Raw genomic sequence first — 288,358 nt, 5'->3', positions numbered from 1 at the left:
TACATTTAAGTAATGGGAAAGAGAAGGCTGTGATGGGATTGTAGCAAGGAAAGATGGCACAATAGTAGGTAGAAGTCACCTCATAGCAGGTCTTGTAGTTGAAGCCAATGTGTTTAGATTGTATTCAGAGCTTTTAACTCAGGGAAGTATATAGTTTGATTTACACTAAAAGAATGGGTCCATTCTGGGTATAATGTTAAGAAGAAACTGAAGAGGAATCAGAGAGGAAGCAAGGAGACTAGGTGACAAAGTGTTCATGTGCTCACATGATAGGTGGTTTTGACTTGGGTTGGGGGTGAAAGCATGAGATGAGGTGGGTGGATACAGAATATATTTTGGAGTTTGACCTGACAGGACTTGGTGAAGAGAGTCTGAGAGAAAGAAAGGAATAAAGATGACTTCTAAATTTTTGGCTTCAGCAACAGGATAGGCACTAAGATGGTGAAAACTGAAGGGGAGGAGAATTATGTGAAGAAGATGAAGTCAGGAGTGGAATTTTGTTTTACCAGTGTCAAGTTTGAGATTCCTAATAGAAATCCAAACAAAGGTGTCCAATGGGCATTAGAAATACAGGTCTAGAGTTCAAGTAGCAGAGACAAGCCTGAAGTAGAAGTTTTTGAGTCAAATATATTGTGATAATTGAGGCAGACCCCCACTGAGTAAAAGAATGAAAGTCATGGGGAAGCTGTGAGCCACAGGGACTGTACTGATAGGGTTGCTGCCCAGAGAATAAAAAGACAAGGGAAAACTGAGAGTCTTGATTGGCCTAGCAGAAAACCAGTTATTAGGAAGAGTTTGGGTATACATAGGAGTCAGAAGTCAAGAAAAGTTTGGAGAGAGTTATCAAGAAGAAAAAGATCACGTAAAACACTGAGTCCTAACTCAGCAAACAGAAAGACTGAATAACTCTGCATAGAGTCTGGACAGCATTTTTTTTTTTTGCAGCGTCTTTCTTTCTGATGAGGCTAGGGTCAATTCTGGAACTGCATGGCCCAAAAGTAAGATAGGGAAGCTGAACAAATGGATTATTAACTAAATTAATGTAGCCAGAAATAAGGATAAATATTGACAAGATACTTAGGAACCTGAAAGATGTGGGCTGATCAGATATTCCCAATAAATATTTAACTTTCCACTTCACAAAATTCTGTAGACTTAGTTAAGTCCATTAATATAGTTGATTTTGCTCACCAACCAAAAAAGTACTTTCTTTGGAGGAAAAGTGTTTACTAAACTTAGAAATGTACATACATACACACATATACAATATATAGACACATACATATAGGTATATCAGCAAAGGTAGTGATCCTAGCACTAGTAAACAATGCAATAAAAAACAGAGGAATTAAGTAAAATTAAATTTTCTGTGCTATTTGAAGTCATTGGCATGTAAAGTCAATGTTCCTCAAGCTGTGTTTTTTATGTCACTAAAGTGAACAAAGAAGATTATATTGCAGAGTATGTTTGTGATAGTAAAGGGAGTAAAACGTTTTATAAAAGTATATATGTGGATTGGTCCAAGATGGCAGAGTAGTAGGACTTGAACTCACTCCCTCTTGCGAGAGCACCAGAATCACAATTAACTGCTGAACAGTCATCGACAGGAAGACACTGGAACTCACCAAAAAAGATACCCCACATCCAAAGACAAAGGAGAAGCCACAATGAGATGGTAGGAGGGGCACAATTACAATAAAATCAAATCCCATAACTGCTGGGTGGGTGACTCACAAACTGGAGAATTATACCACAGAAGTCCACCCACTGGAGGGAAGGTTCTGAGCCCCACGTCAGGCTTCCCAACCTGGGGGTCCGGCAACGGGAGGAGGAATTCCTAGAGAATCAGACTTTGAAGGCTAGTGGGATTTGATTGCAGCACTTCAACAGGACTGGGAAGAACGGAGACTCCACTCTTGGAGGGCACAAACAAAGTAGTGTACGCATCAGGACCCAGGGGGAAGGAGCAGTGACCCCATAGGAGACTGAACCAGACCTACCTGCTAGTGTTGGAGGGTCTCCTGCAGAGGCAGTGGGTGGCAGTGGCTCACCATGAGGACAAGGACACTGGAAGCAGAAGTTCTGGGAAGTACTCCTTGGCATGAGCCCTCCCAGAGTCTGCCATTACCCCACCAAAGACCCTGTAGGCTCCAGTGCTGGGTCGCCTCAGGCCAAATAACCAACAAGGAGGGGACTCAGCCCCACCCATCAGCAGACAAGTGGATTAAAGTTTTACTTAGCTCTGCCCACCAGAGCAACACCCAGCTCTACCCACCACCACTCCCTCCCATCAGGAAGCTTGCACAAGCCTCTTAGATAGCCTCATCCACCAGAGTGTAGACAGCAGAAGCAAGAAGAACTACAATCCTGCAGCCTGTGGAACAAAAACCACATTCAGAGAAAGATAGACAAGATGAAAAGGCAGAAGGCTATGTACCAGATGAAGGAACAAGATAAAACCCCAGAAAAACAACTAAATGAAGTAGAGATAGGAAACCTTCCAGAAAAAAAAATTCAGAATAATGATAGTGAAAATGATCCAGGACCTCGGAAAAATAATGGAGGCAAAGATTGAGAAGATGCAAGAAATGTTTAACAAAGACCTAGAAGAATTAAGGAACAAACAAACAGAGATGAACAATACAATAACTGAAATGAAAAATACACTAAAAAGAATCAATAGCAGAATAACTGAGGCAGAAGAACAGATAAGTGACCTGGAAGACAGAATGGTGGAAATCACTGCCATAGAACAGAATAAAGAAAAAAAAAAATGAAAAGAACTGAAGACAGCCTAAGAGACCTCTGGGACAACATTAAATGCACCAATATTCACATGATAGGGGTCCCAGAAGGAGAAGAGAGAGATAAAGGACCTGAGAAAATATTTGAAGAGATTATAGTTGAAAACTTCCCTAACATGGGAAAGGAAACAGCCACCCAAGTCCAGGAGGCTCAGAGAGTCCCAGGCAGGATAAACCCAAGGAGAAACATGCCGAGACACATAGTAATCAAATTGACAAAAATTAAAGACAAAGAAAAATTATTGAAAGCAACAAGAGAAAAACGACAAATAACATACAAGGGAACTCCCATAAGGTTAGCAGCTAATTTCTCAGCAGAAACTCTACAAGCCAGAAGGGAGTGGCACCATATATTTAAATTGATGAAAGGGAAGAACCTACAACCAATATTACTCTACCTGGCAAGGATCTCATTCAGACTTCTCTGGAGAAATCAAAAGCTTTACAGACAAGCAAAAGCTAAGAGACATCAGCACCACCAAACCAGCTCTACAACAAATGCTAAAGGAACTTCTCTAAGTGGGAAACACAAGAGAAGAAAAGGACCTACAAAAACAAACACAAAACAATGAAGAAAATGGTAATAGGAGCATACATATCAATAATTACCTTAAATGTGAGTGGATTACATGCTCCAACCAAAAGACACAGTCTCGTTGAATGGATACAAAAACAAGACTCATCTATATACTGTCTACAAGAGACCCACTTCAGATTTAGGGACACATACAGACTGAAAGTGAGGGGATGGAAAAAGATATTCCATGCAAATGGAAATCAAAAGAAAGCTGGAGTAGCAATACTCATATCAGATAAAGTAGACTTTAAAATAAAGAATGTTACAACTACATAATGATCAGGGGATCAATCCAAGAAGAAGATATAACAATTATAAATATTTATGCACCCAACATAGGAGCACCTCAATACATAAGGCAAATGTTAACAGCTATAAAAGAGCAAATTGACAGTAACACAATAATAGTGGGGGACGTTAACACCTCACTTACACCAATGGACAGATCATCCAAACAGAAAATTAATAAGGAAACACAAGCTTTAAATGACACAATAGACCAGATAGATTAAAGTGATATTTATAGTACATTCCATCTGAAAAGAGCAGATTACACTTTCTTCTCAAGTGCACAGGGAACATTCTCCAGGATAGATCACATCTTGGGTCACAAATCAAGCCTCAGTAAATTTAAGAAAATTGAAATCATATCAAGCATGTGTTCTGACCACAACGCTATAAGCTTAGAAATAAATTACAGGGGGGAAAAAACGTAAAAAACACAAACACATGGAGGCTAAACAATACGTTACTAAATAGCCAAGAGATCACTGAAGAAATCAAAGAGGAAATCAAAAAATACCTAGAGACAAATGAAAACGAACATATGACAATCCAAAACCTATGGGATGCAGCAAAAGCAGTTCTAAGAGGGAAGTTTATGGCAAAACAATCCTACCTCAAGAAACAAGAAAAATCTCAAATAAACAATCTAACCTTACACCTAAAGGAACTAGAGAAAGAAGAGCAAACAAAACTCAAAGTTAGTAGGAGGAAAGAAATCATAAAGATCAGAGCAGAAATAAATGAAGTAGAAACAAAGAAAAGAATAGGATCAATAAAACTAAAAGCTGATTCTTTGAGAACATAAACAAAATTGATAAACCATTAGCCAGACTCATCAAGAAAAAGAGGGCGAGGACTCAAATCAATAAAATTAGAAATGGAAAAGGAGAAGTTACAACAGACAGTGCAGAATACAATGCATCATAAGAGACTACTACAAGCAACTCTATGCCAATAAAATGGAAAACGCGGAAAAAATGGACAAATTCCTAGAAAGGTATAACCTTCCAAGACTGAACCAGGAAGAAATAGAAAATATGAACAGTCCAATCACAAGCACTGAAATTGAAACTGTGATTAAAACTCTTCCAACAAACAGAAGTCCAGGACCAGATGGCTTCACAGGTGAATTCTATCAAATATTTAGAAAAGAGCTAACACCCATTCTGCTCAAACTCTTCCAAAAAATTGCAGAGGAAGGAACTCAAACTCATTCTACAAGGCCACCATCACCCTTATACCAAAACCAGACAAAGATAATACAAAAAATAAAATTACAGACCAGTATCACTGATGAATATAGATGCAAAAATCCTCAACAAAATACTAGCAAAAAGAATCCAACAACACATTAAAAGGATCATTCACCATGATCAAGTGGGATTTATCCCAGGGATGCAAGGATTCTTCAGTATATGCAAATTAATCAATGTGATACACCATATTAACAAACTGAAGAATAAAAATCATATGATCATCTCAATAGATGCAGAAAAAGCGTTGGACAAAAGTCAACACAAATTTATGATAATAACTCTCCATAAAGTGAGCATAGAGAGAACCTACCTCAACATAATAAAGGCCATCTAGGACAAACCCAGAGCAAACATCATTCTCAATGGTGAAAAACTGAAAGAATTTCCTCTAAGATCAGGAAAAAGACAAGGATGTCTACTTTCGCCACTATTATACAACATAGTTTTGGATGTCCTAGCCACAGCAATCAGAGAAGAAAAAGAAATAGAAATTGGAAAAGAGGAAGGAAAACTGTCACTGTTTGCAGATGATATAATAGTATACATAGAAAATCCTAAAGGTGTCACCAGAAAACTACTAGAGCTAATCAATGAATTTGGTAAGTTTGCAGGTTACAAAATCAATGCACAGAAATCTCTTGCATCCCTATACACTAACAATAAAAGATCAGAAAGAGAACTTAAGGAAACAATCCCATTCACCATTTCAACAAAAAGAATAAAATACCTAGGAATAAACCTACCTAAGGAGGTAAAAGACCTATACTCAGAAAACTATAAGACACTGATGAAAAAAATCAAAGATGACACAAACAGATGGAGAGCTATACCATGTTCTTGGATTGGAAGAATCAACATTGTGAAAATGACTATACTACCCAAAGCAATCTACAAATTCAATGCAATCCCTATCAAATTACCAATGGCAGGTTTTGTGTGTTTTTGTTTTGTTTTGTTTTTTGTTTTTTTTTACAGAACTAGAACAAAAAATCTTAAAATTTGTATGGAGACACAAAAGACCCCAAATAGCCAAAGCAATCTTGATGGGAAAAAATGGAGCTGGAGGAATCAGACTCCCTGACTTCAGACTATACTACAAAGCTACAGTAATCAAGACAGCATGGGACTGGCACAAAAACAGAAATATAGATCAGTGGAACAGGACAGAAAGCCCAGAGATAAACCCACGCACATATGGTCACCTTATCTTTGATAAAGGAGGCAAGGATATACAATGGAGAAAAGACAGTCTCTTCAATAAGTGGTGCTGGGAAAACTGGACAGCTACATGTAAAAGAATGAAATTAGAACACTCCCTAACACCATACACAAAAATAAACTCAAAATGGATTAAAGACCTAAATGTAAGACTGGACACTATAAAACTCTTAGAGGAAAACATAGGAAGAACACTCTTTGACATAAATCACAGCAAGATCTTTTTTGACCCAGCTCCTAGAGAAATGGAAATAAAAACAAAAATAAAGTAATGGGACCTAGTTAAATTTAAAAGCTTTTGCAGAGCAAAGGAAACTATAAACAAGATGAGAAGACAACCCTCAGAATGGGAGAAAATATTTGCAAACGAATCAATGGACAAAGGATTAATCTCCAAAATATATAAACAGCTCATGTAGCTCAGTATTAAAAAAACAAACAACCCAATCAAAAAGTGGACAGAAGACTTAAATAGACATTTCTCCAAAGAAGACATACAGATGTCCAAGAGGCACATGAAAAGATGCCCAACATCACTAATTATTAGAGAAATGCAAATCAAAACTACAATGAGGTATCACCTCACACTGGTTAGAATGGGCATCACCAGAAAATCTACAAACAACAAATGCTGGAGAGGGTGTGGAGAAAAGGGAACCCTCTTGCACTGTTGGTGGGAATGTAAATTGATACAGCCACTATAAAGAACAGTATGGAGGTTCCTTAAAAAACTAAAAATAGAATTACCGTATGACCCAGCAATCCCACTACTGGGCATATACCCAGGGAAAACCATAATTCAAAAAGACATGTGCACACCAATGTTCATTGCAGCACTATTTACAATAGCCAGGTCATGGAAGCAACCTAAATGCCCATCGACAGACGAATGGATAAAGAAGATGTGGTACATATATACAATGTACTATTACTCAGCCATAACAAGGAACAAAATTGGGTCATTTGTAGAGATGTGCATGGACCTAGAGACTGTCGTACAGCATGAAGTAAGCCTGAAAGAGAAAAACACATACCATATATTAACGCATATATGTGGAATCTAGAAAAATGGTGCAGATGAACTGGTTTGCAAGGCAGAAATAGAGACACAGATGTAGAGAACAAACGTATGGACACCAAGGGGGGAAAGCTGGCGGGCGGGGGAGGTGTTGGTGGGAAGGATTGGGAGATTGGGATTGACATATATATACTAATATGTATAAAATAGATAACTAATAAGAACCTTCTGTATAAATAATTTAATTAAATTTTTTAGAAAACCCGAAGTAGTGAGACAAAAAAAAAAGCATCCAGGATTAAAATAGGTAAGGGTTTACAGAAAAAAAGCAGTGTGATGAACACCAAAGCTATGATTTCTCAGCCAGGTTTTCTCCAAAATGAGAATTTTTTTAAAAGACTTTATGTTTTTGAGCAGTTTTATGTTCACAGCAAAACTGAGAGAAAGGTAATGCAGAATTTTCCCATATCCCTCCTTCCTCCACATGTGCACAGCCTCCCTCATTATCAACATCCTTTTCCTTTTACCTATAGCACAAGAATCCAAACTATAACCCAAAGTTGGGAAGAGTTGAGGATGTGACGCTCTTTGATGGTATGTTGGGGAATGTCTTCCAACAAACACCATTCAAATTCTAATTCCCACACTTGAGAAATGTCTTCCGTTGTACAGACTTGATAATTTGCACTGTATAATACATGCTGAGCCATGTTCTTTGGAATCCCCTTATGAATTCCACAGACAACATTGCTACTGGACACTCAGCCATAGTGTGAATTCCTAGACTTTGTCCTTTTATTTTCCTACTGACCAGCTCCTATAGTTTTATCCAGGTTTTGTGGGGTTTTTTTGGAGTTTTTTCGGGGCCCAGGGATGTTGTATTGTCTTTACTTATAAATAATTTCCCCAATTTTAGAAATGTGATTCTGGTCACATAAATTTAACTTATCTGTACATGTTAATTTATATATTGATTTTAAACCTTAATTGTATGTCTTTTTTAGACCATTCTGCTAAATTTTAATGTACAATTTCATATTTAAATTTTATATTTAAATTGTAATAAATACATTTAAAAGTAAAATAAATAAATAAGTAAATATGTAAGGGAAATCCTTTGGATCTAAGATTTTGTATTGTTTCTGGCATTATTTCTTTATATAACAAAGAAGCCATCTGTAGACATCTGATTGATTTCTACATCTTTCTTAACAAAATAAAATCTTAAGAATATTTTTTGCACATCTGCAGTGTTCTTGTATTTCAGATTCAACTCTTGTGAATTGCAGAGAATTTGTTGCATCATCAGAAAATATTCAAAGTGGGTAAAATTACTGCTTTGCAAGTAGATGACTATAGTTTTGAAGAAATGTTGGTATTTGCATATCGGGCCAGTTTGGAAGATCAAATTTTACCTGTTTTTTTGTTTAATTTTTAGAAAATACAGTATAAGTATTCAATTATTATTTACATATTGTATGCACAGTTAAATAATTAAATTAATTTTTATGTGTCAGCACACACAAGAAAAGTAAAAAAAAATAAGTGCTTATTTTGTGTAACGTAACCTCAGCAGTCAGAGGGTAGAGTGTCTATGTGGAAAATAGATAAACTGTAAGGTTTCTTACCTTCTGCCTCTTGGTCATTAGGACTGCCATTACAGGCAAGGAAGAAGAAAATGAGATATGAAATTCATATTACTCAGCTTTTCTTCTAGCTCAGAGTTACAGTAAAAGGTGTAAGGGCCAAAAGAAAACTTGATAACAAAAACTTCCCATCTGAGATTAGAGTTGTCTTAGACTTCTCTTAGCCTGTTTCATGACACCGTGTCTAACAACTCATATGTATGATCTCTTGTATCCTATTACTAACATAATTTAAATATGGCTCTTTTGGCAAATGGAGAAGTATCTGTTTTCTTCATCCCAGTGTGAGTGAGTTCAAAAGTCATATGTAACTGGGGTAGCATCTGGTAAGAAACAGAGCTGCAAAGTAATCAGTGTACTGAACGGTGGGTACCAGATAACCATATGCAGGCACTAGGTAACCTGATTCAGGAAGTGACTGGAGGCATTGTAGAAAGCTAATGGAGGACTGATCTGTGTGGGATATCCAGTACCTACTCAAAAAGGAAGGAAGGAAAGAAAGGAACAAGAAATGACTATTTCTAACTATTTCGATATTTTGGCTAGAGTATCTCCAGGTCATTAGGGGTTGTATTATTTCTTCAATAAGGACATTTGAGTTGTGTGCAGTAAGCACTATTAGTCACTTTCCCTTTAGTTGCTACTCCATTACCTCCTTCTAACAGAACCTAATTATAATGTGTCCAGCCCCAGGCAATGTATAACAGTTGGGCAAAGACAACCACGTTGCTCTGATCCTTTGACAGTCAATTTTCCAGGTTCCCTTTCTGCTGTCGCTAGCCATGTGAACCATTCTTTCCAATAGGATGTTGCATGATCTCCTTGGATAGGGGTTTTCTTTAAGAAATGTTGTGTTCCTAAGAAAGAAACAGATAGGATAGGTACCGTTCTTCAATTTCTTACTGCTTTGATTGTAGAAATAATGCCTGTATATTCAGTAGCCATCCTGCACACACACGATAACAGATAGCAGACAAGTAGATATGAGCTAAGTCCAGTGAAGCAGAAAAAGGAGCCCTGACACCTAAACTAGTGCTTGCAGCATTTTACCTCAAGACTATCATTGTAAGTGAAGTATTATTCAAGCACTGTGAGTTGAATATTCTGTTAACATATCTAGTTGTATTCCTAACATATATTCTGGCAGAATTATTTTTAAGTATATGTGTAGAGCTCTTTGATTCCAAAATTTTACCCAGTTCTTCTTGGGTAATGTTGAGAGAAAATAGTCATCCTCTATCTCTATTTGATTTACTTTGATTCATAATATCCAGTGAAATCACGAGATACTAATCAGTTTCTGGTCCTGTGCTTATGTCAAGTTCAGTTTAATTAAACATAGCTGTTTCCTCTGCACTATAAACTAGAATCTAGAATTGGTCTATTTATTTGCCAAGAGAAACTTTTATTTTGATCTTTTTTATTAGAAGAAATAATAGTGTTTTTGTCTGTGAAAAATATTGAACATTACTTTTCTTGTGTCATGTGATTATAGTAATGCCTTTGTTAATACTGATGTAAATATTGCTTTGGAATTTTAAAAATATCATATCAATATTTTTTTCAGAAGAGGTATAATCAGGAATGCACCCTTAAATTTTGGCTGGCATCATAGATAATCAGAGAACCCCTTTAGAGATGGGTCCAGAAACATCATAAAACAAAGGAATAAACATGTCTTCCAGCTCCATCCATGTTACCACAAATGGTAGGATTTCCCCAAGGTTGAATAATATTCCACCGTATGTGTGTGTGTGTGTGTGTGTGTATACACATACATATATATGTGTATGTACCATATACTGCATTTCTTCATTCCTTCATGGACACTTAGATTGTTTCCATACTTTAGCTATTGTAAGTAATGCTGCAGTGAATATGGGAGTACAAATAACATCTTTGAGATAATGATTTTTTTTGTCCTTTGGGTGTATACCCAGAAGTAGAAATGCTGATTCATATGGTAGTTCTATTTTTAATTTCTTGGGGAACCTCCATACTCTTTCCTGAGGTAGCTATACCAGTTTACATTCCCACCAACAGTGTACAAAGTTTCTCTTTTCTCCAATCCTTGCCAGAATTTGATATCTCTTGTCTTTTTGATAATAGCCATTTTAACAGGTGTGAGGTGATATCTCACTGTGGTTTTGACTTGCATTCTCCTCATAATTAGTGAGGTTGAGCATCTTTTCATGTACTTCTTGGCCATTTGTATGTCTTCTTTGGGAAAATGTCTATTTAGATCTTTTGCCCATTTTTAAATAGGGTATTTGTTGGTTTGCTACTGAGTTGAATGTATTCTTCGTGTATTTTGAATGTTAACCCCTTCTTGGATATGTGGTGTGCAAATATCTTTCCCATTCGATAGGTTTCCTTTTCATTTTGTTGATGGTTTCCTTCACTATGCAGAGGCCTTTTAGTTTGATGTAATTTTACTTGCTTATTTTTGCTTTTGTTACCTTTGCTTTTGGTGTTAAATTCAAGACAATGTCAAGGATTTATCCCTAGGGTTTTTTTCTAGGAGTTTTATGGTTTCAAATCCTCAGGAAGAAGTTGAGAGTTGGGGGTTCCCTCCCAATCATATGGCACTACGCTGGGAGTGGGTTTTATGGCAAGAGTGTGTCTCAGCCTTTCCTACCTGTTTCAATGTGGGTATTTTCTCATTCACCCTGTTAAAAGATCAACTAAAGTATATACAAAATTTTAAGAGTTTATTTGAGCAAACATTGATTCAAGTTAGCACCAAATGGGAAGTGGTTAGGAATGCTCCACTTACAGGAGCTAGCTGCAAGACTTTTTATAGCGAAAACTCAGAAGCAAAACAAGGAAATTGATTGGCTGTAGCATAAGTGATCATCTTTTTTTTTGTGAAAGCTTAGTTGGCTGTTTGTGAATGGTTGTCCTTAGGTTTTGATTTCTTAACCTTGTGGTATTTACAGGCTTAGGTTTTGTTGTGCTTAAGTAAGCTGCTAAGGCATTAAAGCCACCTCAGTCTAAGGATCTCTCTGTTAATTAAACAACCCAGTGTGTAGAGTCCCTCAGCTAGCTTCTGGATCTCTTTCAGAGGAAAGTACTCCCTGTGTGGCTGCATATTCCATGTGTCTGTGGGAGCAGGGGAGCTCAGGAGCCTCCTAGGTCACCATTTTAGCTGACCTCCACTCTAATTATTTTTTTACTTATCATGTTGCTGGTTTTGGTTTGCTATACTTATTTGTTTCTGTTCTTGTCAATAATCATAAGAGATATTGGTCTACAGTTTTCTTGTGATGTCTTTGTCTAAGTTTTGTATCAGAGTAATATTGACATTACAGAATGAATGAGTCATAATGTGTCCCCTCCTCTTCTATTTTTTGGAAGAGTTTGTAAGGAATAGATATTCATTCTTCTTTATACTTTTTTTTTTTTAATATTTGGTAGAATTCAGTGGTGAAGCCATCTGGGCCTGAGGTTTTCTTTATGGGTAGTTGTTTTTTATTACTAACCTGTTTCCTTAATTGTTATACATCCATTCAGATTTTCTATATTTTTCTTGAGTCAGTTATAGTAGTTTGTGTCTTTCTAAGAATTTTGTTTGTTTGTTTCATTCAGATTGTAGAACATATTGACATATAATTGTTCTTAGTATTCCTTCATAATCCTGTTTATTTCTGTAAGGTCAGCGGTAACAGACCCTCCTTTATTTCTGATTCTAGTAATTTGTGTCTTAGCTCTTTTTTTTTTTCTTGGTCAATCTAGTAAAGGTTTGTTAATGTTGTTGGTGTTTTCAAAGAGTCTGTTCTTAGGGCTTCTCTGGTGGTCCAGTGGTTAAGACTCCATGCTCCCAATGCAGGGGGTGTGGGTTCGATCCCTGATCAGGGAACTAAAATCCCACATACCACATGGCACGGCCCAAAACAAAAACAAAAAGAAAACAAACAAACAAAGAAAGAGTCAATTCTTGGTCTTATTGATCTGTATTGCTTTTCTATTCTCCATTTCCTTAATTTCCACTATAATCTTTACTGTCTCTTTCTGCTTGTTTCATGTTTAGTTTTCTCCTTTTTACCAATGCCTTATTGGAAGGTTAAGTTAGTAATTTGAAATATCTCATCTTCTTTTAAAATAGCCATTTAGAAGCTAAAAATTTCCCTCTAATCACTGCTATAGCTGTGTCCCATAAGTTTTGATATATTGTGTTTTCGTTTTCATTCCTCTCAAGGTATTTTTTAATTTCTTTTTTGATTTTTTTTTTAACAGATCATGTTTTTGGTGTCAGTTCTTTGCCTAGATCTCAAAGATTTCACTTTTAATGCTGAAATCACTATATTTAAAGTCAGTTTCTTGCATATAGTTGGGTCACGTGCTTTAGTTCGTTTTGCCAATCTGTCTTTTAATTGGTGTATTTAGACCATATACTTTTTATTGTATGTATTGATGTGTTTGAATTTGTCCATTTTTGTTTATTTTTATGTTTACTGTTCTCTATATATTCCTTTATCTTTTTTATTTTTCCTGCCTTGTGTGGGTTATTTGAATATTGTTTACAATCCTATCTATTAATAGTGTTTCTAAATAAATATCTTTATGTGGTTTTTCAGTGGTTGTTCTAGGAATTAAGTAATACATACATTATTCTTTACAGTGTACTGGTGTCATAATTTTATGAGTTTGAGCAAAATACCTCCCTTTATGACTCTTTATCCTTTCTCATATATAATATAATTATCTTAACTGTTTCCTCTACATTTATTTAGAACCACATCAGACTGTTATACTTAAAACCCAGTCTTGGATATGTGAGGCAAAAACCAACCAACCAACCAACCATACAAGCAAACAAAAAACAAAACTAGAGAACACACCATTATGCTGCCCTTGGATCTTGAGGTCTTTAGCCTGTTGGTCTTCTCCTCTCTGCTTTGTCTTCTTAGAATTGTTTTACATATAATACCCAGAGTTTGTAGTTATACTTAGCAAAGGAAATAGGGAAAAGTACATCCACTGTATCTTCTCATAAGCAGAAGTCTCAGTTCATTTCTTTTTAATGAGAACAGTGCTCTATTATACGGACAGACCACCATTTGGTTATTACCCAGTTGATTTTTGTTGCTTCCAGTTTTTGACATATATGAATAAAGCCATATTAAACATATGATACAAGTTTTTTTATGAAAATAATAAGTTTTTATTCTATTTTGGTAAATACCTCAAAATAAAATTGCTGGTTTGGATGGTAAGTATATTTTTAACAGCAAGAGACTACCAAGCTATTTTTCATAAGTAACTGTACCATTTTTTGCTCCCACCAACAATGTATTATAGTTTCAGTTGTTACATACTCTTATTTTTAGCACGTTCTACTTTCAGTTTTATTAATAGAACTTTTCCTGTACAATAGATGTGGCAAATTGCTTATCAAAGATATTTACACATACATATGCATCCTGGAAAGAAATTTTGAAATTAGGTATTAATTCCCCCCTCCAAGATTGTGATATGGCTTTATATTTGTTTAGATCATATACTGTTATCTATTTAGAGTACTACAATTTTCATTATAGGGACTCTATAATTTTTTTACCAATTTATTCCCATTTCCACTTATAGGAATTTATACTTCGAGTAGAATAGACCTGTATGTTATTAACACCTCTTGTATTTAGCTATCTTAACTGGATTAGGATACGTATTATTAATTCTGATAGGTGTATTTTACTAGGGTCTCAAGTTTTATAAATTATATTTATATTACAACAAAAAGGTATCTTAAAATTATTTTTTATGTTATGTCAATCTTTTTTCTCATTTCTTTTTCCAAAGTCTTCCAGCACATCTTTAACAATAACATGAGTGGACAGCTCTATATGTCACTGATTTCAATGTAAAGAATGTTGAGGGTGAGAATAATATTTACTGTTTTTTATAATTATCTATATTTTGTTTTCTCTTATTTCTATTTTACCTACACTTTCAAAAATCAACTTTATTAAGGTATAACTTATGTGTAATAAATTGTACCTATATAAGGTTACAATGTGATGAGTTTTCACAGATATACATACAGACATAAAACCTCATAAAACCACCACAGTAAACGTACAGAATTTTTCCTGGGCCCTCAAAAATGTCTTCTTGCCTCTGCAGGCAATCCTGCCCTCTCTGTGCGGCTCCCAGGCAATTATATATCTGACTTCTGTCACTTTAGATTACTTTGTATTTCCTGAAGATGTGCATTGAAATATGAAATGCTCCTTTGTATCTAGCTTTTTTCACTAGCATAGTGTTTTGAGCAACATCGATATTGTTTCATGTACCATTGGTTTATTAATTTTTATTGTTAATAAGTATTCAAGTGCATTATCCATTAACCTGTTGATGTGCTTTCATCTTGATTCCTGTTTCTGAATATTACAAATAAAATTGCTATAAACATTTGTGTACAAGTCTTCTTGCACATATTTTGTGGCATGTATCCTTAAGTGTTTCATGGTTTTGAGGCTTCTAAACTAATATAACTTTTATAACTTTTTTTGATAGTACATAGAGATACAATCAATTTTTGAAGAATTATTTTATTTTATTTTACATCTTTATTGGAGTATAATTGCCTTACAATGTTGTGTTAGTTTCTGCTGTATAACGAAGTGAATCAGCTATATGTATACATATATCCCCATATCCCCTCCCTCTTGAGCCTCCCTTCCACCCTCCCTATCCCACCCCTCTAGGTGGTCACAAAGCACCGAGAGCTGATTTCCCTGTGCTATGTGGCTACTTCCCCCGGCTATCTATTTTACATTTGGTAGTGTATATATGTCAATGCTACTCTCTCACTTTGTCCCAGCTTCCCCTCCCCCCACCCCCCCGCCATGACCTCAAGTCCATTCTCTAAATCTGTGTCTTGTGTCTTTATTCCTGTCCTGCCACTAGGTTCATCTGAACCTTTTTTTTTTTTTTAGATTCCATATATATGTGTTAGCATATGGTATTTGTTTTTCTCTTTCTTACTTCACTATGTATGACAGACTATGTCCATCCACCTCTCTACAAATAACTCAATTTCATTTTGAAGAATGATTTTAAACATTGCTATCTTGTTCAACAAGCTTAATAATAATTCTAGTAGTTTTTTGGTAATAGATTCCTTAAAATTTTCAACTTATACAAATTTACTACTACCACAAAAAAAGAAAATTTACTTCTTCTTTTCCCAATTGACATGTCTTTTACTTGTTTTTTGTTTTTTCTTTTGTACTTTACTGCACTGTTTAGAATCCATACAACAATGTTGAACATCAGTGGCAAGTGTTGAAATCTTTACCTTGTTTAAGACATTGGATAGAAAGCATTCACTATTTTGCCATTACAGTGCTAGTTTGGGGTTCTACTTAGATGATCTTTTTAGCTTGAAGAAGTTTCTGTTCTTAGTTTGCATGAATGAGTGTTGAATTTTATAAAATGCTTTTTGTGCATAAAGGAAATACTTATCTATTCATTCACCTTGGGTCTGTTTATATGGTGAAATGTTAAATAAATCTTTGATTCTCAGAATTGACCTCATCTGGTCCAGAGGTAGTACAATTTTTATATTGTAGGATTTAATTTGCTATCCAACAATATAAAAAATATACTACCTCTATCCCAAATGAGGTCTATCCTGAGAATCAAAGTTTTATTTAACTTTATTAAGGATATCTACATGTATGCTCTTGAGGGATATTTGTCTGTAGCATGGGTCCGCAACCCCCGGGCTGCGAACTGGTACTGGTCTGTGTCCTGTTAGGAACCAGGCCACACAGCAGGAGGTGAGCAGCAGGCAAGGGAGTGAAGCTTCATCTGCCACTCCCCATCGATCCCCATCGATCCCCATCGCTCACATTACCGCCTGAACCAACCTCGCCCCCACCTCCCCGCCCCCCGTGGAAAAATTGTCTTCCACGAAACTGGTCCCTGGTGCCAAAAAGGTTGGGGACCACTGGTCTATAGTATTTTTTCTTATAGTGTAGTTTCTGGTTTGGTGTCAGCCTGTTAATGGTCCTAGAAAATAAGTTGGGAAGTGTTTTCTCCTCCTTTAATATATTTAGATTTTTAGTTTAGAATGGGTGCTAGGTTTTACTTGTCCTTTTGACATATTTCAATATGAGTTTTTTTCTTTTGGCATAAATTACATCATAGTTTTTTGGTGTCACTCTATTACTTCTTTCTTACATTACCGGATTCTGTTTGCTAACCATTTATTTCTAATTAAGATTAAAAATGAGTGTCCTTTTGTGACCTTAATTTTGTCAGGTTTTGATATTAAAGGTAATTTTGCTATGTAAGTTAACTGAAGGGATTTTTTTCTTCTTTAGGAATTGAGATATTTAAAGCTAAAATTTTGTTATCTAAATATAATTTGCTATGTCACATAGATTTAGTTACTACATGTTTTCTTTTTTTCATTTTCTTATCATTGTAAATTTTTCTTTTGATTTACCCTTTGTTACAAAAGTAATTGTGTAGTGTCTTTCTAAATAATTAGTTGTAAATTAATTGAATTGGTTACATTTTATTCATAATTTCTAAATATATTTTCTCACAACTACACTATGTTGCTTATAAAATTGCACACATTTGGACTTTATAAATATGTGCTTTATGTTTAATACAAGGTCAATTTTTTCAGGAGTTTTATGTACACATAACAAAGAATGTATATCTTCTTTTTAAATGATAAAAGATTTCCTTATATGTATATGTTAAATTAAGATTATTGATCATATTATTCACCCTATCTGCATTTCAACTCTTTGTTTTTCCTTGACTAGATGTATTGAAATTTCAGCAGGGAATTTAGAAGTTTCAGAATTTTTAGCAAGTCGTGTTCAGGTAATGTGCATTTTCTAATCAATCCAGACTGGAACTTGATAAACCCCTTCAGTATGCAGGCTCAAGTCTTTATTTAGAGAGGGGAAATTTTCTTCTATATCATGTCTAAATATTGGCTCTTCTTCACCTGTTTCTATTTATTCTGATTTTATACATGCATTTTCGTTCATTTGTGCCTTTTACTCATGTGTCTCACCATTTCTTTTATGATTTTCATTTCATTGCTTTGCTTTGAAATATTTCTTGCTCTTGATCTTCCGGGTCACTAGTGAAGGACTCATTTTCTTGAATTCATGTAATCACTGTTTTATTTTTCAAAAAAATTTTATCTTCAGAAAGTCTGAAAAACTGGGTCACTTAGTCACAAGGAGAATATGGTTTTTGCTTTATTCAATAATTTTAAAGCAATTTTTATACATGAATGTTCTTCTAAGAGCTGAGGATAAAAATATAATAGGTAATGAAATACAGATAGATTTTTGTGAGTGCCTAGATAAATGAGGAGGCTGTACACATCTCAGGACTTAAAATACTTAAAAGGCAAAAAGAAACAATCCATGTAAAAATCTGCAGAAATTTTCTGAAATCTGGCATTTTGTGATGAGGTAACAAAATGCAAAAAGCCTAGAGGCTTTTTGTTCATAAATTTCTACGAGGCCAAGTTTGGGAATGCTGGCTTGTCATCACATGGAATAGGGCTGAGTTTCCCTCACTTATTCTTTAGGGGTCATTGGAAAGAAAAGTTTCCAGAGCATGCTCATACCACTATCTAATGCCATGATTATTAGACTTTAGTCTGGATATATATTTTTTTCACATGTGAATATCCTCAGTGTCATCATTAGTCTATGTTAGTGCTGTTTAGTGTATGGGGTGGTTACTGAGAAATGTATTTATTCTGAAAAAAAATTCCAGCCTACAAAATTACCAGTGCTTCTGAAAGAGTAATGTACTTTTTCTTATTATAGATTTTTTAAAGACCTTTAAAATAGTTTTATCTGCTCAATAATGTGGAGAAATATTTGTTTAATTTTTCAGAGATTATGATATTTAAAACCTTACTGCACATAAACTCCTTGTCAGAATGGTATTAAAGCACATACTATAAGAGAAATATTATTGAAGTGAACATTAGGAAGAAAATAACAAAAATGACACATTGAGAACTCAAATGCTCTATTCTCACACAAATCACACCTGACATCAAAACTTTTCTTTAATTAGTTAAATTTATCTAATTCCGCACACAAAAGAGACTGAAGCACTGAATTTAATATATATTTACTTGCTTGAGCAATATGATATGATATAACTTTGTGATTAAAATCAGAGCCTCCAGTCAAACAGTGGAAATCAATAATGTGAAATTAAAGATATTGAAAAATCTGGTACAATTTCCCGTCTCTTTAAAGAAAAACCTTTTTATTCCCCAGTGAGTCATGAACAACACAGACTAAGTCTACTGACACATTCTGATACACAAGATATAGAAGAGGAAAGTATCTGGAGCTCATTTAAACTGAACAGATTACCGGTTTATTCACACTATCCATTTTTACGTTTTTATCACTTGTAGCCAAGTGAGCTTTGTGCAATTTTTGTCCAAAGACCTCGTTATAAAATCTTTCCTGCCCTTTCCCTGACAACTAGGCATTGAATGTTACTGAGCACAAGATAATCCCTGTATTATATGTTCCTTTGATGGTTTAGGACCATCCCACATAAAATATTCAATATATATTCTAATATACTAAATTATATAGATGATAAAATGAAACAGAAGTGGGTAGCATTTGGCTTTGCTCTATTTTTGTGTGAAAATATCTTGAAGAATTTATCTTCTATTTTATTACTACCTTTTGGCAGTACACCACTTAATTTGGAGAATTTTACAGTTAAAAGATCCTTGGGAATTATATAATCTAGCCTACTCAAAGTACTCATAGTAGTCTTACCAATAAGAGAGTCTTTCTATAGAGGATCATCCAACTTATGCTTGATTACATCACAGAACAGGTCATTTCTGTAAGAAGCAGCTCAAGTTTTAGATAAATCATTCTTATAATCAACTGCAGTATTTTTTACTGGAACTTTTTTTTATCACAATTCTGTTCTCTTGATCAATAGAAAACAAATTAATGTAGTCCTTTTTCTTCATGGCATCCTTACAGGTCTTTGTAGACAGATACCAGTCCTTTCAAAGTTCATCTATAATGGTAATTCTTCCTTGTCCTTTTAGTTATCTCACTTGGTGTTAAGAACACTCCCTGTTCTGTTAACTTTCTGTGAACGCAATCTATCATATGAAAGCCTCTCTTAAAATATTGTATCAGGAACTGAGCATATTATTCCATGTATGATTTAGTCAAGACAGGAATTATTTCCAGTAATTTGAACAATTTGCCACTTTTAATACAGTTTATCATACTGTTTGCCTTTTGAACATTTTTGCAGTCATGGAAGACTTGGCGCTTATAGTGACTGCACGATTGTTAATACTACCAGGTTCTTTGCACACGAAACACTATTTAGAAAAATTTCCTGACTTCTTTTAGACTCCACTAAAAAAAATCACCGTTTATTATTGCCAATTTTTTTCTTGAGTCTGTTTACCATTTCAAGCCAATCTGTGATCAAATCATGTAATATACTTCTCTTAATTTCTATCTCCCTATCCTCTTCTTTCCCCCTTCACATTCTAAGTGGTTTTACTGGGGCTGTCAATCACACAGTCCCACTCTTCTGCCATAGAAGTCTTTGTTTCTTGGAATTCTGAGTCTTGAGCTGAGACAAAAATGCATGTAAAGCTGTTGGAACCTTGTTATCTGGTGACAGGAACACATAAGATTGTCTGAGAGCTCCATCTTCTGTGATCTCCTTTGCCTCCCGGTTGCAATTCCACTTACTCAGCTGTTCTTGCAGTTCTGTGAGATAGCATGTGTTCCCCCAATCATTTCATTCCTTGCTCAACTTTATTCAGTGCTGATCTAATTGCTTACAACCGAGCATTCTAATTGTTTCATACAATTCTCAATTTTGCATCCGCCATAATTTTGATTATTAAAATTAGATTATTAAAAATTTTTAAACTTTGCATCCATCATAGATGAGAGCATATTCATTAGCTGTTTATGTAGGCTTTTTTTTCCTTTTTTCTGAGAACTGCATAGTCATTTACACAAACAAGGTGATTTGCTTCCTGGGAATAAAATTTAAGGGATAATGATTAGGAAAACTGCTTCAGAAATGTGCAGACAGTAAGAAAGATGTGAAAAAATATTTAAAGAATAGATTTCTTATACTTACATTTAAAACTCTCAGCATTGTATAAATTTACATTTTAAAACCTAATAGGCACAAACAATTTGGCATGTGTATATGTATGCACGTATGTGCATGCATATATTTTTTATTATACTACATATAATTTATATTATTTATTTTCTTTTAAGGACTTTTAGAAGATAGTTTCCTATGCTTAATAACATGGATAAGTATTTGTTTAATAAATTGTTCAAAGATTATGACACTTAAAACCTTACTGAGGGCTTCCCTGGTGGCGCAGTGGTTGGGAATCTGCCTGCCGGTGCAGGGGACACGGGTTCGAGCCCTGGTCTGGGAAGATCCCACATGCCACGGAGCAAATGGGCCCGTGAGCCACAGTTACTGAGCCTGCGCGTCTGGAGCCTGTGCTCCGCAACAAGAGAGGCCGCGATGGTGAGAGGCCCGCGCACCGCGATGAAGAGTGGCTCCCGCTTGCCACAACTAGAGAAAGCCCTCACACAGAAATGAAGACCCAACACAGCCATAAATAAATAAATAAATAAATAAATTTAAAAAAAAAACCTTACTGAACATGAACTCCCTGTCAGAATTACATTAAAGCACATGCTATTAGAGCAAATATTATTAAAGGAAATGAACATAAGGAAGAAATATGACAAGAATAACACATTGCACAGTGAGAATATATTCTATTCTATCAACATTTTGCAGTGAGAGCAAAAATTATATGAATTTAATAAATTAAATAAATAAAAATGTGTAGAAAATCAATTTCTATTGTGCTTATGTATGCAACCATCCATAAATGCATTTTAAAACCTATATAATCATATCTTTAGAAGTCTTGGGGAAAAAGTGAGTAATGAATGAATAAACGGATATGTAGAGAGCGTATTTCTCTTGTCCTTAAAGTGGAAGTTTAAACCTACCTTTTGTTTTTAGGTATAAAAGAGAATTTGCTCTACTCTACATCCCTTTACACAGATGTTTTGAAAATATGCAAGACCATGAACATTTAATTCACTTTTCAATAGTGAATGCTGAAATAAAACAAATGGCAGTGAGTTCATGTTTCCCTCATTTCGGAAAAATTTTTATTAAGGTTAAGTTACAGATATTTGTAAAAACTTTAAGGTAATTTCCAAACTTAAGCTTCTATGATCTGGAAGCTTACAAATATCGGAACAAATTCTCGAATACTACTTATGGTATTAAGGCACATTGCAACTTAGTCTCTAACATTCTCGGTGGAAAACTGAGTCAAAATACAGCATTTTATTTTTCTTTTAAAGTAATGTCTGAGTTTTTGTAATATTAAAAATTAAAGCATCTTAAAATAATTTTTTCATAGTAGTCCTGACTGTGCTGTTCAAGAGAAAAAAGAACTTAGAGAGCTATGAATTCTGTGTTCCCTTTAAAAATAGAAGGCTTTGATTGAAAAAACCCTTAAGGTACATTAAAATAAATTGTACAACCAGTCCTACGTCTTTTAAAAATTATGCCATTTAAAAATAAATGACCATCTTTTCAGAGAGACAGTTACTCATTTTTTCCAGGAAAGCAAACACAGGATTTCTGGATAAGAGATCCAGCTTATTATTTATAGCAGTAACAGCAATTTTCCTTGACTAATCCTGCTCGAGGGATGTGTCAAGTACAGATATCAGTTGCATATACATAGATTTGTACTGCACAAGAGGAATCCCATAATCATGAATCTGGAAACTTACATAGGAGCTTGACAGCAACACAATTCCCTTCACATCCTGAGAGAAGGAGAGAAATCTTACACCGTTGACCCTTGAACAATGTAGGGGTTAGGAGCACGACCCCTCCCATAGTCAAAAATCCTTGTATAACTTTACAGTTGTCCCTGTGTATCTGAGATTCTACATCAGCAGATTCAACCAACCACAGATTGTGTAGTACATATTTATTGAAAAAAATCCACATATAAGTGGACCCACGCAGTTCAAACCCACGCTGTTCAAGAGTCAACTGTATTTCTAGTGCAAATAAATTCTATCTGGTCAGAAAGGGAGGAAGGCTCATACCCAGAATACAAGCATTTGACTCAGGAGAAAATAAGTTTTCTTACTCTTTGAATGGAGACAGGAGACTACCATAAAAGAGATCAGCTGTCTATTTATAATGTTTTAACTTCATTATAATGTTATCTGTCTATTTTAGTTTTTGTAAATGTTTTTACATTTTATTAGACTAAAAAAGTATCATTATGTCTATTTTGGTAAGAGAATTTTATTAAGTTTTATCAAATTATTTTTCTTTTTGAGATAGTTAAGTAATATTTATATTATATAAATATAAAATAAATATCAAATGAAAGAAATTAGAATATATAACTGAGGTAAGGATGTAAAAATGCATTCTTATGAGACTATAAAAACCAGTATATCTATTTATTGTTTCTTCTTTCTTTCTTTTGTTTTTCACTTTAGTATAGTGGCACTTAACACTAAATTTCATTTTTCACTATATTATAGTTCATTGGCTTCAGGATTCCTTTCTTGTAATCACAGAAATTACATACCTGTTTTCACAGTGGACAATTTTATTAGGCATGATTAATACAAATTTGAGTTGTAATTTTGAGATTGCATATAAATACAAGAGGAATAATTAACTTATTAAAAGCAAGCTTAATATCAGTTGTGTTTTTCCTTACAAGTCTAGGTATAGAATATATCATCTTTTACAAAATTACTGTGCATTCAATAAAATGACTGTTCATTCTGGTAAGGTAGTAATGACTTGTTCTTTCATGAAATAAACTTAGGTGAAAATTTACCATAATCAAGAATTTAATGCTGTATCATCATTTCCGTAGAACAAATTTATTAAAATATCTTCCATCAGGTCAAGAAAACGTATGGTTTTCTATTTACAACAATTGGTGCAATTTATAGAGAAAATTGAAATGTACAAGCAGATAGTATTAAGGTCACAAAGCATGTTATTGAATTAGAAGTAAATAACTATGCTTTAGAAAAACAGCTACCTCAGATTTTAGAAGAATGAAGTTATATTTCAAAGTAACTTAAATTGAGGCCCGATATACTATGTAGATAATTAAGAATATATAAATGGTAGTATTTCTAAGCTCTCTGAGGTTATAAACTGAAGTATAAATCTCTATCACTATTCGATAAATTTATTACTGCTGCGGAAATTTTTTTAAACTCATAATTCATAGTCTCTTCACATTATGCTTTTTTTTCTTCACATCTTTATTGGAGTATAAATGCTTTACAATGTGGAGTTAGTTTCTGCTGTACAACAAAGTGAATCAGCTATATGTATACATATATACCCATATCCCCTCCCTCTTAAGCCTCTCTCCCTCTCTCCCTCTCCCATTCCTCTAGGTCGTCACAAAGCACTGAGTTGATCTCCTTGTGCTATGTGGCTGCTTCCCACTAGCCATGCATTTTACACTTGGTAGTGTATATATGTCAATGCGACTCTCTCACTTCATCCCAGCTTCCCCTTCCCCCCTGTGCCCTCAAGTCCATTCTCTATGTCTGTGTCTTTATTCCTGCCCTGCCACTAGATTCATCAGTGCTGCTTTTTAAAATTCTATATATATGCATGCATTAGCATACGGTATTTGTTTTTCTCTTTCTGACTTACTTCACTCTGTATGCCAAACTCTAGGTCCATCCACCTCACTACAAATAATTCAATTTCATATCTTCTTATGGCTGAGTAATATTCCATTGTATATATGTGTCACATCTTCTTTATCCATTCATCTGTTGATGGATGCTTAGGTTGCTTCCATGTCCTGGTCATTGTAAATAGTGCTGCAATGAACATTGTGGTACATGTATCTTTTTGACTTATGCTTTTCTCAGGGTATATGCCCACTAGTGGGATTGCTGGGTCATATGGTAGGTCTCTTTTTAGTTTTTTAAGGAACCTCCATACTGTTCTCCATACTGGCTGTATCAATTTACATTCCCACCAACAGTGCAGGAGGGTTCCCTTTTCTCCACACCCTCTCCAGCATTTATTGTTTGTAGATTTTTTGATGATGGCCATCCTGACCGGTGTGAGGTGATACCTCATTGTAGTTTTGATTTTCATTTCTCTATGATTAGTGATGTTGAGCAGCTTTTCATGTATTTGTTCGCCACTGTATGTCTTCTTTGGACAAATGTCTATTTATGTCTTCCACCATTTTTGGATTGGGTTGTTTGTTTTTGTGATATTGAGCTGCATGAGCTGCTTGTATATTTTGAAGATTAATCCTTTGTCAGTTGCTTTGTTTGCAAATGTTTTCTCCCATTCTGAGGGTTGTCTTTTCTTCTTGTTTATGGTTTCCTTTGCTGTGCAAAAGCTTTTAAGTTTCATTAGGTCCCATGTGTTTATTTTTGTTTTTATTTCCCTCATTCTAGGAGCCGGGTCAAAAAGGATCTTGCTGTGATTTATGTCATAGAGTGTTCTGCCTATGTTTTCCTCTAAGAGTTTTATACTGTCTGGCCTTACATTTAGGTCTTTAATCCATTTTGAGTTTATTTTTGTGCATGGTGTCAGGGAGTGTTCTAATTTCATTCTTTTACATGTATCTATCCATTTTTCCCAGCACCACCTATTGAAGAGGCTGTCTTTTCTCAATTGTATATTCTTGCCTCCTTTGTCAAAGATAAGGTGACCATATGTATGTGGGTTTATCTCTGGGCTTTCTATCCTGTTCCATTGATCTATATTTCTGTTTTTGTGCCAGTACCATACTGTCTTGATTACTGTAGCTTTGTAGTATAGTCTGGAGTCAGGGAGCCTGATTCCTCCAGCTCCATTTTTCTTTCTTAAGATTGCTTTGGCTATTCGGGGTCTTTTGTGTTTCCATACAAACTGTGAAATTTTTTGTTCTAGTTCTGTGAAAAATGCCAGTGGTAGTTTGATACGGATTGCATTGAATCTGTAGATTGCTTTGGGTAGTATAGTCATTTTCACATTGTTGATTCTTCCAATCCAAGAACATGGTATATCTCTCCATCTGTTTGTATCATCTTTAATTTCTTTCATCAGTGTCTTATAGTTTTCTGCATAAAAGTCTTTTGTCTCCTTAAGTAGATTTATTCCTATGTATTTTGTTCTTTTTGTTGCAGTGGTAAATGGGAGTGTTTCCTTAATTTCTCTTTCAGATTTTTCATCATTAGTGTATAGGAATGCAAGAGATTTCTGTGCATTAATTTTGTATCCTGCAACCTTACCAAATTCATTGATTAGCTCTAGTAGTTTTCTGGTGGCATCTTAAGGATTTTCTATGTATAGTATCATGTCACTGGCAAATAGTGACAGTTTTACTTCTTCTTTTCCAATTTCTATTTCTTTTATTTCTTTTTCTTCTCTGATTGCCATGGCTAGGACTTCCAGTACTATGTTGAATACTAGTGGTGAGAGTAGACATCCTTGTCTTGTTCCTGATCTTAGAGGAAATGCTTTCAGTTTTTCACCATTGAGAATGATGTTTGCTGTGGGTTTGTCATATATGGCTTTTATTATGTTGAGGTAGGTTCCCTCTATGCCCACTTTATGGAGAGTTTTTATCATAAATCTGTGTTGAATTTTGTCCAAAGCTTTTTCTGCTTCTATAGAGATCATCATATTGTTTTTATTCTTTAATTTGTTAATATGGTACATCACATTGATTGTTTTGAGTTTATTGAAGAACCTTGCATCCCTGGGATAAATCCCACTTGATCATGGTGTATGATCCTTTTAATGTGTTGGATTCTGTTCACTAGTATTTTGTTGAGGATTTTTGTATCTATGTTCATCAGTGATATTGGTCTATAATTTTCTTTTTTTGTGATATCTTTGTCTGGTTTTGGTATCAGGGTGATGCTGGCCTCGTAGAACAAGTCTGGGAGTGTTCCTCCTTCCACAGATTTTTGGAAGAGTTTGAGAAGCATAGGTGTTAACTCTTCTCTAAATGTTTGATAGAATTCCCCTGTGTAGCCAACTGGTCCTGGACTTCTGTTTGTCAGAAGATTTTTAATTACAGTTTCAATTTCATTACCTGTGATTGGTCTGTTTATATTTTCTAATTCTTCCTGATTCAATCTTGGAAAGTTGTACTTTTCCAAGAATTTGTCCATTTCTTCCAGGTCGTCCATTTTATTGGCATATAGTTGCTTGTAGTAGACTCTTATGGTCTTTTGTATTTCTGTGGTTTCAGTTGTAATCTCTCCTTTTTCATTTCTAATTTTATTGATTTGAGTCCTCTCCCTTTTTTTCTTGATGAGTCTGGCTAAAGGCTTATCAATTTTGTTTATCTTCTCAAAGAGCCAACTTTTAGTTTTATTGATCTTTGCTATTGTTTTCTGTGTTTCTATTTCATTTATCTCTGCTCTGAGCTTTATGATTTCTTTCCTTCTAGTAACTTTGGGTTTTCTTTGTTCTTCTTTTTCTAGTTGCTTTAGGTGTAAGGTTAGATTGTTTATTTGAGATTTTTCTTGTTTCTTGAGGTGAGCTTGAATTGCTATGAACTTCCCTCTTAGAGCTGCTTTTGCTGTGTTCCATAGGTTTTGGATTGTCGTGCATTCATTGTCATTTGCTTCTAGGTATTTTTTGATTTCTTCTTTGATTTCTTCAGTGATCTCTTGGTTATTTAGTAATGTATTGTTTAACCTCCATGTGTTTGTGTTTTTTACATTTTTTTCCTGTAACTGATTTCTAATCTCCTAACTTTGTGGTTGGAAAAGATGCTTGATACGATTTCAATTTACTTAAATTTTCCAAGGCTTGATTTGTGACCCAAGATGTGATCTATTCTGGAGAATGTCCCATGTGCACTTGAGAAGAAAGTGTATTCTTCTGCCTTCAGGTGGAATATCCTAAAAATATCAAGTAAGTCTGTCTGGTCTATTGTATCATTTAAAGCTTGTGCTTCCTTATTTACTTTCTGTCTGGATGATCTGTCTATTGGTGTAAGTGGGGTGTTAAAGTCCCCCACTATTATTGTGTTAGTGTTGATTTCTCCTTATGGCTGTTAGCATTTGCCTTATGTCTTGAGGTGCTTCTATGTTGGGTGCATAAATATTTATAACTGTTATGTTTTCTTCTTGGATTGATCCCTTGATCATTATGTAGTGTCCTTCCTTATCTCTTGTAGCAGTCTTTATTTTAAAGTCTATTTTATCTGATATGAGCATTGCTACTCCAGCTTTCTTTTCATTTCCATTTGCATGGAATATCTTTTTCCATCCCCTCACTTTCAGTCTATTTGTGTCCCTAGGTCTGAAGTGTGTTTCTTGTAGACAACTTATATAAGGGTCTTGGTTTTGTATCCATTCAGCTAGTCTGTGTCTTTTGGTTGGAGCATTTAATCCATTTACATTCATGGTGATTATCGATATGTATTATCAATACGTATTGATAATAATGTTCCTATTATCATTTTCTTAATTGATTTGGGTGTGTTTTTGTGGGTCTTTTTCTTCTCTTGTGTTTCCCACTTAGAGAAGTTTCGTTAGCATTTGTTGTAAAGCTGGTTTGGTGGTGCTGAATTCTCGTAGCTTTTGCTTGTCTGTAAAGATTTTGATTTCTCCATCGAATCTGAATAAGATCCATGCTGGATAGAGTAATCTTGGCTGTAAGTTTTTCTCTTTCATCATTTTAAATATGTCATGCCATTCCCTTCTGGCTTGCAGAGTTTCTGCTTAAAGATCAGCTGTTAACCTTATGGGGATTCCCTTTTATATTATTTGCTGCTTTTCCCTTGCTGCTTTTAATATTTTTTCTTTGTATTTAATTTTTGATAGTTTGATTAATATGTGTCTTGGAGTGTTTCTCTTTGGGTTTATCCTGTATAGGACTCTCTGCTTTTCCTGGACTTGATTGACTATTTCCTTTTGCATGTCAGGGAAGTTTTTGACTATAATCTCTTCAAATATTTTCTCAGACCCTTTCTTTTTCTCTTCTTCTTCTGGGACCCTTATAATTCGAATGTTGGTGCGTTTAATGTTGTCCCAGAGGTCTCTGAGACTGTCCTCATTTCTTTTCATTCTTTTTTCTTTATTCTGCTCCCTGGCAGTTATTTCCACCATTTTATCTTCCAGGTCACTTATCTGTCCTTCTGCCTCAGTTATTCTGCTATTGATTCCTTCTAGAGTATTTTTAATATCAGTTATTGTGTTGTTCACCACTGTTTGTTTGCTCTTTTGTTCTTCTAGATCCTTGTTAAACATTTCTTCTATTTTCTCCATTCTGTTTCCGAGATTTTGGATCATCTTTACTATCATTACTCTGAATTCTTTTTCAGGTAGGTTGCCTATTTTGTCTTCATTTATTTGGTATTGTAGGTTTTTACCTTGCTCCTTCGTCTGTAACATATTTTTTTGTCATTTCATTTTTTTTTTTTTTTGATGGGTGGGGCTGTATTCCTGTCTTACTAGTTGTTTGGTCTGAGGCATCCAGCCCTGGACTTTGCAGGTAGTTGGGTAAAGCTGGGTCTTGGTGCTGAGATGAGGACCTCTGGGAGGCCTGACTCTGATTAATATTCCCTGGGGTCTGAGGATCTCTATTATTCCAGTGGTTTGAACTCAGTGCTCCCACCACAGGAGCATGGGCCCAACCTCCGGCCTGGGAACCAAGATCCCATAAGCCATGTGGCACAGCAAAAAAAAAAAAAAAAAGGAGCAGTACAATAACAAAGAATAAAAAATAAAATAAAATTAGAAAGATAAAAAATATATTAGGAAAAATAAAAATATAATTTAAACAACTGCAAGAAGGTAAAACAAAACCACAACAGAAAAAAGACAAAAAAAAGGGGGATAACAAGCGAAAAGGAACAGAACAATAACAAAGTATAAAGAATAAAATAAAATTAGAAAAATAAAAGATTTATTTAAAAAATTAAAATATAAATGAATCAACAACAACAAGGTAAAACAGAACCCCAACCTAAAAGAAGAAAAAAGGAGAAAAGAAAAGGCCTTGGCTATGGGGGGCAGAGTTTAAGTGGGGGGTGGAAGTTAGGCAGGGGCAGGGTTTAGGGTGGGACAGGGCCTAGGCTCAGTACCCACACAGCCGGAAAAGGCCTTGGGGGTGGGCCCTCTGCTAGGACCTGTGCAGAAGGGGAGAGGCAGCATGTCCAAAGGACGGCCTCTGGAGTGTGGCGTTCCGGAGTTTGGAGGTAAGGCCCTGGGTGAGGGTGTGTGGATGGGGTTTAGGCCCAGCACTGTTGGAGGGGGTCTCAGAAGGGGTCTCTGAGTGTAGAGGTAGGACCCTGGGTGGGGGTATAGGGGAGGGGTTTGGGCTCTGCATGGTAGGAGGGAGGCTCCGAGGTCAGAGAATTAGGCCTGGGCACCCAACAGGCTCCCGAGTGCCTAAGTGGACAGGGAAAGTGCTGGCTGCATTCCCTTCCATTCCTCTATGCCCGCCCCCCAGGGTCTCCCCCATCACCGCCGGACCCCTAACCATGTGTGGGTCCTGCTGGGTGTAGGAACTCCTCCTCTCTCCCAGCTGCCCCTCAGGGGTGCCGGTCCGTAGGTCCGGCTTTTACCTTTGCTCCCCCTTCCCTCCCTCCCACTCCCTCAGGACCCACGTGGCTGGAGGGGGCCTCGGGGGGCAGAGGATCAGGCCCAGGATCTCAGCAGGCTCCCAGGGGCCCAAGTGGGCAGGGGAAACCTGGCCATGCTCCCTTTTGATCGTCTGCCCTCCCAATGGTCCCCCAATTTCCCCCTTTGGGCATGGGATCCCTTCCCCTCCCCCAGCCGCCCCTCAGGGGCACTGGTCCCATCCCGCCTCCACTTCTCCTCCCCCCTCACTCCCCCCGACGTCCTACCCGGTCACTGGGGGTTCCTCCCATCCCCTTAGGTGTCCGTGGTCCCGCACTGGTGCCTGGTAGGTGCCCCAGTTGTGCAGAGACGTGAATTCCGTGTCCTCCTAGTGCACCATCTTCCACATTATGCTTTAATTTACTTCCTTTAGATCCTTTGGTCTTCGTGAAGTTTATTTTCTGTGCATATGTATGTCAACAAAAAATTGTCTATGATTTCTACTTAATTAAAATTGTAATAATTATTTAACTAGTGTGGTAGGCAGAATTCTAGGATGATCCCAATGATTTTTGTTCCTTCAAATTAAGCCCCTGACTCTGTTATATTACACGGCAAAGGGATCTTGAAGATGTAATGAAAGTTTTTAATCAGTTGACTTTGAGTTAATCAAAAGGCAGATTATCCAGGCCAGCCTAACCTAATCACCTGAGCCCTTTAAAAGTAGGTTTTGTTTGGCTGTTTATAGAAATCAGACAGATTCAAAAAATGGGAGAGATTCAAGGAAGGTTTGCCATTGTTCTGATGGAGGTAGGGCACAGGGCAAAGACAAAAAGTATCCAATTAGCTCTCTCTAGCTCTATCTAAGCACAATCATCTATAGTACGTCTCCTTCTAAAGAGCTTTCTCTACTGCCCGAGAATTGTCCCTGATGGATTATTTCAGTTCCTGGATCCAAACAATGTCAGAACTGGGTTCCTGTGTAGAGGAAGTAGGGCAGGCCAGGGAGGGCTTCTCATCATTAGATGCGCTGACTGGTCCAGTCCTGATTCTGCCCTCCTCCACCTTCTATACATGCATCACATACGAGGCAGCATTTGACTGAGGGAGCTGCCTCAGCTGAAAAGAATGAGAGGGTGGGTAGGAACAGGCCTCGGTCAGGCCCTGAGTTGAGGTGTTGTGGGTCTAAATCCGGAATGCAACTGAGGAGCTTTCAGTCCACCAGGGGCAGGACAAATGTGAGGAACAGATCATAGAAAAATGCCTACAAAGCAAATAGTTCTGGATGAACGCTATGCTCCAGGACTCTTCTGTTAGGAGAGGCAGCCTATTCAAGATAACTGAGGAAAAAATTCTATTGTTACTGCCCTGTGGAGGGCCAATTCTTGTCAAAATTGTGAAATGGATTGAACTGGAACTTTCTGTGATAGAAACTCTATTCACTTTTCTTGGGCTAAAAAGGGAACTGGCTGGCTCACATTGTTGGAAAGAACAAGGGATGGGGCAGGTTCAGGCACGGAGGAATCCTCAGGTCTCTCCCTCCCTCTCTCTCCTCTTGACTCCCGTGTTTGTTCCCTTTTAAGGCATACTCTCTCCTTGTGGTGAGAGAGGGTCACCATTAGTATCTGGTTTTCACTGGACTCTGATAGGCCCTCCTTGAGTTACATCTGTATTTCCAGAGCCATCACTGTGTCAAGAGTCGGCAGTGGCGACAGGTTTGCTAGCACTATTTGATTTGGGATGCCAGAAGATGGAAAGGGCTGCTAGGAAGGGAAAACAGAGAGGTCCACCTGACAGCGAAGCAGCTTTATGGCTCCACTCTACCTCTTCTGCACCTGCCCCTGCGAGGCACTTAATGTCCTCTCACTGCCTGTCCTCTGTCCAACGCTCACTTCAGCTCTCCCTATATCCATAAGTACCCAATTTCCCTCCACTCCATACTTTGTAGCCTTCAAATTCCAGCCCCCAATGAGGATGGAATGCATAAATTTAGAGCCTGTGACAGAAATGTTTGGAGCCTCCTCTGGTGACAGGAAGGGCAGAGCCCATCAGAGTACATTATGTAGGCAGTTGTCTTAGAGAATAAAAAGGTATTATTTCATTTATTTGAATTCATATCAGAGCTTCAGGATCCTCTCTAAGGTGCAAAGAATAGCTGCCAAGTCTTAGAAAGCTTCTAGAGAAGTCTGGAATTTGTCTTACCCATTCAGACAAACCCAAGCTTAAGCATCTGTTAGGATCTCAGCAGTAGAGGTCTGAGCCTGGAAGCAGAGCTTTCTGCAGGTGTGACCCCTCATGGCCCTCACTTGTGAGAAAATCCGTCAGGATCAAATCAACATTGCTGGGCCTGTTCTGTGCTCAGAGTTGGATCAGAGAACCAATGAACAGTGAAAAACCATACTGAACCCCCAAGAGGCCCCAACTCATCTTCCCTCACACTCAGAAAATGTCACCTTCCTTATATAACTCTCACAACTTCGATAGATTATTTTTTGTTATGCTGTTTTTTTAATAGTAATTGGACCAGAAGGATCATGAAAAATCCTCTCAAAACCAGAGATCATAAAATTCAGAACAGTATGTTGCGCTCTACAGGCTCAACTAGACTCTCCAACATGTCTTGTTTTCTTGCTACCACTTAACAGCCTTGGCCTCTGGGGCTCCAGCCCTAGTTAAGGGCTAACACTGTAGTGATTACCAAAGACCTCTCTCCTCTCTCTTTGGGGAGATCTGTATCGGCTGTGTTGACTGTATTTAATAGTCATATGTACATGAGAGGCCAAAAGAATCATCTCTCCGATTTCTATATTACACTGGCAAATACCAGAAGTTCTCAACCATTACCACACATAGAATTGCCTGGGAAGCTTTCAAAATAGACCTGACTTCATCCTCGGAAGTACTGGTTTAATTAGTCTCAGGTGGAACATAGACACTGAAATGTATTAAAAACTTCCCAGGTGATTCTACTGCACAGCAAGAGTTGGGAACCTCTGGTATATATCAAAAAAAAATTTGTATTTATTGAGCTCTTGCTATACGCCAAACATTGCACTAAATTATTTAGAAGCATTATCTTGCTCAAGTCTCAAAACAACTCTAATTGTTAGTTACATTTTACCCATTTTATAGATGAAGCAATTGAACTTAGAGGAGTTAGTTGTTTAAATAGCCATTAAGAAACAGGAATATGTACCTGGTATTTATGGCCAAAGAGTCCACATGTTTAGCAACTATGTTATACTGTTTCCTACTATATTCTGCTACCTTCTGAATACATAGGATTATGTATGTGACCAAATGGGAGTAGAGGAAGAAAATGTCAAAAAGGTAATGAGGATTTGCTAAATATAAAATAAATAAATATTTTGTAGCCCTACCAGCTGTAAGGTCACTTTCTTGACCTCTTAAGCACCATACAATTTCTTTTGGGGGGAAGAAAATGATGATGATGAAAAGAATGACATGGCAATAATGTAGGAATATTAGTGCCCTCGCTCTTTCTTTTAGATACTCAGAAACATTCATTAAAAGAAGATGCACACACTCACACACATATGACACAAGGTTTAAAAGAACCTTAAAATGATCTACGCCAACCTTTTGATTTTACATATGAGGAAATTAGGACTCAGAAAAGTGAAGTGATTTGCTCAATTTCACATATTTGAAGAACCTGACTCTGAGTCTCCTGACTCCTAGTTTGGGCCACTTTTCCATATTCAGTGATGGAGAGCGCCTCAGGAAGATGGATCAGTGCCAGAAAATACACAACATACGATAATTGCATTCCTCCAACCTATGGCCATGACATTACCAACCAAGCCACACTCATGTGCGTATTCTGAGAGTTGAAAATAGTTTGCAGTTAGAGGGCTTCTTGGGAGAGTCTCAGAGCTTTGTCCTCCATTATCTCTTCCTGAAAAAAATGTCTCTTTTCCAGAAAGGCTACCTAAACCATGTGAAATGAGTCCACCAAACCCATAAGCATTTAGGTTTCACTTTCTCAGTGTTTTCCAAACTGGTTCTAGACTGTCAGGTCAGAATAACTTAGAATACTTATATCAAAAAACATAATAATTATGGGCCATGAGCCAGAGCTAACATATCAGAATTTCTGGAAGTGAGGCCCATTTTGAAAAAGTACTCAGGTGATTCTTCTGCACATGAACATTTAAGAACCACTGATTTTAGGCAACGGCCTTTCCTGCTACAGGTGTGTTCCCAGAAGAACCAGAATAAAATCAGCAACTTCACGACCAAAAAAGCTTTTTGCTTTCTCAGTTCTGATTCTTAACTCATGCTGAGAGCCATAATACTCCACTAGGAAATCCCTGAGGCTCTCTAGATATACTGTAAGCCAGGCCAGAAGGCCTAGATAAAGAGTTCTGATTCCCCTAACTTTTGATCTTGGGTGTTGGAACCAACAGAGCATGACAACTTTTGTTCTCCGAGTCCCTAAAGTCCCTCAGCTCACTGATGCCTCATCTGCTGCCAAAAGGACCATCTGAAGAGGCAGATGGTGGGCGCTGTGGCTCACCTCCTGCCCTGCTCTGTGGTGCTTCCCTCAACCAGTGGCTTTCCACAGCGTGACACTCTGACACTCCTGCAGTCAACTGCCATGTTTATACTTTTTATTGTTTCTGGGGGATTCAGCCTTTCCGTTTATGCTAACATTGGAAGTATGAGTGGAACCCTCTGATGAACATCAAAAGGTCTTACCTCTTCTTCTAATGTTAAGCCAAAAAAGCAAAAATTTATGAAGAGTACCAGGTGCTTGCTCTTTGAAAGGAAGGCAACCCTCCATATAAAAGACATCTATTTCTTATTATTCTAAGACTGATTTTTCAAGACATAGGTGTGCCTTCTCTGACTTCATAGGCTTGTAGTACCAGGCCTGCCTGATCAGGAAAGTGAAACATCCTGACAATTTGATGTCATGTATCTGTGATGTAGGTGGAGGCCAGAGAACAAGGAGGATAGAAGGGAGTTATTTCTAACCATTTGTATTAAAAGTCCCCATCCAGCTATTTGAACTAAACTGAACCATGTAGTATTATCATGACCATTATATATTACCTAATCAAAATCTTTAGTCAATCTCTTCAAACAGAATCAAACCCATATATAATTGGTAAATTTACTAAAATAGAAGAAAACTGGAAAATCCTTATTCTCCAGTCTCCTGAATAAACAGAATCTGAAGTTTAATCTGATTTATATCCCTAGTCCAAATCCAATCCAACATGCTCAAAATCTCTACAACATAATATCAAAATATATTACAATGAAAACCTATTTTAGGCAAACTATTAAACTAGAATCCAATCATCAGTTATAGCATTCGGTTCTAGAGGGATACATGGTAACAAATATGGGAAATCTAAGCAAAAGTGTGGCCCTATGGAACAGGTCCAGAGGCATGGTTCTGTTTTATGAAACTCTGGATCTGACTGCTGCAGAGTCGCATGACTCAAGTAGTTAAGGCTGGGCCCAAGTAGGATAGGACTGATGTATTTCCCCTCAGTTAGGAACTGGGATTGAGCTCATCTGTGGGTTTGTCCGTAGAGACAGCTGTAAGGATCTGGGAAAGACAAATGTATAGACTAAGAAAGAAGTAATCTAAATAGACATTTCTCCAAAGAAGAGATACAGATTGTCAACAAAGACGTGAAAGGATGCTCAACATCACTAATCATTAGAGAAATGCAAATCAAAACTACAGTGAGGTCCATCCACCTCTCTACAAATAACTCAATTTCATTTCTTTCTATGGCTGAGTAATGTTCCAGTGTATATATGTGCCACATCTTCTTCATCCATTCATCTGTCGATGGACACTTAGGTTGCTCCCATGTCCTGGCTATTGTAAATTGAGCTGCAATGAACATTGTGGTACATGACTCTTAGAATCTGTCATACAGAGTGAAGTAAGTCAGAAAGAAAAACAAATACTGTATGCTAACACATATATATGGAATCTAAAAAAAAATGTTTCTGAAGAACCTAGGGGCAGGACAGGAATAAAGATGCAGACGTGGAGAATGGACTTAAGGACACGGGGAGGGGGAAGAGTAAGCTGGGACGAAGTGAGAGAGTGGCATGGACATATATACACTATCAAATGTATCCTATCCCCTAGAGGGGTGGGATAGGGAGGGTGGGAGGGAGACACAAGAGGGAGGGGATATGGGGGTATATGTATACATGTAGCTGATTCACTTTGTTATACAGCAGCAACTAACACAACATTGTAAAGCATTTATACTGCAATAAAGATGTTTAAAAAAAAGGAAAGAAAGAAGTAGATGGCAACAAAGGAGTCAGCTTGGAGGATGCAGTCATACACAGCATGCTGGTGGAATCAGTCAGGTGGAATAAAGTCTCTCAGTTCATTCCCACTGGAAAATAATTTTCTTCCTTAATCACAAGATTTGTCATTTTACTCTGAGCCAGCTATCTGCAATCAAGGTTTCCCAGACCCAAGGGTGCAATGGAATTCTGTGGCTAGGGTGAGACACCTGCCACTGGCACCAGCATAAGGACATTTAGCGCTTGGCCTGAAGAGCTGCCCATTAAATAGTTGAATATGGAAGCCAGGACCATCCAGGTGGAAAGCTTCATCTCCTTCCAATTCTCTTAAACACAGAGACACCTGGGCTCCGCAACAATGCTGACATTTAAAGGAGATCCTGTTTTTAAAAGGCAGTGACTATTAACCACCAAAATGATCCCATTCACTTTTGTTCTAGAAGTATTTTAACACTTATTAACATTTAATAATATTTAATATTTACATGTGCCTCCCACATTATCAACTCAGTAAGTATTGCTTAAATCTTAATAGAATATAAGGTGCTTTGTGGCAAAAAAAAGATGAGTAAAACTCTATATTTGCCCTAAATGGGTTTACAATCTAGTGTTAGTAATATTTTACACATACAAAGTGGTGAAGTAATGAGAAGCCTAATCTAGGAGAATTTGAATTTGTCAAAGGCAGACAGAACCTGAATGTGTATTTCTAAAGATCTAGTGCTCAGTTCTGAGAGGGTCTTTTCTGGCTTGATGGAGGAGGACTGGAAAGCTTTGTAGGTACCGGGGGATATTTTGTATCTGGATCCAGTCTTTGGCTGTTGTTTCCTCTCTGCCTTTTGGGTATTACTGAACATATGTAAGAGGCAGGGAAGAGATAAAATGGGTGAGTCCGTCAATCAGTCCATCAACATATTTTTAAGTACTTATTTTTATCCTGAAGCATGAACTTTACCCTGCATTCCAAGCATGTACTTTTCCATACATCTTCCACATTCTTCACAACCACCCTATGAGATAGGTATACTTCTTATATCCACTTTATAACTTAGGCTTAGATATGCTATGTAACTTGCCCAAAGCTAGTGAAAAAATGGTAGAGTTGGGAACGTAAGTCCAGCTCTGCCTATCTTCAAAGCAGTTCTCCTAAAATACTATCAGATAGTACCTCCTGCTGTAACTAGCTATCTACCAAGTACTTTGTGTTGATATAGTGTTAGGGTTGGAAGTAGAAGTGGAAAATTGTTCTAGTTTGAACCAAAAATTGTAGAATTCAGATATTTCCCAGCATGTCTGCAAAACTGACAGCATGCGCAAACTAGACATATTTTCATGAGGTGACAGAAAGCTAATTTGTTATGATTATTGACCTTTGGGGGATATTGAAATACCCCTAGTTAAATTCACATACCCACAAAATGTTTGTACATGTTCACAAAGCTCATATAACCACTGCAGTCCATTCAGACCTAGGCAGGGCCCATGACTCAGGTTAAGAACATCATTTCTAAGGGAAGAAGCAAGCTTGACACATCACCAAGTCTCAAGCATAGTGTGGTGTCTCCTGCTCACCTTTGCCTGCTGCCCCAGATGCCATCCACTCTAATCCTAGGGTAGTGAAAGCTGAGGAGGAGACTAGAAGAAAGAGTAAACCCTTAGGAGGAATTGAAATTCAATGCAGGCTGCTTTGGGGTAGCAGAGAAACCACACCCATACAAAAGAGAGTGCCAGATTCCACCTAAAGTATGGGATTTAGTCCTAAACCCCATACAGCTTTGGTACATTGAGAAGTAGCAATGGGATCTGTCATCATGTAATTGATGTGATCTACTAGGGACTTCCAAAACAATTTTCAGAGCTGCTTCTAAATGAGGCGAGAGAGAGGAGAGCCTTAGCAACAGTAGTTGCTCCAAAATACACACATATACACACACATCAGAAATAATAATAATAATTATTAGGAAAACTTTGCAGAAGGAATTCAAAAGTGAAGAAGGTTTGACTTACCAGTGAAAAATGAAGTGATTCATTCCCAGTGAGAAGACTGGAATGTGAAGAGATGGAGTCCCCAGTGTGATCGACCAGCAAAAGCATTACTTTAAAAATCAAATGACTTTTATATCTTCTAATAATTCCCCTTTTTTTGTAGTGGCCCCACTGAATTCTACTAAAACTATACAAAATGTATTTCTCAACAGATTACTTCTCCAAAACCATAAACATATTGTGTTAAGAGCCTCCTACTCTCTATTATTATTCAAATAACTGTCAAAATAAAATGTTAGTTGCTTCTCCAGTCAGAAGAGTCCCTTTAGACCATGAAAGAAATAGTAATTAAAGGGAATTCCTGCTGGATGCCATTGATCTTTCACTCGGGATTGAAATCTTTCTGTAGAAAATCAGAACAGACATAAGTTAACACTTGAATATAAAGTGTCAGTATACTTCGGGAAGTTAATTTCAAATGCTGATTGCAACATATTAGACAGCTGTGTATTTTTGAAAGCATTAGTACTTAATAATTTGTACTTACTTTGCTCTAAATTGCTTAATTTTAAAATGAGAATAATGTATAGCTTCATATGAACTACTTTCTTTCTTATTTATAGTAATATATAAATTATATGCATCCTACAATGTTTTATTTTTTATGTTTTTCTGTGGTTTGGGGGAATATTTCTGATGTTTTTATGGATTCATGAAAGCTAGAAATTGGACATATTGCCATGGAAATCACTTTCTGCAGGAGAGTTTACAATATAAATCAACAATTGTGATGAAACACACTATGGCAGCATAGGGGTGGATTTTTGTTGTCCCTGGTTGTTGATGTTTTTCGGTTTTATGGGGTTTTATTTTTGTTGTTGTTTATCAGGTTAGTTTCTTTGCTTTTGGACACCAGAAAGGTTTTATCTAATTTCAATCCCATTGATTTTTTTAGACATACCTCACTCCTTAGTCTGCTATATTAAATAACTTGAACTGTTATTTTGCAGTTGAGATTTTTAAAGATCTATCTGAAGATACCAATGATCAATTAATTCATCTGAAAAAAAAAATCTATTGGGCACCTACTACATTCCAGGTACAGTTCTGGGCACTTGGGACACATCGGTAAACTGAAAAAGGCCACTGACTCTATGAGCTTGTATTTTACATACAACCTAATAAATAAAAAGTAAATGCTATAGCAGTATGTAAAAAGGTGGTTAGCGCTAAGGAAAAAGAAAACAATGCAGCATAGGAAGAGGGACCAAAAGGGGGGGCAGTGTTGCAATCTTACACAGGGTTGTAGGGGAGGCCTCATTGAGATGACATTTGATGAAAGATTTAAACGAGTTGAAGAGGTTAGCTGTGGACATCTGGGAAAAGAGCATTCTCAAGAGAGAGAGACAGCCAGTGCAAATAACATAAAGTGGAACTGTATCTCATGTGTTCAAGGAATAGCAAGAAGGCCAGTGTGCCTATAATGGAGTGAGTGAGGGGAAGGGTAACAGGAGAAGAGGTCAGAAGATAATAGGGAGACTTGTAAGTGTCTACAAGTACTTGTGATCTTACTCTAAGTATGATGGAAAGCCATTGGAAGGTTTTGAAGTAAGGAGTGCCATAATCTAACTTAAGTTGTAGCTGCTCTGTTGTGACTAGACTGTAGAAAGTCAGGCCAAGGCTAGAAGGAAGATCAGATAGGAAGCTGTTGCAGTTATTCAATAGGTGAGAGAACATGGCGGCACAGACCAGAAAAGTAGCTGTGGAGCTGATAAGTGGTGGGATAATAGATACGGTTTAAAGGTAATGCCATAGGATTTGCTGAGGGATTAGGGAGTGAGGGAAAGAGTGAGAGGAGTCAAAGATGGCTCTCAGGGTTTGGCATAAGCAACCAGAAAGATGGAGATGCCACCACTTGGAAAACAGCCAAAGAGTTGACTTCAGTAGATCAAAAACTCTAATTAAAAAGTGAAGTTTGGACTTCTGCTTTCTTGTCTGGCCCATAAGAAGCTTAGAAGTCATCACTCCACTCTAACAAGTAAAAAACTGAACAAACTCAAAAATCAACAACTCTTCTTAGATCCATCAGAGAAGTGAGGTCACAGGGCACACTACTGCCCCCAAAACTGGGGAGACAGGCAAATACACAGGATCACCATTTACTGGAGAAGGAACCCATGAACAGTAACCTCCGCAGGAACCAGCGCAGTGTAGGAAAACTTGACCTGTAATTGATGAGTTGCTGGACGCTCAGCGTGGGCAAGTTTGAGAGTTTAAAACTCCAGGGGCTACACCTGTCATTCTCCTGTGACCTACTGTCCTCAGTAGGTGGCTTGTGCAGAAAGCTGGAAGTGTCTGGATCTTACATTCTCACCACCACCATGCCCACACCCTTGCTCCACATCTGGTCCTTTGCAAGTGACAGGCAGTTTGGCAGGCTGACAGCCCAGCTTACTTCCCTTGACTCAGGACAGTTTACACTTGAGTTCCCTTGCAGCATCAGGCTGAGGTACCCTCCAGAAACTGTGCCCTTGCTCCTTAGCCCTTCTGTTCATGCTTCCCCTGTTCCCTTCCTGGTTTCTCAGGAGAGCGCTTTCCAAACACGAGTCCTTGTCTCAGAGTCTGCTTCTGGGAAACTCGACCTAAAACATTTTGTTGTAAGTTTTCACAGCACCTTGTACTTCTGCTTCATATTACTCAACTCATGGACAATTACTTGTGCAAAATCTATTTTCCCTAAACTGTATAAACTGCATAAGTAGAGGGACGGGGTTGTCCCCGCTGCTGCATCCTGAGCATCTAACATAGTTCGTGGCACATAGATTCAAATACATGTTGGATTATAAATGAATGAATGAATGAACAAAGCAAGAGGGTCAAGATTAATTCGTGAATTAGTGACATGTTTGTAATGTTTTTAAAGGAAACAATGCTTTATTGCCTTTAAGTAGAGTTAGTGAATTACCCTAAGATAGATAAGCAAACCTTATTACTGAAAAGTAGAAGTCCTTAGGAATATTCTTGTCAGTTTTCAGTCTTCTGGACCTTCTTTATATTTTCAGCTCTGATCACTTTCCTTAAAAGAGAAGACAGAAGCAAGAAAGGGGCTAAGTAGGTATCAAGCACACTGGGTATGTGGTTATCCTAGTCTTTCTTCCCCTTAGATTCCATCATCATAGCTATGATGAATTGAACAGTATTCAGAATATCAGATTCTTTGAACAACATCAGCAAGACACAACAAATGGTTCAAGCCCTAGTCACCACCACTGCTGCTCAGGTCTGCTAAGCGAGGCCTCAGCAAATGGTTCCGGTCATTAGAGCAATAAATCCGGGAGAGAAAATGGGTACATTAATCCACCTCTTCATCGGAAGGAAGAGGATCTGACGGACTCAGTGCATGTTCTCAGTCACTTAAGACTGCAAATTGCAGCAAGTATTTCCTGAATAATGTTAAGGCAAAGAATACAGAAGAGAAGTACACATGAAAAAAAATCAGAGTTTGTTCTTTCTGCTATCCTGCCTAGAATTTCAACTACCAAACTGAATTAATTTGAATTCTTTGTTTTTTAAATCTCTTTTAAGTCGTCTTCTTCCTCTGTGAGTTGAATACACTTCATCCAATATAAATGCCAATTTTGAGTTGTAATGTGGAAAAAGATGTGTTTGTGAGTCATGAGACCTTGGCTCCAACTTGCACCATCTTTCCTTGGGGAGCTAAGGAAAGAACTTAGGGTCCTGCTGTTAGTTGAAGAGAGTCCCGGGTAGGAAAAAGTCAATGTACATTGTCTGCAAAGATGTCTTTTTTATAAAAGCCTCATGCTAACAATTTAGAAATAGTTATATCATCTCAGAAAAGAATGAGAATGATGTTTCACTTTACCCGCTAAAGGAAGAGATAATTCAAGTGATTTTTAACTCAATAACTAAATGTCTGTTTCACCATAAATGCAAATTAACTGTATTAAAATACATATAGTTTATTTACTCCAAACTTTAGATGAAAGGTTTATTCACATAAGTAAATATAAAAAAGAAATAAAACCCCTTAGTTCATGGCAGTGTTGCTTTATTTTTGTTTTGCTTTTACTGTAGTTGATTTAGAATTTTCTTAATGCTGTGCCTGTGACTTTGATAGACATTCAGTAAAGATAGCCTGATGGCTACGTTTTTAAATTCCTGAATTTACACTATGGTTTTTTCAAAAATAGGCAATGCACTTACAAAAAGAAGACACTGGAATGGTTATTGGAGATGAATAAATCAGGAATGGAAAATAAGGACTGAAAAAATAGGAATTCAAAGATGCTAGTCATGGTGGTTAATGCTGTTTATATGACTGAACTTCTAAACTTGGCTCTCGACCTCCTGTCAGCCAACAAAAGGCCAAACATGGGAAGTTTAAACACTCCAAATAAAAGAAGACGGGGGAAAAAAAACACCTCACTACTTCATTATATGAGGCAAACATTTTCCAATTACAAATTTTAGACCGAAATTTTCACTTCGGATTGTCTATGAGAAAGAGATCCTGTTTGTTCATTAGACATACTTGATAACATTTTTACGGCAAACACATGGTCATTTTATGAAATGGTACTTGGTTAAATATTTAATGCAACTGAGTAAAGATCATTCTGCGAGCCAAGCTTATATGGCAAATTCTGATGATCTGATTTGTGTTCATGACAATTTTAATTTACCAAAAGTAGAGAGTACTTTATTTTTCCTAAATGGAACTTTTTTCAGCCAGGCTTTTGTTAAGAGCTAGATGGCAGAAAAATTAGATTGTACTCTCCAACCAGTGTTTGAGAAGCAAATGTCTGTACTGACGGTGCACTGAAGAAAGCTCCATATGCTTTGGACACCAAATGAGCAGGTGGGTAGACTGATCTTTTCTCATAAAAGTTGATGAACAATCTACCATTCTCCTCTGGATTATCTGATGATGCATTCATGCCCACAGGTAAGCGTTTGTTAGAAAGCCAATACATGTTATTACAAAAAGATTTTAGATGTGATCCAACACTTAAGTCATAGAATTTGCACTCTCACGTGGCAAAAAAATGGATTTAGCTTAACAGCACTTTTTCTTTTGGAAAAAATGCAATGATGCTGGTGATGACAGCTTCCATTTCTACACAACACTGTAAGCTTTAGTCATAACAACGACAACAAGGATAGTAATGATAAGAGTATTATTTATTGCAAGCTTATTTGTGTCTGAAGCACAGTTTCCAGTGATTTATACATAATAACATGTAATCTTCACAAAAAATGTAAATTAGATATTATTAGCCCCATTATACAGAGGAAAATACTGAAATATGAATATCACACAGCAACTAAGGGTTGGAGCCCAGGCAGTCTAATTTCAAAGACTGAGTTCTTAACCACTATGCTAAAAGAGATCAACTATAAGAATTATAAAGGGAGAAACAAACTTATCAGCAGATAATCACATGATTGTCTACATTGGAAACTCAACAGGATACCACAAATTAACCATTCTCCAGGGTTATTTGATAAAAGATCAACAAAGGAAAATAAGCAGAGTGCTCATACCTCTGTAATAACCAACTAGCGGGAAAAAAGTAACATAAAAAAGATCCCATTCACAAAATCAACAAAAACTGTAGAGCATCTAGGAATAAATGTAACAAAAGATGTGCAAGACCTTCATGAATAAAACTGCAAAGCATTATGAAATGATATAAATAAATCTGAATAAGTTTGAAGATTAATGGGTGGAAAAACAACACTCTATTCTAGATATAGATATAGATGTAGATATAGATATAGATGGAACCAATTCAATACCAATTAAACTCCCAAGCAGGACTTTTATGAAAATTGATAAATTAATCTCTAAAACGAATATGGAAAAGAGAGTCAAGACTAAAGAAGAAGAAGATATGAAGATATAAAGTAGACATAGTAATTAAGTAATTAAGACAGTGAGCATTGGAGGAGCACACGGAGAGGACGTGACCAGCTATTGATCCATGAGCTGGACGCAGGCAATCAGAAGCCCCTTCTCCTACCTCCCTGTCCTTTGGATATACTTTCTCCCCACCATTCCCACAGCTGGAGCCATTTTCAAGGACGCAGTGTTAAGAGAGTGATGTTTTATTGAAATCATCTGGACCTAATACATGATTGAAAGCCAGTTAAGGCCTCTATATAAACTCAAAATGGCTGACGGTAGGCGCTGGGATGTAGTCGTCTGGTGGCCTCTCGAGACAAGCCTGGTAAGTAAGTGTTTTTGCTTATTAAACCTACCACCTCCTAGTCTGGAGTGGTCTGCCTCTTTCTTCAGTCTCTCTATGCCCTCTGTGTACAGGAGCCAATTTGTGAAGCAACAGTTGGCATACCAGCTAGGAAACGGGAGAAATGGGTCTTGGGAAAGGGGTATCCACGGAGGAAATCCCGAGTTGGCCTTTGGCATCTATGTGGGAAGGGGTGGCGTGTATTGAGATGCTTGTGTACTGCTGTGTGAGTACAGGGACTCCCTGAAAATGCCAGCTGGTCAAATGCGCTTCTTCGAGGAACTGCACGGAGTGCACTGCGGCAAAGAAGGAAGACTTAGGGCTGCGCAGTGGGCTGGGCTCTGATATGGGCGGTTCTGTGGTCACCGATGCCCAAATAGAGGCAGAAGTTCGGGTTAGGAAGTTGGAAGGAGGGCTGTGGTCAGAGAAGGATGTGTGGGTGTCCACCACTCTGGCAGCTCAGGGCTGGCAGACAAGGTGGGAGAGCAGGATAAGTTGGAGACATCTATGCGCCGTTTTGCAAAGCTAGAAGGAAAAAGCTGCGGTAGATTAGGGTCTAAGTGCTTGTGACAAAACCTGGTTGGGACGCCAAGAGGTGGAATCTCTGGGAAAGTGAGCGGAGTCAAGAGGAGGATTGACAGAAGCGGATGAAACGCCCTGTACCTTCAGACCGCTGATAGGAAAGGAAAGCGAAAGCACAGCAAGCAACGACCACCCCAGCCAGCGGGGCAGCCCCCAATTCCGTAATCGTTCATTGTAAGAGAATATACTCTCACTGAGCTTATTGATATAGCTGCCAAGTTCCAGCGAAAACCAGGGAAAGCATCCAGGTGTGGTTAATACAGCTATGGGATACAGGGATGATGGCATTTCTCTGGCCCAGCAGGAGGCAGAGAAAATGAGCAATATCGCCACACACTCTGCCCTCCAACAGTGTGTGTGTGTGTGTGTGTGTGTGTGTGTGTGTGTGTGTGTGTGTGTGTGTGTGGAGTGGGGGGCGGAGTTTCAAGATATTCACTCCCTTAGAGACTGGATTATTCTAGTCTGCAGGGAGGCTTGACCCACGGAGGGGATCTCTCTGGGCATGTGGGACTCTGGAAATCTGTAGAGGAGGTACAACAAATTCTTAGGGAGTTGGAAATGAGACAGTGCCATAGATGGCCTTGTCTTTGAAAACCCTGATCTGATTGGGCCTCATTCACTGCAGGAATGACAGCCTAGCATGGGACACTGATACCATGCCTAGCTCAGTCATGGGCAAGACATTTATGATGTTGGGCAATCAGTTGCTGATCTGGGGGAAACTGACAAATCCTAGAAATGGGGACAGGCTGTGGGAAAGACCCAAGACAGGGAGCTCAAAAGCCAAAAGGCTGTCCCAAACTGCTGTAACGGGTCCTGTGAAAGTAACCTGGAAGCAAATGTGGTTTGACCTCATGGCTGCAGAATCTCACCTGAAAAGATAGACTGGCCACCCAGTGCTGTATTGGTCAGCCTGTGGCTAATCTTGAAACCTGAACAACCGTTCAGACCTGCCCCACCTGCCCTACCACCCCTCATACCTCACCTGCTCCAGCTGAGGCTTCCGAGATAGTGCCCTATTCAGGGTGGGTGCCTCCCATGCCCCAGTTATAGGATGCAAGCCAGGATTGCCCCCAGGTGAGGGCCATTGGAGGCAACTGGAGACCTCATGTTGAGCTTACAATTTGTTGGTCTCCCCAAAATAAACAGAAGGTGACTGCTCTGGTTGATACTAGGAGCTGAATGCACTCTAGTACATAGTAGCTCTCAGATTTCTAGCCCTGTCATTGCCGTCCATGATTACAGAGGGCAAGCGGTTATTGTCAGGAGGGTCCCTTTGACATTGAAAATTGGGTGTTCTCCCCCATGAGAAGAGGTTTTTCTCTCTCCAGTACCAGAGAACATATTGGGCATTAAAACCCCACAAGGTCAAACAAACTCTTCAAACTGCTATAGGTGAATTCCGTTTCTGGGTTAGAATAGTTAAACCAGTGCTGAGGGAAAATGCCAAGAGGGAACCAATAAGTCTACTGCCCTCATGAAAAATCTGAACTGTCAAACCATATAAATTGCCTGAGGAGCATAAGGAAATAGGAGAAACTACCCAAGAACTGCACCAAGTGGGTAGGTATTACACACCCTGCCTGTATTGCCTTTAATAGCCTGGTATAGCTGGTCAAAAAGTCAGATGGCTTGTGGCAGATGACCATGGACTGCCTAGAATTGAGCGTGGGGCTGTGCCCAACATGGTATCCATCTTAGATACTTTGGCCACGGTGCTAGGAGTGCACCATGCTGTACTGGACTTAGCAAATGGTTTTTCAGTATACCTCTGGTGGCTGAATCCATAAGATCAATTTGCCTTCATGTGGGAAGGGCAACAATGGACTTTTCAAGTGCTTCCCCAAGGCAACCTGCACAACCCTACAGCATGTCACAGGATGGTAGCCCAAGATCTGTCCCTGTTCTCCTTCCTCACATCAGTAAAGTGGCTCACTACATCAATAATGTAAGGTTAACATGTGAAGACTTTCTTCTGATGCAGGACTGTCTGCAGACTTTGCTGGAACACCTGCAAGGGAAGGGGTAAACCCATGGAAAATTCAAGGCCCAGGCAGCAACATCAAGTTTTGGGGAGTCATTTAGTTGGTTAAGATGCACGTTGTCCCAGAAGCTGTAATTGACAAGGTACAAGCCTATCCGACCCCTAAAAATGTGAAAGAAGTACAAGTGTTTGTAGGGATATGGAGGTTTCAGAGGACTCTTATTCCCCACCTGGCACAGTGCCTTCATCCCTTACACCACCTGCTAAAGAAAAGGCATGTGTAGGACTAGGGATCTGAACAGGAAGTCACCTTTGAGAAGGCAGAAATACTAGAGAAAGCAATTAAAGCTCTGGGTATCTCCCGAGCAGGGCTACCCTTTGAGTTAGATGTATCTTTGTGGACTGGACACTGTGGAAGAGACAACAGAAGGAGAGTGTATCCCTAGAATTTTGTGGTCCCAGTTCTAGGAAGGGGCAGGAACCTGATACACCCCCATAGAGCAAAGCTCCTGGCAGTGTACACAGCTCTCCTGCAGGTAGAGCCTCTCACAAAGAAACAGCATATCATGGTAAGAACTTCTCTTCTTATCAAGGTGTAGGTTGAGAATATGTTCTATCAACCAACCTCTGCCATGGCTCAAACTTCCATGCTAAGCAGTATGTGTAGTTATAGCAGAAGAGCACTCTGTCCAAGCCCACTGTCCCAAGAAATGGTGCTGCTGGGCCCTGAAGAGTCTGTAGAGCCTCCAGATGTTCCTGTGGCAGCCCCTGCAGCCTGTATGGAGAGTAGGGGAAATTTCTGCTGATGCCCCACATACAGATGGGTCTAGTTGGGGCAACCCGCCCACATAGACTGCAGTCACTATTCTGCCCATTGCTGACACCATCTGGATTGAAACAGGAACAAACCACAGCAGCCAATGGGCTGAACTCTGAGCAATTTGGCTGATGATCACTCATAAGCCCGGGCCATTAACCCATTGCACTGACAGTGGGCTGTTTCATAAAGATTAACCCTATAGCTTGGGCAATGGGAGGATGAGGGGTGAATGATCATGGGTAAGCCCTTGCGGGGTCAGGATATGTGGACAGACATTTGGGCAAGAGCCTGAGGCAGTCCTCACTGTCCTCCATGTTCCAGCTCATAAGGCACTGCACTCCTGGCAATCAAGAAACTGATACCCTAGCCTGGATACTCTAGCAACTGACCCTTCAGTAGATACAGCAGACTGGATGCATAGAAAAAGCACCCAGCATAGCACCTGGATGGATGGCACATTGCCAAGAATGCGAGGTTGCCCTTGAAGTACAATGACTTGGTTAATGCACTAATAGCATATCCTGTGTGTTCTAAACAACAGCCAAGGCAACTACCAAAGGAGTCTGGGGCCACCCACCGAAGTTCCCAACAGGAGAGGGATTGGCAGATTATAATGGCCCCCTCCCTTTGAGCAAAGTTCTTAAATCTTAGTCTGTGTGAACACTGTGTCTGGCCTAGCCCAGGCTGCCACCGCTGGGGACTAGAGAAACTGAGTACCATGTATGAATACCCTCATCAGGTAGATGGGATTGGGGGTCACATTTCAAAGGTCATGATGTGTACTGGACAAAAAAAAAAAAAAAAACCATGACATTGAATTAGGGTTCTACAAACAGCAGGGTTTGTAGAAAGGAAGAATGAAATATAAAAGCAACAGATTAAATTACTATCAGAGAAAACTATCTTGGTGGGGTGTTCTAAAGTACTATCCCAGGTTTTAATACATTTGAATGATCAGCCAGTAGGGCCTGTTGCCCCAAATGCCAGACTGGGTACCCCCACCCATGTTGAGACAGCCAGTACCACAAAGGTATGGAAGTCATTGGAAACAGTCCCAACTCTCACCATGGACCAACATGCTATGTTGCTGAGAACACTAAGTCCCATCATGCCTGGGAAAGGTGTTACCTACTGGAATGTGCATATGGGACCTCCCACCAGGGTGGATGAATTACTCCAAACCACTGGGTGAGGGGGAACGACTCAACCTCTATTGGGATCCCATTGTCTTGCTGCAAGCCAGAGCTGTTGAAGTGCACTATACCGGAAGTGGAACACACACCACTGGAAGAGGGGAGAGAGTGGGGTCCTGGTCTGGCATATCCCACCCCAGTCCATCTCCTCACGCCTGACAGTGCTGCCTCCCCTGGCCATGTATAATATGCACCCCAAGGTCAAGTTCCTAAAGCTGCCAACCTTCTCAAGGTTAGGTGGACACATTCTGTTTTCCACTGGTGTGATCATCTAGCTGCTGTCTTTGTTCCCTCCACTGGCCTGGAAGACATCATAGAACACATAGAAGTTCTTACTAATTCACCCAGCAAGCCTTAAAAGGTAGCCAACAAAGCCTATCCTTAACACTGAAATGTGTCTCATGAGAAAAGTTGTCCTCCAAAGTAGGATGGGCTTGGACATTATTACTGCTTTGCAAAGAGTCACCTGTGCCTTTATCCAAACAGATTCATATTTGAGTCTGCTATATGTGTCATCTTTTATTAAATTACATGAGAACATATGGGCTTCCCTGGTGGCACAGTGGTTGAGAATCTGCCTGCCAATGCAGGGGACACGGGTTCGAGCCCTGGTATGGGAAGATCCCACATGCCACGGAGCAACTGGGCCCGTGAGCCACAATTACTGAGCCTGCGCGTCTGGAGCCTGTGCTCCGCAACAAGAGAGGCCACGATGGTGAGAGGCCCGCGCACCGCGATGAAGAGTGGTCCCCACTTGCCGCAACTAGAGAAAGCCCTCGCACAGAAACGAAGACTCAACACAGCCATAAATAAATAAATAAATATAAGCAGTCATTTACATTAAAAAAGAAAAAAAAAATTACATGAGAACATAAGCAAATGCCTTGACTGATCCAACCCCCAGTCCAAGGGGGGGTTGGATTAATAAATTAGTGGTTTGGACCATGGGGCTCCTGGTGGAAAAAATTGTTACTTCTTTTAGGTATCAGTATCTTCATTTGCGTTTTCTCTTGCATTTTGCCTCTGTTACTATTGTGGTATCTGCCTCCAGGGCAGCCAGATAGCCACTGAACAAGCCACCTCCATGCTAGTGGAACTTCTTGCTGACCTCTCGGGGCACATTGAGGAAGAGGGGGGCGTGTAGGATTGTAGGAGCCAATCATGAGGAGTGGAGTCTTGGAGGAGGTCATCCAGAGGACGTGACTAATGGTTGACCCACAAGTTGGACCTGGGTGCTTGGAGGCTCCTTACCCCCTCCCCTGTCCTTAGAATGAACATTCTGCTCACTATTCCCACAGTGGAAGCTGTTTTCAGAGCTGCAGGCTTGAGAGAGCAATGTGTTGTTGAGACCATCTGGAGAGTACACTTGACTGAACCCTGTTAAGGCCTCTATATAAACTTTTAAGATTAAGGCAAGCTGGTGATCTATTCATCATCTTGCAGCTGCCCAAAACAAGCCTCGTAAGTTCCCGTAACTATTAAAACTACCACCTACCAATCTGGAGTGGCCTGCCTCTTTCTTTGGTCTTTCCATGCCGTCCTTGTGCAGGGAGCAGTATTCAACCCAACAGTGAAATATTAGCCTGAACAAATCAATGAACCAGAAGAGATCTAAAAACACAGATGCATGTGTGTACACATGTGTATGTATATAAACTTGATAAATAGCAGGTGAAACTATGAATAATTGCAGAAGGATGGGCTATTCAATAAATGATTCTGGAATGTAATGGAAAAAAATTTGATTCCTACCTTATAAAACACAAAAAAGATATAGCTGGTTAGATACACATAAATAACACAATTTAAAAATGTTTAGAATAAATAGAAGATTATAGTTTGAAGGTAAAAAGACTTTTGAGGCAGAGTTGATATACAATATTAAATAAGTTTCAGGTGAACAACATAGGGATTCACAATTTTTAAAGGTTCTATTCCATTTATAGTTGTTATAAAATACTGGCTACATTCCCTGTATTGTACAATATAATCACTGAAGCTTATTTATGTCAGAGAGTGTTCTGCCTATGTTTTCCTCTAAGAGTTTTATAGTAACCGGCCTTACATTTAGGTCTTTAATCCATTTTGAGTTTATTTTTGTCTATGGTGTTAGGGAGTGTTGTAATTTCATTCTTTTACATGTACCTGTCCAGTTTTCCCAGCACCACTTATTGAAGAGACTGTCATTTCTTCATTGTATATTCTTCCCTCCTTTGTCATAGATTAATTGACCATAATTGCATGGGTTTATTTCTGGGCTCTCTATTCTATTCCATTGATCTATGTGTCTATTTTTATGCCAGTATAATACTGTTTTGATTACTGTAGCTTTGTAATATAGTCTAAAGCCAGGAAGCGTAATTCCTCCAGCCCTGTTCTTCTTTCTCAAGATTTTATTGACTATTAGAGGTCTTTTGTGTTTGCATACAAATTTTTAAATTACTTGTTCTAGTTTGGTGAAAAATGCCACTGATGTTTTGATAGGGATTGCATTAAATCTATAGATTGCCTTGGATTAGATGGTCAGTATTGACACTATTAATTCTTCTAATCCATGAACACAGTATATCTTTCCATATGTTTGTGTCATCTTCAATTTCTTTCATCAGTGTCTTATAGTTTTTGGAGTACAGGACCTTTGATCTGAGGTATGTTTATTCCAAGGTATTTTAGTATTCTTAATGCAATTATAAATGAGATTGTCTCCTTAATTTCTCCTTCTGCCAATTCATTGCTAGCATATAGAAATTTAACAGATCTTTGTATATTTTGTGTCCTGTGAATTTACTGAATTTATTGATGAGTTCTAGTAGTTTTTTGTTGGCACCTTGAGGATTTTCCCTGTATAGTATCATGTCTTCTGCAAACAATGACAGCTTTACTTCTTCCTTTCCAACTTGGATTCTTTTTATTTCTTTTTCTTATCTCATTGCTGTGATGAGGACTGCCAATACTATGTTGAATTAAAGTGGTGAGAGTGGGCATCCTGGTCTTGTTCCTGATCTTAGAGGAAATGCTTCCAGCTTTTTGCCATTGAGTATGATGTTGGCAGAGAGTTTCTCAGATATGGCCTTTATCATGTTGAGGTATGTTCCCTCTATTCCCACTTCCTGGAGAGTTTTTATCATAAAAGGATGTTAAATTTTGTCGAAAGTTTTTTCTGCATCTATTGATGATTATATGGTTTTCATTCTTCAATTTGTTAATGTGGTGTATCACATAGATTTTATGAATATTGAAAAACCCTTGCATCCCTGGGATAAATCCCACTTAATCATGGTGTATGATTTTTTTTAACATATTATTGGATTTGGTTTGCTAATATTTTGAGGATTTTTGCATCTATGTTCATCTGTGATATTGGCCTATAATTTTCTTTTTTGTGATATCTTTGGTTTGGTATCAGGGTGACACTGGCTTCATAGAATGAATTTGGAACTTCCTACCTCTGCAAATTTTCGGAATAGTTTGAGAAAGATAAGTGTTAACTCTTCTCTAAATGTTTGGTGGGATTCACCTGTGAAGCCATGTGGTCCTGGACTTCTGTTTCTTTGGAGATTTTTTTATTATTGATTCAGTTTCATTACTGGTAATTAGTCTGTTCATATTTCCTATTTCTTACTGGTTCAGTCTCCAAAGATTGTTCATTTCTAGGAATTTGTCCACTTCTAGATTGTCCATTTTATTTACATGTAATTGTTTGTAGTTTCTTATGATCTTCTGTATTTCTGTGGTGTCAGTTGTAACTTTTCTTTTTTCATTTTTGATTTTATTGATTTGAGCCCTCTCCCTTTTTTTCTTGATGAGTCTGGCTGAAGATTTATCAATTTTGTTTATCTTTTCACAGAATCCACTCTTAGTTTCATTGATCTTTTCTATTGTTTTTTTAGTCTCTTTCATTTATTTCTGCTCTCATCTTTTTTATTTCTTTCCTTCTACTAACTTTGGGTTTTGTTATTTTTCTAGCTCCTTTAGGTGTAAAGTTAGGTTGTTTATTTGAGATTTTCCTTATTTTCTTGAGGTAAGCTTGCATAACTATAAACTTCCCTCTTAAAACTACTTTTGCAGCATCTTATAGATTTTGAATCGTTGTGTTTTCATTTTCATTTGTCTCTAGGTGTTTTTTGATTTCCTCCTTGATTTCTCCAATGATCCATTGGTTGTTTAGGAGCATATTACTTTTTTTGGGTTTTTTTTGTTTTTTTTTAGGTTTCATTTGCCATATATTAATGTATTTGCTCAACTTGAAATTTACATTTATTCAATTTGGATAACTCCTTCTATTGTATGGTAAATCTGAAACTGCTGTGTCTCTAAATGTACCCAATAAAGGATTTTTTAAAATTACATCCTAATTGTAAAAACATGCTTACTGCTCACACGTTGGTGTGGATTAATTAGTGTAATTAGTCTTGTGTATATAACCACTGCCCAAAATGTCCCCAACAGCTAAAAAGCAACCAGCCACATAGTGCCTGGTGGACAACTTTGCATGTAAGGGCCAGGCAACTGGTGATTTACATTTTTTCATGGTTGTCAGAAAAACAATCAAAAATCTGGCACTTCAGATTTCACTTTCTGAAAATGAAGACAAATTGTAATATATTTCTACATTAACCTGGCTTTCATCTGCGAATTTGCTTTATTGGGTGTTTGGATAAATTCAAGGTTACTTCTTATCTGAGTGAAGGTTACTTCTTCTCTGAGTGAAGGAGCATATTGTTTAGCCTCTACATTTTTTGCAGTTTTTTAAATAGTTGATTTCTAGTCTCATAGCATCGTGGTCAGAAAAGATGCTTGATATGATTTCAGTTTTCTTACTGACTCTTCCTTTGTGGCCTAGCATGTGATCTCCCTGGAGAATACTCCATGTGCATTTTAAAAGAATGTATATTCTGCCGGTTTTGGATGGAGTGTTCTATCTATATATCTATTAATTCCATCTGGTCTAATGTATCATTTGAGGCCAATGTTTCCATATTGATTTTCTGTCAGGATGATCTGTCCATTGATGTAAGTAGAGTGTACCCTACTACTATTGTGTTACTGTTGATTTCTTCCTTTATGTCTGTTAATATTTGCTTTATGTGTTTAGGTGCTCTTATATTGGGCACATATATATTTACAGTTGTTATATCTTCTTCTTGGATTGATCCTTGATCATTATGTAATGTACTTCTTTGTCTCTTGTAACACTCTTTAATTTTATTTATTTATTTATTTTTAAATGACCTTTTTTATTTCAAATAATTTCAAATCTGCAGAAAAGATTATAGAGCACACTCTTTATTTTAAAGTCTATTTTGTCTGATATAACTATTGGTACCACAGGTTTCTTTTGATTTCCATTTGCCTAAGATACATTTTTCCATCCTCTCACTTATAGTCTGTGTGTGTCTTTAGATGAAGTGAGTCTGTTGTAGGCAGCATATATATGGGTCTTGTTTTTATATACATTCAGCCTCTCTATTTCTTTTGATTGGAGCCTTTAGTCATTTACATTTAAAGTAATTACTGACATGTATGTTCTTATTGCCATTTTGTTCATTGTTTTGGGGTTTTGTGTAGGTCTTTTTCAGTAGATTCCTTCTTTTGTTCTTTTATGATTGGATGTCTTTATGTTTGGATTCCTTTTAGTTTGTTGTGTGTATGATTTATTATACATTACTGATTTGCAGTTACCATGAGATTTATATATAGCCATATATATATATATGATTAAGTTGCTGATCTCTTAATTTCAAATGCGTTTTAACAACCCTGCATTTGCACCCTCCTCTCCTCACAATTACTGTTTCTTATATTTTACATCTAATTGTTTTGTGTATCCCTTAACTGCTTATTGTGGATATAGATGATTCTATTATTTTGTCTTTTAACTGTCCTACTAGCTTTGTGCATGGATGATTTTCTACCTTTACTATATGTTTACCTTTACTGATGAGCTTTTTCCTTTCATAATTTTCACGTTTCTCATTGTGCCCCTTTCTTTTTCTCTTAGAGAAGTTCCTTTAACATTTCTTGTAAAGCTGCTTAGGTGGTGCTGAACTCTTATCTTTTGCTTGTTTGTAAAACTCTTATCTTTTGCTTGTTTGTAAAGCTTTTGATCTCTCAGTCAAATCTGAGAGACTTGCCAGGTATAATATTCTTGGTTGTAGGTTTGTTTTATTGATCACTTTCAATATATTGTGCCACTCCCTTCTGGCCTGTGATTTCTGCTGAAAAGTCAGCTGATAGCCTTATGGGAGTTCCCTTGTACCTAATGTATTGCTTTTCCCTTGCTGCTTTTAATAATTATCTTTAATTTTTGCCATTTTAATTATACTGTGTCTTGGTGGGTTCCTCTTTGGGATTCTCTGTATTTCCTGGACTTGGATGTCTGTTTCCTTTCCCAGGTTAGGGAAGTTTTCAGTCATTATGTCTTCAATTATGTTCTCAGCTCCTTTCTCTTTTCCTTCTAGGACCTTTTATAATGCAAATATTAGTGAGCTTGATGTTGTCCTAAAGGTCTCCTTAACTGTATTCATTTCTTTTCACTATTTTTTCTTCTGTTCAATATCAGTGATTTTCACTACTTTCTTCCAGCTCACTGACTGTTCCTCTGTATCATTTAGTCTACTGTTGATTCCTTCTAGTGCACTTTTCATTTCTATCCCTGTACATCCATTCTACTCCCAAGTTCTTTGATCATCTTTACAATCACTACCCTAAACTCTTTCTCTGGTAGATTGCCTACCTCCACTTCACTTAATTCTTCTTTTGGGGTTTTATGTTGTTCTTTCATTTGGAACATGCTCCTCTGTCACCTCATTTTGCCTGAATTCTTGTTTCTATTTATCTGGTACACTGGTTACATTTCTCAACCTTGGAGAAGTGGCTTTTTGTAGGAGGCGTCCTATGGGTCCCAGCAGCCTACTGCCCTCATCACCAGAATTGTATGCTCTAGGGGTTCCCCCTATGAGGGCTGTGTGGGTCTGCTGTCTATTGTGAAAGACTGTATGGGCAGTGTGGTAAGCCTTGTTGGCCCCCAGTCTGGTTGGTTGCCAGGTCCTAACTTGTGGGAAGGCTGCTGGTTGGTAAGATCAGGTCAGGAGGCAGCTGACTGTGGAACCCCAGGATCCCTGGGGCTAGTGCTAGGTTACTTGTGGGCAAAGTCAGGGTCCAGGAGATCCCAGGGCTACTGCCCACACAGCGGTGGATGAAGCCAGTCCTGGGGCTAGTGCCAGCCTACTGGCAGGCAGAACCATGTCCTGGGGTCTGGTTGCAGAGCACAGGGGTCCCAGAGCTGGTGTCAGATCACTGGTGGGTGGGGCTGGTTCCTGAAACAGCTGGCTGCATGATTCGGGTGTCTTGAAGCTTATATTAGCTTGCTGGTGGACAGGGCCAGAGCCCAGTAGGTCACAGGGCAGGGTCTGGCCTGCTACTGGGAGAGCTTGGTCCGCAGGCTCTAGGGCTACAGTTTTGTTGCAACTGGCATCTGCCCACTGGTGGGTAAGGCTGGGCCCAAGGCTAGAGCAGGCTTCCTGGAGGACAGGGCCAGGACCCAGGAGATTCTGGGGCTGATGCCTGTGCACTGGTGGGTGGAGCTGGGTCCCAGATTGTCTGGTTGGAAGTCCCTGGAGGTTTATGGTCTAGTGCCTACATACTGTGGTGTGTGGTTGTGTCCTGGGCCTTTTGGTGGGCAGGGCTGTTTCCAGGGGTGGCTTTAGGCTCAGGGAGTCTTAAGGAAGCCTGTCTACTGGTAGGTGGGGCTGGGTCCATGCCCAGTTAGTTTGGCCTGAGGCGTCCCAGCACTGGCACTTATAGGCTGTTGGTCCAGGGTGCGGCTGGGTTCTGGGGCTAGTAAGCTAGAGGGAGTATTCTAAAATGGCGCTTGCTAGCACCTGTGTCCATGTGGTAGAACAAGCTCCCAAAAATAGCTGCCACTGGTATCTGTGTCCCCAGGGTGAGCTGCAGTTGCCTCCTGCCTCTCCAGGAAACTCTGTAAGATAAGCAAGTAGGTAGCACAAAGGCCTGTGCCCTTTGAGATTGAAGTCTCTATTTCCTCCAGCCCTCTGGGACTCCTAAAAGTAAGCCCCACTGGCCTTCAGAGACAAATGCTCTGGGGTCTTGTCTTCACAGCGCAGGAACCTCGGTCTGGAGAGCTCAACGTGGGTCTCAGATCTTTCACCCCTTTGGGAGAACCTCTGCAATTATAGATATTCTCCCATGTTGTGAGTTGCCTACCCAGGGGCATTTGGGACTTGACTATTGTGACTCCACCCCTCCTACCTATCTCACTGTGTTTCCTTCTTTATATCTTTAGTTGTAGAAGATCTTTTCTGGTAGGTTCTGGTCTTTTTCATCTATGGTTGTTCTGCAAATACATGATTTTGATGTGCCTGTGAGAAGAGGTGAGCTCAGAGCCTTTATACCCCACCATCTTGGCCAATCTCCTTAAGATTTTCTTAAAATGTAAAAAAGCAAAAGTCATAAGGGAATACTAAAATTTTTACTACATAAACACTAAAAGCTTCTCTACAAGAAATAATACAATGAAAATAATTAGAGAAGATATGTGCAATGCATAAAACCCTCAAAGACATAATAAACAGAATATACAAAGCTCCTAAAAATTAAAGACAACCTAGTAGACAAATGATTAAAGAACATGGCCTTCAAGAGGAAAACCTACAGGCCAATAAACATTATGGTGGTTAATCTCACTAACAATAGGGGTAAAGCAGACTGAAACAACAATGAGATATTATTTTGTACCTATCAGATCAGCAAAAACTGTAAAAGGTAGTATGTACCAAATGTTAAGTACGTGGGGAACTAGATCTCCTGGATACTCTACTGATAAGTAGGCACAACCACTCCAGAGGACATCTGGCAATATCTTGTAGTTGAAGACATTCACACCCTGGAAACAAGTTATTCTACTTCCAAGTGTATACTCTAGAAACTCTGGCACAGGTGCACAAAGAGAATTGCACACAGGTTTTCACTGAACATTATTTATTTTGCTACTATAAATTATTTTGCTATTATAATCTAAAATAATCTAACTTTGGATAATAAGTTCTTTCAATGAAAATTATGCAGCAATTAAAAAATATGAATTAGATCCTCATGAATTAATATGTACACATCTCAAATGTTGCATGAAAAAGTTGCAGGATGACATTTATGTAAATGCATAAAACCCAAGAATAATTTTCTATATGTATGAACATATTTATGTTATAAATCTATGAGTGGAAAGGACACATATCAACTCTGGAACATATTTTGCCTCTAGAATTGGGAGAAGGAGATGAATAAGGAAGAGAGTTCAAAAGAGACTTTAAAAAATGTTTTCTGTTAAGAGTGACTCAAATATTAGCAAAATGTCAGCATTTGTTAAAACATTTTTCACTAAATCTTTGAAATATTTTATAATTTGAGAAACTGGGCAAACTCCAAGTCCAGAGTTTTATTAACATCTCTGGTCCACTTTTATTCTTGGAAACTCTAAAACTCCTAGGATTCCTTCAGTTTCTTCAGGGGCCCTCTCTCATCCACCATCCTGGTCCCTCCATCTCCTCTCCCCCTGTCTCCTCAGCCCCCAGCATAGGGGCTGAAAATACTGCTTCTCACTCTCCCCACTGCATTGCTACAAGTAGTCTTCATTTACTGTTGAGACTCTGCCTCAGCACTGTTTTATTTTTTTCTCCCAGAAGCATTGGAGGAGGGGAGGGGTCAGGAGAGGAGTGACAAAATAGATGAAAATAAGGAAAAGGAATGAGGAAGGCCATGAAGCCCCACTTGTAATTTTTTTTTTATCAAAGTATAGTTGACACTTTCAGGTGTGGAGCATAGTGATTCAGTATTTTTGCAGATTATACTTACAAGATAATGGCTCTAATATCCTGTGCTATACAGTAAATCTTTGTTGCTTATCAACTTTATACATAGTAATTTGTATCTGTTAATCCCATAACCCTATCTGGCCCCTCCCCACTTCCTCTCCTGTTTGGTGACCATAAGTTTGTTTTCCATATCTATGCGTCTTTCTGTTTTACATATACATTCATTTCTATTTTTGAGATTCCACATATAAGTGATATCATACAGAATTTGTCACTTTCTGATTGATTTCACTAACCATCCTAAGCATAATATTCTCTAGGTCCATCCATGTTGCTGCAAATGGCAATATTTCATTCCGTTTGTGGCTGATATACCATTGTGTATGTATATATGTATGTATGTACCACATCTTCTTAATCCAAATGTCTGTTGTTGGGCAGTTGGGTTTCTTTCATGTCTTGGCTGTTGTAAATAGTGCTGCTATGAACTTTGGGGTACAAGTATCTTTTCAAATTACTGTTTTCATATTTTCTGGGCATATACCCAGGAGTGGAATTGCTGGATCAGATGGTAGTTCAATTTTTAGTTTCTTGAGAAACCTTCATACTGTTTCCATAGTGGCCACACCCATTTACATTCCCACAAACAGTGTGCGAGGGTTCTCATTTCTCCACATCCTCATCAGCATTTGTTATTTATAGACTTTTTGATGACGGCCATTCTGATAGATGTGAGGTGATAGCTCATTGTTGTCTTGATTTGCCTTTCTCTAATAATTAGTGATGTTGAGCATCTTTTTATGTGCCTGTTAGCCATCTGTATGTATTCTTTGAAAAAAGGTCTATTCACGTTTTCTGGACATTTAATAATTGGGTTATTTTTTCTTTATTGAATTCTGTTTGACTTACAATATTGCATTAGTTTCAAGTGTATAGCATGGTGATTCCTTTTTTTTTTTGCAGAGTATATTCCATTATAGGTTATTACAAGATATTGGATATAATTCCCTGTGCTGTATAGTAAATTCTTGTTGCTTATATATTGTATGTATAGTAGTTTGTATCTCTTAATCCTATACTCCTAAATTTGTCCATCGCCCCCCCTCCCCTTTGGTAATCATAAGTTTGTTTTCTTGTCAGTGAGTCTGTTTTTCTATACAGATTCATTTGGATTATTTTTGAGATTCCACATATCAGTGATATCATATAGTGTTTGTCTTTCTCTATTTCACTAAGCATAATATTCTCTAGGTCTATCCATGTTGCTGCAAATGGTAATATTTTACTCTTTTCTATGGCTGAGTAATATTCCATTGTATATTTATTGAATATATACCAGTTCTTCTTAAGCCAATCGTCTATTGATGGGCACTTGGGTTGTTTCCATATCCTGGTTATTGTAAACAGTGCTGCTGTAAATATTGAGGTGCATGTATCTTTTCGAATTAGAATTTTCATTTTTTTCCCAGATCGATGCACAGGAGTGAGATTGCTGGATAATATGGTAGCTCTATTTTTAGTTTTTTAAGGAACCTTCGTATTATTTTTTCCACAGTAGCTGCACCAAGTTACATTCCAACCAGCAGTGTATGAGGGTACTCTTTCCTCCATACCCTTTCAGCATTTTTATTTGTAGACTTTTTGATGATTGCCATTCTGACTGGTGTGAGGTGATTGTGGTTTTCATTTGCATTTTTATAAAAATTAACAATGCTGAGCATCTTTTCATGTGCCTGTTAGCCATCTGTGTTTTTTTTCTTTGGGGAAAAAAAAATGTCTTTTAAGTCTTCTGTCCATTTCTTGATTGGGTTGTTGATTTATTTTTTATTTTTTTTGATATTGAGTTGAATGAGCTGTTTTTATATTTTGGATATTAATCCTTTGTCAGTTGCATCATTTGCAAATATTTACTCCCATTGCATATGTTGCCTTTTCATTTTGTTGATGGTTTCCTTTGCTGTGCAAAGGCTTTTAAATTTGATTAGGCCCCATTTGTTTATTTTTGCTTTTATTTATTTTGCTTAAGGAGTCTGATCTAAGAAAATATTGCTACGATTTACGTCAGAGAATGTTTTGCCTATGTTTTCTTTTAGTAGTTTTATGATGTCATGTCTTATATTTAGGTCTTTAAACCATTTTGAGTTTGAGTATATAGTGTAAGGGAGTGTTTATTGATTTACAGGTAGCTGCCCAGCTTTCCTAACAGTATTTGTTGAAGAGACTGTCTTTTCTTCATTGTATATTCTTGCCTCCTTTGTCATAGATTAATTGACCATATGTGCATGGGTTTATTTCTGGGCTCTCTATTCTCTTCCATTGATCTATATGTCTGTTTTTGTGCCACTATCACACTGTTTTGGTTACTGTAGCTTTGTATTATAATCTGAAGTCTGGAAGGGTTAGACATCCAGCTTTCTTTTTTCTTGGAATTGCTTTGACAAGTCTCAGTCTTTTATGGTTCCATATGAATTTTGAAATTATTTGTTCTAGCCCTGAGAAAAGTGTCATTGATATTTTGATAGGGATTGCATTAAATCTGTAGATTGCTTTGGGTAGTATGGCCATTTTAACAATATTAATTCTTCCAATCCAAGAGAATGGAATATCTTTCCTTCTAGGTTATCCAATTTTTTGACATATAACTGTTGATAGTATTCTGTTAGGATTTTTTTGTATTTCTATGTTATGGGTTGTTATTTCTCCTGTTTCATTTCCTACTTTATTTGCATCCTCTCTCTTCTTCCTGGTGAGCCTAGAGGTTTGTTGATTTTGTTTATCTCTTCAAAAAACCAGCTCTTGTTTTTATTGATCATTTCTATTGTTTTTTGATATTTGTTTTATTTATTTCCTCTCTGATCTTTATTATTTCCTTCCTTCTGCTGACGTTGGGCTTTGTTTGTTCTTATTTTTCTAACTCTTTTAGATGATGGATTAGGTTGTTACTTAAGATTTTTCTTGTTTCTTCAGGAAGGCCTGTATTGCTATGAACCTCTTACAACTGCTTTTGCTTCATCCCATAGATTGTGTAAAGTTGTATTTTCATTTTCTTTTGTCTCCAGGTATTTTATAATTTCTTTTTTTTTAATTTCATCATTGACCCATTGGCTTTTTGGTAGCATGTTGTTTAGTCTTAATGTGTTCATTCTATTCCCATTTTTCTTTCTGTGTTGACTTCTAGTTTCAAATATCTTGGTCAGGAATTACGCTTGAAATAATTTCTAGCCTCTTAAATTTCTTGAGCCTTGTTTTTTGACCTAGTATATGGTCTTTCCTAGAGATCGTTCCATGCACACTTGAAAATAATGTATATTCTCCTCTTTGGGGGTGTAATGTTCTATAGATATCAATTAAGTCTAACTGGTCTATTTTGTCATTTAGGAGTTCTGCCTTATTGATTTTCTGTCAGGATGATCTGTCCATTGATGTCACTGCAGTGTTAAAATCTCTTATTATTACTGTATTACTGTCACTTTCTCCCTGTGTCTGTTAGTATTTACTTTATGTATTTGGGTGCCCCTCCATTTGGTGCATATAGGTGAACAAGTATAATATTCTCAATGAATTGATACCTATATTGTTATATACTGCCCTTCTTTGTCTTTCTTTATGGCCTTTGTTTTAAAGTTTATTTTGTCTGATATGAGTATTGCTACCCCCACTTTCTTGTCATTTCCCTTTGCAAGGAATATTTTTTCCCACCCCCTCACTGTAGTCTGTCTTTCACCCTGAAGAGAGTCTCTTGTAGGCAACATATTGCACGTTCTTTTTTAATCCAATTTGCCACTCAGCCTTTTTATTGGATCATTTAGTCCTTTGTTATTTAAAGTAATTATTGATAGGTATATACTTACTGCCATTTTAATCCTTGTTTTCTAGTTGTTTTTGTAGTTCTTCTTTGTTCATTTTTTTCTTCTTTTTGTTTTTTCCTGTTGTGGTTTGATGATTTTCTTTTGTAGTATGCTTGAGTTCCTTTCTTTTTGGTTTTTATAAATCTATTGTATATTTTTGATTTGTGGTTACCATGGAGTTCAAGAATGTTGACCCATAACTATATCTATTTGCTTTAAATTGATAGTCATTCAATTTCAAACACATTCTAAAAGATCTACATATTTATACTCCCCTCCCTCACATTTTGTGATTCTGATGTTCTATTTTACATCTTAATGCATATCCTTTTACTTCTTATTGTAGTTTTAAATACTTTTACAACTTTGACTGTTTTTAATCCATATATTGGCTTATTTAAATGATTTTCAATCCTTACAATATATGATATTTGCCTTTTGCATTGGGATTTTCCCTTTCCTTTAGATTCTTGCTTCTTTTCTATTTAGAGAAGACCCTTCAGTATTCCTTTTACGGTAGGTTTAGTATGGCTGAATTCTTTTAGCTTTTGCTTGTCTGAGAAGTTCTTTATCTCTCCTTCTATTCTAGATAATAATCTTCTTGGGTAGTGTATCCTGGATTGTAGGCTTTTCCCTTTCAGGGCTTTGAATACATCATGCCACTCCCTTCTGGCCTGTAAAGTTTCTGTAGAGAAATCAGCTGGTAGCCTTATGGGGATTCCCTTGTATATGACTTTTTCTCTTGTTGCTTTTAGAATTATCTTTTTATATTTAACTTTTGCCATTTTAATTACAATATGACTTGGTGTGAGTCTGTTTGGGTTCATCTTGTTTGGGACCCTCTGTGCTTCCTATCCCTGGATATCTATTTCCTTCTTTAAGTTTGGGAAGTTTTCAGTCATAATTTCTTCAATCCCCTTCTTTCTCTTCTCCTGGAACACGTATTATGTATAGGTTGCATGCTTTATGTTATCCCATAGATCTTGTGTGTTACTTTTTTTTTTTTCATTTGTCTTTCTGCTGTTCTAATTGGGTGATTTCCATTATTCTATTTTCCAGAACACTTGAGCATTTTTTTGGGTCATTTAGTTGACTGTTCATTGCTTTTAGATTGCTTTTTATCTCAGCAATTGAATTTTCTGTTCTTGATTGGTTTATCTTTATACTTTCTAGTTCCTTGTTACAGTGATCTGCATTTCTATTGATAATTTTTCTTAATTCAGTTAGCATTTTTATTATGACCTTTTTGAATTCAGGATCTGTTCATTATTTGTTCTTTCAGGGAATTTCTCTTGTTCCTTTAGTTGGGAGTAATTCTTCTGCCATTTTATTTTCCTTAACTTTACTGTGGTCTTGAAGGGATGTTTTTACGTGAGAGCATCCTTGTGTAGACTGTGTGTGTTCAATGTCTTTGGTGCGAGGGCTGGTTTTTTGTTTGTTTGTTTGTTTTTTAACATCTTTATTGGAGTATAATTGCTTTACAATGGTGTGTTAGTTTCTGCTTTATAACAAAGTGAATCAGTTATACGTATACATATGTTCCCATATCTCTTCCCTCTTGCATCTCCCTCCCTCCCACCCTCCCTATCCCACCCCTCTAGGTGGTCACAAACCACCTAGCCGATCTCCCTGTGCTATGCAGCTACTTCCCACTAGCTATCTATTTTACATTTGGTAGTGTATATATGTCCATGCCACTCTCTCACTTTGTCACAGCTTACCCTTCCCCCTCCCCATATCCTGAAGTCCGTGCTCTAGTAGGTCTGTGTATTTATTCCTGTCTTACCCCTAGGTTCTTCATGACCTTTTTTTTTTCTTAGATTCCATATATATGTGTTAGCATATGGTATTTGTTTTTCTCTTTCTGACTTACTTCACTCTGTATGACAGACTCTAGGTCCATCCACCTCACTACAAATAGCTCAATTTCGTTTCTTTTTATGGCTGAATAATATTCCATTGTATATATGTGCCACATCTTCTTTATCCATTCATCTGTCGATGGACACTTAGGTTGCTTCCACGTCCTGGCTATTGTAAATAGAGCTGCAAAGAACATTTTGGTACATGACTCTTTTTGAATTATGGTTTTCTCAGGTATATGCCCAGTAGTGGGGTTGCTGGGTCGTATGGTAGTTCTATTTGTAGTTTTTTAAGGAACCTCCATACTGTTCTCCATAGTGGCTGTATCAATTTACATTCCCACCAACAGTGCAAGAGTGTTCCCTTTTCTCCACACCCTCTCCAGCATTTATTGTTTCTAGATTTTTTAATGATGGCCATTCTGACCGGTGTGAGATGATATCTCATTGTAGTTTTGATTTGCATTTCTCTAATGATTACTGATGTTGAGCATTCTTTCATGTGTTTGTTGGCAATCTGTATATCTTCTTTGGAGAAATGTCTACTTAGGTCTTCTGCCCATTTTTGGATTGGGTTGTTTGTTTTTTTGTTATTGAGCTGCATGAGCTGCTTATAAATTTTGGAGATTAATCCTTTGTCAGTTGCTTCATTTGCAAATATTTTCTCCCATTCTGAGGGTTGTCTTTTTGTCTTGTTTATGGTTTCCTTTGCTGTGCAAAAGCTTTTAAGTTTCATTAGGTCCCATGTGTTTATTTTTGTTTTTATTTCCATTTCTCTAGGAGGTGGGTCAAAAAGGATCTTGCTGTGATTTATGTCAAAGAGTGTTCTGCCTATGTTTTCCTCTAAGAGTTTGATGGTGTCTGGCCTCACATTTAGGTCTTTAATCCATTTTGAGTTTATTTTTGTGTAGGGTGTTAGGGAGTGTTCTAATTTCATACTTTTACATGTATCTGTCCAATTTTCCCAGCACCACTTATTGAAGAGGCTGTCTTTTCTCCACTGTTTATGCTTGCCTCCTTTATCAAAGATAAGGTGACCATATGAGCGTGGGTTTATCTCTGGGCTTTCTATCCTATTCCATTGATCTATGTTTCTGTTTTTGTGCCAGTACCATACTGTCTTGATTACTGTGGCTTTGTAGTATATTCTGAAGTCAGGGAGCCTGATTCCTCCAGCTCCATTTTTCGTTCTCAAGATTGCTTTGGCTATTCGGGGTCTTTTATGTTTCCATACAAATTGTGGAATTTTTGGTTCTAGTTCTGTGAAAAGTACCAGTGGTAGTTTGATAGGGATTGCATTGAATCTGTAGATTGCTTTGGGTAGTAGAGTCATTTTCACAATGTTGATTCTTCCAATCCAAGAGCATGATATATCTCTCCATCTATTTGTATCATCTTTAATTTCTTTCATCAGTGTCTTATAATTTTCTGCATACAGGTCTTTTGTCTCCTTAGGTAGGTTTATTCCTAGATATTTTATTCTTTCTATTGCAATGGTAAACGGGAGTGTTTTCTTAATTTCACTTTCAGATTTTTCATCATTAGTGTATAGGAATGCAAGAGATTTCTGTGCATTAATTTTGTATCCTGCTACTTTACCAAATTCATTGATTAGCTCCAGTAGTTTTCTGGTAGCATCTTTAGGATTCTCTATGTATAGTATCATGTCATCTGCAAACAGTGACAGCTTTACTTCCTCTTTTCTGTCTTGGATTCCTTTTATTTCTTTTTCTTCTCTGATTGCTGTGGCTAAAACTTCCAAAACTATGTTGAATAAGAGTGGTGAGAGTGGGCAACCTTGTCTTGTTCCTGATCTTAGTGGAAATGGTTTCAGTTTTTCACCATTGAGGACGATGTTGGCTGTGGGTTTGTCATATATGGCCTTTATTATGTTGAGGAAAGTTCCCTCTATGCCTACTTTCTTCAGGGTTTTTATCATAAAAGGATGTTGAATTTTGTCGAAAGCTTTCTCTTCATCTATTGAGGTGACCATATGGTTTTTCTCCTTCAATTTGTTACTATGGCGTATCACGTTGATTGATTTGCATATATTGAAGAATCCTTGCATTCCTGGAATAAACCGCACTTGATCTTGGTGTATGATCCTTTTAATGTGCTGTTGGATTCTGTTTGCTAGTATTCTGTTGAGGATTTTTGCATCTATGTTCATCGGTGATATTGGCCTGTAGTTTTCTTTCTTTGTGACATCTTTGTCTGGTTTTGGTATCAGGGTGATGGTGGCCTCGTAGAATGAGTTTGGGAGTGTTCCTCCCTCTGCTATATTTTGGAAGAGTTTGAGAAGGATAGGTGTTAGTTCTTCTCTAGATGTTTGATAGAATTCGCCTGTGAAGCCATCTGGTCCTGGGCTTTTGTTTGTTGGAAGGTTTTTAATCACAGTTTCAATTTCAGTGCTTGTGATTGGTCTGTTCATGTTTTCTATTTCTTCCTGGTTCAGTCTCAGCAGGTTGTGCATTTCTAAGAATTTGTCCATTTCTTCCAGGTTGTCCATTTTATTGGCATAGAGTTGCTTGTAGTAATCCCTCATGATCCTTTGTATTTCTGCAGTGTCAGTTGTTACTTCTCCTTTTTCATTTCTAATTCTATTGATTTGAGTCTTCTCCCTTTTTTTCTTGATGAGTCTGGCTAATGGTTTATCAATGTTGTTTATCTTCTCAAAGAACCAGTTTTATTGATTTAGTATTTTGTAGTATAGTCTGAAGTTAGGGAGCCTGATTCCTCCATCTCCATTTTTCATTTTATTTAGTTTTATTGATCTTTGCTATTGTTTCCTTCATTTCTTTTTCATTTATTTCTTATCTGATCTCTATGATTTCTTTCCTTCTGCTAACTTTGGGGTTTTTTTGTTCTTTCTCTAATTGCTTTAGGTGCAAGGCTAGGTTGTTTATTTGAGATGTTTCCTGTTTCTTAAGGTAGGATTTTATTGCTATAAACTTCCCTCTTAGAACTACTTTTGCTGCATCCCATAGGTTTTGGGTTGTTGTGTCTCCATTGTCATTTGTTTCTAGGTATTTTTTGATTTCCCCTTTGATTTCTTCAGTGATCACTTCGTTATTAAGTAGTGTATTTTTTAGCCTCCATGTGTTTGTATTTTCTACAGATGTTTTCGTGTAAGTCATATATAGTCTCATAGCGTTGTGGTCGGAAAAGATACTTGATATGATTTCAGTTTTCTTAAAATTACCAAGGCTAGATTTGTGACCCAAGATATGGTCTATCCTGGAGAATGTTCCCTGAGCACTTGAGAAAAATGTGTATTCTGTTGTTTTTGGGTGGAATGTCCTATAAATATCAATTAAGTCCATCTTGTTTAATGTATCATTTAAAGCTTGTGTTTCCTTATTTATTTTCATTTTGGATGATCTGTCCATTGGTGAAAGTGGGGTGTTAAATCCCCTACTATGATTGTGTTACTGTCGATTTCCCCTTTTATGGCTGTTAGTGTTTGCCTTATATACTGAGGTGCTCCTATGTTGGGTGCATAAATATTTACAATTGTTATACCTTCCTCTTGGATCGATCCCTTGATCATTATATAGTGTCCTTCTTTGTCTCTTGTAATAGTCTTTATTTTAAAGTCTATTTTGTCTGATATGAGAATTGCTACTCCAGCTTTCTTCTGATTTCCATTTGCATGGAATATCTTTTTCCATTCCCTCCCTTTCAGTCTGTATGTGTCCCTAGGTCTGAAGTGGGTCTCTTGTAGACAGCATATATATGGGTCTTGTTTTTGTATCCATTCAGCCAGCCTGTGTCTTTTGGTGGGAGCATTTAATCCATTTACATTTAAGGTCATTATTGATATGTATGTTCCTATTCCCATTTTCTTAATTGTTTTGGGTTTGTTATTGTAGGTCTTTTCCTTCTCTTGTGTTTCTTGCCTAGAGAAGTTCCTTTAGCATTTGTTGTAAAGCTGGTTTGGTGGTGCTGAACTCTCTCAGCTTTTGCTTGTCTGTAAAGGTTTTAATTTCTCCATCAAATCTGAAGGAGATCCTTGCTGGGTAGAGTAATCTTGGTTGTAGGTTTTTCTCCTTCATCACTTTAAATATGTCCTGCCACTCCCTTCTGGCTTGCAGAGTTTCTGCTGAAAGATCAGATGTTAACCTTATGCGGATTCCCTTGTGTGTTATTTGTTGTTTTTCCCTTGCTGCTTTTAATATGTTTTCTTTGTATTTAATTTTTGATAGTTTGATTTATATGTGTCTTGGCGTGTTTCTCCTTGGATTTATCCTGTATGGGACTCTCTGCATATCCTGGACTTGATTAACTATTTCCTTTCCCATATTAGGGCAGTTTTCAACTATAATCTCTTCAAATATTTTCTCAGTCCCTTTCTTTTCCTCTTCTTCTTCTGGGACCCCTATAATTCGAATGTTGGTGCACTTAATGTTGTCCCAGAGGTCTCTGAGACTGTCCTCAGTTCTTTTCATTCTTTTTTCTTTGTTCTGCTCTGCAGTAGTTATTTCCCCTATTTTATCTTCCAGGTCACTTATCCGTTCTTCTGCCTCAGTTATTCTGCTATTGATCCCTTCTAGAGTATTTTAAATTTCATTTATTGTGTTGTTCATCATTGCTTGTTTCCTCTTTAGTTCTTCTAGGTCCTTGTTAAATGTTTCTCGCATTTTGTCTATTCTATTTCCAAGATTTTGGATCATCTTTACTATCATTATTCTGAATTGTTTTTTAGGTAGACTGCCTATTTCCTCTTCATTTGTTAGGTCTGGTGTGTTTTTATCTTGCTCCTTCATCTGCTGTGTGTTTTTCTGTCTTTTCATTTTGCTTATCTTACTGTGTTTGGGGTCTCCTTTTCTCAGGCTGCAGGTTCGTAGTTCCCATTGTTTTTGGTGTCTGTCCCCAGTGGCTAAGGTTGTTTCAGTGGGTTGTGTAGGTTTCCTGGTGGAGGGGACTAGTGCCTGTGTTCTAGTGGATGAGGCTGGATCTTGTCTTTCTGGTGGGGAGGTCCATGTCTGGTGGTGTGTTTGGGGTGTCTGTGGCCTTATTATGATTTTAGGCAGCCTGTCTGCTAATGGATGGGGCTGTGTTCCTGTCTTGCTAGTTGTTTGGCATAGGGTGTCCAGCACTGTAGCTTGCTGGTCGTTGAGTGAAGCTGGGTCTTGGTGTTGAGATGAAGATCTCTGGGAGATTTTTGCCATTTGATATTACGTGGAGATGGGAGGTCTCTTGTGGACCAGTGTCCTGAAGTTGGCTCTCCCACCTCAGAGGCACAGCCCTGATGCCTGGCTGGAGCACCAAGAGCCTGTCCTCCACATGGCTCAGAATAAAATGGAGAAAAAATAGAAAGAAAGTAAGAAAGAAAGAAAGAAAGAAAGAAAGAAAGAAAGAAAGAAAGAAAGAAAGAAAGAAAGAAAGAAAGAAAGAAAGAAAGAAAGAGAGAATAAAATAAAATAAAGTAAGTTAAATAAAATTCTGTAAGAATTGTCCCATATATAGACAAAACAAAAACAAAAAAAATGGACGGACAGAACCCTAGGACAAATGGTGAAAACAAAGCTATACAGATAAAATCTCACACAGAAGCATACACATACACACTCACAAAAAGAGGAAAAGGGGAAAAAATAATCTATCTTGCTCCCAAAGTCCACCTCCTCAACTGGGGATGATTCGTTGTCTATTCAGGTATTCCACAGATGCAGGTACATCAAGTTGTTTGTGGAGATTTTATCCGCTGCTCCTGAGGCTGCTGGGAAAGATTTCTCTTTCTCTTCTTTGTTCGCACAGCTCCCAGGGTTCAGCTTTGGATTTGGACCGGCCTCTTCATGTAGGTCACCTGAGGGCGTCTGTTCTTCGCTCACACTGGATGGGTTTAAAGGAGCAGCTGCTTCGGGGGCTCTGGCTCACTCAGGCCGGGGGGAGGGAGGGGTACAGAGGCAGGGCGAGCCTGCGGCGGCAGAGGCCGGCATGACGTTGCAGCAGCCTGAGGCGCGCCGTGTGTTCTCCCAGGGAAGTTGTCCCTGGATCACGGGACCCTGGCAGTGGCGGGCTGCACAGGCTTCCGGGAGGGAAGGTGTGGAGAGTGACCTGTGCTCGCACACAGGCTTCTTGGTGGCGGCAGCAGCACCCTTAGCGTCCCACGCCCGTCTCTGGGGTCCGTGCTGATAGCCGCAGCTCGCGCCCGTCTCTGGAGCTCATTTAGCCGGCGCTCTGAATCCCCTCTCCTTGCGCACCAGGAAACAAAGAGGCAAGAAAAAGTCTCTTGCCTGTTCGGCAGCTCCAGACGTTTTCCTGGACTCCCTCCCAGGTAGCTGTGGCACATTAGCTCCTTCAAGCTGTGTTTACGCCGCCAACCCCAGTCCTCTCCCTGGGATCCGACCTCCGAAGCCCGAGCCTCAGCTCCCAGCCCCCACCCCTCCCGGCAGGTGAGCAGACAAGTCTCTCCGGCTGGTGAGTGCTGGTCAGCACCGCTCCTCTGTGTGGGAATCTCTCCACTTTGCCCTCCGCACCCCTGTGGCTGCACTCTTCTCCGTGGCTCCGAAGCTTACCCCCTTCTGCCACCCGCAGTCTCCGCCCGCGAAGGGTTTCCTAGTGTGTGGAAACCTTTCCTCCTTCACAGCTCCCTCCCACTGGTGCAGGTCCCGTCCCTATTCTTTTGTCTCTGTTTTTTCTTTTTTCTTTTGCCCTACCCAGGTACGTGGGGAGTTTCTTGCCTTTTGGGAGGTCTGAGGTCTTCTGCCAGCGTTCAGTGGGTGTTCTGTAGGAGCTGTTCCACATGTAGATGTATTTCTGATGTATATGTGGGGAGGAAGGTGATCTCCGCGTCTTACTCTTCCGCCATCTTCTCAAATCTCCGAGTGCTGGTTTTGATATAAACTCCAGCCATGTCTTTCCTCAGGGTGCGCTGGACTTTATCCCCTTGATAGGGGGTGTGGTTGGTGTTGGGGGATATAAAGCCTGTGCAGGGTGTGATGTAAGACTTGGTCTCTGCTCTGTGGCTGTCACTGCTCTGTCAGGAGTGGAGTCTGCTCCCCAGTTGTTGGAGTAGAAGCCCTGAGGGTCATGTTCAATCAGCCTTCATTGCCGTTGAGTGCATGTCCTGCCCCAAAGGAGGTGATTGCTGAAGTGATACCCATGAGGTCACAGAGGACATATGCACTGCCTGTGTAGGTGTCTGCAACTCTGCTCAGAAGCAGACCAAAGACACATCCCTTCCCCTCTTGTGTTCATCCCAGATCTAGTGCAAGGCTGTGGTGTGGAGTAGGCTGGGGCTGAGGGTAGGGCATTCTGAAGCAGGAATTGAGGTGGCTGCAATGCTGCCTAAGACCTGGGCTGCTTCTGTGGTAGTCTTCTCCCAGGACCTGTCTGCCCCAGATCCAGCACTAAGCTTTGGTGTAGAGTGGGCAGGACCAGGGTGGGCTCACTATGAGATGAAGCTTTGCATGCTCCTGCACTGCATGGCTGGCGCTGCCCTGCCTGAGCCACACCCAAGTACCCCAGGCTGTCTCTGCACAGCTAGATTCTGAGTCCTCTCTCAGGGCTTGTCTGCCAGTGTTCCAGCTCTAAGCTGCAGTGTCCTCCTGTGCCATTGCCTCTTGTGTGTGCTGACAGTGGCCCCCACTGCCCCACTCGGATCACATCCCAGATACCCATCTGTGTCTGTGTACCTAGACTAAGTCTTTTCCCAGGGCCATGCCAAGCTTTGGTGTGGAGTGCACAGAGCCAGGGTGTTTGCCCTGTTTGGATTGGGGAGTGTGGCAGTGAGGTGAGAGCCCACAGTGCAAGGCTCTCTCCACCATGATTGTTGGCAAACCAGCACACATGCACTCCTCGTGAGTAGAGTCTAGGTTTCTCCAGCCCTTCTGTCTGTCCCAGTGGTTCTCCCAGCAGCCAAGGCGGCTTGTCTCCTCCACGTAGGCCCCCAGGACTGGGATGCCCAGATTGAGGCTTGACCTGCTTGTTCCCTAGGGTGAGGGTTCTCCAGAGCAGACCTTCTCTCCCTTTCAGATCCTTCCCAGGGGTGCAGGTCCTAACCCGATGCCTTTTTTCTGTCCTACCCTCTTACATGGAGATCTTTCTTGCAGCTTTGGTTATATAGGAGTTCTGCCTGTTTCCAGTTAGTTTTCTGTAAGAATTGTCCCATATATAGATGTATTCTTGATGTTTGTGGGGGGAGATGAACTCCATGTCCTGCTGGTTCACCATCTTGATCCCGCTCTCTCTAGGTTATTTGTTTTTTGGATATTGAGTTGTATGAGCTGTTTGTATATTTTGGATATTAACCCCCTGTTGGTTGCATCATTTGCAAATATTTTCTCCCATTCTTTAGGTTGTCTTTTTTTTAGATGGTTTCCTTTGCTGTGTGAAAGCTTTTAAATTTAATTAGGCCGCATTTGTTTATTTCTGCTTTTGTTTCTCTTGACTTCAGAGACCGGGCCAAGAAAATACTGCTACAATTTATGTCAGAGTGTTGTGCATATGTGTTCTTCTAGGAGTTGTATGCTTTCCATTCTTACATTTAGGTCTTTCAACCATTTTGGGTTTATTTTTGTACATGGCACGAGGGAATGTTCTAATCACATGGCTGTCCAGTATTCTTAGCACCACTTGTTGAAGAAACTGTCTTTTCTGCATTGTATATTCTGGCCTCTTTTGTCGTACGTTAATTGACTGTATGTGTAGGGGTTTATTTCTGAGCTCTCTATTCTGGTCCATTGATCTATATGTCTGTTTTTGTGCACATACCATGCTGTTTTGATTACTGTAGCTTTGTTGTCTGATGTCTGGGAAGGTTATAACTCCAGCTTTCTTCTTTTCTCTCAAGATTGCTTTGGAAATTTGAGGTCTTTTGTGGTTCTATATGAATTTAAAGATTATTTGTTGTGGTTCTGTGAAAAATGTCAAGGGTATTTTGATAGGAATTGCACTAAATCTATAGATTGCTTTCAGTAGTATGACCATTTTAACAATATTAATTCTTCCAATCCAAGAGCATGGGATATCTTTCCATTTCTTTGTATCATCTTCAATTTCTTTCATCAGTGTTTTATAGTTTTCAGAGTATAGGTGTTTCACTTCCATGGTTAAGTTTACTCCTAGGTATTTTATTCTTTTTGATGTGTTTTAAACAGGATTTTTTTTTTAACTTTCTCTTTCTGATAATTTATTATTAGTGTATAAAAACACAGATTTCTGTATATTAATCTTGCATCCTACACCCTTGCTGAATTCATTTATTCTAGTAGATTTTTGTTAGAGACTTTAGAGTTCTCCATATAAAGTATTATGTCAACTACAAATACTGACAGTTTTACCTCTTCCTTTCCGATTTGGATAACTTTTATTTCTTTTACTGTCTGATTGCTGTGACTAAGACTTCTTATACTATGTTTAATGAAGTGGTGAGAGTAGAAATCCTTGTCTTGTTTCTAAGTATAGCAGGAATACTTTAAGCTTTTTCACCTTTAAGTATGATGTTGGCTGTGGGTTTGTCAAAAACGGCCTTTATATGTTGAGATTTGTTCCCTCTATACCCACCTTGGTGAGAGTTTTTATCATGAATAGATGTTGAATTTTGTCAAATGCTTTTTCTGCATCTATTGAGATGATCAGGTGGTTTTTGTCTTTCCTTTTGTTAATGTGGTGTATCACATTGATTTGCCTTATGGGGATTCCCTTGGATATGACTTTTTCTCTTGCTGCTTTTAGAATTCTCTATCTTTAACTTTTGCCATTTTAATTATGTCTTGGTATAGGTCTACTTGGGTTCATCTTGATTGGGACCTCTGTGCTTCCTATACCTAGATATTTATTTCCTTCTTTAGGTGGGGAAGTTTTCAGCCATAACTTCTTCAATCAGTTTTTCAAAACCCTTCTTTCTCTCTTTTCCTTCTGGAACCCCTATAATGCAGATGTTGGCACATTTGATGTTATACCAGAGATCTCATATGTTGTACTCATATTGTTTCATTTGTTTGTCTGCTGTTCTGATTGGATGATTTCCATTATTATTCTATCTTCCCGATCACTTATGCATTCTTCTGTGTCATTTAGTATGCTATTCATTGTTCCTAGTATGCTTTTTATCTCAGATATTGAATTATCTATTTTTGTTTGCTGCTGCTTTATAATTTCTAGTTCCTCATGAAAATTCAGTTAGCCATATTAGTACCAATATTTTGAATTATCTGTCCGGTAAATTGCCTATTTCTGTTTCATTAATTTTTCAGAGGTTTTCTCTTGCTCTTTCAATTAAGCTTAGTTCCTTTCCCTTTTCATTTTATTTAACTTTCTCTGTCTCTACGAATTTAGGTGAAATAGTTACTTACTTTGGTCTTGAAGGGGTGTTCTTACGTGGGAGTGTACCTATGTAAATTGCATGTGTTCAGTGCCTTGGTGATAGGGCTGAATTTGATGTGGATGCCAGTCATGTCTTTCCTCAGGGAGTGCTGGCAGCTATCGCCTTGGTAGGGGGTGTGGCTGGTGATAGAAGAGCTAGAGTCTGAGAAGGGTGTGAGGCGGGACTTCCTTTCTGCTCAGTGGCCATCACTGCCCTGTCAGGGGTGTGGGTCTTCTCCCAAGTTGCTAGAATAGAAGACCTGAGAGTTGGGCTCAGGCTAGCTCTGTTCGCTTTAATTGTGTGTTTTTCCTTCTCCCCACACTGGGGCCTTTGCCCCAGAGGAGGGGAGTGCTGAAGCAAGGAGAGCTTGTGTGCTTACAGAGGTCCAATGCTCTGCCTGTATGGGCATCCGGGGCTCTGTTCAGACAAAGCCCATGGTGGCATTTTTCCCCTACTGTGGCCACCCCAGATCTAGTGCTAGACTATGGCAGGAAGTGGGCAGGGCCAGAGCGTTCACTTGGCTTGGGCTAGGGACCTTTCTCCGCCATGCCTGGGGACAAACCAGCACCTGCACACTCCTCAGGAGTGGAGTCTAGACTTCTCCAGTCTATCTGTCCCAGTGCTTTTCCAATTAGCCAAATGGGCTTGTCTCCTACACATAGGACCCCAGGACTGGGATACCCAGTCTGTGGCTCGACCCACTCACTACCCAGGGTGACTGCCTGCCTGTGCAATCTCCCTTTTCCTCTTGGTCCCCTCCCAGGGGCACAGATCCTGACCCAATGCTTCTCTTCCCATCCTACCCAAATACATGTGTATCTTTCTTGCAGCATTGGTTTTATTTTATTTTATTTTATTTATTCATTTTTGTCCATGCCATGCAGTGTGTGGGATCTTAGTTCCCGGACCAGGGATTGAATCCATGCCCCCTGCCTTAGAAGCACAGAGTCTTAACCACTGAACCACCAGGGAAGTCCCCTCAGCATTGGTTTTATAGGAGTCTTTCTAACAGTTTCCAGTTAGTTTTCCATGGGAATTGTTCCAAGTGTAGATATATTTTTGAGGTGTCTGTGGGGGGAAGATAAGCTCCATATCATCCACCATCTTGCTCTCCCTTCTTGCTAATTTCTTTTTATTCGACTACATAAAGATAACATAGAACCTCTCTTTTTTGGCAGTAGTTAGAGGAATCAGTTGTTTGAACACACTCCTTGTTCTTCCCAATACAACTAAGCCATCATCATAGAATATCCTGCAATTTTCTACATCAGGAGACCAGATATTCAATTCATAACATTTAAAGTGTACAATATTAGTCAGTAAAAGAATCCCAAATCAAAAACAGTAAGGAAAATTTGAATCTCTCTGAGAGTCCAGAAGAGGGTGGACTCCAGACAAGGTATAATCAAAGTTCAGCTCCCTTTTTCCACAGTTCTCTTGGCCCTACCCTTAACTGTATGCATGCTTTCTCCTCTGGATGACTTCTCAATAACAGCCAATATGGCTTTTTGCGACAGGCGACTCTTCCTTATACATCCAACAAGAGAAAAAAAAGCCTCTCCCCTACCCACAAAATAAAATTTCTTCCCCAAGAATTTAGATGAGCCTTGTTAAGCCATGTTGCCTCAGTTGGGCCATAGGAATGCTGTGTGCTGATTGGCTGAAGATTGGCTTCCTGAATCAATTACTAGCAAGTAGGATGAGATTACCAAGATGGACTTTGTGAGTCTAGGCTTTAAAATAATCAAGATTCAGCTATGGAGTTGGAAACACTTCTCCTGATTCTCTTGGACAGTGTAGAAGAGCATTGTCTTTCTACAGCAAAGGAGAACTGTCTTAGGAAAAAGAGAAAACTGAATCTTGGGTAGCCAATCAATGTGTTCAATATTGAGTGGTAGGGCTAGACTGAGCCTGGGGAATGGTGATGGTTATAAAAAAAAAAACAAAAAAAAAAAACAGAAAGGAAAAAGCCCTAGAGACTGTTATCTGGACTGTCAGAAACCCATTCGTACCTAACCCAGATTTTTGCAAAGGGAAAACAGATTTTGTATAATGCTGTATTAAGCCCATCCAGCTTGGCCCATAACCAACAATGGCCCATAGGATCAAAGGCCAATTTTAGAGGCCTTTGTGCTTCTATAAAACACAAATGTGCTGCATTCCTGATTAGCATATGAATCTGTTGTTGCCATGGCAAGTGTGATGTTGTATATTGTATGCTATCACTTTAGAACAGGATCTAGAAAACTAAAGGTCCTGGGATAGGAAATGAAAGCCTTCTTGGTAATAAGACCAAATGGAATTATAACTTGGGCATCAAAACTCTGAGAAACATTTCTGCAAAATGAGAGGATATTGCTTTTTAAAGAGACATTCTTAAATTTCAGTTAAATGAGACTATACTTCACTTATGATTTATCCTTACTTCCAAATGGTTTTGAAGTACCTTTAACATTTAAACTCATAAAATAGGGCAGTTAGAAAACAACTAGGAAAGAGAAGGAAGGAAGGCTGAAGGAAATGGAAGACAGTGAGAGAAATGTTGGGTGATGTTTGGTTATATACTCATGTTAGTATTGAAACTTCCCTATTAGCCTGCTGTGTTTATTCTACCACTTGCCTAAAGAAGGTCAGGACGCTGGGTTTTGGAGATACTTCAGCCTCTCTAAATTAAGTGCAAAGGAGGTGGTGGGACAAACTTCTAGGCAGGGTGTTATCAGTAGCTAAGGATCTGAGCACAGAGGGTCCCTTTTCCTCTGGGTGTTACCAATCCAAAGGCTTTGCACTGTGTCTGATTCAGTCATACTTACTCTCTATTCCAGCCTGTGAGTAATTATCTCTTGTTCTATGTCTGACCCAGGGAGGGAAAGGTCATATGCAGGAGTCAGAACGTCTGGCTATTGTCAATTATCCCAGAATCTCCATGCAATGCGTGTATCAAACTCTTCCTTGTTTGAAACGTCCTTGCAGCCATGCATCCTTTTTAAACAATACCCTCCATCATGTACTTTGAATTATGGATCCATTCTTCAACAAGATACTGTTTGTCTCCCTTCTTTCAAGAATTCATCATAATTGCTGGTCCATAGAGTACAGTACTTTTTATGTTCTACTGGAATTATGAGTTTATTAAGTATCTTTTCAATAATTTTTAGGGTTCAAGGCAAGAGGGGAAAGCTGCAGCAGGTACTCATTCTGCCATTTTGAATTGAAAGTATTATGCCTACAGTGACATGAAAAACAAATACAGAATTAAATGGTTGTAGAAATTGTTTTTCGAACATACTGTTCCTGTATGAGAATCAGACACATGTCCTTTTTCTCCATTTCCAAAATCACAATATGTGATTGGTCGTAACAAGGCCTGTGGTGGGCTGATGATATGTAAAGAATAGAGCTTGAAAGTACGAATGTGCAGCTAGAATCTGTGTGGTAGATAGAGTCCCTTCAGTGTTGTGGTTCCTTCCCCCAGCCTGATGGTATAAACTGCCACAGCTCACGGGTCTAGGCTCCTATGTCTTAAAGGATCGCCATTATTTCTTGTGGACTGTCAAGATCATTGAACTTTGGAACTAGGAAGGCTACTAAGAACCTTACAGTAACTCAGCAAGATAGATGTTATCTCCACTCAGCACATCAGGACACTGAGGCTCAATGAGATTAAGTCTCAAATGCACAGAGCTAATTATAGTCACATGCTGAACTTGCCGCCCCAAAGGCAGCCTCACTAAGCCAAAGGCCTTTATTCAATGCTGCACATAGTAAAGCATACTTTATATTGCTCCAGCTCAATATGCTGCCACAAACTTCTATTGTGTCTATTCCCACCAAAAATCTCTTAATCCTACCAAGTTGTACCATATGCTGTTTTGGTAATCCAAAGATGGTCAAATATTGGCAATCTCATATGGTTCAATCTGATATATTGTCCTTTAATTGTGTAATGAGATGGAGAAATTTTTCTTTTAGAGGTCAATGTATGAATTCCTCATAGAAGTGTCTTGAGCTTGTTGGGAATTTACTTTGATAAGCCAGCTTGAAGTAGGCAGAGCCTTTCCAAGAATGGGTGACAAGATTTCTAATGGAGAATCAGTTTGCACTTGAGGTGAAGCCAAATGAGGCAACAGGATGCTTACATAGAGTGAAAACTCTGGAAATGAGTGGAAGGCACTAGGAGACTTAGCACTTCCTCAAGATGATGAAAATAGATGTTTGAGGCAAACTTATCTAGATCTCAAGGATAAAGGAAGCTTCTGCTGGTATCCAAGATACTACGGTTCCATGTATTTCTTGAACAGTCAGCATCCTGAGTGAGGAACCAAAGTGTGTTTACTCATATGGTAGTGGTAGGCATTCGTTAAAAGTTAACTGAACTGTCGAACAATCATCCCAATTAGACTGTCAGCATTTTGCTGGATGTCACATATGATCTAAATTTTCTGTAGTGCCTTGAGCATGTGCTAGAAACTTACAAAGCATTAATTTAAGAAGCTTAGATTCTGGTAGACTGACAATCAGCTTCAAGGCTGGTAAAGATCATCTACTAAGATATGTAAATTAACCTTTGTTCCAGGGAAAAGGAAATCATAAACTAATAAACTGGTCATGTAACAGAAGGGTGCCACTCACTCTTATTGATAAACATATTGGGCAGTAGCAAGATTCAGGCCCTGGGCTGTCCATCTACTATGTCATTTAAAGTACAGACTAATGCTAAGTGTAGGAAGCCTTGTTCCACAGTTGTGTGAGTGATTTCCAAGTTCTCTACCTGAGCGTGTTCTCTAATTTACGTCTTGGTCATGTGTGTGTATTATCTTTCCTCAATAATGTATAAGCTTCTTAAATACAGATGCAGAGTTTTCCATTTCTTTAATATTTTCTCTCTGGTATATTTCCTTGTGATTACTAATATTTTAATAATAAATAATTGAAGTTTAATCTTATTCTGTATGAATTAGAAGAACAAGGGAAAGAGTTTATAACTAATTTTTAAATATTCTTAAATATTCTAAATTTTTAACTACATTATACTAGAAAATAATGAATTGAGGAATCTCAATATTAAATCCCTCATTAAGAGCATATTTAAACATGCCTTTGTCTTATATTTAAGATAATGAATCATCTGTATTACTATCATTACTGTCATCATACAGGAGTAATATGATATTTAGTGACTATTAGAAATCTCAATTTAGGAAAAACATTTTGAAGAAAAAAAACCACTGCGATTAAATAATTTATTATCATTGCTAAGATGAACACATATACTTGATACTCAATTTTATGCAGAACTTTAAAAAAATAGTTTTAATACAGTATCAAAATCTACACAAGTATTTTGTCAAAAGACCAGTGTTCCTTGTATTAGCTTCTGCAGGCTCTACTGCAGGCACAGAAACTTGTTTTAAATGTCTTCAGAGTGTAGGAATACAACAATTTAAAGATGAAAGCTTTTCAAGAGAAGGTGTAAATATAGCAATTTTCTTTTCTAGAGTAATAATATTCTTAAGATATATAACATTTTAAAAGAAAAGCTTAAATGATAACCCAATTACAATAATTAGAGAAAATTCTATAGCAAATTAATTCATAAATATTTTCTGAGACCAGAGGGCTGCTTTTTCATCACAGTAACATTCAAAAAAGTGTAACAATTCCTTCACCAATGACAATTAATACATGTCTAATGAGCCTGTTTAAAAACAAGAGCAACAACAGAATATCTGCTATGAATCAAATCTGAGTAATTTAGAAGAAATCTGGGAATTGTTGCATTCCTACTTTTATAATCTTAAACTACAATATAAACTTAGCATTCGGTCACAGGCCTCTTGCACATTCATACAAGAAACTATCGTTGCATTTGGATAAACACAAAATACCTATCATAGCATTTCCAATACACACAGTCTGTTATATATATATATATATATATATACACACACACACACACATATATATATATATATATATACACACCAAAAATAAGGAAAACTAAGCAAAGCTAGCACACCTCCTTTTCAAACCTCAAGCAATCTGAACAAGAGCTTTTAGCTTCAATAATGAAGGACATGCGTCAGTTTCATAAAATGTTACATAGCTGCTGTAGGCTAAGAAAGCTTTTTTCATCAATGCAGTGCAATATTTTAAAGTTTACAGAAAGTTTATTAAGTATAACAGCATGTCTAGAAACTAAATTGTAGACATTGACATCTCACAGCTGGAAACACTTAGAAAAATTGTTTGCTTGTTCTTTAATTGAAACTGTTAATATTAACATCAATGAATACACTGAAGATGGAGGTTGATATGTTCCCAAGATGTGTCTTCATGAACAATACATTAAGATGAAAAGATATATTTACTTTGATCAATTGAAATAAATGGTACTCGCTGATAAGCGCTTGACAAAGTCTTGCTACCCTCCTAGCTGATAAGGAAAATTTATGTGGTATTTTTAGCACCTCAAAAGTCAAAACAAAATCCCAGAAACCTAATCTTATCTTGCATTCAAATCAATTATGCATCAGGAACTAGTATTTTATTAACTAAAATATAATAGGTGACCAACTCTCCAACTTGGGAAGCTGGAAACCACCTCTCATCTGGAACAATATGGTAGAACACTCCCACCATTATATGCAATGATTCAATTCTATCAAAACCACAGAGGCTCTACTGGACTCTCCCAATCATGCAGGTTTCCCAATTATAATCTTCGATCTGTAGAGTCAAAAACTTTTAGTTCTAATGAAAATATTGGTACCAAAATGGTGATTTTTCAAAGCTACCTTGTTTGAGATTGACTGTTGTGAACATTGAAGTGAGAGACAAAATACAACTTCAGTTATACAACTAAAGGTTTTAGAAGGAAAATATGTGCAATGTACAATCACTCCATGTTATTCCATGAGTCCAGGTTTGTGGAAATCCACTCTTTTCTTCTGTCTCTCTTGCAGTGGTGATGTCATGTTTGAAAGAGAGTCCTTCTCACATGGGTCCTTTGTACTGGTTTCCAGACAAATGCTGCCTAATTCCAGGACATGAACCTGCAGCATCTCCAAGTTTCCTCCATACAACCTTAAGAAAAGAAGAAAAAAAAAGTAAGCATCTTAATTTTTCTCTTCCGCAAGACATGTGTATGTTTTTTTTTTTCTTTTTTTAAGCGGGAATCTATGAGAGGGACAAAAAGGAATATAAGACAAGAGACAAAATATTCACATATTTTGTCAAACACAAACACAAAATGAAATGTGATGCAAGTTTCTAAATCACAAGAACTGCTCAACAGATGGGACTACTACACTTTGTTAGCAACCAGGGTCAGAATTAAAGAATGATGTGCCAGCTTACACTAGCTATGAGAGTGGTCCTCAACTTAGCTGCACACTGGGAGTTACTCTCAAACAGGTATGGTCATCTATTTTTTTTTTTTTAAAGCTTTCAACATGATTCTAATATCTAGCCAGAATTAAGAACACATGAGCAAAATCATCCTGGTTCCTATATTATACATCTAAAATGAGGGATACCAAAATGTTAAATAGGTAAGAACAAACGCTCCTTCATTGTCCTTAGTGGTTTAAAGTCCTGAGGTGGTAGCCTTAAGGGTCAGTGGTAGATTTCCCTGGTTTCCCCTGTGAAATGGGGGCCTCAGTTATCATAAATCTTAGCTACCCAACAGTATGGTATCTCGGATTACCACAACAGAAAGCATACAGATGCAGGGAAAAGATAAGAATAAATTCGAGTCACTAAAATAGATACAATATGCTAAAAATTGGGCCATTTTAAAGGGACAGTAGCAAAAGGTGAGATTAATAATAAGTAATTGTTACTGAATTCAACAACGACATGCCAATATACTAACATTAATTAGGAGACACACACAGTAAGTCATAACCCTCTTAGAGTGTTTCACTATTAGGATTATGATCAGATTGATTAATTCCACAAAAATTTACATTGCTCTAACATGAATACAAACCCGTTGGCTCATTAATTATTCATAGATTGTATTTCTCTGTTTTCTCTTTTAAAAAGAGCAGATACTCCAGGGAAGCCAAGTACTATTCACAGTACTACACGAGAATATATAGGGTTCTGTCTACCTTCATTTCGAAGCCCATGTAGCTATTAGTCTCTCTGTTTTAGCAGGCACAACTATGTGGTGGAGATATTCTGTCATATTTGAAGGGAATTGTCGTTATGGTCCTTAACTATTTGGAAAGGAATGATATAGCAATGGATGGCTCAAATTGTACCCAAGGGAGTTAGGAGAGTGTCATTTGTCAGTACACTGACTGAAGAGGCACAAATTCTGAATCAGGAAGCCAAGGTGCTATGGACTTTGCCTTTCTAGCCCTTAAATGGTATACACAATTACATCTACCCAGAACGCTTTGATGTCTTGGTTAGAAGCAGAGGATAGAGTCAAATGATCAGGGACGTAAGGCAGTAGATGATTACAACTCAAAAGTGCAACCCCTCTTCAAGAATTCAAATGTAGAATGCAATGGGCCTTAACCCTGAAATTACTATGTGGTGAAAGGAAACTCAGAGAAGGCAGAACTCTGAAATAAGCCAAGGATACAGAATATTAAGGCAGACACAGAGTAGTGACTCATTAACTGAAAGCGGAACAGGTGGGTATCTGAGATGGTCGCTGAGATGACCAGTCAAGTATTTCAACTGTTCTCAGGGAATTGACAAGAGCCAAACAGACAAACCTAAGATAAAACCATTACTACAACAAGATAGATTTACTATTTCTTAGAGGGCAGTGTATGTTTGGGGTATAGCTTGGGAAGAGAATAAAAGCACTTGGTGCTGTGAAGAGTCTTTCCATTGTATAGATGTTGACAACTTATCTCCAGAAAGAATACCAGAGACTGAGATAAAACAAGTTCTATCTGAGTCTTTTAACGGCTATCACATTATGAGAAAGCTTTACATTTCTGTGACGTTACTGTAAAAGCACATAGTTCCTCTAATAGGTTTCATAATCTTACGTAAGTTTTTTCTTAGAAACTATGAAACTCTCTGTCTCACAATCTGTATTTTTCTTTAATCTCCAATATTTGCTATGTGTTTTCGATATTGATATAATTTACCATGGTGACACAAATATTTTAAATCAACACTTTTTTCTCTTAGCTTTTAGTTTCCAAATATAAAAGTGCTAATAATCAGATTTGAACTACATTTTTTTCTCAAATTTCAGTGATCAAAGACAAAAGCAGACAGTTAGAAAAGATGCCCTAGAAAACTTTTGAAGGTAAATGAAGAGGACAATGAAGGATTTTTGGAAATATAGGTGACCAAAAAATCAATGCAAAACTAATCAAGATCCAATTCATTAGTGGGTCTCTTCTATGACTAAGAAATAACTTTTCTAATATCTAAAAATCCTTCCTCAAAAACAGTCCTGCTGTTTCTTTACAGAAATTCTGCCATTAAGCACAATGGAGATGGTCTCCTCTGCAAGCTATTGGGTTGGCCAAAAAGTTCGGTCTGGTTTTTCTGACAGATGTTACAGAAAAACCCAAACGAACTTTTTGGGCAGCCCAATACGTTGATTTTCATTCTTGAGGAAAGAGGAAGGGGCTGGTCCTCAGAGAAAATCTGGGTGTACGTCTGACTCCACTGTTCATTAGAGAACAATTTGGGCAAGTAACTTAGTTTCAGAATCTTAGTTTCTTCAAATATAAAATGCAAATACGGGGTTCTTACCTAGGAGTTCCTAGCCCAACTGCCCATGATCTGGGGTGAAACCCAGACCTCTGAATTATGAAGGAGCCTTGTATGACTCTTTGAGAACCACTCGAGGTATGACCTTCTATGTGGTCCCTTCTAGTTTTACAATTCCTAATGTCTGAACTTTAAAATTTATCTGAGGGAAATGTTCAAATTAAAAACCTTAAGGACAGGCAAAAAGCTACAGAAGATGAACAGTGTGCATTTAGGAAATTATGACATCTAGAACCAACGACCTTTTGAAAACAGACAAAAACAGATATGTAGGAAAGAAAAACAGCCACAACGCAAGCAAGCAGGAGCGTAGATGTGCTGGGGCAAGAGTGTAAAAATGCCCGTGGGACTTAATTTAACATTTACTGGATTCCAGGAACACCTTAGGGAGGTACATAAATGAGATATCTGGTCGTAATAGCCTAAAGCTGAAGGGTATTTCTAAGCCATTTTGATACCCTAATGAACAAAGACTATAGGGATAAAAGTACAGTATAAAGCCAATTCAAATCAGTGCTTAAAATAATCGGCCATGAATTTTCGCTTTTAACAAATGTCTTCCCCTATCATATTCTACTTAGCTTTTTAACAAGCTTTGCAAATTATATTCTTGATCAAATGATATATCCAAGCATATTACTAAAAAACTAAAATTCAGTTAATCAAATCCAAACTGCAATAATGATTACATAGGCTATGCATTGTGAAAATAGCATGTCTTTCTTTTTAAACTGTTTTTCTATGACTTCATAAGGTAGATTTCTGTGTGGCTAACTATCTCTTAAGTTCATATCTATCTACCTCTTACTATTTTGAGCTTGCATCAACCACTGAGAGGTAAAGATACTGCTGGGCATGACAGGAGCACACATATCATATGCATGAAGAACTAAGCAAATATTACCTATTAAGATGGTGATTTTTTTTTTCCCCAAGTATAGTTACAAATAATCTGAAGAAGGTTGTTTTCTCTTTATCACAGGTTTTTAAACATAATTAAGGAAAATTATGAAATGGAAACTGATTTATTTTATCAAAACTAGTAACATTTTAGAAAATTTATTCAAAAACTTTCACAATTCATTCTGGAACACAGAATTGGCTGATTCTCGCTTACCTGAATATTTTACAACATGATTACTGTGTTAATAAAACTGCAATAAAATTTACTAAAGCAAATCAAGGGAAGGTTGGTTTTACTTTCACATAAAAATATAAAGGCATTTGGCCAGCATTTTAAAAAGAAGGTATTCATGAAGCAATAACTAAGCTATGATGAGGCTTTCAACACAGAATACACAATAAAGCACATTAAACTTACATTGCACATTTCTCTGACTATAGCTTTTTCTGTCTCACTAAGGTCATGTTCATACTCTTTACCCTGTTGACGATCTATAGTTTCCTGAACATCCAAGACCTGGATTTGTTGAAAAAGAAAAGCAAATTTCACATGGAAAAAAAACTTGTTAGTTATGAGTAAAAATCAATCATCAAGGAGCTCCACTTTGTAAAAACCTTTAGTTTTCTCCATGTCTGCATATCAGAGTGGATTAGCATATGGCAAAATCTTTTAAAAGAGTTGATTGTTCTGAAAGCTATCTGAATCCTCCTTGATTTTCCAATGGCCATTAAGAGAAATCTATTGCATCATCACTAATAGTCAATTGAATTCATTAATGATTAGATGCATTTAGTTAATTTGGTCATTAAGATAAACGACTGTCAACCATTTGGAGACAGTCAGTAATTCTTGCTCCATTGTAAAGACTGGCATGTAATTAATTATATTGCTCACCAGTCCAAATGATATGTAGACACGGCCTATAGAAAAAAACGACTAAAAAAGATAATAGTCACAGCTGAAACTGGTCAGAACCCAGGAATATGTAGCATAAGAACCTTTGTTAACATTAACACTAGTGACCTCACAGTTCTTGCCTGGATGTGTTTCCGGTGCCTAGGAAAGGACTGTGGACACAGCTCTTTGACAGAAGCAAAGAGAGGCAATGGCTCCCCAGTTGTGAAAATATTTGAGCAACACTAAATATTTTTCATTTTTTCATCTGGGAATGAGATGCTTTTAAACAATTTTAGGTTCTACTTCTCTAAATTATCACTAAATGGATTGAGAATACAATTCTGTTCAAAATGTCTTTAAAATTTTCATGTCAATACTTTCTGTAGTAAAAAAGAGGGCAAAACTTTGGCTTTGAGTGCTGTTTATTTTTCTCTACATCAGCTTATAAATCAAATCATTGATGTAGCGTAAAAAAAAAAAATGCTTTTTCTAAAAGCTCCTGTAGAATCCACACTGAACTGTTAACACTGCTAAACTCCCTGGTTCTGTTGTTGTCAGGGTCAGTGCTGATAGCCACATCTAAAGGTGTCACCTGAGAATTTGCACCAATGAACAGGCGGACCAAAAGAAATAACTTAGGCCCGAAGTGGGACCTTCATGTCGAGTTCATGGATACTGAGACTACAACGATATTTACCCGAGTTCAAATCTATAATAATCTCACAAACTACTTTCTCATTAACTCAAAACTTCTGGCCATTATTACTATGTAGGTACTACTTCTTTAAAGAAGGATATGACAGTGGTAAGTAAGTGAAAGCCTCACCCTGGTACTCAACTCATATTAGAGTCAGTTCACATTTTTTTTTTTATACTTCGAGGAAATCACTGACGATGCTCAGTGAATATTCATAGAAAACTTACTTACGGAACTCCTGGAACGAGCTCATTTGCCTACAGATTCGATTTATAATGTACCCCAGAGAAGTGTACTTAAATTCAGTTAATTTCTACTAAATGAAGTGAAGCTCCAGTTAATAGTTAGGAATTTTAAAGCAAGAAAAATGTGGTGTTATCACAAGTGGGCTAACTCCTCACACTGACTTACAACAATGCTTTCGCCACAGCTATGACCATGGAGTTTATTAAAGCCTAGACAGACATTTTAAAAAACTTACCAGAACATGAGAAAAGGAGCCATTGTCCTGACTATTCCTTTCAGAACAGAACAATCTTATGGTATAAATCAGCTCTAGAGTGGTAGCTTTTAAAAACAAAACATGTTGAGTGGCTACATTTCTTTTTTTACACTGAGATGTTCTGAAGATGCATTTCCCAGAGGCTATGTTTGCACATATTTCTGTTTCAACTCATGGAAGCGAACGTATTCTATATTCAAGAGCTTCCAGTTACCCAATCAAGACGCTTCAGTTGCTTGGCATTACCCATCAGCCAAGTGAGGACACTTAACGTGTTCTGATTATAACATAGTATCTTCCTCTCAAGATAAAATTTTAGATGAAAATTAGAGAATGAATTCAGAGAAAATTGAATAGCTCTTCCTTGCCCTCCCCTTCCTTTTAGGCCATACTAACACAGCTGCATCGAGAAATTTGGGAATGATGGCAATGTGACCCACTGCACTGATCTGATTCCAACTGCACTTGCCATTGAATAAGGCAATAGGCTGAAACAGGTTTCAAACAGTTTGGAAAGCAGGGCAGCGTGTTGCCTTTGGAGTATGTGCAGATACTAATACTACAGGATTGAAGCCACTCCTTCATTTTCCCATTTCGAAAATGCTTTTCAGATCGCTAGTGCCTGATTTACACTAAAGTAACAGCTTCTTTAGCATGCTGTTTGTACTAAACAGTATCCAAATGCTGTCGCAGAGAGCAAGCCAGCTGATAAACCAGCAGCCCAGACACAGGGCAGTGCCCAACCAGTATGTGCTTGAGAGAAGCAAACTCACTTCATCTAAGTTACAGCAAAATATAACAAGGGAGCTAAACCGACTGCTAAAACAATCATCCTCAAGTCAAGTAAATATTCTAAAGTTCTCATCTACTTCTTTGCTTTCTGCATGCCAAGGAAAGTGTGGTCCCCTTCCCAAGAGCGCATCATCAGGCTGTTGATAAGTCATTCTGAAACCAAAACAATTTTAGAAAAGTCGTTGAAACCCATGTGGCAAAAGCAGGACTGAAGCACTCTGCTTACTTTATGGCTCAGAAAGGTTTGACCAAGGCTACATGTTAGGAATTATAGATAATTTGGAGGACAGTGTTTTACACTTTGGAACTGATGAAACTTCAAGGAACTGTCTCAGCTTTTAAGATGATTTTTATTGCCTGCCGTTTCTTCTCAGAGAGGTAAATATTTACACTGCTTATTATTAATTTTACTTATTGGAAAGCTCATTACTGGTAAAGAAAAATAAGTGATAAATTTCAGCCAAATCTTTTTTTAAGTCATTGCTGAAGCTGAAGTATAAGCAAAAAATAAAATATCTTCATGAATAAGACCATATATCTATTTTCTAATACTCTATAAAGAAGCATTAAAGCATTAACTAGAGTTTGAAGATTTAATTTCTATTTAATGGTGAACAGAGTAGGTTTTTGTTTATTTGAAAACTTTCAGTAAGTTGCACAACGTACTTCAGTTGCAAAAAGAAAGAAAAATATGGTATCTTTCCTTATTTTGGCCAACTATTAACTTCCTATATTTGAAGACATCCATGCTACAAACATTGCACAGAAAATACCTGTAACAGTATTTTACACATATGGATATACATGCACATCAGACTTCAACTTCGATGCAGATAGATATGAATCACATTACTCAAAACAAAATGATAAAACTAAAGATTCAATTCAACCATAAGTATTCAAACCCACTATTAGTTTAAAAAAATTAAAATCATACTTTAAAACTTAAGATTAAAAAAAAAAAATTACACCATAAGGGCTCAAAAAATAAAGTATCTATGGTTAAAACGAGACCGTGAGGATTACCAGACTATAGCGAACAAGCCACAACACAACTGAAGTACTGGATAAATGGCTGTACACAGTTGGTTACCTTAAGAGAGTGTACCACGGGTTCAGGCTGCTGAGAAGGTGTGGTATGTCCACTGAAGCTAGCTGGAGAGTTGGGGGAACTGTTATTCCCATCAGCCCCTGATGACAACCTAAAAGAACCCTTAGTAGAAAATCAACAACTTTGTTATTAAAACAAAGGTCGTTTATAACTGCAGAGATGTCATTCAATATTCAATTTCACTGCCAAACAAGAATTAGCCATTTTGTTAATTTTTTCTAGCCTGTCCAAAGATGCTATCAACCTGTTAATTGGAAAACACTTGCTGCTTGACCAGCAAAAAAAAAAAAAAAAAATGTAACCAAGAGCCATCTCTATGCATTTCCAGATGTCACTTCTGATTTACCGAAGAGAGCAGTGCCCCCTAAGGAATGCCCATTAAGAACATTTCAAGAATGATTTTTGAAACTTAAAGATACTCAAGAGTAGGGAATTTGTGAGTTACTCCACAGCTGAGTTAAACATGCTCACTCAGCAAGACAAATGCCATATTCCATATGTCTCAGAAAATGCAGACACATCACCATTTCTCAAATGCATATTGCTGCATTCGAGAAATGGTGTCCCTTATAAAACCCTTCTTTGAGGGAAAGACCTATGGTGGAACATTTCCCAAAGAGATTTAACCATATTCAACAGTTTCTTCAAGAATTCTCTCATTTTATGAACTTTTAAAAACTGAAAAACAAAACAGATCACAAATTACATATTTGTAGTTTAGTGACTCTTCAGCTGAACTGCTGAGAAGTCAGAACCTGGGCATTATTAATTTGACCTGTGAGAGTCACAGTCACCCCATACAGGAACTGAGAAAAAGTAAAAAACGTCACTTTTTCTAGGGGTTCCTTGGGAAAAAGACTAATGGATCAGGAAAGAAAAAGAACAGCAGTGATCTATCCTCCTAACAAAAACAGTCTAATGGGAATTGCCCAAACCTGTTTTTAGGGCCTGAGAAATTTTAATTTCTGCCCATCAACAAATCTACAGATTTTTTTTCATACTTCATAGATTAATAACTGTTCCCTTTAACTTGATCCTATGAATCTAACCCCCCGAGAAGGAGCCACGGAAGGTGCATCATGTGTGAAATCATGAAAGGAAGAAACAACAGTGATCTGGGACGTTAATTTTCCAGCACCTACAGGAGAGCTTCTATGTTGTGCATTTTAGGGACGGGAGGGAGAAGCTGAGCACAGGTTATAGGTATGGGTTTTACACAAACAACACTATTTGTAGAGAAATTAACTCTTCCCTTTGACTTTTACAAAGGTGATTATTTATATGCAACTTGGAAAATCTCTCTTCCCTTGTCACTGTCCTTTCTTCCTATGTCCTTGAAGGCTATCCTTGCGACCTCACAAGCCAACTAAGGCCATGTTCTTTTCCTAATGCAATCAGGTCAGGTCCTGCCCCCGCCCTCACTAGCCAACAGGGAGAGGAAGGCATGGAATCTGACATTTAGTTGACCTCTCCAGCTTCTGTCTGCCGTTGCAACTAATGATGAAATTAACAGCAGGTGATGAACAGAACATACAATTATTATAGCCCCAACCCCCCTCTGGGAAAAAATGTTTATGATATTTGTTTTGCTGTATTTGTAATTTGGATCGAATCAGACATAATAGCACCCAAAACAAATAATAGAAAGGAAACTATTTGAAGTTTAAAGATGGTTAATAATAGGCACACACTCCCCCCACCAAATGTGGGCATCCTCTTCCTTTGTAGAGATCAAATATTTCCAAAGCGAAGGAGTTATAAAGGAAGCTCTTCTTCCCTGAAAAGCTCTGATCCTCTACTAGTCTCTTTCCTTACTGTTATCACCCTTATGAACTCTTTGCAAAAGGCTTCTGAGGTTATACAGAGTTCACATCAACCCTCTCATTTAGACTCCACCACTGCAGTGCTGTTTCCTCTGAGTGGTAATCTCACTTGGCAGGCAACAATCCTTCCCCACTCTGGGATACACTCCCTTCCAGTTCTTCCTTTCAAATCCTTTTCTGCCCAGCCCTTCTGTTTCAAAGGTTCCCTTCCCAGACCTGGCAAAATGGTAGGCACGTCAAATTCTAGCTTGCTATTCCTTGGGCACGGGACCTCTATCTTTCAGGGTATTTTGGTTTAAGAGAATTTCTGAAATCAATGATAAGCAGCTTCCCTAAACCAAATCCTCTGGGCAATTAAGCATTGTTTAAACTTAAGGAGAGTCCTATTTAGAAAAACATACTCTTTTATTAAAGAAGTTTCATCATCATCATCATCATCATGAAAGCTACAATGGAAACTACCCAGTGGAGAAAAACTTATCATTCAGGGATTAAAGTTCTACTTCAAACTTGCTTTGCGAGCCATGGACTGGTAATTACTAGAAAGGTCAAGGTTTATATTGTATGTAGTTTTTGTGAAGCCGCAAAGGTTACTGAATGCTGGTTAAGTTGTACACTAACAGGTGCTAAAGAGTTTTCTAGATTATAACAGAAACAAGCACCTCATTCTATCACATCTTATTTAGTTACTGTGAAATAAAAGGTTAGATTTCTATGTGCTTATTAGTAGAATCAGACCAATACCTGGAGTTTTCTCTGGGCTCCATCAATACATATTCTCCATCGAATAATACATTTTTCACTGAAGTATTTTTTAAAATATGCTACTGGGTGAAATACTAGCACAACAAATAATTTTAAACAGTCCCTTGGAGTTTATTTCAATAAGATTTAGCCTGTTTATTTAAATTGTATCTTGGCTGGCTCAGGAGACAGGGAATTTAAAAAGAAAAAAAATCTTACTAAAATTGGAAATGTGACTCCCAGCTTCGGGGTTGCTTATTTTCAGGCTACACATGATCACACAGTGCATGCACCACCTCTTGGGTCAGCAGTCAATTTGAAAGGGCAAGGAATAATTTTCTGGGCTGGTCGTGAGACATCTGATGGTGTCTAACAATTCATTTCCATGGCCACTGACCTTTAAACTCCTTTTCAAAAAAGGTGCAGGTACTTTCCTCCTCCTCCAGTGTTTGGGGTTATTCAACTTTCACCCCCAGGTTCAGGGAAAAAAAAAAAAACACTGAAAGCGACCGTTTAGGAGGTGAAATAGACTCTACTCCCGCCTTCCCTCCCCTGATTTGGACACACAGTGACTTTATTTCATGTGTACAGACTTATTCTCTCCCCCCCCCCCGCAGTACGACTTTTCCTCTAGCAACAGAAGCCATCTGGTTATGCACAAGCAAATCAGCAGCTGACTCATCTTCACTCACCGGGAGAGTGGGCAGGCATCGTCCTATTCCTCGGCACCCTTGCCACCACTGCAAGACCCGCCGGGCTCTGGGCCCCCAGCCTTTCTCCATATTTGAGCTGTTTCTAGTTGGAGGTTGCCTTCTATTCTGGGTGGCCTTATATTTGGAACAATATAGTACAATCACTCAGAAAAATACTGTTTCCCAAGTCTCAAGAAAGCAGATAGAACAAGAAGCTTAATGAAATGAACCACAATGACCACAATGGCAAGCTGTAACATGCACCTCTAACTAGGGAAAAAATTAAAATAAAAACTCACTGAAGTCCTGTATATGAGAGCTAATACTGATTTTTTTTTTTTTTTTTACAAGTTTTGGGCAAAGGTATAACTAATTCTCAAGCTATCAAAGAGACAGATGATGCCAAAATTCCAGATAAAAAAAAAAAAAGGAAGCTATTTATACAACTTAATTTTGTTGGTTTTATTTGTGAGAAACAGAATTAACATAAATCTTACAAGTATTTAAAACTGCAACTTAGAAATTATTTAAATGCAGTTGGGAGCACTCTGACCTTATGTTAAGAAACACAAGTTGGGTAGATATATTCAGCACTCGGAAAAACTGACACTGCATCAAATTCTCAGCAAAATTTCTGCACACTGAAGAGTATATAATGAACCAAGAGATCACCATTGCATTAAAATAACTTTTAAATGGGACATATACACAACTATCAACATTTCTGTTAATTGGTTAATTCCCAAATTTCTGTACTGGTTGGAACTAGAGACATCACAACTGACATAAAAAGAAAATACAAAATTTTTTTTCCCCTGAATTTCAGGTTTTTTCCATGACCAAACTGTGTAATTTTATTAAAATGATCAGAAGCAAAATGAACTAATTTGAACATAATTTCTTTTCCCTGCCAACTTTCACTAAGACCTGTATCTAAGAATGCTATATCCTAAGGAATAAGAAAAATTTTTTAAATATAGAAAATTCACAAATACAGTCCAAAAATTCCAGTGTCCAAATGTTTAAGTTAATTTTAGGAGATTGAAAATGAGAATATAATTTTTTAGTTCTCATTAATCTATTATCCTAGAAGTATGTGCTTTACTGTGAATAGCACTGGTCTAATTTTGACTTTTCTCTAACTTTTGGAGGCTGAACCATAAAGGAAATGTACCATCATCTTAAGCGAAGTAAAAAAGGGGAGCAATCTTGACCAGCAGTTGGTACTCACAAAACTTTTTCCTGACTCTACAAAATCAATACCAGTTACCTATTAAATAAGTAAGTCACACATATTCCTCACATATAACAGAGAAAATTACATATTTACACTTGGACCATAATGATCATTTCATCAAAGCAACACTGATTTAAACTTTGCTCTTTTAGTAATCATTTCATATGTCAGTGTCTAATTTATTTCCATCATCAAAAGAGTTATATCCAATAATTTATAATATGGTTGATGGCTTAAAATTCACCTCCCATCCCAATCTGCATAGTTCTGTTTCTGAGATGATCATTAACAACTAATGCAGAGTTTTTACAAGTGAGTTCTATCTTCTAGATTTGGTTCTCTCCAAGTCTTACGCATCTCTCAGATCTCATGTTTTTTGGATTCAACAACCAAGTAAAACATAAAAACTTCTTTCATTCTTCCTTAGTGTGTAGCGAGATTAAATCCCAATGCCTCTCCACTGTAACAAAGCTTATTATCATAACCATGAAATCTAAGGTAACATCTATAACCATTTAGAGCCCTGCTGAAAAGAGCAGTCATTTATTTTCCCACTTTCAGAAAGTTGATACAACATGCAATAGCTACGCCTTTCAGTATCTTGTAACAGGTTCTTTTTAAACGTATTAAATATAGATTATACAGTATTATTAATCTCATAAGAGGGGGTGATATATGGGCCAGATTTTTTATGGAAGAATAAACTACTTGATGATATCATTTTAAAGGAATAGGTCCTCTTTTAGAATCAGGATTATTGACTTTCTACTCACGTCAGCAATTTTCTTGTTTTAATTCAGGTCAAGGAAAAATGTGTCCTGACCAGCCATCATTTTTGACCTTCAAGTAAAATATATCTGAATAATACTTATATACTAATGAAGGCTTAGCTCTCTGCTAGCTCTACCATTGTCAATCATGACATTTTTTGAAGACAGCTTCATAAAACATAAGCCTTCAATAACTCAGTGGTTGGAGTTATTTCTGGCAACTTCAGAGCCTGAAGTGGGGAAACCCAGATTCCAGCCATCAGTTGGGAGAACAGTTCCCAACAACCTTAAGAAAGTCACTTCCTATTTTCTGAGGAATTCTATTTTGCTTTGTTTTCTGGAGTTTTCCAAAAATCCAGAATCATTTAAAAAAAAAAAAGAAGCATGTGTGAATGACCCTACTACTCCAGTAGAAATCTGTGTACTCATCAGCTACTTTATATACAGTTACTTAGAGTAATCTGCAAATTATCTAGTATTCTGCAAATTATTTTACTTTGCTATATAGCAAAGTAATGCTCTGCATCAAGACTGTGGGAGGTGACTTACAGATCACTGTGTGCTAAGTACTCATTATAGAAATCACAAATTCTAATACTCTAAGCAAACACCATAGATAAGGAAATAAAAGCACACCTCAACATAACATAGGCCATATATGATAAGCCCACAGCTAACATCATACCCAATGGTTGAAAGCTAAAAGCACTTCCCCTAAGCCGAGAAACAAGACAAGGATGTCCTCTCTTGCCAGTTTTATTCAACATGGTGTTGGAAGTCCCAGTCATAGCAATCAGACAAGAAACAAAAGGAATACAAGTTGGAAAGGAAGAAGTAAAAGTGACACTGTTTGCAGATGACATGATACATACAGAGAAAATCCTAAACACACCACCAAAAAACTACTAAAGCTCATCAGTAAATTCAGGAGAGTTGCAGGATACAAGATTAATACACAGAAATCTGTTGCTTTTCTATACACTGATAATGAACTATCAGAGAGAGAAAGCAAGAAAACAATCCCATTTAAAATTGCATCAAAAAGAATAAAATACCCAGGAATAAACTTAACCAAGGAGGTGAAAGACCTATGCTCTGAAAAGTATAAAACTCTGATGAAGTAAATTGAAGATGATACAAATAAATGGAGAGATATCCTGTGTTCATGGACTGGAAAAAATAATACTGTTAAAATGTCCACGCTACCCAAAGCAATCTACAGTCAATGCAGTCCCTATCAAAATACCTGTGACATTTTTCACAGAACTAGAACAAATAACCCTAAAATTTATATGGAATCACAAATGACCCCGAATAGCCAAAGCAATCTTGACAAAAAAGAACAAAGCTGGAGGTATCATGCGCCTTGAATTCAGACTATACTACAAAGCCACGATAATCAAAACAGTATGGTACTGGCACAAAAAAAGACACGTAGATCAATGGAACAGTACAGAGAGCCCAGAAGTAAACCCATGCACTTACGGTCAATCAAGCTATGACAAAGGAGTTAACAGTACACAATGGGAAAAAGACAGTCTCTTCAATACGTGGTGCTGGGAAAACTGAACAGCTACATGTGAAATAATCAAATTAGAACATTCCTTCACACCATATACAAAAATAAACTCAAAATGGATTGAAAGCCTAAATGTAAGACCAAAAACCATAAAACTAGATGAAAACATAGGCAGAACACTCTTTGACATGAATTGTAGCAATACTTTTTTGGATCTGTCTCCTAAGGCAAAGGAAACAAAAGCAAACAAACAAATGTGACCTAATAAACTTAAAAGCTTTTGCACAACAAAGGAAACCACTGACAAAAACGAAAAGACAACGTACTTAATGGGAAAAAATACTTGCAAATGATATGACCAATAAGGGGTTAATATTCAAAATATATAAAACAGCTCATAAAACTCAATATAAAAAAAAAACCTGATTAAAAAATAGAACACCTGAATAGATATTTTTCCAAAGAAGACATACCGGTGGCTAACAAGCACATGAAAAGATGCTCAACACCACTAATCATCAGAGAAATGCAAATCAAAACCACAAAGAGGTCAACACCCTCACACCTGTTAGAATGGCTATCATCAAAAAGACCACAAATAACAAACGTTGGCAAGAATGTGGAGAAAAGGGAACCACTGTACACTGTTGGTGGGAATGTAAATTGATGCAGCCACTATGGACAATGGTATGGAGGTTCTTCAAAAAACTAAAAACCGAACTACCATACGATCCAGGAATTCCACTACTGAGTATATATCTGAAGAAAACAAAAACACAAATTCAGACAGATACACACGCCCCAGTGTTCACAGCAGCATTATTTACAACAGCCAAGATACGGAAGCAGCCTAAGTGTCAACTGATAGATGAATGGATGAAAAAGATGTGGTGTATACACACACACACACACACACACACACACACACACAATGTAGTACTACTCAGCCATAAAAAAGAATTAAATTTTTACATTTGCAACAACATGGATCGGCTGGAGGGTATTATGCTTAGTGAAATAAGTCAGAAAGAGAAAGAAAAATACTGTATGTTGCCATTTATATGAGAAATCTAAAAAATAAAACAAAGGAATGAATATAACAAAACAGAAACAGACTCATGGATCTAGAGAACCAACAAGGGGTTACCAGGGAGAAGAGGGAAGTGGGGAGGGGCAAGACAGGGGTAGGGAGTTAAGAGGTACAAAGTACTAGGTATAAAATAAATAAGCTAAAAGAATATATTGTACAGCATAGGGAATATAGTCAATAATTTATAATAACTTTAAGTGGAGTATAATATATAAAAGTTTTGAATCACTATGTTCTACACCTGAAACTAATATTGTTAATCAACTAAACTTCAATTTAAAAAAACCAAAAAATTAAAAATAATTTTTAGTATTAGAATTATTATATAATGTAAAAATGAGATGAAATAAAATAAATCATGAATTCTAATACTATAAGCAAACACCCTATATGAGGAAACAAAAACATCCCTTCAAATCACTGACGAAGATAAAACATATTGGTACTACTATTCCTCTTTAATGACATGATATCTGGAAGATCTTTTTCCATGAAAATTGAGATTTGGAATACTTTCTAGTATTGTCCTTAAAATAACTGACTTCTCCTTCAAAATTAAGGAAAAAATATGAAGCCATTCAAATTTTTAAAAGATCATCTAAACGAAAAGAGAATACTTATATTACTTACGGTCTCACCGAGGAAAATTATAATTCACAATGTGAGTTTTAAGAGAACTAGCAAGATGAAGCTATTGTGATTATCTTCTTGCTACTTTATGGTTATATTTTATTTATTACTCTTTTAGTAAAATTATTTTAATTGACACTCTGGAAGCTTCCATTCTTTTGCCTTATAGAAATACATTTTAAAAACATCTTTAACAAGAATAAAAGAATACTATGTTTTTATATTTTATTATATAAAATACAGGCTTCCCACTTAGATATAAATCAGATGTAATGCATTTGTAACAAACATTAGAGCTCAGCCCCTCATCTATTATAGGAAGCCAACTATGAAAGCCTGAAGATTGATCGACTAAAGTGGTTTCCTGCTAGTTAAAGATGTTTAATATTTTATAAGTCCTGAAGCTAGGTCAAACTATCAAACAGTGCATCATACCTCATGAGAACGCATACCTAGTTTAGGAGGGAGGATGAATTCTCTCTTTCCCTATTATATGGCAAGAGCAGATGCTTTGCTTAATCTCATCAGGAAAATAATATTTTGTTCAGTTTGATCAGTCTTCATTCTGAAATGTTGCAATACTGCACCAGCACACAAATAAATGCTCAGATCAGAAGAGATTTTAAAGGTCACCTTGACAAATCTTTTCCAAAAGATTCCTGTCAATGGGCTTAGAAATGCTAAGAGACCCTCTGCTTTGCTCTAATAGATAACAGTTGACTGTATTCAGGGAAAAGTACTTTTTAATTTAAATTAACTAAAGAATCTATTCAATACTAATTTAAAATATTAGATAATTTCCTGGATTTACAGATATTCATTTATTCACGTAACAAAATATTTACTAAGCCCGTACCAAAGATAATATTCCATACGATGCCAAGTAGGTCTCTATTCCAGTAAATTTTTGTTGAAAGAAAAGCACAGTGAGCTCAGATCATTGACTATAGGGTCATAATGCCTAGGTTCAGATTCTTTTTTTTTTTGATGTGGACCATTTTTAAAGTCTTTATTGAATTTGTTACAGTATTGCTTCTGTTTTATGTTTTTTTTTTTTGGTCGCAGGCATGTGGGATCTTAGCTCCGATGAGGGATGGAACCAGCACCTCCCTGCATAGGAAGGCGAAGTCTTAACCACTGGACCGCCAGGGAAGTCCCTAGGTTCAGATTCTGGATCTGACACTTAGCAGCTGCATGACCTCTCTGTGCCCCAGTGTCCTCGTCTATAAAATGTGTATAAATCATGGTACAATGGTACCTCAGTCTATGGGTTTGGTTACTTACATGAAAAGAGCTTTTCCAGCAGTGCCCGGCCCACGTTAAGTGCTAAATATTTGCTGTCATTACCACGAATGGTTTTGCTTTGCTTGTCAACACATTTATAACTTGTTTGTCAATCTACTTTCACGCGTTTATTATTTAGAGCCGTTCTCAACCTGAAGTGATTTGGCCCCCAGCAGGGGTATTTGACAAACATGCCTTGCAGACATTTTTAGTTGTCAAAACTGGGCAGTTTCTATGGGAATCTTGTTGGTAGAGGACAAGGATGCTTCTGAATGTCTGACAATGTACAGGATAGCCCCCTACAGTTATCCAGCCCCAAATGTCAATAGTGCTCAAGTTGAGAAATCCTGAGTTGGAGAAAGAAGTGAGCCGGGAAACTGCAAAACAAAATTTCTGGTGATAGCTCCATAGCAGGTTTCGCGTATGAAGGCAAGTCGCCCACAAGATTTGGAGCTTGTGATGATTTTAAAGGAAACTCTCTGGGCTTCAGCCCTCAAGTGGTCTAAGTATAAAGACATCTTTATTTCCACCCCCAAAAAGGAAATTACTCTTTCTAACAAAAGGAATAGAATTAAAAATACCTGATACATCCTACTGCAGCAACACTAGCAGAAACAGAATACTGAATGGGCAGGCTCAGGGCAGCATTCCAAAGAACAAAGAGCTCTTAGAGTGGAGAGAGACAGCATGCTGTAGCGCCATGAAAATGGAGACACCAATCCCACAGAGAATAAAACTGGCAGAAGATGCTCTGTGGACATTATGGAAGAAACTGAAACTTCCTTAGCAATACAACAGGTAAAGATCCTGCACTTTAAGTAGTCACACTAGGAAAGAATTAAATTGCCATCAAATAGAAATGAGGGCCCTGACACATGAAACAACATCCCAGTGAAGATGAGAGCATCCTGTGATACGCAGAGGGGAATCAGAGAGAGAGAACACTGGACCAGGACAGGGACCATTCTCTCCTTCATGCGTAGCTAAGGGTTGTGGTCTATTTACATGCGTCTCCTCAGTAGAAAGAAGACTCCTTGAGGGTGTGTCTTAGTAATAACAGCTCTCAATTACTAAGCCCCTACTGCATGTTAGGTCTCTCCTAAGTGCTGTCAGTTAAAAGATTATTAAGACTAGCTAGCTCCTACTATTTATCTATTAAGACATGAACTGTTGGCCTGGCGCTTGTTCTCAATAATTTATACTCCGTAGTGATTGTTTTCTTTTTGGTTGGGGGCCCTGAAGGTCTTCTTCTGTCCCATGTACTCACTACTTAGCTCCTGGGCTGCAAGGAGATCCCGTAGATCCTGGGGAGGATCAGGACAGTTTAGAATGGCTGAGGGGCTTGGGGAGGTCAGAATAGAAGCATGTTAATATTAATAACTGATGCAGAAGAACTGGTACACACCAGCTAAACATCACCTCTGGGCCCTTTTGACTTTGTCCACTCCAGACCCAGAACTGTGGCCACAACACTTACTTAAAGCCTGCAGCTATAATAACCCAAAGATTTTGAGACTTGAGATTTGATAAAGTTGCCTGAAGAACTTGTTGAGAATTGCTAACAACTCACTTTGGAATACTATGTGAGTCATGGTATTGATATAAACAAAATACACTAGGGTTCCAGCTAAATACAGTTACCAAGAGAATAGTCTATTTCCTGTTCTTTCTTCTCTTGGGTTTGGGGTTCCAGCGATACTTTTCTGGATCCCATGCTTTACTTGTCCCACACTGGTGTGACCCAGGATGTCATTCTCTTGATTCTGGTTCCTTATTCATTCATATTCTTTCTCTTATTCTGGAATAGGTATTGAAAAAGCTTGCTTCCATCCTGGCTCTGATGAACAAATCATGATCATGTGGACTGTACTTTCATGGTTTGACAGAGGGTGTAATTACCCTGACCACTCACTGTAAGGTGAGCTGATAAGACACTTGTTCATAGCCCTATCCTGTTTTACAGTAATATTTCATGTATCTTGGAGCTCCCTGAGGTCACCACACTTGACTTTTATTATCTCTGTAATCACAATGACTAGCACCCTATCTACATGTAGTAGTTGCTCAATAAACTTAATATATTAATGGATGATCAAAATCTATGTGTGAGACTGTGGCTTTTCCTCTGTCGTCTCTGAAATAGTTGTGTAAATGCTTTACTTGTGTGCCTATGTACCTGGTAATTAGTAGGTACTCAGCTACTTGTTAAGTAACTAAAGCACACTTCTAGAGTGCTAAAATGGCCTAAAGTAAGTGAAACTGACATTACTATGATGGCCCATATAGACTTTTTTGGCAAGTCTATAGAATTTAAACACAGACTAAATTCCCACTATTTTTCCTTCTCATTAGCCAGTTATTATTTGAGCAAAATAAATTTATTCTGAAAATCTGGGCTCACTTCCATCTATTTCTAAAGCTGCAGTGAAGCTCTAATATGTAAAAAAAAAAAAAAAAACAAAACAGAAAAACCAAAACAACAGTAACTGAAAAGATCACTAGGAATGGTTAGCAGACCAAAAGTAGAAATAAGACCTTATTACTGAGGCATCCAGAGTATATGCTGATTTCCATCAAAATCATTATGTAATGCCAGACATCAAGTGGTGAATATAAAAAAAGTTATCATCAAGAGGAATATTATTCTCAACTTAATTACGTGTAGGCCAATCAATCTGTAAGTATCCAGGCCTTCCCAGCTAAGGAAGCCAGAAGGTAATATTTTTTCACTCACTCCTCATTTATTATGCCAAATAATGGCTAAGATTGAGGTCTGTGGAGTTGCAGTTGAGGCTGTGAGGAACTTCAATTCAGAGAACCTGAAATATTAAACAGTTGTCACAGTCAGGGAAACAGAAGTTGTTCAGAATGATGTGAGCCTAGGACACAAGGGACAGAGTAGCAAGAACTGAGGCTGACATGAAAGGCAGGAGGTCAGATGATGGAGAACCTTCTATACCATATGAAGGATTTGAAATTTATTCTCTGCTGAGGCATGAGCTACGTGACAAGACCTGATTTGGTTTGATAGATTGCTCTAGGAGTAATGTGGAGAATGATCTGGGTGGGACAAGACTAGGTAGGATAAAGTCCAATTAGGAGATTAACAAAGAAGTTCAAGTAAAAAATGATTACCCATCACCTACACTGGACAATAGCAGAAGGAATAAAAAGGATATTGATGGATTACAGGGCAGGACCTTTTGAGCCTTAATATTTATTTCAGTGGAGGCAGGGAGGCTGAAAGAGGACTCTGGGATGGGTACCAGCTAAATGGTCATGCGATTAACCAGGATAGGAAATGCCAGGGGAAGTAATACATCTCATTCATCAGATTTTAGAATGAAGATCAAAGAGGGAATTAACAATATTAAACACAAAAGCATCTTTCTCACAAATACCCCCAACAAATGGTTTTCTTCTGACATGTAAAATAGGAGTTTGCAAAATACTTAAATTGTAAATGACTTTAACTTCATGCCATAATGAAAATATGTTCTTGGAAAAGAAAATAATTCTGAAATATCTATCACTCCAGGTGAAACTTGAAGATATTTAAATACAGTTTCCAGAAAAAAAAAAAATAAATGAAAGTAATTACGGAGGTTAGCAGGATGCCTTTTTACAAGAATGAGAGAGGGCAAACCCCAGGAAGAAAAGAATTAATATCTTGAAAGGGCCAAAACAGCAAACACCCTGTATCTCTGTAGCCAGAGCAATAACAGACAAAGAATAACAATGAAGGCCTGGTTAAAAAAAAAATAGCTGTTAAACAATAGGTAGGAAATGTGGACAATTAGATTTACGTGCATTCTGCTTCTAAGTAAAGAGTTTATGTGCTTAATTCTTGTCTTTTATTAACCATACACCTCCCTGTGAGAAAGATTGAAATTTCTAGAAAAAAAGAAAGATCATACATCTAAATGAGTTTCCAATCAGGTTGACATTAAATAGTAAAAGTTTATGGCATTCTTGCTGAGAGAAACATATCTGAATACTTTTAGGTCTTGAGCTTATAAAAAAAGGGGCATGAGAGGGGCATGAGAAGGAGTGAGAGTCAGGGCATAGAAACGAAATGCCAGTGCAGATGCAAAAGCAAAAAAGTAATTCTAGCTCTTTTAGCTTTCAGACATGGGCACACTGCAGAAGGATGTTATTATCAAGTCAGATGCACCCGACACCCTATTACTGGAGAAGCATGCAGATTATATAGCATCCGATGGCTCAAAGAAAGATGCTTACATTCTTACTCTCCTCTCTGATAGTATTAATGTTATTGATGTAAATAAAGTTGTGGAATAAGTTCAGAGTCTACAGAAAGAAGATGGTTCTTTCACTGGAGATATCTGGGGTCCCACTAAGCAGCTGGTCTAACTGGAGTTAATGGTCTGCTGGAAGTTCCAGCATGCACTGTGCTAGTTATATCAGCATACAGGAGTACTAGAACAGAGGGGGCCCGTCTAAAAGATAAGGGCTGAATACAGTGCAGGCCGGAGAGACCAGCTGCTTCATGGGATATGAAAATCGACTTTTATATAATAGGGAGAAATCGATACAAGATTCTCTTTTTGTGCGGCGGCAATTTGGCTCTATTGGGGAAGCTGGATGCTATTAATGTGGAAAAGGCAATCGAATTTGTTTTATCATGTATGAACTTTGATGGTGGGTTTGGTTGCAGGCCAGGTTCTGAATCCCATGCTGGGCAGATCTATTGGTGCCCAGGATTCCTGGCTATTACTAGCCAGTTGCATCGAGTAAATTCTGATTTACTTGGCTGGTGGCTTTGTGAACGCCAGCTTGCGTCAGGTGGATTCAATGGAAGGCCAGAGAAGTTACCAGATGTATGCTATTCTTGGTGGGTGTTGGCCTCCCTAAAGATAATTGGAAGGCTTCACTGGATTGACAGAGAGAAACTGCGCAGTTTCATCTTAGCATGTCAAGATGAAGAAACGGGAGGATTTGCGGACAGGCCAGGAGATATGGTAGATCCTTTTCATACTGTATTTGGAATTGCTGGATTGTCACTTTTGGGAGAAGAACAGATTAAACCTGTTAGCCCTGTTTTTTGCATGCCTGAAGAAGTACTTCGGAGAGTGAATGTTCAGCCTGAACTAGTGAGCTAGATTAGATCCCTTGATGCAAAAGTTGCTTAGTGTAGTTTTACTGTTTTAACATTTCAGTATTTGAAGTGCTTAACAAACTTAATGACTGCCATGTTAATATTCTGTATATGAATTGTGTTGATTTTAATAAATTATATAATTATACATTTAAAAAAAGTAATTCTAATTAACATTGCTTTTGGCTTGCAGAGCAGAGCTGAGCAATGATTGTGTTAAATATCTCAGCACTTCAGAGCCCAGTGGAAGACATGTAGCTAGAGCCCCAGGGACTAAACAGATATTTAGGACAAATCCTTGCTGAGGTTACTGAGAAATATACACTGTGAGGTGGTGTTCACTGGCCTGGCTTTGGCAAAAGGAAGGGTCTACGGTATCTTCAAGGAGTGTTCCAGTCCCCGAAGCTCCCACACAAAATGGGGAGGTCAAGATATGAGACAGGTCAACAGAGAGGCAGGAAGAGTCACCTTCATCCAAAGGCAGCTACCACCCTAGGACACGCATTCGTAACACAAATAACAAGGCTGCCTGTCAAGACTGCAGTTCACCCGTGCCATTTTGTGGTAAGCTCTACCTCAGAGCAATTCACAATGATCTGACTGTTAAAGGTTTACAAAAACAAGAGTGGTCCAAATGAATCTAGGCCCCATAGTCTCTGCACACATGGTAGTAATGAAATCACCAGCAGGGAGAAATGAGATCTCCCATTAGTGACAACACCATTAAAGCACAAAAAGAAACATCATGGGGACATGAGCTCAATTTTCACAAATGGCTCTTACTAGGGGAGGAAGAAAATAAGTGATTTAAAAATACATTTATTTGTGCACTACTTCCTGACATAAATAATTTAGGATGCATTGTACGCCTCTCTCATTCCCTACCTTTAAATCTTGCAGTGTCCCAGGGCACAGTCCACAAACCACTTTTTTTTTCTCAACACTCATTCACAAAAATTTCTAATTCAGTCCCATAGCCATGTATTCTTTCAAATTTTTATATCCAGCCCTGCCCTTTCCCCTGAGTTCCATATGTATACATCTAACTCTGCATCTGACATCTCCTCGTCAATGTCCAACATCTCAACTTTACCATGCCCCCAAAGAACTTGATTCCCCTGCACCCCTTAACCTGTTCCCCCCAATCTTCCCCATCTCAGTAAAAAGCACCACCAATCATACAGTTGCTTAGATCAAAATCCAAGGATCATCCTTCCTTGATTCTTCCCTGAGCTGCCATTCACTGCACAGTCTCTGTAAACAGTTCTTCCTGGGGTTGTCAGTACCCAACCGGTGAAGCCATATGCGGTCTCTTTCCCTTATATTCCACATCTAATCTGTCATAAAGCACTCCCAGCTCTACTTCAATATATAGCGTTGTGAATCCATGCCTCCTCATCATTTCCACCCCTAGTTCAAGCTACCATCAGCCCTCTCAGTCTACCAAAGTAGCTCCCTACTGAGTGTCCTTATGTCCCCTCTCCCTGCCTCTACTATCTTTAGTCTGGTTTCAACCCAATATTCGCAGAGACCTTTGGGAAATGTAAATAGATAATATCATACCCTCACCCAATTCCTCCAATGGTTTTCCATCAACTCAGACCCCAAATCCACACGCTCGACCTTGGTCAACAAAGCCCACAGGGTCTGTTCCCTGCCCGTCTCTGACTTCACATCCTGTTACTCTGTCTCACTCATTCTGTTCCAGCCACTCTAGCCTTCTGGCTCCTGTTTCCTCAAACACGCCTATCTCATTCCTGCCTAAGGCTTTTGTCTTTGCTGTTCTCACTTCTTGCAATACTCGATTCTAGCCATAATCTTTTCCTTCCTTCGGGTCTCTTTAGATTTCACGTCCTCAGAGAGGCTTTTTCTAACTCCATGTAAAATACCCCCTTACTCCAGTCACTGCCCAATTCTGTTCCCTGCTTTTGTTTACAGTGATTATCACTTCCCAATAATACGTATTTATGGTTTTAAAAGAATAATCCACCTACTAAGATGTAAGCTGCATGAATTTCTTATTCAGGGCTGTATCCCCATTGTCTAAAGCAGTATCTCTATATAAGGGATGCTCAAAAAATACTTGGGTAAAATATTGAATGAATGGTCAATACAAGTCATCAGCCTTCCATGACCTAGAGAAATCCCATTCCCTATTTGTTAGGGGTTGTTTTGGTTATATTAAGAAAAGCAGAGAAAGCCCACTAGTCACTCATCATTGAATGAATATCCCTGTACTAATTGAACAATAAATGTCAACATCTCTCATTCCAAAAAGTGAGGTTACTGCTTTTGTCTAGCCTCTATGAGATTCTGGGAATACAAGACAGAATAATTGAGGGGCTTCCCTGGTGGTCCAGTGGTAAAGAATCCACCTTACAATGCAGGGGACGTGGGTTCCATCCCTGGTCAGGAAACTAAGATCCCACATGCCGCGGGGCAACTAAGCCCACGCACCACAACTACTGAGCTCGCACGCCTCAACTAGAGAGCCTGCATGCCACAAACTACAGAGCCCATGTGCTCTGGAGCCTGCACGCCACAACTAGAGAGAGAAAACCCGCAAGCCACAACTAGAGGGAAGTCGGTGCGCCGCAACTAAGACCCGACGCAGCCAAAAAAAAAAGAAAAGAATAACTGAAATATAAAAGTTTCACCTCATCCCTCCATACAAATTTTGACCACAGCTAATGCCACAAACCAAGTCTTCCTAGTTAAAAAATTTTATTTCTCCTTAAGTCTCTCCTGAAGTCTCTGGTTGAAGAACTTAAGAGGAATAAAAGGGCCAAAATTCTGAGATCATTACCTAAATAAAGGACTTGGCTAAAGTTTAAAATGCACAGCTAAATTTTTCTGAAAAGTGACATTATGAAGCTTTAAGAAAGGCAAATCTTAAAAAAATATTTTTAAGTTAAAATTTTTTACAATAGTGCCATCCTGGAAAACAATCAGGTCTACCAGTAGTAATAAGTTTTCCAAGGCTGGCTAGAGCTGGTTTTAGAAAAAAAAAAAAAAAGGAAATAATATTTTGCTATCCCACAACACTGATGACCCAGGGACTAATGAGCTCCATAAGCAACTCACTGCCTGACCCTCAGCAAGTCACTTGTCCTCAGTGCTAAAAGGGAGAGGCCTATCAACTAGCTTCATGTGGTGGCCGTGAAGGGTGACTAAGAAACCTGATTGCAAAGCACTCTGAAAACACTAAACACTATAGAGACAGGCTTGCTGATAGCCAGGTTGCCACCAGTCACCATCTAAGCATTGCGAATGCCCTTGGCTCTTTTTAAGCTCCCTTCTCCCTCTTGGCTCTTCTGATGTCAATCGCTCCTGGTGGCAAAGACAAAAAGACAAGTGAGGATTCTTCTCACTTGCCTAGTCCTCTCACTCACTTCTCACTTCCTGATCCACAGGAAACATGCTGGAGACTTGAACTAGCCTCTGTGTTCCTGTTGTTTCCAAAGCAACTTGCAGAGCCCCTATGAAGGAAGAGACACTGTACAAACAGCCAACTAAAGGCCTTTCTTTTCTTTCCTTTCCTTTCCAGGTACACGCAGACCACAATTAAAACCACATATTTAACAAAGATGATGAGAGAGGAGAAGATTAATATGAAGGACTTGAAAATACAGAATTCACTTAATTCTTATCAGTGATCTCCCTATTTCTTATTCTTTCATGAAATGCCCTCACTTAAGGGAAAAGGGAGATTAATTGATTTCCGACCTCCTCCCAAGCCAGAAATGGCTTTCCTCATTCATTGATAAACACTGATTTAGAATTTTGCTTGTCTGTGAGGGACTATATAGCGATTCACGTTCTTCCCAAGCCACCAGCTGTACGGTATCTGTTTTAAAGACAAGCCTGCCCCATGTTATCTTCCCAGCAATTTCTTGAAGGCATGCAAGAATAGCCAGGACACAAAAGCAATATAATCACTCACTCACTAAAGTATACATTCAGTCACCATACATATGCATTTCAGAAAACTACAAATTTCCTATCTGTTAGCACCACAATTGTCCTTCCTGTATGGGAGGACTTGCCTTTTCAAGTCAAATGCAAGCATGTCGATCCCCAGCAAAATCATTCCAAAGCTAAGTGGTTTGCTAGGAAAGAATACCTTTACCTCTTGCTCAACTACTCCTCTGGTTCAATTGCAGCACTTTCCAAATACCAGCTACTGATTACTCAGGGCAGGTTTGGGGATGATAAGACAAAGGAACTTAAACCAATGAAAAAATAAATAATACTTATTGAGAAAAGTATCTGCATACAATAAATTCTCTATGTACAAATGCAAATTTATGTAACAATATGCGAGACCAATTTTTTAAAAATAATATTAACAGATAGCCCAAGCAATTGACACATAAATATTTTTAGTGTAGGACAAGGGTCAGCAAACTACTGCCAGAGTTAAATCCAGCCTCTTTCTCCTGTGTTATAAACAAAGTTTTATCAGAACACAGCCAAACCCATTCATTTAGATACTCTGCATTTGTTTTCAGCTGTCTTGGTGCTACAGAGACAGATGTGTAGTTGCAACACAACATATGGCTCACAAACTTGAAAATGTTTACTATCTGCCCCGTTACTAAAAAAGCACCAACCCCTGGTTTAGAAGATAACAAGGTCACTGCAGATTGGAATAGTCTGGGAAGTTTCTAGAGAAGGAGGCAAGCAGCTTAAAGAGAAACTACAATTGAACCAGAAGGTAAGTGATAAGTGGACAAATATTTTTTCCTGAGTAATCATTTATCTATAGACTAGAAATGTCCTTAAAATTGATAAAAGGATGAGATCTTCCTATGCTGAGAAGATCATTATTAGAGCGATGAAACTCTCAGTGAACAGCAAAACAGATGGACTAGAACATAAACTGGGTTTCTTGGCTAATTCCCAATTCACACCCCAATGATACCACACCAGAGGTTTGTTGTGGATGGAGGTGGTGGTGATGGTGCTGGTCGTGGTGTTTTCAAAGCTAACTTGCTTCAAGAGAAACATACTTGCCACATGACAAGTTTCAGCAAAATGGGAAGAATGCTAGACTAGTGGTAACAGAAAATCTGGACACAAACCTTGCCTCTGCCCATTAGTGAACACACACTCACCTGCAATAGAGATAATCATAGGGGCCAAGGTCAGAATGGGAACCAGTATCCCAAGATAGACTCAGTGGCAGTCCAATACCCAGGACGTCAGCTGATACTCAGGCTGTGGTTAGTGCTTGTAACCTAAACAAGGCTTCAGAGTAGAATGGGTGATTCAACCATCACATCCTGTGCCCTGAGGCAGACCCAGCTGCAAGGGTCACAGATTTTTCTAAATCATCCATCCTGCTGTGGTCCAAGCTGTTTCTCACAGAAAGAAAGGTCCATTTTAGGTTACAACCTCATCATTTAAAAGAAGAAAGAACATATACAAATAAAAGAATTGGACACTATCCTTTTCATGACCTATAATGGGGTCTCTCCTGGGGCCCTAAAGACTTAAGATTCTGAACAAACGCTTAAAACCAGTAGGATTGATGCCTGCAAACAGAATTACCATAAAGATACATCTAAAATAAAAAGCACAGTTTAATAAGGCAATAAAGTATTAAAAATCAATGTGAGAACGAAATTGAACATTTTCTACTGGTTTAAAGACTAGTTAAAGTCTATTGACTCACAAATTACTCTGGCATCATTTATAGCCCTGAAGCCCTGAGAAACCACCTAGAATTGAGAGATGTCTTATCACATTCTGGTAACTGACTCTGAAGAACCTTGTCAACATCAAGATCCTGAGCAGGGCGCTTATTTTAAGTGAAAAACATTGGAAGGGCGGCTGCCCTTACCTGCTCTCATGCCCATTTTGATCTTGTTCTCAAGTGTCAAAGGCTCAGTATAACTGGTTTCCCTAACCAAGAGAATCCTCTTTAATAAAACGAATGCTGTGAGGCCACATAAGGCACCTTCTTTACAAATGACCATTTAGTAGAGGGTCCAGTCTTAAATGGACCTCTCCAAAGTCCTTTTCAATTGGCAATGAATGTGAGCTGCCATCACTAACTACCTTACCATTTGCGGAACTCATCAACAAACGCATGTGAGTTTTGCCGGTCAAGGAATTGTGCATTAAAATAGGAGTGGGATGAGAACAGGGGCTGAAAAGTGAATGGAATTTGTCCCAAACAATATAACAAATTTCAAAATGCAGTTGCTAAAGTCTCCTCTGTCTAAAACTCTGTCGGAAAGAAAGCATCCAAGTTCTAACTGTAGCTTCTGTTAACTTCTGGCACTCAATACATGCCTGGCATCCAAAAGGATAAAGACCCATCATTCCCACACAATTTATTTGTGATCAAATTTACTGGAGTTGTGATTTATTTCTGAGTGTGTATTTTATGTTTTACTTTTATGATATTTCTGTAGTTAGGGTTATTAAATTTCCTAGCATATGGAAATACTTAAATAAAAAAATTCTCTTTTTGACATTAAGACACCCCGGTCTTGAATGGCAAAAACAGCTGAAATATTTTGACTATTAAAAAGCCTTTCTTAGAGCCAGCTTCTATGTAAGTCCAGGATGGCTCCCATCTGCGCCTGGGTTTATTAGTTATTTGTTATCTGTCAAACATTAGAACTTCTGCTTCACATGTTGTTCTGTTGCAAATGAGAGGCATCTTAGGTCAAGAAAAGACAGTATCAAATTCCTTTATTTGCTATACTACATTTACATCAGATTTACATTTCCTCCATGATCCTTACATTTCTGTATCCAATCTTTTTTCTAATAAACTGCTAAGGGCAATAGCTGTATGAATAAAACTACCAAAATACTAATTAGTCCAAGGGTTTTAAAGCAAGGTTAGCTGTCTCCTTGTGTTTTATTTTTCTCTTTTTAAAAAAAATAAGAATTCAAAAGTTGCTTCTACTCCTCCAAACTATATTACGGAAATTACAATAATCTGTAAGTGGATATAAATTCTGAAAGAGGGCTCAATGATCCATGTGCCTCCACTAAGCACTCCGGAGATCACAAGTATCTGAGATGAGTGGATTTTGGGGAGATATTGAAAAGTTTGAGGACAAGACGTTCTCCCAAAGGAAAGAATTAGACCAGGGAGAGACACCTGAAACAAGGATAATGAAATACGTCCAGAAGGGAGGAACGATCTTTGAATAGACTGTCCCTTCACTACTGTACCTCCTCCTTCCCACCTCTGATTCTGGGCTTAACACTAGGACCCTGTGGTAAGAAGTACTTTTTCTATAGGCTTTGGGCCTGGAACAAGGTGGATTGCAAGCAGGAGTTGGGGAATTTTCTCAGCCCAGGGAATGTTGGGAGACATGATCATAGGAGCCTTGGGGAAGGGCCAGGACCTCACTATAGCAGCCAGTCAACAGCCAAAGTCAGGACCAGACTATGGAGGCCAGGGAAACCTGTACACTTGAGGAGGGAGCAGCTCCCAAAGGCAGGCTCCCAGGGGCTGAGTGCACAGATCCCATCCACCCACCCAACCTGTGCTGGCCTGGCCTGAGCAAACACAGTCTACCATGACTTTCAGGAATGCCACATTTACACGTGTGGGTGGGTTGTTTTTTCCAAGTACCCCATTGCTTAGCAATACAGAAACTACGTTGTAGAATTTCTAGATTAAACTCTAAAATAACCCTAAGTCTATTAAGAATTATTTACCCAGCCACTAAAGGCCCGTAAGTCATAAAACAATTAAGGGGAAGCCTATAATTTATTTCATACGCTCTCTTTCTTCATACTGCTTCTCTACACATGCTTTAATTAGCTTCATGTGTCAACATGCCACCAGTTTATACAGGCTCCATGGCACACAATCTAAAAGATAATAAAGAAAAGTTCCATGTGAACTTTTACTGATTACTGGCTCGCAATGGACCTCCTACCATTTTTCTTTCATTCTCTATGACAACCACAGAATCTAAAGAAAGGCCCGGTCCACTTCTTGCTGGCTTTCATTTCAGGTGCTTTAGTCTACAGTCTACAGTTGTCTACAATAAATAAGTTTCCTTTGAAAGAACATTGTCTTCTTTCTGTGGATCCCAGTATAGCTGCCATTTGATTCATATGCAGGGCCTCTTGCGTTATTCTCCTCAGTCTAGTCACACTGCAAAAGACTAATACCTGATATCTCGTATCTTTGTCATCTCTTTTGCACAGTAATCTATTTTGGCTTCTTTCACAATTGAATTCCTGAAAAGTATGTTACATTTTAAAATAAAGAATACATACTGTTTTGGTATAAATTAGAGGTAAATAAAAGTTGATTTTCTAACATTTCCTATATTGATGATCTCTTTCATCATAATTTTAAAAACTTTGTGAAATAACATTCTCCATTTATTATATGAAATCCTTTGAAATCTTTTTAAAGACTTTTTATTCATTCATTTATTTATTTATTTTTGGCTGCGTCAGGTCTTTAGTTGCGGCACGCAGGATCTTCGTTGAGGCATGCGGGATCTTTCATTGCGGTGCACGGATTTCTCTCTAGTTGTGGCATGTGGGTTTTCTCTTCTCTAGTTGTGGCGCACAGGTTCCAGAGTGCATGGGCTCTGTAGTTTATGGTATGCGGGCTCTCTCACTGAGGCGTGCGAGCTCAGTAGTTGTGACCCGCGAGCTTAGTTGCCCCACAGCATGTGGGACCTTAGTTCCCTGACCAGGGATCGAACCTGCATCCCCTGCATTGTAAGGTGGGTTCTTTACCACTGGACCACCAGAGAAGTCCCCCTTTGAAGTATTTTTCACGGTGATTTGTAAAAAACATTTACATTGGTTTATGTGCTTGGGAGAGAATATCTTAAGTTCTGGGGATCTTTATCATTGGTACCAACTTTGAAAAGGCATTTCTTTCTCAAATGATAATACCTAATAGGTAATACTGAATTTTTAAAAAGTAATAGGACCATTCATACTTTTGGGCTCCCTTTGAAATACTGTGTTCACAAGCTGGGTGTAGAGTACAGCGCTCAACGATGCTTGTGGAGTACCACGGAGACCATGGCAGATCGAAGAGCCTGTGCTCGCCAGGTGATGAGTGATACCCACGCATACTTCCCGAGGGCTCTTCTTGATCACCGGATAGAACCAACTCAATCTTCACTGCATTTCTCTATCTGTTCTTGACTACAGACCCCTTCATTCTGGGACTTGGTAACTTTGCATGGGTATAAGACAGACACACACGCTTTTATTTATCCTTGGGCTTGGAATGTTCAGGGTTGAAAGGAACCACGCTTACCAATGAAGAAACAGAGGCCTTTGTATCTGACCAGAGAGAAATCCATAAGCATTCATTACACTCATCTTGGTTATTTTAAAATGTGTATATTGTTAGGGAAAACTAGTGCCTTTATGTTCATTACATATAATTTTATATAAATAAGGGGATTGCACATTATCTCTCAAAATATACATAAGCTAACACTGCCCAGACTAGTATGTGAGCCCCATTACATGCATACTTGATATGATATGAGCCTCAAAGATTTATACATAAGACTGTACGTTACTTAAATTTAATAGCTGTCTGATGAAATTTTATTAACTCTAGAACACAGTGAGGAAGAATAACCCAAAATGACGTAAATACACACTAAATACACACCTGTAAATAAAAGATCCAATACGGTGCCAAGCTGTAGTTTTAGGGAACTTTATATCAAAATTAAAAGGGGCACACCTCTTTCGTGTATACATTACACATATACACAAATTTTCTCTGGATAAAGAGTCATGGATTTGCAGAGCTGAGCAGAACCTTCCACCTCACCTTTGACAATCCTCTTTTCTAGTCAAGACATTTAAGGTTCACATTTAAGAGGTTAGGGTATCATCCTGGTCCAGCAGCTCTTTAGGCCAAGTCCTAGTTCTTGTAATTCCCATTCAGTGCTTGTTCTAGCATGTTCACAGTGACTCCTTTAATTACTTGATTATTAACAGTCCAAAGTCACGGCTGACGATGTCTTAGCTTTCTAAAAACGACTTAGTTATGTTTTGCTTATTTTTCACACAATGATAGCTTTTTAAGTATAATTTAGGAAAGTCTCAAATCACTTAGAAATTTATTTACTTAAACTGTCTTACTTTGTCAAAGAATATAATTATTTGCCTATACTACATTTATTATCTATATTGTATTTATACTTAGGCAATATATAGGCATTGCCTATATTACATTTATATTTGCCTACTTTACATTTTGATATAGGTAACTATCAGTTATTAAGAGGCACCAATTTTAATTTTTATTGTGTTATAAATGTGATCCTTTTCCTCAGGCTACAGCGAAGAAAGAAACTAGACGTTTAGACCCTTACATGAAAAATGCCTAAACCCCACTGTAGGAAAGATTTGAACCGGAAAGAAGAGGACAGCACAGTTCAGATGCCTCTTTTCCATCAGTCAGAGAGGTAGTGACCTCCAGCGGGAAATGGAGAGCAAAGTGAGACTGTGCTCCCAACGGCAGTCTCCACACCTTTACGAGTGTCGACTAAGCCAGGTTTTCATCATTTTCATCATTTTTTGATATCCATATTTCAATAGTATTTACATTTAATTTGCTTAATTTAATCCCCAAGTCAAACATTACGCAGTACTTTCCACCACTTTCTCTGAGACTGTTTTCTTACCCTTAGAAAAAGCAAGAAAAGGGAAGACTGTTTCATCTTTACCTCATAAAACATTTTTGACTCCACTCTGGATTAAAAGAAATAATAATAAAAGAGTAGAGAGCCATTTCTACAGGACAAGGTAACATTAATTTCTCTTGTAGTTCCATCCCAAATTTTCCCCAAATATTCCTCCATATTGCTTCCCATTCAAGTATCTATGATTCTAGTTGATATTACTATACAGCAAAACTTTGTGCTGAGAGAGTCCCATTGTTTTTGGTGACAAATTCTGCCAAGGACAGGTAACAAAAATGCTACTATTTTTATGGCTACTACAAATCAAAAAAACATCTTAAAAAATATGCCCTAGTGATAGAATTACTAAGACACCAGTATAGCTATAAAAAGGCAACACTGTTAAATATGAATTATTGATACCACAGTCCCCAACAGTGGAGTACCTTTTAAATTCAATAATTCTATTAATAAGTTTAATAAGTAGTATAGCTATGTTGCCTGTTGCATTTCTATTACACCTATTTTCCCTCATGAGAAATAAGATTTTTCATCATGTAGCAGATTCTCAAACAAGAATCCTTAAGCATGAGGGGGTGACAGAAGAATGTTGCAGATCCCTTCACTCTGAGAGACTCCATGTTGCTCTAGACATTTTTGCTGTGAGCTTTACTCTCTTTGATATTTTCTCTGATAGATTTTCGCTTTTCCCGTAATCCAGTCTCCATGTATTTAGGTTCTCCAGCATGACTTTCCCCCATCAACTTACTTCCCATATCTATTTGTCTCTTTTATTCCAATACACCCACGCCACTTGTGTAGTACCCATCTCCTTTGAAAGCTCTATGCAGAAAAAGCTTTTTTCCTTTTCTTTAATTATATAAATCACGGTGATTTAGAGAAAATTGTAATCCACAAGCACTATTTCTCTGGTGGAGTTCATTTTTCCCCCAAATATGATTCTAGCAGCAACCAACCCTTAATGGATTTAACTAATTTCTTCTATCAGTAGCATCCAGGTTCTACTCAGGTTGTGCGACATAATTAGAGTTGCTATCCATGAAAAACTTTTTTGCACAAGTTGCTCCTCGTGAGTGCCACAAAGGTAATTTCCATGCAAATAACAACTGAAGGATACCACCATTCGCTCTTAGCACCCTCGAAAGCACTACTCTGTGTCTGCTTTTGTGCTACAGTTACTGAATTTTTCTTCCAGAGCAATTCCAACCCTAGAAGAGCCATATATTTATGACCCGATAAGGCAAAAATGACTTGCAAAACATAAAGTCAGAAAATGTGGAAAGGAGAAAGAGTGACACAATAAATAAATACTTCCATAGCAAAACAGGAAAAGCACAGGAGGGAAATCTACATATCAGAGAGAAAACAACCCTCCCCGCCCCCCCAATCTCTGCCCAGCACGCCGGCAATCTGCACAAGCACACAGGTGAGGGAGCTTTTTCCGAGATGAGATGCTGGACCTGGGGTGTGTTGCCATGGAAGTGAGGGGCTCGATTTCTTCAGCTCCTGGGTACCCTCCTCAGCACTTCTGGCAATGGTGACAGCTTCTTTCCTTTGTTCAGGAACTGCTCTGAAAACGGCTCTGACTCTTTCCCAGCACTGAAAGACTGCATTGTTGAGGCCACATTGCAACCGAATTACATGAGAGGGAGATTTTTCATTTCCACTCCTAAAATTAGACTCTTGTGTGTGTGCTAGCACAACAGAAAGAGAAACACATGCTTAAAAGGGCCCACTCAGTGGTGCTCCAAGTTGCCAGTGCCTTTCTAACACATTTGCTGAACCCACAGCACAGGGCAGGCATAGGACACCAGGCACCTACACTGATGCTGGAAAACTTGCTCTAAAACCTTGGTCTCAAGAGGTGGGTGGTTTGTTCTGGAGAGGGTCTCTGGGGCATAAGGGACACACAGTGCTTCCCAAGCAGATGTTGGTGCCAGAGTATTAGAGGAAATGACAGACTTCCCAGTAAGACTTGTAGCAAATGTACTTAATTGACTTTGGATTTATAGCAAACTGCTTGCTTCTTGTCTTTAGCCTTCTCCATAATGCAAAATCCAAACTCAAAACAAGATAGGTGAAAATAGCTTTAAAAATATTAGTTTTTACCTTATGGTTGTATCTGAAAAGTAACTGATGTCTTCAAAGGATAGTATTATTTATAATAAAATCATCAGATAGGTATTCTTCATTATCCACTTTAAGATATTTTCTCCTTGAACAGGCTGCATTGCAGACATAGCACATAAACATATTGGCTAGGTCTGGATTAAAAAACCTTTGTGACCATCAAGAAAAGGACAATGGAATGAGCAGAGAGATCCAAGCAAGGGTTTTGAATTTAGGCTAAGATATCAAATGTCACTGGGAAATGCCTTGAAAACCACTACCGTATCTATGTTTCCCTACCCACCTACCTCCAAATCATCTGAACGGAAAGACCTTCTCTGACCACATTCTGTTAAGTATGAATTTTTCATGCAGATATGGGTCTGTGGGTTTGTACAATAAAACTTTATAATTCTGAAGTATCTGGGAAATATGTCAGGGAGGAGAAGGCTCTAAAATGCATTTTTCTTTCATTTATGATACTGCGGCTTGACGAACAATACTTCCCTTAAAAGCAGGAATAGAATAAACGTCTAACAAATCTTAGACGGCTAAGCAGATCCAATGTTAATTTTTAAGATAAGGGTTAAAAAAACAATTTGACAATAAGATAAAAATAGATTTAGCAGCTTAATTCCAGTAGATTAAGTTAATGGTATGAAATGATTGATGGAGGCACTGTGTGTGAAAGAACACACAGTTTCTAGTGCCTCTTAGTGAAAGAGGCACTAGAAAGAACACTGAATAGGCCTGTGTCTTAGCCTGAGTCTGTCTGTAATCAGCTGTCTGCCCAGGGCTATACTCCCAGACTCTGTGAACCTTATATGCTTTTTCTAAGGGAGGGGATTGTCCAATCTCATATGTCAGGTTCTAGTCAGATTTGAAAATTAATGCCTTTTTATCCAGAGCAAGCTTGTGTTTATGTGTAAATATACCTGAGATAGAAATGTTGCTTTTAAATTTGATATGAAATTCCTTTACAACTACAACTTTACACCATCTCAGGTCTGTAATTTATAAATGCTTACTTATGACACTGTGGGTGACTTTACCTCATTGGATTTGAAAGTTAACAAAATTTCATAGCTAGCGGCTACATTTATTTAAGTAACACACAATCTTCCTTTAGGGTTCATATTGTATTAAATATGTACATAGTGGAGCTGACAGACCAGTCTGAGCAGTTTTAGCATTACAGGTATATATTATGAGAGGGTAGATGCAATCGTGTGAAATATTTTTAAACGTAATCTGCAAAAAATGTTCATGTTAGTTTATATGATCAAGGAAGAATATCCCAGGTCCAGGTTTATCTTTAGTGATCACTTATACCAACTTTCAAAAAAGCATTTTCAAGGTTTATCCTTGTTGTCTCATATGGCAGGATTTCCTTCTTTTTCAAAAGGCTGAATAATGATCCATTATATGTTTATGCCACATTTTCATTATCTATTCATCTGTTGATGTACCTTTAAAGTTGCTTCCACATCTTGGCTATGGTTAATAGTGCTGCAGTAGACACAGGAGTGCCAATGTCTCTTTGAGATCCTGACTGCAGTTCTTCTGGGTGACTATCTGGAAGTGGGATTGCTGGATCAAATGGCAATATTATGGCAAGAGAAATAAGCCAGTCACAGAAGGACAAATACCCCATGATTCCACTTATATATGAGGTGTCTACCACAGTCCAACTCACAGGAGCCAAGAACAGAGTGGTGGTCGCCAGGGGCTAGGAGAGGGGCAGGGAGAGATGGGGAGTCACTAATCAGCATGTATAAACTTTCCGTTATGCGAGATGAGTAAGTTCTGGAGATCGGAAGTACAACATCATGCCTATAGATAACAATACCGTATTAAACGCTTAAAAATCTGTTAAGAGGGTAGACCTCATGTTGTCTTCCTCGCAAAATAAAAACAAAAGTAAAAAGGCATTTTCTTTTCCAATAATACTGCATTTTCGGAAATTAATGAGACTGTTCTGACTTTAGGATACCTTTGAAATATTGTGTTTACTAACTGGACGTACAGCGTAGCTCAGTGATCCTTGGAGGATGTTGCAAAGGCTGCGGCAGAGCCAAGAGCTCTGTGCTTACTAGGTGCTGACCTGCCATGGCATCCATACTGACATTTCACCCATGCCTTCTGTGAGCTCCTCTTCACCACCAGATAGAACCAAACTCAATCTTCACTGCATTTTTCTATCTATTTTCTAAAAAAAAACCCTTCATTCTGGGACCTGGTAACTTCGCATGGATATAAGACTGGACCCAAGCTTTAATTACACTTAGGCCTATGAAATACAAGAGCTGGGAGGAACCTTGTCATTTACACATCAAGAAATGGAAGCCTTTGCGCCTAACCAGAAGGATATCCACAAGCATTTATGACACTCATCCTGTTTATTTTTAAATATGTATTTCTAGAGCAAAGTTGTGACTTTCTGTTCATTATACACAGTTTTATATGAGGAATGAAAGTAAGCATTAAGGAAATTTCTTCATCCAGGAAAAGGTTTTATGTAATTAGTCTAAATACTAAACTAACAGCAAAGGACCTTGCTACAGATATCACAAAAGATATCTGATATACTTGGAATTCCAATTGCCAACTATATTCTTATTACTGTTAATCCAAAGACAAGTGGACATATTTTTATAAACTTGGGAGTAAAAAATAATACCTTCTAATCAAGGCACAGTGAACAAGCTCTTATAATTGGAAATCAAGTGTTCAGATACTGATACTACTTTATGCAAGGATGTCAGCTTGTCACATTGAACTGACCTTGCAAATCAGCTCACATCATGCAGTCATAAATCCTTTCTGCAGGGAAATCTCACGATTATTTGTTTTAGTACCAATAAACATCTAAGAATAAATTACATATGTCTTTGTGCTAGTCGGCCCAAGTCTCAGAGTTCCACGAGGATTCACGTGACATGATTTCCACTGCTCTAAGGTCCATTTACTGTTTTCCAACCTCAGATCTCACCTACTGTCCCTGTTCATTTCAGTTGTGTTTATACAAGTAGTTGCAAATCGTGGTTCTATCATATCTATCTTAGCTATAAACAAAGGCAACACTCTCAAATACAGAAATTTAACAGAAATAATGTTTATGAACTGAGATAGATATTCGTTGCATAAGTCCAACAGCATATTTCACGCAACAGATTTTCTTTGCATTAAAGTGCTTTGGACACGTAAGACCTGTTTAATTCTAAAACATTGTTTTTCCATTTTATCATCACTGAAATCAGCAAGAATTGGACATGGTATAATTGACAACATTTTTTTCTTTCTGAATAGTACACATGATAATGGTGCTTCTCACATCAATAACATCTTAAGTTCAAAAAAACATGGTCTTTCTTAGCCATTTCTTGTGGGGAAAAACAAAAACAACAACAACAATCTTCTTAGATAAAAAATAGCAATGTGTTTAAAATTATATGAATTTGGAGAAAATAGTTTAATTTGGAAAGCGGTTTAATCTCTTCTTCTCTTAACTACGCAAGCATTTAAATATGCACACACATATCAAGTATAGTTGAGGACTCTTCTGATTTCCCTTCAAGGCCTCTAACACTCACTTTCACAGATTTTTAAAAATCAATCTTATAATTATTTTTGTGCCTCTTTTTCAGTAAGACAGCACACATGCATTCATTCAATACTCGGTATGAGTTTCAATTCTCACTCAGAGAAAAACCAAGAAACATATCTCTTTTTTTCCTCTTTCTTGTCACTTACATTCCCAGTTGCCTGAGAGATGGTATAACCGTATATAAAATAATTACATCTTTTAGGTTTCTTGGAACAGAGACGTTAGATGTTGTCAGTTAAGGGTATTAGCACAGTCATACTCTGAATCCAATATAAAAGGGAAAATGGCAAAGAAATTAAAAAAATGAAAAGTGTAGAAGAGCACAGGAAAAAACTCTACCAGTAGTATTTCATTTCATAATGCAAATAATCCTTTCTGTCATCATGAGCATTGACATATGTACAGTTTGAGAAGGGTGAGAAATAGACTCATTTCATTTAATCTCGTGATTTCTAGCTGGATGGCTGGCCAGTGGAAGAAAGAGAGAGGCATTCCCACATGCAGTACCTGACAGCTCAAATCATCATCAGTGAGCAAAACTAGTTTAAAAGCGAAACAAGATTAGAAAGACCTAAAATATCTTTCCAAAGCCTTTGCATTAATTAAGTCTTTGTATTAATGTTTATATGTCTTCTCCTGAATTATAAACAATCTTTGTCTTGACACTTAAACTGTTTACTACTAGCTGTTTGAGGTTTAATTTTCTCTTAGTCACTTATGAAATAGAAATAGTCACCAGCATGTAGAAAGAACACTAGTGACTAAATGCTGAGAAAACTCCTTTTTATGAAATATTAAAATACATTACTGTTTACCTGGCTGTCAAGGAAACCAAGCTAGAATGAGTAAATTTGTTCAACTCTTCAACAAAACATTTCCCAAGAACCACGACCTCAACCAACATCATTCTCACCAAGATATCAGCCCATGGAAAAAGTTTTTACAGTAAAACATATGGCAAGGCGTTAAATCCCAGAAAAAGTGCCATTTTACATTCATCAGGGAAAAAAAAATTAAGCCCCAAAGTAAAAACTGTCAATTACTGTGATTGCTTTGTTGCACTGAAAGAGTTCAATAACATCACAAAGAATTTTAGAAAGTACTCATTTAATTAAAATATGAACTCTTCAAACTACCTGCAGCTTTCCCTAGCTCATAAATGACCACATTTTCCATTTAAATAAGAGTCCGTTCCCTATATTCACCAACAACATGCATGACGGATGTGAGCAGTACCATCAAAGCACTTTCTACTTCTCTTCATTTTCTCTTTCTTCTTCCTTTCAAAATGATTTTACATTCATATTTTAGACATCTGTGCCCTTTAGTATCACACTTAAGAATCTGGACAATATGATGGGTAAGTGGTTGATTACGGAAAGTAATCACGCTCTACATTGATGAATGGCTGTTAACAAAATGATTTCTATCATGTAACTGAGACTTTAAATTCCACATAAAATGCTACAACTCAAATGACACTGACTAGCTATGAGCTTCTGGAAGTCACCCACCTGGGGCAGCATGCGATTTTCCTCCTCCAGCTGTCTTACTCTTGCCTCCAGCTGCCTAACATAGGACAAGGTTGATTCTAAAATTGAAAAGAAAGAACTCACATTATACACACAGGTCTTGTTTGGTATACTATCAGGATGTTTCTGGCTCCATTTATTCAAATCAGGTAGTGACTACTTAATCTGATATTTAGAAAAAAAAAGATTTCTCCCCAGAAGAATAATAACAGAAGCCATTAAAACCATAAGCAGTCTGAACAACTGCACAGTGTTAAGGAGAATCAGAGAAATTTACAGGTGGTTAAGACTGTAGGCGTCTGCACACCATGCAGCCTTCAGAACATTAGACACGTTGAAGACAGTTATTCTCTCTTTTCTACTTATTTTGTGTATGTATTTTAAGCTTTCCCACACATAAGACTTTTTGTAACATTCATTATAACAGAGAAATTACAAGGTCTTTAAAAAAAAAAACAGAAAATAAGAAGATATTTAAAATATCCAGCTCCCTTCATTTTCTCAATAAACTTTTCAAGTCTTAAGAGCAACATTTTGTTCTTCGCACAAATCTATAGATAGTATGACTATACCTAGAGAACAGCTACAAAAGGGCTAAATAACGTTAGTCTGAATTTTGACTTTGATTTTGGCTGAGCATGACAGAGACTCAAGCTTTTCAGGGCAGACTTGAAATTTGTTGTTTTCATTTCTTCAACAAGCTCAGGTGTGTGCTGACAGCTCAGAATCAGCATCATGCTTAGTATCTGTTCCATAGCGAAACTCTCGATTTTATAGCTTTACATTATGAAAAAGTTTACACGTGGAGCAAAGTGGAGTTTTCATTTTGAGGAACCATCTGACAGTGACTCTTCTTCATTAAATCCAAAATAATCAACTGCACAGCATCATACTGCAACATAGTTGCAATGCATTCATTACCCAAGAGCAAACATATTTCAGGTATAGTGAAATGTACATGACCAAAGAATCCCTCCAGAGCATATTTCCACAGTTAATTTTAAAGCAGCAGATCATGTGCATGTTCCTCAGCCTCAAAAAACACAAAAGAGCAAGAGGCAAGGCCAAGAAGGTAGTGCATTTTAGAAGGAAACATTTGGAGCCCCTAATAATCTGCAGTTTGGATGGATATGTATGCAAATTAATACCTTGATCTGAAATTCATCATGGAAACTCTTAATTTTTATATGGAAATTGGTTATATGAACCCAATTCCATTTTGTGACCTCCAAAGCAACAAGGTAACATTTTATTTTCTTAAAATACATAAGAAACTTCAGTCCTTAATTCACAAATGTAAAAATTAAACTCATCCCTAACCGGTTTACAGCATGCCTGTTTTCACAAATGTCTGCAGAAAAGTCCCCATCACTAACACTAATATAACCATCCACTGATCTCACACCAATGGTGACGACTTGCCTTGAGCATTTCTCAACAAGACAGAAACACAAGGTAAAGGAAGCTGAAGACATTTGCTAGAAATATGCTCTCATTTTTTTTTAGCTCAATGAAATGTTAAGTGTTTGCTTTATGGACTCTTCAAAAGGGAAAAAAAAAGTATCCGGCATAAATGAATAACCAACTTATTGATTTCATGAATCCGCTTTACTCTAGCAAATGAATAAGTGATTTGCTGATCATCAAAATGTGAATGTAGATTGCCTGATTTACACAGTTTTGCAAGCTCCCCTCTCTACTCTAAAAAAACAACCACTTGATAAGTGTCATTTGAGTGAAAAGTTGCTCAGATATAGTCTATTTAAACCATAAACAAATAAAATTCTTTTTTCCTTTGTTCACAATTTACACCGTATCTTTATTGTCCCTATACTGCATCATCCTTAAGGCTGTGATACTGAAAGCAGCCGAAATGACTCTATACAGAGTGATTCAGGTGACATTTGAAAAATGCCACTGAATGGATTTTAATTCAGTAACTATCTTCAGTCACTTTAATCTATTTCTCTTCTTTAAATCTTTGCAGTTTACATATTTGATGGTTTCATTAAGTTTCTGCTTACATTACGAAAGTCACATCATGTCAGTTCCAAAAAAAGGGTAAATTCTTGAATTTGGAAAACATTCCTTAACTCCAATTTTTAATGTCAAGTTACAACAGATGAAGTCCAGATCTCTGCTTCAAAGCATTCACTGCAAATACGGGCAGGGACAGGAAATAATAGGGAAGATTTTTAGACAGGTAACGTAAAAAAGCAAATTAGCTCCAAGGTAAAGGCAAAGCTAAGGAAAGTTTTGAGTTCATTTGCTCCACAAATATTTGTTGCGTCACTGATGTGTGTTGGGCACTACGAGGGTTGGAATGAAGAAAAGGCCAGTTATTTCAAGTCTTAAGTTTCTCAGAATGCAACTTTCATTTTAGGATTACACACCCATGTGCTATGTTCCAGAAGGTCCTGTTGTTCCAAGCTCACTCTCTTTTGCAATTATTATTTATCTATGAACAGATACGATGAATGAAAAAACTCGTGTGTGGGGGGGGGCGGGGTTTGGGGGACAGGAAGTATAGTTAATCTGCATGAATAAAAGAGAATTCATGCTGTTAGTTGTTTAATTCATCAAGAAACTTTTTATATACTCCTTTTATATGGGAGTGGAGCAGGCAAACTTTTTTCTGGAATATACTGGAAGATCATCACTGGGTCCCCAAGTCCCTATATGAAGAGCCATTGAGGAAACCATCCAATCCTTCAATTGTGACATGAGAGAAAAATAAACATTTGTTTTGTTAAACTCTCATGATTTCAAGATTTATTTGTTATTGCATCATAGGCTAGCCAAGCCCAACTACTACTATATAACCAATAATGGGACAGAAAATATGTAAACATTTTAATAAAACAGAATAAAGTGTAAGAAATTCCACTTTAAAAAATACACCGCAATCCACATCCCAGTCCTAGTTGATCATTAGGAAAAAAAGATAAAATCTTCTGTGTAAGAAAGAAAAGGAGCCCCTTGTGTGCTGGAATATATTTGACCATGTCTGCTACAGTCCCTTCCCCAAGCTGCTGCTTCCTCTTCCTTCCTTACACAAGGACCTTCCAGAGTGGTGTCAACTATAAGCTACACACTTCCATTACACCCAGGACGTGTGGAGTACCACTGTACTCCCAAGGGAAGTACATGACAAAAATCGGTGCTTTTATTATAAAGTGATACATACATGCATGTGCATGCACACACACAACTGCATTAGAATGTACTATCATTTGAACTGATCATTACATTTATACCAGTGGCTGACAGCTGGTAAAACAGATTTCAGAATGTCATTTTGGCTTTCAGAACTCTGAGAATGAGGTTCCAAAACAAAAATCAAGCCTCCTGCAGAAAACAGCCAAATACGAGGCTATACTCTACATCAGGGGTACCCAGGAACCAGGAACCAGGCCTCACAGCAGGAGGTGAGCAGTGGGTGAGCGAGTGAAGCTTCATCTGTATTTACAGCCGCTCCCCATGGCTCGCATTACCACCTGAGCTCCGCCTCCTGTCAGATCAGTGGGCAGCATTAGATTCTCATAGGAGCGTGAACCCTACTGTGAACTGCACATGCGAGAGATCTAGGCTGCGTGCTCCTTATGAGAATCTAATGCCTGATGATCTGAGGTGGAGCTGAGGCAGTGATGCTAGTGCTGGGGAGCGGCTGCAAATGCAGATTATCATTAGCAGAGAGGTTTGACTGCACAGAGACCATAATAAATCGCTTGCAGACTCATATCAAAACTCTATCAGTGGGACTACCCTGGTGGCGCAGTGGTTAAGAATCCACCTACCAATGCAGGGGACATGGGTTCGAGCCCTGGTCTGGGAAGATCCCAGGTACTGCGGAGCAACTAAGCCCGTGTGCCACAACTACTGAGCCTGCGCTCTAGAGCCCATGAGCCACAACTACTGAGCCTGTGTGCCACAACTACTGAAGCCTGCATGCCTAGAGCCTGTGCTCCGCAACAAGAGAAGCGCCTGCAACGAGAAGCCCGCGTACCACAAGGAAGAATAGTCCCCGCTCGCCACAACTAGAGAAAGCCCACATGCAGCAACAAAGACCCAATGCAGCCAAAAAATAAATCAATAAATTAATTTATAAAAAAACAAAAAACCCTATCAGTGATGGCAAGTGAAAACAAGCTCAGGGCTCCCACTGATTCTGCATTATGGCGAGTTGTATAATTATTTCATTATATATTACAATGTAATAATAATAGAAATAAAGTGCACAATAAATGTAATGTGCTTGAATCATCCCGAAACCATCCCCCCAACCCAGCTCCCGTCCATGGAAAAATTGTCTTCCATGAAACGGGTCCCCAGTGCCAAAAAGGTTGGGGACCGCTGCTCTATGTAGATATACAACATATTGAAGAAGGATCCTATCTTCAAGAAGTATATAACCAGTTGAGGGGCGATAAGGAGGAAAAAAAATAAAGCAATAAGTAATATGATATTCAGAGCTAAATCATGTAAAGCAGGAGTACAAAAAGATCAATATTGGCTGCAGTTCTTCTGAAGGAGAAACTTGACTAATGGATCAACAGAAGCTTGAGAGACAGAGAGATTGCTAGTAGAGCCACAGGACAGACAAGAATGATCCTCTTGTAAACAGGGAAGAGAGAAGGAATTCACATGAAGGAAGAGAGAGGGACATACTGGAAGCAGGAGGAAAAGCCAAGTTGCGTCCCACATTCAGGGATCTAAAAAGCCAATGTCAAATCACAGCTATGCAAATGGTGAGATTTGCTTTTAACTTCCCCCAAGGGCATTTTATTTCTCTTTCCTGGGAAATCTATGGACATCTGCACATTAGAAAAGCCAGGTTAAGCAAACAATACCAATGTGAAAATCCAATGACATTCTCAAGAGGTTCTTTGGGTAAATCTTGGGCATGTTTTCAAAGCAGAAACCATTTTCTCCATGTATCCTCACTTTTCTCTGAACCTACATGTAGAAGTTCACAGGACCTCTTGTAATAAAACAAGTATGAGAAACAGTCATAAGAATTCCACTAACACACATCTAATTGATTCCAATTTGAGAACTGGAATGTACCTAAGAGATTCCCTAATCCAGCCGGTCCCCCATCCTGACTCATTTGGCAGATAAGAGAATAAAGCCCAGAAGGTAGTGAACTTGGCCTCTAACACTGGGGATTAGTTATACATATACATTCAAAAGATTCTGTTTCATTCCTGGGGCATCACAGGGATTCCCATCCTGGATCTTCTAATCATTAAGATGTCAAGCTTCTCACATAGACAGTTAAATTCTAACTTCTCCTTTTTTCTTCCTGATTTTAGATATTCTGGAGGGACTTTTACCTTTAAAATAACTTGATATTCTCCTTGGACAATATCCTGGACTTGATTTCACTTCAATTTACCTGAAATGCATTCAATCATATAAAGTAGCTCGACTTTCTTGTCTGCTAGTTTGAAAATACTCTGGTTGAAATATTAAACCCTCTAATTTCCCCCTTGTTTTCTAAAGCAGTGTTTCTCTCCCTAGGGGAATCCCATCCTTGAAATCAGCCAAGGATTACTCTGATTATTGTACATGAAAGGTTTACTGTTGATATTTGCAACTGTCTAAGGTTGGTCAAACTTCTGAGTAGTTTTGATTAGATGAAGTGCCGTCTGGTCTTCAAAATTTCAGGGCGAAAAATAAAATCTGGTAATGGTCCATTCTAAAACAAATTACAGCATTTGGAAGAATATAAAGGAGGACAATCATCTGGAAGACTATTGCTGCTGTGGGTTCATAGATGTTAGCTTTTCTGTGACTGAGTCAGTCTCCCTCGGCCAGAGAGAGTCCAACAGTCACATGATTTCAAATCTGGAGGCAATCTCTTTAATAAACCCCAACCTCTAAAGACACTGCTTGAATTAGTTCCAAATTAATCCCACCATCCACAGGCTTTTACACATTCTGAAGGAAATGACTTCAGAACTATATAGTTAAAAAATTATTACTGTTCTAAAAGTGTTTCTCTTTCTTCCTCAGGCAAGCAAAGTTCAGCCTACTACTTAGAATTCATGTGAGCTCCAGAAGTATAAGTGATTACATTTCTCACTATAATTTGATGCTTTACTTATTAAAAAAAATCTTGTTGGCATCAGCAGTTTCGGATTTGCCTGGATATTTAACTCAGGCTGCTTTATTGGCAGAGGTAGAATTTTTAAATTTTTAATGGGAGCTTTAATTGTCCTAAGTAGGTAAAAAATGATGTCAGGTCTTGCTCTGGTCCCTCATCTATGAAGCTAATTCTACTCTTGTCAGACCCTTCTCTCTGTGGCAATCTGAAAGAAATAGGAGATAGTTATTTTCTACCTGTTCCTCCCATGTAGAAACCTGTTCACTGTTATTCACTGGCCCCAACTTAGCTCTGAGTCTCTGCCCACACCTTCCCCTGCCAAATAATCATTCTCGGCCTAGTCCATACTCCTTATTTCTCTATGCATGTTATGAAAAACAGCCTTCTAATAATTAGAATAGCCAAAGATTAGAATATACTGCTTCAGATGATAACATGATTCGTGTTCTTGGAAATGTTTGGAAACGCTCAATGAGATGCTGCAAAGATTTCTACCTGTGTGTGCTGCTGGGATAGTCCCTTTACCTCTGAAGATCAATAGTTCTACAGTTTTAAATTCTGCTCCCTCCATAAATCTCTTTCATCTTCCTTCTTATCATTTGCCGAGAAATCATATATTGAGTGCCTTGTGGTGTTCCTTTACCTAGTTGTCTGTATGTTATTTATTTTCATGTTTTCATTTTTTGCCCAAATATGCTACTTGAAAATATTCCCTTAAACCCTACACAGTGACTGTTGGTGTTTCCCGTAGGGATTTAATACATACTTACTGACTTCCTGTAATATCAAGACTTGGTCTTCACCCAATGCTGATTATCTGCTGTGTGCCAGACACTGTTCTAGATAATGGAGATACAGCAGCAAGCAAAAGTGATAAGGTCTGTGCATTCACGGAGTGCACATTCCAGAGAGGAAGACCTACAATGGAGAGCAAATACACTCCTTTGTGAAGGCAACATGCGCAATAAAGGCAACGAAACAGAGAACTAGCAGAGTTGAGCGGAAGTACAGCTACATTAGGGAGCGTGGCCTAGAGGAGCTCTCTGGGGACTACAGCCTGCAAATGAGCCAGCTATGCAGAGAGCTTGGAGAAGAGAGTTCTAGGCATCAGGAAAGGGGGGTGCACAGGCCCTGGCTGGGAAGACTCCTCTGCTGGAATCCAGCTGTGAAGGGGGAAGGGACAGCACCTTGAAACTGGGATCTGTCTTGTCACCTTCCTCCACTACTTAAATTTCCAAAAACCTTGTGCTCCCTTTGGCTGTTTACACTTAAACCTAGACTTTAACCCTTTGACGATTAGGTTTTCTTTGTGACAAAAACCTTAGCATGACATTTGGCTCCACCCTCTCACACACCCCACTCCCCATCCATTGGGAAATTCTGTTGACCCTGCCGCCAAAATATCCTGAAAATCCAACCTCCCACTAGTCTTCTAACAGGTGTCCTCACTTCTCTCTTTGCCTCCTCTCCCAGGTCTACTATCATTCAAAGTCTATTTCAAACCCACGGCAGCCAGGGTTTTCCCTGGCTAAGTCTGATCGCGTCATTCTCCAGAACCACACAGGAGCTCACCATTTTGCTCCATATAAAAGTCAAGGTCCGGGCTTCCCTGGTGGTTGAAAATCTGCCTGCCAATGCAGGGGACACGGGTTCGAGCCCTGGTCTGGGAGGATCCCACATGCCGCGGAGCAACTGGGCCCGTGACCCACAATTACTGAGCCTGCACATCTGGAACCTGTGCTCTGCAACAAGAGAGGCCGCGATGGTGAGAGGCCCGCACACCGCGATGAAGAGTGGCCCCCGCTTGCCGCAACTAGAGAAAGCCCTCGCACAGAAACGAAGACCCAACACAGCCAAAAATAAATAGATAAATAAAATTTGGAGGAAAAAAAAAAAAGAAAACAGGTTTAAAAAAAACCCCAAAAAACAGTCAAGGTCCTTAAAAAGGCCAGCAGGGCCCCATGTAATCTGGGGACCTGGTGCCTTTCCGACTTCATGACGTCACACCTCTGCTCCAGCCACAAGGCCTCCCTTCTGCTCCTGAACACCCCAGGCATACACTAGATTTAGTTGTCCACACTCTCTGGACTGCTCTTCCCCCAGGGAGCTGCTTAGCCAATTTCCTCACTCTTACAAGTCTTTGTTCAGATCTCAGCTTCTCAGTGAGACTTACCAAGTCCTCTTCCTTTAATCCTGTAAACTACCCCCACCTCCGCCCCACATTCTCCTGATCTCCTTTGGCCTGTTGTACTTCTTTATTTTTCTTCAAAATACTTTCTCACTTTCTATCATATAAATTAGCTTGTTCATATGTTTTGTTTATTGTATAAGCCAGCCCTGTTTCTCTCCATCAGAATGTCAACTCCACAAGGCAGGGATCTTTGTCTGTTGTGTTGAGTGATGTACTCCAAGCGCGTAGAATAGTGTCTGCACATTAAAAAGTTATTGAATGAGTCAATCAACCCATTACACAAATAGTGCCCTGAAAAGAAATTATTTCATAGTACAGGTCTACAATTGTCAGTCACTCCAGGTAAGACTGGGTTTGTATCTGAATGGAGCCTAATATCAATTCTGTTGTGCCACTGAACATGAAGTACATTCTAGAGAACATTAAACTTTGGATGGAAACATTGGGGAGGTTCTCAAATTATGTCAGATCTAATCACTGGTGGGTAATTTCAATAAGAAAATCTGGGGACTTCCCTGGTGGTCCACTGGTTAAGAATCCACCTTCCAATGCAGGGGACGTGGGTTCGATCCCTGGTCGGGGAATTAAGATCCCACAGGCCACAGGGCAACTAAGCCCGTGCACCGCAATGAAAGATCCCACATGCTGCAATGAAGATCCTGTGTGCCACAACTAAGACCCGACGTGACCAAATAAAAAGAAAAAATAAATGAATAAATAAAATCTGAAATGTGTTTTCACCAGGCTCAAAAAAAAATGTCTTATGGTGGGGGTGGCACATTGCGGGGGGGGAAGGAAAGGCGAGGAGGAAAGAGAGGGAGAGTACGAAGAGGGATAAAGAGAAAGAGACACATAAAAAGTTATGGGAAATGTGCAAAACATGAACCATTTCTGCCACTAACATCTTGGAATACAATATAAATGCCTTCATCTGGACATCTGCTTAAGTTGATAAGATTCCCCCTTTTGGTTAGAAATAACCACTGGGAGGAATTTAAACTTCACCTGGACATTCTCCTTCCAGACACTCCCTGCGAGGGAGGGGTGTACCGAGGGGGAGGGCACAGGGCAGGTGCCAGCTGGGCCCTGAGTGAGGGTCTCTGAGCTGAGAGAGAGCAGCCTGAGGAGGGCGGAGAGCAGTGGTCCGTTCAAAACAGGTTATGTTTCTTCGTGAAGAGAAAAACCTGTCATTTCAAAGGAAAAGGAAACAGCAATGTGCTGTCCTGTTTATTAGAATGAAAGCTAGAAATACTGTATCCTTTTCCAAGAAAGCTTTGACAGAAAAAAAAATCACGAGTGTTATCGCCCTAGTGCCATGCAAGTGGTATGTTTTTGGAAACAGCCCAGATTGTTTTCACTTATTATTTTCTATAAAAGAGTAAATATAATAGTTAAATGGATATTGAAATCCAATGATTTGCACATAAACCAATTTAGAAAACAGAAAAGAAAATCAGGGTCTATGTCCTAACTTTGGTCCAGAAAATAATTACCAAAAAATTTTCAAGTTTCTCCTCTTTCCAAATGAGAGTGTTTTTAAAATGGGAGAGAACGGCATTTTGTTGCCTATTTGCTATCATCCACCTGTCCCTATTCCTTGGGAATTGGCACCTGGTTGTTTCAGCTTCCATTTCTCTCTAGGAGCTGGAGGCTCCATGTGGCAAGGCCTTGCCTTATAGTTACTTTCCGAGCTGTCCTATGATTCGCACAGCGCTATGTGCTAGAAGGTGTCCTGTCAATTTCTGATGAACTAATGTCCTCATCATTCGGTTCCCAACTGCTCTGGCTGCTACTCCAAGTTTGTTGCTCCCCGAACAGTTTCAGGCAGTTAACTCAAAATGCAGTCAGAGTTCCACCGAAAAAACACACAATAGCAAGCCATCGAAACTGAAGTCTGGCTTAGAGGAAGTCTGTGTGCCCTAAAATTGCCTTCACTTTGACTTTTCCCTTTGAAAGCATCAACTCCATGAAGGAGACACTAGGTAAGTAGCACTGAACTGGCCTAAAGGACTGGGGACTCTATGGAAAAATATTTCAAACTCTAAAGAGCTGTTTAGCATGAGTACAATTTTAACAGCTATTCAGGGTTAAAATGTGTCCTACTTTCCATTGTTATGTTGCTGCTGCTGCTGTTGTCATTTCCCAGAGAAAATGCTGCCTTTTCCCAATGCCAGAGGATAAAAATTGATGTCATTTTAAGAAATGTAACAATTTCCTTCCGTGTATGCGGCCCCCTTGTACGTGCATCTTGTCAGCATTGTCAATGAACGAACAAGGAAGCAAATCTATAAGAAAACCAAATTTTCAAAAGACAGTTAAGTCTATAAAAATTTTATTTTCTCTTAGGATAATTATTTTGACTTTTTATGTATATTGAGATATTTTTAGAAGCCTATGCACAGTTGTTTTTTTTTACTGTCATACACTGCAGCAAAATAAAAATAATTTTTATCATATTGTACAGCAAAGCGTCATTAGTCTGGATTCTATCAATTGGGAATTCATAAAATGTTGTTCAATTCAGCCTATATATGCTCTCTGCAGTGGCTACGAAACGGTAGCTGGCCAAACAAACTCATAGTGTAACAATTCAGGAATAGTTGCCTTACATAAGAAAAGCACAGTTTTCACAATGTTTTAGCATTATCTATCCGTACACAAAGTGCTATGAATAGATAATGGATGAATGCAGTTAGATAATGGATAAGTATAGTTAGTTTAGATAAACAAAATTGGAAAGACCACATACTGTGGAACTGTTTTTTTTGTTAGCTATTTAAGCATGTATTAACAAGCCCTTTCTAATCAGTCAGTTAACATACATTCATTGAGCACTCACTGTGTGTTAGACACTCTTTCATGTGCTATAGACAGTCCACTGCAAACAAACAAAAAGGGCTCCTCTGCTCATGGAACACTCTAATACGGAAGACAGACAAGACAGACAGACATGCAGACGCACACATAAGTAAGCACACTGCTCCCCTGTACACCCTTCACCCCTTTAGCTTAGATCGAGATCATCTGAGAAGATCTGAGGCATTCAACTTGAAACTTGAATATAAAGATTCTGGGAATGAACTCTCCAAACAGCAAGAACAGAATTTGCAAAGTTCCCAAGATGGGAATGAGCCACAGGTGCTCAAAGAAAAGAAAGAAGACTCAAGTGGCCAGGAAGAAGTGAGGAAAGTGAGGGGAGATGAAGTTGGAGCAGCAGAGACAAGACCCACGGTGTCAGTGAACCAATGTAAGGAGCTGGGATTTTGTACCGTTTGGAATGGGGAGCGACTGGGGAAGGGGGATTGGTACATTACACTGGCACCATCTGATTTATACTTTAAAAGGATCGTCTTGGCTGCTCTGTGAAAGACAGAGGAAAAATAGGATGAGAGTGAAGTTTGGGGGATGATTGAGGGGACCTCTGTAGGAGGTGGGCTGAGAGGTGACTGGGTTGTAAAGGAGCCATAGCTGTGGTGCACAGAGAAGTGGCCACATTCAACAAGCCTCCTGGAGAAAGAGACTAAGGACAAAGCATAGCTATGGAGCAAATGTGAGGTCTTATGAAGAAAAAGAATCAAAGATAATGGCTACCTTTCCGGCAAGGGCAACCAGGGGATGGGGAGATGGCTTGGAGATGGAGCAGGAGTGGGGTTTGAAATCAAGAATTCTATTTTGTTCATGTTAGGCTTAATATTTCTACTGGACATCTAAGGTAAGATCCAGAGTAGGCAGTTAAATATATGACTCTGCAGCTCCGAGAAGGGATATGGGGTGGTTTAAATGTGGAAGTCCCCAGTAGAGAGCTGCTGTCAAAAGCCTGCGGTTTGGAGAAGGGTCTGAATAGAGAAGCCTGGTGGAGGGGAAGAGCCACAGGGCAGGTACCCAGCCACGACCCCCTCCTCCCCAGCCCTGAGCCTCAGAAAGCTAAGCAAGCACCCGGCTGCCTTTGTAGACACGGCCACAGAGCTTGTGTATCTTCTGCTCAGGTACCTTTTAATTAGATCTCTCTCTCTCTCCTTTACTCTCACTGTGTTTCATTCCCAAATCCAACCCTCCCACTTTGCTTTTCTCCTGCTGCCCCCTTTCAGCATGCCTCTCTTTCTCCTCCTCTTGGGGCCCCAAGCCCTCCCACAGTAATTTTGGAAGGAGTACAGCACAGTGGCTAAGTGCTAGCTCTGTGGGTTTCAGTTTTCACACAAATATGCATATAGAAATAGATGATCTTTAAGACTCTTTAAGACCCACAATTCCTGGGTTACAATTATCATGTATTTTACCGTAATCCATATTAGTGGTTTAACCGCTAAAGGCAGCTAAGATAAGATTTCTAACAGTATATGTAAGTTATGTTGCTATTCTTTCATTTATTCATTAAACAAACATTTATAGACTATCTACCATGCACAAAGCCTTGGAGAAGTAGAGAATATTTAAGATGATGTTGTTATGTTCTGAGAAAGGGAATAAAGCACACTCATGCGACAGATGTACACCAGTTCTGATTAGGGCAGTTAAACATGTTTAAGTGAAGCTTATAAACATTTAAAAATTCTATTGTTTAAGAACACCTACCCTTACAGATTTCTTTCCTCAACTGTGTACTTAAAAACTCCTTCCACTAAAGAAAGCTACAAGGCTAAGAAAAAAAAGACTTATCTCAATACAACAGAATATTAGTTGATGACATTGTTGAGAACAAATTACTGAATGTTTGCAAAAACAAGGAGCCAAAAAACTATAAAAGCACTACTTAATCTAAGCATTTTATTTGACAATGGTATTCTAAACTTAAGATATCAAGCTTTTTTTTTCCACCACTGGAAAAACTGTAATGGGAAATAAATCTCAAAAGTCCTATTAAATACAGCCAACACAGGGCACCCTGCATGTGTTCACATTGGTTTTCATGCCCTTTGATTTTAGAGACACTTGACCATAGGGCAGGAGGGAGGGCAAGTTCTGGCCAGGAAAACTCCTCCTGACCTCAAAGTTCATTTGGGCTCTTCTCCATTCCCAAGGATTCGATCATTTTGTCTTCACTAAACAGTTATTAGGCGACAACAGACTAATCAATTTGGTCAAGCAAGTATGTCAGAGGACGCACATAATGGCTAATAACTTTAATTTGATTTAGCATGTATCAACCACTTCACTAAAAAGGCACAGGCATTTTTCACGTGCACTAATGCATTTGATCCTCACTGCAAAACTAAGAAGCAGGTATTATTATTCCCATCTTAGAGATGAAAGATTGAGGCTTAGAGGTGTTGAGTAACTCCTCAAAGTCACAAAGCTAGTAGAGTGCAATTCTGGACCTCAAAGGCCACTCCTCACTGCTGGAGAACACAGACCCTGCGAAGAGACAGAGGGAAGGCCAAATTAAGCAATGGCCAAAGACGGTGATCAGCACCGATAGAGTCTGATTGATTTAAAGTCTCTTCCTCATCATTACACTTGAACGCTACACCATCACTCAATGAATGCATTTGTTGAAAGAAAACTCTGTTTTCCCTAAGACACACAAAAAACACATCACCCCTTCAATTCATGCGGTTGTTCCTTCAAGTAAACAAGAGTCAGCCAAAGTGAAGGCAGCAAGTTTCACGGTCAACAACCACCAAACCATCGCCAGTTAAGTACCTGGATCTGCTAAGTCATTAGTGGGCTTAATAAATATAGATGCCATTCACAATGCAATCGTTGGACAATTTCACAAACTTCTTACAATTCAGAAACCTACAGGCTTAGAAGAAAATACTGGACAAAGGCAAAGAGCAGATTCTTCTGGCTAATGTCTAATCTGAGTTGTTTTCAAAGCAGCTGCTTTCCTGGATTCTCTTCTGAACAGTTGGGGAACCCAATGAAATGTTCACTCTGCTTAATTTAATGTCACGGCTACCAATGCTGTTTCACCTTCTTCCTGGTGATAATAAAAGAGAATTTGATGTATTGTATATCACTTAACAGAAGTACCCAGGAACATTAAGGTAGAATAAAACAACAGGCCCACGGCCCATGTCAATTCAAATCCATGGAAAATGATGGACGCCTCTTACATCTACAAATGTATATATCTTTCCATAACGCCCATTTTAATGAACTGACTTATAAAGAGATTAATCTTCTTAGTCTAAATAGCAACTCACTCGAAATTTATTTTCCTATTGCTGTCTGTGCAGGGGTAACTGAGAGAGAATTCAGTCTACCATCAAGAGACACCAACTTCTCTTATCCTATCCCTGCTATCAAGCTAAGACTCTAGCTCCTAATATACATGGAGAAAAATGAATTACTCAGAAGTGCACATAATTCTGAAGATAGTGCTCAATTCTGTGTCAATAAATTCCAATCAGCTCTATTTTTTTTAGCAGCCTAGAAAAAATACTTGCTTTGTAATCACCACCATCACTAGGTATTTGATACATGCGCAAGGAGGAAAAAATTTTTAGAAGTTTAGTCAAGTCTTCCACATCAGAACAGACAAGGTTCTAGCCCAGGAAGGAAATACCAAATGGAACCTTCTCATAGCCACAGAATCAGGATACCTTTTACCAGCATCTGCTCACTCAGATCTAAACAGCAAGCAGATGGTACAGTAGTTCGAAAGTTAACTTCAACAGGGCATCTCCCTGGAGCTCTAACCAGAATCCTTGACAGTGGAAGGATTCGGCCTCTGCTTTTTACGCTTTCAGAAGCTAAGGTCTGTCTTCCGTTCAGTTCGCAGCACCTGGGTTCTACACTAACTGTCCAGTCACTTTGTGTGCGGGGTCCAGTGACCTCCCTAACCACTCTCCAGGACATTCCACAGGGTCCTGGTCTCTGGTACTTGAGTCTTCTGCATGCTTATTGTTTCTTTTAGCATGTTGTCTTTTCTACATATTTTATTCCACTTTTATCAGCACCTGAAAATATGCAATCTTTGTTTACTTCAAAAACAACCTTTGTCAAGAGTTCATGTGGTCTTTTAAAAACTTGTCTGGCTCTTAAAAGTTACCCTTAAATAAAAGGTTTTTAACTTTTTAAAAAAGCTCTTCATTTAGGCTACTGGTTTATATATTTTTATGCAATGTTTTTACAGTAAAATGGAGCATGTTGGATCCAAAGTCTTAGGATATTCTTTCCTGGACAAAGGATTGTGGTCTAGGGGTTAGAAGACTCTGCCTGACTCTGCCCAACCTGCAGGACTCTTGAGAAGCTGCACACTATGAATGCTTTTAATCTGCTCTGACAATCAAGACTCTAATCCCAGGACCTGCACCCAGACTTAAGCCACAAATCCAATGTCAGGCTGGGGACTGGAGCACGGCACCTTGAAGGAAAGCAAAGGCCAGGAAGGAAGGCAAGCAGTAGACCTTTCAAGGACATTTCTTAGGAAAAAAGTTCAGGCATGGAGATGACTGGGATTGCCCTGTGCCTGATTTCCAGGACCAGGCCTCTTTCCTGTTCATTGGCTTCTGCTAAATTTAGCTGGAAATCTTCCAGACAGTTCCAACCTTTATCTGACCCCACCCTATCTGTGCAATATTCTCTTTATGCTACTGTTAGAATCAGCCCCCGAAGACACTCATCTGGGATCTGGCTTAGACTAGTAGTTAAGAGCATGGAGCCAGACTGCCTGAGTTTGAATGCTGACTCAACTACCTCCTCTGTGGCCTTGAGCGCATTATTAAACTCCTGCATCTCCATTTCCTCATTTGCAAAGTGGATGAATAACAATCTTCCACTCAGAGGTAGGTACTGAGTGAGTTACTCTGTGTAGGCACTGAGGGCAGTGGTAAGTAAGCCCCAGCTATGAATAACACCTGCCTCCCGTCTAGTGCTAAGTGTCGTTGTGAGACCACCACTGCCAGCCCATGTCTCTGGCCCTCTGCAGCGGAGCAGAGCGCTTGCTCTGCCCCCTGCCTCCAGCACTGCGATGGCAGACAGGGCTGCACTCCACATTTGTGCCGTCTCCCCTGGTCCTATGCATACGCGGTTCACGCGCTCTTCAGCCTCGCTTTACGGGCTGCTCTGCTCTCAGCTATACATACTAACAACTGGTAAGTCACAGCTTCCACTGAGTGCAGCCTGACTGCTGCATCAAGCACTGAACGTCAGCAAAGAGAAGCTGTGAAATGGGAGTAAAAACCAGCTGAATACAAATGGGTAAGATGATTCAAAGGAAAGGGAATGCCTGTGTTTGGGAGCAGCACTGACTCAATGTGTACACACTTTGTTTGACTAGTCTTTAGAAAGTGACTAGTGACCCTCTGGCCGCTAATAAACACTGAATTTAGGCCAAAACAGCATACTTATTTATTCAGCAAATATTTGAATGTTTCAGACACTGAGCTATAATGGAGAACAAACAATAGATAAGAAGCAAGAAAATAAATAAAATCATTTCAAATGTGTTAAGGGTGATGAAGGAATGATTGGATGCTAGGGAAGGCCTCTCTGAAGAATGGGTGTTTAATAAAGAATGAATGAGAGCCAGCCATGGTTAGAGGATGAGCATTCTAGAAAAAGGGGAAGTGCATGCAAAGGCCCTGTGGTAGAGATGAGAAAAATATTTTGTTAAAAATAGAGTACAGTTAGAAAGAAGAGTGTTAGGCAACAAGTCTGTATCTGCCTCAAACCAGCTTGGTGATTAGGTTCATGTGATCCCTTCCAGCTCTAAGATTCCATAAATGTCTTTAGGAAGTGATGTATTGATTGGTACAGATAAGGCAGATTATACTGGCTCTAGCACTCTGGACTGACTATAAAAAATGCCAGAGGAAGGCATCTCAGTAGATGACATGCATAAGCAGTCAGCCGCTTTCATCACAAGAATAAATAAGATGAATTGGATTTCAGAAGCTTTGTTGTGATCTGGTTAGTCAAAGAAAGAGTAAAGTGGTCATAGACAATCCCCCATCTCCACAACGTAAAAGACCACAGGACTTGAGAATGGAGGGGATGTGGAGAGAGAAAGTGGGACCTGGAGATGACACCACAGACAAGCAGATCCATGAATGACCTGGAGTTTAAAAAATCATTTAAGAAAGTTTAAACTCCAAAGGCTATTCAAGAGTATCAGTCAAACTGCTCTGCAGGGGCTTTGAAGCAAACACCCTTTTCAAGTCCCTTCTGAAAAATTCATTTCCAATTATGAAGACAACTCCAATATTTCAGGTAAAATTTCCCCTTAATGAGGGAAGAGAAAGAGTCTGGGGACAGATGAACTCAGTTGCCTGGCTAAGTATTTAATTTCTCACTTAGGTTGGCAAGTCAAGACAGACAGCCTTAGTTCATACATTAATATTTATGAAAAATGGCACAACGTTCCATTTGGAAAGAAGATCTGGGGGAAATGCTATATCCAGCAATGGCGGCCCAGACTCTCTGGACTGCTACATGCTGGAGGAGGTGTGCCCCTCGATACAGAAGGTAAACTCCCAATTAATGTGGCATTTATGTTGTGAAAATATCTTTACAGATAAATTGCTCAAATGGAGGCCTCGGAAACCATAGCAACTATACATTTTAATTAAAGTTTGCGGCTTGAAAGGAGAACCTTAAATAATTGGTGCCTCCAAGTCTTTGCTGAATTGGCTTAGCTACGGGAAATACAGGCTTTTAATAATAGGAAAAGAAAAATCTTCCACTCTACCATCTTCCAATTACTATGCGCCTCTCTTAGAATGTGAGATAGCCTGAGTTAATTCTCCAATATATGAAGCTAAAATATGCCCTCTGAATAGAAAGTCCGTTGGAACACAAAATAGAAGAAAAATTATAACTCTGGCTTAGGAATGTTTTTCCAGCCACGGGTAAGACACATACAAAAGACATTTTAAAAACCTTTTGACAACTACCATTAATACTTTCAATTTATTGAATGCCATTGACGTCTGTATATCATAGAAAAGAGACATTTTGCTATTTTGTGAATAACTGCCTGAAACAGAAGTGGAAATCTTTAACCACACACTTATTCAACAAATATTTATGGACAGTCAACCATGTGTCTGTACTGAAGACAAATATCCTAATAGAATATATTTAACAGAACATTCCCGTACTATGTGCTTTCTGGACACTGTTTTATTCTCACAATAGTATCGTAACTATTCAACAGATAGGGTGATAAGGATCTAGCAAAGGTTAGTGACTTTTTCCAAGTCAAGTACTAACATTGGGTCTACAATTGCAAACCAGTTCAAGGCTTCAAGAGAACTGGTCAGTTAGCTTCATCAACAGCCTATCAATTTCTGTCAATAGTAACAATGCCAAAAATAAAACTCAGGTAAATCTCTGGAGTGATCTATCTGTGCACTCAGCAGGAGAGAAAGGTCCTTTGTGTGGGTCCTTGTGCCCAGTCAAAAGCAGAAATAAAATTCTGTGGCTCTAAATATACAAAAGAAAAGAATCCAAGATGGGATCAGATTGGTTTTGTCCCTAATATCCAAGAACAGGTTATAGGAGAACAATATAAATGTCCATATGATCATATAAGCGTCCTGGCAAAGATTAATAGTTAAATGCCATCCAAACCAAATTTGGCACTGGGGCAGTTCTTGGAATGATTCCAAAAGGAAACAGGCAACATTTTATTTGAAATTTATAATCTCCTTGGCTATCAACTGATCCAAATACCTATCGAAGTTCTTTTAACAAATACAGGAATGTATTGCTATTATTTATAATTAGCATTGTGCTCCCCTGTCACCACTCTATCTGGTCCCAGGTCTCCCAACACCAAGTCCAGCACTGAGCCGACTCCTAGGTGGTCTGTGCACTGCCACCAAGCTGGGAAAGTTCCAACTTTCAACTAAACAGGGAAGCTGGGATTTGTTATTTTTTCTGCCTGGGGTGGCTCTATTTACACATTCATTCTCCCAGGTCCTACACATCCACTTGCCACCTCACAGAGGAAGTTCTCATGATCATCCCCTGCTACAAAACACACAGCCTAGCACACAACAGGGTTTCAAAAGTCTTTTCTTTGAGGAGGTTTGATTTACTTATGCTTTTGCCCATTTAAACACTGGCCCTTTTCTTTGTAAAATCTATAAATCCCACCTATCTTTCAATACCTGCCCCTCAAGTCCTTCCATCTCAGCAGTCCTTCCAACTCCCTTGACTAAGTTAGTCTGTCATGGTCACTCCTGTCTCTGAATTCATACCATACATTGCCTTAACTCAATGAAATGCTATGTAGAATAACACTGGATTCCATTCTCATGTATCCATATGGTGGTTTTACTTCCCCAGTTGTGTAAGTTCCTTGAGGGCAGGAGCTTGGTTGATATCCCACTATGTCAGGCACAATGATAGACACGTGGTATAAGCTGCAATAAATACTTGCTATGAGGGTAAATATTTTCAGTCTCAAAGTCATTTCCATAGCTTGATTCAATCACTAAAAAAATAGTCACTTTTACTTCCACCGAGTTGTTTTATGAAATTTCCCCATTCTCAAAAGGCCACTGGGAAAAAAGTTATTTATGCAAAATGCAGCCTGATAAAACAATTAGTATTTTTTTCCTATTCTTGATTAGAAAATGTTTAAACAGATTGCATTTAAGAAACTACCTCAGCCAACCCCATGGGAGGTGGGGTGAGTGGGCAGAATTCCAAAAGTTTTGTAAACCACTTGTTGGGGAAGAGGAAAACACGTTCCCAGTGACTGAAATAATGCCCTGTGTCGGGGGTTCATTTTCCAGAAGATGTAACAGATGCAGCAAAAGGGGCTGAGAGGAAGAGAAGCGGCTTTTGGGAGGCTGACTTGACTCCCAACACCAACGCTCTGGGAGAGGAAGGAGGAACAATCGCAGGCACCCTCCACACCCCTTCCTCTAAATCATGATTGGGAATCGGGGACCAGTGCGCTCCAGGGCTGGGGGACAGGAAATTCCAAACAGCAGTGAGTCTCCACTATAACTTTCAAGACGGAAGGGACACCAAGTTAAAGTTGAAAGGAAAGGACCACTTGTGGCTCTCCAACTGGACAAGCCATTTGTGTGTCTGCAGCCTCATAAATGAGCAGTGGATACACTTAGGGTATCTTTCACTGGCAGGCATCTGGGAGATCACCGAACCCAGTCTTCCTCAGACTGTGTGCTTCCAAGCTCGAGATTCCCTCACCGAGTCAACAGCTGCCCGGGGGAAAAGACACGCTATGGTCAATCAGTTTGAGAACCACTAGGCTAAATAAAAGTCATCACAGGTCATCACTGGCTACTTGAAGATAATAACAAATACTGTAAATCTTGTCAATGTTGAAGACAGACCATGCAGCATTTCCCAAACTATGTTAACACAGAATGCTTTTCCCAAAGGACAGCACCATGCAGGTCATAGGTTGGAAAATGCACCTCAAACCATCCTCTGCATTTTACAGATGAGGCAACTGAGGCCTAGAGAAGCAAAATAATTTCTGGAGACAGCAGGGTTAATATGTGGAAGAACAGGGACGAGACCCAGAATTTTCCTACTCCAGGTCAGTACTCTTTCTTCAGAGCACCTCTCAACTTCCAACTCCAGGTACCGTTTTGTTAGGCAGCTGTGCTTCAGCCCCACCTTCTCTCCGCACCCGTCGTGAGGCTCTGCCTTCCCCCCTCCCTCCATAGCTAAGTGCCCAAGCTCATTCAAGACTGCCCTTGCCTCCTGGCCCTCATCTATCCTACTTAACATCCGATCTAATCTCAACTGCCAGCTCACCTGGATCTCTGCAGATTACCTGCCGCCAGAATCCCCATTGCAAGGTGGCTGATCACCAGCCAAAACACACCTGCTGCCCTAAGCAAACCTTTTCAGTGCTGATTACTGCCTGCAGCAACACGATCTCCTGACACCACACGCTTGCTCCCTCCACAGGCCCAGCGCCGACTATCCGACTATCCGACTAGAAGACTCCCCAGCCTCTGCTGGGTGCAAGCAAAGTCCCTGCCCTCCCTGTGAATACCTAGTACTCACGTCCCATTCCTGTTCCTCTGCCACCCAGCTAGCTATTTGTTGCCACAGGCAACATCATGTACCGGTGCCTGTAGGACAACCTTCTGCCACGGCAAGTATCCATGGCAACCAGATGAGGCCAGCAAATAGAATTAAACTCCACAGATAATTCCCCAAAGTTAGCTTAGCCGATAGATGATTTATCAGAGCAGTGAACATTTGGCAAAACTGAGTATATTGGGCTCCAAATCCTCTTTGTTGTATCATGGTCTGCTGGGCAAAGACATGGCTTAAAGTGAGAACCTGGAAAAGAGAAACAGCAGTCCCAGCCTTGACTGACCTAGAGAAAAAAGCACTGCCTAGGAAATGAAACAAATGAGGGCAGGATGCAAATCATTTTGCATGGCAGGATATTAGTTCTCCTTATTCCCACTTAAAATTCAACTAAATTTATCGAGGGCCTATGAGGCACCAGGTAATAGAAGGAACATAAAGAAATATAACACACATGAGATTTGCACAGGCTATTAGGAAAGTAAAACTGAAATGTATACAAAGATAAATATGATATAAATGACTATTAAGATAAAAACAGAAGACAAAGTTACCATAAAAAAGAACATGACTAGCGGCCAACTGGATAGTACAAACAGTAACAGCCATGAACAGTCAGGCAATAAAATGACAATTGATCATCTCTGCTCACAACAAAAGACTTTCAGGATACAAAAGACAGTAAGACCATCTGACTCATCAATCCTTCGATCAAATGAGCATGTTCAACCCTGACCCACGTGAGGGTTAAACAGCATGGTGTATATGAAGCATTTTGGAAGCATAAAGAACTCTACAAACTTAGTTATCATGCTCTTGTATTTCAGGATCAAAACCTAGACCACAAGTCTATTCTCTTCATGTGAAACTCCAGAAACATTATTATCAAATCAGCTTCAGGACTGGTGAATACTGTCAGATTTTCAAAATTAGAGATGAAAGTGATTAGCACAGAGTAGGCACTCAATAAATATCAAATAAATGAATGTTAAAATGAAAGTGCTGTGCAGATAGTAATTCCTTTTCGCCAAGTTAAAATACTTACAATCACTTTATAAAGTGGACTCTCATAAAGCAATCATGTTTTCCCGCTGAGACTATACAGTAATTGGATGCTTATTTCTGACCAAGGATTCGGTATTACAGCTGTCACAAATACGATCTACAATGTCATAAAAGCAAAGATAGAATAATCATAAATCTTCATAATCATGGAAAGCACTGAAGTTCTTCTTCAAAGCCTATAATAGGGGCATCATGCTTGGTACACATTGATTACACAAAGGGCCCAATTCATCATAAGTTGTAGCTACATCAGAATACAACCGCATTACGTTATAAATGTAAACCCAAACCACTGTGGTAACTACAATAAACATTTAATTAAAAATGATTTCCTTGCTTTTTTAGCACTGTCTCCAGCTACTCAAACTCAGTCCAAGAAATTCTGATTTAGGCTCCCATTTTCTCCCGATAAATGTCTCATAACAGACAGAGGCATTCTAAATCATTCCATCAACTGAGAGCTGCCATTTAAAGAAGGTTTTAATGGATGTTTACTAGTGATAATGACAGTGATGATGGTGCTTCCACACCCCAAAAATTACTCCTTAGGTTACCATTACCACAATGCTTCTCTTTGTTTGCTCCTACCTCCTGCTTCAGACACAGTTCGAAAAGCAAACGCCCAACATCACACCTCAACAGCACCACCAGGAAGCAAGTGTCCCGACCCTCCTGTCTACTGCAGTTTCCACTTTATCAGACTTCTGAGTGCAGCAGTGCTTCTCAAGTATTAATGTGCATTCAAGTCACCTTTGGATTGCCTTAAAGTGTAGATTTTTGGTTCAGTAGTTCCAGGCTGAGATGACAGTCTTGTTGCTAGTCTGGGGACTACCCCTGAGATGTAAGGTATTACAGCGCTATGGATGCTTGAATCCTTGCTCTGCCCTCTAACAGCTGTTGAGACCTTGAGCAAGTCATGCAGCCTTTAGAGCTGGTTTCACATCTGCAAAGAGGAATTTCTACTGCTCCATTCTTAGAATTATTGTAAAGGTGAACTGAACTCACATAGAAGCTCTTAGCATGGTGCCTGACACATGGTTAGATTCTCATTAAATATTAGTCACCATCACTTTATTGCAAAGGCATCAAAACCAACCAAACCAGGACAATGCTTAACAGATCATTAGCTTGAGCTTTCAGAAGCAATCTGTGAACAATTCTTACCAGAATTTCTAGAAGCCAGCAAAAGCCAAAATCCTATGTTTAAGTATTGATGGAAAGTGTCAAATGGAAAAAGGCACTGGGACCTGAGGGATGGTGTGAATGCTGCAGTGTGATGAGGGCAGGAGGGAAATGGGAAACAGTCAAAGAAGGCAGCCCCTGATGATTAACTCTAGAGTTTGAGACATTAAAGTCTGTACTCTCTTCCTCTGTCTCTTCCTCCGAGCCTTATCACCAGAGAGGACCAAGAATTCTGAAGAATTTAAAAAACTGGAACAAATACAAATCAAAATTATTCTCTCCCTCCTATATTTCAAGTCAAAATACCAGCATATAAGAATAACATACCCATGGAAATGTCTAAGGACACTGCCACTGAACTTACAGGAAATTTGGGTAGAAAATGTCATAGCTGACATTCTCTCCCTAAATTAAAAGTTGCCAGCATTGCAAGGATCAAGAGTTCCTTGAAGGTATGAATTCAAGAGAGACAAACGGCTCAAGCTCTAGGATGAATAGGGATTTAACAGTCTTCATTTTCTGTCTATTCACACCTGTAAACCTCAAGTGAAAAATTCGATGGGACTAATCCTTTCTTCCTAAAAAGCACGTGCAGTTTTCCATACGACCTTGCTTCCATTTTGCTTCCTGGAAGAATTCCTGCCTGCTGCTTTTTCTCAGCGGTACAGAGTGCTGTAGACCTCACACACTTAGATGTGAAGGGAACAGCTTTAACAGTAGGAATCTCATTTTTCTTTTTCCACTTTTGGGGCATTCTTAAATGAGCATTCTCAGATGTAGCCATATAAAAACTTTTTTAAAAACTTCTAATAATCAGTCAGAGTAATACTAAACCCAGGGAACATGAAATCAATTAAGAATGTGCTCAGATAATCCAATAAAGTAAAGCGGAAGTAGATCAATTTTTTGTTTTGTTTGCTTGATTGGTCTGGTCGGATTGATTTGGTTCTTAATATAAAATCATCATCGTGGTCCAACTTTGTAAGGGCCTTGTTATAAGTTAGAATAAAAGAAATCCATTTTATCGAAACAGAATTGCGCTGAGATTCCTGTTGTGTCCCACACGAAACCTGGGACTTCTTGTGGCTTCTGGTGGCTGCAGTTGACAGGAGTAACAGAAAGGTAGATTCCAGCAAGGATATATACTAACCTCCACTGCATCCTAAACTGGTCTTTGATCCACTAGAAACTGCTCCCTGTATTTGGGGGCAACCCTCCTCTCTGGACTTGTCCCCCCACTTGTCAAAATAAGCAAACATCTGCTCAACAATCAGTTGCATCAGTGAACATGGCCATGACATTTCATCCAAGGCATGCCCCTGTCTCCCCTGAGACTATAAGTACGCAGGTTAAACAGTAGTTGGAACTGGAGACAGCAAATGACTCCAGCCCTGCCACAGTTGGATGGGACTAGGAGTATGCCATTTCTTTAAGCCTCTTGTTCTTCATATGTCATACGGGGTAAACTGAGGTTCTTGGTGCGAACAGTATGACTCCTCCAGGGCCTTGTACAAATATACAAGGAGGAAAAAAAAAACACCCTTTTTCTCTATCAGGCAAAGTGTACATTATAGTATAAAAACTCAAGAAGCAACCCTAATGTCTAGGCATGGAGCTAGACTTACATTCAGCCAACCGTGCTGTGAAGCCAACCTCAATCCCCACTGCCAAAACCCCAGGCCTTCTCGGAAGCATTCAGCTTTCCGGTTAATATCCTTTCCTGCCTTCAGCTAGCACAATAGTCAAAGTCAGTGACAACTTTCCCAAGGGGATACATGATGGCTTCTTTATTTGTTCAAATCCTTCCTAAAGCTATTTAACAAGTGTGACAGTCAAAACATGAACCAATAACAAGTAGGCTCATTTCCCCAGTTCAAACTGCCCCAAAGTTTCTTTTTTTTTCTTTTTTTCCTAACATCTTTATTGGAGGATAAATGTTTTACAATGGTGTGTTAGTTTCTGCTGTATAACAAAGTGAATCAGCTATACGTATACATATATCCCCATACTCCCTCCCTCTTGCGTCTCCCTCCCACCCTCCCTACTCCACCCCTCTAGGTGGTCACAAAGCATCGAGCTGATCTCCCTGTGCTATGCGACTGCTTCCCACCAGCTATCTATTCTACATTTGGTAGTGTATATGTGTCCATGCCACTCTCTCACTTCGTCCCAGCTTACCCTTCCCACTCCCCGTGTCAAGTCCATTCCCTATGTCTGTGTCTTTATTCCTGTCCTGCCCCTAGGTTCTTCAGAACCATTTTTCTTTTTTTAGATTCCATATATATGCATTAGCATATGGTATTCGTTTTCCTCTTTCTGACTCACTTCACTCTGTATGAGAGACTCTAGGTCCATCCACCTCACTAAAGATAACTCCATTTCATTTCTTTTTATGGCTGAGTAGTATTCCATTGTATATATGTGCCACATCTTCTTTATCCATTCATCTGATGATGGACACTTAGGTTGCTTCCATGTCCTGGCTACTGTAAATAGAGCTGCAATGAACATTGTGGTACATGACTCTTTTTGAATTATGGTTTTCTCAGGGTATATGCCCAGTAGTGGGATTGCTGGGTTGTATGGTAGTTCTATTTTTAGTTTTTTAAGGAACCTCCATACTGTTCTCCATAGTGGCTGTATCAATTTACATTCAAAGTTTATTTTCAAAATCACTTTTATTATTAACCAAATGTTACAATCTTGTCACCTCTCCCATCAGCATCACCATTACTTTCTGAGCAATATTTTATACAGTGCCATTAGATAAGTTATCACTATACCATGAAACATTTTAGAAACTGAGCCTGTGATACCAACTAGAGTCTGTGAAGCTTTTATGATCATTAAGCTGGCGGTCTCACTTACTATGTTGCAAGCTGAAGTTCATAAAACTTATTTACAAAACAGCTGTATCTGCGTAGTTGCCTATCAGATTGAAGAGCTGGTTCTGATGTCAAGAAAGAAATTTAATTTTAACCATTACAAGGACTCATGTCATAAGCTACATATTTTCTTTCTTCTGAAGTCTTCAAACAAGAAATAAGATCTAAAATTTTACTCTGTAGTTACCTTCTTATGAAAAAATTTTGACACAGGGACTTCCCTGGTGGCTCAGTGGTTAAGAATCCGCCTGCCAATGCAGGAGACACAGGTTCGAGCCTTGGTCCAGGAAGATCCCACATGCCGCGGAACAACTAAGCCCGCGTGCCACAACTACTGAGCCTGCGCTCCAGAGCCCTCGAGCTACAACTACTGAAACCCGCATGCCTGGAGCCTGTGTTCCGCAACAAGAGAAGCCACTGCAATGAGAAGCCCACGCACCGCAACGAAGAGTAGCCCCCACTCACCGCAACTAGAGAAAGCCCGCGCGCGCAGCAACGAAGACCCAACGCAGCTAATAAATAAATAAATAAAAATTTTAAAACAGTTTTGACACCTAAATTCATATTCTACGTTTTTTCTCTTTTTTCCCACAGAAGGAATGCCTAGGTTTCCAGCTAAACAAAATAAATCTTAACTCTCAACACAGCAGAATTACCATATTAATAATATTTTCAGGTTATTTCTACAGGAAGCAGTCTCAAGGTCTAGTTTAGAGTCTGGAACTTTGGGATCTAGGGAAGCCACCTCTCCTTTCCACCTCCAAAAGGGAATTCTGGTTTTTAAAGGAGAAGACTCCCCTAGCTTTCCCAAAGGTACAGCCTTCTCTCTCTCCAGGCAATAGCCTGTAAGTTGCAAGGCTAGGTAGGACTGCATCGACTCCAAGGCCAAAGAAACTTACTTTGGACTGTACAGTGCACCGTGCACAGATTCAGTGAGACTACAGATCTGCCAAAGGCCTGGACTCAGTGGACATCTAATAAATACCAGTTCTCCTTCCTTCCACTCACAAATAATTGCCATTCTGGCTGAAGGCCCCTCTTTGCTTTCAGTGAATGGTAGTATCAACAGTGAATAAACCTTACATAAAACATCCACAGTAGTTATTATTAGGTTCAATTTTCCAGTTGAGGGAAAGTGAAGTTCAGGGAAATTAAGTCTCCCCAACCCTCACTAACATTCAGATAACTAGAAGATAGCAGTCAGGATTTGAACCCAGATCTTTACGAGTCCAAAAGAAAGTTCAATCTTGTTAACTCCCATCTTAAGTGGATCTTCACAGTTCCACAGTGCCCTAAAGAAATTCCCTTTCCTGAGATGACATTGGCTGAACCCAGAACCCTTGCATGTATCAATTGATGAGAGCTCCCCCAACACTGTCTTCCATTTTAGTCCAAAATAGTTTAGGCAGGAGCAAGGAGTTCTTCCTACAGAGGTATAGACAGCCCAAAGAGTGAGTTTCAGAACAGAAACATTCTAATGAACATCAATTAAATCTCTTTCTTGTGGAAGCAGCTCAGATGTTCTTCTTCAGTAGAATGGATGAACAAATTGTAGCACATCCAGACAATGAAATATTACTGAATGCTAAAAAGAAATGAGCTATCAAACCATGAAAAGACATGGAGGAATCTTAAATCCATATTATTAACTGAGAGAAGCCAATCTGAAAAGACTACATTACTGTATGATTCCAACTATATGACATTCTGGAAAAGGCAAAACAATGGAGACAGTAAAAGGATCAGTGGGGCTTCCCTGGTGGTGCAGTGGTTGAGAGTCTGCCTGCCGATGCAGGGGACACGGGTTCGAGCCCTGGTCTGGGAAGATCCCACATGCCGCGGAGCAACTAGGCCCGTGAGCCACAACTACTGAGCCTGCGCGTCTGGAGCCTGTGCTCCGCAACAAGAGAGGCCACGATAGTGAGAGGCCCGCGCACTGCGATGAAGAGTGGCCCCGCTTGCTGCAACTGGAGAAAGCCCTCGCACAGAAACGAAGACCCAACACAGCCAAAAATAAATAAATAAAAAAAAAAAAAAAAAAAAACAAACTCACATTATTTAAAAAAAAAAAAAAGAAGATCAGTGGTTGCCAGGAAAGGGGTGGAAGGATGAACAGGCAGAGCACAGAGGATTTTTAGGGTGGTGAAAGTAACCTATGTGATATTAAAATGATGGATATCTGCTATTATACTTTTGTCCAAACCCACAGAATGTACAACACGAAGAATGGACCCCAAGGTAAACTATGGACTTTGGGTGATTATGATGTATCAATGTAGGTTCATCAGTTGTAACCAATGTACCGCTTTGATGAGGGATGCTGATAGTGTGGAAGGCTATGCATGTGTGGGGCAGGGGGTATATGGGAAAACTCTGTACCTTTCTCTCAATTTTGTCGTTAAGTCTACAACTTCTCCAAAGTATAAAGTCTTGGGGGGGAAAAAAGTCTCATTTGAAAAAATGTCTGAAAATGGTGAACCACACCGGCTTCTCATGATTAGTTTGAGGAAATGTCGAGATTTGCCCACAATGGTTTGGGCTGCTGTCAAACCACCAGGTCATGTCCTTAAACGTCTAGTCATGCTATGAGAGTAAAAACAGGACGCTCTCGGAGTGAATGAACTTCAGAATGGGAGTGACTCATGGAAAATGTGCTTCCTGAAGACATTTAAGTGTTTGCTACTGACAATGACGTTGTGAGGGCTGTGCTCAGAAAGGCCTTTCTTCCCTGCATTGTTACTCACAACAAGCTTACCTCAACCGTCAATTGCCGCTGCTCAAAGCACTCAAGAAGTCAGTCCTATATATGAGTCATATCCACCTCTCTGTACATAACAGATGTATCTGGAAAAGATTTTTTTGCTCTGGGTAAATCCAAGTTTCTTTACGTCAAATCATTTTATATCAGGTTTGCTTCAGTCAAAGGTATTACATCTTCTGCAGCAAAGCCGGAAGCAGGCAGGAACATCTTGACATTGGAAGGAGTAGAGCTACATAACAACCATTACAGGCTATTCTATCAACTTTGCTTCACTGCAGGCCGGTGCTGGGATGCACTTGGGCCGTGTGTGTATCCTGCTCTTTCCACTTGAGCCATCACTAGATCCACCATCTTGCTTGCTAAGTAAAACAGCCCAGATACGGACAAGGCGTGGGCCCTGAAGCCACAGAGACGTTTGTTCTAATCGTGGTGCTGCCAATTATTAGGTACACTACTTTTAATCTCCCCGACTCTCGGTTTCCTCACCTGTAAGATGAAGGTAACGATATTTTGTAGAATTGCTGTAAGCATATGAAATAAATAACTGGTACAAAATAATCAACGATAGGCTAAGTATTATTACTTTTACGTGCATACATCCATAAAGAAGAGCAAACCCAAAGTCTCCACGTATCAGTGTCACTCAGTAGAAGAAAAAGGGCCATTTATTCAACAGATATTGGTTCATTAAGTTTCTAGACTACCTCTTATCATTGGGCGAGGCACCAGGGTCACTCCTACGAATGAGCGAGGGCTGCATGGAGCTTGACTCCACTGAAAAGCTGATCTGATTACACTGGACTTAAACCCAGCTTTTTTAAAGCACAGATGATAATTTCTGTGTTATGGAATTAATATATTTCATCATGGTGAATTTCATTATTTACTACTTTTCTTGTTTTGCATACTTAAAAGCAGGCAATCCCTTTAACTGGTAAGACTATAACATGCAAGGAAATGAAGAAAAATGAGTTTAAAAACATTTATAATAAACTACTCAAAAAGACTCCAATTTCAACTATTCAAGGCACAGGAAGTAAATTATGAAGATGACCCCCTTAGATTTCTTTGGTTTGGGCTGAAGTTCTAGAAATTCTTTAAATGTTTAACCTTATCTCCAGCTTAAAAATCTAAATTATTAAGAAAGTCACATAAATTTTGAATCTAGCAAAACCACTCATTCTGAATTTTCAATCAATCAACCTGAATTAGGCAAAATGCCTTTCTAAGATAACAACAGCTAGGAAAGAGAAAAATGTAACCCACTTTGGACGATAATCACATTGAGTCTGGCAGTATCTTACTAGATCATCTTGTGCGGAAGGAGAGGTGCTGCATCTTGCTCACTGCTATAACTCAGCACCCAGCCCGGCCCTGGCACATAGTAGGTGTCCAATAAATATCTATTGCCTAACCAAGTGTCAAACATGCTCACTTGAAATTTTATTACACATGGCAGCTCTCCAGCTAGAAACAGTGTGGACCATGCTATGGACTGAATGTCCTCAAATCCCTAGGGTGAAGCCCTAATCGGCCCCCCATGTGATGGCATTTGGAGGTGGAGCTTTTGAACGGTAATTAGGTCATGAGGGTGGAGCCCTCATGAATGGGAGTAGTGCCCTTAAACGAAAAACACGAGAGATGATCTCTCTTCTCTATCTAGCATGTGTGGATACAACAACCAGGAAGAGGACTCTCACCAGAATCCTATCATGCTGGCACCCTGATCTTAGACTTCCAGTCTCTAGAACAGTGAGAAATAAAGTTCTATTGTTAAGCTACTTAGTCTGTGATATTTTTGTTACAGCAGCCCAAGCTATGACAGGGGGTTACTACATGCAATAAACACAGTAAATAAAACATTTCTAAGTCATTATTTTCACTAACTTAAACTCACACCACCACAATTTCTCTGACCTAATTAAATTAGACACATGATTGTGTAAGTGGTCATGCAATGAGTTAAAATTTGAATATTTCTATAAAATATTTTCATTCCAACTCAAAAATTGCTGTTAAGAAAGACAAGTTTTTCTGTGCTGAAGTGTCACAGGACTTATAGTATAGAAGGAGAGGCCATGACCATCTTGTTCGTAACCATATCATTTAGCACAGTCTGGCACGTAAGCATTTAATACAATTTTTGTGAAGAAAGTGAAAGAAGAAAAAAAGAGCATGAGGAAGGAGGGAATCTCTTCTTGGAACAAGTTTATAGTTCGACTGAAAAGAAATGTGTCAATCTTCAGATTGTCATTTTTGGTACCTAATGTCATTATCTTGGAAACAGGGGTACTTGATTATTAAATCAGCATTGCTGATTAGAGAATAAGAAGCACTCTACACAGAATTAAATTCAGCAATTAATCAAAGCCAATGTGCCCACTTGTAAATATCAATATTGAATTTTAAGCATATAAACCAGCCAATCAGTTAAAACTGAGACCATGACTTTAATCAGTGAATGCTGAGATGCAATTTGCTGAATTCTGCAAGTAATGAAACGTAAGTCATTGTTGAAACCTGTTAAAAGGTAAACTAAGGCACATTAAAATTGTGAAAAGTCTATGAGCAAACATGCACTGGCCTTGAGCAGTACCAAACCAAAAGTGGTTGGAGCGCCTCCACCTAGAGGAGCTAGGGGCAATGTTTTCATTGTGAAAATGTGAAAGCAAAGAAATTATAGCCTTCCCTCGGTATCCACAGGAATACTGTGGACTGGTTCCAGGACCCCCTACAGATACCAAAATCCATGGATGCTCACGTCTCTTATATAAAATGATGTAGTATTTGCATATAACCTACACACATCCTCCTGCATACTTTAAATCACCTCTAGATTATTCGTGATACCTAATACAATGTAAATGCTATGTAAATAGTTGCAAAAAATTCAAGCTTTGCTTTTTGGAACTTTCTGGAAGTTCTTAAAAATTTTCTATCCTAGTTGGTTGAATCTGAGGATGCAAAACCCACAGATAGGAAGGCCCAACTGTACTTGACTGCTTATAGCGTTAAGTGGTTGCCTTATTTGAAAAAGTCTTGTTGGCTGTTTGTGATTGGGTGTCCTTAAGTTTCACTTTCTTGGATTCAAGTGTATTGACTCTGGCTTAAGTTTTGGTTTGCTCACCTAGGTGACCAAGGCATCAGTCACCTGAGTCTAATGGCCTCCTTACTGAAATACTTTAACAACCCTGATCTTACGGCCTTTGAGGCAGATACACAAATTACAGAATTTCTCGGTGTTGTTAACTACTGGTTGTGCCCTTGCTTTTTGAATAAATCTGGAAGTAAAGGTTGTGTACTACAAAGAGAACTCCCACAACTGCAAACACAGAGCAGTATGTTTTAATGTTTAAAAGCACAGGAACTAGATATTGTCCAAGTTCAAGTCCCAATTCCACTACTTACCAGCTGTGTGACCTAGGGCAGGTTACTTGACATCTCTGTGCTTCAATAAAACGGGGGATAATAATAATACCTACCTCACATACTACTTATTGGAAGATCAAGTTAACACTTGTGAAACACTTAAAACAGTATCTGCTAAACTGTTAACTGTTCAGTAAATGTTAGCTATTACTAATAAATGTATGTATTCGCCCTCCATTCCTTAAAGTGACAATGTGTCAGTAGCATTATATTCTAAATATATCCACACTCCTTTTAAAAATTTTCCTAATAATCCTGAGGATAATCTTCCATGGATTATTAAAATATTTTTAAAATTTTAAACATTTAAAAATAAACTTTTTAAAGGAAGTTTACTAAAGTCAGACATTTTCTTTAAAATATTTGAGACATGTTTCTATCTCCCAGATTCCCCCATGAATAAAACTGAGAGTGAGCATGAGGTGAATCTTATTTTTTCGTCCATTTGCTATTTCAACATTTCTGAGTTTCACGTTCATCACAATATTATTGCGGGTGGCCCAACAGTTCTTCCCATAATTTGAATTTCCTATTCTGCCACCAGCACAGATGCAAATAAAGTCAAAGAGTGTGTCATTTCACCTCATAATTAAGTCTACTTGGCCCGGTGAACTCTAGTATAAATGCACCAGTCCTAGCGGAAATTGTCAATGGCACTGCACAAAAGTCAAACTTGCATGCTTATCGTCTTCCTCAGAATTAAAATTCTACTCAGAACCCACCTTCAGCGCCATTGTTTAGTGTGAGCACGGCAGTGTTTCAAAAACGTTATTTATTTGAAATGTCAGTTCTGTGGATTTCCCCTTAAGTCCAGAAAGCCCAAATAATAGGTGCTATCGTCCATAAAAACTACAAAAATCTAAGGTGCGCTTTATTGTCAGTGGCACTGGTCATGAAACGGGGTGGGATTTCAGATAACGTGTCATATTTCCCAACAAGAATGCACTTACAACAGCCCGGTTCATAGCAACGCAAGGAACCATCACAATTGCTACCTAATTGAAATAACTTATGTAATTGCTGCTTTCATTTGATGAAAATAAGTAGAACAAAGAGATCTAAGATCCACTCTTTCCTCTTTTTGTTCTAATCTTTATCTCTTTCACAGCCCCTCCTGGCTTTCCTTGACATGATGAGCCTCCTCAATTCTTAGGGTCATTTCCCCAAAATGCCCTTGCAGACTCTCAGCTTCCAAGCAACCTTCACAGGAGATACATCAGCCAACATATTACTTGCCCATTAATGATGCCAGAACATAACAGTCTAAACCATACTTTATACTTATCAAATAATTGTTCTTTGCATTCACCGAAGACAGTTCAATACTTTTATGGGTATAGTCATTTTCTTCCTGCAATCAGTCAATCAGAAAAAAAAAAAAACACCTGGTAGTTTTTCATCTGCACCATAAACACAGCAACCATTCAGGGAGGAAAAATAATGATCCAGCTCCCATAAAGGCGAACTCCTCTTCCTCCCAAGTGTTTTGTTCATAGTAATTACCAGCTTTAGAATGCCTTCACTGGTTGCTGCCTTTCAAGAAAACCTACTTATTCTTCCAGATCCAGGGTTCAAATCAAGTGCTTTCCTACTCATGATGCTCCTTGCTGATCTTCATCCAGTTCTTTATGCAACAAATACTGATTAAGCACTTACTCTGTGCCAGGTCTCCGGCCAAGAATTGAGGGCCCAGCAGAGAGGAGAATAACAATTGATGCCCTCTGGGTTCCTAAAGTCCAGTATTATGTCTTTTGAACTATTTTAGTTTGAACCATAAAAGCACGCACATTCTTTCATTTAAACATTGCATAATGATTACTTACTACGTGCATGCGGGCCGTAAAGTATAGACAGGACATAACTGTAGGCCTTAAGCAGCTTACTCTGAGTCCAGCACAGGGGACAGACAGACAAGTAAAGAATTGCAATGCAATGAGATAGGTTTGTGAAAGACTGGTACAAGGGGATATGAAAACATGGAGAAGGATTATTTTGGGGTTGAGGAGGAAGCTGGAGATGCTTTCACAGTGGTAGCACACAGACAAAGGGCAAGAATATTGTATCTTAATGCAAGAAAAATGCAGAGAGACACAGGGGGCAAAAGCACTGCCAGGGAATTGGCAGAGAGGCCAGGAAAGTGGGCAGAGGCCAGGGGATGAAGAACCTCTGCCTGTCTTCACCATGCCCTTTGGCCAGGGCATTGGAGAGCCACTGGAAAGTGATAAATGGAAGAAGACTAGACCAGATTTGTATAACAGGAGGACAGGAATACAACAAGTTAAGAAACTAGTACAGCTTAAGAGGACAGTATAATTCTATAAGTAGGTAATGGGGTAGAAGGGAAAATTTTAAAATATTCAGAAAACTAATGGAAATTAGGACACAGTCCATATTATGAAGGGTGAAGGAGGAAGGTAATGGATGAGAGAGACATCTATGTTCCTTGATGGTGGGTGCTATGTTTCAAATTTCTTTTTGTATCATGGTGCTCACCCACTGCACAGCACATAGGAGAGAGCTTCAATAAACTTTAGCCATTTGATCATTTAAGAAAACAAACCAGCAAAACATTTATTTTAATGGGTCAAAGTCCAGATTAAAACAAAAGAAGAACTAAGATATGGTGAAATAAAAATAATGAGGAAAGTCATGTCTACTAATAAGATATTGAATAGTAACATCACTTCCAAATGGCTGAAATCTTATTTGAAATGGGAAAGAAATTATTCCCTGGAAAGTTTAAACCTCATTCTTTATCTTCAGCCCTACAACATACATTCAAAAATGTTATGGTGAGCTTTGGGGGACCTGTGATCTACAATCCTACATAAGCCCCAAAATGCCTTGTATGTGGAAGTGACTAAATTAAAAAATGAAGGATTTCTGTGAAACTTCAATTATCAGAAGTATATTCAATTAGAAATCTCTAAACCCACTAAAGCGCGTCCAATTTGCAACTATCAGCATGTCCTATGAGTGAGATACTATAATCAGCATCTCAGAAGACAGTACACTACAGAGTCACACAAGAGGAATGATGGCCATCGAGTACTCACATCAGCAACATTTTATCCCAGCCTGGAGAGCCCCAAAGAAACTTTGTTTTTCTTTTCTTTCCATCCTCCCTGTGCAGTCTTACTCAAGTACTTATCAGTTCTGGGCCTCGGTTTCTTTATCTCTAAAATAGCCATAGAAATAGTTCTTACTTCATAGGGTTAAGATAAGGATGAAATAAGTCAATATGTATCAAGTGTTTCGAACAAGAATATAAGTGTCCAGTATTTCCTATTATGTTTTCTTTTAGATGATAAACCTAATCCTACGACAAAAGTCCAAAGAATGTTAATAAGTCTCTGAATTTTGTAAGAAATCTGTGACTGGAAAACAATGATTTCCAGCAGTCTATAGGCTTTACACTTGTGTCAAGGAGAGATTATCCCTAGAGTTCCAGAAAAGAAATCAGCGGGTCTATTCAAAGGAGGCATGGCAAGTGGAGAGGAAAGGCACCGGCCTGGCTCCTCCCTCACTTAGCTCTGCAAGCCACAGAGCACAAATCTTAGCTTCTCCCCGACTCAGGTTCTCAGCTTAAATGGGCTAACAAAGCCTGTCAATTTCATCTGCCTCACAGGGTTCATCTGAGCACCAAATGAAGGAAAAAGAGGGAAATGTAATTTACTAAGAGCCCTATTCTCAATTCTTATACTAGGCTGGTTGCAGAGAAGGGAACAAAAGGCTTAGAAGAGCTGTCCTAATGTATGCTAATAAACACAGCACACACTCTCACAGTGAGTATGACGGAGGCATTTGTGAAAATGAGCTTTACGTTGAAATTAGGATGTTAGTCTAAGATTAGGTTCATGGCAGAAAACAGTGGAAACAAAGATATCTTTGTATTGGGAAGATGTTATCTGAACACATTCACCTCTGTCCAGATCTTTCTGTCTTAAGCAAATAGCTCAAAACCAAATGCTTTTCTCCCAAATAGTGTTCCTCCTGTAATTATGTGGTTAGTTTTTCTGGTCCAAAATTCTGGAGGCCATGCCTATTTCACTTTCTGACAGGTGGGAAGCAGGAAGGAAACTTATGGGGGCCAAAGCATCACATGTTACTCTCAGTGGTTTTACAGTCCAGTCTCATTCCTGCCTCTCAATGCCCCATCCCAGTATCTTCTACTGCCCTAGGGTAAACAAAGCCTTCACTCTGATGGTGCAGGTCTATTTACCTTCTTTTAAACTCTACCTTTTGCTTAAGCCACTCTTTGTGCATAAAATGTCTATCTCTTGTCTCAGAACCTAAAAAAAATTCAGATTCCACATTGTCTATAAAGTTTTTCTCAACACCTCAAACACCATCTCCAATGACCTTACCCTTTCTTACTTGCTATTCACTTCGTGTTAATCACATATCGTCCAAAAAAATCACTCATCCTGATATCCCCTATGTGTCAGAATCATGGGAGGTGGGGTGCACTTGTTTAGAGATTCCCAGACTCCGGCCTCAAGAAATTCTGATTGGGAAAGTAGGGCCAAAGAAGCTATATTTTAATGGCACCCCAGGTGATTCTGTCTCTGGTGGTAGGAAGGCCACACTCAGAGAGCGTCCTGCCACAAATTCATCCCATGACAGAACTCTGCACACGCATGGGTGTACACACAGTCACACACAAATACACACATTTATCAACCACTGAGTAATTTGATTTGCCTCACAAATACTTTGTACGACATGTTATTATTTCAGTAAAAGCATCCAAAGTCTAGAGGTTGACTTCTTTTACAATTTCTGCTGCAAAAACTTACTTTATGCTGCTTGGACTGATTAAAAACGAGGGAGTTGAATATTACTCTTTCCATTCACTGTTGCTTATAAAGTAAAACCAGGGTTTCAAAACCTGTATTACTTAGATGATAATCTAGACCAAACTTCACAGTTTGTGTTTGTAGAAAAAACTTAAGGTGATTAAATGTGACTCAAAACATGGACTCGTAGTGCAAGATTAACTGACCTTCCAGGGCAAACGTCACAAATGCAGTCACACGCAGAGAAAACACCATCCCCAGATGGGAGATGACAAGAGTGGGCCAGCCCATGCACACGGGCTGGAGTGCCCAATACTGTCACCTGTTTTTGTCATATCAGGTTATATGTAAGTACTCTGGAACACTTCCTTAAATCCTCTGGAAAAATAGAAAGTATAAATTCACTGAGTTTACAAACCGAAACGTAGTCCATCCTCGAAAATCAGGCAGTGGTGTGCTAGAGTAACCTGTGTTTTCTGCGTCTACAGTTCTCTTCCACTCCACTAGAACACCTTGATCAGGCTCTAGCGAGCTCCCTTTCCCCCAGCCAGGCTCAGCCTGTCCTGAGGTGACTAAAGCTGCCCTTACGGTAGGGGGAGGTAGGGAGAGGGTTGCTGGTGACATCTAAGTCAGCTCACTAGCAGATCCAGCGTTATATTACACTTGCCGATAGACTACCTCTGAGTCTATTTTCAACATCAAGAAACAGTTTTTTCCATGTTTACCTATTCAACAAATATTTAGAACCTTCTTTGTATAATATATGGTATTTACCTTCGAGTGTCTCATGATCTAGACACTAAAGTCACACTCCACCCATCTCTTCCCCATAGAAGAACCATGTCCTATATTTATCCTGTAATATCTTATGTTGTGTCTTGGTAACTTGTCCGGCAGCCAGTTCCTTTAGGTCTGGGAGCCAAGGAATCCTTTCTGTGAACCTCAGTCACCTTGGAGGGGCCTGGTCTGCCTGGATCTATGTGTACTGTCTCGGAATGCTGCCTGCTCCTAGGGTCACCACTAGGATACACATTTATGTCACCCAGGTGCCTCTTACCTGCCACCATTCTTTTCAGACACTACAGTCCTTTTTTCCCCAGAATAGGGCCTACTGAATGTGCCAAAGGTCAAGTCTCCTCTCCAGCTGCTCACCTCTTCCAGTTTTTCCCAACCTGGTCAAGTTCAGTCTTCTATTTCCCATTATGCCCTTTGAGTCACTGCACCTAGGACCACTAAAATGTGTCCTCCTTGTACTTGTATTTGAAATGAATCACTGCAGACCTTTAGTTAGTAAAAACCCACTCCCCAGCCCCATGTCAAACACGTTAATTCAGCTTGTAAAAAGCAGTGGGGTGGGGCAGGGAAGCATCTGTTGATTTCATGAAGACAATGGCAGGGATTCGCAGCTAGTATTCCTTCAGGGAGCTAATTTAGTCTGTCTTTTTGCTTATAATGATCTGTTCCTCACCCTGCCCAGTTTCTTGATTCAGGACACTATCCTTTCTAATCCACAGCAGCTGGAATCTCCTCTTCTGAGTCAGACAGACTGTAACTGACCAACCTCCATTCCCAGCATTTTCTTTCTCACGTTCATGCTGCTCATCCAACGCCCAGCCAACTTGCCAGGATATTTGTTTACAGTGGCAAAGCTAGGAGACAAAAGACGTCTGGGCTCCAGAACAGAGTACAGCCTCGGGATCCCAAACAGAGATTATGAATTTTAATTCTCTATTGCAGCACAGACGCACCCAGGCAAGAACATTAGAAAAGACTAATCAAGGAAGAAATCAGCAGGGGGCATCCGTGCAGTGGATCGCTGACAGCACTCTAAGCTCAGCACAGCCAAGGCTAATAGCCTCCTTATATCCTCTCCACCCATTAAAGATGCCCTGAAAGCAAGCTACCCAAGAATACTGCTGCAGTTATCACCGTTACCAAATTGGCAGGCCATCCTCTCTAAGTGCACTAGGCCGAGAGCTGAGGATTTCCTGTGCACCCTTCACTCTTCCAGATGGAGTGCAGTTATAAGCAGAGTAAGAGCAGAGGTACAAGCGATAAATAATGCATGAGAACTACAGGTGCACAAAGCTTTATTCAGACCTGCCAGGCTAATGCACGCCTAAGCCTGACATTGGCTACAATGTGACTGGATTTGCTACTCTGTGTGTCCGAAATGGTAATGAGAATGGCAGAGTTGAGGAAGGATCTGTACCTTTGATCTGGTCCTTAGCCTCTCTCCAGCTGGTCTGTCCACTCTGCATTGCAATCCCCTCCCAGGTCTCTCCCCTCCAGACCTTTGCAATTTGCCTAGCTGATAAAATCACATTATTTCAAGGCCCACGAAAGTAAACAGAACTGATGTGCGTGGTTAAATACACTTTATTAGTAAGACCACAAATTTCTAACCTTGCAAAGCTTTATTTGCAATTAAATTAGCTGCCTCTCCTAATTTCCAATTGTTCTCTACTCTTTAGGTTGGTGATGTCACCACAAACCATTCAAGAGATTGCTTGGACTTCAGTTGTCCTAGAAAGAGTTGAAGAAAATCTGAAAATGGAAAAGGCATAGTAGGCTTAAAAGATTCCTTAAACTCATCAAGTCCTCAGGGAAGGCATGATATCACATATATTAGGAAGATTTTCCTCAAACATTTCTGAGTTAAGAAATTCATTTGGGCAGAAACAGAAGTAAGGATCTAAATACTTACTGAAAGCATTAATACGTGCCTTTAACCAACTGTGGAACAAGATCACACTTTTTCTCCATAATGCAGCCTATCATGTGGTTGAAATGAAGGCTCTCCTGCATTTACGTTGCTTCAAGATCTGAAATTCCATGATGCTTCCTAAGCAATGGAGGCGTCTGACTGGAACTTTTTCACACACCAGAACCCTCACTTCTGCAATTACCTCTGCATCAAACTCAGAGCGTTGGATATCATTTCAGTCTAGCATATTCTCTCTCCTGCTGCCATTTCTCAACCAGGACTATTCAGTCAGCTTCAAATTATCCCCAAATAGCACAAGCTGCCATTCAGCGAGTGCACCCACAAACAAGGAAGCATCATTTTTCAACATCACATCAACCCCAGGAAGGTTCCATGGCTACGCAAGATGGCTCTAGTGCCTGAAGCATGACCTTGTAAATTTCTGCAGCCTGTATGGAATGGCACAGCCCAGGAATCATAGCTAAAACCTTTCCCAGAGATGAATACGTAGTTGATAGCAGATCACAGTGTTTCAAACATGGAACAGGTTGAAAGGTACTACCATTTTCACAGCCTTTTTTTTTTTTTTTTTCTAAACAGCCCTAAACACTGCCAATGGTTGGTGCCAAGCTCCATCTACCAAGTGCCACTCAGTTTGGCCAAATGGCTGAGGGAGAATGCAGCTATGGACCCAATTCCATGCACCAACATCCAAGGCTCCCAAATCATCTCAAGTAGCAAGCTCTGACACTCACCTGAATTTAGTGAAAAAATATTTTGCCTACCGTCTACGCTATTGGAACGGACTGTGAATAGGGCATACCCTGTCCTTGAGGACTTCACAGTTTAACACAGAAAACCTACCAATGAGGAGCCACTTTCCTTGGCCCTGCACTGTGATTCCATTTGAAATATAGCATCAGTCAGTTGATTAACTCTTGCTTATTAAGTAGCTACATCACAAATGCCATAACTCTTGGCCCTAAAACTTGAACAACCACATATGCATGCTTTGGAAATAGAAAAACACACATACATCACACAAAGGTCACACAATGGAAAACACAGACCAGTACAAAGACTGGTGTCCAAAAAAACCTAAGAGAAGGATGTGTTCTTCTAAACACAGAGCTAGAGGAGAGGCACTGGCTCTCTGTTGTCCTGAATAAGTTTCCCCAACTCATCCATACTCCACTTAACACACTGGTAAGAATCCATTTCAATGAAGCAACATGGCCCGGCTTGCTTCTCAGTTCCCCTGATCATTTCAGTGCCACTGTGGGAAGCATCTGTAATGTGCTCACAGACACATGTCCCCACCTCTCAACAAATAAGTATTTCCTCAGTAAATCCCACTGAGAATGCACTCCAGGAAAAGCAGTGCTTGCAAAACATCTCATGTTCATTTTTCAGAATTCAGAATGAAGTGACTATACCCTGATATACAATAAAAATGATTAAATGCAAACACTACTGAGCCTCTGTAATAAATATTTTATATATTAATACATTTTCAAAAGTCTTATTTCATTTTTACAGCTTTTTGGTATGGCATTTTTCTATTTTAGTACATGCAATGAAATAACCTTCCATGAAAAAAGTAGGCTTTTCTGGCCCATTTTAAATAAACAAATGGACAATTATTGTGCTATTAATTTGCTATGTAAATTGTTTAAATTGCTAACTCTTTCCTCTTTCCATTATTAGAGATGGTTCAATCCTTCCCAAGGAAAATGGAAAATTCCTTTCCAAGGTAAACTGTTTCCTCCCTCATGTCCAAGATAAATAATCCAGGTGCTCTCTCCTATGATTCTTTTTCAAAACAACTCATAAACTCGTCATGCCTGCTTAATGCTCATTCAATGTCAAAATCCACCAAAATTCCCTTCCCTACTCTAGAAGCTACCACCTTGCTTTAGGAGAAAACACTGGCTAGGGACCACCTGATGCCTCCATAGAGTAATAACAGGTGCCTGGTGATGCTGCCTTCTCCTCTGACAGGCTTAATTGTGCTTTAATAGTCTCCGTTCCTTGGACCTAGAGATTATTATGCTAAGCGAAGTAAGCCAGACAGAGAAAAAACTATATCATATGATATCGCCTATATGTGGAATCTAAAAAAAAAAAAAAAAAAAAAAATAATATAAATGAACTTATTATATAAAAAGCAGAAATAGACCCACAGACAGGGACTTCCTTGATGGTCCAGTGGGTAGGACTCCACGGTCCCAATGCAAGGGGGCCCAGGTTTGGTCCCTGGTCAGGGAAGTAGATCCCACACACATGCCGCAACTAGGAGTTCGCATGCCACAACTAAGAAGTCCACATGCCGCAACGAAGATCCCGCGTGCAGCAACTAAGACCCGGCGCAGCCCAAATAAATAAATAATTATTAAAAAAATAGGCCCACAGACATAGAAAACAAACTTTACCAAGGGGGAAAGGTGGGGGAGGGATAAATAAGGAGTTTGGGATTAACAGATACACACTGCTATATATAAAATAGATAACCAACAAGGACCTACTGTATAGCACAGGGAACTCTACTCAAATATTTTGTAATAACCTATAAGGGAAAAGAATCTGAAAAAGAAAATTTATATATATATATATATATAAAAAACTGAATCACTATGCTGTACACCTGAAACTAACAACATTGCAAATCAACTATACTTCAATAATAACAAAAAAATAGTCTCCATTCCTTGTTTTCATTTGCTGTTATGGAAAAGGGAAAGAAGAAAACTACCACATTCCAGGGACTCCTCAGTAGGTATGTTATAAACAGTTTTTATAACATCCTGGCACAGTTCAGCGAAAAATCCTTTTTTAAACTACGAATGACTCTTTGCAACAAACCTTTTATGCAGGTGCTGTGATGGTAGCCAAGGAGGCACACATGGCCGTTAGACACATTTAGAAGCTTCTGTTAAGGACTTCCCTGGTGGCGCAGTGGTTAAGAATCCGCCTGCCAATGCGGGGGACATGGGTTCGAGCCCTGGTCCTGGAGGATCCCACATGCGGCGGAGCAACTAAGCCCGCGAGCTACAACTACTGAGCCCACGTTCCACAACTATTGAAGCCCATGTGCCTAGAGCCCGTGCTACGCAACAAGATAAGCCACCGCAATGAGAAGACCGTGCACCGCAACAAGAGTAGCCCCTGCTCGCCGCAACTAGAGAATGCCTGCACGCAGCAACAAAGACCCAATGCAGCCAAAAAGAAAGAAAGAAAGAAAGAAAGAAGTTTGTGTTAAGTGGGAAATATTAAGGAAGAGAATAAAAAGAGGCAATGAAAGCTATACCCATGAGATGCTGCCCGTGTGCTAAAGTTCCCGGTGTTATTTTCACATACAGGAAGGGAAAATTGCTGCCTGTAGATTTCACATTTTAAAAACTGCCTTCTTTTTCATTTTCAGGACTGCTTGCCTCCCTTCTCCTTATCATATATGTAAAAAAGATGTCAACACTTTACCGACTTAACTGAAAAGTGGTAGAAAACCCTGTCAGCTACATCTGCAGAATCCTGACCCAGAAATCCTCAGGCTCACAGCACCTGGGCAGCGACACTGGTGGCGTGGCACCTCCCCCCTCTCACCAGGACTTTGCCTGAAGCCAAAAGCTAGTAGGTGTGGGCGGGAGAGGGATTCCCCCAGGCACAGCCTTCGCATTCTATCCCCCAAAGAGTTTCCGGACATGAGATAATGAGGCTAAAACTCCTGGGAAGAAGTCACCACACAGACAGAAATGATCTGGAGCAAGAGTGAGTGGCAGCAGAGACCCAGTCCTCAGAGAGAGGGGTCATTTCTCTTTACTGGAGCCGGGCACTTGCCACCCACTCCGACTGCCACCCTCTGAGGGCCCTTAGGGTGGACTCCAGCAGCATCCTTTCAGAAAGAGGTCAACCTCCTTTCCATTAACCATGTGTAAGCTGAGTTTCTGCATCAGAAAGAGAGAAAAGTTATCAGCATGCAATCAATCAGTTATACTTATGGCACAGCCCATATGCAAAATCTAGCTCTCAGTAAAGAAACCAACCCATCTTGGAAGATCACAGGTTAATAAACACAAAGGAAACCTTGATTTATGTCTCACTACACAAAAGAAAACAAAATGTAGGATAAAGTTCAGAAATAATGATCTAATGCTCTTAAAAAACAAGTGTGAGGAAAAATAAATAATAACTCAATAAATATGCTTGTCAAATTGACTTCTTCCTTTGAAGCTGTGAGACTATATTTAAGGGGTAGCATTTAGGGAGGTGTTTGACTTATTTATTAAAAAAAAAAAGAAATACAACTGGTCAGTTAAAAAAATCTGGCCAGAAAAAATGTAATATCTGGCATATTCCTTCAGCAATCTGGATGTTATAAATACAATGTTTTGAATTCTACACTCTTATCAGGTAGATACATACAATTCAATGACTCAAGTTTCTGCTATCACGTGTTTAGTCCTCATGACTACCAAAATCACTGCTTAATTATTACTACTGTTAACAACACCAACCCATCTGGGGTATTTTGGGTACCTAGCAATGGGAGGTACTGGCTTTGGGAAGCACCATGTACTTCTTCACAGCTAAAGCTCTCTTCAAAGCAGCAAGTCTTATATTAGACTCAGGATCTTTTTTTTTTTTTTTACTTGAAGTGTAGTTGATTTACAATGTTGTGTTAGTTTCTAGGTACAGCAAAGTGATTCAGTTTTATATATATATATATATATATTCTTTTTCAAATTCTTTTACATTATAGGTTATCACAGATATTGAATATTATTCCCTGTGCTATACAGTAGGACCTTGTTGTTCATCTATTTTATATAAAGTAGTGTGTATCTGTTATCCCAAGCTCCTAATTTATCTCTCCTCCGTCCTCTTCCTTCTTTGGTAACCATAAGTTTGTTTTGTATGTCTGTGAAGACTTAGGATCTTGAATGTGTGATTTTCCAGGAGTTCTCTCCTCCAGCCCAGCAATCTGGAAACACTACCCCCTTCCTTTTCATATATAAATCCCCAAGTTCTGACACTACTTAGGTAAATGTTTTATCTGTCACCATCAGTCAGTCCCTACATGATCATAGATCAAGTGACTGAAAAAGATGTGAATCCTCAGTTCTGAATAGAGTTATCTGGTTGGGATGAACAAGAAGATAAAGTAATTCCAAGAGGCCACTCCCAAACTGAGAATGTCAGTGACGAGATAACACTGGCTGTAACCATTCCTACAGAATGAAAAGCAAACTCCGTGACCTGGAAAACTGACTTGTAAGTCCCATTTCTGGTATGCCTTTGTCTTTTCTCTTCATGCAGTCCTCCAGCCTAGAACATTCCAACTGGGACATCTAGTGGGCAGCAAATAGGTCACTAACAGGCCACAGATATTGATCCCCTTCCCCACTGGAGCAGCCATCCGGTGCCCAAGGGGCCTGAGCCCTGACTCTGGTCTTCTCCAGCCTGGTCCACTCACTCCACTGTGCTGCACAAATGCTATCATTTTCTACGTGTGCCATGACATGAAAGTCTGAGTGCTGTTCTATTCCTCCATCTGGGCTTCACAGGATTATTTACTTTTAAAATATCTGGAAAAACCTACACCTATATAGGTTTGCACACTACCTCATTTTCAGCTTCTTTTTACAGATGATCTCATCAATGTTAGCCATGATGGGATGGGCTGGGAAAGAACTAAGCCAGGGACCAAAATCCACAATGCCTTTGTGGCCCCTCTGGAGGATACAGGTATAAATGCCAGGTCCAAGGGAATTGTGTACCCCCGTAGACCCCTGGTAACCCAGAACAGATCACATGGAGTATTTTTCATTTTTTTGCCTCGGTTTGAAACAGGTACAAGTGACCTACAACGCTAAAAGCAGGCCAGACTAATTTCTTGCCCTGCAACCTACCTTAAATCCAACTGTTTATTCCTATCACCCTTGTCTTCCCAGGGCACTGAGAAGAGGGCTGGGGAAGGCAGAGGGGTCTGGAGCTCCCTGAGAAGGCCAAAACAGAATGGTTTAGACCAGAAGGAAATAAGAGAAGATGTGTAGCCTTTCTCAAGTTTAGAATCTGGCTGCAACTCAAAATGTGCCTTTGCTGCCAAAATAAATGTTGATAATGAGGCACTGGTTTTACTAAAGAATATGTCTCAAATTTGCCTAATCCTCTGCATCTCCACAGACATCACCCTAGTCCAACCAGCCTCTGCCATCTCTCACCTGGGCCAGCACCAGCCTCCACTGGCCTCCAAGCTTCCACTACTTCTTCTCCAAGTCTCTGTACTCAGGAGTCAGCATGAGCTTTCCAAAACTGTCATTCAGGTTATGTCATCCCCCTCCTTAAAACTCTACTTCCCATTTTTCTTTGAATAAAAGTTAAACATGGAACTCATCCATGTTTATGTCTGAATGTCTGCTGGGCCTGACATGGTCTATCGTATATTTCCAAGCTCATTTCATGCTATGCACCCATTATCCTGCAAAGCTCCAACCACAATGGGCTCTGACATCTCCTCAAATGTTCTTTTCTACTTCAAGGCTTTTGTATATACTGGTCCCTCTGATCTTCTCCCAAATTTTCAAGGGGACAGCATCTTTTCATCCTTTAAGTCTCAGCTTAAACTTCACCTACTCAGGGAGGCCTTCTCCGAGCACCCTAGCCAGGGCAGCCCCCATCCTCGTATCCCCTCTCAGCCACAGTCCCTTACCTCACATCTCTTACTCCCTGCTGTTTTCATTGTCTATTGTCTACTGATGTGTTCTTTCAACCTTTATCTCACTCATTAATGCTGTGTGTTCACTACTGTGTCCTTAGTGCCCAGCACAGTGCCTGTCTCATAGTGGAGGGTCCACCAGCACTTCAATGACTAATAAGTGAAGAGATGAGCCACGACAAGGCTGGACCCATCTGTGCATATTTGGTTGTCATTGGGCCTCTACTCAAAGATTAAGACGTCAAGATTTCCTTAATTCTCTCACTGCTCTATTTGTATTCTTCAATATTTCTCTCTGAAATACATTTTAAGTTTTCCAAGATCAGAGTTTCCCAAATTTATCATCGGTTGTGCTAATAATGTCTACCATACAACCTACACAACAATTTGACTTCTGAAAATCTTCCCTCCCCCACCCCCCCCAAAAAAAGAATTACATGATCAAATCAATCTGGAAAACACTCCACATTTTTTTTTTTTTTGCCTTGGAAATTCACCATGCACATTAACGTATTAAAGGCTCCAAAAGAATTTCAGTAAAGAAGACTGATTATCCGTGTTTAACCCAAGACTTTCCATACTTATTTGACAACAGAACTAGTTTTTCTACCAGTACCAATTAACATCCTTAAGAACTAGTATTTCACAGGATACACTTTGGAAACAATTTTCTAGATGAATATATAGAAGATGCCAAATGTAGTTTTCTTAAGAGACATTTGCTGAGTTCAAGGTAAATATGTTGGTGATATAAATTTGAAACACTAACAAAGATAGTTAAAAGTCAATGATCTACAGACCAGAGGTTAATTATGTGATTTCAGAATTATCTACACTATTTCCTTCTTCTGTTTGTCTTCTGGACAGTTAAATGATCACCATAAGTTATGTTAACTAACTCAATCCAAAGCTGAGTAAGTCTGGAAGAATTAAGGAGCAAAATTTCACCACAGACACAAACATAATTCATTTACCCTCATTTGCCATAGCTGCGAGGCAAAGAGTCAGGTGTACTGAATCATAAACACGGAAAATGGCAAAAAGCTATTCTCTCCCCCTCCCCACCACAAATGATGAATCTTCCTAGGGTCCCCTTCTAGCAAAACCAGGAAAAAAGCACACTGAAAAATATAGAGATGTCACGTTAGTATTAGCAAAAAGTTACAACTTCAGCATCTACTTGGATTATATAGTTAATAATTAAGAACCAAAATAGCTAGAATGACAGATAACGGATTCAATTTCAGACTGATCTTTGAGTGATTATAGACAGAGAGATTGAGAACTCACTACAATTGATGTGTCAGCACCGATGCAAGAATAAGAGAAGGGAATTGGAGAAGGATGTGGCCCACAGTAGAGCAGAGCAAAGAACCAGATCACAGCAAGAAAAGGAGGTCTGGGTCAGAACCAGGAATAATCACTACCCCAACACCTCCGGGATAGGGTCTGACTGAGACCCTAGAGCCAGAAAAAGCTCTTCAACTTGATCTGTGGAAAGAAGATGGCAGAGGTGACTACTGAGAGGGCCCTTTAAGATCTGATGTGTGTCTCCCTCTCCAGCTCCATCTTTCACGGTCCCCTACTGTCACCTCTGCCTTAACTGTTTTGGATTCTATATTTCAAGCATCTAAACTACGTAGCTTCCCAAGCATGCCACAATCTCTCAGGCTGCTCCCTCTGCTTAGAATACCTTCCTACCACCCACATCACCCCCTCTTTGCCCAGCTAAATCCTGTTTATCTTTCCAGACTTGGCTCAGATGCCTTCCATAAGCGCCCTTCCGTTTCAGTCTAAGTTAATTGCATTTCCCAGGGCTCACACAACTATATCAGAATATCTATACTATGCTGCCTGGTCTATTTACTTGACAATTTATTGTCATGCCTATAACCCCAGTGTCTGTCACACTGAACAGTAAACAGTGATACATATAGGTAGAATGAATAAATACATGAAAAAAATCCATGCAAAAAGAGAGACAAAGGAGTGATAATGTGAAACTGAATTCAGCCACTAATCAGAAATCATGGGTCCTGGTGCTTACTGACTTACGAATCTATATACTTTCATTGGACATGCTAATTGCAGCTTAAGCAGCTCTGCCTATACTGTAATCTTGGTCTGCCTCCCAGGCCCCAGTCCCCTCCCAGTACTACTTTTATGCCACCTCTGCTTACACTGTTGAGCCACTTATTGCCATGTCAGTGAATCCCTCAGCAACTAAAGGGTCACTGTATATGGGCACAAGGTTCTCTGCACACCGACCTTTAGAAATAATTATCACTTTTCCACTACAGAGAGCAAATGCCATGCCCACTTCCCCAAGCCATCTGAACTATTAATGCAGACATTGAACTACAAATTTGCAAGGTTCATCGATTAGGAAAATGGTGTTAATTGTGGTGCTCTGGTCTTAAGATCTACAATTTCGTCATAACCAAATCTGATTTTTTAAAAAAATATTGATTTGAATTCACTGATGGTAGGGAGAAGTGGAAACAGGGGCCCAGGAGATGAAATGTATTTCTCCAGTGGTGTGTTCTAAAATACACCACTAAACTTAGTTCTAGAAATATCATTTTCATGCCAAATTAAAGGTAAACATAATTATGTGTAATACATCAAAAGTGCCTAATTATAACACTCTTTGAGGCTAAAATATGCAGACAAACATAACTAATCCTAACTTATTTCATAATAATTTCATTATTGAAAAGTGTCAGTCAAAAACATTAAACTGGATTGTGTGAGCTTAAAAACTGGCAGCGACTTTCATTGTAATTCATTCCTGGTTTCCTGCTTTGGGAAATCTATAAACATCTGATTATTTTGATGCTAAAAGGGGAAAAAAAGAAAAGGAAATTTTAAATATGGAGAGGTAGTGAGTAAAGATAAAGCCTGGTGAGTAACATGGAGCTTGCTTCAAAAAAAAATGCTGGGATTGTAACCAGATATAAAACTATTCATCACACTAATATAAAGACCTCGGTCTCCCTCAGTCCACTCCATCCCTCTGTGATGAATAATGACCATGGCATTAGCACTACCTCTCAGCAGTGGGGAGTGAATTGTCAATCAGCCCCAAAGCATTGTATTCGGAGGTGCGGCTGTTACCAGGCTCTGTAAAGGAGGGAGATAGGTCCCAAAGCTTCCCCAGAGAACCTCTTCCATGATTTATGGCAGCTCTCTGGGGAAGAGGGAAAACCCAAAGATAACAGGGAAGGAACTTAAGAGGCCTAAAGCCCTGCACCAAATTGGGAAGAAAAGGCCACACTCCCTAAAGTACTTCACACTTATGTGCACAGAACGTTGTGTGTTGGGTGCTACAATGTCCCATTTCTTAAAATCAGGCCTCACTACACACCTTAGCCTTCAGTTAAGACCAGAGAATGGCTACACTTTGGAAAAACACCACTCCCTAAAGAAGAGTCATGCCCTAGCACTAAGAACAAAACCTAAAATAGAGCAATCCTAACAGAATAATACCAAGTCTGACAGGATCAAGAGGATCCACCAATAATTTAACTACAGGCCAGAAGAAAATCCAATCTCCTTCAAAGATGACATCATAATCCAGACTCCCTACAAGGATTGTCCCAGATGACTTATAATACAAAAATTATAAGTCATAAAAAGTAGGAAGGGGCTTCCCTGGTGGCGCAGTGGTTGAGAGTCTGCCTGCCGATGCAGGGGACACGGGTTTGAGCCCTGTTCTGGGAAGATCCCACATGCCGCGGAGCAACTGGGCCCGTGAGCCATAATTGCTGAGCCTGCGCGTCTGGAGCCTGTGCTCCGCAACAAGAGAGGCCGCGATAGTGAGAGGCCCGTGCACCGCGATGAAGAGTGGCCCCCACTTGCCACAACTAGAGAAAGCCCTCGCACAGAAACAAAGACCCAACACAGCCATAAATAAATAAATTAAAAAAAAAAAAAGTAGGAAGATGTGACTCATAATAAAGAAAAATAAGCATTCAATATAAAGACACCAAGAGATGATGCAGATGTAGGAATGAGTAGACGAGATTTTAAAGTAGTTTTTATAAATATGTTCAAGGGTTTAGAGGAAAATACAGGCACATGACTAAACCAAATGATAAAGAGAACCAATTCTAGTACTATAAAGTAATAAATTTAAAATAAAAAATTCACCAAATGGGCTTAATAGTCAGTTGGAGACTAAAGAATAGAGGATCTGTAAGCTTGAAGATAGATCAATAGAAATTATCTAATTTGAATAACACAGATAAAAGTATTTTAAAAAATAAAAAGAACCTCAGTGAAGACAGTCTTAATGATACCAATGGTCTAACATATGCAATTGTTGGAAGAGAAGAGAAAAGAGAGAATAGGACAGGAAAATATTTAAAGAAATAATGGCTGAATATTTTCCAATTTGATTTAAAACATCTACCTACATATCCAAGCAGCTCAGTGAACCACGAACAGATGAATACAAAGAAAAATCACAACTAGCCACATGTCAAACTGCTAAAACCCAAGATACAGAGAACTGCAAAAGCAGTCAAAGAAAAACAAAGGTACTACCTACAGAGGAACAATGATTCAAATTACAGTTGACTTCTCATCAGAAACAAAGACCACCAACCAACAATAAACTAACTATTTATACTGCTGGGTGGTGGGGGAAACCTGTCAAGTCATAATTCTATACCTAGTGAATATATCCTTCAAAATTGAGGGTGAAAACAAACACACCTGCAGAGAGACAAAACCTAAGAAGATTCACTTCCAGCAGACCGGCACTACAAAAAGATAGTTCTGCAGGCTGAAGGAAAAACATAACCAGCTCAATACTCACAGTACAGGAATGGAAGAAGAGCACTACAAATGGTAAGTTAGGTGGGTAAATTTAAAAGATATTAAGTTTTATTTTAACAAAGTTAAGGAAAAAAATTATTTAATAGCAAAGTAATATCATTTCCTTGTATGGTTTATAAAGCATACAGAAGTAAAATATATGATACAACACATAAGGACAAAGAGAGTAAATGTAATTATATAATTATAATTCTTACACTGTACAGTGTACAGTATAAATTCTGAGAATACTGATGAATTCAATATGCATAGTGTAATTCTCACAGCAATGATTTAAAAATATAAAGGATTATAGCTAAAATTTTGATTAATCTAACAGTAAGTTAATCTAAATACTATATGAAATAAAAATGAAGCAAAGGGAAAAAAAGGGAGGGGGAAGGAAAACAAGATGAAAAGATGGGACAAATAGAAAACAAATTGCAAAACGTTAGACCTCAACTCAACCAGATCAAAAAAAGTACATTAAATGTAAGAGGACTAAATACTCTATAACTGAAAAGCAGAGACTACCAGACTGGATGAAAAGGCAAAGTCCAACTATACGCTGCCTAAAAGGTATGAGAACAAAAAAATATATACCATGCAAATGATATGCATAAGAAAACTGGTGTGACTATATTAACAACAAAAATATAGACTTTAAGACAAGCAGTAATACTGCAGATAAAGGATAATTCATAATGATTAAAAGGTTGACTTTTCAGGAAGATATAACAGTTATAAATACTTACATGCATAATAACAGCACTTCAAAATGAAGCAAGAAAAAGCTAATAGAACTAAAGGAAGAAAGACAAACCCATAATCATAGTTGAACATTCAAATATACCTCTCTCAATAATAGAACAGTAAACCAAAACTTAGTAAGGATTTAGGAGATCTGAACAACACTATCAACTAATGGACATTTAGAAACAGCTACATCCAGAAATGTCAGAATTCATTCTTTTCAATTACAAATGGGTTACTCAAGAAAAAGCAATGTAAGCCGTAATAAATTTCAAATGCTGAAATATTAAAGAGTATGATATATAAAAACAATGGAATCATTATAAATCAGTAAGAATCCTATCTAGAAATACCCAAGTATTTAAAAGTTAAACACTTGTAAATAACTTTTTTATCTAAAAAAAAAAAAAAAAAAAAAATCACCAGGGAATTTGAAATTGATGAGTAACAAAAACACAATATATCAGAATGTATGGGATGCAGATAAAGCAGTGTTTAGAGGAAAATGCAGTTTTAAATACTTAGAAAAGATAAAAAGGCTTAAGACCAATTATCTAAGTTTCTTTTTTAAGGAGCTAGGGAAAGTGAAAAAAATATTAGGCCCAAAATAATTAGAAGGAAATGATAAAGATAAAAACTAATGAAGTAGACAACATAAACACTAGTAAAAAATTTAACAAAGCTAAAGGTAACTCATTTAAAAGATTAGTACAATTGATAAACCCCTAACACTGCTGATTTTAAAAAAAGAAAAATATAAATTGCAAATATCATAAAGGAAAGATGTTATATTGCTATAGATCCTACAGATACAGCAGCCGCATAACAGAAACTTTAGAAACTTAGATGAAATAGACACATTCCATGAAAAATGCAATTACCAATATTTATTCAATAAAAACTAGCATAACTCTGATACCAAAGCCAACCAAAAAATGATTTTTAATTACATATCAAAATTCTTCATAAAGATAGACTGAAACAATAATCTTAAAAAATCCAAACAACAGCAAGATACAAGGAAAAAAAAAAAAAAATTTCATGACCAAGTAGGGTTTGTTCCAAACAGCAATTTGGTTTAACAGTCAAAAGATCAATGTAATTCACTCTAACAGAATAAAGAAAAACCGTATCATAACAAGAGACACACAAAGCTTATTTGACAAAACACCCATATTTGATGAAAACTCAGGAAACTGGAATAGAAGGGCACAGCATTATAAAGACATCTACAGGGCTTCCCTGGTGGCACAGTGGTTGAGAATCTGCCTGCCAATGCAGGGGACACGGGTTCGAGCCCTGGTCTGGGAAGATCCCACATGCCGCGGAGCAACTGGGCCCGTGACCCACAATTACTGAGCCTGCGCATCTGGAACCTGTGCTCCGCAACAAGAGAGGCTGCGATACTGAGAGGCCCATGCACCGCGATGAAGAGTGGCCCCCGCTTGCCACAACTAGAGAAAGCCCTCGCACAGAAACAAAGACCCAACACAGGCATAAATAAATAAATAAATAAATAAAAATTAAAAAAAAAAAAATAAAGACATCTACAAAAAGTGACAGGGGTGTGGGAACAACTGGACACGCAAATACAAAAAAGGAAAGTGAGTCTAGACCTTACACACTTCATAAAAATTAACTCAGAATGGTGCACATAGAAGAAAAACTCAATCACATTTTAAAAAAACCAAAAAAAAAAACCCCAAAAACCTGACAGTTAACATTGTGAAACATCAAAGGCTTTCCCTCTAAGATCAAAAAGGACTCTCTCATCACTTCTATTCAACATATTATTTGAGTTCCTAGCATGGATATTAAGGCAATAAAAATAAATAATATAGATTGGAAAGTGAGATAAAAATGTCTTCATTTGTAGACAACATGATTCTTTTTTTATACAGAAAATCTTAAATATTTTACTTAATACTACTATAAAAAGAGAATCTAATACTGTCACAGGATACAAGGTTAATATACAAGTATCAACTATTTCTACATACATGCAGAAAAAATGGAAAATATTTTAATACCCTTAACAATTCAATAAAAAATAAAACCTTTAGGAATACATTTTTAAAAAGATATGCAAGGCCACTGTTCTGAAAATTACAAAAAAAAAAAAAAAACTGCTAAGAGAAATGAAAGAAGCCGAAATAAATGGGGGATAAATTGAAAGACTCTGTATTATTAAGATATATAGATTCAACACAACCCAAATCAAAATCCCATCTGGCTTTTTCTTTTGTAGAAACTAAAATGTTGTTCTGAGATATATTTGATCTCAAATGATGGAAATAATCTTAACAACAAGGACTTGGGCTATCTGATTCCAGGACTTTCTAGAAAGCTACAGTTATCAAGACAGTGTTGTATTAATATAAGAATAGACAAATATAACAGAATAGATCCACAAAAACATCCGCACATATATGGTCAACAGATCTTTAACAAAGGTGCCAGTGTAAGGTATTCAAAGAAGAAAGAATACTCTTTTCAACAAATTGTGCTGGAACCAGGATATTTATATGGGGTAGGAAGGATCTTAAATTCCTTACATGACCAAAAAAAAAAAAATTATGACTTTAAATGGATATTAGATCTAAAAAGGTAAAACCTAAAATGATAAAAGTTCTAGTTAAAAGGAAGATAACATAGAGGTTAACATTTACAATACTGGAGTAGGCAAAGTTTTCTTCGAAAGGATACAGCAAGTACAAACCCCAAATTTTTTTAATTGATACACTGAACTTCAAATTTAAGAACTCTGTTCATCTAGAAAATGACAAGCTAAAGATTGAAAAACAACTATCCACTATATATGTATCAAATATGTATATGTGACAAACGACTTGATTGCAAAATATATAAAGAGCTCCAACTCAATAAAAAGATGAACAATCCAGCTTAAAAAACCCAAAATACATGAACACACACTTCATTAAAAAGAAATACAAATAGCCAACACACACAACAGAAAGTGCTCACCATCATTATTCATCACAAGAACACAAATGAAAACCACAAGGTACCATTATATATATACTCACCAGAATGGCTAAAATTAAAAAGCCTGAAAATACTGTTTGAGTATGTGGAGCAACTGGAACTCTCATACGCTTGATGATGTGAGTGTAAAATGGTACAACCACTTTCAGATATTATCTGGCAGTTTTCATTAAAAAATAAAAATAGTTTTTAAGGAACCTCCATACTGTTCTCCATAGTGGCTGTATCAATTTACATTCCCACCAACAGTGCAAGAGTGTTCCCTTTCCTCCACACCCTCTCCAGCATTTATTGTTTCTAGATTTTTTGATGATGGCCATTCTGACCGGTGTGAGATGATATCTCATTGTAGTTTTGATTTGCATTTCTCTAATGATTAATGATGTTGAGCATTCTTCCATGTGTCTGTAGGCCATCTGTATATCTTCTTTGGAGAAATGTCTATTTAGGTCTTCTGCCCATTTTTGGATTGGGTTGTTGGTTTTTTTGTTATTGAGCTACCATACGACCCAGCAATCCCAATACTGGGCATATACCCTGAGAAAACCATAGGTCAAAAAGAGTCATGTACCAAAATGTTCATTGCAGCTCTATTTACAATAGCCAGGACATGGAAGCAACCTAAATGTCCATCGACAGATGAACGGATAAAGAAGATGTGGCACATATATACAATGGAATATTACTCAGCCATAAAAAGAAATGAAATGGAGGTATTTGTAATGAGGTGGATGGAGTTAGAGTCTGTCATACAGAGTGAAGTAAGTCAGAAAGAGAAAAACAAATACAGTGTGCTAACACATATATATGGACTCTAAGGGGAAAAAAAAAAAGGCCATGAAGAACCTAGTGGCAAGACGGGAATAAAGACACAGACGTACTAGAGAATGGACTTGAGGATATGGGGAGGGGGTGGGGTGAGATGTGACAGGGTAAGAGAGTGTCATGGACATATATACACTACCAAATGTAAAATAGATAACTAGTGGGAGCAGCCGCATAGCACAGGGAGATCAGCTCGGTGCTTTGTGACCACCTAGAGGGTTGGGATGGGGAGGGTGGGAGGGAGGGAGATGCAAGAGGGAAGAGAAATGGGAACATATTGTATATGTATAACTGATTCACTTTGTTATAAAGCAGAAGCTAACACACCATTGTAAGGCAATTATACTTCAATAAAGATGTTTAAAAATAAATAAATAAATAAAAATAAAAAATAAATAAAAATAAAAAATTCAACATACATCTATCCTATGACCTGTAATTCCACTCCTAGGTATTACCCAGAACAAATGAAAATATATGTATACACACATAACACACACTCATATATGGCTTTATTTAAAATAATCCCGGGACTTCCCTGGTGGTGCAGTGGTTAAGAACCCGCCTGCCAATGGAGGGGACAGGGGTTCGAGCCCTGGTCCGGGAAGATCCCACATACCGCGGAGCAACTAAACCCGTGCGCCACAACTACTGAGCCTGCGCTCTAGAGCTCACGAGCCACAACTACTGAGCCCTTGTGCCACAGCTACTGAAGCCTGCACGCCTAGAGCCCGTGCTCCAGAACAAGAGAAGCCACCGTAATGAGAAGCCCACGCGCCGCAACGAAGAGTAGCCCCCGCTCGCCACAACTAGAGAAAGCCTGCACGCAGCAACGAAGACCCAATGCCACCAAAAATAAATACATAAATTAATTTTAAAAAAATAAATAAAATAGTCCCAAACTAGAAGCAACCCAAATGCCCACCAATACCATCATGTATAAACAAGTTGTGCTATATTCATACAACTGAACACACTTTTTAGAAAATTAACTTGTGATACACGTAACATGGCTTAATTTCAAAAACACTATGTTCAGTGAAAGAATCCAGACACCAGAAGTAATACCAGATGATTCTATTTATCTGAAGCTAAGAAAAGGCAAAACTAATCTATGGTGATGTAAATAAGAACAGTAGTTGCCGAAGTGGTTTAGGGGTTGACTGTAAAGGGATACAAGGTTACCTTCCGGGATGATGGAAATGTCCTACATCTTCATTGAAGTATTGGTTACATGGACACAATGTCTGTCAAAATTCATTCACCTGTACACTCAAGATACATGCATTTTACTCTATTTAAAATTTTACCCCCAAGGGCATTGACCTTCACCAGTGATGTCAGCAGTTGTATCAGTTAAGACAAAAATGATCTCGCCCCTTTTCCCCTAAGCCTCCTGCTTGTCCTAACACATACACTAGAGGAAAAAGGAGCCTGGAAGAGGTGAGAATAAAAAAGTAGACCCTGCCCCCCCTCCCATGCCAAGCCCCTCCGATTGAATGCTGGGCACTGCTTAGAAGGACAGGAGGAAAAGGTAAGCCCAAGTATTCAGCTGGACCAGACTGCGCTGGACTCTCTTATGTACCTAGAAGTGACCAGAAACCTCATATGATCATTAAAAGACAGCAAAGAGCCATTCAACATATAACATGGTTGAAGGCTGTGACTGGAGAAAAATGAGACCATTTCATTTATGTACCCAGTCCTGCTCAGACTCAAAAAAACAGTTTATGAGGAAATCATTTTCTTGATTTTCTTCCCGAAAAAGGGGAAGAGAGGAGAGTAAATACTCAAGCCATTACAGAGGGTCTAGAAACTCTGGCATGGGGAAAGACACTACAGACACACAGGTTCTAATGACACATCTACACTGACCATTGCCTGCCCATTCCCCTAGCTAGGACTGATGTCCTGAGCTCCTGACCAAAAGAAAAACAGCTGCCCACTGGACATCTCACTCAGGTATTTAAGTTCCCCACACTCAGTAAGTTCAAGACTGAAATTGTCATCATCTACCCCCACCTCACTTTCTCCTCCTATATCCTCAGTTGATCCAACCGTGCAGCTCCAGAGTCCTTACTAATCTTCATCAGATCCTTCCTGGACTGCTGCTTTCCCCAAATCACGCCCACCCCTGAGCTGCTGCTCTCCTAGAGTCCTAGAGTCTCCAGGCTACTGTCACCTTGATCCTTCCAAAAAGCAAATATGATTACATATTATTCCCCATCTATGATCCTTCCAAAGTGTCCTGGGGCTTCCTTCAGCATCCAAAGTCCTTGAAGATATGGGTCCTGCCTACTTCCCCAGCTGCACCTCCCATGCCTTCACACACTTCCCTAACCCCAGCCAGGCCAAGCTGTTGGAACCCGTGACCTCTCCTGAGTTACTCTCCTTGCACGCTACTCTGTCAGGTATGTCCTTTCCTAATATCTTTGTCGGAGATACTCCTACTCATCCTTCCTAAACTCAGAGCAAGAGTCACCCCCTCTTAGAAACCCAGCAGAGGTAAGTGCCGCTCTCACTACATTATGGTGTTTCCTAAGAAGAAAATACTAAACGGCAGCTCCTTAGGACAGGGGTCCTCAACCCCCGGGCCACGGACTGGTACCGGTCTGTGGCCTGTTAGGAACTGGGCCACACAGCAGGGGGTGAGCGGCAGGCGAGCGAGTGAAGCTTCATCTGTATTTACAGCCGCCCCCATCGCTCACATTACCACCTGAGCTCCGCCTCCTGTCAGATCAGCAGTGGCATTAGATTCTCATAGGAGCGCAAACCCTACTGCGAACTGCGCATATGAGGGATCTAGGTTGCACGCTCGTTATGAGAATCTAATGCCTGATGATCTGAGGTGGAGCTGAGGCGGTGATGCTAGCGCTGGGGAACAGCTGCAAATGCAGATTATCATTAGCAGAGAGGTCTGACTGCACAGAGACCATAATAAATCAATTGCTTGCAGACTCATACCAAAACCCTATCCGTGAGTGGCAACTGACAAGCTGCATCTCACGGAGTAGACTGGACATATGCAACACACTTCGGGGGTCACTGTCTCCCATCACCCCCATCTGGTTGCAGGAAAACAAGCTCAGGGCTTCCACTGATTCTGCATTATGGTGAGTTGTGTAATTATTTCATTAAATATTACAATGTAATAATAATAGAAATAAAGTGCACAATAAATGTAATGCAGTTGAATCATCCCGAAACCATCCCCCCCACCCCACCCCCACCCAATCCGTGGAAAAACTGTCTTCCATGAAACCTTTTTGGTGCCGAAAAGGTTGGGAACCACTGCCTTGGGAGACTCTGAGGCCACAGTCTCGAGCCTCATCTTACTCATGTTTGCATTCCCTATGCTGAGCAGAGTGTCTTGTACATAGAAAGGGCTAAAAATTTTTATCTGAGAGAATAAGTGAGAGAACCACTGAAGATATGAATTCTGTCAGGGATTCCTTCCAGAGAATGCTAAAATGTAATATAGGAAGCAATCATTATAGAGCAAGTCAAACTTGGAGTACTGCCCTATGACTTTAAAGAAGTCAGGTGAATTTTCTTATGCTTCCATGTCTCCAGTGTCAAATGGAGAGATTGGTTACATCATCTCTAAAGAATTCTTCTCAGTTCTAAAAGTCGATGGTGCTATGATTCTGTGTTAACACAGAATCAGGAAGGAAATGGGCTTAATTTAGAGCAGGAGAGATTCTAGATGGACATAAGAAAGAACCTCTTAACAAGGAAGAAAATGAGGGACATTTGGGGTTTTCTGTTCCCAGAGTTTTCAGGAGAAAAACAACCAACCACCTGCTTTAAAGGGGTGCATCATGCCCTGAACATGAGGGGCCATACAAGGTTTTTAAATTTTACCTCTTTTCCTACTTCCTAATTATTATAGAATGCAGACATCAAAGGCACAAGTAGAAACTCCCCATTGGGAAAGACAGGGGAAAGTTAATCAAAGAACTGCCAACTTGGCACTAGGATCCAGCTTCCTTGTTTAAGCTACCGAGCTATTGTGAAAGACTCAAATAGTCACTGAAGGCACCGTCAGCCACCCAGGGAGAGAGCCCTCACCAGACACCAGACCCTGCTGATACCCTGATCAGGGATTCCAGTCTCCACAAATGTGAGAAATAGATTCCAGTTGTTTAAGCCACTCAGTCTATGGTATTTTGTTATGGTAGCCCAAACAGACTGAGATACAGGTTATGCTAAACAGATTTTGATGGTTAACTTCATATGTCAACTTGGCTAGGCTATGGCACCCAGCTGTTTGGTCAAACACTAGTCTAGATGTTTCTATGAAGGTATTTGTGAATGTGATTAATATTTACAGTCAGTAGACCAGATTATCCTCCATAATGTGGATCCAATCAGTTGAAGGCCCTAAGAACAAAGAGTGTGGTTTCGCTAAAAAGAAGCAAGTCTGCCTCAAGACTACAACATAGAAACTCTGCTGGCCTGCCCTACAGATTTTGGACTCAAAATAGCAACATCAAACTTTAACTAAATTTCTGGCCTGCTGGCCAGCCCTACAAACTTCAGACATGCCACCCCTCTCCGACTGTCCCTTAAAATAAATCTCTATTTCTCTCTTTGTGTGTGTGTGTGTGTGTGTGTGTGTGTGTGTGTGTGTGAAAGAGACATATCTATGCTCTTTGATTCTGTTTTTCCCTAAAACTCTGCCTAGTACACAAGTTTAGCAAAACGGTGTAACACAAACATGGGATATATCAAACAATATACCAAATAATCATAACTAGGAGAGAGGGGGACAACGAGAAAGAAAACAGCACATCTTTCCCAAGTTATCTACAAGGGTTGGGGGTAAGTTACAGAGGTACAGGACAGCTATTTTAGACTTAACTAACTTGGTTGATAAGTCTAAGTAAATAGAGTTAAATTAAACCTTTTAGTATTGTCTACTATGATCATGTTTACTTTAACCAATTTTGTGTTTTCCTTAGAGATAATAATGGCCTTAGAGATAAAAAAAAAAAAATGGAGTTTTCTCATTTGCACAGTTTTCAATTCATTCATCTTCAATACTTGCCATCAGATATGCTGTCATATGCCTGACAAAAGATTTTTTCCCCACAATGAACAAACGTCAGATATCCTATCAACTCTTCTTTCTCTGGCGTCCTCTCTTGCAGTTACCTTTCAGCCATCCTACTTCTCACACCCAGCTCTGCTGTACAGCTGTCCTCCTGGGACTTCCCTTTTCCTTTCTCTTGTGTTGCACTGTCTTTTTTCTGGAACGCATGTCCTCCTCTTTCTTGGTTTATTTATTCATTTTGTTGGAGCACATCTTTCAGTAACATTCCAAGAAAGATTAGATGGAAGGTACATTTTAAAAACACTTTTATCCCTGAAAATATCATTCTTTTACTTCACAGATGTTTGATCATTTGAGTATGAAATATTAAGTTGAAGGTAACTCCCCCTCAATTTCAAAGGCATTGTTCCTTTGTTTTCTAGAATCCAGCTAGTGTTGTTATTGTAAAGCCTGACTCCAATTCTTTCCTGTTTCTCCTTGAATCCTCCAGTGGTTTTCTTTGGTCTAGGTTTTACCCCATACTAAAGCATTCAATGTACCTTTCGGAAATACATGTCTTTCTGAATTTTGATTTGTCCAAAAACACATGTCTTTCATTTTATTTACTTTTTGGGTTTTTTTTTAATTGCTTCTATGTTAATTTCCTATCCTTTTTTGGTGATCTCTCTAGAACCCACACTGGATGTGAACCTCACAAACTGATCTACTTTTCTTATCTCTCAACTCCTTTTTGCCATGTTTGCTTTTTTATTTACTTTCTAGGGGAGTTATTTTCCAAATTGTCCTTTGAATTTATTTTGGCTAAGTATGTTTTTATTTACAAAACCTCTGTGTATTCCTTAATTGTTCCTTTATCATAGTATACTGTTCTTAATTCATAAAGTACCATCCCAAATCTCTTTAAGAATATTAATACAGTTATTTTGATATTTTCTTGTTTCTAGTTTCTATACTTTTTTTTTTTTTTCAATTTGTTCATATCAGTGCTTCTTCCACGTTGAAAGCTTTCCTCTAATGCTTGTGATCTTTGCTTGCATATTCATATTTACAAGTAGAAGCTTGGAATATATGGGCTGGGCATGTTGCCTGGAGGCTTCACTGAAGAGGAATCACAAAGAAGACTTTTTTTCTTCTTTATAGAGAGACTCTCAAATGTAAGGATCTGGAAATCTTTCCATCCAGGAGTCATTCTGTTTCTCAAGACACCAACTTTCTGCTCTCCTGCCTCAGGAGTACCTACTATATAGATTTACTGAATCTCCTTGTTTTCAACCCTGTGATTTATCTTTGCCCTCTGCTGTATACATGATACCCCTGAGTACAGAGCTTCCCAGTTAACTTCTCAAAAGAAGAATCTCAGTTCTATGAAAGAGAGATGGGAGGCCGGTGAGAAGAGTATCACATGACCATGTTATGTAGAGAGGGGCCAAGGATCCAAAAACTCCCTCTTCCTTATGAGCCTTTTCCCGCTTTTAAAATTCAATTTTATTTCTACATATAGCAACAAACATGTCAATAAAAATTTAATAAAAATTTTAAATGAAACCATTTACAATAGAATCAAACAAAATCAAATATCTAGGAGGACATCTAACGAAATATGAACAAAACTTCTCTATGGAAAAACACAAAGAGAAAACGAATCCTGAGAAAAATTAAGGAAAGCTAAATAATTCGACTGATACACCTTTGATCATGGATTGGAAAGCTCAATAATAGTAAATATATCACTTTCCCCCAAACTGATGTACAGTTTTATTTCAATTCCCCAAGAAAGACAGAAGCAGCTCCTGACATCTGGGTGCCTGTCAAGTCCTATCAGCTAGACTGGTGTTGCTACAAGCTGGTCTAGTCCTCACATACAGGCCTTAGTGTTCTCCTGATAAACATAAACGATTCCATTGAACGCTAATATTAGACAAGAACACCCAGTGCCCATGGCAGATCAAAACATTCTACTCTGTAATCAAGTCTGGAAAGAGACAGGACATGAATACTGTCCAAGCCGCAAACTACCGAAGAGTCCCCTATCCTGGCAAAGATGAAATTGTTGCTTCTTTACCAATTATAGCTTTAGTCTCAGTCTAGTCTTGCCTCTTAGGTAAGATTTATTAAGATACCCAATAATAGAATTAGCTCCATTTTCTGACAGCGTCTGGAGCCAGAGCAAGCACATACTTCCTTAAACTTTCCATAAAATCATGTAATACAACCCTAAATTCTACAATAAATCTTTTTTAATACCGTCTAACTGAGATATCCTATGGTTCCCCGTGAGGTACATTCTCTCTCGCTACAATGAGTAATAAATTCGACTTATTCAACTACAAGTATATTCCTGGTTTACTTTGGCTGGAGGACATTGCATTTGGTAATCTTATTCCAAAAGCTGAAATATTACTGTCTAATGTCAAAATTATTTGGGTGTTTTCTAGTTATAAATTTCTTTGAATTTTTAGCATAATTCTACTGTTATTGGAGAATATACTATTAAATAACAAAATTCAAATGAGTAAATTTTAAAGATATTCTTGGCCTTATTCAATGATTCATGAATTAGGCAGCATCCCATCTAGCAGACAGAAAGAAGCTCTGAGGAGCTGTACAAAATGTAAGGTTTTTATAGGCAGAAGGGAGTGGGACAAGGAAGTTATACTAGCAGAAAGGGGATTGGCTGTGGCAAGGTCATTTTCCTTTAGGGGATGACAAGGGTCTACCAGGCAGACTACCTCAGTAGGGCTGATCAGGCAGCTCCTGACTGATTGGGCCAAAATTCCACTTCTGGGAGAGGCCAAAAGTGTAATTAAGTCAACTCTCGGTTTGGTAACATGGGGAGTAGCATAAGTGACTCCACCTTGGGCCTGCTGTCTTGTTCTGACAGGCATTTTGGGCCTGTGGATTTCAATGGCTTCGATGTAATAAGAAATCTGTTCTCATTTTGGTAAATGTTCCATGTTCATTTGTGAAAAATGTATATAACACTGTATATGAAGGAATATAATAAAGAATGCATATTCTTTAGTTGCACATTTTAATATTCTATCTATGTCAATGAGGCTAAGTTTATCCGTCAATTTGTTCAAATTTTTCATATCAACTGGATTTTTCTAACAGCTACCAGGACACTTATATTAATGCCGTGCACTTTTTTTTTTTTTTTTTTTTTGCATTGGTCCTTTTAGTTCAACCTTATGAACCTTCTGAACAACAGTACTTTGGCAGTTTTCAGACCTATCACTCTGCAACCATCTGTAGTTTCCACTACTTCTAAGACCCTTAGGTTCTATAAGGTGAATCTACTTGCTTCTGGTCAGAATACCCCTTTGTAAGATGGGAGGCGTTTTGCTAAGTTGGTTACCACTCCTCTTTCTGCTTCTGATCTTGCTAAACTTTATTAATGTCTCCTATCCACTGATGCCCCCATCCCATTTTCTTTAGCTTTTGCACAGCCAAGGAAGCCATAAACAAGACGAAAAGATAACCCTCAGAATGGGAGAAAATATTCCTTAGCCTTGGGGATTAGTATCATTTAATAACTTTACTAGTGTTTGGTAGTAGTTTGGGTGGAGAAGGTGAGAAGAGAAAAAAAAAAACAAGTGGTCAACTTGTCATATTAAATTGTGTCCAAAGCCCAGGACTGTCGTATTAGCCTCACACACACAGCCTGGCTAACATATTTAGAAATGAAAGCCCACCCCACCCACTCCTCTTAGCTTCCAACCAGGTTCAGGCAGAAATTGGAAGAAGACGTGAAGGAAGTTCACAAATCTAAATGGTGCATAACTTGCACCTTTCCCTCCATGTCATCAATGCCATCATTTGTCAAAGACAGCAGGGACCTGGCCAGGGATGGCCTGCCACTGGTAGAAATAGCCCAGATCTGATATATTTACGCCCCTGAGCACACTGTCTTTATGCTGTATCTGAAGCTTCCTGATCTGAGGCTTCTCACCCTCCCAGATAGAGGAAATGCCTGCCCCTGTCTCTGTGCCTCACCTCCCATCGGACACAGAGCTGTTCAGCAACAGAGACCCCCTAACTGGTCCAAACTCTGGGGCAGAATGATGGCTCAGGAGAAGTTTTTTCCAGGAGAAAAAAACTGAAGGACTTACTATCACTTGCTTTTCTCTTTATAAGGCAACCCCCAGCATCTCTGCCCTGAATCTCACCTGCATACCTCTGACACGGCTGTGTAGGGTCTGTGGACCCAAAGCAAACAGGCTGTATAAAATAGGGCGGAAAGAAGCTCTGGTTCAAATACAATGCCTCCCACTTCTAGTTAGCACTCTTGCCTTCTTGGTGTCTGAGTCCGGCCAGCCCAGCCAATGATACCTGTCTGCTCCTCTCCACTACAGCTTCGCTGTCTGGTCCAATCCTGTGCTTGCCTTAGCACACACAGAATCTACCAATTCTCCCACTGTGCTCTGTCCAACAGTCATTCACTACTCAAATTATTCTTATCTTTACTGAAGACCAGTTCCTGATCAAAATGTACAGCCCCTCAAAAGTGACCCACATCTGACCCAAATCTGATTCTAGCCTCACAACTCCAGTTTAGCATAAATCCTACAGAAGAGGTGATGTAGTGTACTAGTAATGGATTACACATTAGAGCCAGATAGACTTGGATTCAATTCCAGCCCTGCCACTTAATAGCTGTGGGATCTTGAGTGAATTATTGCAACTCCTTAAGCCTATTTCCTCATCTGGAAAATGGAGATAATAAATCCTAATTCAAAGAGTTGTGAGGATTCAAAGAAATAATACAGCAATTATCAATTAGAGTACGTGAAACAGAACAAGCACTCCATCACATCAAAGCCGACTTGAACCAGTAATAAATCAGTAGTTTCCCCCGGTGGACTACTTAGACTGTCTGGGAAGCATCATATGGACCCTGCCTGCCTTGAGTTCCTAAATTAATCACCTTTATCTTTAGTGCTGATTTCTGAATGCTTCTAAATCCCTCGACCTCCATCTAAACACAACGCAAAGCCAATCTTTCGGAGCCATTACAATACGCAATGCACATTAAAATAGCAAAAAAAATTAAAACGGGAAGTTGTTAAAATTAATTTGAACTTGTAAAAATAACTACAAAAATAAGTCCTCTAGGTTTAACAGTTCTTGATTTAAGTGGAAAATCAACTATGCTCATGGGTACACAGTAATTGACATAATATTGCAGATATCTACAAAGTATAGGTTACTTTTCATCCCAGGTGTTTAAATGGAAATGGTAGGACACTATTGCATTCAAAGCTTTTCTTGCTCTTTGGTATTTTATGATCACATTTTCTTTGGAAATCTGAGTGGCAGTTAACATTCTACTCAATTACCCGGGACTCTTAAAAATCAGCCTTCAAAGATACCTAGTGAATTAAACTATTTTTAAGGTATTGTTCTCTGCTATCAAATTATGACATTATATGAATACTACTTATAAAAACAATGCTAATTCCTCCACAATTCTTGAAATTTTGTCAATTTCCAATCACTAAGAAATCAAACCTTTCTGTATTCTACCACTAATTAATGCAATGGAAAGGGGCAAATTAGCCAGTCCCAACGGACACAAACACACATGTTTACATTCACCCACCAAGATCTTAATTCCTGCAGTGGAATGAAAACAGGTGGGGTATACTTGACAGACTATTTCTGCACAAAATGAATCTGACACTCACTTAGCCTGACAATGCCATTACTGTGAGAAATCATTTAGCAGACAAGACTCCTAACAGCAGTCCAACTGACAGATATGCATACCCCATGTTGAGTATAAAAGAAAAATCAACAGCAAAGCTAATGTGGAAGGAAAAATCTAATAGTGCTGTTTCTGGTAATGGGTCATCTGAGATAACCCAAGGGAATGAATGGGTGTTAACTCCATCTTATCCTCGCTTAAAAAAAAAAAAAAAAATATATATATATATATATATATATATATATATATATATATATCTCGTCACTTAAAAAAAAAACAGCTTTCTTTCTTGGTACTTTTTTAGTGGGGTGGTGCTAATGGGAGGAGTAAGACAGCATCAATTAAATACTAGGAGATTTTCAATCACACGCTTAAATTATGAGGACTGAATGTGACCCTGGGGATTGGTGTTGCTGGTGAGGCAAAGTGCCATGCTCTTCCTCTGGGGAGCACTCTTGGTGATGGATCTGATGAATCATCAATACATATTAGCAAAGGCAAATTTACTGTGACGATAATGAAGCTTAAGCTTTAGGACTCTCATTCACATGGGCCTCTTCCAAGGACTTGGGAGGAGCCCCAGCAATGCGTTCATAACAGACTTAGGTTTTTGTCAATTCTGCAAAAGTGAGATCTGTTACCACTACCACTGAGATTGCTTCCTTCTACTCCAATTTTTCCTCCTTCACACACCCTGTCAAACACAAACACCCTGACAGGTGGTGTGGTAACATCTATGGGCATGTTGGGATCCAGATAAGGAGAAACTGAGTTGGGAGTACATTTAGCTGGGATTTAGGAGGATACATTTATGTGCTTCCGTGTGAGGTAAGTTATTACTAGGGGTCCTGGTGGAAAAATGGCTTCCAGGAACGCTCCTGCCATACACGGTCCCAGTTTCCCCTGCGTCATGACCCAAAGGTGCAGCACCAGGGACTGCAAAGTAAGTGTGGCCTACATTGCCCAGCACCAAAAAGAAATGGGGTGTGGAAGGAGAAAACAAAGCTTAAAATAAGTGTTCAGAGCCAGAAATCAGTCTACGGAAAAGTCTTCAGAATCTTAGAGAAAGAGATCTTCTGTGAAAGAAACTTGAGTTTCCCAAATTTGACAGCTGTGCTAAAAGATATATGACATTACTAATAAAATCTACAATTTTTCTAAACTAACAATAAAAAACAAAGTCCAATCAACCCTGATAAAGGGAAGACAATTACCTAAGTTCTCCGTAGAAAATATTACAAAAATCATTATTGTATGAAGTGATCAAAGACCATGCAGCCAAAAATGTTTTTTGAAAATCAGACAATAGGCAATTAAAATATTACATAATTTTTCTGGATATTATATGATAATGGTGGTTTTCTTTTTTTAATTTGTAATTTGTTGTGATTTCTTTTCTCATTCTAAATAGTTCGTTTGTACTTAATCTGTTGTTCTTCCTTTAAGAGGTCCTCCAAAATTTTGTGTTTCGGGTCCCATAAAACCTGGATCTGCCTCAGCATGGTAGATCCTTGTTTTCAACATTCCATAGGATAACTGAATGTCATTCCTGATATATATGTGAAAACCCCAGAAACTTCAAAATTTGACTTAATGTTAACCTGAAGAGCTCATGTAAATCTTCCAAAAAATAATGAATACATTAACCCGACTTGTATGAAAAGCATAATTGGATCTAACATTTCCTTTAATTTGTATATAAAGCTTCAAGGGCATCGTTTAACCATCATACAGAAGAGGCAGCGCATAAAGTCTATGAGATTTATCCTTGAAATTTATTTTTAGGAAAAATCATTGACATAAGACTTCTGAGCCTACCAAACTTCACACCAAACAGCACTGGCTCTAATACCACTACCATTTAGCCTGTTTCTCTAAATTATGTTCGAGGAGAAAGTCCAGATATTTCTAAATCCTGATAGTTCGATTTTTGGCTAATTACGTTTATTGTAAATGTAATTCTGGGGGGGAGTTCAAAATAGTCCTTAATTACACTGAATCCCACTCCCTAGTGTTTCCAGTGAAATATGGGTCTACTTGATTGTCTTGTGAGGTTAGCCGTGTAAGACACAGCCAGTTTTACGTTCCATGAGGGCTGTGAGCACTCAATAAACCTACCCCAAAGCCCCCCAGGCTCTCCCTGGGTGCCAGCACACCCGAGCCATGCTGGCGTCTCACATCCGTCCCATCTGGTCCCTGTCAGAGTGAAGGTGAGGGTCTGTGCACTGGGATAAATACACCAATTACCTTTTTGAGGAAGAATCAAAAACCACGTGGATCAAAATATCGTTCAAATTATTTAGGTGTGCACCATATGTAAAAAGACCGTAAGCATTTGAAACACTGTCATTCCTAAGAGGTTTAATCAATCTTTTCAAAGATCTGCATTTTTTGTTTAAAAAAAAAAAGAGCAGAAATAGTAGTTCTGGTTGTTAAATAGATCTGCCCAGGGAGCTGGCTGCTTGAATCCTATTCTGTAGCCTTGGCTGCGGACGGCGCGAACTGGCAGGAAAATGGGTCTGGGGGGTGGTGGAGGAGGAGTTCATCTCTATATTTAGGGTCGGTGAAAACTGTTTCATTTTAGAACAGCTTCTGCTTCACACTTGGAAATACCACAAACCAAGCTCATGAACATATTTCATTGTCCATAATTACACATTACACTATCTCTACATTGTATATTTTTTTAAAAAAGCTAAGGCTGTCTTCATGTGTGCAAGCACACGGAGAGTCACAAACAGAAAAATCTTCAAAGATCTTGTTCTCAGATACTCACTTTTTATTTAAAGCAAACCATACTCCACCCCATTTAATGTAAATGGTCTTTATCCTATTTTTCATATAACAGTAGAGAAGGCTTAACTAACTGCTAATGTATCTTAAACATCCTCATTTGGACAACTTGATAATAGTCCTTCTTAAAGAAGAGGATGTAACTAAGGGTCGGGGCTATAAGTGGTGACAACAGCAACCACAGTAAGGCAAAGGGACAGAGAAACGTGAACAACAGGATTCAGGAAGCTGCTGAGCCCAGGAAGACCCTCAGTGAAAATGTTAAGTCATGAACCCTAAATTACAAATTTCAAGGCTTTCTTCAATTCATTTCATATACATTATGGTTAATCTTCTTTGGTAGCTGTGTCAGTAGAACTGTTCTCACAGAAGGGATTACTCTAGGAAGGTGATTCAAGTATAGGCAACTTTGACACTGCTGGCAAAGTGGCATCACAAGGACAGCTTTTCTTTCTAGAGCTTGTCCTTTCCTTCCAATACCTCTTCTTTTCTCCCTTTCCCTCTTCCTACTCCTTGAGTAAGACTTGGGAGTGCCAGCAGCACTCATAAGCAATGCCCACCCACCCCCCACCCCGCCCAACTGGCATTCTGGTTGATTAAGCTCACACAGTGGTATGCACTACGTAGAAAAATAAAGGAAGGTAAGGGACAGAAGTAACACCAGGATGAGGAAGCCATTGTGTCACCGGCAAGTCCAGGAAGGCCTCTTTGAAGAGGTGACATTTTACCAGAGATCTAAACAAGGGCCTAAATCATGCAAAACACCTAAAGGTAAAAGGCAGAGGGAATAGTACATGCAAAGGTCCTGAGGCAAAAGCATACTGGGTGTGACTGAAGAGCAAGAATGCGAGGATGGCCTGGAGGGAAGTAAGTGAGGTGAAGTGGGTTGGGAGGTGAGATCGGAGCAAAAGCGGGGCCAGATCACAGAGGGGCTGCCTTTTTAGTCCTTTAAGGACTGCTTTCAGACTGTAAGAAGGGAAGCAATTAGGAGGGTTGCAAACAGAAGAGTGATATAATGGCAGGCTCACTCCAGCTTCTGTGTGAAGAACAGACAGTGGGGAGCAAGGGTACATGCAGGGAGACCGGCTAGGAAGCTACTGCAATACTCCAGGAGAGAAATCATGGTGGCTCGGACCAGGGTGCTATTAGGCTCGGCAGGGAAGGTGGATGGATTCTGGGTATGTTTTGAAAACAGAGCTGATAGGATTTGCTGGTAGTTTGGATATGAAATTTCAGAGGAAGATAGGATGTGAAAGTCAAAGGTGACTCGTGGATTCCTGGTCTGAGAAACAGAAAAAATAGTGTTGTTTTCTATGAAGACGGGTCAGGCAGCCCAAGGGGCAGGTTCTGGGGAGATGAGGATATCAGAACTTTGGTTCTGGACAAGTTTGAAAACCTACTGTATATTCAAAAAGAAATATCAAATAGGCAGTTAGATACAAGAACCTGGAATTCCGGAAGAGAGGTTCAAGCTGTAGATAAAATTTGAAAGTTGAAAGCATAGAAATGATCTAAAGACTGTATGAGTGACACGAGATGGGATGAAATCATCTACGGAATGAGGGGAAATGGAAAAGGGAAGAGGCTAAAGTATCGAAACTCAGGGCAGTCCAGTGTTTCAGTTTGTAAACTGGGGGAGATGAAAAGAAATCAGGAAAAAGGGGCTGAGAAGGAGTCCCTCATAAGTCATCCTGTGTGCCCCACTGTAAAAGGAGAATGAACCAGTTCACATTGCCCAAGAGCCATGCTCTCCACTGCAGGAAGAAGGCTGCTAAGGTGTCTACACCGTCCTACTCATCTCTCGCCAACACACATTCCTCCCATACACACAGACATACACTCTCTCTCTCACACTCGCAAGGGCACACACTCACACACCTTCACATCCAGGATGCTCATCCATGGGACCACCCAATACACAGCTCGAGTGCAACCGTGGGAACGCACTTGGGATTTTCCCAGCCAGGGCTCCATGGAGCCAGGAACTACCTTGAAGCATCACTCTACTCACCTGAGAAGGGAGGCGGAGAGGGAGAAGGGATCGGGAACTCTGTGAATTTCAAGGTTGTGTCCTGATTCAATTACACAGAATATTCTCCCAAAGGAAACAAAACCCCAAGAGTAAATTATTCTGCTTGTCTCCAAGCATTCATTCAAGTATTAAAGAAGAATTTCTTACTAACACTTACAGAGACTAACACTATCTAGAAGCCCTCTGAGTGTGCAAGGCAGCGAAGACAAAGGGCCCCGGGTCATTAACTCCCCTTATGCGCCAGGACTAAGCAATCCCAAGGCTGCTGGGCTCTCTGTGGAAACTCTGTGCCTCTGGAGTATGCTGCATTTCTACAAAATGTCATAGTGCCCAGCAAAGGTCAAGTTTTACACACTCTAATTAAGTACTTTCACTTGCTTTGTGCTGCTTGCAGTATTTCTAGTGCTATTCTGAACTGAGTATTCGTTTGGTCTCGGCTGGTCTCCTTGTTAATCAACGCTTTACGTGGTCTTGAAAAAAGAAAAAGTTCTCTGAGGCGTCTCTTATTTTCCAAGCATTATAATTGAAGCTGTAGTTATACTTTGCCAAAGTAATGGAATGATCTGGTCAGGGCAGAAGTGGGCAAACCAAATGCCCCATTTAGAGACATGTGGCCGAGTCCTTAAATTTTCTATTTGTAAGCTGTTGTGCTGGCATCATACGGACATTCTCTGTGCCGTGGATCTTGCCTGTAATGACTCTACTGGAAAGCATAATACTGAGAAGCAAGAGACAGCAATGCCCTGCCTTAACCCTACTCTGAACACAAGGTCTGACCCTGCTGCAGTCTCTCACAAATCTCACAAGTCTCTCTGCCACTGGGTACCAGATACCACAGAGAACTTAATGAACCCTTAACAATGTGTGGATTGTTTATTGATGGCCACTATTGGGAATGAGCATCTCCTAGGGAGGTGAAGACAACCCTTGATTACCTGGGGGTATTTGAGTTACGCCAGTTTATCCAACAGCACCTAATTGCCCAATCCTGGGCTTCGCACGCAGAAAAACCCTTAGAAACTAAGGAAATCTGGGTGAAAGCCAATTTTGTATTAGACTGAGAGAGGCATTTCTAGCAATTATTTACAGAAAAAAGTGAAGCAAGTCTTTATGAGCAAAGACTGTCATTCTGCTTGAAATAAATCCTCAGAATATCCGACGCACTCCTGTTCATACCAAATTCTTTTAAAAATCCAAAACCAATATATTAAGTTAGTCCTGAATAACCCACCCTTCAGTTATCCAAACCTCAATCAAGACTTAAGTAAAAAAGACTGAAATCTTGCCATTTGCGACAACATGGATGGACCTTGAGGGTATTATGCTAAGTGACGTAAGACGGAAAAAGACAAAATACTGTATGATCTAACTTATATGTGAAATATTAAAAAACGAACAAACCCCAAGTTCCTAGATACAGACAACAGATCAGTGGTTGCCAGAGGCTGGGGTTGGGGAGCAGGTGAAATGGGTAAAGGGGATCCAAAGATACAAACTTCCGGCTATAAAATAAGTCATGGGGATGTAATGTAGAGCATGGCACTATAGTTAATAACATTTTGTTCCATATTTGAAAGTTGCTAAGACAGTAGATCTTGAAATTTCTCATCACAAGAAAAAAATTTTGTAACTACATATAGTGACACTAGTCTCATTGTGCTGATCATTTAGCAATATATACAAATACTAAATCATCATGCTGTACACCTGAAACTAAGTAATGTTGTATATTAATTATACCTCAGTGGTAAAAAATTAAAAGTGGAAAAAAGATTTTTTTCAAAAATCTTAAACAGAAATATTAAACCTAAAGTTATGCTGACTTTAGGCATAGGTCATAACAGTAAATTCGCAACAAATCAGTGGAGTTAAACAACAACGAAAAGAAGACTAAAAGAGTTCAGTTTAACATGTAAGAGGGGTAATTGAACAGCTATAGGAGACTAGCCCATACCTTCGCTGACCCTCTCAAATTTCCTCTACAATCCTATTCCTGGCATGGAAATTTCACCATTAGAGTAGAACTGGGTTCATGCAGTTGTCTCTTCTTAGCTTCAAAATACTCCAAAATCCTACAGCACGGTATATGGCAGATGTTCATTGAGTATATCCTGAGTGAATGTACGGTTAATTACTTTCATTAGCTCTTTCCTAGTTGCCAGGATGCCAGAGTAGCTAGGACAGTAGATGCTAAGAAGGGGTTAAGGGTGAAGGGCCAGCATGTGACTTGGGTTGAATCTCTGGGCAACTGAAAGCTACAGTACATGAGTCAAGGGCACTGTTAAAGGGTATATGAAGACTGCTCCAAAAATTCATTTCACCTACAACACAAATTTGCCCCGAGTCATTAGCACTGTTTCTACTTTTCAAACAGCAAATTTATAGCTAGCTTATCCTCATTTCACCAGATGGGAAGTCCTCGGGAACTGGGGCCAGGTCATACACCATACCTTATATATATTTGATGCTCACTCAGTAAACGTTGGCTAAAAGGGACTAACTAAAATGAGGCACAGACTGTGTGAATACAACCAAAGTGATCCCACTGGGCTGTAATGAATGCATGCAGAATTTCAGACTGGCTTAAATGTGATCAATCTTAGCATATGAATTTGGTTAAGTGATATATGATCGTTCAGAATGGCAGCAGGGCTTTGCCTGAGTCACTTTGGATGCAGGAGGATGTGCACACAACATCCATAAAGGAAGGAAAGAGGATGGAACACTCGAGCTTATAAACTACCAATCTTGCTGCCCTATTTCCCTCTGCAAGGCTCAGGGTTTCAGTTCTAGCCCAAGAATACCACCGTATGTTTATACAGCCCTGTGGTTTTCAAAGTGCTACCGCAGGTTTCTTCACAATCTCCCTGATGGAGGAGGTTTCATTATCCTCATTTAAGAGATGAGAAAACTGCATTTCCAAGAGGCTTTGCAAATTTCCCTAGATCACTCAAGGAAAGGACCGATCTAAGATGCAAACCCAGGGTACTGATTCATGACTATTCAGGGCTGTGTCAACTTCATCCTTAAAGCAGATTTTTTTTTTTTAAGAGATGAAAACAAAAAACTAAATTGTATAAGATGGTTTTGTAACACCAAGGTGCATTTTAAAATTTTTGTTACTTTTTTTTTTTGCAAAGCTCTATGAGAAGCAGATCTAATAATCAAAGGCTAAATGCCCTGGAACAGTACAGAGACTATTCAGGCTAAATAAGATATTTAGCCAACGAATTCAATCACTAGGAATGTGTTTTTAAAATGACACTGTTTTATATGTCCGATCGACCTTTTCCTTATACTACAGTAATTACCTGCCAGGTACGGTAAATATATTTACTTCCAGAGCCAGTAGACTTTATGCTAACTCCAGGCAACCTAACCCCCAAAAGACACTTCCTGACAGCAGCACCTAGTGAAGAGATTACCCAGGTCATGAATGCAACACGATTACTAACACAGCTGTGTCCTGCTCATTATGCTAAACTACAGAACCACGGCACATTGCTACTCCTGCTGGCAGATAAGTAGCCATGACATGAGAGCAGCTCAAGAAAAATTGGACAAATGTATCAAGTTCATGTAAGCCCAGGTTTGAATAAACACGTTCCACTAAAGTTTTATTTCAAGCATGACTTCTCCCATTATAGGCAGTGGCAAACATCTTCTTGAAAGCACTGATGAAAGATTCTTGTGATTCTTTGTCAGAATCTACCTTTTTTTTTTTTTTTAACCACTTCCCCTAGCCTGATTCAAGCTGAAATCACTAAGAAAGCCAAGCTCCAGAAAATCTCTTCTCCAGCAGAAGGCCAAATGGTGTTTTGGGAAGAGCAAGTGTTACTGATTATCTTTTGTCTGTTGCCCTGTCCATTTTTTCATTTTTATTTGTTTTTGGTTCCATACTATCTTTCTAGACTTCAAGATGCATGCTGATTTTCACATTGGTATTTCTCTGCTCACCATCAGTCTTCCTGTTCCTCTGAACCTCTGGTTCCCTTCACATCCTACTTTTCTTGTCTTAAATGCTAGTTTGGTTGCTAACCCACCACCTTAAATTTCCCAACTCGATATGGACATTTGAGCAGGTTTGGCCAAGGGAGTACTGCGGTCTCCATAGCATAGGTTTGTAAGGAAGCAGGTCTACTGGGGTTGGTGGAGATGATCGAGCTATCAGACTGTCCCCCAAGATGAGTCATGGACTCAGTCATGGGACGTCAGCATTCGGTGTCCAAAGAGACAAGGAGAAATCAGATCAGAGCTGGGCCATCAGCAGTATATCTGAAGAAGCCCCATATGGCAAAAAGGATAAAGGAGCTTCGTGGTTTTCAGTCCATTAAAGGCAGAACTTCAGCCAACAGCTAGGTCTCTAGTACCTGGAGAATAGGCTCCAGGAAGACGTAGGAAGGTGACAGAGGGCCAGCCATGCAGGTGGAGCTCCGGGCGATCCCAAACTCAGAGAGGAACACTAGGTAGAAATAGAGGCAGATGCCCAGACTGCAAATGCCGAGGGGATCAAGGGAAGGCTACAAGTCCGTGGATACCCAAAGGCCAGGATCTACCACATCCCTATCAGACATGGGAGTACAGAAGCAGAACTAAATCCACCTCCACCCACCAGCAGACCGGAAGCTCCCAGTATGCACATACCCTGTCCTGCTCAAGGTGGTCAGGGATTGGATGGGCTTGAACTAGAAGTGAGAGGCCTGGGAGGCAAGGGCCAGGAAGTGGTGCTGGGGACAACAGGGCCCACTGGTTCTATAGCCATAGCTTCCTCTCATGTCTCCTTTGTTCTCTACCATCCCATGACATTAATTCTGATATGCCAGCCTCTAGGAGTATGGAGGAAAAAAGCAATCAGTGCCTATGATCCTGTCCATAAAAAATGAGCCACATCCAAAAACAGCATCAGTGTACCCCAATGCTCATTGCAGCACTATTTACAATAGCTAAGACACTATTTACAATAGCTAAGACACTATTTACAATAGCTAAGACAATAGCTAAGACATGGAAGCAACCTAAACGTCCATCGACAGATGAATGGATAAAGACGACGTGGGGTGTGTGTATGTACACACACACACACACACACACACACACATACACACAGACACATAATGGAATATTACTCAGCCATAAAAAAGAATGAAATAATGCTATTTGCAGCAACATGGATGCACCTAGAGGTTAAATTACTAAGTGAAGTAAGCCAGAGAAAGACAAATATCATATGATATTGCTTATATGTGGAATCTTAAAAAAAAAAAAAAAAAAGATACAAATGAACTTACTTACAAAACAGAAATAGACCCACAGACACAGAAAACAAACTTGTGGTTATCAAAGGGGAAAGGTAGGGGACAGATAAATTAGGAGTTTGGGATGAACATATACATACTGCTATGTATAAAACAGATAATCAGCAAGGATCTACTGTATAGCACAAGGAACTATACTCCATATTTTGTAATAACCTATAAGGGAAAAGAATCTGAAAAATAATATATTTCAGGTTCTGCTTCTTTGTTATCAATGCATGAATCATTATACTTGTAAATAAATATAAATTTCTTTAAAAAAAAAAGAAACAAAAACTAAAACAATGTCAATAATGTATCCCTCCTACCCCCGGCTCCCAGGTCCCTATTCACCAACTTCCCTGCTCTGTTCATCCTCAGTAGTAGGTAACCTCACTGGTAAGCCCAGCACTGCCCTCAGTTGAAGGAAAAAGCTATAACCTAGGTCACTATAACTATATGGCATTCAACCTCACTTGGCCCTCAAGGCTGCCTAATCCTTATTTTATTCATCTCATATTGACCCTGAATCACCCAACCTTCAGCAATTATTCTGAACTTTCTCAAAGGCCTCAGCTCTACATCTTACCCACCCATTCACTCTCACAGAGGACTTTCACATTTTACTGAGAAGACTAAAGAAATCCAACTTAAAGTGCTCCAAATTTCCTTCCAGATGTTTCAAAATCACTCTATTTACCTTCTCCCTCATATCCCAGGAAGAAATGTCCCCTCTTCTTGCCAAGCCAAACCCAGACCCAATCTCTTCTCCTCTTGACTTTGCAAAGACGCAACTTTATCAGTTCTTTTCTCTCATAATTCAACCTCATTTTTCTACTGACTCCATCCTTGTCACAATCATATTCAGGTCTCTTCTGTCCTAGATCTCATTTTCCCTTTTAAACTACAACCTTATTCTACCAAAACTCTAGATGGAAGAGTCTATACCAGGATGCCAAACAGTATCATCCCACGGCTACCTTTGTTTGGCACAATTCTCTGTGGAGGAGGACTCAAGCCAAGGCCAGGCCGTGGCTGATGGTGGAGTACGATGGGGAAGGGGAGCAGTGCTCAACACACTGGCTGTGTCTTCCTAACACCCACTCGGCCCTGAATTTCTTGCATCCTGGCTTTCAGTGAGATCCTAATGGATAAATCCACAGACATTTTTTCATTCTTCGCTTTTCTTGGTACCCTCCTTCTGCAGACTTTCTTCCACTGGCTTCATTCTTCTTCTCCCTCCCTGGCGGTTCCTCCCCATCTCCCCCCACAGCCATGCTTGCCCCCTCACTTCTTAACTGCAGAGGTGCTCCTAGACCCCGCTCTCTACTTTCTTCTACATCCTCACACTCTGTCCTCAGAAGCTGATTTACTCCTTCAATGTCATGTCCATGGCTCCCAAGTTGACATCTCAAGGAAGAACATCTCTGATAAATTCTAACATGTCTATGACTTAGGAAGTTGAAATCCAAACTTGTCACATTAGCTGATCCCAAATAAAAAATAGCCCTTCCTCCTGACTTACCTACTTCTGTTGATGAAAAAGATGTCAACATCTTATCACCATCTTCAATCCCTGTTTCTTCCCCGCCATCAGTAGCTAACGCACAACAATTTGACATCGATAGCATTTTTGTTTCTTCTCCTTATGTCAATTCAAAGAGCAACTATCCTTTAGATCTTTGTGATTTCTCATTTAGACCATCAAAATAACTTCCAAACTCTTCTCTCTGCCTCTAACCCATCTTATACATACCTGAATACACACCTGGTTAAACTTCTTAAATATGTTTTATCCCACTCCTCAACTCAAAAAAGTTAACTCCTCGTTCTGGCATCTAAGAGCCTCCAAATTAGGCCCAAACCTACTTCCTCCCAGATGTTTTTTTATGTGACTTCTCTACCCCTACCCCTTGCTTCTGCCGGACTGAGTGACTGCATACCCCTCACCTCTTCCCACCTCATGCTTCACTCCCATTGTCATCTGCTGTTCACTGTAACTTCACCCCATCTCTCCCTTTCACTAACCCACCATAATTTGGGTTCACCTTGTAACTTAGGGTTTACTTTAAATACTATCTCCTTCCTAAAAACTTTCCTGATCCCCTGATTGAAGACATTACCTTCCCTTTTTGAACTTCTACAGTACTCTGGGCCTCATTTGTGTCACCCATTACACTCTGGGTTGCATTAAGATTATTTATGCCTTGTCACCACCTCCAATACACATATGTGATAATATGATACTATAAAGTTCTCTGAAGTCAAGAATTGAGTCTTATTTAAGTTTGTGCTTCCAGAATGTACATACCACAAGACCTTGCTCATGGAGGGTACTTGTTAAATGTTTTACAAACTGATTAAAAGTAAACTGAGGTCTATAATATGGTAACTTCTAAGGTCATGGGTCATTTGAGTTATTTTACATTCATGGCATTGGAAGGGTGGTACTCTGTGGACTTAGGTCAATGCTCCCCATATGAGTGAACTCTCTCCTTTTCCTTCTCAAATATTTTGACAAGCTGAATCTGCTTGAAGTTACTACCAGTTATTTTTAAAACTCTCAAGCACAAAATGAAAAATAAATGTCATTCATCCAGCAACACTTCACAACTGGTGCCTGGTTTTTTGTTTGTGTTTCGTTTTTAATACCTTCTCAGATGAGTCTGCAGGACTGTTCACTCTTTTCACAACTTCTCAAGTCACAGGGAGCTTACCAAATGCACGTGGCAGTCATTCACACAGCTTAGGCACTGGGCCAGGAGGTCTATATTTATCTGGCTGGGCAAGAAAGTCTAATCCAGACAATACCTGAGTCACCTGTGTGGCTCTTAAATTAGCATAAAAATGGCTTGCCCTACTTTGAATTTTTAAAGTGAACACTGAAGACCTAATCCTCTAAAATAAAAAAATATCTGACTTAATACTGCAAATGAATTCTGATGGGTATAATTCATTCCCTCCTCATGCCTGAGTTATTTTAGTCAACCACTTTACAATTAAATTTTCTTTAGGCAATTCACAGCTAGGCTGACTGACAGGTTTTAAAGTGATAACACTGATCAATAGGCCACCAAGGACATGTTGTGCCCACTTAATAAATAGTAATAATAAGGTGCCTGACACCTGAAAGACAGTGTCGTTAATTAATTCTCATACACAGTCCTACAAGGTACCTTGACTCTGCTTAAAAAGATCTGTAGTCTATTACGGCCAGAAGATTGGTTCTATGTTCCCAGAAACAAACAAACAAACCAAAAAAACAGCACAATAATAAATGTACAATTATTCAAAATGCAACACTTACTATTATTTTTAATTTCCCAATAATAGCCCTTTCATAGAGTCCTCAGTATTTCAGCCTGTAATCAAGATATTCTGGAATTCTGATCTTTGTGAGCTAACTTGAATATTCACCATGCAATTTACTGTATTTTTCAGGATCATGAACAGGAAACCTCTAAGGACCTTGAATTCTACGTAGGCTGTGTACCCCTTCTCATCTCTCCTATCAACCCTCTCATCGCCTCACATGTTTCTCGTATTTTCAAACTCTCCTCCCATTGACTGTTCTTATCTCTAAGAAAGAAATGCCCCTCCTTATTACTGAGGCTAACTCTGTATTGTCTGCTCTGGTCTCCTGTAAATACTATTCTTCCTGTGTTTTCATTTTCTCTTTCTCTACGTAATCTCTATGCTATGCCTATCATCATGTCCAGAATTTACTCCCTCTCCGCAAAACATCCCTGACCCATGACTTTAATAACGGCCCATGGTTCCATCATTTCTTCCTCCCTCCAAGCAGATCATCAACAACCTTCTCAATTCCCTGGACCAGATGACTGGTCTCGTTTTCCCTGTTCTTTAATGTCTACAGCATTTGACAGTGCTGGTTGCTCCTTCCTTCTGAAAGTTCCCTTACCGGCTACCATAACTCCGTGTGCTATTCTCCTGGTACCGGCTGCAGGGAAATGCTCTCCAGGACAGTTTTACCACCTCCATTCTCTCCTTTAGTTTCACCGATCGCTCCCTATTTGTACTTCTCTCAAAATGCCCTCTCCACCCGCCGCCACCCCCACTCCCACTGCTCCTGCAAGGTCTAGCCCTGCACTCCCAACTGCCTGTGGGCAGCTTCTCCTACCTAATACGCCAGACTAAACATGACTTCAGCCAGACTTACCCCCTTCCCCCCAGAAGCCTCTATCACTGCCTTAACCTTATGAATTATACTTTAACTCTACATTCATCCAGGAGCTAAAGGTCACTCCTCCTCCCTGACTCCTTTACCACCCACATTTTATTAGCCACCGAATCACTCTGAGACATCGTTTTCATGGTCATTGATACGCTTTCCTCCTCTGACGTATGCATAATCATTACTTCAGTAAATGTCATCTGTATCTCCCAGTCCCTAGCAGCTAGCTGGGGTCAAGCGATCAGTCTGGTTAATGGGTGGTGAGCAGAAGTAGGTTACTTCTGGAATGGGAATAAAGAAAAGCAAGGCATGGGAACTCCGTGTGTTCTCTTCTCATTCCTCAGCAACCAGCAATGCTCTAGAAGAGGAAGCCTCCATCAGCTGGGGTCCCCCAGCACCTAGGAAGAACAGAGTCTCCTCACCAAGGTACATCATTCAGGTAGGGAAAGGAAGAAACAAGCCTCTTTAATGCTAAGCCCCTAGAATCAGGGGGTTAATGTGTTCTTCATACATAACCCAGCCTGCTTTCTCTCTCGCCTCTTCAAACTGCCCTATTAGATAGAATGCTTTTCTCACCACCCTCTCCTGTCCAGATGATTACTATTCTTCTTGCAACTTAATCATCAACTTCCCCAGGGAAGCCTTTGCTGAGATCCCTAGCTAGATCCAATTCCTATTTGTAAGCTCTCATAATACCATGTATTTCTCCCTTATGGGATACATCACTAGCCTACAAGTGCCACGAGAGCAGAGATGCCACGCTTGTTTTAGGTCACCATGGAAACCCAATGTCCAGCACAGCATAAAGAAATTAATAAGCACTTGTGAATTGAGTCAATGTTGCTCATCTTTCTATCTACAGTGTCTAACACAGTGTTTGGTACAATACTTGGTTTTTTATATGAATTAATTGATAAGGCACTATCATACACAACAGACATTGAGTAAATGACTTAATCACCTCTTTGCAATTGTTTCAGGGCAGGATCCACATTTTTATCCTTGATATCACTGCTACCACCACCATCACTACAAGTACTAGGACATGTCCCAGTACTGGGACATCAATAAACCCTGTACAGTGTCACCAAAGGGACTGCTGGGCCCCTCTGTGAGCCTGCTGAGAGTGCTTTATGAGCTGCGAACAGGAGGCTACCAAATACCTACTCTAGCTAACTCCTGTCTGCTAAAAGGAAAAATATTTACAAACTTCACGTTAACATACGTACATTCGTCTATCCACACACATATATTTGTGTATATGTATACGCATGTATAGATGTGTGTGGGCATGCAGGTATGCGTGTTTGTGTATCTCTTCCTCAAGAGTAGAGAGGAATAAGTTAGGAGATATATGAGGAAATGTGACACATTCTTTTAATACCCAAATGTACCAATCTATGACTTAGAGCCACCACTGCCAACAACAGCTTGGATGAGCACAAAACTAATCACACCTGTCCTTGGTTTTGCCCACTCTGTCCCAAATCTGCATTCTGCAGAACCATTTTAGTTGAGCCGGCAGATAACCTCAGTGACTGACATCACCCTTCTTCCACTTTTCCAACCAGAAACCTCGAAGTCATCCTTGACACCTTCCTCTTCCAGCCCCTGTAGCTGATCCATCAACAAGTGGGGTCAATCTTTGCTCTGAAACATCTCTCAAATCCACCTACTTCTCTGCATTGCTAGCAATACCCTTGAGCAAGCCACCTCCTCTCCAGCTTAGAATATTGAAATAAGCTCCTAACTGGTCTCCCCTTATTCACTCTGACTCTTCTCCAATCCAGTCTTCAGGCTCTTCATAAAAAGAAATCTGATACCCTCCTCTCTCCTACTCCACTGCTTTTAGGATGAGACACAACCCCGCGGAAAGGTCCACAAGACCCAGCACGGTCCAGCCTTACCTTCCTCTCCAGCCTCATTCTGCACCAGCCTCTCTCTGCCCATCCTATGCCAGTCTTCTCTCAGTTCCTCAAATGCTTCCTGCTCTCTCTTTCCACAGTTCCCCCCACCTGGAAACTCTTCCCTCAATCTTCACCTGGACTCCTGTCCTCCTCACCCTTCAGCTCTCAGCTCAAACACACTTCCTAGAGGAGGTCTTCCCTGGCTTCCTATTTGATCCATTCTCCAAACCAACCCACACTTTTACAAGTTGCCATCGTAGTTTATCCTCCAACAAGGAGCAGGAACTTGAAGAGGATGTGAGGGAAGCACTTCTGGGTGCTGGTAAAGTTCTGTGTTCTTGATCTGGTGCAACACAGGAATGTTGCAGTTCTGAGAATCCATCAAGCCATACGCTTATAATATGTGCCCTCTTCTATATGTATATGATACCTTAACAAAAAGCTTTTAAAAATACCCAGGGCACCCTGATCCTACGGTATTTCTTCATTTGCATATCGTGCCTTTGCACAGCTGCAATTTTACATCATTAGATTAACGTCTAGCGCTCTCCCATTAGACTGTCAGCTCCGCGGAAGCAGGCTGGGTGTGCTCACCAGTAACCCCACAGGGCCCGGCCTAGGTAAGTACTCAAGAAATACTGGATGCTTTGGCTAGTGAGACTCTGGGGAAATGAATCTCACAGAGAAATGTAAGAACAGGTCGAATTGAACGGCACAGACTAAGTGACAGGAGAAGTAACGGTCGCCTTCCCTCCAGCTGGACATTCTACTCTCTCAGGGTCCCTCCCGCACCAGTGCTCATCTGGTGTGATGAAGCCCAAGCTCCCCATCCTAGAGACACCAAGACCCGTGTCGTTTAGGAAGGTAGAATGAAGAATCCATAAAGGCACTAAAGAGGGGAGGGAAGTGGAGGCATCTCAATGACAAGTGCAGGAACAGCACGACGAGGCCGTGCAGGCAAAGAGGAAGCAGGGAGCTTGCGCCGAGCCAGCCGTGGAAGGAGGACACAGCCCGCGGAGGCTAACCTAAGAGGATGGTGCAGCTTGGTGTAAACAACATTAAGAATAGAGAAGGGGGGCTTCCCTGGTGGCGCAGTGGTTGAGAATCTGCCTGCCAATGCAGGGGACATGGGTTCGAGGCCTGGTCTGGGAAGATCCCACATGCCGCGGAGCGACTAGGCCCGTGAGCCACAACTACTGAGCCTGCGCGTCTGGAGCCTGTGCTCCGCAACAAGAGAGGCCACGATAGTGAGAGGCCCGCGCACCGCGATGAAGAGTGGCCCCCGCTCGCCACAACCAAAGAAAGCCCTCGCACAGAAACGAAGACCCAACACAGCCAAAAATATAAATAAATAAATAAACAAATTAATTAAAAAAAAAAAAAAAAGAATAGAGAAGGGAAAAGAAACAGCAGAACCCACCGAAAAGAAACCATTGTGAAAGAGAGTCCAAGACTACACAGCAGCCCAAATGGCAAATGGCAAAGCCACCATTCACAGAGGCAAATCCAAAGGAAACCCACCAACACTCTTCCAAAGAGCAATCCTTATCTTCCGCTCTTACTGGCCCACCTTTTTCAGAGACTACGGCCGCTTGTTCAGACATTCAGTAAGCCCCTAATATGTGCCAGGCAATGGGCCGACGTGGCCTCACTAAGCCCCTAATATGTGCCAGGCAATGGGCCGACGTGGCCTCACTAAGCCCCTAATATGTGCCAGGCGATGGGCCGACGTGGCCTCACTAAGTGTTTGCTTCCTACCAGGAGGAAGCAGAGCCATGCCAAGGCAGAACTGCCTCAGGACCATCCAAAAAGAAAGACAAAACAAGACAACAACAACAACAAAAAAGAGGGGAGAGAATTAAAGTAAAGTGGAAAGAGAATAAACAGGAATCAGAGTGAAAAACAAAACAGGAGAGAAGGGCGGTCAGGTAGGTGTAATGGAAATCTGGCAAGAAAAGAAAGGAGAAAAGATGACATTTACAGTAAGAGGCCTCTGCCCCTAAAATCCTTCACATATTCCTCTACTTGTTCCAGACTATCTCTGGAAACAACAACTGGTCAATGAACAGAGAACTGACTGCTAAAATTAACCAAATGCCTCAGTTTTTCCAGAGATTTCGGTACCTTTAAAAGAAGCATACATTAGCAATTTGAATCACATTATAATCTTTCCTCTGACATATTCACTTCTCAAAACCCAGGAAAGAAATCCCTACTCACCGCTTCTCAGGAGACCTGGAATTCTCTGTCCTCAGCCTGAATGCCCTGGCCCTCGACTCCCTCTGCTTCCCTCCTGGTTTCTTCCTCATTCATCCACCCTGCCAGGGGCCCAAGGAGAGCTTTTCCTCACTTTTATCCGGGCCAGGTCTGAATCATCTGATTCTCGATACACAGTGCAATAGCCCTCTCAACAATGTACCCTACAGAAAGTTTGCATGTTTTCTAACTTCAATCTAAGAACACTTTTCAAAGTGCTCATGCATAAGCCTGGGCACATAGGAATAATTGCAAAACTCCACTGCAGTCTCTACACCAATTTCAGAATAGGATCCAGGGAACATTTCTATTGCTAATGCTTAGAAGAGCAACCTAACTTAAAATCTTACTGTATTTTGAGCAGGCTTCCCCCAAATGAAACAAGTACCAAGCCCTTAAGTGAATTAATACTTGCTTCCAGATGCTTCCTACTGTCCCACAAGGTCCTGGCCATCCACTGCACTCTCCAATAACCCCATAGTCCTTGCCTGTGTACGGTAGGGAAGGGAAACCTGTGAACACACAGACTTCATGGACAAGGCCGCACCTGCCCTTCATGGCTGCTGGCTGAAGGCATTTACTGCCTCAAGATCCTCAGAAGCAGAGGCAATGCAAAGAATGAGACAACGAAGCCATTTAAACAAAGCTATGGCTGGGCTTGGCAGTGTTACAGCAAATTAAATTTTAATGAGACACGGAAAACGGAAAACGCTGAACCTTTGGAAAGTTTATCAGATGAAGGGGCATCTGAAGGACACAAATGCCCCAGGGCCCAGGCATAGACACAGAGGGATAACTACACGCCAGCACCACTCAAGGTCAAGAATTTGCAAACTACACAGACATCCAGAAGGGAGGAGACCCAGCCCTCTGCAAATATGCTGGCTTTTACTCAGAAGGCAAAGCAAATTGATGCGAGCTTCCTCTTAAAGGCTCAGAGAAAACTGATATGTAACAAGGTCAAGTGAAAGATGCTGTACATACAAAGGCAACTGACCTAAACACAGCTGCTGACCGATGACCCAAGTGACCTCCTCATCTGAGGTTGCACTTCAGGGACGGGCTCACAGATGGGCTATGAGCAAAGACTTTTTCAGCGTCCCCGTCCAGATTCACTCTCCCCTCCTCCACCCTGCTCTGTGCCCCAGCAAGCTGCATCACCCCAGCTTCCCTGCCTTTTAGTGCTGGGCTCAGCCAATAAGAAGCCCTAGCAAGAGATGGGAGTAAAGAAAGAGAAAAGCAGGGGTTCTCTCCCAGCCAGGCCGTGGTTTGGCAGTGGCTACATCCCTCTACCTAAGGCAGCGCTCGTATCTGGTGACCCCTCTCCCATGGTGACAGCCAACTCTTGCCCTTGTCCCCTTGTCCTTGAGGGTCTGATCTATATGGATTGCAGCCGTGGGTTCTCCCGGCCTCTGGCCTCCTCCTGGGCTGTCACTGAATGACATCTGCAGCACACTGGACAGAGGGCAGAGAGTGAGGCCCTGGCAGTTCATTCTCCCGGCAACTGCTTCCAGTGGCACCGTGAGCTGTGGCATCTAACTCTTCACTGCAGGTTACAGCACTTGCCTTTACCTTTACCGAGGAGTCCCACTTGTTCTTACCAGAGCCCCGACACAGCCAGCCACCTGATACGATCTTCGTATCTGATATCGTAGGACAACTGATATCGTAGGACTACTACGATAGCTATGAGTGTGGGCTTTGGGGTTCAACCCCCTGATAACAGTTTTGACTTTTGCCAGTCAATATCTCTGTGACCTTGCACCAGTGACCTGCCCTCTCCAAGCTTCCTCACCTTGAGGATCCTAATGGAGCCCATATCAGAGTGCTGTCATGACCATTACGTCGGGCACGTGGCATGGAGCTTACCCTCGCCATGTAAAAGTGCCGGTAAATGTTAGTCATTATCATCATTATTATTTACAATGATTCCTCCCTGTCTCTTCCCTCGCTGACTGGTACCTGCCTGAAACCCTCACTTTTGTGATGAGCCTCTGCATTGCTAGAAGGCACTTGTTAAAACAGAAACACCTTGAGAGTATAGGGGAAATCTCTGTACTTGCTGCTCAATTTTGGTACCCAAAACTGCTCTAAAAGATGAAGTCTATTAAAGAAAAAAAGTAACAACACCTCAGGGAGACAGGACACATTCAGCAGCTATGACCACCTATCCCGTTAAGCAGTTATGCACCCAGAAAGGACCAGCATGTCAGGCAGGATTGAGTGGACTGCCACAAGAGCCCTGGGACGCCAGGGCCTTCGAGCAGAAACTGAGGTCTCGAGAGACAGGCCGCCCACAAGGCAGAGCAGCCGGCACCGGAAGGGAGGTGGACAGCCGCCAAGGGCCTGTGTCACCTGCTTCCCTGTTTTCCCAAGGGCGAGCCATCCTGGACCAAGCAGCATGTGACTCTCCTGTGAGTACCACCCCATCCCAGCACCTGCTCAGGAGACCAGGGCTGTCCCCAACCAGAAGTCACCAAGGCTGGAGACCCGAGCAAGGGAACCCCTTCCAGAGCCAGCCAGGCCCAGAATAGACCCTTCACCCTAAATCCATCATCCTTCCTGCCAGCTGGCAGGACATTTTCCCTCTAGAGCCGATGATTCTGTGAAATATTTAGAGAGCAAAAGCATTTATCACAGTGATATATCCTGAATTCCAGAAATGGAGACATCTAGAAACAGCCATCTGAGTAATATCACTTACATCCCCTGTCACTTTCTGAAATGATCCAGGAGAGAGAAAGATAAAGTTGCTGTAACTTTCCACCCAGCAGATAAAGCATGAGTACCCCTGACGTGTCTCCCTGCTCCCTGGCGTGGAGCATTTCCGAAGCACTCTCCTTTCCCTCTCTAAATAGCTTCTGGTACCAGCAAAATATTGGTCCCAATTCCAGTATCCCCAGATTTCCCACTTGTTTATAGAATCAATGCATTCCTTCCTTTCTTTTATGATCTAAAGGAGAGAATTAAACAGGGCCATATTCCACAGAACTGTATTAGAAGGGAAAATACATCTTCTATCTTCCGTGTCCTTCAAATCCTTTATGATGTCTTTTTATTTGTTTATATTTTTAACGGTCTAGTCTTTTCCATTTCACATTTTTATCAAAGTATAAAAGGAGACACTTATCAGTTCCCATCAAGACAAGGCAGTTTGGAAATACCCAAACAAAACACTTCAAATTTAAACAAGGTGACTTCAAGGACCCTATTTCTTTTTGTGGTCTCCTACTGCATTAAAAGCCTAAACACTCTCAATGAGAAAAAGCAGGACAACACTCCAACTACTTGAAGATTGTAGAGGAACACACCAGGTGTGTGATCTATGCAAGGCAGAATTGCAGAGAAAAAAATGTATCTTCCAAGTTTCTTTCCTCTTCCTCCCAGGGACAAAAAATTTTACCTGTCACATTCCATGTCTATAATTCCCAGATAAGTATTAAAATAAAGTTGAAATTTCTCAGTGCCCACTATCACTAGATACCAGTGGGTTACTGTTACTCTCCCAAGCAACTTATTTTCATGGCAACCCAATGCCAGAGAGCCTCAGTGCCAACCCAAATAAGGGATCATGACAAAACAGGAAAAGTTCTGGAAATCCACTACGTTCTGGTCACCTTCAAATTCCCTCATATTAGGCAGTCACACACCCTAGTCAGTCATGGTTCCTAGGCAGAACCTGTACCATGGCATAATCATGTTTTGAAAGGACATCATTTAGCATGTATCTTATCTGAATCCTCATAATAAAAATATTATAGAGTGGAGCGTCATTGAATTTTTAGAGGAAAAATAGTTGAAGATTATTCTAATCACAACTCCTTCAAATCCTTCACACATACTTCAGTTGCAAGGATGACTGGGATGAATTGTTCTTTCTCAAAAATAAATACTTTCAGGGGCTTCCCTGGTGGCGCAGTGGTTGAGAATCTGCCTGCCAATGCAGGGGACACGGGTTCGAGCCCTGGTCTGGGAAGATCCCACATGCCGCGGAGCAACTAGGCCCATGAGCCACAATTACTGAGCCTGCGCGTCTGGAGCCTGTGCTCCGCAACGGGAGAGGCCGCGATAGTGAGAGGCCCGCGCACTGCAATGAAGAGTGGCCCCCACTTGCCGCAACTAGAGAAAGCCCTTGCACAGAAACGAAGACCCAACACAGCCATAAATAAATAAATAAATAAATATACCTTTAAAAAAAAAAACTCTCTTTTAAATAAATAAATAAATAAATACTTTCAAACCATGAAGTCAGAAATAAAAGGTCCTGAAACCATCAACTTTCAAAAATAAAACAGGGCAGAAACAAATACAAGTAAATTTTTAGCTTTTTAAAAAAAAAAAAACTCAATTAAAGAAATCTATGCATTAAAAACTATAATGTTCAAATCTAAGCTAACTATCCTCTCATGTTCTGAATCCCCTCTTCCTCTTATGTGTTCTCCTTCATTACTTTACACTGACTCTTCCAAGAAGTTGTTTTAAAACAAGTTGTCCTTTTTCCAAAGGTCACCATTTAAAGATGTCAAAGGTGGCCGCAGATTAGGAACGAAGAACACACAGACACACTAGGGAAATGTCTCTTGGCAAGAGTACAGTTCCCCTCTACTCTCAGGATAGTCTGGCCTTCCAGTGACTCACATTGAATGTCTAAAACCAAATGAAGCAATGATCCTCTAATGGATACCCAATGTTGATGCTATGATCTGCCTTCAAATGCCAATTCAGATCATACTCCTCCATCATCTCTCCTTGGGACAAAAATTTCACTAAATTATGTTAAAAATTATAGAAGGCATTCCAGTGTAAAACCTTTTCCTCTCAAGACAGTAGCCTGAACATCAAGTTAAATTTAAATTATACACCATGACCAAGTGAGATTTATCTCAGGAATGCATGGCTGGTAATACACCATGTTAATAAAGAACAAGAAACACATGTGATAAAATCCAATACCTTTTCAAAATAAAAACACACAACAAGCTAGCAATAAAAGGAAATTTTCTCAAGCTGATAGTCAGCATCTACATACCCACAGCTATCATCACATTTAATAGTTAAAAGACTAAAATTTTCCTCCTAAGATCAAGAACAAAATAAGGATGTCCCCTTCTCACTATTTCTATTCAACACTGTACTGGAAGTTTTAGGTATGGAAGTTGGGCAAGAAAGTAAAATAAAAAACATCCAAAACGGAAAAAAAGTGAAACTCTTTCTGAAGATGATATGATCTTGTACATAGAATCCACAAATAAACTACTAGAGCTAATTAATGAATTCAGAAAGGTTTTATGATACAAAAATCAATTGTATTTCTACACACTAGCAATGAACAATCCAAAATGAAATTAAGAAAACAATTTACCAAGGCATCAAAAGAATACAATACTTGGGAATAAATTTTACAAAAGAAGTGCAAAATATGTACACTGAAAACTACAAAACACTGTTGAAAGAAATTAAAGAAGACCTAAACAAATGGAAAGATATCCCAATTCACTGATTGGGATTGCTAAGATTGTTAAGATGAACACAAGATTGTTAAGATGTTCAGATGATCCCCATACAAAAATACTCCCCCAATACAATCCCTATCAAAATCCCAGCTTGCTTCTTTGCAGAAATTGCCAAACTCATACTAAAATACACACAGAAATTCAAGGGACCCAGACCAACCAAAATAACCTTGAAACAAAAAAGGTGCAAGACTCATACTTCCCAACCTCAAGACTTACTACAAGCTGCAGTCATTAAGACAGTGTGGTACTGGCATAAGAACATATAGATGAATGGAATAAAACAGAGTCCAGAAATAAACTCTCACATTTACAGTCAACTGATTTTCAACAAGGGTGCCAAGACAATTCAATGGAGAAAGAACAGTCTTTTCAACAAATGGTTCTGGGACAAGTGTATATCCACATTCAAAAGAATGACGTTAGAATTCTACCCCATATCATATACAAAAACTAACTCAAAATGGATCAAAGACCTAAAAGTAAGAGGCAAAACTACAAATCCCTTAGAAGAAAGCATATGCATAAATCTTCAAAGACTATGGATTAGACAGTGGCTTCTTAGCTATGACACCAAAAGCCCAAGCAATCAAAGAATAGGTAAACGTGACTTCATCAAAATTAAATTGTTGTGCTTCAAATGACACTATCAAAAAAGTGAAAAACAGACCCTAGAAAGAGTAAAAGCATTTGCAAATCATATCTGATAAGCAACTTGTATCCAGATTATATAAAAAACTCATAATCCAAATAAAAAGACAACCCAATAAAAAAAAATGGGCAAAGTATTTATCCAAACAATATATGCAAAAGTCCAATAAGACATGAAAAGATGTTTATTAGTCATTAGGGAAATACAAATCAAAACTTTAAAAGCTAGCATTTATACCTACTAGGATGGCAATGGTCCAAGGGACAGACAATAACAAGTGTTGGCAAAGATGTGGAAGAAATTGGAACCCTCATATATTGCCAGTGGGAATGTAAAATAGTACAGCCACTTTGGAGAACAGTTTGGCAGTTGTTCAAGAAGTTACACAGAGTCACCATATGGTGCAGCCATTTCCACTCCCAAGAGAATTCAAAACATATGTCCACACAAACACCTGTGCACAAATATTCACAGGAGCGTTATTCATAATAGTCAAAAAATTGAAATAATCCAAATACCTATCAATTGACAAATGGATAAATAAAATGTGGTACAAATCCACACAATAGGTTTAGTAAGGACTAAAGTACTGATACATGCTACAATATGAATGAACCCTGAAAACATTTTGCTAAGTAAAAGATGCAGACACAAAAGATCACATATCATATGACTCCATTTGCATGAAATGTCCAGAATAGGCAAATTCACAGAAACAGAAAGCATGTTAAGTGCTTCCTCAAGACTGAAGAAGGAAGGAATGGGGAGCAACTGCTGATGAGTATGATGTTTCTTTCTGGAGTGATGAGAAGGATTAGACCTGGGATTAGACAGCGTTAGTGGGTCCGCACGTCTGTGAATTTACTTAAAATCACTGAATTGTACACTTCAAAGGGGCATATTTTATGATACATGAATTATACCTCAAAACTTTGAACTTTAGTGGCATGTAGACTTTAAGAGTATGCAAATCTTGGGCTTCCCTGGTGGCGCAGTGGTTGAGAATCTGCCTGCCAATGCAGGGGACACGGGTTCAAGCCCTGGTCTGGGAAGATCCCACATGCCGCGGAGCAACTGGGCCCGTGAGCCACAACTACTGAGCCTGCGCGTCTGGAGCCTGTGCTCCGCAACAAGAGAGGCCGCGATAGTAAGAGGCCTGCGCACCGCGATGAAGAGTGGCCCCCACTTGCCGCAACTAGAGAAAGCCCTCACACAGAAATGAAGACCCAACACAGCCATAAGTAAATAAATAAATAAATAAAATTTTTAAAAAAAGAGTATGCAAATCTTGGTTAAAAAAAATCAAGCAATTCCATTAAAAACTTACCATGAAACATATAAATATATTAAATGACAAACTAATAAAAATATCTAAAGTTATGACAGTCCTTAAAAGTATGATTCCAGAGAACTTCCAAGGGAATTCTCCAACAAATTATCACATCATATTACCAGTAGCTGTCACTGAAGGGTCAGGACAATGTGCTCGCTGAATGGGGCCAGACCAGGCCCTTTCCAAAATCAAAACCTGGAAAGAGTCTTTAACTTGGTCTGAAGAATCAAACTCAGTAATTGTTGAAGAAAACGCTTAGCAAAACAAAGTTCACCACACCCCCCCAAATTTTTTCTTTTTAACAAATCTTCCTCATAAAAATGAATACTGCCCATTTATTTCTCAAAAAAGTAATGTGCCTCAGTGAGTTTTACAAGGCTCCAGACCCTAACCTAGTTGGTGATTCCAACTGAAATGTGCTTGGCTATCTCCTAGCATCATGTAGCTTCCTACAAAGTTACTTTGAAGAGGGGACAGTCACACATCAGATAAAACCTACACAGAGGAATTTGTCAGCCAATACAAGGCATTAGTCAGCCTGGCTCATAAGCCTATCACTTCATGCCATTTCTCTTTTGGGCTTCACCATCAAGAAGTTTCTCTCTCATCCACTTTTAAACAAAGAATAGTATGGCACGTACCTTGAGTACAAGGACATTTAATTATCTCTTTTTCTAACCCAAACAGGCTGTCTGTGCGTACTCCACAGTCTTATAGTGACCTTGACAACTGGCTCAATAAAAAGACAGTGAAATGTCTACTCGGGGAACCTCAAAAAGCACACTCTTCTCTCTTCAGGATTTTAAATTTTAGCACACTTTATACAGGGAACCTGTCTCTCTTTAAAAGCTGCTTTGCATTTTTTTTTTTTCAGCCGCCAAGGGAATTCTTAAGTATAAGGATCCATTTTTCTCTTAGAGAAGTACCAAGTATATGAATATGATGCCCCATCTCACGGGGAAAAGCATAACATAAAAAGATAAAAAGGAGTTAAGTAACTTTTAGCTAACATCCATTTCACGTGTAAGGTTACATGCGTACATGATGCTTATCAAATGAATCAATCCTCTGTGAAAAGGACTGGTTTTTTGTAGACTGAACCCATGATTCAAAACAGTATAAGTTAATCACTCTTGCACAGAACTTAATACATGCTCTTGTGTTAAGAAAATGATCAATTCTTTGGAGGGAAAACAAATCTCTGATTACATGAACAAACTGCACAATTTGGTCATTCCAGTTAACCAAGTATCCCTATAAAAACAAAGCCTCCAAATAATTTTCAAAGTTTTTTTCATATTCTCAATGTACTTGTACAATGTTTAACAAACAAAAATATGGGCTACAGGACTTCCCTGGTGGCGCAGTGGTTAAGAATCTGCCTGCCAATGCAGCGGACATGGGTTCGAGCCCTGGTCCAGGAAGATCCCACATGCCGCGGAGCAACTAAGCCTGTGAGCCACAACTACTGAGCTGGAGCTCTAGAGCTCGTGAGCCACAACTACTGAGCCCACGTGCCACAACTACTGAAGCCCGCGCGCCTAGAGCCCATGCTCCGCAATGAGAAGCCACCGCAATGAGAAGCCACTGCAATGAGAAGCCCATGCGTTGCAACGAAGAGTAGCCCCCACTCACAGCAACTAGAGAAAGCCTGCGTGCAGCAGCAACGAAGACCCAACACAGCCAAAAAAAAAAAAAAAAAAAAACTGTAAAAAAAAAAAAAAAAAAATGGGCTAAACAGACTGTACCAGAAATGAGTCGTAAATAATGAGCCCTATTTTTAACAAAAGGATGTGTTAAAAATAAAGGGTATGTTTGTAATTTTACAAAGAAGAAGTTGAATGCTGAGTGCTGTTTTTATATGAACCTGCTACCTCGTGCCAGCACACCACAGCAGAAAGAGCAGAGATAAACAGGACAGTCAGGCAGACCTGGGTTCAAAGTCCAGCTCTGCCACAAATTGGTTGTGGGTGTACTTGAGGAAGTCGCTTTACCTTCTCAAACCTCAGCTTTTAACTCCGTAAAATGGAGATAATAATATCTACCTTTTATGGTTGCCGTGAGGATGCAATGATCAGTATCTCACGTAACACAGCATGTGGCACTAGAGCCACCATCCATCTCTATTAGGTCACCTATAATAGGCACCCAACCAATATTCTTTTTTTCATTTACAAAAGAAATGGCACTTTATTAGGCATTTATTACAGCAAACTTGTTTTATTATTATTATTCAATGGTTAGAGGTAGTATAGCATCACAGTTAAGAGTTCCAGCCAACCAATGATGAGGCTTAACTTTTTTTTTTTTAATAAATTTATTTATTTATTTTATTTTTGTGTCTTCCTTGCTGTGCACGGGCTTTCTTTAGTTGTGGTGAGCGGGGGCTACTCTTCTTTGCTGTGCGCGGGCTTCTCACTGCGGTGGCTTCTCTTGTTGTGGAGCATGGGCTCTAGGCGTGCGGGCTTCAGTAGTTGTGGCTCGCAGGCTCAGTAGTTGTGGCTTGCAGGCTCTAGAGAGCAGGCTCAGTAGTTGCGGCGCACGGGCTTAGTTGCTCCGCGGCATGTGGGATCTTCCCGGACCAGGGGTTGAACTCATGACCCCTGCATTGGCAGGTGGATTCTTAACCACTGCACCACCAGGGAAGCCTGAGGCTTAACTTTGAATCTTAGTTCCACGCACACTGGTAAGTAGATTTGTACCAAATTTCTTAACCTCCCAAATGCAGTCCCTTTGTCTCTAAAACAGGGATGAGACATTCACGTAAATTACTTAACAAAGTGCTTGATACACATTAGGGATTACTGTTACTACTTATCAAGATTCTTACATGAATTCTTTTTTCTACTAAATTACTTTAGGTATAAATCTGCTGAATCTCCATCACGGCAGCAAAAGCAACATCACCACAGAAACACCTGCAGACACCTGCTTTCTACCTCCTGCACCCAAGCTTCCCAGACAAATGAGCTAGGCCTGCCTGTTATTTGGATTATCATTATAATTGTAACAAAAAGAAGCTTGAAGAACTAATGGTCGATTATGCGTGCTAAGTCATGCCAGGAATCTAGAGAGGACATCCGGCTTTGGCAAAGTGCACAAGCCATATCTGAGCAAGCGACTCTCCGTACTGGCAAGGTCTGGGTTAGCCCGCTTGGTGAGGCTATAGATTCCAGGTCTACCCCCAGTGAAAATCCTGATAGAACAGAAATGCTGAATTAAGCACCATGTAGAAATGCCCCGTTGCATCAAAGCAGCATTTTGCATGGATTAGCAGCCAGCTAAAATACATTTTGATGAGCCATGTAAGTAAGTTCTAGGAAAGCTGGACAAGACAGAAGAATATGATAGAATCCATATTCTTGCAGGGGAGGGGGCTTGCTTTATTACTTCCCTGAAAGACTTTGCATCATTCACACATTTGGGCACGAGAATGAGAATGAGAATGAGAATAAGAATGATGCGGACATAAGAAGCCTGACAAATCTGCACAAATGTGAGGCTGAAATGCTGAAGCAGCCATTTACAGAGAGAAAAGAACATATTCAGGAGACCTGGGTTCTCTTCACTCTTCCACTAGGTAGACATGATGCTTGTTTTATCTCATCTGCCCTAAGTCATCGCCCCTTGTCCTGACACTATGCAGAATATTTTTAGATTCTGAAATGGAATGTGTAAAGTGTGGGAGCAGAGTTAAAGATATAAAAATGAATTTCTCATAAAAGATCAAAAAAGTACGAGGGCTCACACCTTCTCTGTCCTTCCATTCATTGCTCTTCCTCTTCCCTCCACAGAGAATCTTCTTTTCACCTGCTCTCTCCTTATCATCTGCACCTGACCCCAACTCTAGAGAGCGGCCAAGCCTGGAAATGGATTACAGAAGTCTGCACAGGTCACACCTGGTTCTCTCGCCTGGTCTCCCAGCTACAGGTCCCTCCCCACTCCATCAGACACATAACTGTGTCACTTCTCTGCTCAAACACAGGGAACAGCTTCCGACTGCCCTCCTAACACCAGCCATAGGAACTCTTAGAGAGCGCACTCGAGGTACCAGGACTGTACAAGGCTTTCCTTCATTATTCTTGGCACTCACAGTGATCTTGGAAGAAAGTTATTATTCTGTTATTATTATTACCCCCAATATTATTCCAGCTCTGCATCTGGTCACATCTGTACTTTCAGCATCATTCCCTGAACCCCCAACAAACTGAACTTCTCACTGCTTCGGATTCAATCCTTTGGTTCTTCCCCTTTGGTTCTTACTTGTGGCTCTCCCTCTAACAGAAATGTTCTCCTATTTACCAGGCACCCCTCTTCAAAGGGGATCCAGACACACCTCCTCCACATGGACTTCTCATACCTCTTAGCCAAAAATAATGTTGGCTCTTCATTATCAGAGATATTTTTGTACCACCTTTATGGAACTTCCATTAGACTTTGTGCAGCTCTCTTCCCTCTGCTAGACTGTACATTTTTCAAGAGACTGAGCATCATGACATCGACTCCTGTGCTCAGCACTGGGTGCACAAAACACATTTGCTCAAGGAGTGTCTTAAGGAAAAATATAAACTTTGAGAATAAAACCTAATCTCTCTTTAGTGTCATATATTTTGCTTCTCTCATTGACAAGTTTTATCTTTTCTCTAATGTACCTTTTAAATTTATTTGTAAAAAACAGTAACAAAATAAGCCTCCTAAAGTATTATATGATTTTTCCAAGTACATCTATTAATAATGGTTAATCAAGGCTCTGGTTGGCTCTACAGTAAGCGGACCTGAAGAAATTAAGGAAGGAGGCTGTGCAGAAAACCTCCTGTGCCTACTCTCTCAACTAGTCCAAGCGATGAGATATCCACATTTTCATTTGGACAAGCTTGCAGATTAGGAGTGTAATAAGTCAATATCTAGCTTCATACCTTTCCTCTATCACATTGCACACCATGGGAGATGGCATTTCAAGTAATTCACTGAAGGTATTTTTAGCTTATTCAGAGGTCTCCATGGAACTTTAGTGGAAATTAATGACCCCAAAATCTTATATCTGTTTTGATTTGTTTCTGATTTTAGCAAACTGTTTTTCACAACCTGAGATCAACTCATTTACGCCCAGGCTTATATGTATTTGGGAACATCTACTAAGCTATTTCTGTTAGCAGAGATGATAGAACTGTTTAACTTTTCATAATGTGGTAATTATTATTCAACAAATAGAACATAGTGTCTTCCCTAAGTCAGCAAACAAGGCAGGACAAGAAAAGAATGTGTAAACACTCAGGTGAAGGAAAATGAATACATAATCAAGGGGTTAGAAAGATTAGATCAATTCTGAATATCTTTAAGAAAGGTCTAAGCTGGCTCTGGGAAAACATGCATATTTGAAAGGGAAATGAAACCCAGAGAGGAGAAAAAGGTAGATGATAAATAATGAGTGACTGACATGAAACAGACAAATTTGAGAAAAAGACTGAGGAGTTACAAAATGAACCAAGATGGGAATAAGCATGAAACACAAGGGCAAACAAAAATCCACGGAGGCTTAATCCAAAAAAAAAAAAAAAAATCAGAAACACAACTGTAGCCAAGACATTCTGAAATGGTTAGAGCAGTAGTTCGAAATGAAAGCTAAGCAAGCTCAGAAGGGGGCCAGGTCAGTTCAGCAGCTATTTACTGAGGTCCTACTATGGATAAGATGCCATGCTAAGAGCTGTGGAGCCCACAAAGGCAAAAAAAAGAAAGACCCTGCCCTCCAGAAGTGTAGCAAAAACAAAGCTAGCACCATACCTAAAATCCACAATAGATGGCAGATGGAGATGACTGCCAGGAGAGAAGCACCCAGAGATGAGGAGGAAAAGGAGTAAGCTCCCTAGTGAAGGAAGTGACCCATCATCACCGACACACTTGACCATGAGCGCTAGTCTCATTCATGGAGAAGAGAGAGTTCAATAAACACACAAAAAAACCTTGTATTAATAAGCAAGACATAGACTTTCTCATTTTAATGGGGTTAGGCTGGGAAGAAAGAATTCAGAAATAAAAGGAGGACCAGAACCAGCACTATTTATCTATATAGTGTTGACACTGTATAAACCGATAAGCCTCCGTTTCAAATGCTGATGAATACTACCAACAGATGAAGGATGTTCTAGCTAGCCTCTTAGTGGACAGCGCATTTCTCAGGTGTTCTACCACTGAACCTTTAAAGTTTACACTACCCCTGGGCTTCCCTGGTGGCAAAGTGGTTAGGAATCCGCCTGCCAATGCAGGGGACACGGGTTCGAGCCCTGGTCCAGGAAGATCCCACGTGCCACGGAGCAACTAAGCCCGTGCGCCACAACTACTGAGCCTGCGCTCTACAGCCTGTGAGCCACAACTGCTGAGCCTGCGAGCCACAACTACTGAGCCTGTGAGCCACAACTACTGAGCCTGCGTACCTAGAGCCCATGCTCCGCAACAAGAGAAGACACCACAATGAGAAGCCTGCACACCGCAATGAAGAGTAGCCCCTGCTCGCTACAACTAGAGAAAGCCCGTGCACAGCAACAAAGACCCAACATAGCCAAAAGTAAATAAATAAAATAAATAAATTAAAAAAAAATTTACACTATTCCTCAAGATCTTAGCTCAGAAGTTAGAAAATAATACTTGAAAAACAATTCAGCCCTTGGTGCATTTCCAATTTGACTATGCCATCAGTTGACTATTCACCCTTTTTTTTTTTTTTGACCTAAAATGTAAGGAGGATCTTTTTTCCATGCAGACTGCAAAACAGGACTCAACAAAATGGGATCAACTCAAGCAAGCATCAGTAAAGAGAAATACATCACAAGGGCCTTCCCTGAAGGAGCTTAGAGTAGCTGCAATTCAGTTCAGGGGTTAGTCATGAGGCCATTCTCAGACTCACAAATATAGTATATGAGAACTCCGATAACATCCCTTAGAGCAGGGCTCAGCAAACTGTGGCCCCTACGTTAAATACAGGCCACTGCCGGTTTTTACGTGGCCCACAAGTTATGAATGAGTTTTATATTTTTAAATGGTTAAAAAGAAAGTTTTTAAAACATATTTCGTGATGTGTGAGAATTATATACAATTCAAATTTCAGTGTCCATAAATAAAGTTTTATTGGAACATAGCCACTTCCATTTGTTTACAGACTGTCTGTGGTTTCATTGGCATTATAAAAGCAGTTGAGTAGTTATGACAGAGACCTTTTGGCCCAGAAACCCAGCCTAAATATTTACCATCTAGCTGACAGAAAAAGTTGGCCGACTCCTGCTTTAGAGCGTGCCAGGACTCCTCAACACAAATGTTGAGCATGAATTCTCTCTGCTATTTTTCAAAGGATGAGACAAGAAAGCTGTGTAGTTTTGTCGTTACACAACAGGCTCTGTCATCACAGAAACAGGGCTCTAGTCCTGGTCCCTCAGTCACCAGCCACGTAACCTGCCAAGTGGTTTAACTTGTCAGAGCCTCCGTTCCATCTCCTGCCCAGAAGAGCACTATCAATGCACACCAACCAACCAGCAGCCTAGGTCTACCAGGAGCTGGACAGGCTGTGAGTTCTCGGCCTTCCCCCCTTAGCTCACCTACAAGTCCTTCTTCTTTCACGTGCACATCTGAGACGTTGATATGTACACAACACAAAGGCATTGGCCATACAGCGGTACAAAAGACAAACCCCGAACCACAAATCAATTGTTTTGCTGACATCTGTCAATTTTAATGCCTTTTCAAATCACAATCCCTTTGAGTATAATCATGCATTCACTCATCCAACAAATAACTGAGCTCTGTGCCTGCCAACTGATATTCTGTTGGGGAAACAGACAACAAACACAAATCTGTACCCTTGTATACATTCATATATACATATATTATATTATTATATATACATATATATAGACAATTTTATTATATACAGATACATGGAGACAGAGTTAACAGACTGGATGTGGAGGGTGAGGAAATGCAAGAAATCAAAACAAGTAGTAGAGTTTTGGTGTGAGCCACTGGGGCCATTTTCTAAGATCAGCAATTCCATGGGAGGAGCAGCTATGGGGAAGAAATCCAGAGTCTGCTTTGGGGCAAGATTCAGATACCAATTAAACATCCTAGTGATAATGCTGAATAGGGATTTAGAGAGTAGAGTCTGATGTCCTTCAGCGAAGTCATGGCTACAGGCACAGATCTGGGAGTCATCTGTATTACGTTCACATTTAAAGCCCTGGGACCAGATGAAATGACCTAAATATGCAGGTAGAAAAGGGAGGTACACAGGAGAGCACCCTGGGGCCCTCCAACACTGAGAGGTCAAGCAGAGGAGTGAGGAAGGTCTAAGAGAAAGAAGAGGCAGAGAAGTAGGCAAGGGGAACACAATGTCATAAGCGCCAAGAGATGAAGTATTACAAGGAGGAATGGCCCTCCTTACCCACTGCTGCTGAGCGGCCAGCAGCACAGCATCCCCTGGGATCACCAGCATGGAGGTGACTGGCGACTCCCGTGGAGCCATCTCGTTGAAGTGGTGGGAAGTGAAGAGCTACTGGAGTGGGATCAGAAAAGAATATGAATTGAGAAAGTGAAAAAAGTGACTAAACATCTCTGATGAAACCAAGAAGCTTTTTCCCAGACCAAAAACAAAAAAGCACATGAAGCATCAAATATCAGGGGGATTACATGGCAGACCTCTCTCTAGAGCCATGAACCCCCTAAGGTTCTAGGCACCCCATTAGAAAACCTTGCTCTACAATAGAAACACACTGCCAAGGTGAACTCCCTTCCCCCAACAGAAGCCTAGAATCATGAAGCCATGGATAATTCCAGGTAAGTGGAGGTCTCCTGTCTTTCCCATGAAGCTCTTTCCCTTTAGAACGTGTCTCTTTTTCATAAAATGGAGTCACTGGGATTCAGAAAGAACCCACAGGCTCAACTACGGTGAGTTGAGTCAGATTTACTCCAGCTCTTTCACTGACTCGTCTAAGAAACACTGTTAGACTGAGGGGCCATGCAGGAGCCAAGGCCCCCAAGAGACTGTCTACTCCAGGGCTCAGCTACCTTATCCTGTTACCTAACTTGCTTTTCCTCCCATCTCAGGTTGGGGAGACTATGGCTAGCATGAGGGATTTTACCAAGAAGGCAGTTGAAATATTCTTATTTTTCCAGAAGAGACTCTAGCGCCATGTTAACTGAATGAGTAGCCAGGACATCACACCATCAGACTCTACAGAGTGAGAAGTTTTAAAAGATAAAGTAGTATTCATGGAACTAATTTTCTTTTACACACTCTCATTTGCTCCTAAATCTCAGCTTTGTCTGGCATGTTACCCTTTTGTACAAGGGAAAGATACCACACTGTGTATGACAAGTTTACCGAATTTCTTACAGCCATGCCGAGGTGTAAGAAACAGATAAGCAGGGCTTGTCGGGATCATGCTTTGCAACTCACTTAAGCACTGAAGCAGACTTTCAGTAGCAAAAGAATCTGAACCAGAAACAGTTCATTCTTGTTCTTTCATTTCCTTCAGCAATCCTCTACCAAGCACTTCCTATGCCCTTTCAGAAGGCCAGCACCAGGGCTGGGACCAAGTACCAAGTGCCGAGTGACAGCCAAGGACCTTCCACACTCATGGAGCTCACATTTTAGTGATGGAAGAAAACAATAACAAGTTAAAAAAAAATATATATATATATATATATATATTTATATATATATATATTATATACACGAAATTTTCAAATGATATACACACACACACACACACACATATACATATATATATAAAAGAAAATTTCAAATTGGATTATTGCTTTGAAAAACGTAAGTCAGAACAGGGTGGTCAGGGAAGGACTCTCTCAGAAGAGACCTTCTTCTGAGACCTGCATGACAAGGAGCTGCCACCATGGAAAGTTGAAGAAGAGTGTCCTGCTTATGCTTTTAAAATCTTGTTTCCAATATCAAACTTAAAACCACTGGAAAATTATCTAGACTTTGCCATTTAGCAGCAGTATTTCTAACAGCAGAAAAATAAATACGAACTCCTGGGATTGCCTATAAAAAGGAGTGAGTCATTACTTCTTTTATGAGGTTTTCAATGACTAATTAAGAGAACAGGGAGCCCAGAAAAATTACAACTGCTTGTACTTCTACTGCCTGTGTCCAGGAATTACATCATCTGCCCAAGGTATCTATCCCCAGAGTAAGTCTATGTTCCTAAATTATCAGTCATGAGTTACGAGTATCATAAGCAGGGAAGGGTTCAGTTCAATTAGTCTAAGTAATTGTACAAATTTTATCCAGACTCAAGAAAAGGTTTGAAACACAGAAAATGAAACATGAGATACAGAAAGTAGAATGTTGAATATGCTGGGCTCATATCCTGTGAGCTGTTTCGCAGATATTGAAACCCCCACCAGGTGGAAGAAGGTAACCAAATTAACCGTATGCTACCCACAGCACGTAGACCACAGACTGGTTGGAACCAAAAGGTTGATGATGTTGACTCCCGCTTACCTTACCACCAACCAACCAGAAGAACGTCCACGAGCTTATCACATACCCCACAATCTCCCTCCCTCACCCTGTCTTTTAAAACCTTTCCCCGAAAGCCATCACAGAGTTCAGGTCTTTTAAGCACTAGCTGCCTGGATTCCTTGCTTGGCTCCATGCAATAAACACTGCACTTTCCTTCACCACAACCCAGTGTCAGTAGATGGGCTTTACTGCACACGGACGAGCAGACCCAAGTAAAAAAAAAAAAAAAAAATTCTGGGCTCAATGTTGCCCAATAACTTGATAAATTTCATTGGCTGACTCTGATAATGACAGCGTCCAATATTAAAAAAATTTTTTGGCCCAGCAATACTTACTCAAGCATATTTTTATTGACAACATCAATATCTGTATCAACCTCACCAACATTCTCTGACAATAAAGAAACAAATTGTCAGAGTCAAAATTCAGATACATCTTGCCGCTGAAGTTAGCTCAAGGTGAAAGTCATTGATTCCCTCGTGAAAACCCATTTGCTGGGACTGATTAATTTTTGCCTCAGATAAAACACAAAGATAGTGTAGGCTATTTAAGCCTAATTTGTACCACATACTGCTTTGAAAAATTGATCACTTTCATGTTTCATTTAGGGAAAAAAGAAAATCAAGACTTACAGATTTAGCTCTTTGTAAGTAACTGTGCTTCAACATGGTTCTTCTATCTTTAACATTAAACAAGTTTATGATGACCTAGAGCAAAAATCAGAGGTCTATGACACCAGCAATATGCTGCTCCTTTTTCTCTTTCTCCTATTCTCCTCTCCTTTTCCTCTCTCTTACTTTTTCTTTCCTCTCCTCTATAGTCCAGGCTTGCCACCAATACCCAAGTCTTAGCAAATATTGCAGAACTAAGGTCTAAAATGACTGGCAATCACTCACTGGTAGCTTTTACCACAATTACTAGCTACAATGTTAACAATCTTACCTAAATAATGCTACTTTAAGGTCCTCTATTAAAAACTAGAGAAACATTACACATGTCTGTAACAGCCAATCAAAAGCAAGAAATAAAATGGATGAGCAATAGAATATTCAGAGATATAAGTCTGTCTTGATCAGGTAGGATTAAGCTCCTTATAAGCTAATACTAGGAGATTAAAAAAAAAACCCACTGGGTATGAAATGACAAGTGAAGCTTTAGCTACATCCATCCAAAGAAAACAAAATTTCCAAACAGAGGGGATATAGGTCATAATTCTGCTGATAAAAGCAATCGTGTCACAGCAATCCTGGACTATGTAGGAAAATCCTGTCATTGGCTGGGTTTTTGTCATTGGCTCTTGCACCAAAAAGAGACTCCTAAACAGGAAGAGGTTCAGGGTCTTCAGAACCATCACTAGCATCCAGGTCTCTTTTTATTTCAGTTGTGCAATGGGAGAGCCTTAATGTGAAACCTCATTATTTAAACATATTATTGTCCAATGAATATAAAGTTTAGAAGTTAGATAAAAACATACCTTCTCTCAACTTGATTCTGAATCTTAATATCGTCACGTAGAGTGGAATTAAAGAAACAGAAGGAGGGGGACAGAAAATGTGTAGACTTCTATATTGTTGCCTTTCGACACTTATATCAAATAATAAAGGCAAACATATACTGTACACTTAGTATGTGCCAGGTAGTGTGTTGTCTCATTTAATTTGAGAAGCACTTTATAAAAGGTGGGTACTATTATTATCCTCAGTTTACAGATAAGGAAACTAGGGTACAAATAAGTTAAGAAACCGGATCACAGAGCTTGTAAGTGGCAGAGCCAGAAAGTAACATCAGACTGGCTGGCTTCGCAAAGGAAGTTCACAGTTACATGGTTATTCCTTGACACTCAGTGGGAGAACTTTAGTCTTCAGCTCTGCTCTGTGCCATGTCCTTGGAAAAAGCTTCTATTAATCTCTCAGAAACTCAGTCATTTCTGTGATTCTGAAATAGAACAGATCTACCTTATAAGTCACAGTGAAAGCTCACAACAGAGTGAAAAATTCTATGGGGAAAGCACTGGTGTCCAAATTACTGAGTTTCATACTTCTTGAAACCTAGGTAAGCATATTTCGAAAAGGGCACTCAGACCATCAACAAACCTCATAACAAGCCCACAGAGAGTTCTGAAAAAGACCTTCAGGGACCTTGAACTCTGACAGGGGAGACAGGTTAAACTAATATATAGTTGTCATAATTACACAACCATTACAATACACCAAGAAGATGGGGCAGGTCCCAACGAGTTAGGCAATGGGTAGGGTTAGTTTCAGGAAGGCTTCCTGGAGAAAGAGGGCCTGTGGGCTGTAATTTTTTGGAAGGAAACAATGAAAAGAAAAAACAAAAAATGAACATTCCTCCATACATAATAGGTAGACTGGGCAAATCTTCAGATCATGAGCCTGAGTCCCAGCCAGAGTATCTATACAGCTCAAATGGACAAAAATTGATTCCTACTTAAAACATTTCTTTTAGAAGACAATGCAAATGCAAGAAAGACAAATGCAAGAAAGATACTGCTGTTATGCTATGTTTTCTTCTCCCTCCAGGCTATTTTCCCCCAAATAATGAAATCATTTTAATAAAAAAATGAATAATAAAACCCTGAACTATTTTTAAAATCAGAGAACATTATATCTTTCCTTCTGTTGCCAAGCAACACACTTTTGCTATGATACAATCTGAGACCTTGATTAACATTCTCAGTTGTATAGAAAGGATACAGAAACAGGATATCTTGATTACAGAATGAATTTTTTTAAATAAAGAAATAAAAGGAAAGAGAAAGAAATGAAATAGGACTCATGTCAAGTTATTGCATTTTTACACTGGAAACAGCAAGCCATGCATTCTTCAATTTGAGAAAACTCAATGTACAGAGCTAATAATAAAGAGGGATTCTATGCAGATACTCAAATTGCTGCAGCCATGTGAAAACGTAGCAATGTCACTGCCACTACATTAGCTATGATTATGCGTTCTCAGTGACTGAATGGTTATTTGTTAACTTTTGCACCTTTCAGTGCTAGGAATCGCCTAGCTGATGGTAAATTAACTGGGTAACTGATGTTAAGCAGAGCAAAATGAATACAGTTCCTGCCCTCATGAAATGCACAGCCTAGAGGAGCTTCCGGTGCTTATCATCCTCATTTTATGGATGAGGAAATTAAGCAACTTCCCCACAGAGCTAGTGAGTGGTAGGCCTGGAATTATAACTCAAATCTGTTTGACTCCAGAAACTACAGTCTTCTCCCTCTTGCGAGAGCACTGGAATCACAACTAACTGCTGAACAATCATCGACAGGAAGACATTGGAACTCACCAAAAAAGATACCCCACATCCAAAGACAAAGGAGAAGCCACAGTGAGATGGTAGGAGGGGCGCAATCACAATACAATCAAATCCCATAACCATTGGGTGGGTGACTCACAAACTGGAGAACACTTATACCACAGAAGTCCACCCACTGGAGTGAAGGTTCTGAGCCCCACGTCAGGCTTCCAGGCCTGGGGGTTCCGGCAACAGGAGGAGGCATTCCCAGAGAATCGGACTTTGAAGGCTAGTGGGATTTGATTGCAGGACTTTGACAGGACTGGGGGAAACAGACTCCACTCTTGGAGGGCACACACAAAGTAGTGTGTGCATCGTGACCCAGGAGGAAGGAGCAGTGACCCCACAGGAGACTGAACCAGACCTACCTGCTAGTGTTGGAGGGTCTCCTGCAGAGGCGGGGGGGGGGGGGGGCAGCTGTGGCTCACCACAGGGACAAGGACACTGGCAGCAGAAGTACTGGGAAGTACTCCTTGGCGTGAGCCCTCCCAGAGTCCGCCATTAGCCCCAGCAAAGAGCCTGTAGGCTCCAGTGCTGGGTCGCCTCAGGCCAAACAACCAACAGAGAGGGGACTCACCCCCTCCCATCAGCAGACAAGCGGATTAAAATTTTACTGAGTTCTGGCCACCAGAGCCACACCCAGCTCTACCCACCACCAATCCCTCCCATCAGGAAGCTTGCATAAGCCTCTTAGACAGCCTCATCCACCAGAGGGCAGACAACAGAAGCAAGAAGAACTACAATCCTGCAGTCTATGGAACGAAAACGACATTCACAGAAAGATAGACAAAATGAAAAGGCAGAGGACTATGTACCAGATGAAGGAACAAGATAAAACCCCAGAAAAACAACTAAATGAAGTAGAGATAGGAAACCTTCCAGAAAAACAATTCAGAATAATGATAGTGAAAATGATCCAGGACCTCAGAAAAAGAATGGAGGCAAAGATCAAGCAGATGCAAGAAATGTTTGACAAAGACCTAGAAGAATTAAAGAATAAACAAACAGAGATGAACAATACAATAACTGAAATGAAAAATACACTAGAAGGAATCAATAGCAGAATAACTGAGGCAGAAGAAGGGATAAGTGACCTGGAAGACAGAATGGTGGAATTCACTGCTGCAGAACAGAATAACGAAAAAAGAATGAAAAGAAATGAAGACAGCCTAAGACACCTCAGGGACAACATTAAATGCACCAACATTCACATTATAAGGGTCCCAGAAGGAGAAGAGAGAGAGAAAGGACCCAAGAAAATATCTGAAGAGATTACAGTCGAAAACTTCCCTGATATGGGAAAGGAAATAGCCACCCAAGTCCAGGGAGCACAGAGAGTCCCGGGCAGGATAAACCCAAGGAGAAACACAATGAGACACATTGTAATCAAATTGACGAAGATTAAAGACAAAGAAAAATTATTAAAAGCAACAAGGGAAAAATGATAAACAACATACAAGGGAACTCCCATAAGGTTAACAGATGATTCCTCAACAGAAACTCTACAGGACAGAAGGGAGAGGCACGATATATTTAAAGTGATGAAAGGGAAGAACCTACAACCAAGATTACTCTGCCAGGCAAGGACCTCATTCAGATTCACAGAGAAATCAAAAGCTTTACAGACAAGCAAAAGCCAAGAGACTTCAGCACCACCAAACCAGCTTTACAACAAATGCTAGAGGAACTTCTCTAAGTGGGAAACACAAGAGAAGAAAAGGACCTACAAAAACAAACCCAAAACATTTTAGAAAATGGTAATAGGAACATACATATCAGTAATTACCTTAAACGTGAATGGAATAAATACTCCAACCAAAAGATACAGGCTCGCTGAATGGATACAAAAACAAGACCCATATATATGCTGTCTACAAGAGACCCACTTCAGACCTTGGGGCACATACATTCTGAAAGTGAGGGGATGGAAAAAGATATTCCATGCAAATGGAAATGAAAAGAAAGCTGGAGTAGCAATACTCATATCAGATAAAATAGACTTTAAAATAAAGAATGTTACAAGAGACAAGAAAGGACACTTCATAATAATCAAGGGATCAATCCAAGAAGAAGATATAACAATTATAAATATATATGCACCCAACATAGGAGCACTTCAATACATAAGGCAAATGCGAACATCTCTAAAAGAGGAAATTGACAGTAACACAGTAACAGTGGGGGACTCTAACACCTTACTTACACCAATGGACAGATCATCCAGACAGAAAATTAATAAGGAAACAGAAGCTTTAAATGACACAATAGACCAGATAGATTTAATTGATATTTATAGGACATTCCATTCAAAAAGAGCAGATTACACTTTCTTCTCAAGTGCACAGGGAACATTCTCCAGGATAGATCACATCTTGGGTCACAAATCAAGCCTCAGTAAATGTAAGAAAATTGAAATCATACCAAGCATCTGTTCTGACCACAAGGCTATGAGATTAGAAATCAATTACAGGGAAAAAAACATAAAAAACACAAACACATGGAGGCTAAACAATACATTACTAAATAACCAAGAGATCACTGAAGAAATCAAAGAGGAAATCAAAAAATACCCAGAGACAAATGACAATGAAAACACAATGATCCAAAACCTTTGGGATGCATCAAAAGCAGCTCTAAGAGGGAAGTTTACAGTAATACAATCCTACCTCAAGAAACAAGAAAAATCTCAAATAAACAATCTAACCTTACACATAAAGGAACTAGAGAAAGAAGAACAAACAAAACCCAAAGTTAGTAGAAGGAAAGAAATCATAAAGAGCAGAAATAAATGAAATGGAAACAAAGAAAACAATAGCAAAGATCAATAAAACTAAAAGCTGGTTGTTTGAGAAGATAAACAAAACTGATAAACCTTTAGCCAGACTCATCAAGAAAAAGAGGGAGAGGGCTCAAAGCAATAAAATTAGAAATGAAAACAGAGAAGTTACAACAGGCACCACAGAAATACAAAGCATCATTAAGAGACTACTACAAGCAACTCTATGCCAATAAAATGGACAACCTGGAAGAAATGGACAAATTCTTATAAAGGTATAACCTTCAAAGACTGAACCAGGAAGAAATAGAAAATATGAACACATTAATCACAAATGATGAAATTGAAACTGTGATTAAAACTCTTCCAACAAACAAAACTCCAGGACCAGATGGCTTCACAGGTGACTTCTATCAAACATTTAGAGAAGAGCTAACACCCATTCTTCTCAAACTCTTCCAAAAAACTGCACAGGAAGGAACACTCCCAAACTCATTCTATGAGGCCACCATCACCCTGATACCAAAAGCAGACAAAGATACTACAGAAAAAGAAAATTACAGACCAATATCACTGATGAATATAGATGCAAAAATCCTCAACGAAACACTAGCAAACAGAATCCAGCAACACATTAAAAGGATCATACACCATGATCATTGGGATTTTTCCCAGGGATGCAAGGATGCTTCAATATATGCAAATCAATCAATGTGATACACCATATTAACAAATTGAAGAGTAAAAACCATATGATCATCTCAATAGATGCAGAAAAAGCTTTGGACAAAATTCAACACCCATTGTTGATAAAAACTCTCCAGAAAGTGGGCATACAGGAAACCTACCTCAACATAATGAAGGCCATATATGACAAACCCACAGCAAACATCATTCTCAATGGTGAAAAACTGAAAGCATTTCTTCTAAGATCAGGAACAAGACAAGGATGTCACTCTCGCCACTATTATTCAACATAGTTTTGAAAGTCCTAGGCACGGCAATCAGAGAAGAAAAAGAAATAAAAGGAATTACACACTGGAAAAGGAGTAAAACAGTCACTGTTTGGAGATGACATGATACAATACATAGATCATCCTAATGATGCCACCAGAAAACTACTAGAGCTAATCAATGAATTTGGTAAAGTTGCAGGATACAAAATTAATGCACAGAAATCTCTTGCATTCCTATACACTAACAACGAAAGATCAGAAAGAGAAATTAAGGAAACAATCCCATTCACCATTGCAACAAAAAGAATAAAATACCTAGGAATAAACCTACCTAAGGAGGTAAACTACCTGTACTCAGAAAACTGTAAGACACTGATGAAACAAATCAAAGATGACACAAACAGATGGAGAGATATACCATGTTCTTGGATTGGAAGAATCAATATTGTGAAAATGACTATACTACCCAAAGCAATCTACAGATTCAATGCAATCCCTATCAAATTACCAATGGCATTGTTTTTTTGTTTTTACAGAACTAGAAAAAAAATCTTAAAATTTGTATGGAGACACAAAAGACCCCTAAAAGCTAAAGCAATCTTCAGGGGAAAAAATGGAGCCCGAGGAATCAGACTCCCTGACTTCAGACTATACTACAAAGCTACAGTAATCAAGACAATAGGGTACTGGCAAAAAACCAGATTTATAGATCAATGGAACAGGATAGAAAGCCCAGAGATAAACCCACACACCTTTGGTCAACTAATCTATGACAAAGGAGGCAAGGATATACAGTAGAGAAAAGAGAATCTCTTCAATAAGTGGTGCTGGGAAAATTGGACAGCTACATATAAAAGAATGAAATTAGAACACTCCCTAATACCATACACAAAAATAAACTCAAAATGGATTAAAGACCTAAATGTAAGGCCAGACAGTATAAAACTCTCAGAGGAAAACATAAGAAGAACACTCTGACAGAAATCACAGCAATATCTTTTTTGACCCACCTCCTAGAGTAATGAAAATAAAAACAAAAACAAACAAATGGGACCTAATGAAACTTAAAAGCTTTTGCACAGCAAAGGAAACTATAAAGAAGATGAAAAGACAACCCTCAGAATTGGAGAAAATATTTGCAAACAAATCAACGGACAAAGGATTACTCTCCAAAATACATAAACAGCTCATGCAGGTCAATATTTAAAAAAAAACAAACACCCAATCGAAAAATGGGCAGAAGACCTAAATAGACATTTCTCCAAAGATATACAGATGGCCAAGAGGCACATGAAAAGCTGCTCAACATCACTAATTATTAGAGAAATTCAAATCAAAACAACAATAAGGTACCACTTCACACCAGTTAGAATGGGTATCATCAGAAAATCTACAAACAACAAATACTGGAGAGGGTGTGGAGAAGAGGGAACCCTCTTGCACTGTTGGTGGGAATGTAAATTGATACAGCCACTATGGAGAACAGTATGGAGGTTCCTGAAAAATCTACAAATAGAACTACCATATGACCCAGCAATCCCACTCCTGGGCATATACCCTGAGAAAACCATAATTCAAAAAGAGTCATGTACCAAAATGTTCATTGCAGCTCTATTTACAATAGCCAGGACATGGAAGCAACCTAAGTGTCCATCATCAGATGAATGGATAAAGAAGATGTGGCACATATATACAATGGAATATTACTCAGCCATAAAAAGAAATGAAATGGAGTTATTTGTAGCGAGGTGGATGGAGTTAGAGTCTGTCATACAGAGTGAAGTAAGTCAGAAAGAGAAAAACAAATATAGTATGCTAACACATATATATGGAATCTAAGGAAAAAAAAAAGGTCATGAAGAACCTAGTGGCAAGATGGGAATAAAGACACAGACCTACTAGAGAATGGACTTGAGGATATGGGGAGGGGGAAGGGTAAGCTGTGACAAAGTGAGAGAGTGGCATGGACATATATACACTACCAAACGTAAAATAGATAGCTAGTGGGAAGCAACCGCATAGCACAGGGAGATTAGCTCGGTGCTTTGTGACCACCTAGAGGGGTGGGATAGGGAGGGTGGGAGGGAGGGAGATGCAAGAGGGAAGAGATATGGGAACATATGTATATGTATAACTGATTCACTTTGTTATAAAGTAGAAACTAACAAACCATTGTAAAGCAATTACACTCCAATAAAGATGTTAAAAAAAAAAAAAAAAGATGTGGTACATATATACAACGGAATATTACTCAGCCATATAAAGGAACGAAATTGGGTCATTTATAGAGACATGGATGGATCTAGAGACTGTCATATAGAGTGAAGTAAGTCAGAAAGAGAAAAACAAATATCATATAGTAACGCATATATGTGGAATCTAGAAAAATGGTACAGATGAACTGGTTTGCAAGGCAGAAATAGAGATAGAGATGTAGAGAAGAAACATATGGACCGCAAGGGGGGAAAGCAGGGGGTGGGGGTGGGATGAATTGGGAGACTGGGATTGACATGTATACACTGATGTGTATAAAATAGATAATAAGAACCTGCTATATAAAAAAATAATAAATAAAATTCAAAGCCTACAGTCTTTACCACAGTTCCTTGCATGTGCCCTGACTTGAGAGGTGACAATTCTATTGTACCTTGCAGTGAAATCATACCTGGAAAACAGTAGTTTTCTGTTCTATGTGACTCATTTTAAGAAGAGTCTTGAGTTCCTCTAGATACATTCTAGCCTGTCAATCAGGATAATGGTATATCTGGAAAATATATTAGGAATACCCTCCAGGTTGTTTGACCAGGAGAGAAGATTTAGGTGAAGGCGTGATAAACATCTACATAACGGAAAATTCTTAAATAGAAAAGTATGAGATTTACTCTATAAAGCCTTGAAACAAGAGTAGAATTAAAGAGAAAATAATGGGTGGAGGATAACAAGGGGCAGATTTCAGTTCAACAAAAAGAAGAGCTTTTTTGACACAAAATCTGTCCAGAATGGATTATAGGTGGTTTTAAAACAAAATGAAGTCCCAGGAGCTAAAATTCCTCAAGTGCAGAATGACCAATAAACCATGGATGGTGACAGGGATGATGTATGTGAACTGGAGATTGAATCAAATAGTTTCTTAAAATCCATCCACTTTAATACACTATCACTCTAGAAGGAAGTCATATACTTGACTTTTTGACACATACATACATACAAAATTCAGGTAACTAGATAGATTTCTATATACAGAAGAAAAAACTCTTAGTTTTAATTTTCTTTTAAAATTATGTTGACTACATCAAGGAGAAAAGGTTCAATTAGGTGCCTATTTATCTTTAACAGTTCCCTTTAATGCTTGCTGAAAAAACCAAAACAACAATAACAGTGAAAATATAGCAGGAGTGGGCTGAAGCCAACCCAAGAACTAGGAATCAAAGATGAGTCAACAAATATAAATGAACATTCAAAACTGTGAATTCTCTACCAGCAAATCTAAAAGGTTTCCAATTCTGACAATATATGTAATCCTATCACAGGACCACTGAGCATAATTGTGCACTTCATAGTCTCTGTGAATTGCACTCCGTGGAGTTGTTCAATGCATAATTTGCCAGCCCATATGCCCCAACACTGCATATCTTTCATAAACCAAGAGAACATAACTGACTCTCTTCTAATTAAAGGAAACATGTTGAGTTCCATGTCCACTGGTGCCCAGGGCCTATTAAGTTCGATTTACCTTTTCACCAGCGCCTCATGACAGAGGATGGTACGTATTTACGAGACTCGCTAACACAGTGGTCAAATTCATGATCCCGATCTCACTGGCCCACTGCTCCAAGTAAATAACCTAAGCAAGCACCAAAATCAAAAATCAAAAACAGCGCACCATTAATAAAAACAATAATAATTTCTTTTAAAAAGCTCACTACTATTCTGACCTTGGAAGATTTTTCTGGAGGTTTTTTTTTTTTTTTTTTTTTACAAATCAGCTACAAAAGATAGAATTTTTATTTTTCAGCCTGTCCTTGACTTGCAGTTAAGGTCTGATAATACAAAATTTCTTGAGGTTCTCCCCATATAATATACAGAGAGCTATTATTTAGCTCTCTGCCTTTTTGTCATCCTAAGAGATCGTCTTCTGAGAGCAGAGGGTACAGCTGCTGGAAAGGAGACTTAACTATGGTGTTAAAGGTCTGAAACAGTTACAGAGGGGAACAAAAAAAGATGTTAACTGAGTCCAATATATTTTTTTAATGCCTAACTTGCAGGTATGATGTTATACACAGAAAGTTCTAAGGAATCCACTGAACTATCAAAACTAATAAATGAATTCAGCAAGACTGCAGGATAAAGAAATCAATTCTAATTCTATACACAAGCAATAACCGATCAAAAATAAAATTAAGAAAAACCAATTCTATTGGCATGGGCATCAAATAGAATAAAGCACATATAAATAAATTTAATAACAGAAGTGTAATACCTATACACCGAAAACTCCAAAACATTATTGAAAGACATTAAAGAAGATCTAAATAAATGGAAAGACATCCAATGTTAATGAATCAGAAGACTTGATATTGTTAAGCTGACAGTATTCCTCAAATTGGTCTACTGATTCACTGTAATCCCTATCAAAATCTCAGCTGCTTTTTTTTGAAGAAATTAACAAACTGATACTAAAATGCATACAGAAATTCAAGGGACCCAGGAAAGCCAAAATAATGATGAAAAAAAAAAAAAGTTGGATGATTCACATTTCCTGATTTCAAACTTACTACACAGCTGTGGTAATCAAGACAGTGTGGTACTGGCATAAGGACAGACATATAGATCAGTGAAAGAGAGCTTTCATAAACCTAAGGGTTTATTTTTGACACAGGTCCCAAATCCATTCAATGGGGAATAGTCTTCAACAAATGGTGCTAGAAAAACTGAATATCCACATGCAAAGCAATGACTTTGTACTCCCAACCTCGCCCCATGCACAAAGATAAACACAAAATGGATCCTAGACCTAAATATAAGAGCTAAAACTATAAGACTCCTAGAAAAAAAAAAAAAAGGTGTAAAACCTTCATGAGCTTGGGCTAAGCAGTGGTTTCTTAGACATGACACTAAAAGCACAAGCAACAAAAGAATAAATTGGACTTCAACAAAATTAACACCTTTTATGCTTCAAAGGACACTATCAAGGAAAAGAAAACCAACAGAATGGGGGAAAATATTTATAAATCTGATAAATATAGGTATACTCAATACAGGACTTGTATATAGAACTTGTATCTAGAACATATAAAGAAGATATACAACTAATAAAAAGACAAACCAATTTAAAAATGGGCAAAAGACTTGAACAGAAATTTCTCCAAAGATGACATAAAAATGGTCAATAAGCACATGGAAAGATGCTCAACATCATTAGAAATCAAGGAAATAAAAATCAAAACTGAGATACTACTTCATATCAAGTAGGATTATAATAAAAAAAGACAGACAATAACAAATGTTCCCAAGAATGGAGAGAACTGGAACCCTCATACATTGTTAGTGGGAATATAAAACGGTGCAACCCCTTTGAAAAACAGCTGGAAGCTCCTCAAAGTGTTCAACATATATCATACGGATGCCATGTAGCCTAGAATCCCACTCCTAGGTATTTATTCAATGAATAGGAAAACGTATGCCCACACAAAACCTCTTATACGAACGTCCATAGCAGGTTTATAGCCAAGATAAGGAAACCTAAATGTCCATTCAATGGATGAAGGGATCAAAAAATGTGGAATATGCATACAGTGATGTATTATTTGGCAATAAAAGCAATAAAAAGGAATGATGTACTGATATGTGCTAAAAGATCGAGAAACCTTGAAAACGTTATCTTAAATGAATGAAGCCAGTCACAAAAGAATGATTATATGATTCTATTTATATAAAACCCATTATAGGCAAATCTATAGAAACAAAGTATATTAGTGATTTCTTTGGGGTTGTGAGGGAAGATAGGGATGGACTACTAATGGGCATGGCGATAAATACAAATTCTTTTGTGGAAAATTAAAATGTTCTAAAGTCTGTGGTGATGGTTATACAACTGAATATACTAAAAGCCATTGAACTGTACACTTTAAATTGGTGAATTTTATGATATAGGTTAAATATCTTTAAAGATATGAAAGGAGGAGAAGAGGTAAGGGGGATAGGAGGGGAGAGGGAAGAAGGGGAGAAGAAACAAAAAGCGCCACTAGACAGTTGAAAAGGATTCTAGAGGATTATTTAGGGATATGGAAAGACCCATATCATCACATCTTTGGTGAACCCCTGATGTAGCCATTCCAGATATTTGTATGGCCAGACTTTGGGGCAGCAACAATAACAGCCAGTATAACACAGTGGTAGTGAGCACTTTTAGCTGATGAGATACAGAGGTAAATTCCCCTTTAGACTTCTGCTAAGGCTACTGGCTAAGAATATCAGATTTTAATTTATGGTCAATTTTGTTTCATCTTTGATGTAACTAATTGTCCTTTAAAGTGATAGTTACTTATCGTATCAAAGATGGGAGCAATAATTTCAATTTATATTTTTGGTGGATGAGACCAAGATGGAACTATTGAGGGTCATTCATTTTTCGGGACGCTGTGAGAGCAAAGGTTGACAAACTATGGCTCAGGGGCCAAATTCAACCTGTTGCCTGTGTTTGTAAACAAAGTTTTAATGGAAGAGAACCACGCCCATTCATTTACGTATTGTGTATGACTGCTTCTGTACAGAGTTGAATAGTTATGACAGAGACCTATGACCTGTGAAGTCTAAATTATTTACTCTCTGGCCCTTTACAGAAAAAGTTTGCTGATTCCTGCTTTAGAGCAATATAACTATTTTAACTTTTTAGCAAATAATTTATACATCCAAATTAACCATCTCCTCTTCAAAATATTCACCTCATTAAACGGTTTATATATATTTTCAGTGATGCCACCATTGCTCAAAGCTTTTCTGAAACTCCCCTTTTGGGTTGTCTTTCAAGACCTGAAATGCATGCTTTTTAATATCCTAGCAATGGAAAACCGAGGTAAGTAGCTACTTGGAAACAAGATGGCAAATCAAGATGGGTAAAACTATCACTGGTTTAAAATCAGGTATGACTCTATTGAAATAATTCAGCTGGCATTCCCATGAAGCATATAAATTGTCTTCAAAAGCAATTTCGAATGAGTTCCAAAGATGATTTGAGTAGCGACAGCATCTTTTGAATAATTGTTGAACCTCCTACTGTCAGGATTTTGAAGAAAGCTCATTTGGATGGATAAATTCCGGTACATTGGTTAAATCTGTCTTTTTACTTCCCGGTCACATCTCATATTGGGGTCTTCGGATACATTTATTATCAACGGGTGGGAAAAGGTGTCTGATATGCCCCTGAATATTATGTGCCAAGAAAACAGATTTACAAAGTCATTAACTCTCCATGGTTCAATTATCCTTGATGGGCTCTTTGATAGGCTGCACATCTCCTTCCCTTGCTTAGGTCCAGAAATTCATTCTTCTATAAAAGGGAAGTGTTCCAGCCCAGTGATTCTAACGGAGGATACTCCTCTTTGCATGACTGTACATAAAAGGGGGGGGGGGGTCCCTGCATTTCAAATACTTCCCAAGTTTTTTGCCTAAGATATGGCCTAATAGGGGTCATTCCATTAATTTCAAAAGTTGGGAGTCATTTTTAAAAGGATAAATATAGGCAAGGACCTGTTCTCAGACTCTATACTGCTCACAAAAGCCAATGCAAAATGCATCACCTAGATTTTCTAGTTTTGCTTTCTTCTTTCAAGTGGAGAAATTCACACTTAAACATTTAAAAGTGGAGTGAGAAATATGTTACCTAGCAAAATCTTTCTAAATTTTTATGATTCTGTTTCCAAATATTTTACCACTTTCTTGCCCAATTTCTAATTTGACATCAATTTTCATTAAACAACTTACCTTCACTGAATCTTTCCATAGCATCTGATTTACTTTTCATAGAAAAATAACTCATTTTACAGTTAGAGTTCAATCTATGCAATATTTTAACCAAACTTCAAGATTACAATAACAAATGCAACTGACAATAAAAAGGTTTGGGAATGCCCACAACTAACTCCTGGGTAAGCAAACAGTGCTCCTAGAGCGAGTATCCTTCTAACTGCAAATGCTGTGGGCACCAGTCAGTATGTTTTACAGGATAAATGAAAGTTAAGTGCACATCTCCTACATTGTAAGTGTATATCAGGTTCACAACTTCATGAGGTTGACAGCTTAAAAAGCCTTGCACACAGGCTGATTCTATCTGAGTAGCTGTCTATAAGCCCAAACCTATCAAAGACATTTCTATGAAACGATCTGTGGTTCATCTCTTATTCATAAGCTAGCGCTTGTTATTTGTGTACCAGGAAAGCAAAAAACCCCAAAGAAAACACAAAGAGAATTAGGACCTTAAATGGGGATGTTTTCACAAAATGGGAATTTATTTTAAAAAGAGAGGGACATGTAGTCCGATCCAATGGGCCAGATGTCAGAGGGTGGGGAAGGTAGGGGGGTGAAGGCGGCTTTGGTGGGAATGGAGAAGCCATACTAGAGCCAATCAAGAGCCCCTACATCCTTGGCCACCTGTATATTTCTTTCCTTCTAGATTCATGGAAAAATTTATTATATGCTATTTTTGGCAGCCAGGAGACAAAAGAGAAGAGGTTATCAATGGAGACCAACTTTTACTGCTATTTTGTTAGGTAAAGCCAGTCTTACTCAGCTTTTAGACAATCCATTTTTCGTTGGTCCTATCATTAAGCACAGACATTGCTGAAGAGTGATCTTCTGGAATGCCACTTAGCTACTGAGAAGAAATGACGAAGTGCAAGCTGCCTTCTCAGAAATGTCTGACCTGCTAAACTGTCTGCAATAAAAGGAGTATCAAGTGAGAGAGTTTCTGGAAAACAAAGCACCACTCCCTCTACGTGGTTCTTTGGTCCTAGTTTATTCTTTGAAACTAATTTGTCTTTCTTCAGAATCATTATTACAAAAGGTAAGCTGTTTTCAAAAGCTTAGTGATAGCTTCCTGACTTACCATAAATAATCACATCTTATTCTCTGATATGTCAATAGTTTAGTATTTTGTCTTTATAGTCTACAAAGCTTGGTTTCATAAAAACAAAATCCCTAAAATATTTATTCAGCATGTGGAAGATATCTGACTTAGCAGCCTTTTAAGGAAAAAAGTATAATGGTGGAGTGCTGGAGCTCTAGATTAAATAGAAAACGAAATCAAAAGGGATTACAGAGGGAGTATTTGTGCCTAGAGTGACAAGAAAGGCTCTTCCAACAACACTAGCATCTCAGGATTCCCCGACTATGTCTTGACTTCAGAATACCATGCTTTTATACATACTGTTGCCTATATTACACTGGCCCTCCTCTTCTCTATCTAGCAAATCTCAGAATCTTTAAATCTTTAGAATTAACCTCAGTGAAGCTCTCCCCCTTCCCCACATGGTTGATCACTCCCTACTCCTTGCTCGCATAGATCACCGCACTCACGTCTATTACATTTATCACACTCTATTGTGACTGTTTCTGGCCATCACTCCTACTACATTTCAGTCCCACGAAGAAAGGGACAAAGTCTTATTCTCAGTTTTATCTACCCCACGGTCTAGCATTAAGCCTGATACATAATGAACATTAGAAAAATATTTACAAAATGGATGAAACTGGAAATGGAAAATATTTGCTAGTAGGGGGCAAAACAAAGATATTGTCTGAGTGGAACAAAAGAATATTAAGCTGACACTTTCTTTAGTAAATGGTGTTACACACAAGGGTCTCTGAGAGCACAGAGCAGGGTGAACAGCCAGGTGTGAGGCTAAAGCTGAGGAGTAAAACTTGCAAAGGGAGTGAGGTGGAGGGCATTCCAGACAAAGGAAAGAAGCAAAGGCACAAAAATACTGAACAGCGGGAAGGGCCAAGAAGAAGGTGGGATCTGCGGTAGACTTCATGAGCAGTTGTTAATGAGCAGGATGAAGCAGGGGGTGGTCAAAAAAAGAAGCTACTTAAAATGGGCACATTTTATTGTATGTAAATGATGCCTCGAGAGGATTTTAAAATGTGAGATCATGGAGTATTTTATTTAACTATAGTTGATTTACAGAATTGTGTTCGTTTCGGGTGTACAGGATCATAGAGTATTTTTAATGCCATCTTGTTCATTGTTGAGGGTATCCTCTAACACTGCATTTAGTTATTTCTTTATATAATGGTAGATCTTTTCTACACAATTATTCTACAGAGATCCCCTAGGGAAGAGACTGCGTAGCTCATCTTAAGGTTACCCATCTTCACCTCCTTAACATCTAACACAAGGCATGACACATTTTAAGTGTGCTATACTACTGTTTCTGGCAGGGGACCTAAGGGCCCAGAAAAAATATATCTCTGTGTGTGTGTGTGTGTGTGTGTATGTATACAGGTGCACACACACACACACACACACACACATATAAAGTCAGTGTGAAGGCAAACTACAGTCTAAACAGAATTCAACAAAGGCGCCCCTGTATCACTACCAACCTCTTTAGTATACTGATGCTTATGACTGTCCTAGTTAATATAGTAAAAAATGGAGATGTCAGAGTTTCACAGTTTGGGAGACATCTCATAAACTAAATACATAAATAACAAGTAATTAGCACACCCTTGCAGATGAAAGCATTTTCTCAGTTCAGTAATACACTTACATCTACCTTCCCTCCACTCCTACCTCTGGTCCTCCCTAAACCTCCTAAGAGTGAATTTTTGAAGATTCAAGAGGTTAAATGCTATCTCCCAAAATTTTAATATTAAAAGTCTATGAGAACATGACAGTTGGCCCAGTTTCTTCTGGTCCAGGCTCTTCAGCAAGCCAGCACCACAGGAAAAAGGTGAGGACTGTGCTAGATGCAAGAACCATAAAGGGACGTCACAACTAGATGCAAAGAGTGAACTGGGATAGAATCTAGGCTGGACTAACAAGTTCTAAAGGATATTCTGGGGACAATTTTGAATATGGAGCAGGTAATATATAATATGTAAATTTATTGACAGGAAAAGCTGGTGATCACTAACTGCAAAAACAAAAAGCAGTTCAAAAAACAGCATGTAGAGTACAATCTTTTTTGTTAAAAAAAAAAAAACATGTGCACAGAAGTGGATTTGAAAAAATTGTACAGAGTATGAATAGTGGTAACCTCTGGTGGAAGAAGGTGTTTATTTTCTTATATTTTCTACTTTTCTACAATGTACATCTATTGCCATTGTAATAATAAAAGTAATTTTTAATTTTAAAAAAGTGGGTGACTGACCTAGCTTCTTTAACACGCATAGTTTTGCTTTAAAATAACTTAGACTACTATATTAAGACTCTAGTTTCCTTTTTTGTTTGTTTTTAAACTCTTCTTTCTCACAAAGATATTTAGCACTGTATCCACAGTCACAATGTACAATATATTTGCTGAAATTACTTAAAGAGCATTTTGACTGGGGAAAAATTTTACGCTGAGGTTTATTCTTCTTTTTTGCTGCTTTTGTTTTGGTTTCTAAGCAAGATTTTTCACACAAGATGCTGTATCAGACAAGATGCCATATGTCCTCAAAACTCAGCAGGAACAACTCAGAGTCTGTAAAACAGATTTAATGATGCTTTTCCATAAACTGACTTCCCTATGATCCTTAAAATATGCACATATTTTAAGAAACCAATAATCAGGCAAATCTAATTAAGAAAGATAATTATGACTAACCAAAAAGGTTGGCAAATCACGTTCAGAGATGTATATTCAGATGTTTGCCATGATTTTCATGTTCAATAAATATAATCCTCGGATAATTAAGATACATTACATTAAGCTTTTAGAAAGAACATCATTATTTTGAGCATTTTGCTTCCATTTCATAGAAATATTTTTCCCTTCCATTCTAGATGTTTATGCCTTTGGGAAGAAAACACCTTACAAATGCTGGCTTCTGTTTACATGGCATCAGCCCATCAGGATAAAAAAGTGAAAATTATCCACTTATTTTGTCTAACACCACGCATTTATATTTTAAAGCACCAAAAATATATTTCATGACTTCCAGTAAAAAAAAAAAAAAATGGCTAAGTAAAGGAATTCTCCTCCTTCAAAACCAACCAAAAAATTAAATATAGAGGAAACTTCTTTGGAACAAGGACATAGTGACAACTCACAATGAAAACTATGAAGCACACCTCAACCACAGAGGGTAATGTTACTACCCATACCCTCCTCATACATCAGTGGAAGCAGGTTTTCCTAAAAGCTCAAGTCAGACTAGGCCTACAGGTGCAGGAAGCCTATCCAATGACTAGGGCAACCAGATGAAGAGGTTGGTGTCTGGTGAAAGGGGGAGTTGGGGAATTGGGAGGGTTATAGGGAATATATCTGGAGGCAGTAAAGATACAGAACAAGCCACAGAATGTCATGGGAGATAAAGCTAAAGCAGAAATCTCGGGGTTTTTTTTTGTTTTTGTTTTTTTAAATCTGCATTTCTGTTACCTCTGACCTAACCTTAGAGTAGGGAGACTTCCAGGGGAAAAGCATCCAGGCCAGGAGATCACGCAGTCTCTTACTTTGGTGGTATTGCCATGAGTCATGTCACCTGTTAAAGGCTAAAATCTCAGACAAGACAAACCCAAAGGGCAAAAAAATAGCGCATTTGATAAGAGGACTTTTGAAACAAAAACCAAAACTGAAACTAAAGCTTGTCCCAGTTCACATCCCCCTTGCCCCATAAGCAAAGATGAAGGACATAAAGAGAAAAACAATGAAACAGAGAAAAATTTCAAGCAAAGAGTTCCCCGTATCTGCAGAGATATTTTAGATAAAAGAGCTCATAAAAAAGAAACAAGTTTCAAAGAAATAAGATGGCAAAGTCCATATTAAAAAAGGAAAGAGAGAAATGAATATCTTACTGAGATGAAAAACATTAGGAGGAAAAATAGATGGAATGAATACAACTAAAATCACAGTCAAAAACAAGGTGGACAGGATGGAGGAAGTCACCTTAAAAGGGAGGTGGGGGGGTGGGCTTCCCTGGTGGCGCAGTGGTTGAGAATCCGTCTGCCAATGCAGGAGACACGGGTTCGAGCCCTGGTCTGGGAAGATCCCACATGCCGCGGAGCAACTGGCCCCGTGAGCCACAACTACCGAGCCTGCACATCTGGAGGCTGTGCTCCACAACAGGAGAGGCCGCGATAGTGAGAGGCCCGCACACCGCGATGAAGAGTGGCCCCCGCTCACCGGAACTAGAGAAAGCCCTCGCACAGAAACAAAGACCCAACACAGCCAAATAAATAAATAAATAATAAAGTTCAGAAGCATTAAAAAAAAAAAAAAAAAAGGGAGGTGGGGGAAAAACGCAACACACATATAACTGGTGTTCTGGAAGAAGAGAAAGGAATTAATTCAGAAAAATACCCCCAAACATAATGGGTCTCATTGGTGGTCAGGAAGGAACAAATAAACACCTAAATGAAAGACTAGGTTTCACCTATCAGACTGATAAATTTTAAATAATACAAATAGCCATTATTGGTGAGCATATGGAGAAATGAGTTTCCTTGTCTGCTGGTCAAACTCAAATTAGAAATATCCACTCTGGAGCAAGTGGCATTATCTAGTAAAGCTAAAGATAGACACACTCCATGACTCCGCACTGCCGCTCCAAAGTATATACCCAGCAATGGTACACATGCTTACATGCACCAGTATACAACTATAGAGATGTTCATGATGACTTTTTTCATAATCGCCAAAAATCAGTAACATCCTTAAGCCCATCAGTAGGAGAATGGATCCACATTTTGTGGACTATTTATGCAGTAGACTACTACACAGCAGGGGTCAGCAAACTTTCTCCTGTAAAGTGCTAGATAGTAAACGTTTTCTACTTTGCCAGCCTATGATCTCTGCTGCAGCCACTGAACTCTGCCACGGAAGCACAAAAGAAGCCATAGACACTACATAAACAAATCACCTGCTGTGTTCCAATTAAACTTTATTTATGGACAGTAAAATCTGCATGTCATAATTGTCACATCACAAAATATTATCTTTTTAGATCTTTTTCAATCATCAAAAAATTTTAAAACCATTCTCAGCTTGCAAGTCATAAAAACAGGCAGCTGGCTAGACATGGCCTGCAGGTCAGAGCTCAGCAACCCCCACTACACAGCCAGAAAAATGTACAAAGCACAACCACCTGCACAAGACTGATGAATCGTCAAACATAAGATTGAGTTTTTTAAAAGTGAGCAAACTCCACATATAAGTGAGATTGTTAAAAAGTTTTTTTAATTTAAAAAGTGAGCAAGTTCAAAAAGAATATATACTAAGGAAGAAGAATCATGATTATATCAATATAGATTAAAAAGCATTTAACAAATTCCAACACCCATTCTTGACAAAAACTCTGAACCCAGGAACAGAGGGGAACTTCCTTAACTTGATAAAGAACATCTACAAAAAGCCTACAGCCAACTTCATACTGGATCATTTGCCTCTAAGATCCAGGACAAGGCAAGAATGTCCTATCTCACCATTCCTATTCAACATCATACTGGAAGTCCTAGCTAGTACAATAAGGAAATAAGTAATATACAAATTGGAAAGGAAGAAATAACACTAACTTTGCTCACAGATGACATGATTGTCTATGTAGAAAATACCAAGGGTTGGGGAGGGGGTGGAGGGGAATACCTCCTGGAACTAACTAATAAGCCAGTATGGCAAGGTTGCACGATACAAGGTTAATACATAAAAGTCTATTGCCTTCCTATATACCAGCAGTGGATAAATGGAATTTAAAACATAAAAAAAAAAAATGCAATTTACAATAAATGGAGAGATATTCTGTGTTCATAGATTAGAAGACAATATTGTCAAGACATCAATTTTCCCAATCTGATCTAATGGAATCCCAATCAAAATCTCAGAAAATATTTTGTGAATAACAACAAACTGATACTTAAGTTTACATGAAAAGATAAAGTCCCAGAATAGTCACCACAATGCTCAAGAACAAATTTTGAGGACTCACACAACCCAATTTCTATAATTACAAAGCTACAGAAATCAACACAGCACAGAATTAGCAAAAGGACACATACATCAATGAAACAGAATAGAGCCCAGAAATGGACCCACATAAATAGAGGCAACTGATCTTTGACAAAGAAGCAAAGGTAACCCAATAAAAAATAGTGCTTTTAACAAATGGTGCTGTCCATACACAAAAATTGACACTGACCTTACATCCTTCACAAAAATTAACTCAAAGTGGATCACAGACCTAAATGTAAAACATAAAAGTAAACACCTCCTAGAAGATAACATAAATACTGTACAATTTAGTTTCATTCCACTTTCTCTGTTATGTTACAATGAGAATGTTAAATATTTTAAAGATATAATAGAATAATATTCTGAAATTAAAAAATAACCTCATCAATGGGCCTCCTCCATCCCAGGAAAAACAATTCTGAAGCATCAACATCAAGACATATTCAGGGGAAGTTTACTGAAAACCTTAGGCAGAAAAAGTCACATTCGTGGGAAGGAAAAAGTTAACCTGGCCTTATATTTCTCTACAGCAACCTTCAAGAAGAGGGGTGGGGGAACAGACTTATCTCAGTTTATAAAACAATTTCTGTCTGTCTACCCTTCATCCATATTATGCATGGGAAGCTGTGCAGCAGGTTCACAAATGTGGATGATGTTTGTTTGTTTGTTTGTTTGTTATTTATTTTTGGCTGTGTTGGGTCTTCGTTTCTGTGCCAGGGCTTTCTCTAGTTGCGGCGAGCGGGGGCCACTCTTCATCGAGGTGCGTGGGCCTCTCACTATCGCGGCCTCTCTTGTTGCGGGGCACAGGCTCCAGATGCGCAGGCTCAGTAGTTGTGGCTCACGGGCCCAGTTGCTCCGCGGCATGTGGGATCTTCCCAGACCAGGGCTCGAACCCGTGTCCCCTGCATTGGCAGGCGGATTCTCAACCACTGCACCACCAGGGATGCCCTGGATGATGTTTATATCTGGATGATACAATTTTTGCTTTTTTCTAATTTTTCTGGGTTGCTTAAATTTTTTTATTATAATTATATGCCATTTTTACAAAAACAATAAAGTCATTATTCTTGGGGGTGGGGAGGAGGTACATCACTTTTCACTTAGAGTTTCAAAGTCCAGACTCTAGGCTCAAACTGCTCAAGTTTGAATTCAGATCTGCTAGTAAATAAAGTTAACTGTTAACCATGATTAACACATGCTCTTCATTCCTATTTTTTTTTTTAATTGTACTATCTTTAGCTCATCTTCGATACTAGCATTTATTTAGGAACAGAATATAGGAATTTGGCTAACAAGATGAAAGAAAATTCACCCACTGGGTAATTAGCCTCCAGGTAAAGGTTTTCACCTATGTTGTCACTGATCCTCACTGACAGTCTCTAAGTAGCGTGGCAATCAGTGGAAAATCCTAACCCACCTTAGACATTTATGCAGCCCTTACTACGTGCACGTATCGATCTAAACGCTTTACATTCGTTGATTCTCCTACTATTCGCAACATCCCTGTAATGCAGAAATTTTTACCATCTTCTTCCTTTCTCATTCCTATGAATGAGAAAAGTAGGCCCAAAGAGGTCATGTAACTTATCAAAGGTCATACAAGTAGCAAGTGGATAAGACTCAAAAATCCCGTGTGGCCTCAGATTCCAGCCACGTATAACGTATTATATATACACTAGCAATGACCTCTTCCCTAGGAAACTGTGCTTGTCTGCGTAGCCTCGTCTCAGGAGAATGTTCAACACCACCACGGACCATCAGTCAGGCTGAGTCCCTGATGCCTGTCCAGCCTTACTGGACACACCTGGTGCCACATCCTGCGGCTGACTGTGTAGCCTCCCCACCAAAACTTCAGCTCACTGGTGAGGCTTGCCCTTCCCAAACCAGGCCACGTAAATGTGATCAGCCCGCATTTATGAGAAGAGACTATTTCGGGTGGTTCTATTTTCAGTTATTAGACTTTGCTCCCTTCTATGCCTGAGTTAAGGCAAGGGAGAAAAGAAAATCACTTCAACAGCAACTTTTTCACACTTTAAATAAATACTCCTTAATATCCAGTCATTAAAAGTACATTAGTCTCTTTCCAAGGGGTTCCTAGAGTGCATAATAATGAAAATTTTAAGAGGCAGCTCAATCCCTGTTTGGCCTAGATCCTGAAGTCTCGGTATTCAGTCAAAAGTCATCTATCTCCCCTCTTCCTCCAACCTCCTAGAAAAGGGCAGCTCCTAGAAGAACTCCTTTTGTTTGAAACCCAGGTAATTTTAGCCTCGGCTCTTGGTAACACAGAGAACCTGCTGCCAATTACAGCCAAGTCTTAACTCTTGGTAAAACAAGACTGTGGATCTCAGTTGCTCCCCTACTGCCTTGCTATCCAAGCCATTCTGAGCTTCGGTCTACAAGAGGTGGGAATGAAATACAGGTCCATGTGAAATATTGACCTAATACCCTAGGAGCAGGCAACAGAGGCCCAGGACTAAGCAGTGAGCTTGAAACTGTGAAATTTTGGACACACTCAGAGCACATCTACGTGCTTCTTTCTTAAATAAAGTAAGAGTGACCACAGCGAATCATTTGAAAGCTGTCAGCTGACACAGAAGCGCAGAGTCTTGGAGTGTAGGGTCAGCTGAGAGCTCTTCACCTTTCATTCTCTTTATTCTGTGATGTTATATCCCCTTTACACATCATTAGTGACAATTCGCTTGCAATATGAAGTTTACTCGCTTCTAAGTTGCTGCGATTAAAGTGACAAAATAAGGAGCTAAGAGGTGAAGGAAATGGCTCTCCGACTGTCAAGCAAATATAAAAAATAGGTGCACTATTATTTTCCCTCTGGAGGAAGGAAGGGACCTAACATTTATCAACTGCCACTATTATCTGCTGTTTACATTTTATAAATAAGGTGAGACTCTGAGAAATGAAGTGAGCTGTCCCCTAGGATGCGTAGTTTAAGGAGGAGTAGAACCAGAATTTGCATAGACTGTGTGTGGCTCCAAGTCCACGTCCTGCCCACTATACCAGGATGCTTCCGAGAGAATTTTTGTGAAAATTCGAGCTGCTCACTGAGGGAACTAAGAAATGGGTCACAAGTGTAGGTACACACAAAGGAAGGTTCTTCTTGACATTTACCAGGAAGGACTAGATTTCATACTTTCTTCTGTAATGTACACATATTATCAGAATATACAGATTTTAGAAAAAGATCTTTCATCCTTCAGCATGAACAGCACAGAGAATGATGCCTTCCCCCTGCCAAACATGAACTTGGAATAGGATCCTCTCTCCCATTATAAGTACTCTCTACCGCAAGGGGAATTTTGGAATGGAATCACTGGTGGGCTTCAACCAGTCAGCCATTCCATGAACATTTACCAACAGCCCTACTTATGCCAGGCACTGATATACAGAGAAAAAAGATGGTTTCTGCCTTCAAGAAATCTAAATTAGAATTGGGAAGGCAAATGGCAAACAAATTATTATACTGGATAAACGCTCTGGGATGTCACAGAAGTCCAAAGATGAGGCGTTTGGCACAGAACGGGAAAGACAGAACACCAGCAAAGACTTCCAGTGTAGCACATGGCCAGGTGTACCCGGCAAGTACTTGGGAGCAAGCGGCCAGTTATGACCAGAGTAACTTAGGGTTACTCTGAATGTCCTGGAGGGGCTAAGAGCAATTTGGATATGAGGTCTAAGATTTAAGCTGGGTTCAGATTCTGTTAGGATCTCCTGTACTGTTTACAAAAGGAGACTGAGTTTTATCCAGAGGCATAGAGATGCCACTGTCAGCTTGGTAGCAGAGAATTAACATGATCTGATAGAAATTTTGGGAAGATCACTCTGAAATAGAGGACAGTTTGGAATGGGAGATATTAGAGATGAGAAGAACATCTACGGAGGTGGTCTACTACCAGAAGCCCCAGTGATGAGAGGCTGAGCTAAGGGAGCGACAGTGGGGACAGGGGACACAGAGAAGGAATATTGAGAAGAATAAATAAATTTGACAGTCTAGGATGATGGCCGAGGAAGAGACTGGATAACACCCAGTATTCCAACTAGGACAACTGCGATACCTTCACTGGAAGAAGAGAGGTTAGTGAAAATGAGAAGGAAGACAATAATACTGGTTTTAGATGCTTTTCCTTAATTTTTTTTAAACCTGTGGTTGCTTTATTTCTAACATTCCTACCACTGTAGCACCAAGAGACAAGACTTCATTATTTACAATGAAAGTGATAACACCCACAGGATATTTTAAAAAGAATAAACAAATAAATGGCTTGGCCCATTTTGCCCAGAATAAGGAAATGCAGGAGGAAATGCACTAGCCAAGAATAAGAAATAAGGAAATGAATACATGAGTAAGATAACACATTTCTACAAGTGCAAATACAGAACACGGCCAACAAAAGCATGAATCACAGCTCGGCGGATTATCTCCCCTGGCCAAACATCATACACAGCTTCCCAAAGGGAGTTTGCAATCTGAGTCCATGTTGCCTTCCACTCCTTTCCCCAACGGGCACACTGAGATTTATCATTATGAATGTTGACAAAAGAAACTCCACCTAGAATTTATGGTTCATCAAAAATTTGGGGGCTTCCCTGGTGGCGCAGTGGTTGAGAATCTGCCTGCTAATGCAGGGGACACGGGTTCGAGCCCTGGTCTGGGAAGATCCCACATGCTGCGGAGCAACTAGGCCCGTGAGCCACGACTGCTGAGCCTGCGTGTCTGGAGCCTGTGCTCCGCAACAAGAGAGGCCGCGACAGTGAGAGGCCTGTGCACTGCAATGAAGAGTGGCCCCCGCTCGCCGCAACTAGAGAAAGCCCTCGCACAGAAATGAAGACCCAACACAGACAAAAATAAATAAATAAATTTTAAAAAAAATTTGGAAGTACCAAGGAAGAGCAGTAATCCCTTACTCAAGTGCCCTCAGGGGCAGTCGGAGGATAGAAATGGGTAAAGCAGCCTGGATGTAACGTAACAGGGAGTGGTGAGGACTACAACGAATGGAAACGTGTCTGCCCCCTTGGGTGGTTTGAAAACAAAGTTGAAAATTCCTTGACGCTTAGCCCATGGACAGGAGGGGTCTATGACTTTTCTCTTTACATCTTGGTGGGCTGGAGACTCAACCAACAGAGTACAAGGGAAGTGGCACACTATGACCTCTGAGGATAGGTCCTAAAAGACCAGGTGGCTCTTGCCTTGTTCTGCTGGAACACCTGCTCTTGGATCACTGTGCCGCCGTGTAGCAAGCCTGACTATCCTGAGGCTGCCAAGTCACAGAAGACACACAGAAAGACCACATGGAAAGAATGGGAGCTGCATACAGATTTGGGGGATACCCAAGGAGCCCCAAGTCATCCCAGCCCAAGCACAAGATATGTGAATAAGGACACCTCCAGATGATTTCGGCTCCCAGAAGTCTCCCCAGCTGGAGACCCAGACACAGTGGAATAAAAGCAAACCATCCCCACTATGCCTTGTCCAAATATCTGACTCACAGAATCCATGAGCATGATGAAAGGGTTACGTGCGGTTTTAGAACACTAGGTGCTGATATGGTTTGTTACACAGCAATAGAAAACTAGAACACCTCCACTAAAAGAGGCAGCCACTACTTTGTCCCCCTGACTGGTGCCATGTCGGGGTACAGGACCAGTGTCAGAAGACCCTCTCACTTATCAGGAGAAGTCAGAAACCTAGATTTGTACATGACTTTTCCAACTGTTAGAAGAATGTGTGGGCCAAATAAAACATGATTGTCACTGGATTTGGTCCTAAGACCATTAGTTTGCAACTCCTCATGTAGTATGTAGATTCTATGGAGGCAAAGGGATGTGCGCTTGGTGACGGCCACTTTCAAAGACCACAGTCAGTGGTTCAGACCACCTTGCCATCGCCACCCTGTACCACGCTAGCTTTTGTTGCTACTTTTCCTTAGATGACATTAGGCAAGAGTCAGCTCTAGATGAGTCTGAGAAACTCCCCCCAAAATTCCTAAAGAACACTCTAGGATTTGCTTTAGTTTTAAATCTCCAATGGATTTTAAGGTCCACATTCTAACACCCAAAGCCATAGTGATAACATTAAAAGTCAAGGGCCAGTAAGTGTGGAAGTCACAAATATGAGTTCAAGCAGCAGGCCTGGAATCCATGGTCTATAAAGCAGAGCAGGAACTCAGTTGGGGAATAAAAGGTGAGCACAGAGTCTAGTACATAATAGTAGCTCAATAAAAGATAAGTGTATAAATGAATGGATGGATAAACAACCATTTCAACAGATGATTTGTCTAATCTTCCTTTAAACTGTATTTTGGCATCTCCACAAAGACAAAACCACAACCTAAATTCACTTAGGTCTTAAACTAATGTCAATTGTTAAGTCTCTAAAACAGAAATGACAAATTCTCCCAAGTTTCTATCTCTGATGGAGACTGACCAGTACAGCTAGTTCATTATAATCCACTATAGAATAAAACCTTTGCCAAAAATGAAAGCATTAAACAGACAAACAAAAAAGGCCACCCTCATTTAAACTACGAAGTAGGAAGTTTTGCATACAAGTCAACATTTACTTCTGGAAGAAAAAAAAAAAACAGACTCCTATTTGCATCTCTAAGTTTTACCAAATATCACCCATGCCTAAATTAATCTTTTGTAAGTGACTAGGGTTTTGTTTGTCTGTTTGTTTTCATTCTCTTTATAAGGAGCAGAGAACAGGCGGCACATGAGACTCCACAAGTATGTTTACTTTCAAATAGGTTGCATTCAACAAATTAGCATTCTATTTACTTTCTGTGAAATCACTGCACCACAGCCATCTGTAGAGGAAGCTATGATATAAATTATCATATCAAGACTGAGTATGTGAAAGACGACTTGAATACGAACTCTGAGAGCAAATTCAAATCTGCCACCATTCTGCGATCTGCTCAGAGAAGGATGGCTCAGAATGGCCAGACATTGACACCATTGCCAAAGGATTCCTTCCATTCCTTTCCTTTCTGCCTGAGTTTGGCCCCAGGTCTGCACACACAGGAAGTCCTTGAGACAGGTGAAGAATGCCTGCTGTCTCCTGTGCACATTATAAATGGGGATTTCTGAGATTCCATACAGGGTACAGAAGGAAATTCTGGTTTCTTTGGTATTTATGAGAAAACGGTGAAGACCACGACGTGCCAAGAGTTTACAAGGAGATGGGAGGAAACGTCCTTACCACCAGCTCTCCTGATAATATTCCCTCCTCCCCCACCTCCGTTTTATCACATGTACTGGGTGAGCCTGGAGGAGGAGAATGAGGTGGAAGCTTGAAATTATTATCTTGAAGCGTATAAAGTCATTCTGAAAGCTTCTCTGAGTCAAGCTGGGTTCAAGACATTGCTTGACCTCATGGCAAGTGGTTCATGATGGGCCCAATAAATTCTAAGTTTCCAGTCATCACACCAGGCTCTTCTTGATTTATATGAACCCAGGATTCCAGAAGTCATGACTACAGGGAAGCAAAGGACCCTGTGTTGCTGTAACATATACTGCTGTTTCAACATGCTCCACTGCAGTGAAGCTGCATCTCCAGTGAGTTAACAATATTGGTGTTGGTACAGATAAGGTATATGTTTGGGAGAAAGCATGTGTGTGTAAGAGAGAGCAGAGACCCAGAACAAAGCTTCATTTTATAGATAAAAGTAGCCATTTATCTTTTCTTTCTCAGCTAGTATCATTTAGTATCCTGAATACTACTAAAAGCTGGCTTTTAAATAAATAAATCTTCCAATCAGAGCTCAGAATTGAGGCAGACGGGCAATTAAATGACCCTAAAACTCAAACTCAACCTTCTCAAATGGCAACCCACTGAGGTAACAATAAAGACCACATTTATCTAATTAAGCTAGTAAAATATAAATTCTGCCCAAATAGTTCCACAGTAAAGAAAGGAAAAGGGGAGAGTCACACTGGAAAAAGCTGTGTGTTGATGGATTCAAGGATAAACATTAAACTAAATTTCTCTAGAAAACTTTGTCACTTCTATGAAAACGATTCAAAATGAACAGTACCTTAGCAGCTCTAAGTAGAGGTTAACAAAAGCTTGGTTTCCTTTAAAGAATTTATATTTTGTTTGTTCTCCAGTCCCAGACGGCATCACAAAATAAAGAACAGATGTTGGAGACTAAACGAGGAGACCCTGAAGGTGAAAGTTTTCAAAGATGCACGAATTTAAACGTCTACCTCTGAAAAAGACAATCCCCATGTCTATGAATTAACCTGACTGTGTGTTTTCACATGCCTATCATCACAGCTGAGACCAACTACACATCCTCAGTGACAAGAAGAATCAAGAAATGGTGTTATCTGGGACCATCTGTTCACTGGTCCAGAAACCCAGCTCATGTATCCAAATGTTTGCTTCTTTTGGCGTCTCTGGGTTAGACCAGGGGTTTTCAACCTTTGTAAAAAGTCACCTTTGTTGCAGCAGAAGCTTAAACAGAAGTGTGAACAAACCAGTTAAATGCAGAGCTGCCCCAGCTGAAGGGTGCCTGTGGTGGTCTGAAGTGGGTGGCAGAGCCTGGCCTGTCCCCCGCACCCACCCTCCTCTAGGGCTCAGTGGAGCAGTTTGAAAAACCATCTGAGACTTAATATACAGCACCATGGGCTAAAATGAGATCAAAACACTGAAGCGGAAAAACATCAGAATGAATGAAATGTAAAGGACAAACTAGGTTAATTTTTCTACATTAGACCAACCCAAAGGTCAACAGGTTCCAAGATTATTTTCCTCCCTTTAGTGTTTTAACAGAATTAATTTACTGATTTCCACTTAGCAGAATATGTCTGCCTTCTGGGCAACTAAGCCATGTTTTCCCCAAAACCTTATAACATCTTTATTACTGACCCAAAAGATATTAGTCAGAAGATGGGTTTTCTTAACTGATGACCCTCGTTGTAAAACTCTCCCACTAAATAAGAACAGTAATTCACCACAGTCTCTGCTAGAAAAATAAAATAATTGGAGAATTAAATGATAGTATAAATCTGGGCATATAAAGCCCTGAAAACACTGGTCACTGTAAAAATTCTTAGTTCGGGAACCCTTAAGAAAAGGAACAAACCATTAAAATTAAACTGAGTTATAAAATCCTAACAAGGGATTTTTTTTTTTTTTAATGCTAAGGAACTACCTTCCCTAGTCCACTTAGTTTAACCACAAGGTCTAAACAATTGAAAACATTTTACCTTCCTCCCCATATATGAGAAATTAATGTCGCTATTAGGAAACACTCTTGGAAAGCATTTAGTATCCTATGTAATCTAGCCTCTACCCACTTTGCAAAATCATCTGCCACAACCTAACAAAGATATCCAGCACAGACCTACTCACATCCTCATGTTTCCTCAATACTGTCTGCCCATTTCCATCTCATGCCATCTCTCCCAGACATCCTCACCCCTCCTGCCAACGAATCCAAATCCAACTCTTCCCCAGACTCAACCTGACAACAGGGCTCCCTTGAGCGGCCATCCCTGACGTGAAGGTGTGTGAGCCATCTCTCCCAGGCCCACAAAGGCCCAGAGCACCAATAGCTCATTCTGTCCCTTTGGCTCTTAATTGTACACCTTCTCTGTTACTCACCTCCTCCCACGGACGCGGCGGACCGTGAACTCCTAGTATGAAGGGCCTGTGGCTCACTTTTCTGCTCCACCTCATAGAGGGTATCACCAGGCTGCACCCCCATGGGACACACAAACACTTGTCGAATAAATATGTATGTTTATACATGTATTATTCTCAATAATCACTCATCTACATGAGACAGTGCAGACATATATTACACAAAGCAAGTGAAACACAAGCAGAATTTTGTTTTCTACTACCACCTACACCCTTGAGTCTTTTACCAGCTTATGCTTCTCCCAACTGTCATTTATGTTTGTTTTGCTATGTTGTTTATCTCAGGACACACTCTGATTAGCCTTTGTTGTAAAAAATCTCTAATATCCCTGACGTTGTTTAGAATGCGTGGCTGCCTGATGAGTCAAGGCAAAGATTTATAAGGAAATTGTGCCTTCCCTTCGGTTAATGGTACTGTACCCTCCCAGTTTCATTGAAAAGCCTCACTCCAAAGTAGTTCAAGCTCAAGCTGTAAAGTTATAGGATTAAAGTGCCAAAGAACGGAGAGAATGGCTCTTCTTCTGCCCCAAGGTTCCTGGAAAAGATGACCAAAATCTGGTTGGATGGGACATAACAAAAGTACACGAACAGCCTGGTGACACTGCCTTACCACTGGCTTACTCCCTTCCGAACTTGAGTTGATAAGCCACACTCTCCCATTCGGTACAAAGGTGGCAAAGAGACTTGGGAAAATCTAGTCTACAATGGAGTAGAAAGTAAAATCCTTCACTCTGATTTTCCAGAGCTCTGTCCCTCTAAGCAACAGGGGAAAGAAAATAAGAATCTAGATGCAGGATGCACGTTTCACACGTGGCCAGCCCATCTGTAGCCTGCCATCTGAGACCTGCCCAAATAGAAGAAATCTAATATCAGACTTCAGGACTCTACAAATCCCAAGTCACCTCTGCTATAGCCTCTTTAGCTCCCTTGTCACCCACGAGGTGTTCAGTCATCACTGTGGCTACGTCAAAGGGGACTGGGTCTATTTGGACATCGCTAGGTGAACTGCTGCAACCCCGACAAGTTCCCGAGAAAGCACGGTGGTGCAGGGAAGCATTTAGCGCCATGGCTCTCAGGTCGTGCCATGCACAGTGAACCTTCCACCTGAGCCCAGAATCCCTCCCAGATAACACCCTCACTGCTCTGTTAGGAGCTCAGGCCCAGCTGCACAAACTCTGGAGGAAGGCAGGTGGGGTGGCAAGCAGGGAGAGGAGCCCCCAGTCCAAGCTGATCAGACCTCCAGGCTGTCCTTGTGAGAGGAGGGGCAAGAAGCTGGAAGTGGTACATGGGTTGTGGTTCCTGGTTTCCATCAGTTCGTCCAGACCCTGCCTAAGTGAAATGAACACTGCGGGTTCTATGTTTATCAACATGCCAAGCTGTGTGAAACTAGATTTTCTCTGATGTCTGGGATAAAAATAAAGTCCCAAAACATGTTGGACACAAGAAATGCACTTTGCATTGCGTTGTGGAATCTGAACCCTGGGCTGTATGTTATTATTCAAAAAAAGTTTATTAGAGATATAGAGCTGTATCAGTACAATGAGAGGGAGAGAAACTGCCCTTTAGTAGATACATATTTTTTTGTTTCTAAATATTCAAATGATTTTTTATGAAATGATGGAGTTAATAGATGATTATTTAACAGTCCATACCTAACAAAAGTAAAAAGTTGGCAATTCCAGGTTTATTCTCAGGTTTTATATATCTGTGAAATCCAAATTCTGAGACTACTGACTTAGAAAAACTCTATTCCAAGCCCCTTACTTGAGGGATAAATTATTTTGCCTGCAGAAGTGGGTGGTGTGCTAAAGGTCACACAGCAAAGTATGACCTCGAAAGTGGCAGAGCCAATTCTGTACCCAAATCTCCAGCTGGGCAGGTGTGCCATGATGTCCTTTATGAAGTTAGGGCAACACACTGTAACTCCATGAAACAAATGTAATTATTTTTTAACTGTTTTGAAATACGTGTTAAATAAATATCACTTTTACTCACAATTAAAATAGAATTTGGCTAAAGGAGGTTTATAAAATTGTTTCATTGTTTTAAAGCTATAAATAAAGCTTAGATGCCATATGCCGACTTAAGGATGGGTATCTACATATTACTTTAACATACGGGTGAAAGTCCACAGATACCTACAAATGTAAAATTAACTAGCTATGCTTTGTGAATAGGTGTAATAGTACTAGCCTAGCTTTCTTTTTTCAATGAATGCCTGTTGTACACATGGCTGTGTAGAACTCTGGCAAGAACCATGTTTCCATCAAAGACAGATTCACGTGCTAGGCCAATAAAATCCAAAGCGGGCAATTCTGAGATTGCAACAGGAAAAAGCCAAATAAATTAAGGGTGAAAACCATGTGGCATATAGTTGGAGAGTAAGAAGGACTAAGTATTGGTCTTCATTTAAGTGCTAAAGGGATACTGTAAAAATAAGCAATTTTCAAGCCTGTTCTTCCACAGATTTTGAAAAGCTTGATTCCTAAGTGTTTCTCATGAAAGTCACTATACTGAGGGGGCTATTCATGGCAAACCACCTGGATAATGTTTATTTCTAGACCCCTAATTGATCATAGTTGTAAATGTACTCTCTTCCAAAGTACCCTCATACGTACAATAAGCAGCTAAATTCAGCCAGTTCTCCACCGACGGCTCCGTAACCAGGGCGACTCTGGTTGGGTCCTGTAACAATGAGGCGGCTGGCCCTGCCAGTCAACATAAGACATGTGCCCATTAGCAACAAGGGGCACTACCAAATAGAGAGACCCTTTGAAATTCTTCATGGCATCCCCCTCACACAGCCCCTGTCTGCTATTTTCACTCTCTCTCCTCCTTCCTGTAAGCTGACTCTTAACCTCACTTTCCTGTGAGTCACATGGAATCCATCATTGGCAGATATGACTAAATGACTTGTCTTTCAGGGTCCTATTACTCTGTTTAGGTGCATGGGTGAACCGGCACTTGCTGTCTAGGAACATCGAAAAGATGCTGAATTCATGAGCATGGTTAATTTGAATTCTCAAGAGCGGTTCAACAGACCAGGCTGCTTGGAACAGAAATTTGCAACTCAGATATTCTGACCTTTTAAATGCCATCAAAAGTGTTAATGTAAGTGTACTTTACTTCTGCCTATAGTAGCATAAATCAGAATAACGGGCTTAATTAGTTTTGCTTGCAGTAAGCTGCGTTATTAAAAAAACACAACTCCTTGAGAGCAGTTGGTGTTGCCATCTGGCCCATCCCCTCGCTCCCGGTCTTGCCTTCTGTTTCTTGTGCTCTAGAAGCTGACACTTCTCCAGACAGAACCTTTTGGCTATGAAGACAAGCGGATGTGTGAGAATGGGAATAAGGTCAACCCATCATCACAAGGCTGTTTATCTGGAGGAATGTGGCCTTGGGGTGGGGAGAGTCCGTGTGGGAGGAAGAAGGGCAGGAAGGCTGTTGGCCTCTCAGGCCAAGAGCAGGAATACTCCTTCCACTAAGAGTACATCTCAGGACTTGATCATCCAGCTGTGAACAAGTGTACCCCGTCTAACCGAATGAGAGACTCCCAGGCAACAGATCCCAGCTCCCCTCCTGCATCTCCAGGTCTTCTCTGGAACCTCTCTAAGCCCGAGTCTACTGACATGCACCTTGTCTCACTCATCATTGCAGGTCGCTGGTTTTCTGGAATTTCCAACAGGAATGGGGGAAGACTGGGTCCCTAATTCCATTTAGGGTCTTTACTGTTAACATTACCCCTACATCAAGCGCCTTCAAAGTCTGGAAGATTAAATGTCTTCTTTATAAAAACGACACCTTGCCCTGGGAGTCAGCGGGACTCTAGTCCTCTCCTAACTGGCAATTGGCCTTGGGTAATTCACTGAACATCTCTGGAAGTCAATTTTCTCAATCAGAAAATGGGAAGGTTGAAGTGCATAAATTGTAGAGGACTTTACAGCTCCAAGTGTTATGGTTGAAAGTGCCCTAATTTCTTAGCGTTAAAATAGACATTCTCAATTAACCAAATAAAATAAATATATACATACACATGTATCTATGCCCCCAAATGCACCCAAATGCAATTCATGCTTTTTAACATTCTTGAAACAACTAGCAATTATGGACACTCAGGAAGCTGTAGCTGCACATCACCCAGATCAGGGGTTGCCCCTAAAAGCCAAAAGACCCCTCAATAATTGGAAGAAAGATGAGACGACCTTTCAGAAGACCTTTCTTTATAATCGAGAATGAATGTACCTGACTACAGAAACCAACTCACTCAGGAAGCATCAGAGATTGCCTTTGAATTTCTGGTCATCAAAAGGTAACCAGAACATTCTAACCCTCAACCATAGCAGTAGGCAAAAATGGGACTATAAATATTTTGTCTGCAAGATTTTTAAATGTAAGGATTCACTTTGCTTTATGTAGCTGAAATTGAAATGAAAAAAGTCATTCAATGTCTTCAATGCATTTAATGATTGATGAAATATGCATACAAGAACACTCAGTACATGAGAGACAGAAGCAAATAACTGAAATACAGATTTAGAGCAATCACCCCACCCAACCTTTCTCCATAACATACCCTGTCTCATAGAAAAGCCCACAGAAGGACTAAATAACTAAGGATCTGAAGAAGGAAAAAACTAAAATATCATTCCCGAAGTTTTCATTTATCTGTAATTGAATATGTGCCTAATTTCAATCCAGGGCCAAGACCAAATCCCAAGACTTTTTGTACCCTTCCATAATGATTCAAGTACAGTAGCTCTATAATACATTTAACTCTTTGTTACATGAAAACTGTAAAGGACCCTACTGTGTGTGAATAACCCAGTCATTGTCTTATCTTAAGGACAAACTAGTATTGCCTTTATAAAGCAAGCTACTATTCCTCTGCAATTTTGTCATTTCTAAACACCTCTCCTGCTTCTCTGCTGTTGAAGAATCCCTGGTCTCAGAAAGAGCAGCCACTCTTTCTATTGGAAACTCTTGAATGGCACTCTAAAGAGAAGGCAATTTATGTCAGGAGCAGCAGTAACTTGAACCTCACTCTTTTGCAGATCAGAGATGTATAAACTAGAGCTGGGATTTCATGTCTGTATTCTCAAGTGCCCCATGGTCTACTCCTGATGCTGAATCTGAAATTTCCTAGAACTCTTGAAAATCAGCCCACTTCAGAAAATGAAACTATTCTTAATATCTCCCAGAATCAAATTCAAAATAAGTATTTTTCTTCAAATGTACACAAAGCTTGCCATAAACATTATGCATTAACGTAGTATTAAGGCCAACCTGATTGTTCCAAAGTACCCAAGGAGTAAAAATAGCTGAGTTGTTACACAGGTTCCCCAGTGCTCCGAAAGGACAGCGTTCCTATGAAACCTTTCGTAAGCCGAAATGGGATAAAGTGAAGCAGCAGTTACCTTAGGACACATCTTGCTAACAGATGCACAAAGGAAATCGAGATAAAGCACAGATGCTCATAGACAGTTTAAAGCTACGGTGGCCTGAAGCTAAGTGTGGTTCCCGGGGAAGGAGCTTGGCGGTGCCACTCTCACTGCTCGGGGTATCCACTGCCTCTACAGGGGCTCACTGCAAAACAAATGCTGAATGCTATTTTTTGCTTTTCACCTTTTTCATAAAATTGAAAATCCGCTTTAGATTTCTTTCAGTTAGCGAAAACAGGTACCAAGGTAGGTCCCTGATAAAGCAAACTTTTGAAAAGCAGGGGACACCTGTATTACAGAAATACTTCAATTCTCTGAAATATAGTCAAGACCCAGAAAACAAGCAAAAACTTTTTCAGCCCAAATAACTGATAGATGCATGACACGTGTACCGTGCGCTAAAGCTCATGCACTTTACTCATAGAAGGATACTTCAAGGTCGCTTACTCTTATTTTCAACACAGTTCTAATCAGTGCGATTATCCATTTTCCCAAGGGAAATGGATAATCACATTAGATTATCCATTAGAAAGAGCAGAACAGCATTTAGAAACAACGAGGAAATGATGTTAAAACCAGGCCGGGCGAGGGCAGCAAGGAATATTGCTAAAGCATGCTGGTACTAGAAGTGACTGAAAATCTATTAAAAGTAGATACTGAAAAATAAAGAAAGAAAGAATAGCCATCTGGGGCCATTTAATGTAGGGACTCACAGTTCTATCTCGCTTCAGAGATCCTAAACATCAGACGTGGCTAAAATGAGAAATTTTAGAGCCTAGGGCCATAAACTTCAGCACACACTGGCCCAATGGTGCCATACAAGTAAAACTTTTTTTCAAGCTTTTGCAAAGTTTGGCTTCACATTCTTATTTCTGAGCAGTGGAGCTTGACTACACTGATGCCTCCAGAATAATCTGTCATCACTATGAGCAAATGTAGAGGCTTAGAGCACATCACTGCTTCTGTACTCACTTGACACTTGTGAAAATGAGTTATCTGATGAAATGTAATACTCACCATAATTTTGTTCTAAGTTAGGCTTTTTCTGAATTATTTCAGTTGAAAAGATAAAGGCATTACTAACTCAATGGTATTTTTTCTATCACGTATATCTTCTGAAAAGTTGCAATGGATCCCAAAATACAAATGTTTAATTGATTTCAACTGGGTCTAAAGGGCACAACCATAATTAGCTGAAAGGGATTTCTCTTTGGCTTCACAGCATCAACTGGCTTATGTGACTGAATTCCGATGCACTTGAAGATTTGTTTGCTAAACAGAATCAACTGAATAGTTGGCATTGTTCACATGCAACATTAAAGTTACTGAAATGTATATACACACACACAGCATATAGATAATAGAGATAATCTCCTTAGAAGATTAAAATGGTCCCCTAGATTTAAAGAATGTTTATAGCTTTGTGCTGTTATCGCCAGTGCAGTTGAAAACCTTACATTCTACTAGAAATTACCTTTCTAAGCCACCTAGGTTTTCCAATAATAGTTCACCTCTCAGATATTTTGCAATATCTCAAACTATATTTTCAATATTAATCATTCTATGTCATTAAATCAAAATGTATTCTTATGATGAATGCAACATGCTTTGCACAAACAGGTATAGTACAAACGATTGTTTTTTCCAAAACGCCTTAAAATTGATGTCCTATCAAAGTGAATATAAGGCTACCAAATTACCATACTGAAGCTTGAAGACCAAAAACTATTATCTAGTTCTTTAACCATCTACGTGTCAGCTCACACAACAGAAAATATACTCAGAGGACCTCAGTTAAAATCAGTTCTGTAGTATTTCTATAACTGTTAACTGCTGACATTTTTCTCCCAAGAGACATTCAATTTCTATTCTCCAAATTCATTCATAAGTGATGGTCTGACTTTCTCTAAGCAAAATAAAAGTTTTATGAGAGCAATCACTCACGCCGTAGTGCACGACTACTTAATTCACAGACAGCCTTGCTTCAGAGAAACTCTGCCGGGCTCTTCCACACATAGGTTATCTCACCCCTAGCAGACAAGGCCATTTTTGTGTTATCAGCGTCTTTCATTTACTCATTAACAGAGAATAACAAGCCGTCTTAAAACTCAAGGTAAAACCTATAAACTGAGAGATTTGAAATGCAGGTTCTCTTGTGGGAAATATTCGTTAGGATTGCAGGTGCCGCGTGATCTACATGCACCGTGAGCATCCACTGGAAATAGGTTAGAAACCCCTGTGCTTCTTTGTCCATCGGGATGTGAAGGCTTGAAAAGGTAGTCTTAAATGACTCATATGCCAGAGTTTCCCCGAATTAACCTAATAATCGCACCCACCAAAAACTCAAATTTTCAACCCATACCCCTGAAGAAGTACATTATCAGATAGCCTTGGTCTGGGGTTGCGAGGGGTGAGGTTTTCCAGTACCTGCTGGTGTCAGTCTTTCTCAGTCCTGGAGTTCAGCAAAGGAAAGGAAGAACTTTCTTCTTCCCAGGCAGCTTGGGTGTTTGAGAGCTTCACTCACACCAGCCCATTTTATCCAACAACCACGAACCTCGGCCAATGGTTTCCACCTGGTCTGCTCATTAGAATCACCTGAAGGGTTCTTTTAACAACGTGCCCAGGCCCAGTGCCAGACCAATTCAATGTGCATCTGAGTGTGGGATCCAGGCACCAGTGTTTTTTTTTCAAAGTCAGCCTAGTGATTTTAGCCTGCAGCCAAACTGAAAAACACTGCTCTAGAGCAGTGATTTTGAATCAGAGTCAATTTTGCCCACTCCCAACCCCAGGAACATTTGGCAGCATCTGGAGACATTTTTAATTGTCACAACTGGGAGTTGCTTCTGGGTAGAGCCCGGGATGCTGCTATACCTCCCAAAACGCACAAGACAACGCCTCACAACTTTCACCTGCTTTTTGTTAACGCAGAAACATTCAAGGGCTCATCCAAAACACTCACCTCTCACACCAACCCCACACAGAAGGAGTCTGTAAATGACTCAGCAAATTTGCAGTTTGGGATCTACCTTGCTGCTGGGTCCTATCTGTTTATAAGACAATAATTCAACCAAAGTGTGTGGGGATTTAAAAATATGAAAAAGCCATGTCTCACTATCCATATCAAAAATTAATTTGTAACAGCAGGATAAATACAAGCTAGCAGTGCCCAAGCTTATAGGCTGATGATCCATAAACATCTCATCGTGCCTCTTCATTTTCCAATTAATTATTGAAATAAAAATGCAATGCAAATGGACTACACACACACTCTGGTGAGGATATCAACTGTCAGAAGATCCGTCACTTAAGAATGAGAAAACCCGAAGTAAACGCAAGAATTGAACTACAGGGTCATTCTACATAATGCGTCTATGTTACATCAAATTTTTAACTGAACAAAATTGTAAAATTTAAAAAAAACATTTGCCTGACCATGAAATTTATCTGAACCCAGGCCAATAAGATTCAACGATTAACGCCATCCCTATCTAGAGACAGACCTTACTTTATACAAAGAATTGCTTAAAAATTGCACATAAAATCCCTTCTTATAAGTTAAATCACACATCAGAGAAGTTCTTTATTTAAATGAGCCTTTTTGTAAGGAGAAGAACCGTTTTGTAAGTGAACCACCTGCCCTTAAGTAATCTTTATTTTGGTTCAAGATAAAAAGTTTCCTCAAAATAGTGCACACATTTACTTCTCATGCTCATTAAAAAGGAATCAAGAAATGGAAAAGTCGTTAACTTTACCTTCCCGTTAACACATTCCCCCCCTGAAGACAAGTTTCACGGCCGATGACACATCTTGTGATAGTAACACAACCAAAATATCTTTTTAAATGACTTTCATCTCTTGTGAGAACTGCACAGCTGAGGCTGCCCACAGCAATCAGGGCAGCATCTCCTGGAAAGAGTGAGGGAGGGGTGCAATAAACAAAGTAAAAGCCCCAGCCACCCAGGTGGCTTCAATACAACAGGTGAATTGGCTTCTCCCAGCTTTCACCTCCCAGCACGTAACAGAGAAAGCAACAGCGTCCGATCTTTCCCATTACTTTCTAGTTCCATCTGTGCTTAAAACATTGGATGTATTAGAAGCCAAGCTTCAGGAGTCAATTTTCAGCACTACGAGAAAAGGACTAGGATGAAATGGAATCCAACAGGTAAATCCCCAACTACAATATTGAAAATTTACCCCTTCGTGTCACTGCTAAAATTGGCGGCCTCCACCACTGCTCAGAGCTGACTGCACACAGCCTCTGGAGCAGCTTTCAAATACAGTGGAAAACCTCAGATATTTTGGATGCAGAAACCCCACTTCATAAAACCAATCGTTTTAGTTCTAACTCGGCCACAGATAACATAAAAAAAAAAAGACCCTCACAATTCTTTTAAGTTTTTTTTTTTCCTCTCTTGAGTTTCAAGTGGTTTCATAACAAAGATGCAGAAAAGTAAACCTCTTCCAAACAGTTTAGAGCTGCCTCAGCCAATGCAGTGGATGTTGCACTTTGGAAACCAAAGGAGTGTCCAAACACATCTGTACATTTTAAAGAGGAATATTTAAACAACCAGAAAGATGACTCGCCATGTAAAAAAGCATGCTACTCAAGCATTGACATATATACACTACCAAATGTAAAATGGATGGCTAGTGGGAAGCAGCTGCATAGCACAGGGAGATCAGCTCAGTGCTTTGTGACCACCTAGAGGGGTGGGATAGGGAGGGTGGGAGGGAGACGCAAGAGGGAGGGGACATGGGGATATATGTATACGTACAGCTGGTTCACTTTGTTATACAGCAGAAACTAACACACCATTGTAAAGCAATTATACTCCAATAAAGATATCTAAAAAAAGGGAAAGAAATCATCTGATGCATTTCAGATGCAAAGGAAAGTCACAGATTCATGCTAAGGCCCCCAACACAATGGAAAACATCCTCAAAGAAAAGTAAGGCATATTTACAGGCATTCAGGCAACCCAGCATCAAGCCTGTTTAAGGACACCCTAGTTCTTTTTTTAATGTTATTGTTTTTCATAATAAATACTCATTTCTTTCTGCACATAAGCTGTTAGCTGGACTCAAAAACCTTTGGTCACCTGTTCCAAGAGAGCCCTTGCAGGAAACTGCACACAACCAGCAAAATGTTCAAGATAGAGAAATCTTAGATTGGTTCTATTTTTATCTTCAATGCCCACAAATCTCACCCTGACTACTCAGGGTCCCACGGAATTATCGTTCCTCTCCTTCCCCTGCCCCCTCCTCCCCAGTATTCTCCAGGCTACCTGGTAACTGCATAAACTAGAACAAATGGAGGCGGAGAAACACACATCATGGTTTGGGGGCAAACGTGTGTTCCTCTCCCCAACCCGCCTCCGCGCCAGCGCCTGCAGTTTCTAACATGGCCGCAAAGCCCTGCATCGTTCATAACTCTCTACCCAGTGGCCCCAGCAAAGCAGCTCCCCAGCACGTACTGACCCACCGTTCATGCCACTGTAGACGTTCCGGTGATGGGGTGACAGATCCTCTTGCGCCTGCCTTCGGAGGGTGCCCTCCCTGCTGCCGCTGCCACTGCCGCCTCCGCCACCGCCTCCGCCGCCTCCGCCCACGTGTTTGTGATCGGGGCTCCCCCCGTAATGCTGTTTGAGGTGCTCCGGGCTGGTGCCCCGGGCTCTGGGTAGCTGCTCCAGGCTCCCGCCGAGGGCGTGTTTCTGAAGATGCTCGGGGCTCCCTCCGCTGTGCCTGGCGTGCTCGGGGCTGCCCCCGGGCCTGTGCTTCTGTAGGTGCTCCGGGCTCCCGCTCAGCACGTGCTTGGGCAGCGCTTCGGGGCTGCTCCCCGCGTGCGGGTGCCTTTGCTGTTCGGGGCTGCCCTTGCACAAGGGTTTGTGGTGCTCGGGGCTGGGTCCTTTGAGGGCTTTGGGGTGATCTGGGCTCGCGGAGGCCCTGGGCTTCTGCAGATGCTCAGGGCTGGCGCTCCTGCGCTTGGAGTGCTCCGGGCTGCCCTCGGCCCGGGCCTTCTGCAGGTGCTCCGGGCTGCCGCCGCTCGCGTGATGCTTGTGGTCCGGGCTGTCGGTGCTGCCCGTGCTGGAGGTGCTGCTGCCGTCGCCCACGTCCCGCACGTAGGGCGCCGTGGTGGCGGCGAGCTGGCAGAGGCTGGCCTGGCTGTCGATGGAGCAGCGGCTGCCCGCGCAGCCCGCGCCCTTCTCCTCGTCCAGCAGCACGCAGAGCTCCTTGAGCTCCATGTTCTCCTTCACCACCTCCTCCTGCTTCACCTCCAGCTCCTTCAGCTTCTGCAGGTATAAGGCCACCTCCTTGTGCATCACCCCCGCCGTGTAGCGGCCCAGCCTCTGCCACTCCCGGGACACCCTCTTGCCCTTCTGCCGGTCGTCATCCAGGAAACAGCAGAGGTCCCTCAGTTCCTGGTTGTCCTCCTGGAGTTTCTGGTTAATATCCTGAAAAGAGACACACAGCCATTCAAGCCAGGGACGCATGGGAGGCGACACCAGGCTCAGACTTCTGGGAGCCAGGGAGCCTGGAATGGGTGAATTCTCTGTGAGGATAGGGGAGGGAGGGAGAAGGTGAGAGGAAGCTAAAGATGTGTAGCTGTCCAAAAAAACTAACAATAATGGGTATTGATTCTGCCTCCTGCCCCATGCTTTACTTGCATTATCTCATCTACTTCTCACCAAACCCTCAGGGGATATTATGGTTCTTTTACAGACGGGGAAACTGGACCTCGCAAAGCTTCACCTGTCCAAGGTCATCCAGTCAGTCTTTAGGGAGCAGCCAGTTCATTAACAGGAAATCGGTAGGCTCCCTGCCCCACCTTCAAGGAAGAAAGATGGCTGCTTGTGATCTGTGAAAGGCTTACAAGCTCTGAGGCAACAGGCCTTTCGTCAGTGCAAACAACACTGCCTAGGTGTTCAGCCCACGACCCGGAGAAGCAGCCCCAACCCCTGCATGAGGGAGCTGCGTAACAGTCCTCTGGCGGCGTTTCAGTCCTGCCCATCCAACCCCGACTTGCCGTCCTCCCTGCACGGCTCCCAGGCATCTCACTTGGAACTCAGGTTCTTGTGTGATATTCAAACTCCCCCCCTCCCCGCAAATCACACCTCTCAGCAAATGCCACCTCCACCCATCCTGTTGCCCTTTATAAGAACCTGTGGTCATGCCTGCCACCTCCTTCTCCCTCACCTCCCAGTTCCGAGCCAAACACGTCTCCTGAACTCTACCTCCGAAATTTACCTTGTCACTCCCATGCTTCAAACCCTTAAAAGGGTCTCACTGCCCTTAGGATAAAGTGCAAAATGCTTTAAGTCTCAAAAGGCCCCCAATCCTCTTAACTGGCCTACTTCTCCAGCATGAATGGTGATTCATTCATGAATATTTAGTAAGCATCTATTATGTGCCAGGTACCTGTCCAGGTGCTAGGGACAGATCAGTGGACACAGCAAAACCCTTGACATCCTATGGCTTTCATTCTGGTGGGGAAGACTAGCAAAAAGCAAGTCTAGAACATAATGTCATGGAGTGAAAAGTGCTGGGAAAAAGACTAAAGCAGGCTAAAAAATACTATCTTTTAAGAGAAGGCACCTCTGCAGAGAAAGAAAACATTTGAGCAAAGACCTGGGTGAAATAAAGGCGCAAACATTTGCTGGAAGATGATCCCAGGCAGAGAGAAAGGCAAGTGTAAAAGCCCCGAGACAAATGTGGCTCAAGTTGCAGCAAGGCCAGTGGGCCTAAAGCGGAGTGAGCAAGGGGGGTCAGAGCTGGGAAGGAGGTCTGGGAGGTGAGATGCAAGTGGGTGGGCACCAGGGCTAGGTAGATAACGTGGGCCTCATCAGCCACATGAAGGCCATGCCAGCCACAGGAAGACTTTGGATTGTTGGCAAGCTGAGGATAGAGGACTGACATGATGTGATTCATTCTGCACCATCATTCTGTGCAGAAAATAAGACTGCTGGGGGATGGAAGGAGGGGGGTGACTGGAAGAGAGAAAGACAGGATAAGGTGGAAGCTGGAAGACCAGGTAGGAGGCTACAAGGTTGGTCCAGGTAGAGGGAGATGATGGTGGCTGCTAGCCATGGTGGCAGTGGACAAGGCGAGACCATCCCTCCCCATCACGCACAGAGCCCCACCCATGCTGGCCTCGTCTCAGGGCCCAAGGGACAAGCCCTTCCCCTCTTTCACTCGGAATGCTTCCCCCAGCCTCTACACGATCTTTGTTTCTCACTTTACGGCACTTCCCCATAGAAGCCATCCCTGACCACTAATCTAAAGGACGTCCCCTTCTATGCTCTGCGAGGAGCCCTTCAACTTCCCCTCTGTTGCATTACAACTTCTAATCACATATGGTTGAGTGTGACTATCAGTCAAGTCTCCATCCTCACTAGACCAGAGTCATGAGAATGGAGACCCGTCTCTTCTGTTCACCTCTGTGCATCCAGAACGCAGCACCCCTACTGTAGATACCTGAAACCAAGGAATTCAGAATTAACCGTGAAATCCCCACTTAGTCTCCATTCACACATATAGTAAAGGGGGTAACTGTTTCTTGAAGCACCATAGTTTGGTGGGGGGTGAAAAGGGGACAGCTACCTAAGATTTCCCCTACTTCACAAAGCCTGAAAATCTCTGGTCTTGTGACTGTCATCCAATCCAGACGTAGAGGTACTCAGAGAGGGGACTTGATTCTCTCAAACTCAGGTTAATTGCAACACTTTCCCCTGATATTGACTAGGAAATAAACCATAAAACATCTGCCAACCATGCCTGGCACCTCCTGGCAGTCATGAGGCCTGAGGAGAAAGAGGCTCTGTGCAGCTTAGTTTTCAACTCAGTTCTAACTCTTAGCATCACCAATGACTCTGTTTCCTTGTGTCTAATGCCCATCTAGTCCTTTTGCTTCTCAGTGCCACTCTCTGACCTCAGACCCGGCTGTTTCCAAAAGCCTCCGGCGGGCCTCTCTGCCTTGGTCTACCCCAGCCCCTAACTTCCCTCGCTCACTCCAATCCAAGCTCTCTCTGGCCAGACTGATCTTCAAACACTCTCCCTGCAGGTAGTGTCTCTCCTGCCCCTAAGCCCCCATCGCCTCCCCTTCGCCAAGGAAAATGAATAAACCCTTGGGCCAGGCCTACAAGGCTTTCTTCCTGCCTTTCTACCTTTAGCTCCCTCTAATTGTGAACCAGCTAATTATGAACCCTGATTAGGTCTAACTTTCCAACTAGAAAATACTATCTTCTGCCTTCTATGGACATGCCTCAGAGGATAGACTGCTCTGATAGGACTCCACCAGCCCTAGAACAGCATCTGGTGTGCAGCAGCGCCAGGCTCGAATGAATGACTAAAGTAACTATCCCACTCACTGCTCAATGCCCGTAACACACACTCCCGAGAGCACTCATTGGGCATCTTTTTTTTTCTTTCTTTCTTTTCTAATGTAGATACCTTAGCTTCTGGAGGGAAGAGTCCATTCCAATGTCTTTCTTTGCATATTTGACACACTTGACTTGGTGTGTTGCATACAGTGAATGCTTAATATGTGTTTATGGACTGACCAGCCCTTTAAAGCCCTAGGCCTACGGCCAAAACAGGGTACAGCTCTAGCTACTGAGAAAAGATTTCTTATTATTGTTTTCAGCTAGCCCTGCTGTGTCGGAGTCTGTAGTAATAAGAGAATAAATTATCCCTTGACACTGGTGCTTTATGGGAAATCAGAAGCTGTGGATATTCCGAGAAAATAATGCTAAACAAAATTAGTCATTCTCAGCTTCACAGCTCATGCAGCTCAATATCAAAAAAACAAACAACCCAATCCAAAAATGGGCAGAAGACCTACATAGACATTTCTCCAAAGAAGATATACAGATTGCCAACAAACACATGAAAGGATACTCAACATCACTAATCATTAGAGAAATGCAAATCAAAACTACAATGAGGTATCACCTCACACCAGTCAGAATGGCCATCATCAAAATATCTACAAACAATAAATGCTGGAGAGGGTGTGGAGAAAAGGGAACCCTCTTGCACTGTTGGTGGGAATGTCAATTGATACAGCCACTATGGAGAACAGTAAGGAGGTTCCTTAAAAAACTAAAAATGTAACTAACATATGACCCAGCAATCCCACTACTGGGCATATACCCTGAGAAAACCATAATTTAAAAAGAGTAATGTACCACAATGTTCACTGCAGCACAAAGCCAGGACATGGAAGCAACCTAAGTGTCCATCGACAGATGAATGGATCAAGAAGACGTGACACATATATACAATGGAATATTACTCAGCCATAAAAAGAAATGAAATTGAGTTATTTGTAGTGAGGTGAATGGACCTAGAATCTGTCATACAGAGTGAAGTAAGTCAGAAAGAGAAAAACAAATACTGTATGCTAACACATATATATGGAATTAAAAAAAAAAAAAAAAGGTTCTGAAGAACCTAAGGGCAGGACAGGAATAAAGATGCAGATGTAGAGAATGGACTTGAGGACACGGGGAGGGGGAAGGGTAAGCTGGGATGAAGTGAGAGAGTGGCATGGACATATATACACTACCAAATGTAAAATAGATAGCTAGTGGGAAGCAGCTGCATGGCACAGGGAGATCAGCTTGGCGCTTTGTGTCCACCTAGAGGTGTGGGATAGGGAGGGTGGGAGGGAGACGCAAGAGGGAGGGGATATGGGGATATACGTTATATATATAGCTGATTCACTTTGTTATACAGCAGAAACTAACACACCATTGTAAAGCAATTATACTCCAATAAAGATGTTAAAAGAAAAATCATTCTCAGCTTCAAAAATTCTTCCACATTTACCTTAATCCTCCCATTTCATAGAAAGTTCATCATGTTCTTCTTCATCTAACTGAATTTCCGTGTGAAAATATTCCCCTTTGAGTATCCTGCAACTATTCCTGTTTTCTCCAGAACTGGGAAGTAAATAGGACTTGTGCCACCATGGGCTCCTTCCCAAATGGAGTGAAATATATACAGTTGACCCCTGAGCAAACTGGGGTTAGGGGTGCTGACACTTGGCCAAGTTGAAAAGCCATGTAACTTATAGTCGGCCCTCCATACACCAGATCCACAATCATGGATTCAACCAACAGCGGAGAGTAGCACTGCAGTATTTAGTAGTGAAAATACCCCTGTAAAATTGGACCTGTGCAGTTCAAACCTGCGTTGTTCAAGTGTCAACTGTACTTCTCAGAACTGTAGTTGGGGTAGAAGGGGCGTGTATTGGCCCATTCAGTTTTCTTTATCACAGCTCCTTTTTTTCCGTTATTATTCTTGCAAATATTATTTACTCTCCAATTCTGAGCTATTTCCTCTGCCTTCTAATGAACAGCTAAGCAACCATCTTGATAATAACCTTGTGAGCTAGTTTTTTCAAATCTGTCACTTTAAGACTTGGCCTGTCTTTTTCAAAACAGTGTCTTTTTAACATTGCAGCAGGTTACTAGATGTTACCCATCTGTCTAAAGGGGGCTTTTAAAAGATTAAATCCATAATCACCCGAAATTCATATCATCCCAAATTTCATACATAAGAGTCTCAAGTACTACAACTGTGGTTAAAGAATTGTTTTAATTTGTTATTTTTCCATCATTGCAGGATGGGGAATTGGTGTGTTGGGGAGCAAGGAAGAAAATTAATGTGCTGCAGATAAAAAATCTATAGAGATTCAATTGCCCCCAATTCCCCTCAAAGGAAGAGAACGATGCTCCCATCCCCCAATGTCTACAGCCACAGTACCACCTAGAAGCCTTGAAAATATTTAGATGCAATTTCAAAGGCAGCTCACCGAAAGAGGCATAAGAAAGACAAGTGTTATGGCCTTAATTACCCTAAATATACAGTCTTCAGCTGAGAGTCCCAAACCAACAGAGGCAAAAAAAAAGAAAAAAAAAAAAGAAAAGAAAATCCCTTCCTTCCAATTAAATGAAAATAAATTTAAAATGTACTATCGTTATCTCCCATTTCCTCCCACCCCACCCCTTTCCTTTTCCCCCTTGGTATCCATACATTTGTTCTCTAAGTCTCACTATTGATACTATGTATAAAATAGACAACTGATGGGAACATACTGTATAGCACAGGAAACTCTACTTAATGCACTGTGGTGTCCTAAATGGGAGGGAAATCCAAAAGGGAGGGGACATATGTATACATATGGCTGATCCATTTTGCTGTGCAGTAGAAACTAACACAACATTGAAAAGCAACAATACCCTAATAAAAATTAATAAAAAATATAAAATGTACTATCACTTATTCAGTCAACTGCATTTATGGATCACTGTGGTGTCTAGGGAAGCTCGGAGCTGAGATGAGGACGGGAAGGAAGAAGCCTGGCCCCTCAGAGTGGGCCAGAGGCTTAGGAGGGGCCACCACGTGGCTGCCCCAGGATGATGGGAATGAGGAGTAGGGGCTGCATCAGAAACTAACCAATCCCCATCATTTCTGAACTTGATAAGGAGGTGGACTAGAAAGTCTTTTAATGCCAGGTCACAAATCTAGACCACACGGAGACTCCTACTTGAGGTGTAACCGCTCTTAACTGGCCTGATAGGTACTTCCCTAAATGAGGTTACTGGAATGAAGACCTGGTCCTCCCCTCCCCTACATCACTCCCACACAGACCCCCACAGGCAATCCACACAACCTAAAAGAACTTCCAAGTATTTCTAAGCTCTATGTCAATGCTCCATACTATCAAAATCTCTAGGAAATTAATTAATTACAAACTCTTCCAAGTTGCATTATAGTTCAAGCCATGAAAGAAGATTAAATTGGAGGGTTACGAACTATACTTGTGTCCAGCTTTGCCACGGAAACCCAGCTCCAGGAGATGCATGGCTTTCCGTACACTTACGCATCATCTCCTGATGACAATGACTACCATTTTTTGTAGTCAAGTCCAGAATTAAACCTTCACCTAAATTATCATAATTTATTGTCACACCCCCCTAGGAGGTGGTTATTATGACTTGCATTTTATTGATGAGTAAAATAAGGCTCTGAGAAATTACCCAAGCTCACCCTCCTGGCCAAATGAGGATTCTAGATGCAGACCCACCTCTGAGATGATCTTCCCCCTACACCATCCTGCCTCTAATCCAAGAGTCTGGTACTTAATAGTCCATTAGTAACGAATTAAGCCAAAGGAGAGAGTAAGGCTTGGGATTTTTCTGAGAGATCCTCCTAACTGCATCCACTCTAGGGACTGTATATGACAGTCAACTGGAGCCTCAGGGGAGGGCCTTCTCCACCCGCACTGGGCCCAGCACCCAGGTGAGCATCTAGCAGTTCTCCCCCTCCCACTCCCCTTTGCCCGAGAATCCGAGGGCTGGAGCCGCTGAGGCAATTAAGAAAGTGTCTACTGCCTGAGAAGTGGGGTGGGAGTGGAAAGGGGACAAGAACAGCATGTGCCTGCGGGAATTTGCTCCCCGAGGTCCCTGCAACGATTTCGTTTGTGTCTGGCTTCCTATAAACAAAAGAAGAACAATGAGAGGAAGGCATACCAGGAGGCACCAGCGCAAGCAGTAAGGAGAGGAAGTTTGTGGTACACTCGGGCAGGGCGGTTCCCCGCCACCCATCTGCTGCAGCCAGCCGGGCTGGCACCTTGCTGGAACACTCAGAACGCTCCAAGGAGAAAAGAAAGTTGGTGGGGGGTTGGGGTTTTATTGTTTTGTTTTTCTTTTGTTCTTTTCCTTCCCCTAATAGCAAAGAGGGAGGACTGGCTCCAAAGGAAAGCATGCCTGGATGGCACTTAGGGTCCACTTCCAAAACCCTGTGTTTCCTAAACTGAGTCCCTCTGCCCTTCCCCCCCTAGCTAGACGAAATTATAATCAAATTGGGGGTAAATGGGGTGGTCAGGCCACCCCAGACGACGCCAGACGACGCCAGCCGAACTCGAGGAAAAGGAAAGCATCGGAGCAGGTAGAACGTGAAGGAAGAGGTAAGCTCCTCTGCACCATGCGACATAGCCCAGTTCCGAGCGTGGCGCCGCGGCTTCACCCTGGGCGCCCCGCCAGCCCCTCTCCCCTGCATCGGCGCCCTTTCCTCACCCTCTGCCCCACGGAGAAGTCGTGGCGCCAGAGCAGCCATATCGTATCCCCGATCCCCAAGGGCAAAGGTGCTCTGGACTCGCTCCTTCGCTCGTTTTTTCCCCTGCCTAGCCGTAACCCGGCTCCTCAAAGCACTGATTTTCCAGGCTTCCTGGGAAATTAAAGGTTCCGCGTACCCATCGCTCCCCTCCCAGCCTTTCAGCGTCCTTGGCGCTCGCTCCTCCGGCCACGGAGGACCGCGAGCTCGACGCTAGTGCGCCCCATAGGGGGAAGAGGAGGGAACCAAACGTCTCCAAAGTTTGGAAAAGTTTCCAAAGGGCTGGGGAAGGGGAGCAGGGGCTGCTGACAGGGAGAATAGGGAGGATCACCTGTTGACGGAGGGAGGGAAAGTTTGCCTGGCCCCACCTCCCCAGGGCGCCCGGCTCCCCGCCCCGCCGGGCCCGGCGCTCACCTTGAGCCCGCGGATCTCGCCGAGGTGTAGCTGCAGGCGGCGGTTGACCTCGCGGATGAGGTTGCTGTGGTCCAGCATCGCGCTCACCTTCTCCGCCTCCGCGCGCCGCAGGCAGCGGATCAGCTCCTCCTTGCTCCACTGCAGCAGCTCCTCGTCCGACACTTTGGACAGGTCCTCCACGGCAGTGGCCGCAGACGGGCCGGCAGAGGTTGGCGGACAACTTTCCGCCGCCGCCGCCGATGCACCTCCGGCCGCCTTCGACATGGTATCCGCGAGGTGGCAGGTGCGAGTGGGTGGAAGAGGCAAAGCAACTCCCGAAGACGCGGGCACGGCTGGGCCGCCTCCGCCCACACCCCAGTGCGCTCCAACGAGTCAGCTGCACCGCCCGGGGGCCACTGGGTTGGGGCGGCAGGGGTCGCGCTGGACCGCCATCCTACCTCGCCATCCCTGTGCGAGCGCCCGCGCACCCCCAGGGCCGGGCAGCCACCCGCGCGCTGCGGCCAAGGCACATCCCAACTCCGCGCAAGTCCATGGTGAGGGGCGCCGGGAAGCTGGCGCCGCCGCGGGAGACCCTAAGGGGCCCCACCCCGGTTCCCCTGCCCTCTCTGCCGCCCTAATTCGAGCCTGTCGCCCCCCACACTCGGGCACACACGCACTCACACACGCTCACTTTCCTCCCCCTTGCCCAGCTGCAGCCCCCGCTTCTCTCCTCTCCTAGCCCCGCCGGGGAGCGCCGGGCTCCGCGGCACCTCGGGAGCTAATCCAGCGCCGCCGCCGCCGCTGCCCGAGGGACTGGCGCGGCCGGCCGGCGGCGCTCCTCCTGCCGCCTTTGCTGCGCCCGCCGCCGCTCCCAGGCTGCTGGGGGAAGCCTAGGATTTGCAGCGCCGAGCCGGGGAGGCGTGGGGGGAGGCGGGGTGGGTTAAAGGCTGGACCGGCAGGAGGAGGAGCCTGGAGTCGGGGCGGGCCGCACGCTGCTGCAGCCGCTCACCCGCCCGCTGGAATCCCGAAGCGCGCTGTGCGCTGTCCCGCCGGGCAAGGCCGGGGGCGCGGCTCCTTCAGCGCCTGGGCGCGGGTCGGGGTGGGGGGTGGGGGGCGGAAGGGGGAGAAGTATAAGAAGCTGTGACACTCGGTCTTTGGGAGGCTCGCGCGCGCCACCGTGTGGCAGAAGCAGCTCCCTCCGCCCCCTGCACGCCAGGCTCGTCATCGGGCAGGGGAAACAGCTGCGAGCAAAATGAAAGATACTGGTATTTTGAGAAATTGGGGTTCAGGAAAGATGGGTAGGAGGACCTGAAGGGTAACCGTCTGACTGTACTTTGGAGAATGGAAGAAGAGGTCGATGGCAAAAGCAAGGGGGAGGGCTTTGGGGAAGGAACGTTTAAGAAAACCCCTATACTCTAAGAAGGGGAAAAAGAGGCTTCTGGGCAATACTCTTTAGGGACCGTCCACCCCTACCCTCACCCCAGGCCTTTATCTTTTCTAAAAATCAACGACTTTGTGAAGAAGCTTAAGGGGAGATTCTGAATCTTTTATATTTTTGTTTGAAAAACACCAAAGCCTTAATTAAGGGAAAAACAAAAACCTTCATCTCTTGCTTCCCGAAGCCTGGATTTTAAGGTCAGCACAGTCATCTCCCCTCTGAGCAAAGCACGGCCTCTTAGACAAGCTGAAATGCCAGCCAAGGAGATTTTCATTTTCCTCTGTGCCGTAGGCTGCCCTGTATTACTGCCTCGGCTGTTTATGATGGTAATTTCTGGAAGGGGTACTCTGTGTCCCTGAGTACTAACTTTGGGCTACAAGAGCCTCTTCCCCATCCCCAGTTCTACTCACACACGAAGTCGCATGGAATCATCTCTGAGCTGAAAACATGCTTTTTTGCCTGAGGAACTGGATGTGTTTGGTCCTGGCATGTCACTTAGGTGAATACTCTCCTCTCCAGGATGGGGACAGGGTCAGAAAACTGCAGGGATTTGCCCCCAGGGGGCTTCAGAAAACCAGAGTGCAGAGGCAATCATCTCCATCCAGTAGGATGAGAATCTAAGTCAGAGACCCTTACCAGCTGGTCAGTGTGTGTCCCCTGATAAAGCTGCCACCTGTTAAGAAATGATCACTTGAGGACTTCTGAGACCAGACTTCCGGGAGAGCCTGCAAGGTGGTGTTGCCCTCTGACCTAGATGGCCTTCAGGTTCCCCTCAGCTTGACTACACTTCAGACAGGTGTCTTCCTGACCAAAGGTCCCTGACCTCCCTTTTCGTAGAACATTTACTTTAGAAAACTTTCCATTGTAAATTCTTTCTCTGCACCCTTGAGCTGTCGATCATCTCCCAGCTTCTCACCAGTTTTACCACCCAGGAATTCTTTCTCAAGGACCTGGGAGCCATCCCTTTGAAATGTGATCATCAAGGATGATGATCCTTGGATCCAAGGATGATAGATCATCAGGGATGATATATCTCTCTGGGAGGTAGAAGCCTAACCTCAATAAGTACCAGTTAGCAAACAGATGGCCTCATCACATTGACCCACGGTCCCCCCCCACCCAGCATCCTCTAGTACTGTTGACCTTTGAACAACAAGAGTTTGAACTGTGGGCGTCTGCTTATACATGGAGCTCCAGCCATCCATTTACATTTGAGGCAGGAAGAAGGTAGAAGCAAATGGCAAAAGTTCTCCTGGTAATATGACCCAGTGAATCTCACTTATGCCCTAATAGCCCGGGTTTGCCATCTGACCACCTCGCAGCTTCAAGTGAAGCTAGGTAATTTTTTTATGTTAAGCATACCAATGCCACAAGTAAAATCAAAGTTGTTTTAATAAGAAATAAGAAAACAAATATTGGATAGGCAACTAACAATTTCATATGCAAACCTTAGCAGTGGACTCTGTATACAGTAAATGGAGGTAGCTCAAAACCAGCCATAAAATGACTGTAAGTCATTAGGTCCTGATGGTTTTACCTCATTTGTTGTTTTGAACTAACTGTTCCATCACAGCTCACTAATTGCCCAACCCAGATTCTCACTAGGTCTCACCTGACCATCCTTACGGGTCCATCTGACTTCAGTATCACCTGTCTCGAATTTGGTTTCCACAGAACTGCCCAAGTGAACTACCTAAAAAGTCAAGTCCAGCTGCGTCCCCCCTAAGGTAGATTGAATCATTGTTCATAATTCTTCACAACCTCCCTGTATAATTCATACCATCTCTGCCATGCAACTTTGCAGTAGCTCCCACTGAGGGGGGCAGAGTTTATCCTCTCTTGATGATATTGTGCTTGGCCACAAAGCTTGGACTTGCTTTGCTCCTGGAAAGTGGGTGCACCTGAGGGTGTGACCCTTCTCTGGTGAGAACTCACCCTCTTGTACTTCCACACTTCACGGGGAAAAGAGCTAACCTTGGGTGGCTGTTTTTGCTTCAGTCTGGGCCTCACACAGGGCCACCCTGAAGCACGGCCACCCTCCCTTCACAGACTCAGATCTGTGTGCAAGAACGTGTGATTGTTATTAGGCCACCGAGTTTGGGGGAGATTTATTGTGCAGCATGAATGCTATAGATAGCAGATACAACTCCCCTGCCTAAATCCCTTCAGTGGCATCTCAGTATCTCTCCACAGAGCAAAGCCACATTCCTTAGCAGAGCACAGAGGACGGGCAGTCTGCCCTTGCCTGCTTCTCCAGCCCTCCCCCCACCCTACGTTGCCTCATATTTCATACTTATCCAGTGCCAAACTGCCCGTAGCTCCCTATGGGCGCTCTCTATACCTCTGTGCCCCACTGATGCTGTTCTCTCAATGCCTTCCCTGCCTTCTTCCTCTGGACAACTCGCACTGTATCCTTCCATGGGCAACATCTCCTCCAGGTCCCTGGCATCAGCCCACACTTCTCCAGTGGAGGCAGAAGTGAGTATCCCTCTCCACTCCCATAACCTCCATTGCGTACCCCTAGCTCAGCATTTAAAACAGAATATCAAACTACAGAAAATTATAGGTAGAGACTCAGACTAACCCAGCTCAATCGTAGCAGAAAGTTTAGCTCCAGCCAGAATTTAATAGTCTATCTTTTCTGTTTTCTCCAAACCCTACGGACTCCCATCATGCCCTACAGAACTCCTCAGTGCAATGGGAGATGCTGTTGAGGACATTGCTGAGTATATCCCGCAGTGCCTTGTCATGACACTGCACCCTAATCCAGGAGGTTTCTTGGCAACTCATTAGTTTTAATCTTACAAAGACCGAATTATGCAACTGGTGTGTATTCCTCTTTGCACTGGGTGCTGGGAAGTCAGATCCAAACTTGTGGCCCACATTCAGTTACTTAGACAAGACTTAAGGAATATAATTTTTTGACTAATTCTGACTTCCAACATTTTTTTACTTTCAAATTTCCTTCTCCAAATTTCCAGATTTCTTTTTTACCTTGCTCTGTATGTATCTTTGTAAGTTACCAGATACATACATCTATAAGCACGTATACGTGTGTGTACACACACACACACACACACGGCAATAAAGAAAGGAAGAAAGGGACAAAAGGGAAAGAGAGGTCTTGTCTTCAATCATAGACCCTATATGTTTTCTCTCCCATTTACTTTGACGTCTTCTCCCTCTATTAGCCCCTTAATTCTGTGAAGACAAGGCCTGCTTCCTACCTAGAGTCCGCACTCAATAAGGAAAGGAGGGAAGGAGGGAGGGAACAAGTTTGCTAGAGGCTTTTGTTCAGAATTGTTTATCCCCCTGGTTTGGAATGCCTCTTCCTTTTAAAATATTAATTACTGTTTGGTACTTGCTATCTTAGAAGTCAAAGGAGTGATCTGCAGTTTAGAAAAGTTTTCAAAATTTTTCAAATTTGTTTAAATGTAGGGTAATATGGTGCTTTGATGAGTTCGTCTCAAAGGGCTACAGAATGCACTCCGGTGACAGGTTTCTTCTCTGATGATGCCAGCGTGAGTTACGGCACTGCATGAACAAGGCTGAGGCTCGTCTCATTGTATCTGTGTTGTGTCAAGTAACACAAGCAGCCATTGAAACCTCCTATCTTGCTCCACCAAGAACCACTTTCCCAAGCAACACTTCAAAACTCAGTGGAAGTGCAACGGATCTTGGCTTTGCTCCCTCATTCTGAGTCCACAGCCAGAGAACACGGCCGCTGTGCGGAGCCGCGAAGTAGCTGGGAATCCCAGCTCTGGTAAGGAACCTCTGGGGGTGGTGGATGTCACTGCTAGATGCCTCCAAAACATGTTTCCACTGCAAGCCACTGCGGAAGTGCTTTGCCTTGATCCAGCCCCACAAATGGAATATTTAGCAGCTTGCTAGGTTTTATTGCACTCTGTTCTGCCAAGTACTAGGGCAGAAACTGCCAGCAAAAGGTTGATGTAACTGCCAGAAGCACCCAAGGAAGAGAGGTCCAGCCAGCCTGACCCCCACTGTTGAGATCCCTAGTGTCTTCTAGCTCAGGGGAGGGAGCTGTCCTCCTCCCACACCTCCAGGCTCACAGCTGCGCTCGCTCTGTGGGTGGGGGAGGTGTGCATCTCAGTGAAAGCAGAGTGTACTTCAAGGAGCCCCTATTTTCTGTCGTTTGCAAAGGAAACAGGCATACCCATTTGTGGTAATTCCTGGACCTTTAGTGCTATTTTCACTATTAACCCTCCTCCGGGTCTCTACTCCTCGGATTCTCAGCCTTGGTTACATACTGGAATGACCTGGGGTGTTTGAAACATGCTGATGCCCGGCCCTCTCCCTAGAGATTTCTGATTTAATAAGTCTGGGGGGTGCAGCGTGCACACTGTTTTCTTTTTTTTTAAACTCCCCACATGATTCTGCTGTGCAGCAGTTTGAAAATTGCTGTTGTAGGTTGTATAGAACACTGTCCAATAGAAATACACTACAAACCACAAATGCAAGCCACAAATGCAATTTTAAATTTTCTAGTAGTTGCTTTTAAGTGAAAAGAAACAGGTGGTACTAATTTTAATAATAGAGTTCATTTACCCTAAATATCCAAAATATTCAACAGGTAACCAACATAAACAATTATTAATGAGATGCTTTGCATTTTTGTAGTAAGTTTTCAAAATCTAGCAGGTATTTACCTTTACAGCACATCTCAGCTCAGACACGTTTCAAGTGCTCAATAGCCACATGTGACTAGTGGCTTCCAAATTGGACAGCACAGCTGTAGACCATTTGGTTGGGGGGAGGGAGTGGAATAAAGAGTGGTACCTGTGGTGGGCTGAATAATGACACCCCAAAAGATATCCATGTGCTAATCCCTGGAACCTGTGAATGTTACCTTACATGGAAATAAAGGACTTTGCAGATATGATTACATTAAGAATCTTGAGATAGGGTCCTAGCTTATCCCAGGGGGCCCTACATGCAATTACATGTATCCTTGTAGGCGGGCAGCAGAGGCAGATTTCACAGAAGAGGAGACGGCTATGTAACCACATCAGCTGGGATTGGAATGATGAGGCCACAAGTAAGGGAATGCTGGCAGCCACTAGAAACTGCAAGAGTCAAGGAGCAGATTCTTCCTAGAGCCTCTGGAGGAAACACAGCCCTTCCAATACTTTGATTTCAGCCCCTAAGACTCATTTCAGATTCCTGGCTTCCTGTGAGAGAATAAATTTCTGTTGTTTAAAGACACTAAATTTGAGGCCACAATAGGAAACTAATACAGCACCAATTATAACAGAGCACTTCCTTTTTATCTGTATTATTGTAGTTATCACAGCCTGTCTTCTTTTATGGCTAGTTGGATACCTATTGATTTTTTCTTTTTGAGGCAGGGACATGTCTATTCATTGATGAACCCTCCACCACACCTGGCAAGTAAAGTGTTGGTTGTAGGAGCATCAGCAAAGGTCGCTCAGATGCATCTGAAGCGCAGTCTTCAGGGTGCCCAGACTGTGGTGTGCACTCAGGAATAGCATGAAAGGAAGGCCTCCTCCAGAAGAGATCTCTTATCTGGGGAAGTGACAGGTCACAAACATCCAGACGCCCATTGGCCCATTGTAACGCCTGCCCACCTTAGTCCCTTGACGTGTCTTTGAGAAGCAGTAACCCCAGGAGTAGAAAAAAGGAAGAAAGTGCTAAAAGCAGGAACTGCCTACCAGGTCTGACCTGCGAGGCAAACTCCAGCACACTGGCCCACCCCTGTCTGTCCCAGAGCAGACCCACACCCACACAATCAGGAAGTTGTCAGTCCCTTTGCTCAGCTGCCTGACATAGACATAGTTAAGAGTCTCACAAGTGAAAATGCCTCTTCACACATTTGCTCAATAAGATTGCTTTTCTCCTAACACAGAGATCAGCTGCCCCGAGGGTGTGCAAGTTTGATTAGGAAGTCTGCTCTTAGGCAGACAGTCTCCTGCCAGCATCAGTACCACCTAGAATGTTGGCTTATAATTGCCCCCATATAGTTAAAAACGATAAATGACAGAGCAAAAGTTGAGGTACACTCATTGCCTTTCAGAACAGCACCTTCCAAAGTGCCGTGGTCACACTGTACTGGAGGAGAACTCTCACGGACGAGGCACACGATCTTATTGAATCAACTGTGGGACAGGCATTTGATCCCATTTTACAGATGAGGAGTCCAAGCCTCAGGCCAGACTCACACAGTTAATGTAGAGTGTCAACCTAATGATCATCTTCACCAAAAGAAACAGGAGGAGTTTGAAGACTCTGCAGGTGACTCTCTGGGCCCCCAACCTTACATACAGCCTTCAAGAAGTGGAATAGGGGTCTTCAGTGGTGTATTCAGTGAGACCCAGGTTTTTGGAAATAGCAGTCCAGCAAGCAAAGAATGAGAACAGGCTCTGAAGGTGACAGAAAGAGAGTCCTTATGCCTTTGCCATATTAATTTGCCAATTAGGACTTGTAAAGAAGTCCTAATTGCAGAATAATTTGCAAGGAAGGGAGTTGTAACTTGTTTTCTTTGGTTTGTCTGATAGCATCTACAGAAGTTGCTAAGGCATGTGCTTTCCCATGGAGATGTTTGCATATGATGCTCTGTGCCACAGCGCCACTGTGCTGCTGGTAATTCCTACCCCTTCATGTCGCAGCCTTAATGTCACTGCCCCAGAGACACCATCACTAATCAGGTCATCAAAAGGACCTACTCCTTCATCGTGGATTCATTGCCTTATTAGTTTCCTTTATAACACTTTTCATTTGCAATTATTTCTGTTTTTTTTGTTTACTCTCCATTTTTCAGCTGGGAAAGGCATGAAGGGAGGAATTGTTTGTGTTGTGCCTGACCCATGGTAGGTACTCAGGAACTCTTTTAGTAACTGGATAAGTTGCAGATGTTAAATAGTTGCTCATCAGCACAGCAAGCCCCAAATCACTCTGTGCTTTATAACAGTACAGATCCCCCAACACCGGAATGCTGATTCAGTTGGTCTGGGATGAGGTCCTGGAAATGTGTATTCAAAGGCTGCTTCTTGGCTGACTCTGATGTGATCAATCATTAGAACAGCATGTGGGAGCCCCGTGCCTGCCTCCTCACACAATTTTTATTTGTTGTCTTTGCAGTGAGAGTCATGGCAACCACCTAATTCACACACTCATTTCTGGGTCTTTGGGATGCCTGAGAGTATCTTGTGAATCCTATATTTGCATATGTACCATTGTCTATCCACAAGAAGCCATGAATAAGATTCAGGGCTAATGTTACCTCTTATACACCGTGAGTTAACGCTCCCCAGCAAGAAGGAGAGACAAAGACCACCACCATGGTGGGAATCTGGGGAATATTCAGGGCAGCCGAGGAATTCTACTTTCTGGAAAATGCATTCCAAGTTCCTTGGAACCTGAACGTGACATATATCTTTTGGGGGCTTGTGAAAGAACCAGAAGCTGGACTACCTAAGGATGGCCAAGGGAACTCTACGCAGGCTTGAGTGATAGGAGACCAACTTTAAATACTCTCTTAGCAATAGATGGGGAATGAGGCTGGAAATGGCAGCAATAGGGAGCAGAGGCCACAGCCACACAGTGGTGACATTGAAAGAAAAAGCTGGAAAGGAATCAAGTACCTGAGAAATTAACTTCACTCTGGGCCTTTACTGTTGTCCATGGGCCAGCAGCATTGTCTTCACCAAAGACCTTGCTAGAAATTCAGAATTTCTGTCCCTACTCCACAAGTACTGAATGGGAATCTGCCCTTTGACGAGCTCTCCAGGCAGTTTATAAGAACTTCAAAGTTTGAGAAGGGCTGACCTAAACCAATGGCATTTGGTGAACTAGAGGAAATTCCTTAGAATTTAGGAATTCCTTAGCTTAGAGGAAATTCCATCGTGGGCTTATTCAAGCCTCAATGACATCTAAGGCTGGTGGGACCAGGGAAACAGGGCTTAACCACTCTTTCCTTCCTGGATGTCTCATTTGATCAAGGAGGATGTGAGCTCACTGGAGCCAAGGAGAGCTCACTAAACTCCCTCCTGACCCTCCCAGGGTGTAGCCTAGGGAACTGGAATTGGATTTGTGATAAGCAGAGACGTCAGGTAAAGATGATTCTGAAGGGTTGACTGGGATCTGCTTCTACCATTTTCTCTTAAAGATTCTTGGCCTAGAACTTTAGCCTCCTAGGATGATGTGTGAATATGAAGATCACAAAACTTTAGAAGATGGTTTAGGAATCTGTTATTAATGCTCCTAAGTAGACGGTGCCATTCCTCAAAAGGGGGTCTTTCCAGAGCTGGAGGTGTGGCTGACTGTATTGCTTTAATCTGCATTAAATGGCCCAAAGGGAAGGTTACATAAAAGTGCAAGAAATCATGAAACCAATTTAGGTAGCAGCTGAAAACAAAACAAAAACAAAACATTGGTTCTCTGGTTCATTGCCTTTCATCTTCTCCCTGGGGCACAAAGAACTCTCATCTGCATCATAATATCATTGCCACTCATTTAGCCCCCGCTGGGTATGAGAACCAACAATAATTCTTATTTTGAGGCCAATGTGTCAGATACTGCAAGCACGACCTCATATTCACCCTCTTTTGTGGTGATCTGTGTGATACCCCAGTGCCTTGAGTAAGGGCAGTTTGAGGACTTTTTAGAAAATTGCTGAATAAAACAGT

General features: G+C 40.0%; 1 protein-coding gene and 1 pseudogene across 3 annotated transcripts; one reads left to right on the top strand and one right to left on the bottom strand.

Moving 5' to 3' along the window:
• Nucleotides 1-81,466: 81,466 nt before the first annotated feature.
• On the bottom strand, nt 81,467-278,874 carry CCDC85A (coiled-coil domain containing 85A). Of its 3 annotated transcripts, XM_068564308.1 has the most exons (6): nt 278,279-278,874; nt 269,229-270,198; nt 122,938-123,014; nt 93,383-93,517; nt 90,106-90,225; nt 81,467-82,550 (listed from the first exon to the last, which is right to left on the bottom strand). In XM_068564308.1, the coding sequence occupies exons 1-6, from the start codon at nt 278,540-278,542 to the stop codon at nt 82,461-82,463; spliced, it is 1,656 nt and encodes a 551-aa protein (XP_068420409.1). In that variant the 5' UTR covers nt 278,543-278,874; the 3' UTR covers nt 81,467-82,460. The 3 variants fall into 3 exon arrangements, with proteins under 3 accessions (XP_068420409.1, XP_068420407.1, XP_068420408.1); XM_068564306.1 differs by lacking the exons at nt 90,106-90,225; nt 93,383-93,517; XM_068564307.1 differs by lacking the exons at nt 90,106-90,225; nt 93,383-93,517; nt 122,938-123,014.
• On the top strand, nt 104,501-105,103 carry LOC137777489 (geranylgeranyl transferase type-2 subunit beta pseudogene; annotated as a pseudogene).
• Nucleotides 278,875-288,358: the final 9,484 nt, after the last annotated feature.

This window comes from Eschrichtius robustus, chromosome 15, assembly GCF_028021215.1.
Source record: "Eschrichtius robustus isolate mEscRob2 chromosome 15, mEscRob2.pri, whole genome shotgun sequence".
Taxonomy (NCBI): Eukaryota; Metazoa; Chordata; class Mammalia; order Artiodactyla; family Eschrichtiidae; genus Eschrichtius; species Eschrichtius robustus.
This window is presented reverse-complemented; position numbering and strand designations above follow the sequence as displayed.

Bases quoted from the DNA above. Each gene is read 5' to 3' on its own strand.
- CCDC85A (XM_068564308.1), bottom strand. From the start codon at position 278,542: ATGTCGAAGGCGGCCGGAGGTGCATCGGCGGCGGCGGCGGAAAGTTGT. The intron at 93,518-122,937 runs GTGGGTGACTTC...TCCAAATATAAG, and splicing joins AAAATCGCATGCTGCCCCAG to GCCACCCAGAATAGAAGGCA. The intron at 82,551-90,105 runs GTAACCAACTGT...TCTTTTCTTAAG, and splicing joins CCGTGGTACACTCTCTTAAG to GTTGTATGGAGGAAACTTGG.